General features: G+C 44.2%; 5 protein-coding genes and 1 long non-coding RNA gene across 14 annotated transcripts; 5 read left to right on the top strand and 1 right to left on the bottom strand.

The window, feature by feature from the left end:
• Positions 1 to 52,563: 52,563 nt before the first annotated feature.
• On the top strand, positions 52,564 to 178,634 carry LOC120055015 (coagulation factor XIII B chain-like). 9 transcript variants are annotated; one of them, XM_039002852.1, is made up of 20 exons: positions 52,568 to 52,878; positions 55,098 to 55,277; positions 55,556 to 55,661; positions 63,994 to 64,070; positions 66,145 to 66,327; positions 67,798 to 67,983; positions 68,151 to 68,348; positions 68,477 to 68,653; positions 68,759 to 68,938; positions 70,019 to 70,210; positions 70,369 to 70,542; positions 70,772 to 70,957; positions 109,725 to 109,868; positions 114,113 to 114,286; positions 117,666 to 117,839; positions 117,937 to 118,137; positions 176,712 to 176,885; positions 177,019 to 177,222; positions 177,477 to 177,509; positions 178,009 to 178,634. In XM_039002852.1, exons 1-19 carry the CDS (start codon positions 52,809 to 52,811, stop codon positions 177,491 to 177,493), a joined length of 2,997 nt encoding a protein of 998 aa, XP_038858780.1. In that variant the 5' UTR covers positions 52,568 to 52,808; the 3' UTR covers positions 177,494 to 177,509; positions 178,009 to 178,634. The 9 variants fall into 9 exon arrangements, with proteins under 9 accessions (XP_038858781.1, XP_038858782.1, XP_038858780.1 ...); XM_039002853.1 differs by lacking the exon at positions 70,369 to 70,542 and having other exon boundaries at positions 52,564 to 52,878; XM_039002854.1 differs by lacking the exon at positions 68,759 to 68,938 and having other exon boundaries at positions 52,565 to 52,878.
• On the top strand, positions 93,194 to 94,322 carry LOC120055018 (complement factor H-related protein 4-like). Its single transcript, XM_039002862.1, has 3 exons — positions 93,194 to 93,323; positions 93,486 to 93,671; positions 93,956 to 94,322. Exons 1-3 carry the CDS (start codon positions 93,266 to 93,268, stop codon positions 94,156 to 94,158), a joined length of 447 nt encoding a protein of 148 aa, XP_038858790.1. The 5' UTR covers positions 93,194 to 93,265; the 3' UTR covers positions 94,159 to 94,322.
• Positions 147,644 to 147,961, top strand: LOC120055019. The gene is made up of 2 exons (XR_005477654.1): positions 147,644 to 147,812; positions 147,919 to 147,961. It is a non-coding gene; the product is annotated as an uncharacterized LOC120055019 (long non-coding RNA).
• A 15,601-nt stretch (positions 178,635 to 194,235) lies between the features above and the next one.
• Positions 194,236 to 208,321, top strand: LOC120055017 (complement factor H-like). Its single transcript, XM_039002861.1, has 8 exons — positions 194,236 to 194,390; positions 195,264 to 195,446; positions 195,827 to 195,932; positions 197,873 to 197,949; positions 206,755 to 206,946; positions 207,071 to 207,259; positions 207,449 to 207,634; positions 207,931 to 208,321. Exons 1-8 carry the CDS (start codon positions 194,276 to 194,278, stop codon positions 208,131 to 208,133), a joined length of 1,251 nt encoding a protein of 416 aa, XP_038858789.1. The 5' UTR covers positions 194,236 to 194,275; the 3' UTR covers positions 208,134 to 208,321.
• Positions 208,322 to 208,432: 111 nt separating this feature from the next.
• aspm (assembly factor for spindle microtubules) lies at positions 208,433 to 230,341 on the bottom strand. The gene is made up of 30 exons (XM_039001755.1): positions 230,048 to 230,341; positions 229,647 to 229,790; positions 228,009 to 229,473; positions 226,125 to 226,220; positions 225,921 to 226,022; positions 224,497 to 224,643; positions 223,253 to 223,492; positions 223,019 to 223,086; positions 222,786 to 222,927; positions 222,329 to 222,459; positions 222,017 to 222,192; positions 221,747 to 221,892; positions 220,309 to 220,394; positions 219,961 to 220,173; positions 219,368 to 219,572; positions 219,113 to 219,255; positions 218,790 to 218,918; positions 218,452 to 218,646; positions 213,651 to 218,213; positions 213,367 to 213,516; positions 213,154 to 213,254; positions 212,817 to 212,976; positions 212,491 to 212,700; positions 212,132 to 212,281; positions 211,703 to 211,894; positions 211,274 to 211,466; positions 210,777 to 210,931; positions 210,399 to 210,575; positions 209,361 to 209,533; positions 208,433 to 209,115 (listed from the first exon to the last, which is right to left on the bottom strand). Exons 1-30 carry the CDS (start codon positions 230,339 to 230,341, stop codon positions 209,013 to 209,015), a joined length of 10,449 nt encoding a protein of 3,482 aa, XP_038857683.1. The 3' UTR covers positions 208,433 to 209,012.
• An 11,866-nt stretch (positions 230,342 to 242,207) lies between these two features.
• Positions 242,208 to 286,916, top strand: crb1 (crumbs cell polarity complex component 1). Its single transcript, XM_039001752.1, has 13 exons — positions 242,208 to 242,214; positions 242,830 to 243,075; positions 244,442 to 244,637; positions 244,971 to 245,110; positions 245,813 to 245,995; positions 248,903 to 249,877; positions 262,155 to 262,705; positions 265,743 to 265,908; positions 267,444 to 268,359; positions 270,052 to 270,099; positions 270,935 to 271,057; positions 271,621 to 271,747; positions 286,698 to 286,916. Exons 1-13 carry the CDS (start codon positions 242,208 to 242,210, stop codon positions 286,914 to 286,916), a joined length of 3,897 nt encoding a protein of 1,298 aa, XP_038857680.1.
• The last annotated feature ends 1,442 nt before the right edge of the window (positions 286,917 to 288,358 follow it).

Below are 288,358 nucleotides of genomic sequence, written 5' to 3'. Positions count from 1 at the left end.
TCTCTCTCTTTGTGTGTGTGTGTGTGTGTGTGTGTGTGTGTGTGTGTGTGTGTGTGTGTGTGTGTGTGTGTGTGTGTGTGGGTGTGTGGGTGTGTGGGTGTGTGTGTTTATGCCTGCACATGTGCGCGTGCGATGTGTGTGTGTGTGTACGTGTGTGTACGCTGTCATGAGTCTGTTTGACTCTCAGGGGGATCCTCTTCCTCCTGTCCCTCAGCCTGGCAGTAATCTGTGATTAAAGGCCTAGGAGCCGAGGCGTAGGAGGGTTCTCTCTAGATACCAGCATTCTACTTCATATCACCTGACAGCAACCCATCAACTCACACATAGCGCGCTCAGGGGGAGGTGTGTGTGTGTTTGTGTTTGTCTTCCCACCTGGGATGCCAAACATCAAAACATCCCACAACCTTCAGCAGTAAAATAAAAAGAGAGTTTCTGAGCTCCTTGAGGATTTGTTCTGTTTGGGAGAACACATGAGGTGTTTCCATAGCAGTGTCTCTCTCCCTCACCTGACATGCCAAAAATAAAAAGAGCTGTTCTATTCCATTCTAAATGAATAAAAATATAAATGTTTTCATCCCATTGTAACCAAGGGAAAGATTACAGATGTTTACAGAGCTACATTAAAAATATAACCCACACAATAATATTTTTTTAAATAATACTATGTGTAAAAATGCATACAACAAAGACAAAAGAAGGAACTTGAAGTTTAGCTCCACACAACCAGCCAGTGCCTCGTCCCTGTAGGTATCACCTCTATCTCTTTATGTTGCTCACCTAACACCTCATCAGAGAGGTGTTAGGTGTTGTTAGATTTCCCTTGTAAGTCATGGTTGAGTTAGAGGTCTCATTAAACTATTGAACCGAGAAAACCACAGCATCATAACAGGAAAAACAACAAGAAAACACTCAGTCATATCCCCAGTTAAAAACAAATGTTCCCACAACTTTAGAGATCATTCCCTTAAGAGTCTCATTAAGTCATTACCTAACTTTTTGATAGGAATGTTTCAGTGATGTGCAAGGACTGTTTCCAAGAGACCATTCCCTTCATGTCAAACAGAATTTAAACTCAGGAACATGGTTACTATTACATTTTAGGGAAGACCCAGATGCAGACCGTGTCAAAGTAACAAAAGTTTATTAATAAAACAGGGTGCAGGCAAAACGACAGGTCAAGGGCAGGCAGAGGTCGGTAATCCAGATCAGAGTCCAAAACGTACAGAACAGCAGGCAGTCTCAGGGTCAGGGCAGGCAGAGGTCAATAATCCAGTGTGATGTGACAAGGTACAGAACGGCAGGCAGGCTCAGGGTCAGGGCAGGCAGAGGTCAATAATCCAGTGTGATGTGACAAGGTACAGAACAGCAGGCAGTCTCAGGGTCAGGGCAGGCAGAGGTCAATAATCCAGTGTGATGTGACAAGGTACAGAACAGCAGGCAGTCTCAGGGTCAGGGCAGGCAGAGGTCAATAATCCAGTGTGATGTGACAAGGTACAGAACAGCAGGCAGTCTCAGGGTCAGGGCAGGCAGAGGTCAATAATCCAGTGTGATGTGACAAGGTACAGAACAGCAGGCAGTCTCAGGGTCAGGGCAGGCAGAGGTCAATAATCCAGTGTGATGTGACAAGGTACAGAACAGCAGGCAGAATGGTCAAAACTGGGAAAACTAGAAAACAGGAACTAGAAACAGACAGGCGCAAGGGGGAAACCGCTGGTACGCTTGACGAACAAAACGAACTGGCAACAAACAAACAGAGAACACAGGTATAAATACACTGGGGATAATGGGGAAGATGGGCGACACCTGAAAGGGGGTGGAGACAATCACAAGGACAGGTGAAACAGATCAGGGCGTGACAGTTATTAGTTTACCAACACGAACAATGTTCTCCTATCACTAACGCCAGAACATGCTAAATAGATTCTAAGAAGGTTTTCGCTAACGTACACTGTACATATAATATTCCCATAACAAACGGAAAACGGGACACTCAAACATCTGGGGAACATTACGGGTAACATTACAAAAATGTTCTCTCTTCCTATAATCGTTAGCTGGGTCTTCTCTACATTTGTACATGCCTTTGATGTCCATATAAATAATGTAACAGCATGCTAACTCTGGATGGAAGATAGAAGCAAAGTGTGTCTCTGCTTGATCCGACCACAGGAGAGCACCTAGGACCAGGATGGATGGTCCCACTCCTAATCACTGTTGGCTAATTAGCTTTATTCACACTTTTTAGTACTTCTTTTCATTCGCTCCGTGGGGCCCATATAAAAGGCTAAGTAGATCCTTCAGTGTTAGACTATAAGGGCACTTCTCACCTCGTTCTCACTCCCTTCTTTCTCTCTCGCTCTCCGTGCCACAGTCTGAGCAATTTAGCATCTCTACAATTTCCAAGTGTTTACAAACACCACCTGCTCTAAGTGGAGGCGATATATATCAATTCAGCTCCACACACTGCTCTGTGTGCTTAGTATGGCTCATTGGCTTCATGATGATTACAACCTCAGATCTGAGATAGCCTTTTTCCTTCCCTCTCCTTCCAGATGTCTGTATTTTGGGGGACGTTTTCATCGGAACGGCTCGTCTGTGAAGTTAGTCAGCGCCCTGCAGCGTGTATCCATCCAGAGCCGTGCGTCAGAGATGAGTTTAATCCACATCCCTAAACACTCACCAGGGTTGCGTCACAGCTCAAGAGGTCAAAGGTTATGATGACATATGATTGTACATTTAGAAAAGTAAACGAAAGTTGCACACTGTTCTCTTCCTTGGCAGTGAGATTTATTATGACCAAGGTTTTTAATGTCTTCGTCAAGGATTTTTCAATTACTGAGACATATTCAGTTCGTAACTTTGTTGGAGATTACATACTGTATAAATTTGAAAATAGCAACATCCAAAAGAGTATCAGTTTTACAATAAGAAAGATGTTCTAATAAATCATTTTCTATTTTCTCTTACTCATGTATATTTAATGTAATGTTCTCATTTCAAATTTAGAAAGAGGCTAATCATGCCATGAATATTTAATATTGACTTTAAAATCTCCACCTCCTCTTGTATTTCAGAGAACTGAAGAATGGTCCATTGTTTTCATTTTCAGATTATGGATACACTTCAATGGGGAAAAAGTGTCTCTATATTTTGGGTCACAGAATCAACAACACACAATCTGTCATTCAGATAAAACTGTAAACTCCTCTTTAAGCCCTCCTCGTAATAAATCGTCACTTATCGTCATTTAAGTACACTTAGCGTGCTGGGTATTGACTTTGAGTTTTTCCCCAAAGCCTTGTGGGGGTGGCTGTACAGCCCTAATGCACTGCTTGTCATTCATTATAAGTGTCATTAGCAGTCAGCAAGGAGACGGTGGAAAGGTAAGAGGAGGGGAACAACAACACGATCTCATTCTCATCAATCAAACACGAGGCAATCAGACACAGATTACAGCAAATTGCTCTGAGTGAGAATGCATAGAAGAGGAATCAATGTAACATATAGAGGGCCAGAACAGAGAGATGAGAGATATAGGCCACTTTATGGTACAATCATCTACATGTGTGCTGGTTACTTTATGATATCTCATGTCGATGTGACAGCTTAAAATGAGCTGTTTTTCAAATCATGGTACTATGATAACCAAACATAGCAGACATAAACAGCAATCCATAACCAAAATTGTTCACCATTTGAAACTTGAACCGAATTGCCCACCACTTGATCTCATTCCACCATTTAAAAAACACTTATGGGATGAGATTTTTGACCTCTCTCTCTCTCTCTCTCTCTCCCAATCTCTTTCCTTCTCGTTTGGCCTGTGGTTTGTTAAACCCAAGAAGTGTGAGGTAATACACAACCAGCAGATCTGTGAGGAATTGCTTCTCAGCAGTGAGAGCTGCTCTTATCTGATACACTGCTATTTGAGATGAGAGGCTTTCATAATAATAAAGTTAAGGCTTAGGTGTAGCGAGCTAGTGTTGTTCCATTGGAAACCTCTCTCTCTCTCCCTCCCTTTCTCTCCCTGTCTCTCTCACCCGCTCCCTCACTCCCTCCTCTCCATCCCTCCCCTGCCTTTGCATCTGTGCCATTTCCGCTGTTTATTAACACTTGATGAATGTGGGCACATAAAAAGGGTTTGTTAAAGTCCTTTAGTGTGTGACTCATGAATATTTTCTCAATTATCCCCTCCGCTCTCTCTCTCTGCTCCCCTCTTCTCTCTGCTCCTCTCTCTCTGACCCCCTCCTCTTCTCTCTCTGCTCCTCTCTCTCTCTCTCTCTCTCTCTCTCTCTCTCTCTCTCTCTCTCTCTCTGCTCCCCTCCTCTATCTGCTCCCATCCTCTCTCTCTCTCATCCTCCTCCTCCTCCTCCTCTCTCTCTCTCTCTCTGCTCCCCTCCTCCTCTCTTTCTCTCTCTCTCCTCCTCTCTTTCTCTCTCTCTGCTCCCCTCCTCTCTCTCTCTGCTCCCCTCCTCTCTCTCTGCTCCTCTCTCTCTCTCTGCTCCCCTCCTCTCTCTCTCTCTGACCCCCTCTTCTCTCTCTGCTCCTCTCTCTCTCTCCCTCCTCCTCTCTCTCTCTCTGCTCCTCTCTTTCACTCTCTCTGCTCCCCTCCTCCTCTTTCTGCTCCTCTCGCTCTCTCTCTCTCCTCCTCTCTCTCTCCTCCTCTCTCTCTCTCTCTCCTTCTCTCTCTCTCTCTGCTCCCCTCCTCCCTCTCTCTGCTCCCCTCCTCTCTCTGCTCCCCTCCTCTCTCTCTCTCTCTGCTCCCCTCCTCTCTCTTCTCCCCTCCTCTCTCTCTCTCTCTCTGCTCCCCTCCTCTCTCTGCTCCCATCCTCTCTCTCTCTCTCTCTCTCATCCTCCTCCTCCTCTCTCTCTCTCTCTCTGCTCCTCTCTCTCTCTGCTCCCCTCCTCTCTCTCTGCTCCTCTCTCTCTCTCTCTGCTCCCCTCTTCTCTCTGCTCCTCTCTCTCTCTCTCTCTGCTCCCCTCCTCCTCTCTCTGCTCCTCTCTCTCTCTCTCTCTCCTCCTCTCTCTCTGCTCCCATCCTCTCTCTCTCTCTCTCATCCTCCTCCTCCTCTCTCTCTCTCTGCTCCCCTCTCTCTCTTTCTCTCTCTCTCTCTCTCTCTCTGACCCCCTCTTCTCTCTCTGCTCCTCTCTCTCTCTCTCTGCTCCTCCTCTCTCTCTCTCTGCTCCCCTCCTCCTCTCTCTGCTTCTCTCTCTCTCTCTCCTCCTCTCTCTCTCTCTACTCCCCTCCTCTCTCTCTCTGCTCCTCTGTTTCTCTCTACTCCTCCCTCTGCTCCCCTCCTCTCTCTGCGCCCCTCCTCTCTTTCTCTGCTCCCCTCCTCTCTCTCTCTCTCTCTCTCTCTCTCTCTCTCTGCTCCCTGGCTGGCTGGATGTAGCTGGCTCTAATGCAAGTTATCTGTCAGACACCCTCTTCTTATTATCCCCACCTCTGTGGCGATGTGGAGATGTGAGTTTGACCGGGGTTAGAATAGGGCTATGTGTGTGAGAGAAAGTGTACGTGTGTGTGTCACCGGGGCGAACAGGGTGTCAGAGCCTTCCCCCTCAGGCTCTTGGGAACTTTTGGATGTTGACTGACATTACCATATCACCTCTTGCTCTCTCGCTTCATCTCTCTCTCTCTCTCTCTCTCTCTCTCGCTCTCTCGCTCTCTCTCTCGCTTCATGTATCTCTCTCGCTTCATGTCTCTCTCTCGCTTCATGTCTCTCTCTCGCTTCATGTCTCTCTCTCGCTTCATGTCTCTCTCTCGCTTCATGTCTCTTTCTCGCTTCATGTCTCTCTCTCTCTCACTTTTCATGTCTCTGTCTCGCTTCATGTCTCTCTCTCGCTTCATGTCTCTCTCTCGCTTCATGTCTCTCTCTCTCTCTCTCTCGCTTCATCTCTCTCTCTCTCTCTCTGTCTCTCGCTTCATATCTCTCTCTCGCTTCATGTCTTTCTCTCGTTTCATGTCTCTCTTTTTGCTTCATGTCTCTCTCTCTCGCTTCATGTCTCTCTCTCACTTCATGTCTCTCTCTCGCTTCATGTCTCTCTCTCTCTCTCGCTTCATCTCTCTCTCTCGCTTCATGTCTCTCTCTCTCTCTCGCTTCATCTCTCTCTCTCGCTTCATGTCTCTCTCTCGCTTCATGTCTCTCTCTCGCTTCATGTCTCTCTCTCTCTCTCTTCATGTCTCTCTCTCTCTCTCTCTCTCTTCATGTCTCTCTCTCTCTCTCTCTCGCTTCATGTCTCTCTCGCTTCATGTCTCTCTCTCGCTTCATGTCTCTCTCTCGCTTCATGTCTCTCTCTCGCTTCATGTCTCTTTTCTCCCTCTGACGTCTCTCTCTCTCTCTCTCTCTCACTTTGAGGCAGCCATTAGTCTTAAGAGCAGTTCTCTCATGCATGAATCATTACTCCTCACTGGGACCCATTAGGTCTGCTGTTCCTCACAGAGCAGTGAGGAAGACCTGAGGTGTTCGAAGACAGAGACAGAGTATGGTGTTACACACAAGCACACAAGGGCACACACACGCGCATACACACATGCAGCAGCATGAAGAATGTACGTTATGATGGCCTACAGACCACAATCCATCCATCCCTGACGTCTTGGTGCATCACTCAGCATCCCTGGCGTATTAGTGCATCACTCAGCATCCCTGATGTATTAGTGCATCACTCAGCATCCCTGATGTATTAGTGCATCACTCAGCATCCCTGGCGTATTAGTGCATCAGTCAGTATCCCTGATGTATTAGTGCATCACTCAGCATCCCTGATGTATTAGTGCATCACTCAGCACCCCTGACGTATTAGTGCATCACTCAGCATCCCTGACGTATTAGTGCATCACTCAGCCTCCCTGATGTATTAGTGCATCACTCAGCATCCCTGATGTATTAGTGCATCACTCAGCATCCCTGACGTATTAGTGCATCACTCAGCATCCCTGACGTCTTGGTGCATCACTCAGCATCCCTGGTGTATTAGTTCATCACTCAGCATCCCTGGTGTATTAGTGCATCACTCAGCATCCCTGACATATTAGTTCATCACTCAGCATCCCTGGCGCATTAGTGCATCACTCAGCATCCCTGATGTATTAGTGCATCACTCAGCATCCCTGATGTATTAGTGCATCACTCAGCATCCCTGATGTATTAGTGCATCACTCAGCATCCCTGATGTATTAGTGCATCACTCAGCATCCCTGATGTATTAGTTCATCACTCAGCATCCCTGATGTATTAGTTCATCACTCAGCATCCCTGGCTAAACTTAGCAGTTACACACCAATAGATACAAAAGTACAGGCTGTAAACACACAATGTTAAATGAGATCTATCATCTAGTCTTAGTGCTGTTCCAGATGGACTCTACCTGCTGTGATTCAGTTTGGTTGTTCTAGATGGACTATACCTGCTGTGATTCAGTTTGGTTGTTCTAGATGGACTATACCTGCTGTGATTCAGTTCGGTTGTTCTAGATGGACTATACCTGCTGTGATTCAGTTTGGTTGTTCTAGATGGACTATACCTGCTGTGATTCAGTTCGGTTGTTCTAGATGGACTATACCTGCTGTGATTCAGTTCGGCTGTTCCAGATGGACTATACCTGCTGTGATTCAGTTCGGTTGTTCCAGATGGACTATACCTGCTGTGATTCAGTTTGGTTGTTCCAGATGGACTATACCTGCTGTGATTCAGTTTGGTTGTTCCAGATGGACTATACCTGCTGTGATTCAGTTCGGTTGTTCTAGATGGACTATACCTGCTGTGATTCAGTTCGGTTGTTCTAGATGGACTATACCTGCTGTGATTCAGTTCGGCTGTTCCAGATGGACTATACTTGCTGTGATTCAGTTCGGTTGTTCCAGATGGACTATACCTGCTGTGATTCAGTTCGGTTGTTCCAGATGGACTATACCTGCTGTGATTCAGTTCGGTTGTTCCAGATGGACTATACCTGCTGTGATTCAGTTCGGTTGTTCCAGATGGACTATACATGCTGTGTTTCAGTTCTGAGGGAGCATAATCTTTTGAAATATTGATGTTCAGCGTATCATGTTGGAAAGTGACCTTTGCTATTCCCGTCCACCTGTTGCCTGTCTCATTAGCACAGTGTTTTGATGTTCCACTCCTGTGAATCATTTATATCTTTATTCCACTCCTATCATCTGACTCACAGATGCATCACAGGGCTTTGTAGTGCGGACTAATAGCAGATAGGCAGCAGCCTATGTTCACAGTCCAAGCAGATGAGGGTTGAGTACGTGTTGTTTACATAGATGAAAGTACACTCTTATCTGCACATATGGGATTTAGATTTTTATTAATCTTGCTGTATGTCAAATACAGCTATTCTGTGTCATTACAATATAAAGTTTTGATTAAAGTATGGCTCATTAATTAAAAAGTGAACTCATATGAAATACAGGTAGTGGGGAGAACAGACAGTTCTGACTCAGAGAGCCTTAGTGAGTGATGGTACAGATGACAAGGATATCAACGTTCACTTCTCTGATGCCCACAAGAACTTACTAGGTGTTGACAGTGAGAGTCCCTCTGGAGAAGGGCATTTACTAAATTATTGTGATGCAGTTGTACGGGCAGCAAGAGCAGGAAGCACTGCATCTCTGCTCTCAATAGTCTTTCATTAACGATCATCAAGATTTCCATGGTAATTGGTGTACCATTCTGTGCCACGTTGATTGCGTATGCAGCATGTATCAATTAGGACTGATGAAGGACAAATATGACAAGGTAGTTGTGAAATTAACATTCATATCAGAGTTGTGTTAAATGGCACAATTTAATTGTTCATCAAATGATTTGTTAATTGTAGAGGCTGTTTGACTTGTAAGGTAAATATGTCCTCTTTAATCATATTCTCACTGTAATGAATATTGTACTGAAATTATTAAAATAAAGGGCATATTACATATCCTGTTGCTTAACATACTACATATCCCAAACCTGTACGTTTCAGAGAAATGTAGGGGTCCATAAGTCTATAGGATTTAAGTGACTGGCGAGTGGTGTCCAAGCCTTGACCCATTACTATGGAAACCAAGGTGACAGTGGCAGCATCTACCAAGTACAGCTGGAGAAGAAGCAATTAAACCAATGAGAGAAGAGGAAAGGTTTTGGTTTGGTCACTATGGTGAGAGGTACTTGCTGGCATAATCGCCAATTAAATATCTCTCTGGAACACAAAGGCTTCTGAATGATATGTTAATAGACTAGCGACAATACGGAGAGAGAACACAATTTATATCCTGTTTATCGAGTATATTTATATTTGTAATTCCCTAAAAAAGGATTCTTAACAATGGTCCTATTTTAATGCAAGCACCTATAGCAGATCTACATGTCCAAGCTCATTCTGTGCCACCAAAGTCCAGTCTAGTGATTGTTGTTGAGTCTGTGGAGACTATCAATCAATCAATCACATTTTATGTGTGTAGCAACTGTATTACCTCTGTCCCTGTTCTACCTCCCTGTTCTACCTCCCTCCCTGTTCAACGTCCCTCCCTGTTCAACGTCCCTCCCTGTTCTACCTCCCTGTTCAACGTCCCTCCCTGTTCTACCTCCTTGTTCTACCTCCCTGTTCTACCTCCCTGTTCTACCTCCCTCCCTGTTCAACGTCCCTCCCTGTTCTACCTCCTTGTTCTACCTCCCTCCCTGTTCAACGTCCCTCCCTGTTCTACCTCCCTGTTCTACCTCCCTCCCTGTTCAACGTCCCTCCCTGTTCAACGTCCCTCCCTGTTCTACCTCCTTGTTCTACCTCCCTCCCTGTTCTACCTCCCTGTTCAACGTCCCTCCCTGTTCTACCTCCTTGTTCTACCTCCCTCCCTGTTCAACGTCCCTCCCTGTTCTACCTCCCTGTTCTACCTCCCTGTTCTACCTCCCTGTTCAACGTCCCTCCCTGTTCAACGTCCCTCCCTGTTCTACCTCCTTGTTCTACCTCCCTCCCTGTTCAACGTCCCTCCCTGTTCAACGTCCCTCCCTGTTCTACCTCCTTGTTCTACCTCCCTGTTCTACCTCCCTCCCTGTTCAACGTCCCTCCCTGTTCTACCTCCCTGTTCTACCTCGCTCCCTGTTCAACGTCCCTCCCTGTTCAACGTCCCTCCCTGTTCTACCTCCCTGTTCTACCTCGCTCCCTGTTCTAACTCCTTGTTCTACCTCCCTGTTCTACCTCCTTGTTCTACCTCCTTGTTCTACCTCCTTGTTCTACCTCCCTGTTCAACCTCCCTGTTCTACCTCCTTGTTCTACCTCCCTGTTCTACCTCCCTGTTCTACCTCCTTGTTCTACCTCCCTGTTCTACCTCCTTGTTCTACCTCCCTGTTCAACGTCCCTCCCTGTTCAACGTCCCTCCCTGTTCTACCTCCCTGTTCTACCTCCCTCCCTGTTCTACCTCCTTATTCTACCTCCCTCCCTGTTCAACGTCCCTCCCTGTTCTACCTCCCTGTTCTACCTCCCTGTTCTACCTCCCTCCCTGTTCAACGTCCCTCCCTGTTCAACGTCCCTCCCTGTTCAACGTCCCTCCCTGTTCTACCTCCCTGTTCAACGTCCCTCCCTGTTCTACCTCCTTGTTCTACCTCCCTCCCTGTTCAACGTCCCTCCCTGTTCTACCTCCCTGTTCTACCTCCCTGTTCTACCTCCCTCCCTGTTCAACGTCCCTCCCTGTTCAACGTCCCTCCCTGTTCTACCTCCCTGTTCTACCTCGCTCCCTGTTCAACGTCCCTCCCTGTTCAACGTCCCTCCCTGTTCAACGTCCCTCCCTGTTCAACGTCCCTCCCTGTTCAACGTCCCTCCCTGTTCTACCTCCTTGTTCTACCTCCCTGTTCAACGTCCCTACCTGTTCAACGTCCCTCCCTGTTCTACCTCCTTGTTCTACCTCCCACCCTGTTCAACGTCCCTCCCTGTTCTACCTCCTTGTTCTACCTCCCTCCCTGTTCTACCTCCCTGTTCAACGTCCCTCCCTGTTCTACCTCCCTGTTCTACCTCCCTGTTCTACCTCCCTCCCTGTTCAACGTCCCTCCCTGTTCAACGTCCCTCCCTGTTCAACGTCCCTCCCTGTTCAACGTCCCTGTTCTACCTCCTTGTTCTACCTCCCTCCCTGTTCTACCTCCCTGTTCAACGTCCCTCCCTGTTCTACCTCCTTGTTCTACCTCCTTGTTCTACCTCCCTGTTCTACCTCCCTCCTTGTTCAACGTCCCTCCCTGTTCTACCTCCCTGTTCAACGTCCCTCCCTGTTCTACCTGCCTGTTCTACCTCCCTGTTCTACCTCCCTGTTCTACCTCCCTGTTCTACCTCGCTCCCTGTTCAACGTCCCTCCCTGTTCTACCTCCCTGTTCTACCTCCCTGTTCTACCTCCCTCCCTATTCAACGTCCCTCCCTGTTCTACCTCCTTGTTCTACCTCCCTGTTCTACCTCGCTCCCTGTTCAACGTCCCTCCCTGTTCTACCTCCCTGTTCTACCTCCCTGTTCAACGTCCCTCCCTGTTCTACCTCCCTCCCTGTTCAACCTCCCTCCCTGTTCTACCTCCCTGTTCAACGTCCCTCCCTGTTCTACCTCCTTGTTCTACCTCCCTGTTCTACCTCGCTCCCTGTTCAACGTCCCTCCCTGTTCAACGTCCCTCCCTGTTCAACGTCCCTCCCTGTTCAACGTCCCTCCCTGTTCTACCTCCCTCCCTGTTCAACGTCCCTCCCTGTTCTACCTCCTTGTTCTACCTCCCTGTTCTACCTCCTTGTTCTACCTCCTTGTTCTACCTCCCTGTTCTACCTCCTTGTTCTACCTCCCTGTTCTACCTCCCTCCCTGTTCAACGTCCCTCCCTGTTCTACCTCCCTCCCTGTTCAACGTCCCTCCATGTTCAACGTCCCTCCCTGTTCTACCTCCCTGTTCAACGTCCCTCCCTGTTCAACGTCCCTCCCTGTTCTACCTCCCTCCCTGTTCAACGTCCCTCCCTGTTCTACCTCCCTCCCTGTTCAACGTCCCTCCCTGTTCTACCTCCCTCCCTGTTCAACGTCCCTCCCTGTTCTACCTCCCTCCCTGTTCAACCTCCCTCCCTGTTCTACCTCCTTGTTCTACCTCCCTGTTCTACGTCCCTGTTCTACCTCCCTCCCTGTTCAACGTCCCTCCCTGTTCTACCTCCCTCCCTGTTCTACCTCCCTCCCTGTTCTACCTCCCTCCCTGTTCAACGTCCCTCCCTGTTCTACCTCCCTCCCTGTTCTACCTCCCTCCCTGTTCAACGTCCCTCCCTGTTCAACGTCCCTCCCTGTTCTACCTCGCTCCCTGTTCAACGTCCCTCCCTGTTCTACCTCCCTGTTCTACCTCCCTCCCTATTCAACGTCCCTCCCTGTTCTACCTCCTTGTTCTACCTCCCTGTTCTACCTCGCTCCCTGTTCAACGTCCCTCCCTGTTCTACCTCCCTGTTCTACCTCCCTGTTCAACGTCCCTCCCTGTTCTACCTCCCTCCCTGTTCAACCTCCCTCCCTGTTCTACCTCCCTGTTCAACGTCCCTCCCTGTTCTACCTCCTTGTTCTACCTCCCTGTTCTACCTCGCTCCCTGTTCAACGTCCCTCCCTGTTCAACGTCCCTCCCTGTTCTACCTCCCTCCCTGTTCAACGTCCCTCCCTGTTCTACCTCCTTGTTCTACCTCCCTGTTCTACCTCCTTGTTCTACCTCCTTGTTCTACCTCCCTGTTCTACCTCCTTGTTCTACCTCCCTGTTCTACCTCCCTCCCTGTTCAACGTCCCTCCCTGTTCTACCTCCCTCCCTGTTCAACGTCCCTCCCTGTTCAACGTCCCTCCCTGTTCTACCTCCCTGTTCAACGTCCCTCCCTGTTCAACGTCCCTCCCTGTCCTACCTCCCTCCCTGTTCAACGTCCCTCCCTGTTCTACCTCCCTCCCTGTTCAACGTCCCTCCCTGTTCTACCTCCCTCCCTGTTCAACGTCCCTCCCTGTTCTACCTCCCTCCCTGTTCAACGTCCCTCCCTGTTCTACCTCCCTGTTCAACGTCCCTCCCTGTTCTACCTCCTTGTTCTACCTCCCTGTTCTACCTCCCTCCCTGTTCAACGTCCCTCCCTGTTTTACCTCCCTCCCTGTTCTACCTCCCTCCCTGTTCTACCTCCCTCCCTGTTCAACGTCCCTCCCTGTTCTACCTCCCTCCCTGTTCAACGTCCCTCCCTGTTCTACCTCCCTCCCTGTTCAACGTCCCTCCCTGTTCTACCTCCCTCCCTGTTCAACGTCCCTCCCTGTTCTACCTCCCTCCCTGTTCTACCTCCCTCCCTGTTCTACCTCCCTCCCTGTTCAACGTCCCTCCCTGTTCAACGTCCCTCCCTGTTCTACCTCCCTCCCTGTTCTACCTCCCTCCCTGTTCTACCTCCCTCCCTGTTCTACCTCGCTCCCTGTTCAACGTCCCTCCCTGTTCTACCTGCCTCTGTCAGTACTTCATCTTTGTTTACAGCTTGTTCCCTCAGACCCAGAAAACTGATGCTGGAACACAGCGGCCCATTTTCCGATGTCACGTCTCCATTAGCACCTGGATTAGTGAGCGCAATGAGCTACGTGACGTCACACGCATCCAAATCAAATCAAATTTTATTTGTCACATACACATGGTTAGCAGATGTTAATGCGAGTGTAGTGAAATGCTTGTGCTTCTAGTTCCGACCATGCAGTAATATCTAACAAGTAATCTAACAATTTCACTAAAAACTACCTGATACACACAAGTGTAAAGGAATGAATAAGAATATGTACATATAAATATATGGATGAGCGATGTCCGAACAGCATAGGCAAGATGCAGTAGATGGTGTAGAGTACAGTATATAGATGTGAGATGAGTAATGTAGGGTATGTAAATATTATATAAAGTGGCATTGTTTAAAGTGGCTAGTGATACATTTATTACATCCAATTTTTTTCCTTATTAAAGTGGCTGGAGATGAGTCAGTATGTTGGCAGCAGCCACTCAATGTTAGTGATGGCTGTTTATCAGTCTGATGGCCGTGAGATAGAAGCTGTTTTTCAGTCTCTCTGTCCCCGCTTTGATGCACCTGTACTGACCTCGCCTTCTGGATGATAGCGGGGTGAACAGGCAGTGGCTCGGGTGGATGTTGTCCTTGATGATCTTTATGGCCTTCCTGTGACATTGGGTGGTGTAGGTGTCCTGGAGGGCAGGTAGTTGATGCGTTGTGCAGACCTCACTACCATCTGGAGAGCCTTACGGTTGTGGGCGGAGCAGCTGCCGTACCAGGCGGTGATACAGCCCGACAGGATGCTCTCAATTGTGCATCTGTAAAAGTTTGTGGGTGTTTTTGGTGACAAGCCGAATTTCTTCAGCCTCCTGACGTTGAAGAGGCACAGCTGCGCCTTCTTCACAACGCTGTCTGTGTGGGTGGACCAATTCAGTTTGTCCGTGATGTGTACGCTGAGGAACTTAAAACTTTCCACCTTCTCCACTACTGTCCCGTTGATGTGGATAGGGTGCTGCTCCCTCTGCTGTTTCCTGAAGTCCACGATCATCTCCTTTGTTTTGTTGACATTGAGTGTGAGGTTATTTTCCTGACACAACACTCCGAGGGCCCTCACCTCCTCCCTGTAGGCCGTCTCGTCGTTGTTGGTAATCAAGCCTACCACTGTAGTGTCGTCTGCAAACTTGATGATTGAGTCATGAGTGAACAGGGAGTACAGAAGAGGGCTGAGAACGCACCCGTGTGGGGCCCCAGTGTTGAGGATCAGCGGGGTGGAGATGTTGTTTCCTACCCTCACCACCTGGGGGCGTCCCGACAGAAAGTCCAGGACCCAGTTGCACAGGGTGGGGTCGAGACCCAGGGTCTCGAGCTTAATGACGAGTTTGGAGGGTACTATGGTGTTAAATGCTGAGCTGTAGTCGATGAACAGCATTCTCACATAGGTATTCCTCTTGTCCAGATGAGTTAGGGCAGTGTGCAGTGTGATTGCGATTGCGTCGTCTGTGGACCTATTGGGGCGGTAAGTAAATTGGAGTGGGTCTAGGGTGTCAGGTAGGGTGGAGGTGATATGGTCCTTGACTAGTCACTCAAAGCACTTCATGATGACGGAAGTGAGTGCTATGGGGCAATAGTCATTTAGCTCAGTTACCTTAGCTTTCTTGGGAACAGGAACAATGGTGGCCCTCTTGAAGCATGTGGGAACAGCAGACTGGGATAAGGATTGATTGAAAATGTTCGTAAACACACCAGCCAGCTGGTCTGCGCATGCTCTGAGGACGCGGCTAGGGATGCCGTCTGGGCCGCCAAGTAAACAGGGATATGAAGGGTGCCGAGGTGTGATTGGCAACACAGTTGGAAGAATACAATTACAGGTGTTTTGTGAGTTCAATAGAAGTTGAGGTATTGTTTCAAAGGCAAATTGTTTATTTCCCTCATTGCTTCTAAAACAGTGTTTTCTAAATACCCTTGTGTCTGAGAGGCGTTTGTTCGACTGGACCTGTGATTGATGTTGTTCCATGTTCATGTCAATCTATCTGATAGTAATTTTCTCTGGCTGCTTCCCTCAATCACAAGACATACTGCAATTCCCCTGCCTTTAGTAAGCTGAGGATGAACCCAGTTCTGGTCAGTGCTGCATCTTCCCCAATGGCCCAACAAAGATGGCAACATACAGTATCGGGCTTGTTTTCTTCTCAGTCAGAACCTGCTGTTAATATTTATTTTCTGTTCTCTTTAGACCTCATCCCAATACCTTATCCATTATTGGAGAGGAAGTTGATTCTAAAATAAAATCTGCCTTCTTTTTTATCTCTTTCTCTCTCTCCAACAACTTCTCTTTCTCTTTTTCCATCACTCCCTCCTTTTCTTCCTCTCCCTTTACCCCCCCCCCCCCCCCCCCCCTTGCTCCTTCGCCTCTTTCCCTCTTCTCCCTCTGTTCTGGAACCTGACTGTGCATAACGGCTCTGACTTGACAGACAGCTTCTATCCCCTCCTCAAGGACCTGCAGTCAAAGCAGCATGCTCGGATCTCTCCACCAGGTCATGTCTCCTTTCCTGTGGGCTAGACAGAGACAGACCCAGAGACAGACAGAGAGAGAGAGACAGACTCGGAGCCAGACCCGGAGCCAGAGACATAGACAGAGCTAGAGACAGACCTAGAGCCAAATCTATAGACACAGACAGAGACAGGGACAGAGACAGAGAGATAGAGCAAGAGTGAGAGAGAGACAGATAGAGAGAGACTGAGACACAGACAGACAGACAGACAGACAGACAGACAGACAGACAGACAGACAGACAGACAGACAGACAGACAGACAGACAGACAGACAGACAGACAGACAGACAGACAGACAGACAGACAGACAGACAGACAGACAGAGAGGGGGCAGAAGTGAGGCTACATTCTCCTCTGTTGACCTGGTCCCTGGGACCTGGCTCAGAGCCGACAGGATTAAAGGAGAGGTGTTTAGCTCAGGGCGAAGAAGGCCATAGACAGACTTGAGAGGAGCATCACTGAACCTGGGATGAATCCTTTGGGGAGTTCACCAAAACCTCAACCCAAACCTTGGTCTGACCTTGTTTTGTATTCTGCATTCTGTCAATAGGCATTGGATATTTTCTCGTGTTTGTGGATTCAAGGTATGGATTACCATGTGTTTGCTGTATACATCAGTGTTCCAAACAGAGTAGCTTAGGACATATATATTTGATGTAGAATGTGTTATGCTATCGTTGACATATGTTTCACAACAAGGTGTCATGGCTTGGGAGACAATAAAGCTATACCATTTAGAAAGAGATCCGTTCTGGCAGGCACTTGCTTGTCCTAGATGGGTAGATCACCAACAGCAAAAGAAGAAAACAGTAAATATAATAAATATAGCACAATGACAGGTAGATAGCATCTGATCTCTAATATAGCATGGGTTTGAAATCTAATATAGCATGGGTTTAATCTCTGATATAGCATGGGTTTGATATCTAATATAGCATGGGTTTAATCTCTAATATAGCATGGGTTTGATATCTAATATAGCATGGGTTTAATCTCTAATATAGCATGGGTTTGATATCTGTATTAGCATGGGTTTGACATCTAATATAGAATGGGTGTGATCTCTAATATAGCATGGGTGTGATCTCTAATATAGCATGGGTTTAATCTCTAATATAGCATGGGTTTGATATCTAATATAGCATGGGTTTGATATCTGATATAGCATTGGTTTGATATATAATATAGCATGGGTGTGATCTCTAATATAGCATGGGTTTAATCTCTAATATAGCATGGGTTTAATCTCTAATATAGCATGGGTTTGATATCTAATATAGCATGGGTTTGAAATCTGATATAGCATGGGTTTGATATCTAATATAGCATGGGTGTGATCTCTAATATAGCATGGGTTTAATCTCTAATATAGCATGGGTTTAATCTCTAATATAGCATGGGTTTGATATCTAATATAGCATGGGTTAATATCTGATATAGCATGGGTTTGATATCTAATATAGCATGGGTTAATATCTGATATAGCATGGGTTTAATCTCTAATATAGCATGGGTTTAATCTCTGATATAGCATGGGTTTGATATCTAATATAGCATTATCTAATATTATCTAATATAGCATGGGTTTGATATCTGATATAGCATGGGTTTGATATCTAAAATAGCATGGGTTTGATATCTGATATAGCATGGGTTTGATATCTGTATTAGCATGGGTAAAATCTCTAAAATAGCATGGGTGTGATCTCTAATATAGCATGGGTTTAATCTCTAATATAGAATGGGTTTGATATCTAATATAGCATGGGTTTGATATCTAATATAGCATGGGTTTGATATCTGATATAGCATGGCTTTGATATCTGATATAGAATGGGTTTAATCTCTGATATAGCATGGGTTTGATATCTAAAATAGCATGGGTTTGATCTCTGATATAGCATGGGTTTAATCTCTGATATAGCATGGGTTTGATATCTGATATAGCAGGGGTTTGATATCTGATATAGCATGGGTTTGATATCTGATATAGCAGGGGTTTGATATCGGATATAGCATGGGTTTAATCTCTGATATAGCAGGGGTGTGATCTATGATATAGCATGGGTTTAATCTCTGATATAGCATGGGTTTGATATCTGATATAGCATGGGTTTGATATCTGATATAGCATGGGTTTGATATCTGATATAGCATGGCTTTGATATCTGATATAGAATGGGTTTAATCTCTGATATAGCATGGGTTTGATATCTAAAATAGCATGGGTTTGATCTCTGATATAGCATGGGTTTAATCTCTGATATAGCATGGGTTTGATATCTGATATAGCAGGGGTTTGATATCTGATATAGCATGGGTTTGATATCTGATATAGCAGGGGTTTGATATCGGATATAGCATGGGTTTAATCTCTGATATAGCAGGGGTGTGATCTATGATATAGCATGGGTTTAATCTCTGATATAGCATGGGTTTGATATCTGATATAGCATGGGTTTGATATCTGATATAGCATGGGTAAAATCTCTGATATAACAGGGGTGTGATCTCTGATATAGCATGGGTTTGATATCTGATATAGCATGGGTTTGATATCTGATATAGCATGGGTTTAATCTCTATTATAGCATGGGTTTAATCTCTGATATAGCATGGGTTTAATCTCTGATATAGCATGGGTTTGATATCTGATATAGCATGGGTTTGATATCTGATATAGCATGGGTGTGATCTCTAATACAGAATGGGTTTAATCTCTGATATAGCATGGGTTTGATCTCTGATATAGCATGGGTTTAATCTCTGATATAGCATAGGTTTGATCTCTAATATCAAGCTCACAGAACGGAAACGCCGAGTGCTGAAGTGCGTAGTGCGTAAAAATATATCCTCGGTTGCAACACTTACTACTGAGTTCCAAACTGCCTCTGGAAAAAATGTCAGCACAAGAACTGTTCGTCGGGAGCTTCATGGGTTTCCATGGCCGAGCAGCCACACACAAGCCTAAGATCACCTTGCGCAATGCCAAGCATTGGCTGGAGTGGTTTAAAGCTCACCGCCATTGGACTCTGGAGCAGTGGAAACGAGTTCTCTGGAGTGATGAATCATGCGTCACCATCTGGCAGTCCGACGGACAAATCTGGGTTTGGCGGATGCCAGGAGAAAGCCACCTGCCCCAATGCATAGTGCCAAGTGTAATGTTTGGTGGAGGAGGAATATTGTTCTGGGGATGTTTTTCATGGATCCGGCTAAGCCCCTTAGTTCCAGTGAAGGGAAATCTTAATGCTACCGTTTGGGAAAAACCCTTTCATATTTCAGCATGACAAGGCCCAAGTGCACAAAGTGAGGTTCATACATAAATGGTTTGTCGAGATCGTGTGGAAGAACTTGACTGGCCAGAACAATCCCATCGAACACCTTTGGAATGAATTGGAACGACGACTGCGAGCCAAGCCTAATCAACCAACATCAGTGTCCCCGCAGCAATGTTCCAACATCTAGTTAAAACCCTTCCCTAGAAGAGTTGAGGCTGTTATATCAGAAAAGGGGGGACCAACTCCGTATTAATGCCCATGATTTTGGAATGAGATGTTCGACGAGCAGGTGACCACATACTTTGAATTAGTATGAATAAGCTTCTACCCACCAACTGTCACGTGTGCTCCCTCTCCGGCCTCTAGGTCACCAGGCTGCTCGTTAGGGCACACACCTGTCACCAGCGTTACGCGCATAATGACACTCAACTGGACTCCATCACCTCTTTGATTACCTGCCCTTTATATGTCACTCCCTTTGGTTTCTTCCCCAGTCGTCATTGTTCCTGTTTCATGGCGGTGCACTGTTTGTGTTTCTTGTTTTGTTCATTTATTTATAAAATGTATTCACTCCCTGAACTTTCTTCCTGGCTCTCAGCGTACATCGTTACACCAACAAATGAATAATGGCACCGAGGAGATGGCTGCCATTTTATGATCCTGTAACCAATTGTGCTATTGCGTATGTTTTTTTCGCGTTATTTGTAACTTATTTTGTACATAATGTTTCTGCCACCGTGCCTTATGACCGAAAATAGCTTCTTGATATCAGGGCAGCGATTACTCACCCTGTACTGGAGGAATTCTTATTCTTCAATGAGTCGGACGGGAAGGGCCCTCATCCTCGTCATTCACAGGAGGAAAAGATGGAGATATCGTGTACGATGATCCAGTGGCTTTCAAGGATCCGTCGCCGAGAGGGAAATCTACCTTCACCATCGGTCCTATTAGCCAACGTACAATCAATCGATAATAAAATAGACGAACTACGAACACGTATATCCTACTAACAGGACATTAAAAATGGTAATATCTTGTTTCACCGAGTCGTGGCTGAACGACGACATGATTAACATACAGCTGGGGGGTTTTAAGCTTTTTCGGCAGGATAGAACAGGGCCTCTGGTAAAACAAGGGGCGGCGGCCTATGTAAATTTGTAAACATCAACTAGTGCACAAAATCTAAGGAAGTCTCGAGGTTTTGCCCGCCTGAGGTAGAGTATATCATGATAAGCATGACAACCACCGCAGACCGATGCTGTCACTAAGAACGCTAAGGTAACCTGCCTAAATGACTACCGACCTGTAGCACTCATGTGTGTAGCTATGAAGTGCTTTGACAGCCTGGTCATTGCTCACATCAACACCATTATCCCAGAAACCCTATACCCACTCAAATTTGCATACCGCCCAAACAGATCCACAGATGATGCAACCTCTATTGTACTCAACACTGCCCTTTCCCACCTGGTCAAAAGGAACACCTATGCGAGAATGATATTCATTGACTACAGCTCAGCGTTCAACACCATAGTTCCCTCAAAGCTCATCACTAAGCTAAGGACCCTGGGACTAAACACCTCCTTCTGCAACTTGATCCTAGACTTCCTGACGGGCCGTCCCCCAGGTGGTAAGGGTAGGGAACAACACATCCGCCACACTGATCCTCAACACGGGGGCGCCTCAGGGGTGGGTGCTCAGTCCCCTCCTGTAATCCCTGTTCACTCATAACTGCATGGCCAGGCACATAACGATGAGACAGCGTATACGGAGGAGGTCAGAGAACTGGTGGTGTGGTGCCCGGACAACAACCTCTCCCTCAATGTGATCAAGACAAAGGAGATTATTGTGGACTCCAGGAAAAGGAGGACCGACCACACCCCCATTCTCATCGACGGGGCTGTAGTGGAACACGTTGAGAACTTCAAGTTCCTTGGTGTCCACATCACCAACAAACTATCATGGTCCAAACACACTAAGACAGTCATGAAGAGGGCACGACAAAGCCTATTCCCCATCAGGAGACTGAAAGGATTTGGCATTGGTCCTCAGATCCTCAAAAGGTTCTACAGCTGCACCATCGAGAGCCTCCTGACTGGTTGCATCACTGCCTGTTATGGCAACTGCTCGGCCTCCAACTGCAAAGCATTACAGAGGGTAGTTCGTACGGCCCAGTACATCACTGGGGCCAAGCTTCCTGCCATCCAGGACTTCTATACCATGTGGTGTCAGAGGAAGGCCCTAAAAATTGTCAAAGACTCCAGCCACCCTAGTCATAGACTGTACTCTCTGCTACCGCATGGTAAGCGGTACCGGAGCGCCAAGTCTAGGTCCAAAAGGCTTCTTAACAGCTTCTACCCACAAGCCATAATACTCCTGAACAGCTAATCAAAGTGCTACACAGACCCCTCTTTTTTACGGCTGCTACTCTCGTTTTATAATCTATGCATAGTCACTTTAACTCTACCGACATGTACATATTACCTCGACTAATCGGTGCCCCCGTACATTGACTCTGTACCGTACGTCGATTGTTATTTTACTGCTGCTGTTTCTATTTTTTACTTAACACTTATTTTTTTTATTAAAACTTCTTAAAGTATTGTTGGTTAAGGTCTTGTAAGTAAGCATTTCACTGTAAGGTGACCTGTTGTATTCGACGCATGTGGCAAGTAAACTTTGATTTGATGTAGTGTAGGTTTAAGTCAAGACCGTAACTCGGCCACACAAGAATATTCACTATCTTCTTGGTAAGCAACTCCAGTGTTGATTTGGCCTAGTGTTTTAGGTTATTGTAGTTCTGAAAGGTGAATTCATATCCTAGTGTCTTGTGGAAAGCAGACTTAACCAGGTTTTCCTCTAGGATTTTGCTTGTGCTTAGCTCCATTCCGTAAATCTTTTATCCTGAAAAACTACTCAGTCCTTAACGATTACAAGCATACCCATAACATGATGCAGCCACCACCATGCTTGAAATATGAGGAGTGGTAATCAGTAATGTATTATGTTGGATTTGCCCCAAACAGAACACTTTGTATTTAGGACAAAAGTGAATTGCTTTGCCACTTTTTTGCAGTATTACTTTAGTGCCTTGTTGCAAACAGGATGCACGTTTTAGATAATTTTTTATTTGTATATGGGGCAACAGGAGACGAACAGCAGAGGGGCTAAGAATCTTAGAGATATGGAAAGGGCTGATATAACGGGGGGAATGTTTGCGGGACTCCACCCGGATGGGCAGATCCCAAGTGGACAGCCATACCCTCTGCCCAAGATGGTAGTTGGGAGCAGGGGTCCGGTGGCGGTCCGCCTGTCATCGATACCTGGAAGTGGTCTTGAGAAGAGCGGCCCGGGCTCTATTCCAGGTACGGTGACAGCGACGGATGAAAATCTGGGCAGAATGTATGCTGACCTCTTCCCCTTGCTTAGGGAAGAGCGGGGGCTGATAACGATGGAACACTCGAACAGCGAGAGACCAGTGGCCGAGCAAGGAAGGGTGTTGCGGGCTTATTCCACCCAGACGAGTTGCTGGCTCCAGATGGTGGGGTTGGCGGAGACGAGGCAACAAAGAGTCATCTCCAGGTCCTGACTTGCTAGCTCCGTCTGGCCGTTAGATTGGGGTGAAAACCAGAGGACAGGTTGGCCGATGCCCCAATGAGGGTGCAGAACACCTTACAGAACCGGGACAAGAACTGAAGACCGCGATCGGAGACCATGTCCACTGGAAGTCCATGGATCCGGAAGACGTGCTGCACCATGAGCTGGGCTGTTTCCTTGGCTGAGGGTCACTTGGGAAGGGGAATGAAATGGGCGGCTTTGGAAAACCTATCCACCACCGTGAGGATAGTGGTGTTGCCATCTGATGGTGGGGGACCCGTAACGAAGTCCTAGGATATATGGGACCAGGGGTGGTGAGGAATGGGAAGAGGTTGAAGGAGGCCAGCCGGAGCTTGCCGCAGAGTTTTGTTCTGAGCACACACGGTGCAGGCGGCGACAAACGCGGAGACGTCAGGAACAAAGGTTGGCCACCAAAAAAAAAAAGCGTTGTCGTGCAAAGGCCAGAGTTTGATGGTGACTTTAACCAGGTATGTGACCGGGTAGCACACCAGATGGCGTCCCTAGAGTGGGGGGTACTGTCACACCCTGATCTGTTTCACCTGTCTTGTGCTTGTCTCCACCCCCCCCACCACCAGGTGTCTTCCATTTATCCCCTGTGTATTTATACAGGTGTTTTCTGTTTGTCTTTTCCGTTCAAATCCTACCAGCGTGTTCCCGTGTTTCCTGTGCTCTAGTTTTTGCTTTTTCTAGTCTTCCCAGTTCTGACCTTTCTGCCTGTCCTGACCCTGAACCTGCCTGCCGTCCTGCACCTGCCTGACTCTGATTTAGATTTTGACCCCTTTGCCTGCCTTGACCTACCAATTGCCTGCCCCTTGTATTGTAATAAACTCTGACACTCATACTATCCACCTCCTGTGTCTGTATCTAGGTCTTAGCCTGAGCCGTAATAGGAACTCTATTGGAGGGATGCGACACCATTCTTCTACAAGAAATTCCATAATTTGGTGTTTTGTTGATGGTGGTGGAAAATGCTCTCTCAGGCACCGCTCCAGAATCTCCCGTAAGTGTTCAATTGAGTTGAGATCTGGTGACTGAGACGGCCATGGTATATGGTATTCGTTGTTTTCATGCTCATCAAACCATTCAGTGACCACTCAAGCCCCTGTGGATAGCCATGGTAGCCAAAATAATGGGCAAAATAATTAGAAAAATAATGGGCAACAGGGACCAACATTTTTATACATGAAACTAAGCATGATGGGATCCTAATTGCTTTATTAACGCAGGAACCACACCTGTGTGGAAGCACCTGCTTTCATCATACTGCATTAATTTGACAGTTAACTGTCATATATACATACTGTACAAAGTGCATTCGGAAAGTATTCAGACCCCTTGACTTTTTCCACATTTTGTTATGTTTCAGTCTTATTCTAAAATTCATCAAATGTTTTTTTTCCCGTTCAATCTACACACAACACCCCAAAATGATAAAGCAAAAACAGGTTTTTAGACATTTTTGCAAATGTATTAAAAATAAAACACTGAAATACCTTATTTACATAAGTATTCAAACCCTTTGCTATGAACTCTAAATTGAGCTCAGGTGCAACCAGTTTACATTGATCATCCTTTAGATGTTTCTACATCTTCATTGGAGTCCACCTGTTGTAAATTCAATTGATTGGATATGATTTGGAAAAGCACACACCTGTCCCACAGTTGACAGTGCATGTCAGAGCACAAACCAAACCATGAGGTCGAACAAATTATCCGTAGAGCTACGAGACAGGATTGTGTCGAGGCACAGATCTGGGGAAGGGTACCAAAACATTTCTGCAGCATTGAACGTCCCCAAGAACAGCGGCCTCCATCATTCTTCATTAGAAGAAGTTTGAAACGACCAAGACTCTTCATAGAGCTGGCCACCCGGCCAAACTGAGCAATCGGGGGAGAAGGGCCTTGGTCAGGGAGGTGACCAAGAACCCGATGGTCACTCTGACAGAGCTCTAGAGTTCCTCTGTGGAGAATGGTGAACTTTCCAGAAGGACAACCATCTCTACAGCACTCCACCAATCAGGCCTTTATGGCAGAATGGCCAGACGGAAGCAACTCCTTAGGAAAAGGCACATGACAGCCCGTTGGAGTTTGCCAAAAGGCACCTAACAAGATTCTCTGGTCTGATGAAATCAAGATTGAACTCTTTGGCCTGAATGCCAAGCGTCACATCTGGAAGAAATCTGGCACCATCCCTACGGTGAAGCATGGTGGTGGCAGCATCATGCTGTGGGAATGTTTTTCAGCGGCAGGGACTGAGAGACTAGTCAGGATCGAGGGAAAGATGAATAGAGCAAAGTACAGAAAGAGCCTTGATGAAAACCTGCTCCACAGCACTCAGGACCTCAGACTGGGGCGATGGTTCACCTCCCAACAGGACACAGTCAAGCACACAGTCAAGACAACGCAGGAGTGGTTTTGGGACAAGTCTCTGAATGTCCTTGAGTGGCCCAGCCAGAGCCCGGACTTGAACTGGATTGAACATCTTTGGAGAGACCTGAAAATAGCTGTGCAGCAACTAACCCCATCCAACCTGACAGAGCTTGAGAGTATCTTCAGAGAAGAATGGGAGAAACTCCTCAAATACAGGTGTGTCAAGCTTGTAGCATCATACCCAAGAAGACACAAGGCTGTAATTGCTGACAAAGGTGCTTCAACAAAGTACTGAGTAAAGGGTCTGAATTCTTATGCAAATGGTAATTGACAAGACTTTAACCTGTTTGGGATAGGGGGCAGCATTTTCACGTTCGGATGAAAAGCGTGCCCAGAGTAAACTGCCTGCCTGCTAGATTTGGATAGCAAACACTCTGAAGTTTCTAAAACTGTTTGAATGATGTCTGTGAGTATAACATAATTCATGTGGCAGGCGAAAACCTAAGAAAAATCCAACGAGGAAGTGGGATATCTGAGGTTTGTAGTTTTTCAACTCATTGCCTTTCCAAAATACAGTATAAATGGGGTCATATTGCACTTCGTAAGGCTTCCACTAGATGTCAACAGTCTTTAGAACCTTGTTTCAGGCTTCTACTGTGAAGGGGGAGCGAATAAGGGCTGTTTGACTAAGGGGTCTGGCAGAAGGCTATGAGGTAAATCACGTGCACGGCCGTGAGAGCGAGCTGCGTTCCTTTTCATTTCTAAAGAAAAAGGAATTGTCCGGGTTGAAACATTATTGAAGATTTATGATAAAAACATCCTAAAGATTGATTCTATACATCGTTTGACATGTTTCTACGAGCTGTAATATAACTTTTTAGACTTTCGTCTGAACTTTCGCCTGGACTTGCCCGCGCCTTGTGAATTTCGATTGGTGAACTAAACGCGCTAACAAAAAGGAGGTATTTGGACATAAATTATGTACTTTATCGAACAAAACAAACATTTATTGTGAAACTGGGATTCCTGGGAGTGCATTCTGATGAAGTTCATCAAAGGTAAGTGAATATTTATAAAGCTATTTCTGACTTTTACTGACTCCACAACGTGGCGGTTATTTGTATGGCTTGTTTTTGTGTCTGAGCGCTGTACTGAGATTATTGCATGGTGTGCTTTTTCCGTAAAGCTTTTTTTTAAATTTGACACAGCGGTTGCATTAAGGAGAAGTATATCTTTAATTCTGTGCATAACACTTGTATCTTTTATCAAAGTTTATGATGAGTATTTCTGTAAATTGATGTGGCTCTCTGTAAATTCACCGGATGTTTTCGAGGCACAACATTACTGAACATAACGCGCCAATGTAAACTGAGATTTTTGGATATAAATATGAACTTTATCAAACAAAACATACATGTATTGTGTAACATGAAGTCCTATGAATGCCATCTGATGAAGATCATCAAAGGTTAGTGATTAATTTTATCTCTATTTCTGCTTTTTGTGACTCCTCTCTTTGGCTGGAAAACTGCTGTATTTTTTTTGTGACTAGGCTCTGACCTAACATAATCATATGGTGTGCTTTCGCTGTAAAGCCTTTTTGAAATCGGACACGATGGGTAGATTAACAAGAAGTTAAGCTTTAATTTGGTGTATTGCGCTTGTGAATGTATGAAAGTTAAATATTTCAAAAAAATATTTTTGAATTTCGTGCTCTGCCTTTTCAGCGGATGTTGTCGAGCGGACGTTGTCGAGCGGAACCCCTAGCCTTATTAACTGATTGAATAGACCCAGAAAAAACGTACATCTGACTACTTAGAGGACAGGACAAGAGTTTTTGAAGAGAACGAGAGCTTTTCAGTGATAAGCACAATTGATATTAGCAGCACAGATGTGCAGCACAGTTTTGTTCAGCAGTGGGAAGGATGCGTCACACCCGTCAAACAAAGCTACATCACCTGGTGAGCTGCAGGTGAGCTGCAGGTGAGCAAGCAATGAGTGTGGGCAGACAGGCAGACAAGCTCCGCTCTGGCGCCTCCGATTATACACATCGCCCATGTGACTCTTGCTTTCCCGTCACTAACCAGTCACCACCAGCCTTTGAGTTAGCTACCCCTTGGTTAAGGAATACAAGCTGCTTTACAAAAATAAAAACAATAGCAGCATGGAGTTTAATAGGTAAACAACAGTCTAGCTTTGTATTTCTCTCCCTTGAGTAGGCTATAGAAAAGTAGGCTGGCTTGGAATTTGCACTTTTCCCACTGCACTTCATATCCAGATTACCTCAGAGAAAATGGCTTGGCTCGAGTACAGGGGACATGGGATTCTATTCGGATTCGAGGTTTAGTGACTCAACTACGTCACTGAGTAAAATAGTCATTAGCTCCTGTTCAAAGTCATTAGCCCCCCGTTCTATTTTTGGAATGTTGATATCAATGGCAATGACAGATCGAGTGACGGAGGTGCAACCCATACTACTTTGCGGCACCATCTGGTGATTGTGCCTCTCTCTCTCTCTCTCTCTCTCTCTCTCTCTCTCTCTCTCTCTCTCTCTCTCGTCGGTTTTGTATGTAATGTTTGTCATATTTCTGCTGTTGGGAAGAGAATAGGATGTTATGCAGAAAAATATGTTGATAGGACAAGGCTATGTACAGTATGTTTGTGCACATGGAAGTCAGTGATTTATCTTACCTATAGGTTAATGAGGCAATGCAAATGGGATGTGGCTAAAATGTGACAAAAATAAAGAGTATTTAGTTTACTAAACTGACCCACTGTTTTTGTCATTTTGACAATAACTAGACCAAATCATTATTCAAATGCCAAAAAAAATTCTAAGACTTGATTATATTTTTGTGAAAATGACTAAGAATAGACAAAAAAAATAGATAAATTAATATTGTACATCATTCGGTATATACTGATTAATACATACAGTAAAACATGAATACATTTCTAACCATACATTACGTTTTTTAAATAATAGAACAATATATTTTAATCTTTCCTTTATGCTAAATGAAGACATTTCTGTCAACATCTGCCATCCATAAGGCTCTGGTGAGTTCAGAATAGCATGGACCAGAGTGGGCATACAGCCTCCCTGTCAGAGTGGCTCTGTATAACACAGAGAGAGATGCCCCCTGAACGGCTCTCTGATTCTACAGGAGAGACAAACAGATCCACTGGTGACTTGGTGTGACTGCTGTTGGCACAGCAACGGTTCCAATGGACGGTCCATTGCGCCGGGCTCATTAACAAAACATTGTCAGAGATAAAATATGAACATACATGCACTGAGCCACGCCAGTGTGCTGCTGAGCTTGCGAGATGACTCCATTTTGTGTCGAGCACATGTGTCGAGCACAGTGAATCCCTAGAGATTGAGAACATAGAGAATGATAGAGGACTCTAGTGCTCAAAAGCCTGTTTTATCATGGCCATTGAGGACTTTCACCATTTTGAAATAGTCAACTAACTGCAAGGGACTTCCTATGGGTTAAGAAAGGGTCACATAATTCCATGCAGGTTATCATGAGGGATCAGCCAATTAATTATACTTGAACATTTCATAACTGCAGGTGCCAGTAAATCGCCAACCTTGGCTTTATACCTGTTCAAACAACACACTCCATGTGGCAGTTTGCACCCATTCAGTTTGTTAACCAACTCATAAAAGTAGCAGAAGGAGAAAATGAACTACTTCAAAATGGATTTGGCATCAATGGCGCTGCCTGTGCACTCACATATGCGATAATGGGACAGATACAACGAAGAGTCCTCTATCATTCTCTATGATTGAGATCCACCATGGGGAGGCAGGATATCGAGAGAGTGTGTGGCACAATTTTTTGTTGTGTAATTTAAAGCTTTCTCCTTCTCTGGTGAGTAATTCCTCATCATCTTACTGAAGGCATTAAAAGTGTATTGTCAGAAGAGCAGTATCGGCAGGGTATCTGGTTTTCTCCCAGTTGTGTGTAATCTGAATGAAATGCAGCAAGATAACTGTTGAATTACTCTGACAGAATTATACCTCAGGTGTTGCTCTGTCACATGCAGGGCTTCAGGTGGAAATATAATAAGAGGATTCAGAGCCCAGAGTTGGTCAACTGTTTGCTAGAATAAGAACAGTAAACAATTAATGTATTTGAGTCAATACATCACTATAATCCAGTGTGAATTGACATATAGACTGTATGCCAAAGAAAGATTATAGAGAATATATATCACTACTGTGTCCTAGATTTAGTAAAAAGTCTATCACAACCCAGTCATTTAGCATAGCACTTTAATACAGTACAGTATACAATGTAGTATCTGAGCACAGCGTAATACATTAAGGAGTGTGTTATAATACACAGGAGTGTGTTATAAAGCTTTGGGCCTGGGGTAAGTGATAAGTCTTCCTTTCAGCCCCATGTGAGTTACACGATACATGATTCATGGGCAAAGTTGTTACGCAGCGCAGGAGAATCAGACACACAAATCCTTTCATTCCCTCTCAGCAGCACAGAGCCCACTCCCAACTAATGAAGACTTATTACAGGGGTTACTGGACCACAAGAAAGCCACGTCTCTCTCTCTCTCTGTCTCATTCTCACCCAGGAATTACATTTAATTGACTATACAAGGGATTAGGTGTGGGCCAATCTTTGGCACCGACTCAGTTTGAGTATTGCTTTCAAACTCTGTACTGTACTTTGTCAATTATACAGAAATTACTCTTGTAGTTCTGTTCATAAGGAATCTGTTTCAGTTAAGGCTTGAACCTTGATGTTATTGCGTCTTTTGAATCCGTTATTTTAAATTTAGTTAACTCTGAGATCTCTCTCTCTCTCTCTCTCTCTCTGAAGTTCTCTGGCAGAGAAAGATCATTCTTTAATTTACAGCGGTGTAATAATCAATAACTCATTTTGAACTTGATATTTTATACTCCACCGTCATATTGGCTTGCCTTTAATAAAATACTCTGTCGTGTCGTGGTAAAGTCAATGGCAGTCACTACAAAAGAAATAGCAGGCAATATTCCTCTTTCGCTTTATTACTATTGTGAACCTGAAGGGGGAAATGTATGAAATGTGTCAGTCTTCCACGAATGTTCAATCAAATACAGTATGACTCGACATTACTTATTTTGTTATAAATGCAGTAGGACTCGACATTACTTATTTTGTTATAAATGCAGTATGACTCGACATTACTTATTTTGTTATAAATGCAGTATGACTCGACATTACTTCTTTTGTTATAAATACAGTATGACTCGACATTACTTCTCATGTTATAAATACAGTATGTGTCACGTTCTGACCATAGTTCTTGTGTGTTTTGCTTGTTTTACAGTTGGTCAGGACGTGAGCTGGTTGGGCATTCTATGTTGTGTGTCTAGTTTGTCTGTTTCTATGTTTGGCCTAATATGGTTCTCAATCAGAGGCAGATGTTTTGTGTTGTCTCTGATTGGGAATCATATATAGGTGGCTTGTTTTGTGTTGGGATTTTGTGGGTGGTTGTTTCCTGTCTCTGTGTTTTCTCTGCACCAGATAGGGCTGTTTCAGTTTGCCACATTTGTTATTTTGTTATTTGTAAGTGTTCACAGTTTCGTCTTGTTTATTAAAAACATGTTGAACACGAGCTACGCTGCGTCTTGGTCCGATCCCTGCTACACCTCCTCTTCAGACGAAGAGGAGGAAGGCTGCCGTTACAGAACCACCCACCAAACTCGGACCAAGCAGCGTGGCTACGGGCGGCAGCAGCAGCAGCAGCGGCAGCAGCGAGTTCAGGAATGGACATGGGAGGACGAGCTGGACGGAAAAGGACCCTGGGCAGAGCCAGAGGAATGTCGCCGCCCCAAAGCAGAGCTGGAGGCAGCAAAAGCAGAGAGGCGGCATTATGAGGCGCTAGCAAGGCAGAGCGGCTGGAAGCCCGAGAGGCTCCCCCAAAAATGTATTGGGGGGGGGGGGGGGGGGGGGGGGGGGCTAAAGGGGTGTGTAGCTGGGTCAAGTAGGAGACTTGAGCCAACTCCCCCTGCTTACCGTAAGGAGCGAGCCAAGGATGGAACCAGAGCCGGTGAGGGCGGTATTGGTGAGCGAAGTAGAGACTGTGAAGGATCTAATGGGGAAATTGGAGGAGAGAGAAATGAGGGATTTGCTGGTTTGGTGCATGAGGCACGACATCCGCCCGACGGAGCGTGTCGGGGATTTGATGTCACCTGAGTCAGCTCTCCATACTCGTCCTGAGGTGCGGGCTAGCCGTCTGGTGAAGACTGTGCCAGCCTCACGCACCAGGCCTCCTGTGCGCCTCCCTAGACCTGCACGTCCTGTGCCAGCTCAGCGCACCAGCTCTCCTGTGGCAGCCCCATGCACCAGCTCTCCGGTGCCGGCGCCACGTACCAGGCCTCCAGTTTCAGCACCCCGCACTCGCCTTGAGGTGCGTGCCCTCAGCCCAGTACCATCGGTGCCAACACCACGCACCAGGCTTCCAGTGCGTCTCCAGAACTCTGTTCCTCCTCCACGCACTCTCCCTGTGGTGCGTGTCTCCAGCCCGGTACCACCAGTTCCAGCACCACGCACCAAGCTTACTGTGCGTATCCAGAGCCCTGTACGCACTGTTCCTTCTCCCCGCACTCGCCCTGAGGTGCGTGCCCTCAGCCCGGTACCACCAGTGCCGATACCACACATCAGGTGTATAGTGCGCCTCGAGAGTCCACTGTGCCCTGTTCCTGCTCCCCGCACTAGCCTTGAGGTGTGTGTCTACAAACCGGAACCACCAGTTCCGGCAACACGCACCAGGCCTACTGTGTGCCTCAGCAGGTCTGAGCTGCCTGCCTACCCAGCGCCGTCTGAACTGCCTGCCTGCCCAGCGCCGTCTGAGCTGCCTGCCGGCCCAGCGCCGTCTGAGCTGCCTGCCTGCCCAGCGCCGTCTGAGCTGCCTGCCTGCCCAGCGCCGTCTGAGCTGCCTGCCTGCCCAGCGCCATCTGAGCCATCCATCTGCCCAGCGCCATCTGAGCCATCCGTCTGCCCAGCGCCATCTGAGCCATCCATCTGCCCAGTGCCATCTGAGCTGCCCGTCTGTCCCGAGCCGTCAGAGCCGCCCGTCTGTCCCGAGCCATTAGAGCCGTCCGTCAGTCAGGAGCCGCTAGAGCCGTCCGTCAGTCAGGAGCTGCCAGAGCCGCCAGCCAGTCAGAAGCTGCCAGAACCGCCAGCCAGTCAGGAGCTGCCAGAGCCGCCAGCCAGTCAGGAGCTGCCAGAGCCGCCAGTCAGTCAGGAGCTGCCAGAGCCGCCAGCCAGTCAGGAGCTGCCAGAGCCGCCAGCCAGTCAGGAGCTGCCAGAGCCGCCAGCCAGTCAGGAGCTGCCAGAGCCGCCAGCCAGTCAGGAGCTGCCAGAGCCGCCAGCCAGTCAGGAGCTGCCAGAACCGCCAGCCAGTCAGGAGCTGCCAGAGCCGCCAGTCAGTCAGGAGCTGCCAGAGCCGCCAGCCAGTCAGGAGCTGCCAGAGCCGCCAGCCAGTCAGGAGCTGCCAGAGCCGCCAGCCAGTCAGGAGCTGCCAGAGCCGCCAGCCAGTCAGGAGCTGCCAGAGCCGCCAGCCAGTCAGGAGCTGCCAGAGCCGCCAGCCAGTCAGGAGCTGCCAGAGCCGCCAGCCAGTCAGGAGCTGCCAGAGCCGCCCGCCAGTCATGAGCCGCCCGCCAGTCATGAGCCGCCCGCCAGTCATGAGCCGCCCGCCAGTCATGAGCCGCCCGCCAGTCATGAGCCGCCCGCCAGTCATGAGCCGCCCTCCAGTCATGAGCTGCCCTCCAGTCATGAGCTGCCCTCCAGTCATGAGCTGCCACTCAGTCCGGAGCTGCCACTCAGTCCGGAGCTGCCACTCAGTCCGGAGCTGCCACTCAGTCCGGAGCTGCCACTCAGTCCGGAGCTGCCTCTCTGTCCTGAGCTACCTCTCTGTCCTAAGCTACCTCTCGGTTCGGAGCTGTCTCCTCAGTCTGATGGGGCCCTTTGTGAGGGTTCCTAGGCCAAGGTCGGCGGCGAGGGTCGCCACTCAAAGGACGCTAAGGAGGGGGACAAAGACAATGGTGGAGGGGTGTCCTCGTCCAGCGTCGGAGCCGCCACCGCGGACAGATGCCCACCCAGACCCTCCCCTAGAGTTTTAGGGGGTGCGTTCGGAGTCCGCACCTCAGGAGGGGGGTACTGTCACGTTCTGACCATAGTTCTTGTGTGTTTTGCTTGTTTTAGAGTTGGTCAGGACGTGAGCTGGGTGGGCATTCTATGTTGTGTGTCTAGTTTGTCTGTTTCTATGTTTGGCCTAATATGGTTCTCAATCAGAGGCAGATGTTTTGTGTTGTCTCTGATTGGGAATCATATATAGGTGGCTTGTTTTGTGTTGGGATTTTGTGGGTGGTTGTTTCCTGTCTCTGTGTTTTCTTTGCACCAGCTAGGACTGTATCGGTTTGCCACTTTTTGTTATTTTGTATTTGTAAGTGTTCTCTGTTTATCGTTTAATTAAACATGTTGAGCACTGGCTACGCTGCGTGTTGGTCCGATCCCTGTTACACCCTCTCTTCTCGTGAAGAGAGGGAAGGCTGCCATTACAGTATGACTCAACATTACTTCTCATGTTATAAATACAGTGAGCTCCAAAAATATTGGGACTGTACAAATGTATTTTGGTTGTATTTCAGATTATTTTGTGCCCAATAGAAATTAATGTTAAATAATATATTGTGCCATTTTGGAGTAACTTTTATTGTAAATAAGAATAGAATATGTTTCCAAACATGTCTACATTAATATGGATGATATTTAAGACTCTAACCTTCTCAGTCATCATTATTCACTATTATTTCAGGACTATCCTTATTCATGGTAGCATCCATATTAACGTAGAAGTGTTCAGAAACATATTCTATTCTAATTTACATTAAAAGTGACTCCAAAATGACAGAATACATTATTTACCATGCATTTTTATTGGGCACAAAATAATCTTAAACACAACCAAAACAAACAGCAAATGCATCCAACAAATGTGTAGAGTCACAAGCTTGATGCGTGCTATGACCATGGAACCAAATACTTAACTTTTTACTACTTTAATACACACATAATATAATTTTCCCCAGTACTTTTGGTCCCCTGAAATGGGGAGACTATGTACAAAATGTGCTTTCATTTCTAAAATGTTCACCCGATATGGATGAAAATACCCTCAAATAAAAGTTGGCAGTCTGCATCTCACAGTACCATTTTATCAACCTCATAGTACCATTTCATCAACCTCACAGTACCATTTCATCAACTCACAGTACCATTTCATCAACTCACAGTACCATTTCATCAACCTCACAGCACCATTTAATCAACCTCATAGTACCATTTCATCAACCTCACAGCACCATTTCATCAACCTCACAGTACCATTTTATCAACCTCATAGTACCATTTCATCAACCTCACAGTACCATTTCATCAACCTCACAGTACCATTTCATCAACCTCACAGTACCATTTCATCAACCTCACAGTACCATTTCATCAGTACCATTTCATCAACCTCACAGTAACATTTCAAAGTGCTAGAGTACAGAACCAAAATAATAAAAAATGTGTCACTGTCCCAGCATTTTTGGAGCTCATTGTATATATAAAATAGATAATAAAATATATAATAGCCCAATATTGCTATTTTACCTGCCTTGATTCTAAATGTATGTTATTGTTTTTGTATATCCTCAGTAGAGCTATGAGAACTCTGAATGAAAACAGCTATACAAATGTAATGAATTATTATTAACAACAATGCAATATTCAATAACAATGTATTACTAGAACAAAATACACAAGATATAAGAGTAAGAAATATGAAATACACAATAAAGTAAGTTAGTATGTAAGTAAGAAAGTATACTACAGTTGAAGTCAGAAGTTTACATACACTTAGGTTGGAGGCATTAAAACTCGTTTTTCAACCACTGCACACATTTCTGGTTAACAAACTATAGTTTTGGCAAGTCGGTTAGGACATCTACTTTGTGCATGACACACGTAATATTTCCAACAATTGTTTACAGACAGATTATTTCACTTATAATTCACTCTATCAAAATTCCAGTGGGTCAGAAGTTTACATACACTAAGTTGACTGTGCCTTTAAACAGCTTGGAAAATTCCAGAAAATTATGTCATGGATTTAAAAGCTTCTGATTGGCTAATTGACATAATTTGAGTCAATTGGAGGTGTACCTGTGGATGTATTTCAAGGCCTACCTTCAAACTCAGTGCCTCTTTGCATGACATCATGGGAAAATCAAAAGAAATCAGCCAAGACCTCAGAAAAAAAATTGTAGACCGCCACAAGTCTAGTTCATCCTTGGGAGCAATTTCCAAACGCCTGAAGGTACCACGTTCATCTGTACAAACAATAATACGCAAGTATAAACACCATGGGACCACGCAGCCGCCATACCGCTCAGGAAGGAGACGCATTCTGTCTCCTAGAGATGAACGTACTTTGGTGCGAAAAGTGCAAATCAATCCCAGAACAACAGCAAAGGACCTTGTGAAGATACTGGAGGAAACAGGTACAAAAGTATCTATATCCACAGTAAAACGAGTCCTATATCGACATAACCTGAAAGGCCGCTCAGCAAGGAAGAAGTCACTGCTCCAAAACCGCCATAAAAAAGCCAGACTACGGTTTGCAACTGCACATGGGGACAAAGATCGTACATCTTGAAGAGAAATGTCCTCTGGTCTGATGAAACAAAAATAGAACTCTTTGGAATGTTTGGAGGGAAAAGGGGGAGGCTTCCAAGCCAAAGATCACCATCCCAATCGTGATGCACAGGGGTGGCAGCATCATGTTGTGGGGGTGCTTTGCTGCAGGAGGGACTGGTGCACTTCACAAAATAGATGGCATCATGAGGCAGGAAAATTATGTGGATATATTGAAGCAACATCTCAAGACATCAGTCAGGAAGTTAAAGCTTGGTCGCAAATGGGTCTTCCAAATGGACAATGACCCTAAGCATACTTCCAAAGTTGTGGCAGAATGGCTTAAGGACAACAAAGTCAAGGTATTGGAGTGCCCATCACAAAGCCCTGACCTCAATCCCATAGAACATTTGTGGGCAGAACTGAAAAACCATGTGCGAGCAAGGAGGCCTACCAACCTGACACAGTTACACCAGCTCTGTCAGGAGGAATGGGCCAAAATTCACCCAACTTATTGTGGGAAGCTTGTGGAAGGCTAACCAAAATGTTTGACCCAAGTTAAACAATATAAAGGCAATGCTACCAAGTACTAATTGAGTGTATGTAAACTTCTGACCCACTGGGAATGTGATGAAGGAAATACAAGCTGAAATAAATCATTATCTCTACTATTATTCTGACATTTCACATTCTTAAAATAAAGTGGTGATCCTAACTGACCTAAAACAGAGAATTTTTACTAGAATTAAATGTCAGGAATTGTGGAAAAACTGAGTTTAAATGTATTTGGCTAAGGTGTATGTAAACTTCCGACTTCAAGTGTATTTACAGGAAATAAGTTTTAAAAGTCAGTTCCAAAGCCATATTTACAATGTGCGAGTTCCTGGAGTAATGAAGGTAGATACTACAGTATATGTACAGGGGTAAGGGGACTAGGAAACAGGATATAAGATAAACAGAGTAGCAGCAGCTTGTATATGAGTGGGTGTGCAGGTGTGAAGAGCAGTGGCGGTCGGTGTCGATTATGATGCGCGAGGACGATTGTTTTTCATGAGCATGGCCTTATTTCTATTACAGCATATTGGATGACTGTCATTCATATTCCATTCACCCAGTTCAATGTAACATCGATAGTTTTAGGCTACTACATGATACTCTAATGTTCCCTATACCCATCATGAGGTTGCTACAACCTAACCTATGAATGAAAGTTTACAACGTAGGTGCACAGGTCAAGAGACAAATTTGAGATGACAGACAGTGACATTCAAAACCACCTTGCACGCTTTTGCCTGCATCTAACTGATATAGGGTGCAATCATGTTTATCCCCGTTTTCTTTCCGTTTTCTTCCGTTTAAGAAACATTTTTCAACAGAATCAGCAGAATGAATACACCCCTGATCATGTGTAAACACAGTTCACATTCATAGCAACAGCATTGTATTCCTTCTCGCATATATGCCCTCTCCTTCTCTCACTTCTTGTCCCTTCGCTTGTGGACTTCAATGCACAACACATTAGCTGTATGTGACAAGGCGAGAAAAAAACTTTCCAAGACAAACCTCTACATGTAACAGTACAACTTTAGTACGTCCCCTCGCCCCGACACGGGCGCGAACCAGGGACCCTCTGCACACATCAACAACTGACACCCACGAAGCGTCGTTACCCATCGCTCCACAAAAGCCGCGGCTCTTGCAGAGCAAGGGGAAACACTACTTCTAGGTTTCAGAGCAAGTGACGTAACTGATTGAAACGCTACTAGCGCGTACCCGCTAACTAGCTAGCCATTTCACATCCGTTACACTCACCCCCCTTTCAACCTCCTCCTTTTCCGCAGCAACCAGTGATCCGGGTCAACAGCATCAATGTAACAGTATAACTTTAAACCGTCCCCTCGCCCCGACACGGGCGCGAACCAGGGACCCTCTGCACACATCAACAACGGTCGCCCACGAAGCATCGTTACCCATCGCTCCACAAAGGCCACAGCTCTTGCAGAGCAAGGGGCAACACTACATCTAGGTTTCAGAGCAAGTGACGTAACTGATTGAAACGCTACTAGCGCGTACCCGCTAACTAGCTAGCCATTTCACATCCGTTACATACACATAGCCTACATCGTTGTCACCATATTAGTTAAAGTAACGTCATAGTCAGCATAGCTAATAGAACTAATGTGTTAGTAAACCTGCTACAATCATGCAGTAACGTTACAGTGTACAGTCAGTAACCAGTTACACCGGCGGGCCTCGTGGAAATAAATTTGTAAAACCAAAAGCTTACCTTGACTTGGAAGAGTTCCAGTGTTGTGTAGTTAACATAGCATCCCTCTTTTTGAGCAGGGTGTTCATTTCAAAATGTAGAGCTGGTTTGGTAACCACATCAACTGCTTTCATTAAAAGCCCAATGCAGTCAAAAATGTGATTTTCCTGTGTTTTATACATACAGTACCAGTCAAAAATGTGATTTTCCTGTGTTTTATACATACAGTACCAGTCAAAAATGTGATTTTCCTGTGTTTAAACATACAGTACCAGTCAAAAATGTGATTTTCCTGTGTTTAAACATACAGTACCAGTCAAAAATGTGATTTTCCTGTGTTTTATATAAGCAGTACCAGTCAAAAGTTTGGACACACCTACTCATTCCAGGGTTTTTATTTATTTGTACTATTTTCTACATTGTAGAATAATAGTGAAGATGTCAAAACTATGAAATAACACATATGGAATCAATGCTCTAGTAGTGTAAGAGCTGTTTGAAAAGACCACCTGACATTTATGCCTGTTTTGGTGGGATGGAACTTTGGCCTTTCCATGGTGACATAACCATGTGGTAAATAAATTAATAGACCAATAAGAATGGCAGTTCCAAACCTCTCTGCCAGTAACAGCTAGTTTCAGTGTTCCCCTCCCCACTCAGACCAATCCCAGACAGTCCAATCAAAATTCCTGCTTATGAAAGTGCTCTTTTCAAGGAAGTTATTTCTGTTTGTTTTTTAAATTGTATTTATTGGTTTTCAGAACATTCAATAAATCTGCAATGTGATGTTCAATAATGACATTTTACAGCAAATCAACAATAAACATAACAAAACAAAAAACATACAGCACATACAGATGTCGTATCTTAATTTGAGCTTGTTTCACACAGCAGGAAAATAATCCTGCAGCAACAGGAAATGTGAATTGTTATGTGGATTAACCTATAATTTTAATTTGACAATTGTTTCTGGGTTTATTCCTAAAATCTGGAAAGCAGCACATAGCCTCCTCCTACACAAAGGAGGAGATCCCTCTGACTTACCATCCAATTTCAAAGTTATTTTACGTTTCCAACGTTTTAGAATCACTGGACAACTCTGTTAAGAACTTTTTTTAATCAAATCAAATGTATTTATATTGCCCTTCTTACATCAGCTGATATATCAAAGTGCTGTACAGAAACCCAGCCTAAAACCCCAAACAGCAAGCAATGCAGATGTAGAAGCACGGTGGCTAGGAAAAACTACCTAGAAAGGCCAAAACCTAGGAAGAAACCTAGAGAGGAACCAGGCTATGAGAGGTGGCCAGTCCTCTTCTGGCTGTGCCGGGTGGAGATTATAACAGAACATGGCCAAGATGTTCAAATGTTCATAAATGACCAGCATGGTCAAATAATAGTAATCACAGTGAACAGGTCAGGGTTCCATAGCCGCAGGCAGAACAGTTGAAACTGGAGCAGCAGCACGGCCAGGTAGACTGGGGACAAAAAGGAGTCATCATGCCAGGTAGTCCTGAGGCATGGTCCTAGTGCTCAGGTCCTCCGAGAGAGAGGAAGAAAGAAACAGAGAAACAGAGAAGTAGAGAGAGCATACTTAAATTCACACAGGACACCGGATAAGACAGGTGAAATACTCCAGATATAACAGACTGACCCTAGCCCCCGACACATAAACTACTGCAGCATAAATACTGGAGGCTGAAACAGGAGGGATCAGGAGACACTGTGGCCCCATCCGATGATACCCCAGGGCAGGGCCAAACAGGCAGGATATAACCCCACCCACTTTGCCAAAGCACAGCCCCCACACCACTAGAGGGATATCTTCAACCACCAACTTACCATCCTGAGACAAGGCAGAGTATAGCCCACAAAGATCTCTGCCACGGCACAACCCAAGGGGGGGGCGCCAACCCAGACAGGAAGACCACGTCAGTGACTCAACCCACTCAAGTGACGCACCCCTCCTAGGGACGGCATGGAAGAGCACCAGTAAGCCAGTGACTCAGCCCCTGAATAGGGTTAGAGGCAGAGATTCCCAGTGGAGAGAGGGGAACCGGCCAGGCAGAGACAGCAAGGGCTGCTCGTTGCTCCAGTGCCTTTCCATTCCCCTCAACACTCCTGGGCCAGACTACACTCAATCATATGACCCACTGAAGAGATGAGTCTTCAATAAAGACTTAAAGGTTGAGACCGAGTCTTCGTCTCTCACATGGATAGAGAGACCATTCCAATGGAGCTCTATAGGAGAAAGCCCTGCCTCCAGCTGTTTGCTTAGAAATTCTAGGGACAATTAGGAGGCCTGCGTCTTGTGACCGTAGCGTACGTGTAGGTATGTACGGCAGGACCAAATCGGAAAGATAGGTAGGAGCAAGCCCATGTAATGCTTTGTAGTGTCACGCCCTGACTTTAGTTATATTTGCTTTCTTTATTATTTGGTTAGGTCAGGGTGTGACAAGGGTGGTTTGTTTAGTTTTTGTATTGTCTAGGGTTTCGTCTTGTCTAGGGTTTTTTGGTTATCTATTGGGGATTTTGTATTGTCTAGGGGTATGTAGGTTTATGGTGGCCTGAATGGGTTCCCAATCAGAAACAGCTGTTTATCGTTGTCTCTGATTGGGGAGCCTATTCAGGTTGCCATTTTCCATGTTGGTTTTGTCGGTAGTTGTCCATGTTTAGTTGCCTGTGAGCAACTGGAGGCTCATTGGCTTCACGTGTCGGTTTATTGTTTTGTGGGCGACATCGTTAAATAAAATACTATGTACGCTCAAAACGCTGCGCCTTGGTCCACTCCTTTAAACGGCCGTGACATGTAGGTTAGCAGTAAAACCTTGAAATCAGCCCTTGCCTTAACAGGAAGCCAGTGTAGGAAGGCTAGCACTGGAGTAATATGATCAAATGTTTTGTTTCTAGTTAGGATTCTAGCAGCCGTATTTAGCACTAACTGAAGTTTATTTAGTGCTTTAGCCGGAAAGTAGAGCATCTCATTCTGTTGTAAATGTACACCAGTCTGGTTTTCGACCTGAAAACTTGTTCTAGATTATGTTTTAAATTGTTTAGATCATAAAAACTTTTGTGCTGATTTATTTATAGACCTTTCCAAGGACTTCGACACTATTGACAGTTACATTCTCTTTTAAAGGTTGACTGAAATAGGCCTGAATCAGGCTTCTTGAGAGTTATCTGTCAATGTGTGATTTCTGATGATGTCTAGCTTCCTGGATATTACAAAATGTTTACTGCAGCGGTCAGTATTGGGACCTGTTCTCTTCACTATTTATATATATAACATTGGTCTATCTGTTGTAACTTGTAATATTCATCTGTATGCAAACAACACTGTTATGTATGCCATTGCCCCACTGTTGACCGGGCTATGTTAAAGCTGCAACTTGACTTTGTTGCCTTACAAAGAAAGCCCTGGTTGGTTTAAAATGTATAGTTAAATGTATAGTTGAATGTATAGCAAGACTAAATACAGTGTTTTACTTTTTCCACATTTTGTTACTTTACCGCCTTATTCTAAAATTAATTAAATAAATGTTTTTCTTCATCAATCTGCACACAATACCCCATATATGTATGTATATATATACATAATTACTATGTTATTAGCTCAAGCAAGCAGTTACACATTATCTACCTCTTTAGCTGTTGCATTTTGTACTTTGAATATATTTTGTATTTTTAAAACATTTTGGCTGTACTTGCATATTTTGCACAAAGTAATTAAATTAACCAAGTCATTCCCGTATAATATCTGGAGGATAATGACTAAGAAGGTGGCTACAGTAGGGACTGTGATGCAGTAGAGGATGCTGAGGGGAGGACGGCTCATAATAATGTCTGGAACGGAATGAATGGAATGGCATCAAACACCTGGAAACCATGGAAACCATGTGTTTGATGTACTCGATACCATTCCACTGATTCTGCTCCAGCCATTACCACGAGCTCGTCCTCCCCAGTTAAGGTCCCACCAACCTCCTGTGCTGTGATGCCAGCAGCTGGCATGTGATTAAGACACATGAAAGGGAGGCAGTGTGCTAATAGGTCACTAACCTCTGACCTGGGGTCAGATCCCTCTCATTATCACAGAATAGGAAATTGCGCTGGATAAAGGACAGATGGGAAAGCAGCATCGCTTTCAAATGATACTGGGCTTTTAGCACAGCAAATAAAATGGTATAACAGATAGGGCTGAGACAATACTAGTATCGCAATATTTTTTACATGTCAAAAATGAAAACACAAAGCAGACCAAACACTTTGGTCCTTTAAAAACCTGCTGTATGTAACATATTGTGTTCTATAGTTTGGAAAATAAATAAATGTGACTCTGGATGATAACATAATGATGTTTGTTTACATAATCCACATTGTGTTTTGTTTCCTTGCCACGATACTAATGTGTATTTTGATACTGGTATCATGCCGGCCCTACGGATTATACAGACACAGTTACATATGTCTAGGCAAATGGTATTTCTAAAGAAAGACAGAAAAATAAAATATCAAAATATATTTTTTTATCATTTGTGCTTTTGACAGTTTGAATGTAAAACAAATATATGGCAAATATAAATCAAAACTGGATGGTGTTCAGAGATAGATGGGAGGGGTTTAGTGGAGCTGAAGGATGGGACTAAAAACAAATGAAAGATAACTATTGTAAACTATACTGTGTCTGTAAAATATATATAGTATGTATACGCTGGAAGTAGAAGCCTAAGAGTTGTTGTCAATTAGTTTACTCCAATTACGGGAGGAATGGTAGGGTTATAGGAAAATAAAGGAAAACACAAATATATATTTACAAAAAAATATATGGGGTATTGGAAATAATGCAGACAATTACATTGATAGAAGCCATAATATATCTGCAATATTGAAGCTGATCTACCCCCTAAAAAAAATATATAAATAAAATGAAAAACAATTAAAAGTTTGAATGTATGCTGATGGAAAATAGTTGAATATTTATCTTTTCTAATATTTTCTGTTTTAAAATGTTATGTAGTTACGTGTCTCCCTGTGTAGGGTGACCAATTAATGCCTCTTGGTTCAGCTTCATTAGATCATTCTGTAACTAGTAAAAGTACAGTCAAAAAAGTCAACAGCTGACATTAATAAGATACGGCACCAACTGTTGATATAGAATGTGAATCAGTAGAAATCCAAAGCCTCCACGGTGTATTATTCTAGTTGTAGCGGTGTATGCCCGGAGTCCAACGAAAGGATCACTTCTGCCCTCTGGTGGTAAAGGAAGACTCTATGCCTGATATTCTGTCAAATGTAGAATGGAGATTGCTCAACCAGCCTGGGTCAAAGGTGGATTCAGTGCTCCAAAACATAAACTGAGTACATGTACTGTAGCAGAGGTGATTTGGAATCACGCTTTGTAATGAGTTAGCCCAGCCAGAGACTTGTAAGCCAAACTGTTGCCCATGGACCATAAGGATTTCATTTACAAAGTTACAGATTTACTCCACAACCAGCCCTTCAGGCAAGCCCTTTAACAAACACATATCAAAACAAATACAAATCAAATTGATTGATTTCCAAGCACCTTTAACAGCTGTTTTCATCTTGATTCAGATATTCAGATCTTAGTTGGATCTGTGGTAAAGGCAAAATGCTTTTCAAATGAATCTGTATGCTGTCTGTGAAAAGTTGAAGGAATTGACAATTGAATTGAATGGTCAATATGCATCACTACATTTACTACCACGTACCTTAAATCCATTTAATTTCATTTTCTTTAATTTAAGTTTATTTTCCTCTCTACAATGCACATCATTACCATATCACACTGAGTGGACAAAACATTTGGAACACATGCTCTTTCCATGACAGAGACTGATCTGAAGTGAATCCAGGTGAAAGCTATGATCCCTTATTTATGTCACTTGTTAAATGCACTTTAAATCAGTGTAGATGAAGGGAAGGATACCAGATAAAGAAGGATTTTTAAGTCTTGAGACATGGATTGTGTATGTGTGCCATTCAGAGGGTGAATGCAGCAAGAAAAAATATTTAAGTCCCTTTGAAGGGGGTATGCTAATAGGTGCCACCGGTTTGAGTGTGTCAAGAACTGCAACGCTGCTGGGTTGTTCACGCTCAACAGTTTCCCGTGTGTATCAAGAATGGTCCACCACCCAAAGGACATCCAGCCAATTTGACACAACTGTGGGAAGCATTGGAGTAAACATGGGCCAACATCCCTGTGGAACGCTTCCGACACCTTGTAAAGTCCATGCCCTGACGAGTTGATGCTGTTCTGAGGGCACAAAGTGGGGTGCAACTCAATATTAGGAAGGTGTTCCTAATGTTTTGTACACTCAGTATATAGCCAACCTATTCCTCCCTCTTGATGTTGCATAAAGGACCAGCAGATGGAGTGTCTTGCGAGGAAGACAAAACAACATGGCACACCATGTTCGTTACTCTGTAATTGAAGTCTTTGAACATTCACAACCATCTGCTATCCCAACCTGTCTAATGTAGCTGATAACCACTATATTCTAATGTAGCTGATAACCACTATATTCTAATGTAGCTGATAACCACTATATTCTAATGTAGCTGATAACCACTATATTCTAATGTAGCTGATAACCACTCTATATTCTAATGTAACTGATAACCACTCTATATTCTAATGTAGCTGATAACCACTATATTCTAATGTAGCTGATAACCACTCTATATTCTAATGTAGCTGATAACCACTCTATATTCTAATGTAGCTGATAACCACTCTATATTCTAATGTAGCTGATAACCACTATATTCTAATGTAGCTGATAACCACTCTATATTCTAATGTAGCTGATAACCACTCTATATTCTAATGTAGCTGATAACCACTCTATATTCTAATGTAGCTGATAACCACTCTATATTCTAATGTAACTGATTCCACACTATATTCTAATGTAGCTGATAACCACTATATTCTAATGTAGCTGATATCCACTCTATATTCTGATGTAACTGATATCCACTCTATATTCTGATGTAACTGATATCCACTCTATATTCTGATGTAACTGATATCCACTCTATATTCTGATGTAACTGATATCCACTCTATATTCTGATGTAACTGACATCCACTCTATATTCTGATGTAACTGACATCCACTCTATATTCTGATGTAACTGATATCCACTCTATATTCTGATGTAACTGATATCCACTTGTCACGATCGTCTTGCTGAGAGAGAGTGGACCAAGGCGCAGCGTGTGCAAAATACATTCTCTTTTATTTTAGAGAAAAGGAAAAACACGCAACGAACACTTTAACAAACTGAAACAACAAACGATCGTGAAGCTAAAGACGTAAGTGCACACACAAGCTACAAACGTACAACATAGACAATTACCCACATTAACCTAGTGCCTATGGCTGTCTTAAATATGGCTCCCAATCAGAGACAATTAATGACATCTGTCTCTGATTGAGAACCATTCAGGCAACCATAGACACAGCTAGACACCTACACTAAACACAAACCCATCTACTCTACTTAACCCCCTAAACCATACAACCACCCTAGACAATACAAAAACACATACATTCCCCATGTCACAACCTGACCTAACTAAAATAATAAAGGAAACAAAGAATACTAAGGCCAGGGCGTGACAGTACCCCCCCCCAAAGGTGCGGACTCCGGCCGCAGAACCTGAAACAGAAGGGGAGGGTCCGGGGTGGCCCCCATCATGGCGGCGGCTCGGGCGCGGGACGAGGCCCCCACTCCACCATTGTCAATACCCGCTTTGGTGGCGCCTCTGGAGCGGCGACCCTTGTAGCAAGTCCCGGACTGAAGACCATCCCAGAGGGCGCCACCGGACGGATGGGTAGCTCCGGACTGAGGGGTAGCTCCGGACTGAGGGGTAGCTCCGGACTGAGGGGTAGCTCCGGACTGAGGGGTAGCTCCGGACTGGAGGGCAGCTCATGACTGGAGGGCAGCTCATGACTGGAGGGCAGCTCATGACTGGAGGGCAGCTCATGACTGGAGGGCAGCTCCGGACTGGAGGGCAGCTCATGACTGGAGGGCAGCTCATGACTGGAGGGCAGCTCATGACTGGAGGGCAGCTCATGACTGGAGGGCAGCTCCGGACTGAGGGACGGTAGCTCATGGCTGGCTGACGGATCTGGCTGCTCATGGCTGGCTGGCGGATCTGGCTGCTCATGGCTGGCTGGCGGATCTGGCTGCTCATGGCTGGCTGGCGGATCTGGCTGCTCATGGCTGGCTGGCGGATCTGGCTGCTCATGGCTGGCTGGCGGATCTGGCTGCTCATGGCTGGCTGGCGGATCTGGCTGCTCATGGCTGGCTGGCGGATCTGGCAGATCCTGGCTGGCTGGCGGATCTGGCAGATCCTGGCTGGCTGGCGGATCTGGCAGATCCTGGCTGGTTGGCGGCTCTGGCAGATCCTGGCTGGTTGGCGGCTCTGGCAGATCCTGGCTGGTTGGCGGCTCTGGCAGATCCTGGCTGGTTGGCGGCTCTGGTAGATCCTGGCTGGTTGGCGGCTCTGGCAGATCCTGGCTGGTTGGCGGCTCTGGCAGATCCTGGCTGACTGGCGGCTCTGGCAGATCCTGGCTGACTGGCGGCTCTGGCAGATCCTGGCTGACTGGCGGCTCTGGCAGATCCTGGCTGACTGGCGGCTCTGGCAGATCCTGGCTGACTGGCGGCTCTGGCAGATCCTGGCTGACTGGCGGCTCTAGCGGCTCGGGACAGACGGGCGGCTCTGACGGCTCGGGACAGACGGGCGGCTCTGACGGCGCTGGGCAGACGGATGGCTCAGATGGCGCTGGGCAGACGGATGGCTCAGATGGCGCTGGGCAGACGGATGGCTCAGATGGCGCTGGGCAGACGGATGGCTCAGATGGCGCTGGGCAGACGGATGGCTCAGATGGCGCTGGGCAGACGGATGGCTCAGATGGCGCTGGGCAGACGGATGGCTCAGATGGCGCTGGGCAGACGGCAGACTCTGGCCGGCTGAGGCGCACTGTAGGCCTGGTGCGTGGTACCGGAACTGGAGATACCGGGCTAAGGACACGCACCTTCAGGCTAGTGCGGGGAGAAGGAACAGGGCATACTGGACCCTGGATACGCACATTAGACCTAGTGCGTGGTGCCGGCACTGGTGGTACCGGGCTGAAGACACGCATCTCAGGGCTAGTGCGGGGAGCAGCAACAGGACGCACAGGACTCTGGGAACACACAGGAGGCTTGGTGCGTGGCGTAGGCACAGGTGGTAATGGGCTGGAGACACGCACCACAGGGCTAGTGCGTGGAGGAGGAACAGGGCTCTGGAGACGCACAGCAAGCCTGGTGCGTGGTGTAGGCACTGGTGGTACTGGGCTGGGGCGGGGAGGTGGCGCCGGAAATACCGGACCGTGCAGGCGTACTGGCTCCCTTGAGCACTGAGCCTGCCCAACCTTACCTGGTTGTATGCTCCCCGTCGCCCGACCAGTGCGGGGAGGTGGAATAACCCGCACCGGGCTATGTAGGCGAACCGGGGACACCATGCGTAAGGCTGGTGCCATGTAAGCCGGCCCGAGGAGACGCACTGGTGGCCAGATGCGTTGGGCCGGCTTCATGACATCCGGCTCAATCCTCAATCTAGCCCTACCAGTGCGGGGAGGTGGAATAACCAGCACCGGGCTATGAACACGTACAGGAGACACCATGCACTCTACTGCGTAACACGGTGTCTGCCCGTACTCTCGCTCTCCACGGTAAGTACAGGGAGTATGCGCAGGTCTCCTACCTGACTTCGCCACACTCCCTTTCAGCCCCCCCCAATACATTTTTGGGTTGTACTCACGGGCTTCCAGCCTTGCTTCCGTGCTGCCTCCTCATATCGCCTCCTCTCAGCTTTAGCTGCCTCCAACTCTTCACGAGGGAGGCGATATTCTCCCGGTTGTGCCCAAGGTCCCTTTCCATCTAATATCTCCTCCCATGTCCATGAATCCTGTGTAGGTGGGACCTGTTGCGGTTTCACACGCTGCTTGGTCCTTTGGTGGGTAATTCTGTCACGATCGTCTTGCTGAGAGAGAGTGGACCAAGGCGCAGCGTGTGCAAAATACATTCTCTTTTATTTTAGAGAAAAGGAAAAACACGCAACGAACACTTTAACAAACTGAAACAACAAACGATCGTGAAGCTAAAGACGTAAGTGCACACACAAGCTACAAACGTACAACATAGACAATTACCCACATTAACCTAGTGCCTATGGCTGTCTTAAATATGGCTCCCAATCAGAGACAATTAATGACATCTGTCTCTGATTGAGAACCATTCAGGCAACCATAGACACAGCTAGACACCTACACTAAACACAAACCCATCTACTCTACTTAACCCCCTAAACCATACAACCACCCTAGACAATACAAAAACACATACATTCCCCATGTCACACCCTGACCTAACTAAAATAATAAAGGAAACAAAGAATACTAAGGCCAGGGCGTGACACCACTCTATATTCTGATGTAACTGATATCCACTCTATATTCTGATGTAACTGATAACCACTCTATATTCTGATGTAACTGATATCCACTCTATATTCTGATGTAACTGATATCCACTCTATATTCTGATGTAACTGATATCCACTCTATATTCTGATGTAACTGATAACCACTCTATATTCTGATGTAACTGATATCCACTCTATATTCTGATGTAACTGATATCCACTCTATATTCTGATGTAACTGATATCCACTCTATATTCTGATGTAACTGATAACCACTCTATATTCTGATGTAACTGATATCCACTCTATATTCTGATGTAACTGATAACCACTCTATATTCTGATGTAACTGTTAACCACTGCATTCTAACATAACTGATTTATGTTTTAATGTAACTGATAACCACTTCGATGTGAACATATTGCAATTCCTAGCTACATATTTGAGTAGTGTTTGAATTCTGTACGGCAGCTCATGATTATGTAAACACATTGCAACTGCTGACTAATAAGATGTGGTGCAGACAAGGATGGGAATAGTCCTTATTTGTAACGATGTACGCTCAGAGTCGGGAAGCAAGTTCAGGGAGTGAATAGGTTTTATAAATAAACAAACATGAAATAGGAACAGCGCACCGCCATGAAACAGATACAGAAACAATGACGCCTGGGGAAGGAACCAAAGGGAGTGACATATAAAGGGCAGGTAATCAAGGAGGTGATGGAGTCCAGGTGAGTGTCAATAAGCACTGGGGCGCTTAACGATGGTGACAGGTGTGCGTAATAATCAGCAGTCTGGTGACCTAGAGGCCAGGGAGGGAGAATAGGTGAAATGATTGAGAAACAGAGGAAGGAGGTCACATAAAGGACAACTCAGGAAGTTCAACAACTCAACATTACCCAACAGCTAAACACATGTTTTTTTGACCTCTCAATTAAACCCTCATACTACTTACTGACTGTGGTCACTTTGACCCCAGAGGCATATGTTTTATCATAGCCCAAGGGTGGTGTATTAAATTCTTCAAATGTTTCATGATTTTGTCATTTAACTTGTTGTTAACAAATATACAGTTGAAGTCGGAAGTTTACATACACCTTAGCCAAATACATTTAAACTACATTTTTTCACAATTCCTGACATTTAATTATTTAAAAAATTCCCTGTTATAGGCCAGTTAGGACCTACACTTTATTTTAAGAATGTAAAATGTCAGAAAAATAGTAGAGAGAAGGACTTATTTCAGCTTTTATTTCTTTCATAACATTCCCAGTTGGTCAGAAGTTTACATACACTCAATTAGTACTTGGTAGCATTGCATTTAAATTGTTTAACTTGGGTCAAATGTTTTGGGTAGCCTTCCACAAGCTTCCCACAATAAGTTGGGTGAATTTTGGCCCATTCCTCCTGACAGAGCTGGTGTAACTGAGTCTGGTTTGTAGGCCTCCTTGCTTGCACACACTTTTCAGATCGTCCCACAAATTTTCTATAGCATTGAGGTCAGGGCTTTGTGATGGCCACTCCAATACCTTGACTCTGTTGTCCTTAAGCCATTTTGCCACAACTTTGGAAGTATGCTTGGGGTCATTGACCATTTGGAAGACCCATTTGCGACCAAGCTTTAACTTCCTGACTGATGTCTTGAGATGTTGCTTCAATATATCCACATACTTTTCCTGCCCCATGTTGCCATCTATTTTGTGAAGTGCACCAGTCCCTTCTGCAGAAAAGCACCCCCACAACATGATGCTGCCACCCCTGTGCTTCACGGTTAGGATGGTGTTCTTTGGTTTGCAAGCCTCCCCCTTTTTCCTCCAAACAAGCAATGGTCACTATGGCCAAACAGTTCTATTTTTGTTTCATCAGACCAGAGGACATTTCTCTAAAAAGTACGATCTTTGTCCCCATGTGCAGTTGCAAACCCTCTGGCTTTTTTATGGCAGTTTTGGAGCAGTGGCTTCTTCCTTGCTGAGCGGCCTTTCAGGTTATGTCGATGTAGGACTCGTTTTACTGTGGATATAGATACTTTTGTACCTGTTTCTTCCAGCATCTTCACAAGGTCCTTAGCTGTTGTTCTGGAATTGATTTCCACTTTTCGTACCAAAGTACATTCATCTCTAGGAGACAGAACGCGTCTCCTTCCTGAGCGGTATAATGGCTGCGTGGTCCCATGGTGTTTATACTTGCGTACTATTGTTTGTACAGATGAACATGGTACCTTCAGGCGTTTGGAAATTGCTCCCAAGGATGAACCAGACTTGTGGAGGTCTACAATTTTAATTTTGAGGTCTTGGCTGATTTCTTTTGATTTTCCCATGGTGTCAAGCAAAGAGGCACTGAGTTTGAAGGTAGGCCTTGAAATACATCCACAGGTACACCTCCAATTTATGTCAATTAGACTATCAGAAGCTTCTAAAGCCATGATGTAATTTTCTGGAATTTTCCAAGCTGTTTAAAGGCACAGTCAACTTAGTGTATGTAAACTTCTGACCCACTGGAATTGGGATACAGTGAAATATAAGTGAACTAGTCTGTCTGTAAACAATTGTTGGAAAAATGACTTGTGTCATTGTAACGGCCGTTGGTGGAAGAAGGTGAAGACCAAAGCGCAGCGTGGTACGTGTTCGTCATGTTTATTCGAAACTGAACACTAACATGCAAAAACAACAAAGAGACAACCGAAACAGCTCCGTCAGGTGCAACACACACTAAACAGAAATTAACTACCCACACCACACAGGTGGGAAAATGCTACCTAAGTATGGTTCTCAATCAGAGACAACGATAGACAGCTGCCTCTGATTGGGAACCATACCAGGCCAAACACATAGAAATGGAAAAAATAGAAAAACAACATAGAATGCCCACCCCAACTCACTCCCTGACCAAACCAAAATAAAGACATAAAAAAGGAACTAAGGTCAGAACGTGACAGTCATGCAAGAAGTAGATGTCCTAACCGACTTGCCAAAACTATAGATTGTTGAAAAGAAATTTGTGGAGTGGTTGAAAATGAGTTTTAATTACTCCAACCTAAGTGTATGTAAACTTCCAACTTCAACTGTACATGACTCATGTTTTGATAAGAATTAAGTAGATGTTTTGACCCCAGTTGGTAAACCATGTATGTAAAATATGTTGGTTGTTTTAGAGTTAAATCAGGGCAGATTCCAGTCTGTCACTTATGTTGTCCTGAAATGTCCCTTACTAAAAATGCTACTATACCTTATTTGAAAATGGACTTTTATCTCATAATGCCAGTAGTGTGGTTTCAAAGGTTGGGAAGCCTCAGATTAAGCCATCTATTTGGTTACTGCAAATGATCACCAGAGGTTTACACAACGAATGAACCCTTTTCGGGAATACTTTATTTATTCAGTAAAAGACAAACAAGTTAGACCCAGTTTCCACATTCAGAGACATTCATTTAAAACATACATTAGCTGGACTTATTTTCACAATAAATGTATGTTTTTGATTAAGTTCACCATTTCAGATATTTCATCAACACAATACCCGTATTGAGTGCAATGGTTTCAGGTTCACCAGTAGAATAGAAAGGCTATGTATAATCAATGCACACTTTGGGTTTCATCTTGTTAATAGTACACAGTGTGTTTGGCAATGGAAATATCTAGATGCCAGGAAATGTGCAATGATAAACATTCCCCCCAAAACATTGTAGTGATTCCAGTCCTAACTCCCTCCCTCTGGCTTAGTTGTTTGTCTTTCACAACATACCCTCGGTGCCTCAACCAGACATAATGTGGTCACTTGCCCTTCTCCCCCATCCCCTCCTCGTCTTTCTCCAATTACAGTTATCCTCTACTGGCTCCTGCAGGCTGTGGCTCACTGCGTTACAATACAGGACACGTGTTACCTTCTCATTTTAGTGCGCTGTTGAGTTGCGTGGACGGACTGTGACTTGAGAGGGCTCTGGCAAATCATTGACCGACAGGAGATAATTTAACTACTGCAACTCTGTCTGTGACCCACAACATCCAAACACTCTCGCTGGTGACAGACAATAGGTGATGAAGTCAAAATGCAATTGATAACTCTCAGCTTTGTCTTTGCACTATGGTTGTGTACACTCAGCTTTGTGAAAGGTCAAGGTAAGATATCTCTGCCTGAGTGAAATATTACAGATAGAAGAAGTTATGTGTGGTTTGTGTAATGTTCCATGTATGCATCCCTGAAACAGCCTTTCAGGTTCACAGTTGTGATCATGTTGAAATCAGCTTGCTGCCGGTTCTTACTAACATTTGGAAAAAATAGTGTTTGACCAGATACTATTATATTGTTCTGTAAATAATTTTTATGTAAAGAATGTAACAACCATCTTTAAGCATGCTTATAGTGAAGGCATTCCACATGTACTGCCCTGACACAAATGACTAATGATTGGTTGAAATAAATTGATAATAAGATGATTGTTGGATCTGTTTGGTTAGACTTCAGTGAAGCCTTTGATATTATTGACCATAACCTGTTATTGAAAACTCTCGTGTTATGGCTTTACATCACCTGCCACATTATGGATTGAGACCTATCTACAGTATCTAATAGGACACAGAGGGTTTTCTCTAATGGAAGCTTCTCTAAAAGCTTCTCCTGCCATTCCAGACCTCTATACCAGGAGGTGTCAGAGGAAGGCCCAGAGCGGAACGCCAAGTCTAGGTCCAAGAGGCTTCTAAACAGCTTCTACCCCTAAGCCATAAGACTCCTGAACAGCTAATCAAATGGCTACCTACACTATTTGCATTGCCCCCCTCCTTCTATGCTGCTGCTACTCTCTGTTATTATCTATGCATAGTCACTTTAATAACTCTACCTACATGTACATATTACCTCAATTACCTCGACACCAGTGCCCCCGCACATTGAGTCTGTACCGGTACCCCCTGTCTATAGCCCCGCTATTGTTATTTACTGCTGCTCTTTAATTATTTCTTATTCTTATCTCATACTTTTTTAGTTGTTGGTATTTTCTTAAAACTGAATTGTTGGTTAAAGGCTTGTAAGTAAGCATTTCACTGTAAAGGTCTACACCTGTTGTATTTGGCACACGTGACAAATACAATTTTATTTTATTTTCTATTTTTACTAATGATCTACCATTAGCCTTAAACAAAGCCTGTGTGTCTATGTACGCAGATGACTGAACATTATACACTTCAGCACCCACAGCGTCACTGCAAGCCTAAACAAAGAGCTGCAGTCGGTTTTTAGAATGGGTGGCTAGTAATAAACTAGTCCTGAACACCAAAAACCTAAAAAAAAAAAAAAAAAAAAACATTGTATTTGGGACAAGTCATTCCCTAAGTACTAGATCTTAGCTGAATCTTCTAATTAATGATGTGACTGTTGAGCAAGTAGAGGAAACCGTCACTTCTTGGTGTTATCTTAGATTGTATACTGTCATCAAGGCATTTTATTAAATTGTTGTTAAAATGGGGAGAGGTCTGTCTGTGGTAAAAAATATGCTTTGCACATCTGGACTATTATCTGGTTATAAGGTCAGGTGCCCCATAGAAGGACAGAGGAAAGCTGCAGCTGGTCCAGAGCAGAGCAGCACACCCTGCCCTTCACAGAGCAGCACACCCTGCCCTTCACAGAGCAGCACACCCTGCCCTTCACAGTACACAGAGCGCTAATTTCAACAATACGCATACCAGTCTCTTTTAGCTCAAAGTAGAGGAGAAGATTCTGTATAATCAACTAACATACAGTTCTGACAGACATACTTACCCCACCAGACAAGTCACCACGGGTCTCTTCACAGTCCCCAAATCCAAAACAAATTTAAGGCAACGCATACTGTATATAGAGCCATGGTAACATGGAGCTCTTCCATCTCAAACTACTCAAACAAACAGCAAAATTAGCTTAAAAAAACAAATGAAACGTCACCTCACGTCACAACGCCTCTCCCCTATCTGACATAAATAACATGTATGTATATGTAGTACTGATATAATGCATGCAAGTGTCTGTGTCCTCATGTTTTGTCACTACAGGACTTGTTTATATTATTCTTATTTTAAATGTATGTAGTTCAGACCTTGAGCTGTTCTTGTCAATTCATGTTCTGTATTATGTCAGGTTTTGTTTTGTGTGGACCCAGAAAGAGTAGCTGCTGCGTTAGCAACAGCTGATGGAGACCCTAATAAATAAATAAAGTAAATAAATCAAATGAAAATATTTGATAGATATGACGGGTTTTAAGCATCACCCTTGACATTGCATATTTTGAAATGTTTTAATAAGCCTGAGTCTATTGTGCATTCTATTGTTATTGTGTTATTTATGCCTGTACCTCTGTGCCTCACAGGTTGTCTCCGAAAGGATGTTTTAGGGATTGCTGGAACTAAAAACGTGGACATTTCCAACCTAGAAGACACTGAAAGTGGCAAAACAGTGAGGTTGCCCTGCGCTATTGGCTACGTAGGATTCGTTAGACTCAAATGCGACAATAAAGGATGGAGTCAAGATGGTGGTCGAATATGTGAACGTAAGTCTACGCTCATCCCTTCCATTGTTTAAACTGAGCTTTAGAATTACTTATGATGTGCATTGCATTTGACAAATGACCTTTTAAAGTTAATTCTGATTACAAAGTTATAATTTACCGTATGTGAAATTCCATATTGCAGATCATGAATTGTGAATTATACTACACACACAAAAAGAAGAATAGAGGAGCATGTAGATGTTGGACCAATATGGTTTTGTTGAATGTCCTTTGGGCTAAAATCAGCCTTTGGGCTAAATCTCTGTTATTGTTTGCAGCTAAGTCATGTGGACATCCAGGAGACACACCAAATGGAGACTTCCGTCTTTCGATTTTGGACGATTTTGTCTTTGGAGCTCAAGTTCTGTACGAATGCAGAAAAGGGTAGGGAATTTCTGTTGCTGACTGTTACATGCTAAATCTTTTCTCTGTTGTTACATTTTGATCATTTCAACCCTTCGAAGGTAATCTGCTGCTCATGCTACTGCTACCGCTACTACTACCACATCTAATACTGCTGCTACTACTACTAATACTGCTGCTACTACTACTACTACTACTACTGCTACTACTACTACACTACTAGTGCTACTACTACTGCTGCTACTACTACTACTGCTACTACTACTGCTGCTACTACTACTACTACTACTACCACTACTACTGCTACTACTAAATCTACTACTGCTACTACTACTACTACTAAAGCTACAACTACTACTACTACTGCTGCTGCTACTACTACGGCAACTACTAAAACTACTACTACTGTTACTACTACTGCTACTACTGTTACTGCTACTACTACTACTACTACTACTACTACTACTACTACTACTACTACTACTGAAACTACTATGACTGTAACTGATCAAATCAAATATTGTCTTTTTAAAAAGCCCTTTTTACATCAGCAGATTTCACAAAGTGCTTATACAGAAACCCAGCCTAAAACCTCAAACAGCAAGCAATGCAGATGTAGAAACACGTTGGCTAGGAAAAACTATAGATAGAAAGAGAGAGAGAGAGAGAGAGAGAGAGAGAGAGAGAGAGAGAGAGAGAGAGAGAGAGAGAGAGAGAGAGAGAGAGAGAGAGAGAGAGAGAGAGAGAGAGAGAGAGAGAGAGAGAGAGAGAGAGAGAGAGAGAGAGAGAGAGAGAGAGAGAGTGTGAGAATTAGAGTGAGCATACTTACAGTAAGTTCACACAGGACACCAGATAAGACTACTACTACTACTATTACTACTGCTGCTACTAATATTACTACTGCTGCTATTAATACTGCTAGTTTTAATGCTACTACTGCTGCTACTACTATTACTACTGCTACTACTATTACTACTGCTGCTACTAATATTACTACTGCTGCTACTACTACTGCTACTTTTAATGCTGTGTCGTGTCTTTGGCTATGCCGGATTAAGTGATATGACATGCCATTATATAAAATTGTTTCTCCGTAATTAATATTACCTGATTGAGCTAATCATGTAAATGTAATTAACTAGAGAGTCGGGGCACCACAAAATAATATTTATAGAGCTGTTATCTTCCGAATAAACTCTTAAAGACCTAGCAATATTTTACATCAATAGCAGTCAATGTTAATCGTCACATTATTTCAGTCTCATCTGAAAGTTGTAAATTCTTGGTTATCTTCACGAACCCTGGCTAACAAGTTGAATCAGCAATACAAAATTGGGTTTAATTATTTATTTACTAAATACCTAACTAATCACACAGAATTACATCTACACAGAATGAATCATACCTTGATTACAAATTACGTCGTAAAGGAAAACGTCCCTAGCGGACGGAACAGATATGACAGCTGGTTACACAAAAGAAAAGGGTCTGGGTTTGAGTGAAAGAGCGGGAAGACTTGAGGAACCAAGGGAGAAGCCATGCTATCGTAAATACAGTATCTTATGCATTCTAAATTACGGCCCATTTGGAAAAGGAAAATGCAATACATATTTCCTCTGAGCTGCGCTTCGGTAGGTTGGTGGTAGATGGAAGGCCGTGTTGCCCAACCGAGTCCTTTGTCCTTTGAAGAATGTCTCTGCTGGTAAATTGGATACGTTGTAGTAACGTCGTTGTGTGGTAGACGGGATACTCTGTCTGTACTTTCCTAATTTACATTTGCAGCTGCTGTTGCTAACTCAACGTCTAGGAGGTATCACTTCTGTAGTGAATAAGAGTTCATACCATTCGCAATGAATAAGAGTTCATTACCATCACATTTCATCCTATCACGAATAATTTCATATTCAAACATTTAAATTGAACAACAATTCCATGTGAATCCGATAACTCTGATGTGTAGACTTTCCACTGTAGAGTTTGTCATTCTATCATTGATGAGAATGTGCCAGATGACAACCGAACTGACATAATATACATTAAGTACCACCGCATATGTTCAATTGGTCAGATTACCAGAATATAGTTCATTTCCCCCCACCTTTCGGATGTTCCCAGAATCTCTATGTTAACAAAGGGGTTTTCAAATTTCACATCAGTGGGGTAGAGAGGGGAAAAGGGGGGAAGAGGTATTTATGACTGTCATAAACCTACCCCCAGGCCAACGGCATGACAGCTGCTACTGGTACTACTAATATTGCTACTATTAATACTGCTACTACTACTATTACTACTACTACTGCTGCTACTACTACTACTAAATCTACTACTACTACTACTAAATCTACTACTGCTACTACGTCTACTACATCTACTACTACTACTACTGCTGCTGCTACTACTACTACTGCTGCTGCTACTACTACTACTGCTACTACTACTGCTGCTGCTACTACTACTGCTGCTGCTGCTGCTACTACTACTACTGTTACTACTACTGCGACTACTGTTACTGCTGCTACTACTACTACTACTACTACTACTACTGAAACTACTATGACTGTAACTGATCAAATCAAAAATTGTCTATTTATAAAGCCCTTTTTACATTAGCAGATTTCAGTGCTTATAGTGCTTATACAGAAACCCAGTTTAAAACCCCAAACAGCAAGCAATGCAGATGTAGAAACACGTTATCTAGGAAAAACTCTAGATAGAAAGTGTAGTGTCTTAGCTCTTATTACTTATTTATATAATAAGAAAGACTCTGAATACAAGAAATGGAACTGGAGCTTCACATGTACTAAAACGAGTTAGTACCAGAATAACATAGAACAACACTGCGCATGACCAAGGGTGCTCCATTCTTAAAGGGGACATCAGTAATTAACAGAACATAACATTCCTTCTCTTATACAATCAGAGTTACTTTTCCCAAACCACAACTGAAACACTTCCCAGAACTTGTTGTAGTTATTTTGCATCTTTAAATTTGAACTTGAACAGGTAGTTTGTGTAAGTTTGTTTATAAGTCCAGTCTGTCTGGTGGACGGTGCCTTCGTTCTGGGTAGCGCCTAGGATTGTCTGGAGGCTCCTGAACATCCTCAGTGTGTGCTTGTTCCATTATAGCTTCTGCTATAGCAGCACCTTCATCAACACGTTCCCTTCTTTCAGCCTGGGGTCTCTTTACTGCCCCACCGTCCTCTACAGGTCCCTGTGTGTCTCTCTCAGGTGCTCTCTGTGCCTGTTCTCTCTCGATTGTTGTGCTGTTTTCCGTGGAATGCATTTGGTTAATGTGACGCCACCACATTATTTCTGGGCTCACTTGAACCTGGTAAGTTCTGGGTCCCGTTTGTGTATGTACGGTCCCTCTTGTCCATTTCCCTCCCCTTCTGTAGTCTCACACCATCACTTCCTGTCCTGTTTGGAGATGGTGCTCCCGGCCACTGGAGAGCATCTTGGGTTGTTTGTTCAGCACTTCATTATGCCTGTTTGGCTTCATGATGTCCAGCTGTGTGCGGAGAGGCCTCCCGAACATCAGTGCGGCTGGGCTTTCATTTGTCGTGGCATGTGGGGTGTTTCGGGAGGCCAGGAACTTGGCCAGTTTAGTTTACAAAGTCCCTTCGTCTCGTTTTGCTGCACGGAGTCCTTGCTTTAGGGTTTGCACAAAGCGTTCTGCCAGCCCATTGGTGGCAGGGTGGTACAGAGCTGAGGTTGAGTGTTTGATTCCATTTACTGACATGAATCTTGCAAACTCGTCACTTACAAAAGCTTGCGCGTTGTCACTTACCAGCTGCAGCGGCAATCCGAAGCGTGCAAACGTTGTTCTGAGACACTCTTATCGTCTGAGCTGAGGTGGAGGAGTCAGTGCAAAACACCTCTGGCCATTTGGAATGGGCATCAACTATAACCAGAAACATGTGCTTTTCAAAGGGACCAGCGTAGTCCACATTAATTCTCTGCCATGGCTCTGTGGGCCATTCCCATGGGTGGACTGGGACAGGAGCAGGCATGTGAAGGGTTTCCAAACATCCGCTACAGTTCTTTGCCATATTTTCTATCTGTTGATCCAGACCTGGCCACCAGAAGTGGCTCCTTGCGAGCAGCTTCATTTTGACAATTCCAACATGACCTTCATGTAGTTGCTGCAAAACCTGATGTTGGCATTTCTGGGGTATCATGACTCTCATTCCCCACGTCAAACATCCTTGGTACGTTGTAATTTCATTTCTCCGCTGGAAATACGGAGTCAGCTCCTTTCTGCCAGTAGCTGGCCATCCTGACATGGTGTAGGTGAACACTTTTGACAAGGTCACATCTTTCCTTGTCTCCTGTTTGATAACTGTGCTTGTGACCGGTAGTGCCTCGAGCTGAGCGGTATGGAAAATGTCCACTGCATCCACACTCCTTTGTCTTTCTCTTGTACACGGCAGTCTGGATAATCCATCTGCATTTGTGTGGAGGGACGACGGCTTAAACTCAATGTCATACATATGACTGGCAAGGAACAAGGCGTATCGTTGTAACCTGGCTGCTGGCATTCCCGGAATGCCTTTCTTTGGACTGAAAATGGAAAGCAAAGACTGGTGATCCGTAACCAGTGTGAAACGCTTGCCATATAGGTATGCGTGAAATTTCTTGATGCCCCACACTAGCGCCAGTGCTTCTTTGTCGATTTGTGAGTAGTTTTTCTCTGCATCATTCAACGTTCGTGACGCAAATGCAACTGGCCTCTCTGACCCATCTTTCAGTGTGTGTGAAAGGACGGCCCCTAAGCCATAAGGGGACGCATCACAAGCCAACTTCACTGGCAGTTCAGGGTCGTAATGCATCAGGACCTGTTCAGATATGATGAGCCGTTTCGCCTCAAGAAATGCATTTTCACACTGTTCTGTTCACCGCCATGTCCTATTCTTTTCCAGGAGCTGATTTAGAGGCTGGAGTACTGCTGAAAGGTTTGGGAGGAATCTTCTGTAGTATGATCAGTCCCGTAAAAGATCTCACTTCTGTGATATTTTGTGGTCGTGGTGCCTGTACCACTGCCTCGATTTTGTCCTGTGTTTTGTGCAATCCATTGTGGTCAATTTCATGTCCACAGAAGACAATTTTGTCTTTGACGAACTCACACTTCTGTAAGTTTGCCTGTAGACCCTACTCTTTCAGTCTTTTCAGGACCTCTTCCAGGTTAGCCAGGTGCTCTTTGTCGGTGCATCCTGTTATGATCATGTATTCCAGGATACACTGGGTTCCTGGGATTCCTTGCAAAATCTGGTCAATAGTTTGTTGCCAAATGGCTGGGGCCGATGCAATGCCAAAAACGGTTATACCTGTATAGACCTTTGTGTGTGTTTATTGTCAGGTACTGTTTGGAGCTCTCTTCAACCAGTAGCTGCAGGTAAGCCTGTTTCAGATCGATTTTACTGAAGTGTTTCCCACCAGCTAGTGCAGCAAAGATGTCCTCCAGACGTGGCAGGGGGTATTGGTCCACATGCAACATTGAATTCACAGTTACCTTCAAGTCCCCACACATTCTAACAGACCCGTCTTTCTTCACAATAGGAACTATGGGTGTGGCCCATTCGCTTCTGTCCACTTTCGTCAGGATCCCTGTATGCTGCAAGCGATCGATTGCCGCTTCCACCTTTGGTCTCAGGGAGTATGGAACAGATCTGGCTTTGCAGAATTTTGGGGTTGCGTCATCTCTCAGTACAAGTTTTGCTGTGAAGCCTTATACTGTTCCCATCTGATCACTGAAAACTGTGTTTTATTTCTTCCACAAGTGTTCCAGTGTTTGGTCGGTGCCTTTCTCTTTGGACTGGAACGTGTGGAGCATTTTCAAGTCACACCAGTTCAGCTTTATTTTTGAAAGCCATTCCCTGCCAAATAATGGGGGGCCAGTTCCAGGCACCACATACAGCTGTAACTGCTGTGTTTGCCCCCCATACCGCACTCTGACCTGCAACGCCCCGATTGGGCTCAATCTCTCTCCTGAGTAGGTCTTCAGCAACACATTTGTCTTCTTCAGCTTGATAGCCTTGAAGTGCTTATTGTAGAGAGTAGTGGAAATTATAGACACTGCAGATCCTGTGTCCAGCTCCATTTTGAGGGGTTTGCCTTCGATATCTGGTGTCACCCATATTATGCTACTGCTGGGAGAAGTCACTGTGTTTAACGCCATTGTACCAATTAACCGTTCATCTGAATCACTGCCACTGTTCTCTGCTAGTGCATTCACAGACCCTTTAATTTTTTCAGTTTTCCTGTTGTGACTGAATTTTGCTCTGCATGCTCTTTGAATGTGCCCCCTTCTACTGTATTTGTGACAAATTTCGTCTTTGAAACGGCAGTCCTCTGCTCTGTGACCATCTCTGTCACACCTGTTGCATTTTTCGGCCACACGGGGGCGCTGTCGACTGCGTGAAAACTTGTGCAGGGAAGTTTGTGATAGGTCAGTATTTATTTTTCTTTGCAACTCAAATGCATCTTTAGTCGCGATTTCCAGTCACAGCAATTTCAACAGCCTTTGCAAACGTGAGATCTGATTCTGTGAGGAAACGTTTTAGAATGTGTTCATGTTTCAGTCCACAAACAAATCTATCCCTTAATGTGTCATTTAGGTTCTCTCCTACTGGCAATGTTCAGACAGTTTCTTCAACTCTGCTACATATGTACTAACACCCTCCCCCTCATTCTGATCTCTCTTGTGGAAACGAAAACGTTCCGCGATGAGGAGTGGTTTAGGTGATAGGTGATTTTGCAGTATCTCCACAATCTCTGTTAATGTTTTATTTGAGGGCTTCAGAGGGGCAGTCAGATCTCTTAGCAAACTGTACGTTTTTGGGCCAATTAAACTCAACATCGCTGGTACTCTCTTGTTATCAGCAATGTCGTTTGCAATGAAGTACTGTTCCAGTCGTTCAATGTAAGTTGCCCAGTTTTCTTGCGTGTCATCAAACACATCTATTTTCCCGATGCTAGCCATTCTCTTTACCGCCGGCTCCACGGGTCTCTGATCTGCCGCCTCGTTCTCGTCACTGCTTGCTAGCTGTTGTGCTACAGGGTCAAAATCTTCCTCTCTTCCTACGAGCTCCATCTGCATTCGTGATGCAGACTGCAGGTAATCATCCTCGTCGCCATTGTAGTGTCTTAGCTCGTATTACTTATTTATATAATAAGAAAGACTCTGAATACAAGAAATGGAACTGGAGCTTCACATGTACTAAAACAAGTTAGTACCAGAATAACATAGAACAACACTGCGCATGACCAAGGGTGCTCCATTCTTAAAGGGGACATCAGTAATTAACAGAACATGAGAGAGAGAGAGAGAGAGAGAGAGAGAGAGAGAGAGAGAGAGAGAGAGAGAGAGAGAGAGAGAGAGAGAGAGAGAGAGAGAGAGAGAGAGAGAGAGAGAGAGAGAGAGAGAGAGAGAGAGAGAGAGAGAGAGAGAGAGAGAGAGAGAGAGAGAGAGAGAGAGAGAGAGAGAGAGAGAGAGAGAGAGAGAGAGAGAGAGAGAGAGAGAGAGAGAGAGAAAATTAGAGTGAGCATACTTACAGTAAGTTCACACAGGACACCAGATAAGACAGGAGAATTTAATCAAACTGACCCTAAGCCCCTGACACATAGACTATTACAGCATTGATAATGGAGATTGAGACTGCTACCGCTGCTACTAATATTACTACTACTGCTGCTGCTACTACTGCTGCTGCTACTATTACTACTATTAATGCTGCTACTACTGCTGCTGCTACTAATATTACTACTGCTGCTACTACTATTACTACTGCTGCTACTAATATTACTACTACTGCTACTAATATTGCTACTGTTAATGCTGCTACTATTACTACTGCTGCTACTACTATTACTACTGCTGCTACTAATATTACTACTACTGCTACTAATATTGCTACTGTTAATGCTGCTACTATTACTACTGCTGCTACTAATAGTACTATTGCTACTTTTAATGCTGCTACTGCTACTACTGCTGCTACTACTATTACTACTGCTGCTACTAATAGTACTACTGCTGCTACTACTATTACTACTGCTGCTACTAATATTGCTACTATTAATGCTGCTACTAATATTACTACTGCTACTAATAGTACTACTGCTGCTACTAATATTGCTACTTTTAATGCTGCTACTGCTGCTGCTACTATTACTACTGCTGCTACTACTATTACTACTACTGCTACTACTATTACTACTACTGCTGCTACTACTATTACTACTGCTGCTACTAATATTGCTACTATTAATGCTGCTACTGCTTCTACTGTAAATAATCATTCTTAAAGTATAACAAACCATCAAATGCCTGTTCTCCAACTTGTCTCCATCTCAGTTACCAAATGGTGACCAGGACCAGACATCGGACCTGCGTGGAACAAGGCTGGGACAGCGCACTCCCTATATGTGAAGGTAAGAAGTGATATATTCTGTCAAGAACATAGACTCACCCTACATTGTATAACAGACTAGACTTTTTATCTTATCTTGTATTAAAATGACTTGTTTTGAGTTGATTAAGCTTACCCAGATGTCTTCCCGACACAAAGTATCTTAGTGCATTGGCAGATAATATTGCTTAATTTAACCAACAAAACAAAGCCAGAATATCTTGTTACAAGACAAATTATTTTCAAGCATTTTCTGGGTAAGAAAAAAATGTGCAGTGTAATGAAATCTACAAAATCGTTGATTCCACTGCCAGTGGCTGGATCCTATATGCTAGTTACAGTGGATTGCAAAAGTATTCATCCCCTTGGCATTTTTCCTATTTTTTTGCCTTACATCCTGGAATTAAAATAGATTTTTTGGGGGGGTTGTATCATTTGATTTACACAACATGGCTACCACTTTGAAGATGCAACATATGTTTTATTGTGAAACAAACAAGAAATAAAACTAAAAAACAGAACACTTAATTGTAATCAGAGGGCTGATATAAATATTATGCTGCCAGTCTCTCTTGGTTAAGAGTTGAGGAGAGACTGACTGCATCACTTCTTCTTTTTATAAGAAAGATTAATGTGTTGAAAATCCCAAATTGTTTGCATAGTCAACTTATACACAACTCTGACACACACACTTACCCCACCAGACATGCCACCAGGGGTCTTTTCACAGTCCCCAAATCCAGAACAAATTTAAGAAAACGTACAGTGTTATATAGAGCCTTTATTGCATAGAACTCAATTCCATCTCATATTGCTCAAATAAACAGAAAACCTGGTTTCAAAAAACAGATAAAGCAACACCTCACAACGCCTCTCCCCTATTTGAACTAGATAGTTTGAGTGTATGTATTGATGTGTAGGCTTTTTAAAAATGTATGTAGTTCTGTCCTTGAGCTGTTCTTGTCCAATGATGTTCTGTATTATGTTTAATGTTTTGTGTGGACCCCAGGAAGAGTAGCTGCTGCTTTTGCAACAGCTAATGGGGATCCTAATAACATACCAAATACCATCCATCATTCCTTCAATTCTGACCAGTTTCCCAGTCGCTGCCGATGAAAAACATCCCCCACAGCATGATGCTGCTGCCACCACCCTGCTTCACTGTGGTGATAGTGTTCTCGGGGTGATGAGAGGTGTTGGGTTTGCACCAGACATAGTGTTTTCCTTGATGGTCAAAAAGCTAAATTTGTGTCTCATCTGACCAGAGTACCTTCTTCCATATGTTTGGGGAGTCTCCCACATGCCTTTTGGCAAACACCACAACACCACTTATAAGCAATGGCTATTGTCTGGTCACTCTTCCATAAAGCCCAGCTCTGTGGAGTGTACTGCTTAAAATGGTCCTATAGACATATACTCCAATCTCCGCTGTGGAGCTTTGCAGCTCCTTCAGGGTTATCTTTGGTCTCTTTGTTGCCTCTCTGATTAATGCCCTCCTTGCCTGGTCTGCCTGGTCTGAGTTTAGATGGGCAGCCTTCTCTTGGCAGGTTTATTGAGGTGCCATATTCTTAACAAAAATAAAACATAATGGATTTAATGGTGCTCCGTGGGATGTTCAAAGTTTCTGATATTTTTTTATAACCCAACCCTGATCTGTACTTCTCCACAACTTTGTCCCTGACCTGTTTGGAGAGCTCCTTGGTCTTCATGGTGCCGCTTGCTTGGTGGTGCTTAGTGGTGTTGCAGACTCTGGGGCCTTTCAGAACAGGTGTATATATACAGAGATCATGTGACACTTAGATTGCACACAGGTGGACATTATTTAACTAATTGTGTGACTTCTGAAGGTAATTGGTTGTACCAGAGCTTATGTAGGGGCTTCATAACAAAGCCTGTGAATACATATGCACGCACCACTTCTCCGGGGTTTTTTTTTTGTTACATTTTTTGAAACATGTAATTCTTTTTCATTTCACTTCACCAATTTGGACTATTTTGTGTATGTCCATTATGCAACAAAATAGGGAAAACGCCAAGGGGGATGAATACTTTTGCAAGGCATTGTATCTATGTTCCATGTGGTGTGTTTTTCACAGCATTGAAATGCCCAGTGATTCAAGCCAACGACGACGTTGTGGTCATCGGAAACAGTGAGGATGCAACCTATGGAAATGTGATCCAGTTTGAGTGCCAATCAAATCGCATGGTACTCAAGGGATTGTCTGAGATGGACTGCAACGACAAAGGAGAATGGAGCAGCACTGTCCCAACATGTGAAGGTAAACTGAAGCTACTGTATGTAAAGATACACTATATATACAACAGTATGTGGACACCCCTTCAAATTAGTGGATTATTTCAGCCAAACCAGATGCTGACAGGTGTATAAAATAGATCACACCGCCATGCAATCTCCATAGACAAACATTGCCAGTAGAATGTCCTTACTGAAGAGCTCAGTGAATTTCAACATGGCACCGTCATAGATTGCCTCCAACAGGTCAGTTGGTCAAATGTCTGCCCTGCTAAAGCTGCCCCGGTCAACTGTAAGTGTTTTTATTCTGAAGTGGTCTACAGTTGCAACACTCGCTACCGAGTTCCAAACTGCCTCTGGAAGCAACGTCAACACAAGAACTGGGTTTCCATGGCTGAGCGGCCGCACACAAGCCTAAGATCACCATGTGCAATGCCAAGCGACGGCTGGAGTGGTGTAAAGCTCATCGCCATTGGATTACGAAGCAGTGGAAACGCGTTCTCTGCAGTGATTAATCCCACTTCACCATCTGGCAGTCTGATGGACAAATCTGTTTTTTTTTTGCGGATGCCAGGAGAACACTACCAGCCCCAATGCATAGTGCCAACTGTAAAGTTTGGTGGACGGGGAATAATGGTCTGGAGTTGTTTTTCATGGTTCAGGCCCCTTAGTTCTAGTGAAGGGAAATCTTAACGCTGCAGCATACAATGACATTCTAGACGATTCTGTACTTACAACTTGGTGGCAACATTTCGGGGAAGGCCCTTTCCTGTTTCAGCATGACAATGCCCCCTTGGACAAAGTGAGGTACATATAGAAATGGTTTGTCGAGATCGGCGTGGAAGAACTTGACTGGCCTGCACAAAGCCCTGACCTCAACACAAACACCTTAGGGATGAATTGGAACGCCGACTGCGAGCCAGGCCAAATCGCCCAACAACAGTGCCCGACCTCTCTAATGCTCTTGTGGCTGAATGGAATCAAGTCCCCGCAGCAATGTTCCAACATCTAGTGGAAAGCCTTCCTAGAAAAGTGGAGGATGTTATAGAAGCAAAATGGGGACCATCTCCATATTAATACCCATGATTTTTGAATGAAATGTTAGACAAGCAGGTGTTCACATACTGTAGTGTACACCACCAGGCACTATGACATCGTCACACACAACAGAGCAACTCCCCACTAGCATACAATACAAAATCACAATGATCGTTGTGTGTGACGATGTCATAGTGCCTGGTGGTGTACACTACAGTATGTGAACACCTGCTTGTGATTGGGGTAGAGTTAATAATGACCATATAGAATGATCAGTGATTATATGTATGTAGTGTTTTTTTAAATCCAGATTTGAATGACGGTCATCAACTCAAAAGTGTAATATTAAAACGATGATTGTATCATATTCCATTCAACAACTCGTACTGTCACACGTTGCTGTTTCTGATCATGATGACCAATCATCTGTTTAATTCTGTGCTTCTTCAATTCACAGTGATTAAATGTTACGCTCCAGACATAGCTAATGGTGCAGTGATCGGGCCCCCTAGGGACGATTACAATGAAGATGACACACTGAAATACAGCTGTAACACAAATTATGTTATGTCTCAGAGAAGAGCCTCTAAATGCACTAAAATGGGCAACATAGCCAACTGGAGTCCAACACCAGAGTGTGAAGGTAAGAATCTGATCATCTCAGGAATCAAGTGAATGGAACTTGACATTTTAAGTCTGCTGGGTAACTTATGTTTTTAACTTTAAGTTCATTTTTTTAAACCATTTGTTAACATATTATAGAAAGCTACTAACAAAATGTTTGTCTATGTTTTTGTCTCCAAAATGCAGAAGTGAAATGTAAATTATCATTGCCACCAACAAGAGGAACCAGTTACACACCTGCTGGCAGAAATCTGTTCTTGCCTGGTGAAAGGCTGAAGGTGACCTGTACCTCAGGATTCTGGAACTTTTTCTCACGTCAGACTGAAGATACAATAACATGCAAAGGGGACGGACAATGGTCATCTTCTACAACAGATTGTGAACGTATGTTCATACTGGAGAGTATATTGTAGTATGATATATTGAGTGTATTGGGGTATACACAGGTGAATCACTGTGTATTACTGTACAGGTTTGATTCATGCTGACACTAAACATCTCTATCATTGTAGGGATAACATGTGGTGATCCACGTGACCCTCTTGTGAGTTCTCCCCAACGCTGGCAGCGGGGTCAATTGAGAGAAACTCAGCGTTACAACTGTAGAACCGGATTTAAAACCACAAATACCCGGGGTGTTGCCACATGCACAAGTGATGGCTCCTGGACTCCAGAACCACTCTGTGAAGGTGAAGTTTTCTGAAGGAAGCCATCTTTGAATATCACTGTGGTTTGATTACCTTGTGCTCCGATGTTAGTTTGGACTGCATCAGAATTACGTTGTTTTCTTTCAGAGATAACATGTGACAAGCCAGATATCCTAAATGCTGTGATTAAAGACCCGAAAACAAGATACAAAATCAAAGATGCGCTCACTTATGAGTGTAAGATGAATTATGAACTATTGGACAGTACTACCAGACCTACTGCTACCTGTACAACAAATGGCTGGACCAAGACACTTGGCTGTAAAGGTAGGATGACATTTACATTTCAATCATCTAAAAACTCTGAGGATGTGAGTCAAGACACTGATCCAGAAGGTTTAAGGCTACTGGAAAGATCAAGCATCAGATTTAAGCCTCCTGTTTTATTCCCTATTTGATGATTTGGTGTGGAATTGGTAATGGCATGAACATTCACTCATTTTGCTTCCATTTGGTTTTCCAGATTTTGCTCTGTTCAGTGCTTTTATCAAACTAACAGCTTGGCCAAAATGTAATGATATGGTAAATGCTTTGTAGAACAGGTCCTCTAAGTGCACTGTTAACTGAACGATGTGTCACAATGCGTTCTGTAATGTTTCCTGCCATTGTTTCTCCCAGAAATAAAGGGAGCTGTCACGTTCCTGACCTGTTTTCTGTTGTTTTGTATGTGTTTAGTTGGTCAGGGCGTGAGTTTTGGGTGGGCATTCTATGTGTTGTGTTTCTATGTTGGGTTTAATGTGTTGCCTGATATGGTTCTCAATTAGAGGCAGGTGTTTGACGTTTCCTCTGATTGAGAACCATATTAAGGTAGGCTGGTTTCACTGTTTGTTTGTGGGTGATTGTCTTCCGTGTCTGTATGTATGTTCGTACCACACGGGACTGTAGCGTTTGTTTGTAATCTGTACCTGTTCTTCGTGTATTTGTAAGTTCTCATGTTTTAGGTCAGTCTACGTCGTTTATTTGTTTTGTAGTGTGTTAAAGAGTTTTCGTGTTTCGTCGTTCTGTTAATAAATATTCATTATGTATTCATCACCCGCTGCGCCTTGGTCCGCTCATTCACCACAAGACGACCGTTACAGGAGCATGCATCATATTGAGGATATAAGGAGGTATAGACAGGTGGATCAATGTGTGTTACTGTACAGGTATGATTCATGCTAACACTTAACATCTCTATCTTTGTAGGGATAACATGTGGTGATCCACGTGACCCTCTTGTGAGTTCTCCCCAACGCTGGCAGCGGGGTCAATTGGGAGGAACTCAGCGTTACAACTGTAGAACCGGATTAAAATCCATGAATGTGTCACAATGTGTTCTATAATGTTTCATGTCCTTGTTTCCCCCAGAAATAGAGGGAGCATGTATCAATCCCACTGTGATGAATGGATTCATAGTGTTGAATCATAGTGTGATGGATGATCCCAGGAATAGCAAGATACACTATTCCTGCAATGAAGGGTTCAAACCCTCTACCGGGGGTTGGTGGGGTGAAGCCACATGTACTGATGGAACATGGTCTGGAATATTAGAGTGTATTGGTAAGAAAACATCCTCTAGATAGTATCTCTTTACAAAGTAGATCAAGAACTGACTTGCCTAGTTAAATAATGGTAAAAAAATGTTTTTAAAGAACAGTAGAATGCATTTCCTTCGCTAGATTGGTCTGAAACTCAATCTCAATACTCTTTCTCTCTAGATCAATCACAATGTGGCCAATTCCCTGTCATTCCCAACACAAAGGTACCTCACAAAGAAGTCTATAACAATAAACAAACTGTTAAAATTGATTGCAAAGATGGATACACATCTGAAAAAAAGACTATAAAATGTAAGGACGGAAAATGGCAAACACCGTTACCAGCTTGTAGACGTGAGTAGTTGTTAATAGTTTTGTTCATTTGAAATAATCACTTGATTGTGATTGTATGCAGTGGCCAGTCATCCTTCAATGTATGTTTACTATATGTTGGAATAGTTTGGGGAAAAGGACCCAGAAGCCCATATGATATTATGTAATTACAGAGGTAGTTGTTCTGTGTCTGTACTGTGTGTATGTTTTCTACCCACTAATCTTACATCAGTATTTTCTTCTCTTGAAGCGCAAGGCATTATATGTGATCCTCCACCTAAAGTTGAAAATGCAATTGTTGAAATCCCGTATCAAAATAAATATAGAGATGGATTTGAAGTGAATTATGAATGTCGCAAGTCCTTTGAAATAGAGGGACTTAAAAAACTTACTTGTGAAAATGGGAATTGGACAACTCCACCACCAACATGCAAACGTAAGTATTGATAAAAGTTTGAAACTGATGCAGTAATTCAGTTTAGAGTTACTCTACTATGAACAGCACCTATTCAAACAGTTTAGAGTTACTCTACTATGAACAGCACCTATTCAAACAGTTTAGAGTTACTCTACTATGAACATCACCTATTCAAACAGTTTAGAGTTACTCTACTATGAACATCACCTATTCAAACAGTTTAGAGTTACTCTACTATGAACATCACCTATTCAAACAGTTTAGAGTTACTCTACTATGAACAGCACCTATTCAAACAGTTTAGAGTTACTCTACTTTGAACAGCACCTATTCAAACAGTTTAGAGTTACTCTACTATGAACAGCACCTATTCAAACAGTTTAGAGTTACTCTACTATGAACATCACCTATTCAAACAGTTTAGAGTTACTCTACTATGAACAGCACCTATTCAAACAGGAAAAAAATGATATTTAAATGTTCATTGAGATGAAAAGTTCCTTAACATATAACACCCTTTTTCTCCCCTCACACAATCAGGAATCCTTGTTAAGGCTTTGCTTGGTATTACAGAAGTATCAATCTCTGATTTATAGTTTCTCAATATGTCCCCAATGTGTCCACTTTGAGATAGTTGCTGTTGTTTTTTGCTATAATTCATTATAGTGTAGTATTCCTAGATATGATCATGGATGAGATTCATCGCATATTCACAGTATATATCACAAATTGCCCCAGTTACATTCTCTGAATATACTGTACATTGGCCCTTGACTATGGTTCTAACCACACAGTCATTCTCTGCCACTTTTGTCTCTGGTATTTGATTGTAATTTGATAGTGCAAACATGCTGTGCTTCACCTACAGAGTACTGTGGGAAGCCTGAGGGCGCAGGGAAAACATTTCTGATTCTTGACCAAGTGCTAGAGAGATACGAAAATGGGAACCAAATAGATTATAAATGCATTAGCCCATACACAGGACCTGGAGGAAAAGCAACTTGCAAGAATGGAGAATGGCACATGCCAGTTGAGTGTAAAGGTAAGTCTTAAGTCTATGGTACTGTATTATCATGGTACTGTACTGTATCATTGTACAGTATTGTATTATCATGGTATTGAATCATTGTCATTTATTTTCATTGTATTGTATTATCCTGCTACTGTATCATGGTACTGTATTAAAATAGCACTATCATGATTATGCTACTGTTATCATGGTACTGTATCATTGTATCTGTATTTTCATGGTACGGTATTATGATCCCTGTTTAATCTAGCAAGCTGTCCTGATCCTCCTCCTATTACTAATGGAGATTTCACCAAGGAAAAGAGAGATGTTGAAGATGTTATTACAGAGGTGTCCTATCAATGTAACTTGGATTATACACTGAGTTTCACAGGCAGCATCAGATGTCAGAATGGAAAATGGCCGAGACCTCCAAAGTGTTTACGTAAGTACATTCTTTTCAACTGGTATGAACATGGTGTAATATCTACATGTCAAGTGTATATGAGTATATAAATGTATGAATATGTACTGTACACTAAGGGAATTAAATAATTACTGGGTTTCATTTCCATCAGGGCCTTGTGAGATTTCCACTTTTGATGAAGAGTACAATCTACAGAATTTACGCAACAAAGAGAATATTGCACACGGTGAAAAAAAGACTCTCCATTGCAAAGAGGGATATTACCATGAATACATACAATTTGGATGGAATATAAAAAAAATTGAGGTGAAGTGTGATGATGGAGCGATACAGTATGGAGAACACATACCTATATGTAAGTTCATATCATGTAAAGGAACACCCATCAGTGTAAGATAGTCATTCTCTCAACATTAACAGGTTAACATCATCTAATATATGGAATGCATAAGTCTAGGATGCCCTGTGAGCCATCTACTGTAGATTAATACAATACAAATGGATAGTATTTACTCATTTTGATTTAAAACTTTATGAAAATCAATCAACCTGTTTGATAATATTCAATAAGGCCACTATGTGTAACCTTCTGACTGTATAACCAAAATAATTTGTTCTTTGCTTTTTAGGTAGCCATCGTAGGTAGATGATGAACATAATGGGTAAGTTAAATTAAGGAGATTGGCATGTCCTAAAATCACACAAACCTGTAGTAGGAGTGAAGGCAGAGCAAATGTCTGAAGTCAAATATTATACACAGTATTATACACAGTATAAACAGTATTATTAACCATATTATACACAGCATTATAAACAGTATTTTAACAGTATTATACACAGTTATCAACAGTATTATAAACAGTTATGAAAAGTACTACAAACAGTATTATGAACCATATTATAAACAGGATTATAAACAGTATTATAAAAAAGTACTATGAACAGTATTATAAACAGTATTGTAAACAGTACTATAATCACTATTATAAACAGTAATATGAACAGTGAGTGATGGCTTATCAGTGAAGCATAACAGAAACATGTTGGAGTATAACATCACATCAAGCAGGAATCATTTCTCCAATCATTGACACACAGATGGTTAAACACTGTCTAATATCCTCTATGGTAGGAGTGGTCGCAGTATTACACCACAGACTGATCTATAGTATTAGTGATCAGCAGTATTACTCCACAGACTCTGATCTATAGTATTAGTGATCAGCAGTGTTACTCCACAGACTGATCTATTGTAGTAGTGATCAGCAGTATTACTCCACAGACTCTGATCTATAGTAGTAGTGATCAGCAGTGTTACTCCACAGACTCTCCTCTATAATAGGAGTGATCAGCAGTATTACTCAACCGACTGATTATCTTGTCATGTGATTTCATTCCTACAGAGTCATGATGTTCCCTCGATGTTCCCAAGGAGAAGACCCATTTGCTTTTGTGGTGTCTTTGTCGCTTGTTTAATTTAGGTTTAGAAAAAATGTGAGCCAGCCAGTAATGGAATACATGTAGTGTCTTTTTCAACATTTGACATTGTATCATCATTGAAACAAAATAACAGTATCTTTCAAAGCATATCAGTCTCAGCTTCACTATAATAACAGTACAGCTATCTAAAGCTAGACTAAAATAGTACATTTGTTGTATTAGTACAAAGTGATGTGATTGTGTGAATATCCTATCAAGTTTATAAATTGCCTGGCTGGGCTGATGAGACAGTGGATTGCGCAGTCAGTTGGAACAGAGTAAATAGGCATTTTAACATCATAGATTTAGCCGGTGGTAGCTTGTGGAATAGGCACCGGCTGGAATGCGGTCTTAACCAATCAGCATTCAGGATTAGACCAACATATAATGTGTGAATATTCTCCTGTATCTCCCAGCTGTGATTCATTATCTGAAGGTGTAATAAGTGAACAACTGTTGTTATGATTGTCCTTATCAAGGAAGACAATAAAGTTGTGGAAAAGAGATGACACGTTGTCTCCATGAGTCTTTACAAAGCAGAATAAGATGATTTACAGATGTTAACCTAACAAATACACATTAAAGCTGACAAACTATTTCTCAGGTCAGTATCACCTGTCATTGATTGTTCTTGTAAATCAGTTGTCTCTTATCATCCACCTATAGCTACTAAATTAGATCTTCTCCAGGGTCTCAGGACAGCATAAGTAATGTCTCAGTTGGTCATGTTTTTCTTCTTGCCTCTGGCGACCTCAGCTTACTGGAAGTGATTACTGGAAACTGTCTTGGACAAACACATCCATATATAATTGATTGTACAACATGAATGTGTTTATTTCATTTAGTCTTTAGTTCATCTGGGAGTTTCATCAAGTATTTTACACGATACTGAAGCCGCCTGACAATATCTATTAAAATGTCCCTGTGCTGTTCCTTGCCATGTATTCCTGAACATTAAGGCAGGAATATTCACCAATTATATACAAGCAAACATTTAATTCATAGGCTATTTAGTTGATAGGCTAATATTGGACAAACCCTTGCATGAGGGGCTCCGGAGTGATGCAGCGGTCTAAGGCACTGCAACTCAGTGCTCGAGGCGGCACCCAGGTTCAATTCAAGGCTGTATCACAACAGGCAGTGATAGGGAGTCACATAGGGCGGCGCACAATTGGCCCAGCGTCGTCCGGGTTTGCCCGGTGTAGGCCATCATTGTAAATAAGAATTTGTTCTTAACTGACATGTGTTACTTACACCTCTTGGAGGGAACGCAACACCCTGCTACAACTCAAGTCCCCGTGGAGTGAAAGAGGTATGTGATTGTAGGTGCGGGTAAGGATGACAGAGACTATATCCGTTTACAGGGAATTTATTTCCATAACACGGTAATGTGGGTGAAAGGGGCTGGACGGAACCAAAGCAAAGAAAGTTAAAGTTGAGTCCTCTCCTACCCACTACTTACCTAACCTTTTAGAACCTCCTGGCGCGCTAACCAAAATACAGGGGGTGGTCCATCCAGGTCTTACCTAGTGTGCATAGACAGTAAATACTACAGGTTATGTATGCCCGCAGGGCTCTTGCCTAAACACTCCCAAGGTACCTTCCCCTTCCCCCCCTGGGAACAAATGAAACAGAATAATACAAACTTAGGGAACAATTTCAATAATCAACAACACTGAGTCCTATTAGCATACACATACTTTAGAAGTAGCAGCTACAAAACACTGTCAACAGAACTGTCACTGGGCAACAACCAACACAGGACTTCAAAGAAGCTTTCTCTTCCTGACACAGGAACACTGGCTTTTATCCAGCTGGAGAAGGAGTTGGTAATTGAAAACAGCTGTTTCCCCTGATGAGAGGGAGGGTTCAGAGCTCCAATCATCGATGGGGCCGACCAATCAGCTGCTTAGAATCCAGGAAGTCATTTCCTGAAATACACACATACAAACACATACAAACCCAAAACAACACAAACTGGGGAACGTAACAATTGCCTAGTAAAAAAGAAATCCGATATGGGGATGTGCTACTGAAATCAACAAGTAGCGGGAAACAACGCAATCTCAGAATGCAGAAATAGAATGTTCTATGGTATGTGAATGTTATACTCGTTTCAGGTCTTCATTCGGTAGAATTAGATGAACACTTTTCCACAATGCATTGGAAGACATTGGAAGGCCCTAGTTATCTTCAAGTTGCCAAACAACAAAACTAAGCTACTTAATTCAAATCAAAATCAAATCAAATTTTATTAGTCACATGCGCCGAATACAACAGGTGTAGGTAGACCTTACAGTGAAATGCTTACTTCCGAGCCCCTAACCGACAGTGCAGTTTTAAAAAATACTGATAAGAATAAGAGATGAAAGTGACAAGTAATTAATGAGGGGCAGTAAAAAATAACAATATTACAGGGGGGTGCCGCTACAGAGTCAATGTGCGGGGACACCGGTTAGTTGAGGTAGTATGTACATGTAGGTAGAGTTAATTAAAGTGACTATGCATAGATGACAACAGAGAGTGGCAGTGGTGTGGAGAAGGGAGGGGGGGGGGGGCAATGCGAATAGTCTGGGTAGCCATTTAACTAGATATTCAGGAGTCTTATGGCTTGGGGGTAGAAGCTGTTCAGAACCCTCTTGGACCTAGACTTGGCGCTCCGATATCGCTTGCCGCATGGTAGCAGAGAGAACAGTTTATGACTAGGGTGGCTGGAGTCTTTGCCAATTTTCAGGGCCTTCCTCTGACACCGCCTGGTATAGAGGTCCTGGATGGCAGGAAGCTTGGCCCCAGTGATGTACTGGGCCGTTTGCACTACCCTCCGTCGTGCCTTGCGGTCGGAGGCCAAGCAGTTGCCATACCAGGCAGTGATGCAACCAGTCAGGAGGCTCTCGATGGTGCAGCTGTTGAACTTTTTGTGTATCTTGAGGAATTTCAAAAGATTCAAAAAATGTAGAACCAGGAACAGATATAGCCCTTGGTTCACTCCAGACCTGACTGCCCTTGACCAGCACAAAAACATCCTGTGGCGTACAGCATTAGCATCGAATAGCCCCCACGATATGTAACTTTTCAGGGAAGTTAGGAACCAATACACACAGGCATTTAGGAAAGCAAAGGCTAGCTTTTTCAAACAGAAATTTGCATCCTGTAGCACTAACTCCAAAAAGTTCTGGGACACTCTAAAGTCCATGGAGAATAAGAGCACCTCCTACCAGCTGCCCACTGCACTGAGGCTAGGAAACACTGTCACCACCGATAAATCCACGATAATTGAGAATTTCAATAAGCATTTTCTACGGCTGGCCATGCTTTCCACCTGGCTACTCCTATCCCGGTCAAGAGCCCTGCACCCCCCACAGCAACTTGCCCAAGCCTCCCCCATTTCTCCTTCACCCAAATCCAGATAGCTGATGTTCTGAAAGAGCTGCAAAATCTGGACCCCCACAAATCAGCGGGGCGAGACAATCTGGACCCTCTCTTTCTAAAATTATCCACCGCAATTGTTGCAACCCCTATTACTAGCCTGTTCAACCTCTCTTTCGTATCATCTGAGGCCCCCAAATAGATTGGAAAGCTGCCGCGTTCATCACCCTCTTCAAAGGGGAAGACACTCTAGACCCAAACTGTTAAAGACCTGTATCTATCCTAGCCTGCCTTTCTAAGGTCTTCGAAAGCCAAGTTAACAAATAGATCTCCGAACATTTCGAATCCCACCGTACCTTCTCCGCTATGCATTCTGGTTTCAGAGCTGGTCATGGGTGCACCTCAGCCACACTCAAGGTCCTAAACGATATCATAACCGCCATCGATAAAAGACAATAATGTACAGCCGTATTCATCGACCTGGCTAAGGCTTTCGACTGTGTCAATCACCACATTCTTATCGGAAGACTCAATAGCCTTGGTTTCTCAAATGACTGCTTCGCCTGGTTCACCAACTACTTCTCAGACAGAGTTCAGTGTGTCAAATCGGAGGGCCTGTTGTCCGGACCTCTGGCAGTCTCTATGGGGGTGGCACAGGGTTCAATTCTTGGGCCTTTTCTCTGTATACATCAATGATGTCGCTCTTGCTGCTGGTGATTCTCTGATCCACGTCTACGCAGACGACACCATTTTGTATACTTTGGACACTGTGTTAACTTCTCTGGGATAGTTGGGACGCTAGCGTCCCAACTGACAAGCACCCCCAACCCCCCCCCTCACTGATTAGCATCGCGTCACAATTAAATAGTAGCATCTAAATATGTAAATATCATTAAATCACAAGTCCAAGACACCAAATGAAAGATACAGATCTTGTGAATAAAGCCACCATTTCAGATTTTTAAAATGTTTTACAGGGAAGACAAAATATGTAAATCTATTAGCTAACCACGTTAGCAAAAGACACCATTTTTCTTTGTCCACCATTTTTTCTCTCCACCAGTAGCTATCACCAATTCGGCCAAATAAAGATATTGATAGCCACTAACCAAGAAAAAACCTCATCAGATGACAGTCTGATAACATATTTATTGTATAGGATAGGTTTTGTTAGAAAAATGTGCATATTTCAGGTAGAAATCATAGTTTACAATTGCACCCACCATCACAACTCGACTAGAATAAATACAGAGAGCAACGTGTATTACCTAATTACTAATCATAAAACATTTCTTAAAAATACACAGCTCACAGCAATGGAAAGACACAGATCTTGTGAATTCAGACAATATTTCAGATGTTCTAAGTGTTTTACAGCGAAAACACAATAAATCGTTATATTAGCATACCACATGTGCAAACGTTACCCGAGCATTGATTCAAGCCAAAGAGAGCGATAACGTAATCATCGCCAAAATATATAAATTTTTTCACTAACCTTCTCAGAATTCTTCCGATGACACTCCTGTAACATCATATTACAACATACATATAGAGTTTGTTCGAAAATGTGCATATTTAGCCACAAAAAAACGTGGTTATACAATGACAATACTAGCAAAACTAGCCTGAAAATGTCGGGCGCCATTTTGGACAGTGATCTGGCGTAATGAATAACTAATCGTAAACTTTACTAAAAAATATAGGGTGGACAGCAATCGAAAGACAAATTAGTTCTTAATGCAATCGCTGAATTACATTTCTAAAATTATCCTTACTGTGCAATACAGGGTTCGCCAAGCGAAGCTATACCAAACAAAATGGCGGAATATGCGTTTAAAATTTTTCGACAGAACAACGATTTATCATCTTAAATATTTCTTACTATGAGGTGATCTTCCATCAGAATCTTGGGCAATGTATCCTTTCTTGGGTCTAATCTTCTTTTGGTCGAAAGATGTCCTCTTGTCCGTCGAAATGCCCACTAACGTTCGACCGGTACTGGAAACGTGCCCGGCGCTTCAAAGTGCATCACAAAGAAATGCCTCAAAATCGCACTAAACGGATATAAATTGCTATAAAACGGTTTAAATTAACTACCTTATGATGTTTTTAACACCTATAACGAGTAAAAACATGACCGGCGATATATAAGTGGCTAAACCAAAGCTTGGAAAGAGAGCCAGTCCAACGTCCTTCGTGCGTCAGGCGCAGCAGGAAAAGAAAGCCACTTCCGCCTTGTGCTCTTTTATACAGGCCCTGATTGCGCAATCGACTCCATTCAAATTGTCACCTCTTACTGACATCTAGAGGAAGGCGTGGGCAGTGTTTGTATCCTCATAGGATTCACAGGGACTTTAAAACTGACCTGGGACCAGTGGCCAAGATTTCTGAAATCTCACTCCATATCAGGAAAAGTGCTGTAGAATGAGTTCTGTTCCACTCAGAGACATAATTCAAACGGCTATAGAAACTAGAGAGTGTTTTCTATCCAATAATAACAATAATATGCATATTGTACGAGCAAGAATTGAGTACTAGGCAGTTTAATCTGTAGAGCAAATTATGCTAATGCGAAACAGCACCCCCTATATCCCCAAGAAGTTAACTAACCTCCAGATGAATTTCAATGCCATACAACACTCCTTTCATTACATTTAAGTCATTTAGCAGACGCTCTTATCCAGAGCGACTTACAAATTGGTGCATTCACCTTATGATATCCAGTGGAACAGCCACTTTACAATAGTGCATCTAAATCTTTTAAGGGGGGGGGGGGGGGGGGGTTAGAAGGATTACTTTATCCTATCCTAGGTATTCCTTAAAGAGGTGGGGTTTCAGGTGTCTCCGGAAGGTGGTGATTGACTCCGCTGTCCTGGCGTCGTGAGGGAGTTTGTTCCACCATTGGGGTGCCAGAGCAGCGAACAGTTTTGACTGGGCTGAGCGGGAACTGTACTTCCTCAGAGGTAGGGAGGCGAGCAGGCCAGAGGTGGATGAACGCAGTGCCCTTGTTTGGGTGTAGGGCCTGATCAGAGCCTGAAGGTACGGAGGTGCCGTTCCCCTCACAGCTCCGTAGGCAAGCACCATGGTCTTGTAGCGGATGCGAGCTTCAACTGGAAGCCAGTGGAGAGAGCGGAGGAGCGGGGTGACGTGAGAGAACTTGGGAAGGTTGAACACCAGACGGGCTGCGGCGTTCTGGATGAGTTGTAGGGGTTTAATGGCACAGGCAGGGAGCCCAGCCAACAGCGAGTTGCAGTAATCCAGACGGGAGATGACAAGTGCCTGGATTAGGACCTGCGCCGCTTCCTGTGTGAGGCAGGGTCGTACTCTGCGGATGTTGTAGAGCATGAACCTACAGGAACGGGCCACCGCCTTGATGTTAGTTGAGAACGACAGGGTGTTGTCCAGGATCACGCCAAGGTTCTTAGCGCTCTGGGAGGAGGACACAATGGAGTTGTCAACCGTGATGGCGAGATCATGGAACGGGCAGTCCTTCCCCGGGAGGAAGAGCAGCTCCGTCTTGCCGAGGTTCAGCTTGAGGTGGTGATCCGTCATCCACACTGATATGTCTGCCAGACATGCAGAGATGCGATTCGCCACCTGGTTATCAGAAGGGGGAAAGGAGAAGATTAATTGTGTGTCGTCTGCATAGCAATGATAGGAGAGACCATGTGAGGTTATGACAGAGCCAAGTGACTTGGTGTATAGCGAGAATAGGAGAGGGCCTAGAACAGAGCCCTGGGGGACACCAGTGGTGAGAGCACGTGGTGAGGAGACAGATTCTCGCCACGCCACCTGGTAGGAGCGACCTGTCAGGTAGGACGCAATCCAAGCGTGGGCCGCGCCGGAGATGCCCAACTCGGAGAGGGTGGAGAGGAGGATCTGATGGTTCACAGTATCAAAGGCAGCCGATAGGTCTAGAAGGATGAGAGCAGAGGAGAGAGAGTTAGCTTTAGCAGTGCGGAGCGCCTCCGTGACACAGAGAAGAGCAGTCTCAGTTGAATGACTTGTCTTGAAACCTGACTGATTTGGATCAAGAAGGTCATTCTGAGAGAGATAGCAGGAGAGCTGGCCAAGGACGGCACGTTCAAGAGTTTTGGAGAGAAAAGAAAGAAGGGATACTGGTCTGTAGTTGTTGACATCGGAGGGATCGAGTGTAGGTTTTTTCAGAAGGGGTGCAACTCTCGCTCTCTTGAAGACGGAAGGGACGTAGCCAGTGGTCAAGGATGAGTTGATGAGCGAGGTGAGGTAAGGGAGAAGGTCTCCGGAAATGGTCTGGAGAAGAGAAGAGGGGATAGGGTCAAGCGGGCAGGTTGTTGGGCGGCCGGCCGTCACAAGACGCGAGATTTCATCTGGGGAGAGAGGGGAGAAAGAGGTCAAAGCACAGGGTAGGGCAGTGTGAGCAGAACCAGCGGTGTCGTTTGACTTAGCAAACGAGGATCGGATGTCGTCAACCTTCTTTTCAAAATGGTTGACGAAGTCATCCGCAGAGAGGGAGGAGGGGGGGGGGGAGGGGGAGGAGGATTCAGGAGGGAGGAGAAGGTGGCAAAGAGCTTCCTAGGGTTAGAGGCAGATGCTTGGAATTTAGAGTGGTAGAAAGTGGCTTTAGCAGCAGAGACAGAAGAGGAAAATGTAGAGAGGAGGGAGTGAAAGGATGCCAGGTCCGCAGGGAGGCGAGTTCTCCTCCATTTCCGCTCGGCTGCCCGGAGCCCTGTTCTGTGAGCTCGCAATGAGTCGTCGAGCCACGGAGCAGGAGGGGAGGACCGAGCCGGCCTGGAGGATAGGGGACATAGAGAGTCAAAGGATGCAGAAAGGGAGGAGAGGAGGGTTGAGGAGGCAGAATCAGGAGATAGGTTGGAGAAGGTTTGAGCAGAGGGAAGAGATGATAGGATGGAAGAGGAGAGAGTAGCGGGGGAGAGAGAGCGAAGGTTTGGACGGCGCGATACCATCCGAGTAGGGGCAGAGTGGGAAGTGTTGGATGAGAGCGAGAGGGAAAAGGATACAAGGTAGTGGTCGGAGACTTGGAGGGGAGTTGCAATGAGATTAGTGGAAGAACAGCATCTAGTAAAGATGAGGTCAAGCGTATTGCCTGCCTTGTGAGTAGGGGGGGAAGGTGAGAGGGTGAGGTCAAAAGAGGAGAGGAGTGGAAAGAGGGAGGCAGAGAGGAATGAGTCAAAGGTAGACGTGGGGAGGTTAAAGTCACCCAGAACTGTGAGAGGTGAGCCATCCTCAGGGAAGGAACTTATCAAGGCGTCAAGCTCATTGATGAACTCTCCAAGGGAACCTGGAGGGCGATAAATGATAAGGATGTTAAGCTTGAAAGGGCTGGTAACTGTGACAGCATGGAATTCAAAGGAGGCGATAGACAGATGGGTCAGGGGAGAAAGAGAGAATGTCCACTTGGGAGAGATGAGGATCCCAGTGCCACCACCCCGCTGACCAGAAGCTCTCGGGGTGTGCGAGAACACGTGGGCAGACGAGGAGAGAGCAGTAGGAGTAGCAGTGTTATCTGTGGTAATCCATGTTTCCGTCAGTGCCAAGAAGTCGAGGGACTGGAGGGAAGCATAGGCTGAGATGAACTCTGCCTTGTTGGCCGCAGATCGGCAGTTCCAGAGGCTGCCGGAGACCTGGAACTCCACGTGGGTCGTGCGCGCTGGGACCACCAGGTTAGGGTGGCAGCGGCCACACGGTGTGAAGCGTTTGTATGGTCTGTGCAGAGAGGAGAGAACAGGGATAGACAGACACATAGTTGACAGGCTACAGAAGAGGCTACGCTAATGCAAAGGAGATTGGAATGACAAGTGGACTACACGTCTCGAATGTTCAGAAAGTTAAGCTTACGTAGCAAAAATCTTATTGACTGAAATGATTAAAATGATGCAGTACTGCTGACTGGTGAAGTAGGCTAGCTAGCAGTGGCTGCGTTGTTGACTATGTTTGAAAGTGTTGCTGGCTAGGTAGCCTCGATAACTGGCTAGGTAACCTCGATAACTGGCTAGATAATTACTCTAAACTACACAATTATCTTAGATACAAGGACAGCAAAGACAACTATGTAGCTAGCTAACACTACACTAATCAAATCGTTCCGTTGTACTGTTTCGGTAGAAGTTGGCTAGCTGGCTAGCTAGCAGTGTTGACAACGTTAGGACGGCGAAAATAGCTGGCTAGCTGACTTTGTTTGAAAGTGGAGCTGGCTAGGTAACCTCGATAACTGGCTAGATGATTACTCTAAACTACACAATTATCTTAGATACAAAGACAGCAAAGACAACTATGTAGCTAGCTAACACTACACTAATCAAATCGTTCCGTTGTAATGATTCGGTAGAAGTTGGCTAGCTGGCTAGCTAGCAGTGTTGACAACGTTAGAAGATTCGATAATTCGATAATAATCTAAACTACACAATTATCTTTGATACAAAGACGGCTATGTAGCTAGCTAAGAAAAAAGTGCTAAGATCAAACAAATCAAACCGTTGAACTGTAATGAAATGAAATTAAATGTAATACTACCTGTGGAGCGAAGCGAAATGCGACTACTCGCTCCAACCCGGAAGTCCTTCATGGCCTCCAACTGCTCTTAAATGCAAGTAAAACTAAATACATGCTCTTCAACCGATCGGTGACTGCACCTGCACGCCTGTCCAGCATCACTGCTCTGGACGGTTCTGACTTAGAATATGTGGACAATTACAAATACCTAGGTGTCTGGTTAGACTGTAAACTCTCCTTCCAGACTCACATTAAGCATCTCCAATCCAAAATTAAATCTAGAATCGGCTTCCTATTTTGCAACAAAGCCTCCTTCACTCATGCTGCCAAACATACCCTCGTAAAACTGACTATCCTACCAATCCTTGACTTCGGAGATGTCATTTATAAAATAGCCTCCAACACTCTACTCAGCAAATTGGATGCAGTCTATCACAGTGCCATCCGTTTTGTCACCAAAGCCCCATATACTACCCACCACTGTGAGCTGTACGCTCTCGTTGGCTGGCAGTCGCTTCATATTCGTCGCCAAACCCACTGGCTCCAGGTCATCTATAAGTCTTTTCTAGGTAAAGCCTCGCCTTATCTCAGTTCACTAGTAACCATAGCAGCACCCACCCGTGGCACGCGCTCCAGCAGGTATCTTTCACTGGTCTTCCCCCAAAGCCTATTCCGCCTTTGGCCACATTTCCTTCCAGTTCCACATTTCCTTCCATTTCCTTCACATTTCACATTTAACACATTGGGAAAATAATGCAACACAACCAACTTATTTATTGTTTACAGTAGATTTACAATTATCTACAACTCACACACAACATTAAGCAAAATAAAGCATTTCAGAAAGGGTAGGGAAGATTTCTGGACAGTTTGCTATTCTTGCTGGGAATGAAAGCAAATGGGTACATTTCATCACTCGTACTTCTATGACCTCACTCATGTCTTCCTAGAGCCCAAGGATTTCTGTGGACCACCTCCACGTCTCATTAACGGAGACACGATGGGCCGTACCAGAGAATGTTACAGAAACAGAGAATCAGTTCATTATGACTGCCAGTCTTACTACACCCTTAATAGCCTTTCATCCTCCAAGACGTGTCGTAACGGGATCTGGGTTGGAGAGATGACATGCCTGAATTAGTTATATCTCTGAAACAACGTTTACCTGATTCATATCCAATCACACGCTCACATCCCTATCCTATGCCCATGCTCACTCCCATTCACAGATCATGGTGGATTGTTGGGATCAATTCCCTTTCAAAGCCCCCCTGTGATCTCTGACTAGCCAGGGGAGATAATAAGGGCCTAGGGATTGGAGTGAGGGAGAAAATTGGAACGGAGCCCAACTGCAATGCCACCTGATCTTCAGGACATATTCACACACTGATTCCTGTACCATCTTCTCGTTTCTGAACCCGAGGCCCTTGTAACCTTATCCAGTTTGGGATGAACAGCTGATGAACACACAGAACATCCAATGAGCATATTGGACGGAAAATAAAAAGACACTATTTACCACATGGGGATCATATCTCTGTTAAGTGTACTGGTCATAGTAGACTTAGCCAGGTAGTGTTGGTTTTCATCAGCAGTGTATACATGGGGTCATATCACTGTTAAGTGTGCTGGTCATAGTAGACTTAGCTCAGGTAGTGTTGGTTTTCATCAGCAGTGTATACATGGGATCATATCTCTGTTAAGTGTGCTGGTCATAGTAGACTTAGCCAGGTAGTGTTGGTTTTCATCAGCAGTGTATACATGGGATCATATCTCTGTTAAGTGTGCTGGTCATAGTAGACTTAGCCAGGTAGTGTTGGTTTTCATCAGCAGTGGATACATGGGATCATATCTCTGTTAAGTGTGCTGGTCATAGTAGACTTAGCCAGGTAGTGTTGGTTTTCATCAGCAGTGTATACATGGGGTCATGACTTTGCCACTTTGCCCATATTGATCTCAGCTTACGGAAAGTGATGGCTACTGTCTTGTTGGACGATCATGTAAATGAATAACCCCTGTCAATAGTTTGCTCAAATTATTTACAGATTCCTGGTTTCATGATTGTCCAACATTAAATAAAGTGCCTCTGGTTCATATTTACTCATCTACTCTTTAGTTCATTGTTATCTAGGAATATTATCATCAGGTATGTTTTACAATATTGAAGCAGCCAGACAATATCTATCAAAAATATTCCTGTGGTGTTCTTTGCCCTGCATTTCAACTACCTCATCGTCACTGAGTGAATCTTGAACATTAAGGCAGGAATATTGACTTTCAATTCTCAAATGCAAGAAAACGTTTAATGTTTTGTTTAGTTGGTATGGTAATATGGGCTAAACCCTGGCATGCTCCCGAGGTGTAGAAATTGATTTTGACCTTCCCATTTCGCCCCTGGAAAACATGGCTTTATGGGAAACAGTGATTTTGCCTTACTGGAACAAACATTCTGAAGGCCATGTCCATAGACAGTTAACCAGACTTATGTAAGGGTTATGTAAGTACAGTATTTGTTGTTCAACATCTTTTGTGATTCAATATTGACCATACAAATGTTTTAATGGAGCCTATCAGCATTCAAACTAACTGTAGCCCTCAATGTCTTTTTAGCTCTAAACTATCCTCAGCCACAAGCCTTAACCTCACTGTTGTGGCGCCGACCGAGATGGCCGCCTCGCTTCGCGTTCCTTGGAAAATATGCAGTATTTAGTTTTTTTATGTGTTATTCCTTACATTGGTACCCCAGGTAATCTTAGGTTTCATTACATACAGTCGGGAGGAACTACTGAATATAAGAGCAACGTCAACTCACCATCGTTATAACCAGGAATATGACTTTCCCGAAACGGATCCAGTGTTTTGCCTTCCACCCAATACAATAGATCTGATCCCAGCCGGCGACCCTATGCGACGCCGTAAAAGGGGCAAACGTAGCGGTCTCCTGGTCAGGCTTCGGAGACGGGCACATCGCGCTCCACTCCCTAGCATACTACTCGCCAATGTCCAGTCTCTTGACAATAAGGTTGATGAAATCCGAGCAAGGGTAACATTCCAGAGAGACATCAGAGATTGTAACGTTCTCTGCTTCACGGAAACATGGCTCACTCAAGAGACGCTAACGGAGTCGGTGCAGCCAGCTGGTTTCTTCACGCATCGCGCCGACAGAAACATACATCTTTCTGGTAAGAAGAGGGGCGGGGGTGTATGCCTTATGATTAACGAGACGTGGTGTGATCATAACAACATACAGGAACTCAAGTCATTCTGTTCACCTGATCTAGAATTCCTCACAATCAAATGTCGACCGCATTATCTACCAAGGGAATTCTCTTCGATTATAATCACAGCCGTATATATTCCCCCCCAAGCAGACACATCGATGGCCCTGAACGAACTTTATCTGACTCTTTGTAAACTGGAAACCACACACCCTGAGGCTGCATTCATCGTAGCTGGGGATTTTAACAAGGCTAATCTGAAAACAAAACTCTCTAAATTCTATCAGCATATCGATTGTGCTACCAGGGCTGGTAAAACCTTGGATCATTGTTATACTAACTTCCGCGACGCATATAAGGCCCTCCCCCGCCCTCCTTTCGGAAAAGCTGACCACGACTCCATTTTGTTGCTTCCAGCCTACAAACAGAAACTAAAACAACAAGCTCCCTCGCTCAGGTCTGTTCAACGCTGGTCCGATCAATCTGATTCCACGCTTCAAGACTGCTTCGATCACGCGGATTGGAATATGTTCCGCATTGCGTCCAACAACAATATTGACGAATATGCTGATTCGGTGAGCGAGTTCATTAGAAAGTGCATTGGCGATGTCGTACCCACAGCAACGATTAAAACATTCCCAAACCAGAAACCGTGGATTGACGGCAGCATTCGCGTGAAACTGAAAGCGCGAACCACTGCTTTTAACCAGGGCAAGGTGACCGGAAACATGACCGAATACAAACAGTGTAGCTACTCTCTCCGCAAGGCAATCAAACAAGCTAAGTCCCAGTATAGAGACAAAGTAGAGTCGCAATTCAACAGCTCAGACACAAGAGGTATGTGGCAGGGTCTACAGTCAATCACGGATTACAAAAAGAAAACCAGCCCCGTTGCGGACCAGGATGTCTTGCTCCCAGACAGGCTAAATAACTTTTTTGCTCGCTTTGAGGACAATACAGTGCCACTGACACGGCCCGCTACCAAAACCTGCGGGCTCCCCTTCACTGCAGCCGAGGTGAGTAAAACATTTAAACGTGTTAACCCTCGCAAGGCTGCAGGCCCAGACGGCATTCCCAGCCGCGTCCTCAGAGCATGCGCAGACCAGCTGGCTGGTGTGTTTACGGACATATTCAATCAATCCTTATCCCAGTCTGCTGTTCCCACATGCTTCAAGAGGGCCACCATCGTTCCTGTTCCCAAGAAAGCTAAGGTAACTGAGCTAAACGACTACCGCCCCGTAGCACTCACTTCCGTCATCATGAAGTGCTTTGAGAGACTAGTCAAGGACCATATCACCTCCACCCTACCGGACACCCTAGACCCACTCCAATTTGCTTACCGACCCAATAGGTCCACAGACGACGCAATCGCAACCACACTGCACACTGCCCTAACCCATCTGGACAAGAGGAATACCTATGTGAGAATGCTGTTCATCGACTACAGCTCAGCATTTAACACCATAGTACCCTCCAAACTCGTCATCAAGCTCGAGACCCTGGGTCTCGACCCCGCCCTGTGCAACTGGGTCCTGGACTTCCTGACGGGCCGCCCCCCAGGTGGTGAGGGTAGGTAACAACATCTCCACCCCGCTGATCCTCAACACTGGGGCCCCACAAGGGTGCGTTCTGAGCCCTCTCCTGTACTCCCTGTTCACCCACGACTGCGTGGCCATGCACGCCTCCAACTCAATCATCAAGTTTGCGGACGACACTACAGTGGTAGGCTTGATTACCAACAACGACGAGACGGCCTACAGGGAGGAGGTGAGGGCCCTCGGAGTGTGGTGTCAGGAAAATAACCTCACACTCAACGTCAACAAAACAAAGGAGATGATTGTGGACTTCAGGAAACAGCAGAGGGAGCACCCCCCTATCCACATCGACGGGACAGTAGTGGAGAAGGTGGAAAGTTTTAAGTTCCTCGGTGTACACATCACGGACAAACTGAATTGGTCCACCCACACAGACAGCGTTGTGAAGAAGGCGCAGCAGCGCCTCTTCAACCTCAGGAGGCTGAAGAAATTTGGCTTGTCACCAAAAGCACTCACAAACTTCTACAGATGCACAATCGAGAGCATCCTGTCGGGCTGTATCACCGCCTGGTACGGCAACTGCTCCGCCCACAACCGTAAGGCTCTCCAGAGGGTAGTGAGGTCTGCACAACGCATCACCGGGGGCAAACTACCTGCCCTCCAGGACACCTACACCACCCGATGTCACAGGAAGGCCATAAAGATCATCAAGGACAACAACCACCCAAGCCACTGCCTGTTCACCCCGCTATCATCCAGAAGGCGAGGTCAGTACAGGTGCATCAAAGCAGGGACCGAGAGACTGAAAAACAGCTTCTATCTCAAGGCCATCAGACTGTTAAACAGCCACCACTAACATTTAGTGGCCGCTGCCAACATACTGACTCAACTCCAGCCACTTTAATAATGGGAATTGATGGAAATTATGTAAAAATGTACCACTAGCCACTTTAAACAATGCCACTTAATATAATGTTTACATACCCTACATTACTCATCTCATATGTATATGTATATACTGTACTCTATACCATCTACTGCATCCTGCCTATGCCGTTCTGTACCATCACTCATTCATATATCTTTATGTACATATTCTTTATCCCTTTACACTTGTGTGTATAAGGTAGTAGTTGTGGAATTGTTAGGTTAGATTACTTGTTGGTTATTACTGCATTGTCGGAACTAGAAGCACAAGCATTTCGCTACACTCGCATTAACATCTGCTAACCATGTGTATGTGACAAATAAAATTTGATTTGATTTGATTTGATTAGATGAGGCTAGCTCTAAACTATCCTCAGCCACAAGCCTTAACCTCACTGGTAGATGAGGCTAGCTCTAAACCTACAGTATGTATATTAGAATATTGTAGATATGTATGTATATTATTTAGCTAAAACAATAATTGCAACACTAGTGGAAGAACAAGTATAGTATAATATAGTTTAGTTTTACATTTTGTACCTTTTTGGGGGGTTTAACAGGAAAAAAGACACAAACCAACAGAGATTCCACAAATACACATGCATCCTCCCACCTACTTCCCTCCACAGGACCTTACATAATCCCTCCATAATCCCAAAAACAAAAAAAATGGACAGAGAACGTATACCGAGTGATCAAAAACACTAACTTTAACAGAAACATTAAGTTAAGCAAATGTACATACAGTGTCAAAGTAGTGATTTTAAGCTGTCGAGTTGTATTCCAAATGTCAACATTGTCTGATTTTGCATCATGCAGTTGAGAGATGGACAGTTCAAGTTGAGCAATGTCTATGAATGAGGAAATTGCTGACATGGCAGAGTGTGTGGGGCTTGCCATTGTAAGGCAACCATTCTCTTGGCTGCTGTTAGGCCAGCAAGACAAATCCTTCTTTGCCTGTATATTAGGTTCAGTCATCATTAAGCAGAAGCACATTGGAAAGACAATAGTATAGTATATACAGTATAGTTCAACATACTACAAATGTTTTATTTATTTCACCTTTAATTAACCAGGTAGGCCATCTCATTTACAACTGCGACCTGGCCAAGATAAAGCAAAGCAGTGCGACAAAAACAACAACACAGAGTTACACATAAACAAACATACAGTCAATAACACAATAGAAAAATGTAAATGTATGTACAGTGTGTGCAAATGTAGAAGAGTAGGGAGGTAAGGCAATAAATAGGCCATAGAGGCTAAATAATTACAATTTCGCATTAACACTGGAGTGATAGATGTGCAGATGATGATGTGCAAGTAGAGATAGTGGGGTGCAATAGAGCAAGAGGATAAATAACAATATGGGGATGAGGTAGTTGGGTGTGCTATTTACAGATCGGTAAGCTGCTCTGACAGCTGATGCTTAAAGTTAGAGAGGGAGATATAAGACTCCAGCTTCAGTGATTATTGCAATTTGTTCCATTCATTGGCAGCAGAGAACGGGAAGGAAAGGCGGCCAAAGGAAGTGTTGACTTTGGGGATGACCAGTGAAATATACCTTCTGGAGCGCGTGCTACTGGTGGGTGTAGCTATGGTGACCAGTGAGCTGAGATAAGGCGGGGCTTTACCTAGCAAAGACTTATAGATTACCTGGTGCCAGTGGGTTTGGCGATGAGTATGTAGTGAGGGCCAGCCAACGAGAGCATACAGGTCGCAGTGGTGGGTAGTATACGGGGCTTTGGTGACAAAACGGATGGCACTGTGATAAACTACATCCAGTTTGCTGAGTAACACATTGTATTCTTTACACATGTCTAAACAATATTAGGTAACACATTGGTTCCTTCATACAGTACGTGATGACAGTCCATGGTGACATCTGCTTCATGGCCCACATGCCATCAGGCAGCTCCAGTAGCTTTAATCCAGGGCTTGAGTTCAACGGTGGTGTTGCCGTATAAGATGAGCCTCTGGCAGAGGAACATCTGCATACAGTCTAGCCACACCCACCACTTCCTCCCTGCCTTTGACTGGGCCTTGCTGCTCTCTAGCTGCTTGTGGCTGGGGCCTCTTCCTGTCCTTCTTCCACTTCTTCTTCCTTGTTTCAGTGTTTCCAGAGTTCTGCTGGGAGACTGGAGGAGTCATCAGGTCATATTAACCAGGCTCAGTCACGACAGAAGTGGTGTCGGCCTCATAGACCTTAAGCACCAACAGTTTGGGCCTCTTGCAGAAGAATTGTAGTCTTGAAAAGACATGGTTGTGGTGTTACCATTTAAAAAATGTATGGAAGGGATGTAGGGCAACATGCCATTGTTGGTAAAGGTGTCAACCGATTGGGACATAAGTGTTTAGAGACACACTAGTGCATTTTTTAGGGACAATGAGAGACATTAGGAGCTTATTTTGAGAGGAAAGATCAGCCTACACTAAGTGCATGGGCTGGGGGGCTGTGAAAAGTCTCAGGAGGGCAGTTCTTATACAGTATGAATTGTTGTGTATGGCACCTTTCAAATCCTTCTCATACACAATAACACAAAACCCCTTTCTCATCTCAAAGACTTATCTGTAAACCTCACCCTGCCCATTGACTTTGACAGATCATTCTTGCCAATAGAAGCTCTTGGCATGGATTTTTGGGGCCATGTTTTTGTATTGTGTTTTGAGAATCTGCAGAGAGAAGAATGAGGTGGTTGTGTCATTACTGGGGTTTTTTGTGTTTTTTTTCAGTGTCCCTTGTTCTCTTTTGTCCCACAATCTTGTTGTGCACCATAACCGCAAGGTGTGCCCCTTCCCTCATGCTGGTGAACCCAAAATGCTGCCGCTTTAGGGCATTTTCAGCAGAGCACTGTGGAAGGACTCCAGATGACCTGAGTTTTACAAAGAGAGAAGGTAAAAAGAGAAAGGGGTGAGACTTGTTTGATGACATGGTCTGGAAGGTACTCTGTGGTCCTCAGGCTACATCCAACCACCTGTAACCGCAAGCTCGTTCCAGCTTGTTGTTTGGATCATTTTGATGTTTGTTAAATATCAAACGAGCTTGGGGTTGCAGGTGGTCATATCGAACGAGCTTGGGGTTGCAGGTGGTCATATCAAACGAGCTTGGGGTTGCAGGTGGTCATATCAAACGAGCTTGGGGTTGCAGGTGGTCATATCGAACGAGCTTGGGGTTACAAGTTGTTGGATGTAGCCTGAAGACCAAAGAGTATCTTTCAGACCATATAGTACTGACAATATGCTGTAGCAGAGCCAGGGTGAAATTTCCCTTTAAGGCGTGACCAGGCCCTCTAGTGGCCTGGGCCTGTAACTGTATGTTTTCTCTTCAGCTGTGCTGAAATACTGTAGTAGTTAGTTATCCTGGCAGACACTGAGGTCCTTCTGCTGCTTAGCAATATCTTTATCTTTCTAGGGATTTATAGCATTATATTTTTTATGTGGCGCATATATATACGTGGCAAAAGAAATTAGGTTCTATTCAACCAAAAATGAAACCTTTTATAATACAAAGCAAAGGCTATAGCAACACAAAATGTCTTGGAAAGAATAATTAGCCCATTGCTAGAGGTGATGACACAGCAGTCCAATCACTGTATGTCCATGTTTTGGAGGGCACTTCCACCACCCATAGCCTTTTTCTATTTTGCCTTGTCACAAAAACTGTGTGATATTTCCTGTGATTCTACCGCAATAGATTGAAATCAATATGTTTGAGTATTCCAGTATTTTGGATCAGTCCCCCACTCTTCAGTGCTCCCTGGGGGCTGGAACTCTGTAGACAAACATTAACTTTGGGATAGACACTGTTTATTTATGTTCTACTCCTTCCATTTTAACAGCATCTACCATTTGCTCAACATGAAATAATCTATGACTCTGCTGTGTCTGGTGGTATGGGTGAATGTGGACGCTTCATCAGCTCAGACTGGTAAGGATGTGTCTTCACTTTCTCACATGCTTATAGTGACCACAATGGTATGAAGATACAAACGTCTGTATCGGTCCGCTAATACAGGCAGCAATGGCCAGGACCATCCCTGAATACAGGACTAGTAAAGGTACTTTTATAACCTCACCCATGTCTTCCTAGAGCCCAAGGATTTCTGTGGACCACCTCCACATCTCATAAACGGAGACACAAAGGACGATACCAGAGAAAGCTACAGACACGGAGAATCAGTTCATTATAACTGCCAGAAATACTACATCCTTGAGCCCCCTTCAGCGTTCAAGACGTGTCGTGACGGGATCTGGACAGGACCGATAACCTGCCTGAGTAAGTTCTCTCTAAAATGACATTGGCCCAATTCCTACCCAATCCCTCGCTTGCTAACTCCACTTTAATGATCGGAAAGGATCAACTGATTCACTATTATTTAAAAATGCATCCTGAGTTGAAATGCAACTGTTTAACCATGCTCCTGAGGCATTGACAAGTGACATTCCTCAAGGATCTATGGGTATAGTGATATCATTTATTAAAATGAAAAACAACTAAATCTCAGTGGCCCTTGAAGGACACATTCACCCCCTGATTCATGTACAATCTTCTCATTTCAGAACCCTGCACTGTGGATGAAGAGCTGATGAACACACAGAACATCCAATTTAAATATCCTCCGGAAGATCAAAATAAACTCTATGCCACACATGGAGATCATATCACTTTTAAGTGTACTGGTCATAGTAGACTGAGCCCAGGTAGTGTTAATTTTCGCCAGCAGTGTATACATGGGGTCATGAACTTGCCTCATTGCCAATAGTGGCTTCGTCTTACGGGAAGAGATGGGCACTGGCTTGTTGGGAAAACATGTCAATGAATAACCCCTGTCAATAGTTTGCTCAAATTATTTGCATATTCATTGTCTGAATAAATGTATGTTGTTTCATGATTGTCCAACATTAAATAAAGTGCTGCTGGTTCATATTTACTCATCTACTCTTGATTCTTTTAATTGTTTCATGGAATAATATTATCACACACACACAAACACACACACAAACACACACACACACACACACACACACACACACACACACACACACACACACACACACACACACACACACACACACACACACACACACACACACACACACACACACACACACACCACACAAACACACACATCACCAAGCTTTCTAACGTTAGTGGTGTGGGAATGAATTTTTCAAAGTTCAATATAAAGACACATAAAGGATTTTTTCCCAATATCTTAGCAACCAGACAATATTTATAAAAAAACTTATGTGGTGTTCAACTGCATCATCATCACATAGTGCCTTGATGACGTGTTCCTTCCTGTTGCTGGCATCCTGATCATTTAAGCAGGAATATTGTCCTTCAATTCTCATATGCAAGAAAATGTTTAATGTCATGTTTTATGTATGGTTCGTCAAGTTGGTTGGCTAATGTGGGGCTACGGTGAGCAATGGCAGTACAGACATACTCCTAAGGTGCAGAAATGGATTTTGTCCCTCCCCTTTTGCCCCTGGAAAACATGGCTTGATGGGAAAAGGTGGCACTGGCTTGCTGGAACAAACATTAGCCATGTCAATAGACAGTGAACAAGGTTTATGTACAGTAAGGGTTATGTTAGTACAGTTTTTGTGATTGAATAATGACTAAATGTTTCAGTGGATCTTATCCACATTCTAACTACAGTATGTGATACCTGTACCACTCAATGCTTGTTTAGCTCTTAATTTAAGAACTTCAGATTACTGTAGAAATGTCTCTATCTCATGTAGCTGAACAATAGTGGAAGCCCGAGCACACAAGTTATTTATTCTGATATCAAATATAGTGGCCTTAAAAATACTACAAATTAAAATCATTCAAATTAAAATGAGTTGTTTTCTGACCTATTATTAACAGACTGAACCAACACAGTTCCTACATTCAGCATTTTCACAAGAACTGTGTTTTTACCACAGTGCAGGTTTGATTAAATTCCATGTATTGGAGTTTTCCAGTATTTTGGATCAGTCCCCCTTCACAGAAGTCCTCTTCATTGCTCCCTAGGGGCTGTAACTCTGTAGACAAACATTAACTTTGGGATAGACACTGTTTATTTATGTTCTACTCCTTCCATTTTAACAGCATCTACCATTTGATCGACATGAAATCATCTCTGACTCTGCTGTGTCTGGTGGTATGGGTGAATGTGGATGGTTCATCAGCTCAGACAGGTAAGGATGTGTTTTCCTTCACTTTCTCACATGCTTCTAGTGCCCACATTGGGTTAGTATCCACCAATTGCTCTGTAAGACACAAACTAGACGATACAAAGTGAGCAAACTTAACTGATGCGTTTGCTTTGCTACGTTTAGCTACTATTGAAGATCATCATAGGGAAACAACACATTACTCTTCTGATACGCAGGGAAAGAGATGACAATTTCTGCCATCAATTCCATATTCACTTATGTTTTTGACAGGACTTCAAGAATATAAACTCAGCAAAAAAAGAAACATCCTCTCAATGTCAACTAAATTTATTTCAGCAAACTTAACATGTGCAAATATTTGTATGAACATAACAAGATTCAACAACTGAGACATAAACTGAACAAGTTCCACAGACATGTGACTAACAGAAATTGAATAATGTGTCCCTGAACAAAGGGGGGGGGGGGGTCAAAATCAAAAGTAACAGTCAGTTTCTGGTGTGGCCACCAGCTGCATTAAGTACTGCAGTGCATCTCCTCCTCATGGATTGCACCAGATTTGCCAGTTCTTGCTGTGAGATGTTACCCTACTCTTCCACCAAGGCACTTGCAAGTTCCCGTACATATCTGGGGGGAATGGCCCTAGCCCTCACCCTCCGATCTAACAGGTCCCAGACGTGCTCAATGGGATTGAGATCCGAGCTCTTTGCTGGCCATGGCAGAACACTGACATTCCTGTCTTGCAGGAAATCACGCACAGAACGAGCAGTATTGCTGGTGGCATTGTCATGCTGGAGGGTCATGTCAGGATGAGCCTGCAGGAAGGGTACCACATCAGGGAGGATGTCTTCCCTGTTACGCACAGCGTTGAGATTGCCTGCAATGACAACAAGCTCAGTCCGATGATGCTGTGACACAGTGCCCCAGACCATGACGGACCCTCCACCTCCAAATCGATCCCGCTCCAGAGTACAGGCCTCGGTGTAACGCTCGATAAACGCGAATCCGACCATCTCCCCTGGTGAGACAAAACCGCGACTCGTCAGTGAATAGCACTTTTTGCCAGTCCTGTCTGGTCCAGCGACAGTGGGTTTGTGCCCATAGGCGACGTTGGTGCCGGTGATGTCTGGTGAGGACCTGCCTTACAACAGGCCTACAAGCCTTCTGTTCTGCCTCTCTCAGCCTATTTCAGACAGTCTGAGCACTGATGGAGGGATTGTGCGTTCCTGGTGTAACTTGGGCAGTTGTTGCTGCCATCCTGTTTCTGTCCCACAGGTGTGATGTTTGGATGTACTGATCCTGGGCAGGTGTTGTTACACGTGGTCTGCCACTGCGAAGACGATCAGCTGTCCGTCCTGTCTTCCTGTAGCGCTGTCTTAGGCGTCTCACAGTACGGACATTGCAATGTATTGCCCTGGTCACATCTGCAGTCCTCATGCCTCCTTACAGCATGCCTAAGGCATGTTCACAAAGATGAGCAGGGACATTGGGCACTATACTGACACTAAAGAGTCAGTATAAATGCCTCTTTAGTGTCCTAAGTTTTCATAACTGTGACCTTAAATTGCCTATCGTCTGTAAGCTGTTAGTGTCTTAACGACCGTTCCACAGGTGCATTGATTGTTTATGGTTCATTGAACAAGAATGGGAAACAGTGTTTCAACCCTTTACAATGAAGATCTGTAAAGCTATTTGGATTTTTGCCAATTATCTTTGAAAGACAGGGTCCTGAAAAAGGGCCGTTTCTTTTTTTGCTGAGTTTATAATCAAATTGTCATTTGATCCATATGGTCCCTCTTTAAATGATGTGCAGCTTATAAAGGCTGCATAAAGTCATGCTCTATAAAGGGTTCATAAATGTGGCATACAGTAACTCTGTAACATAACCACCAAATCAAATCAAATTGTATTAGTCACATGCACCGAATACAACAGTGAAAGGCTTACTTACGAGCCCTTAACCAACAATTCAGTTTCAAAAAAATATGGATAAGAATAAGAGATAAAACTAACAAGTAATTAAAGAGCAGTAGTAAAATAACAATAGCGAGACTATATTCAGGGGGTACCGATACAGAGTCAATGTGCGGGGGCACCGGTTAGTTGAGGTAGTATGTACATGTAGGTAGAGTTATTGAAGTGACTATGCATAGATGATAGCAACAGAGTAGCAGCGGTGTAAAGAGGGGAGGGGAGGGGGGGTCGAATAGTCTGCGAATAGTCTGGGTAGCCATTCGATTAGATGTTCAGGAGTCTTATGGCTTGGGGGTAGAAGCTGTTTAGAAGCCTCTTTGGACCTAGACTTGGCACTCTGGTACCGCTTGCCGTGCGGTAGCAGAGAGAACAGTCTATGACTAGGGTGGCTGAAGTCTTTGACAATTTTTAGGGCCTTCCTCTGACACCGCCTGGTATAGAGGTCCTGGATGGCAGGAAGCTTGGCCCCAGTGATGTACTGGGCCGTTCGCACTACCTTCTGTGGTGCCTTGCGGTCGGAGGCCGAGCAGTTGCCATACCAGGCAGTGATGCCGCCAGTCAGGGTGCTCTCGATGGTGCAGCATAACGCACCAATATGACATACACCTGTGCTTTACAAAGAGTTGCATAAGCACTGCTCAATAAAGGCTTTATAAATCATATTAAATTGAGTTTTCAAAAAGCATTCATAACCTAGTCATGCGTCTTTGTAGAGCTTTGAAATGCCAGGATAGTGGGCTCAATTCCCGGGACTACCCATATGTAAAAATGTATGCACGCATGACTGTAAGTCGCTTTGGATCAAAGTTCCTGCTAAACGGTATATAATATATTATATTTCACAAAAACATTTCTCAGATGGCCTAACCTCTTTCCCTCTTGTGTGCATAGTCAATATTAGACCTGACCTCAGCTTCCCCCAAAATGCTGTGTTGCAGGATGACACACACTCTAAAGCGCATTCACGCACAGAAAAAAAATTGGTATGGCCTTTTAAAATCATATATTTGTATTCTGTTTTCTCGTTTTTTGTTAGTTCCCCTGTTTTTTCCATTTCCCCCCTTTTCTGTGTTCATAACAATGCTTAAATCACATCAGGGGACCACGTTTTGAAAAAATCTAAGAAACATCGATTTTTTTTGTGTAGTTAGCCTTTAATTCGGTGCACATGCATTTTGGTTCGTGAAGTTTCTGTAACACAGTAAGCACAAATCAAATGCCCACTTGTGGTGCCACTGGAAAGCGAAAAACAGGTAAGTTAACCTTATTTATTATAATTTAAATTAGTTTGTTGCAGTTAAGTGTTTAGTTAGATTACATAACTAACTCAATTGTTATTACAAATAATGTCGGTGACTTTACAGGAATTCCTAGCTAGCTAACGTTAGATAGTTAGTTAACGTTAGCAACATACGCTCTAGCTAGCTAGCAGGCTCAGCTAAATAAAACTCCCCCTAGATACACCTACGTCTCATAGTCACATCATAAAATTTGTAATGAAAGAGGAATATAATAATACATATCAAGTTTCCCATCTCCCCATTTAGAGTATGTCTTGTGCAGCACAGAAATGCCCTCGTACAAAGGCATTTCCTAACAGAACTGCTAACTTGCTTTGTTTCATACTTTTAAGGCTGGAACCAACCAAGAACCATTCATCCGCCAGCTCAGGGACAAGCTACACTATTCACAGGGCTCCCGAGTGAAGGTACTGCATCTCAGTGCAAAAGAGGTCACTGCAGTCCCTGGTTCTAATCCAGGCTGCATCAAATCTAGCTATGCTTGGGAGTCCCATAGGGTGGTGCACAATCGGGTTTGGCAGGTGTAGGCCATCAATGTAAATAAGAATTTGTTCTTAATGCCTTGCCTAGTTAAATAAAGGTCAAATGAAAACATTCACAGCCCTGTGTAGTATTCAACCTAATTGCTGGACATTTTTAAACTGAATGTATTTGTATTGTTTAAAAAGGAAATATAGTTTAAACTTGTCTTTAATGTTTATTTGTTTTAGCTCTTAGTGATAATTCCCTAAGTGTTAATACATTGTGTTGACATCAATCAAGCCTTTTTTGTATGTGTTATAAATGACCAAAGGGTTATTGATGTTATAGTATGTACAGCGCCATGCGATATAGAGTCTTTATGGATGTGTTATGAATGTCCTACGGTGTCTGACTTTAAATTAAGTACTACAGGCCACAACATGAAGTGTCAATAAAAAGATTCTGCTGATTTATGAAGGTTCTCTCATGATCCACATGTTACTGTAGGGCAGTGCTATTCAACTGGCAGCACGCAAGCCAGATCCGGACAGATCGTTTATTCATTTAGACTGGCCCTTTGATCAATTCTGAATAAATGAAATCAAACTTTATTTGTCACATGCGCCGAATACAACAAGTGTAGTCCTTACCATGAAACGATTACTTACAAGCCCATAACCAACAGTGCAGTTCATGAAGAGTTAAGAAAATATTTACCAAATAAATTAAAGCAAAAAATAATTAAAAGTAACACAATAAGATAACAATAACGAGGCTATATACAGGGGGTACCGGTACCAAGTCAGTGTGCTGGGGTACAGGTTAGTTGAGGAAATTTGTACATGTAGGTAAGGGTGAAGTCACTATGCATAGATAATAAACAACGAGTAGCACTATACAAAACAAATGGGGGGGTGTCAATGTAAATAGTCCGGTGGCCATTTGATTAATTGTTCAGCAGTCTTATGGTTTGGGGGAAGAAACTGTTAAGGAGCCTTTTGGCACTCCGGCACCCGCTTGTCGTGCGGTAGCAGAGAAAACAGTCTATGACTAGGGTGACTGGAGTCTTTGATGCCAGTTCTCTGACCTCTCCCCTATAGTCTGTCTCATTGTTGTAGGTGATCAGTCCTACCACTGTTGTGTTGTCAGGAAACTTAATGATGGTGTTGGAGTCATGTTTGGCCACGAAGTCGAGGGTGAACAGGGAGTACAGGAGGGGACTAAGTACACACCCCTGAGCGGCCCCAGTGTTGAGGATCAGCGTGGCAGACGTGTTGTTGCCTACCCTTACCACCAGTTGCAAAGGGCGGTGTTTAGTACCAGGGTCCTTAGCTTAGTGATGAGCTTTGTGGGCACTATGGTGTTGAATGCTGAGCTGTATTTAATGAACAGAATTCTCAAATAGGTGTTCCTTTTGTCCAGGTTTGAAAGGGCAGTGTGGAGGGATATTGAGATTGCGTCATCTGTGGATCTGTTGGGGTGGTATGCGAATCGAAGTGGGTCTAGGATATCCGGGAGGATGCTATTGATGTGATCCATGACCAGCCTTTCAAAGCAATTCATAGCTACCAACGTGAGTGCTACGGGGCGGTAATTCAGGCAGGTTACCTTCGCACAAGGACTATGGGGGTCTGCTTGAAACATGTAGGTATTACAGTCAGGGAGAGTTTGAAAATGTCATTGAAGACACAACAGTTGGTCATTTTTTTTTAATTGTACCTTTATTTAACAAGGCAAGTCAGTTAAGAACAAATTCTTATTTTCAATGATGGCCTAGGAACAGTGGGTTAACTGCCTGTTCAGGGGCAGGACAACAGATTTGTACTTTGTCAGCTCGGGATTCAAACTTGCAACCTTTCGGTTACTAGTCCAATGCTCTAACCACTAGGCTACCCTGCCGCCCCAAAAAGCATTAATAAAAGCTCTGCAAAATAAATCCCCTCCAAAATCCGACTCAGTGCCAAAATGGCAAGTGTAGTCTTTTGTGTGGTTTCTAGCGGTTTCTAGTGGTTTCTAGCAGTTTCTAGTGGTTTCTAGTGGTTTCTAGCAGTTACAAGTGAGCGAAGGTGATAATGTATGTGATATCAACAGAGAAGTATATTTTCTGGGTAATTTAAATATTGACTGGCTATCATCAAGCTGCAAACTGAAACCAGTGCCAAACTGTAACCAGTGCCAAACTGTAACCAGTGCCTTCAACCTGGATCAGGTTGTCAGTCAACCTACCAGGGTAGTTAGAAACTGCACAGGAATTAAATCATCAACATGTCTTGATCACATCTTTACTAACGCTGCAGAATCGTGCTTTAAAGCAGTATCCAAATCCATAGGATATAGTGATCACAATATAATAGCCATATCTAGGAAAACCAACGTTCCAAAGGCTGGGCCTAAAATAGTGTATAAAAGGTCATACAACAAGTTTTGTAGTGATTCATATGTTGATAATGTAAAGAATATTTGCTGCTCTGTGGTGTGTAATGAGGAGCAACTGTCACACCCTGGCCTTAGTTATCTTTGTTTTCATTATTATTTTAGTTAGGTCAGGGTGTGACATGGGGAAGTATGTGTTTTGGTTTGTCTAGGGGTTTGTAGGTTTAATGGGGAAAAGTCTTGTCTAGGTGTTTGTATGTCGATGGCTGCCTGGATTGGTTCTCAATTAGAGACAGCTGTGGTTTATTGTCTCTAATTGGGAGCCATATTTAAGGCAGCCATGGGCATCATGTGTTTGTGGGGAATTGTCTATGTTGAACGTTTGTTGCTTGTCTGTGCACTTACGTTATTTAGCTTCACGGTCGTTTGTTGTTTTGTTAGTTTGTGTATAGTGTTCGTTTCGTGTTTTTTCTCTCTTCCAAAATAAAGAGATGTATTTTGCACATTTGCTGCGCCTTGGTCCAATATCTCTCAAGAAGACGATCGTGACAGAATTCCCCACCAACCATGGATCAAGCAGCGTGAGCGGAACCAACAACAACGGCAAAGTAACCAGGACTCGTGGACATGGGAGGAAATATTGGACGGAAAGGGACCCTGGGCTCAACCAGGAGAATATCGCCGCCCCAAAGCTGAGCTGGAGGCAGCGAAAGAAGAGAGGCGGCGATATGAGGAGGCAGCACGGAAACAAGGCTGGAAGCCCGTAAGTCAAACCCAAAAATTTCTTGGGGGGGGGCTCTCGGGTAGTTTAGTTGGGTCAGTCGGGAGACGTGAGCCAACTCCTCCTGTTTACCGTAAGGAGCCGGTGAGGGCGGATTTGGAGGAGAGTGACGCAGAGACAGTAAAGGAGTTAATGGAGAAATTGGAGGAGAGAGTTATGAGGGATGTATTGGTTTGGTGCATGAGGCACGGCATCCGTCCGAATGAACGTGTTGGTGACTTAATGTCACCGGGAACAGTTCTCCATACTCGTCCTGAGGAGCGTGCTAGCCGTCTGGTTAAGACAGTGCCTACAGCACGCACAAAGCCTCCTGTGCGTCTCCAGAGTCCTGTGCGTACTGTTACTGCTCCTCGCACTAGCCCTGTGGTGCGTGTTCCCAGCCCAGTACCACCAGTGCTGACACCACGCACTAAGCCTACTGTGCGTCTCCAGAGCCCTGTTACTCCTCCACGCACTCTCCCTGTGGTGCGTGTATCCAGCCCAGTGCCTCCAGTTCTGGCACCACGCACTAAGCCTCATGTGCGTCTCCAGAGCCCTGTACGCACTGATCCTTCTCCCCGCACTCGTCATGAGGTGCGTGCCCTCAGCCCGGTACCACCAGTTCCGGTACCACGCACCAGTCCTATAGTGCGCCTTGAGAACTCAGTGTGCCCTGTTCCTGCTCCCCGCACTAGCCTTGAGGTGCGTGTCTCCAGTCCGGTACCACCAGTTCCGGCACCACGCACTAAGCCTCCTGTGCGTCTCCAGAGCCCTGTACGCACTGTTCCTTCTCCCCGTACTCGCCCTGATGTGCGTGCCCTCAGCCCGGTACCACCAGTTCCGGTACCACGCACCAGGCCTATAGTACGCTTTGAGAGTCCAGTGTGCCCTGTTGTTGTTCCCCGCACTCGCCTTGATGTGCGTGTCTCCAGTCCGGTACCTCCAGTTCCGGCACCACGCACCAGGCCTACAGTGCGTCTCAGCCGGTCAGAGTCTGCCGTCTGCCCAGCGGCGCCTGAACTGCCCGTCTGCCCAGCGGCGCCTGAACTGCCCGTCTGCCCAACGGCGCCTGAACTGCCCGTCTGCCAAGCGGCGCCTGAACTGCCCGTCTGCCAAGCGGCGCCTGAACTGCCCGTCTGCCCAACGGCGCCTGAACTGCCCGTCTGTATTGAGCCTTCAAAGCCGCCCGTCTGCCATGAGCCTGCAAAGCCGCCCGTCTGCCATGAGCCTACAGAGCCGTCCGCCAGACAGGAGCCACTAGAGCCTTCCGCCAGACAGGAGCCGCTAGAGCCTTCCGCTAGACAGGAGCAGCCAGAGCCTTCCGCCAGACCGGATCAGCCAGAGCCTTCCGCCAGACCGGATCAGCCAGAGCCTTCCGCCAGACCGGATCAGCCAGAGCCTTCCGCCAGACCGGATCAGCCAGAGCCTTCCGCCAGACCGGATCAGCCAGATCCGTCAGCCAGCCATGAGCAGCCAGATCCGTCAGCCGGCCATGAGCAGCCAGATCCGTCAGCCAGCCATGAGCAGCCCAGCCAGGATCCGCCAGAGCCTTCCAGCCAGGATCCGCCAGAGCCTTCCAGCCAGGATCCGCCAGAGCCATCCAGCCAGGATCCGCCAGTCAGTCCGGAGCTGCCGTCCCTCAGTACGGAGCTGCCGTCCCTCATCCTGGTGCTGCCCCTTATCCTGGTGCTGCCCCTTATCCTGGTGATGCCCCTTATCCTGGTGCTGCCCCTTATCCTGGTGCTGCCCCTTATCCTGGTGCTGCCCCTTATCCTGGTGCTGCCCCTTATCCTGGTGCTGCCCCTTATCCTGGTGCTGCCCCTTAGTCCGGTGCTGCCCCTTAGTCCGGTGCTGCCCCTTAGTCCGGTGCTGCCCCTTAGTCCGGTGCTGCCCCTTAGTCCGGTGCTGCCCCTTAATCCAGTGGGGTTAAGTTGGAGGGTGGTCAATTGGAGGAGGCTACGAAAGCGGGTAGTGACTATGGTGGGGTGGGGACCACGACCAGTGCCAGAGCCGCCACCGTGGACAGACGCCCACCCAGACCCTCCCCTAGACTTTATGCTGGTGCGCCCGGAGTTCGCACCTTAAGGGGGGGGTTATGTCACACCCTGGCCTTAGTTATCTTTGTTTTCATTATTATTTTTGTTAGGTCAGGGTGTGACATGGGGAAGTATGTGTTTTGGTTTGTCTAGGGGTTTGTAGGTTTAATGGGGAAAAGTCTTGTCTAGGTGTTTGTATGTCGATGGCTGCCTGGATTGGTTCTCAATTAGAGACAGCTGTGGTTTATTGTCTCTAATTGGGAGCCATATTTAAGGCAGCCATGGGCATCATGTGTTTGTGGGGAATTGTCTATGTTGAACGTTTGTTGCTTGTCTGTGCACTTACGTTATTTAGCTTCACGGTCGTTTGTTGTTTTGTTAGTTTGTGTATAGTGTTCGTTTCGTGTTTTTTCTCTCTTCCAAAATAAAGAGATGTATTTTGCACATGCTGTGCCTTGGTCCAATATCTCTCAAGAAGACGATCGTGACAGCAACCAGACGCTGCACTTGACACATTTATGAAACTACTTATTCCAGTTACTACTAAACACGCACCCATTAAGAAAATGACTGTAAAAACTGTTAAATCCCCTTGGATTGATGAGGAATTTAAAATTTGTATGGTTGAGAGGGATGAGGCAAAAGGTATGGCAAATAAGTCTGGCTGCACAACCGACTGATTGGCAAATATACTGCAAATTAAGAAATCATGTGACTAAACTAAATAAAAAGAAACTACACTATGAAACAAAGATAAATTATATAAAGAATGATATAAAGAATGATAGTAAAACGTTTTGGGGCACCTTAAATTACATTTTGGGAAAAAAAAGCCAAATCGGCTCCTTCATTGATTGAATCAGATGGTTCATTCATCACACAGCCCACTGATATTGAAAACTACTTTAATGACTTTTTCATGCAAGATAAGCAAACGTAGGGGTGACATGCCAGCAACAAACGCTGACACTACACATTCAAGTAGATCGGACCAAATTATGAAAGGCAAGAATTGTACTTTGGAATTCCGTAAAGTCAGTGTGGAAGAGGTGAAAAAATTATTGTTTCTATCAACAATGACAAGCCACCAGGGTCTGACAATCTGGATGGAAAATTACTGAGGATAATAGCAGACGATATTGCACTCTTATTTGCCGCATCTTCAATTTAAGCCTACTAGAGAACGTGTGCCCTCAGGTCTGGAGGGAAGCTAAAGTAATCCCGCTACCCAAGAATAGTAAAGCCCCCTTTACTGGCTCAAATAGCTAACCAATCAGCCTGTTACCAACCCTTAGTAAACTTCTGGGAAAAATTGTGTTTGACCAGATACAATGCTATTTTACAGTAAACAAATTGAAAACAGATTTTCAGCATGCTTATAGGGAAGGACACTCAACAAGCACATCACTTACACAAATGACTGATGATTGGCTGAGAGAAATTTATGATACAATGATTGTGGGGGCTGTCTGTTAGACGTCAGTGCATCTTTTGACATTATCGATCATAGTCTGCAGCTGGAAAAACGTATATGTTATGGCTTTACACCCCCTGCTATTTTGTGGATAAAGAGTTACCTGTCTAATAGAACACAGAGGGTGTTCTTTAATGGAAGCCTCTCAAATATAATCGGCCCCTTGCTTTTATTTTTTTTTACTAACGACATGCCACAGACTGAGTAAAGCCAGAGTGTCTATGTATGAGGATGACTTAACACCATACGCGTCAGCTACTACAGCGACTGAAATGACTGCAACACTCAACAAAGAGCTGCACTTAGTTTCAGAGTGAGTGGCAAGGAATAAGTTAGTCCTAAATATTTCTAAAACTGAAAGCATTGCATTTGGAACAAAACATTTACTAAACCCTAAACCTCAACTAAATCTTGTAATAAGTAATGTGGAAATTGAGCAAATTGAGATGACTAAACTGCTTGGAGTAACCCTAGATTGTAAACTGTCATGGTCAAAACATATTGATGCAGTAGTAGCTAAGATGGGAAGAAGTCTGTCTATAATAAAGCGATGCTCTGCCTTCTTAACAAAACTATCAACAAGACAGGTCCTAGTTTTGTCACACCTTGACAACTGTTCAGTCGTGTGGTCAGGTGCCACAAAAAAGGACAATTGGCTCAGAACAGGGCAGCACGGCTGGCCCTTGGATGTACACAGAGAGCTAATATCAATAATATGTATGTCAATCTCTCCTGGCTGAAAGTGGAGGAGAGATTGACTTCATCACTACTTTAATTTATAAGAGGTATTGACATGTTGAATGCAGCGAGCAGTCTGTCACAGTTCAGACACCCATGCATACCCCACAAGACATGCCACAAGAGGTTCCTTCACAGTCCCCAAGTCCAGAACAGACTATGGGAGGCACACAGTTCTACATAGAGCCATGACTACATGGAACTCTATTCCACATAAAGTGACTGATGCAAGCAGTAAAATTGAAAATTAAAAAAACGGATAAAAAACACTTTATGGAACAGCGGGGACTGTGAAGCAACACAAACATTGGCACAGACACATGCATACACCCACACACACAATAATATATGCACTATACATACACATGGATTTAGTACTGTAGATATGTGGTAGTGGTGGAGTAGGGGCCTGAGGGCACACAATGTGCTGTGAATGTATTGTAATGTTTTAAAAATTGTATAAACTGCCTCAGTGTGACAAAAAACACACCTAATGACTGAGGGAACTTAATTCAAAGCACACTTCCTAAAGAACTGAAATTTAGCATTACCTGATTTGACAGCGCTTTGTGCTATTTATTGAGATGCTTAGTTTTCAGATAATAAAAAAATTGCCTTATTACTTTTAAGAAACTTTAAATAGTTGTTTAAATAAAATAATGAGTGTTGAGCCTTGTTCTTTTCAATGATAATCCCATTTTGTGGTTGAACCTCGACCTACGTTGTTTGAAGCCCTCCACTTCTTCCCCAATTACTTTTACCAACATTTAACATGAAGAAAATAGCATTATTGTTGGTAATGTGTTACTTTTTTATACAGTTCTTCCGAAGAATAATCGCATGTGGAAAATGTCCGGCCTCCCTGCAATTAACCTTCTTTACATCTGGCCCCTATAAGAATATAGTTGAATATGTCTGTTGTAGGGTGTGAGCCATATTTAGATGGTGTCACGGCCGTCGTCAGGGTGGAAACGACCGGACCAAGGTGCAGCGTGGTTAGCGTACATTTTCCTTTTATTTTGAATGTCGCCAACAAAAACAAGAAAAAAACTACAAAACGACCGTGAAGCTTACTAGGGCTATAGTGCCACTAACAAAGATAACTACCCACAACTAAGGTGGAAAAACAGGCTGCCTAAGTATGATTCCCAATCAGAGACAACGATAGACAGCTGTCCCTGATTGAGAACCATACCCGGCCAAAACATAGAAACAGAAAACATAGAAATAAAGAAACTAGAATGCCAACCCTAGTCACACCCTGGCCTAACCAAAATAGAGAATAAAAGCCTCTATGGCCAGGGCGTGACAGATGGGTTGATGGACCTGCAAAGCTTGGGTTTTGGGTGTGTGTGTATTCTTATTCGTCTTCTCTCCCATGCGGGAGACCAGGGCTTGAAACCAAATCAAATCAAATGAATGCGAGTGTAGCGAAATGCTTGTGCTTCTAGTTCCGACCGTGCAGTAATATCTAACAAGTAATCTAACAATTTCACAACAACTACCTTATACACACAAGTGTAAAGGAATGATTAAGAGTATGTACATATAAATATTTGGATGAACGACATAGGCAAGATGCAGTAGATGGTATAGAGTACAGTATATACATGTGAGATGAGTAATGTAGGGTATGTAAACATTATATAAAGTGGCATTGTTTAAGTGACTAGTGATACATTTATCACATCCAAGTATTCATTATTAAAGTTGCTAGAGTCTGTATGTTGGCAGCAGCCACTCAATGTTAGTTAACAGTCTGATGGCCTTGAGATAGAAGTTGTTTTTCAGTCTCTCGGTCCCCGCTTTGATGCACCTGTACTGACCACGCCTTCTGGATGATAGCAGGGTGAACAGGCAGTGGCTCGGGTGGATGTTGTCCTTGATCTTTATGGCCTTCCTGTGACATCGGGTGGTGTAGGTGTCCTGGAGGGCAGGTAGTGATTACAACCTGTTACAATGGTGCCAACATTTTGTGGCTGATCTTTCAGCGGGGGAGTGGGTGAAATGATCAAAGACCTGACTGGGCCCAGCACCGCACGGTATGGCTCATTACATTGTTGTGTGCGTGTTTGTGTACTGAGGAACATGCAACTTGGTTCCAGAAGAAAGACACTGTCAATTTCCTTATGTTGGGGGCTTTAATCAAGATAACTGCTTCTTGGTGTAACCTCGTACACAGGCTATTGCACATATAAGCCTGGGATATCAACCATTCAAAGTTGGCCGTAGTGGGAGTGACCATAGAACTCTATGGGAGTGACCTTACTGAATAAACTATTTGTTATCATGTCCTTTGACACCAAATATATTTCCCCTTGTCGTCACAAGTTAACACAGCCACAAAGTCAAACTCCACCCATTTCCAAAATGTCCATTCTTCAAGTTTCAGTTTAAACCTAATCCTAACCTTTACCACACTGCTAACCTTATGCCTAACCCTAACCTTGAATTAAGACCAAAAAGCAAATGTTTGTTTTCATGAATTTCTACGATATAGCCAATTATGACTTTGTGGCTTTGCTATCTAGTGGAAACCATTCCCCTAGCCTCAAGAGAGAGAAAAAACAATGATCCCTAATTTCCAGCTAGCTAATTAGCAAAGGACATAGCTAGCTAATGGCTTCACCCAGAAGAATAAAGACTACACACTTATAATTGTGGGGAAAACTATCCCAATAAACAAACACAATCTCTTTACTGCCAAGACGTCTGACCAATTCGACTGATGCACAAGACACATGGGGGAAGTTGTTGTGGAGATGATTGGTTGGTTGATTAAGCCAATGAGTAATGCGCTGGGAGAGTCTTTTATCATATTTGACATAGTGGGTTATGTCACATTGGTGATTATGTCACACAGTTATGTCCCATTTATGAACCCTTTATAAAGCATGACAAACTGTTATAGATGACTTGTAACACATTTATGTAGTGCTGATGAAAGCATTATGAAGGCTTTCTGAAGTCTTTATAAGCTGAATGTAATTTAAAGCATGAGCGTCTCGGTCACTGTATGCATGCTGTGCTTCATCTGCAGAGTACTGTGGTAAGCCTGAGGGTGCAGGGAGGAGAATGCCGCTGGTTCCTGATCGAGAGCGTTATGAAAATGGGGCCCAAGTAGAGTATGGATGTCTTGCAACTTGTAAGAACGGAGAGTGGGATAAGAGCATCAAGGGCAAAGGTCAGTTTAAAGGGGCAATCTGCAGTTGCTACACCTATTGTTGGACTTCTAAATTAATGACATGTACCAAATGTTTCTTAAAGAACATAACTTATAAATGACTCATGAGCTTAGTTCAACTGTCGCACCTCATCATAACCCAAAGATTGTTTACTAACAAAGGAGTAAAACAAAGTAAATGTAAACAAACACTATACAGCCTCAAAACATGGTTCAATGTATAATGTTGATATCATGATGGTCTGTCCTTGCATCTATAGCTATGTCTATGAATTTGAGAGTGGTAACATTTCTCCAGCCCTATCACTCAGCTTTTAACCAAAACAGGGGCGGGGAAGCTCTTTCTTATTGTTTCAACTTCTGATTGTGTCTTTAACGTCTATGGCATTACTATGGTACTGTCAACATTGAAATGTTTATTGCATTTACTACAATTCAGGACTTGACATTAACTTTTTTTTACCCACTTGTCATTTGGAAAAGTATGACAGATTTTTCACTTGTGTGAAAGCTCAAGTCCAAATTGTGTTGTATGATGCAAATAGACACTTTACAAAATGAAACTCATTAGTATCATTATTATTATCATACAGAGAATGAGACAAAAATGTAGAATACATTCTGTCTGGAGCTGGGTAATATGGACGGAGTTGTTTATGCACAGTTAGGCCTACTTTCCATTATGGCTCTAGACAGCCTAGCTATGCTAGCTATTCCTAACATGTGCAGGGAATGGATAATGGATATTTTGATGTTCCTCGTGTCAAAGTAGAATCCAGAATGATTAGATTTATTTTTTTCTCATTAGGAATCATCTTTTCTGTTCATATTGGCCTAGATTATATGTTACATAATTCACCACCTGATGAGGAAGTGTGAAATCAAAACACATTAGCTAGATTGCTAACATGAAATAAGATATTGTTGCTAGATAGATCAATTACATTGCTAACAGTGAATGTAATGTCCAACAAAAACAGTCCTTTGGTGGACCTATATAGAGTATATATTCACTACAAACAGCGCGCTCCGCTCCGTTCCACTACTGCATCATCTCAATTACATTCTCTGTTTGTAAAGTGGCAGCATTTCCTTATTATTTAATGTTGAGAATATGTGTTAAACTCACAGAAACCTGGAACTCCACTCTCTTTAAAAATAATTGTTTTAAAAACAGTTTTTCCCTCAATTACATTTTGAATGTTGCTCTCTCTCCTGGAGCAACAGCCCCCTTGACGTTTCATGTCCGTACGAAACCTGTTTGCAGACAAAATAATTGCTAAAACTGAGCAACTAACTTACTAAGTACACTACAGTGCATTCGGAAAGTATTCATACCCGTTGAATTTTTCCACATTTTGTTACGTTACAGCCTTATTCTAAAATGGATTAAATCAATCAATCTACACGCAATACCGCACAATGACAAAGCCATAAGAGGTTTAGAAATTTGTGCACATTTATTTAAAATAAAAAACATAAATACCTTACTTACATAAGTATTCTGACACTTTGCTATGAGACTCAAAAACCTTTTTCCATTGATCATCCTTGAGATGTTTCTACAACTTGATTGGAGTCCACCTGTGGTAAATTAAATTTATTGTACATGATTTGTAAAGGAACACATCTTTCTAAATAAGGTCCCACTGTTGACAGTGCATGTCAGAGCAAAAACCAAGACATGAGGTCGCAGGAATTGCCCGTAGAGCCACGAGACAGGATTGTGTTGAGGCACAGATCTGGGGAAGGGTATCAAAAAATGTCTCGAACATTGAAGCTCTCCAAGAATACAGTAGCCTCCACATTATTAAGTGGGAGAAGTTTGGAAAAACCAAGACTCTTCTTAGAGCTGGCCGCCCGGCCAAACTGAGCAATTGGGGGAGAAGGGCCTTGGTCAGGGAGGTGACCAAGTCCTCGATGGTCACTCTGACAGAGCTCCAAAGTTCATCTGTGGAGATTGGAGAACCTTCCAGAAGGACAACGATCTCTGCAGCACTCCACCAATCAGGCCTTTATGGTAGAGTGGCCAGACGGAAGCCACTCCTCAGTAAAAAGGCACATGACAGCCCACTTGGAGATTGCCAAAAGGCACCTAAAGGACTTTCAGACATTGAGAAACAAGATTCTCTGGTCTGATGAAATCCAGATTGAACTCTTTGGACTGAATACCAAGCGTCACATCTGGAGGAAACCTGGCACTATCCCTACGGTGAAGCATAGGATGGCAGCATCAAGCTGTGGGGAGGTTTTCAGCGGCAGGGACTGGGAAACTAGACAGGATCGAGGTAAAGGCTGAGAGACCTGAAAAAAGTGCAGCGACAAGAAGAATGGGAGAAACTCCCCAAATACAGGTGTGCGAAGCTTGTAGCGTCATACAAAAGAAGACTCGATGCTTTAATCGCTGCCAGAGGCGCTTCAACAAAGTACTGAGTAAAGGGTCTGAACGATTATGTAAATGTGATACTTATGGGGGGGGTTTTAAATACATTTTCAAAAATTTCTAAAAAACAGTTGTTGCTTTGTAATTATGGGGTATTGTGTGTAGATTGATGAGGGGGAAAAACAATTGAATACATTTTAGAATAAGGCTGTAACCTAACAAAATATGGGAAAAAGTCAAGGGGTCTGAATACTTTCCGAATGCACTGTACAAAAAAGTGATTGAAAAAACGCTTGTGTCTCTCAATACAATACAATCATTATATCCGATGTGCTCTGCAGAGATTTTTTTAACATTTTTTTTATTTTACATTTTTTTAACTAGGCAAGTCACTTAAGAACAAATTCTTATTTTCAATGACAGCCTAGGAACAGTGGGTTAACTGCCTTGTTCAGGGGCAGAACGACAAATTTTTACCTTGTCAGCTCAGGGATTCAATCTTGCAACCTTTCGGTTACTAGTCCAACGCTCTAACCACTAGGCTACCTGCCTCCCCCCTCTAACCACTAGGCTACCTGCCTCCCCCCTCTAACCACTAGGCTACCTGCCTCCCCCCTCTAACCACTAGGCTACCTGCCTCCCCCCTCTAACCACTAGGCTACCTGCCTCCCCTCTCTAACCACTAGGCTACGCTGCCTCCCCCCTCTAACCACTAGGCTACCTGCCTCCCCCCTCTAACCACTAGGCTACCTGCCTCCCCCCTCTAACCACTAGGCTACGCTGCCTCCCCCCTCTAACCACTAGGCTACGCTGCCTCCCCCCTCTAACCACTAGGCTACGCTGCCTCCCCCCTCTAACCACTAGGCTACGCTGCCTCCCCCCTCTAACCACTAGGCTACGCTGCCTCCCCCCTCTAACCACTAGGCTACGCTGCCTCCCCCCTCTAACCACTAGGCTACGCTGCCTCCCCCCTCTAACCACTAGGCTACGCTGCCTCCCCCCTCTAACCACTAGGCTACGCTGCCTCCCCCCTCTAACCACTAGGCTACGCTGCCTCCCCCCTCTAACCACTAGGCTACGCTGCCTCCCCCCTCTAACCACTAGGCTACGCTGCCTCCCCCCTCTAACCACTAGGCTACCTGCCTCCCCCCTCTAACCACTAGGCTACCTGCCTCCCCCCTCTAACCACTAGGCTACCTGCCTCCCCCCTCTAACCACTAGGCTACCTGCCTCCCCCCTCTAACCACTAGGCTACCCGCCTCCCCCCTCTAACCACTAGGCTACCCGCCTCCCCCCTCTAACCACTAGGCTACCCGCCTCCCCCCTCTAACCACTAGGCTACGCTGCCTCCCCCCTCTAACCACTAGGCTACGCTGCCTCCCCCCTCTAACCACTAGGCTACCTGCCTCCCCCCTCTAACCACTAGGCTACCTGCCTCCCCCCTCTAACCACTAGGCTACCTGCCTCCCCCCTCTAACCACTAGGCTACCTGCCTCCCCCCTCTAACCACTAGGCTACCTGCCTCCCCCCTCTAACCACTAGGCTACGCTGCCACCCCAAATTGTGAGAACAGTGCGCAACACATCACATCCGGAGGACACTGATTCAATTCTGATCTGAGTAATTGTTTGATGTTATTATTTTACTTGCCCATTCGAACAACTTAAGTCTATATTTTGCTTGCCCGACTATTTTGATTTTCACTTGTCCCGTACAAGATTTAATGTCGAACCTTGCAATTGGAATGATATTTCCACACAGAGTAACACGTTACACTGTTTTTAAAAGATGTGGTGGAAATGGAGGAGCCAAAAGAGTGTATGGAGGAGGGTATTCCTCCATGTCTGTGCTTCACTTGCAGATTACTGTAGTAAACCTGAGGGTGCAGACACCAGAATGCTGCTGATTCCTGACCGAGAGAGATATGAAAATGGGGACAAAATAGATTATGGATGCCTTAGCGGCCCAAACACAGGCTCAAGAGGAAAAGCAACTTGCAAGAACGGAGAGTGGAGTAAGACAATCGAGTGTCAAGGTAAGTCTGTAGGACTGTATTTTAAAGTACAGAAAGTACCAGGTATTTACATGAACATATGGTAATTCGACAATTATAACCTATTAATAATTGATTAATTTGAACCCGTACCACTGGGTACCGTTACCTTGGTACAAGGTAGTTACCAAAAAAAATTAAAAATCTTCCCATTTTTAAATTTAACCAGGCAAGTCAGTTAAGAACAAATTCTTATTTAAAATGACGGCCTAGGAACAGTGGGTTAACTGCCTTGTTCAGGGGCAGGATGACAGATTGTTTACTTGTCAGTTCTGTGATTTGATCCAGCAACCTTTCGGTTACTGTCCCAATGCGCTAACCACTAGGCTATCTGCCGCCCCGATTATGTTTCAGTCCCATAAAATAAAGTACCGGTAAGTCAAGGGGGGGGCAAAGTACGGCCCCCGGGCCCTTTAATTAAATGTAAAAAAAAAATGTTTTATACCTTTGACTCCCCAATTTCATGGTATCCAATTGGTAGTTATAGTCTTGTCCCATCGCTGCAACTCCCGTACGGACTCGGGAGAGACAAAGGTCGAGAGCCGCGCGTCCTCTGAAACACAACCCAGTCAAGCCGCACTGCTTCTTGACACAATGTCCACTTTACCCGGAAGCCAGCCGCACCAATGTGTCGGAAGAAACAGCGTACACATCTGGCCACACTGGGTCAGCGTGCATGCGCCTGGCCCACCACAGGAGTCGCTAGAGCGAGATGGTACAAGATCATCTCTGCATGCCAAACCCTCTCCTATCCCGGACGATGCTGGGCCAATTGTGCGCTGCCTGATGGGTCTCCCAGTCACTGCCAGTTGTGACACCTGGCCACACTGTGTCAGCGTGCATGGCCCAGGGACTGAAAAATAATCGGGGTGGCAGATAGCCAAGTGGTTAGCGTGTTGGGCCAGTCACCAAAAGGTTGCTGGATCGAATACCAGAGCTGACAAGTAAACAATCTGTCATCCTGCCCCTGTAGTGATGCCTCAAGCACTGTGATGCAGTGCCTTAGACTGCTGCACCACTCCGGAGGCCCCCGCAAATTGATTTTAACAAACAATTGGTCCCCCCAAAAATGTGTCTTTCCGTTGAATTTCAAAATCCCGATGTGGCCCTTATGCCAAAAAGTTTGCCCACGCCTGCGGTAAGTCTTATGTCAGTGGTACTGTATTACCATAGCACTGTACCTTTTGCAATGCCTTATCACATTTTTCACACAGTAGCCCCCATTGAACTGTTTTGACCTAAAAGATGTGGTGGAAAAGGAGGAGCCTGGATGGGAGTGTATGGAGCAGTGTATTACAGACTCTTTGATAGAGTGGTGAGGAGGAGAAGCTCCACGAGCCCATAGTATCCAGATGTAATTTAGCCAATTACTGTAGTCATTGTGATCTGTACAGTTGCTATTTTCTCAGATTTTCTCATGTCAATTAATTCGTGAATTTCCTGGATTACTCATTCTATAAATAAAGTATGATTTAAATCAACAAATACGGTAGTCAGTTGAAAAAAAGTTAAATTGGCTGTGTTGGCAAAATCACAACATATCCCATTGAGCCAATCGGGGAAAGGCTGCCCGTTATCACAGTTTCAAGACCAGTAAGAAACATCCAGCTAACCCTACGCCAATGACGCCAGTGGATCTCAAAACTGAACTTGGATCTGTGTTAAGTAGCCATGATATGCTTCACCATCGTATTCTTATGACAGATATCTTGAATCAGTCATGACTATTCAATAAAACAATACATAATTTTAAAGTTTCTTTCCAGTGAATTTCTTAGTTACATGAGTTGTAAAACTAGCAAAGGAGTTGAGGCTACAGTATTTATGAAGTTTGGCAATGAGGATGAAAACTAGCATATTTCAACTAGCCAGCTAGTATAGCCAGGGAAAACCTGGGAAAACGAGCTCAGACCTGGTGCGCATTGCGGACATGCACGCTCTGCTAATTCAGGAGACAGATCAACGTTTTTATGCGCTGATATCAGGAGTTGGGAGCAAAACGTTTGATTAAACAATTCAGTGACTGAAACTGTTTAATAGTAAAACATACTTTAAAACGATGTTTGGCTGAATCCTGAATATAGAAAATAAATGGCGAATTTGCCTACGGACACGGTAGACTCCTCCTTCTCATTTACCTTCTGCTTGTCCAGAATAGTTGATTGACTTCCAGAAACACACACCCTCATTACAGATTTAAAGGGCGAATGCACTGATTTGGCCTCATTTTTCATCAATGCTCATTATGAATTTTAGCACCTATGACTGAAGTCAAACGAGAGTTGTCTTGGAGTTGTGGTTTGATGTGGGTGTGTCTTTGCCATTCAATCACAACAAACAAGGACAGCAGCTAGCCAGCTTGAGTTGAAACACTGTTGAAAGCAAGCTGGCAACATGTATCATACAGGTCAACAGGTTTGCTAGATTATGAGCTAGCTAGCTAACGGTAGCTAGCAGGGATCAACCCTGTCTTCAGGTGCAATGTTAGCTATGCAAATCTTCCTCTCACATCACACGTTAGGGAGAGGCTATGTATTTAACTAGTTCTATCACAGTATCATATCCCAGTATCATAGTGGCGTAGCCTATCAGCTAATGACATGTAGCTACCTAGCTAATGTAGCTACATCTAGCTAGCTAGCAAGCTATAAACACAATTTAGCTAGCTACTTTACTTAACAACAACACTCTTGACGGTTGACAGCACAAGTAGAAACTAGTCATGTTTAACGTTAATCCATATCCTGGCCATCTGCACAAGATTACTGAACAACTTTATGGAAGCCCATCATTAGAGTAGCTATTTCCCAAGCAAGGGCAAATACTAACCACACATCTTGTCTGGCGAAGCAGTTCAAGTGCTGTGGGTGAGTTCCCAGTTGTTTTGATCGCACTGAAGTCGGAAAGTCTGAGATATACGAGGTCCAAGTTCCCATTTGTTTTGAACACGCCATTAATTGTAATGCAAACCAAGCCCTCAAGAGAATCCTGATGCAGTCACGTACCAAACACGTTTTGGACGAGACTGACTTCATTACCAAAATGATAGTATAAACACTTTGTAGTCAATTTTGACACTAGAATTAATGTTTCTTACTTATATTGATGATATATAGGCCTTTTAAAAGAGAAGCTGGTTCTAAAGGGCAGTTGACCTTTGAAAAAGCTTTTTGCTGAGAGGGATAAATATCAACTTTGCCTAACTTTTATTTAAAGGGGATCTGCACGTATTCTGGAATAGAAGGCCAAGACCATGTTAACCACAGTGTTTCCTTGGTTTTCTCAAATTCCTAATTTAGAACATAAAATGTTGCAGATCAATTGAAATGCATGATTGATATATATTTCCTGTTTGATCTAGTGACCTGTCCCCCAGCCCCTCCTATTAATAATGGAGATCACACTGTCAAAGAGAGAGATGGTGAAGGCGTTATTACAGAGGTTTCCTACCAATGTAACTTGGATTATACACTGAGTTTCACAGGCAGCATCAGATGTCTGAATGGAGAATGGCAGACCCCACCAAAGTGCCTACGTAAGAACATGACTTTCATCCAGTATTAACATATCATGTATATGAAACGCATGGCTCAAGTATTGCTGCTTTAATGTTACCATTTCATTTCCATCAGGTCCTTGTGAGATTCACACTTTTAAACCAGAGTACCATCTGCAAGATTTACCCCAAATAATGTACATGGAACACGGTGAAAAAAAGACTCTTCGGTGCAAACATGGATATTACCATAAACATGCACCTGAAAGCAATACAGCAGAAATTGAAGTGGAGTGTAATGATGGAGAGATAAACTATCCATTTCCAAAATGCATTGGTAAGAAAACATGTCCTCTTCATAGTAACTTTAAATACTGTCTAACAAGCTGATCAACATCACAAGAATGCATTGTCATCTGCATTTTCAAGATTGGTCTGAGGATACATACAGTTGATTGTGGCAAAGACCATGGGCAAAGGCTCACACAGCCTGGTAAACAGAGCTCATGGTCAATGGCCAAGGGGGTTGATGCTTGTCTGTTCAGGAACATGAAAAGGGGCACAGTATCTGAACGGATGATGGGGACTGAGAGGCACTCCTTGCCCCCTTGGTCAGGGAATGGCCTGTACCCCTGTACCCCTGCCAAACAGCAGGAGACAGGACCGCACATAAACCAAAGCTCACCTGTGTTGTGGGGATTTTATTTATTTAAAATATAACTTGCCATTTCAAAGGGGCCTTCTGCAATTTCTACATCTATATTTGGACTTTTAATTAATGATGTATACCCATTGATTCTTCAAAAATATTACTTGTAAATGCTTCATGAACTTAGCTCAGCTGTTGTACCCCATCATAACCCATGTTTTTTTTTGTTATACATAAACTCAGCAAAAAAAGAAATGTCCTCTCACTGTCAACTGTGTTAATTTTCAGCAAACATAACGTGTCAATATTTGTATGAACATAACAAGATTCAACAACTGAGACATAAACTGAACAAGTTCCACAGACATGTGACTAACAGAAATGGAATAATGTGTCCCTGAACAAAAGGGGGGTTCAAAACCAAAAGTCAGTATCTGGTGTGGCCACCAGCTGCAGTAAGGACTGCAGTGCATCTCCTCCTCATGGACTGCACCAGATTTGCCAGTTCTTTCTGTGAGATGTTACCCCACTCTTCCACCAAGGCACCTGCAAGTTCCCGGACATTTCTGGGGGGATTGGCCCTAGACCTCACCCTCCGATCCAACAGGTCCCAGACGTGCTCAATGAGATTGAGATCCGGACTCTTCCTGTCTTGCAGGAAATCACGCTCAGAATGAGCAGTATGGCTGGTGGCATTGTCATGCTGGAGGGTCATGTCAGGATGAGCCTGCAGGAAGGGTACTACATGAGGGAGGAGGATGTCTTCCCTGTAACGCACAGCGTTGAGATTGCCTGCAATGACAACAAGCTCAGTCCGATGATGCTGTGACACACCGCCCCAGACCATGACGGACCCTCAACCTCCAAATCAATCCCGCTCCAGAGTACAGGCCTCGGTGTAATGCTCATTCCTTTGACGAGAAACGCAAATCCGACCACCACCCCTGGTGAAACTGAACCGCAACAAAACAGCGAAGACGCTGCGAAGACGCTGCCACTGCGAAGACGATCAGCTGTCCGTCCTGTCTTCCTGTAGCGCTGTCTTAGGCGTCTCACAGTACGGACATTGCAATTTATTGCCCTGGCCACATGTGCAGTCCTCATGCCTCCTTGCAGCCAGCCTAAGGCACATTGCTACCAACAAGAGGAACCAGTTACACACCTGCTGACAGAAATCTGTTCTTGCCTGATGAAAGGGTAACGGTGACCTGTACCTCAGGATTCTGGAACTCTTTCTCGCGTCAGACTGAAAATACAATAACATGCAAAGAGGACGGACAATGGTCATCTTCTACAACAGATTGTGAACGTATGTTCATACTCAAATCAAATCACATTTTATTTGTCACATGCTTGGTAAACAACAGGTGTAGGCTAACAGTGAAATGCTTACTTCCGGGTCCTTTTTCAACAATGTAGATTTAAAGATAAAAAGTCAAATGAAAATAGAAAGTGACAAATGGAGTACAAAGTTAATAACAAATAACGATAAAACGAGTAAAAAATTGCATGGCTCTATACAGGGAGCAACTGTACCAAGTTGATGTGCAGGGATGCAAGATAATTGAGGTAGTTATGTACACATAGGAAGGGGTAAAGTGACTAGGCAACAGGAGAGATATTACACAGTAGCAGCAGTATACTGTTGGTAGCGGTAAAGTGACTAGGCAACAGGATAGATAATACACAGAAGCAGCAGTATACTGTAGGTAGGGGTAAAGTGACTAGGCAACAGGATAGATAATACACAGAAGCAGCAGTGTATGTGGTGAGTGTGAAAGTGTGTGTTAACGCTTGCCGTGCGGTAGCAGAGAGAACAGTCTATGGCTTGGGTGGCTGGAGACTTTGACACATTTTTGGACCTTCCTCTGTGATGTACAGGGCCATAATCACCACCCTCTGTAGCGCCTTGCTGTTGGGTGCCATGCAGTTTCCGCACCAAGCGGTGATGCAGTCAGTCAAGATGCTCTGAATGGTGCAGCTGTTAAACTTTTTGAGGATCTGAGAGCCCATGCCAAATATTTTCCTGTAGTTCACAATAAGCTTGTTTGTCTTGCTCACATTGAGGTGGAGGTCGTTGTCCTGGGACCACACTGCCAGGTCTCTGACCTCCTCCCTATAGGCTGTCTCATCATCGTCGGTGATCAGGCCTACCATCATGTGTCGTCACCAAACTTAATGATGGTGTTGGAGTTATGCGTGGCCACACAGTCTTGGGTGAATAGGGAGTACATGAGGGGACTAAGCACGCACCCCTGAGGGGTCCCCGTGTTGAGGGTCAGTGTGGCGGATGTGTTATTGCTTACCCTTACAACCTGGGGGCGGCTCCTCTCCGGAAGTCCAGGATCCAGTTGCAAAGGGAGGTGTTCAGTCCCAGGGACCTTAAGCGTAGTGATGAACTTGGAGGGCACTATGTTGTTGAACGCTGAGCTGTAGTCAATGAACAGCATTCTCACATAAGTGTTCCTTTTGTCCAGGTGGGAAAGGGCAGTCATCTGTTGCTCTGTTGGGGTGGTATTTGAATTAGAGTATGTCCAGGGTTTCTGAGATGATGGTGTTCATGTGAGCCATGATCAGCCTTTCAAAGCATTTCATGGCTACAGATGTGAGCGCTACGAGGCGGTAGTCATTTAGGCAGATTACCTTGGCGTTCTTGGGCACAGTGGTCTGCTTGAAACCATAAGTATGTGGACAACTGCTTGTCAAACATCACATTCCAAAACCGTTAAATGTCATGCCCTGATCTGTTTCACCTGTCCTCGTGCGTGTCTCCTCCCCCTCCAGGTGTCACTCATTATCCCCGGTGTATTTATACCTGTTTTCTGTTTCTCTGTGCCAGTTCGTCTTGTTTGCCAAGTCAACCAGCGTTTATCTCCTCGCTCCTATTTTTCCCCAGTCTCTGTTTTTCCTCGTCCACCTGGTTTTGACCCTTGCCTGTCCTGACACCAAACCCGCCTGCCTGACCATTCTTCCTGCCCTGACCTCAACCCTGCCTAACGCCTTGTACTGTTTGGAGTCGGACCTGGTTACTGAATCCCTGCCTGTCTTGACCTCAAGACTGTCTAACGCCCTGTAGTGTTTGGATTCTGACCTGGTTTATGAACTCTCACCTGTACCCGATCTGCCTTTTGCCTATCCCTTGGGTTAAAATAAATATCGGAGCTCAACCATCTGCCTCCTGTGTCTGCATATGGGTCTCGACTTGTGCCCTTATATTAATATGGTGTTGGTCCCCCCTTTGCTGCTATAACAGCCTCCACTCTACTGGGAAGGTTTTCCACTAGTTGGAAAATTGCTGCAGGGTCTTGCTTCCATTCAGCCACAAGAGCATCAGTGAGGTCTGATGTTGGGTGATTAGGCCTGGTTCGCATTCGGCATTCCAATTCATCCCAAAGGTGTTCAATGGGGTTGAGGTCAGGGCTCTGTGCAGGCCAGTCAAGTTCTTCCATACCGATCTTGATAAGCCCTTTCTTTACGGACCTCACTTTGCGCACTGTGTTTTTCAAATCCAATTTTATTGTTCATATACATATGGTTAGTAGATGTTATTGCAAGTGCAGCGAAATGCTTGTGCTTCTAGTTCCGACAGTGCAACAATATCTAAGAAGTAATCTAACAATTCCACAACAACTACCTAGTACACACAAATCTAAGTAAAGGGATGGAATAAGAATATGTACATATAAATATATGGATGAATAATGACCGAGCGGCGTATGTGTCACGATCGTCTTCTGGTGAATGAGTGGACCAAGTCGCAGCGTGAAGTGAATACATCTTCCTTTTTATTATACGAAGATGAACACGAACGAAACACTTTTACAAAACTAACAAAACAATAAACGACCGTGAAGCTACAAACGAAAGTGCACACACAAGCTACTAATGTTTAGACATAGACAATTACCCACAACCTGCCTAATGCCTATGGCTGCCTAAAATATGGCTCCCAATCAGAGACAATGATAGACAGCTGTCTCTGATTGAGAACCATTCAGGCAACCATAGACATACCTAGACACCTACACTAAACACAACCCCATAAACTCTACCAAAACCCCCTAGACACTACAACCACCCAAGACGAGACAAATACACACAACATCCCCCATGTCACACCCTGACCTAACTAAAATAATACAGAAAACAAAGATAACTAAGGCCAGGGCGTGACAGTACCCCCCCCCCCTCCCCCAAAGGTGCGGACTCCGGCCGCAAAACCTGACACAGAAGGGGAGGGTCCGGGTGGGCCTTCCTATGGCGGCGGCTCGGGTGCGGGACGTGGCCCCCACTCCACCATAGTCAATACCCGCTTTGGTGGCGCCTCTGAAACGGCGACCCTTGCAGCGAGTCCCGGACTGAAGACCATCCCAGAGGGCAGCTCCGGACTGATGGGCAGCTCCGGACTGAGGGGCAGCTCCGGACTGAGGGGCAGCTCTGGCAGATCCTGGCTGACTGACGGCTCTGGCAGATCCTGGCTGACTGACGGCTCTGGCAGATCCTGGCTGACTGACGGCTCTGGCAGATCCTGGCTGACTGACGGCTCTGGCAGATCCTGGCTGACTGGCGGCTCTGGCAGATCCTGGCTGACTGGCGGCTCTGGCAGATCCTGGCTGACTGGCGGCTCTGGCAGATCCTGGCTGACTGGCGGCTCTGGCAGATCCTGGCTGACTGGCGGCTCTGGCAGATCCTGGCTGGCGGACGGCTCTGGCGGCTCCTGACTGGCGGACGGTTCTGGCTGCTCCTGAATGGCGGACGGCTCTGGCTGCTCCTGACTGGCGGACGGCTCTGGCTGCTCCTGACTGGCGGACGGCTCTGGCTGCTCCTGACTGGCGGACGGCTCTGGCTGCTCCTGACTGGCGGACGGCTCTGGCTGCTCCTGACTGGCGGACGGCTCTGGCTGCTCCTGACTAGCGGACGACTCTAGCGGCTCCTGACTGACGGATGACTCTAGCGGCTCCTGACTGACGGGCGGCTTTGAAGGCTCAGGACAGACGGGCGGCTCAGACGGTGCTAGGCAGACGGACAGCTCAGACGGCGTTGGGCAGACGGGCAGTGCAGGCGACGTTGGGCAGACGGACAGCGCAGACTGCGCTGGGCAGACGGCAGACTCTGGCCGGCTGAGGCGCACAGTAGGCCTGGTGCGTGGTGCCGGAACTGGTGGTACCGGGCTAAGGACACGCACCTCAAGGCTAGTGCGGGGAGCAGCAACAGGACGCACAGGACTCTGGAGACGCACAGGAGGCTTGGTGCATGGTGCCGGAACTGGTGGTACCGGGCTGGAGACAAGCACCATAGGGCGAGTGCGTGGAGGAGGAACAGGGCTCTGGAGACACACTGGAAGCCTGGTGCGTGGTGTAGGCACTGGTGGTACTGGGCTGGGGCGGGGAGGCGGCGCCGGATATACCGGACCGTGCAGGCGTACTGGCTCCCTTGAGCACTGACCCTGCCCAACCTTACCTGGTTGAATGCTCCCCGTATCCCGACCAGTGCGGGGAGGTGGAATAACCCGCACTGGGCTGTGTTGGCGAACCGGGGACACCATGCGTAAGGCTGGTGCCATGTATGCCGGCCCGAGGAGACGCACTGGAGACCAGACGCGTTGAGCCGGCTTCATGGCACCTGGCTCAATGCCCAATCTAGCCCGGCCGATACGAGGAGTTGGTATGTACCGCACCGGGCTATGCACCCATACAGGAGACACCGTGCGCTCTACCGCATAACACGGTGTCTGCCCGTACTCTCGCACTCCACGGTAAGCACAGGGAGTTGGCGCAGGTCTCCTACCTGACTTCGCCACACTCCGTTGTAGCCTCCCCCCAATACATTTTTGGGTTTGACTCGCGGGCTTCCAGCCTCGCTTCCGTGCTGCCTCCTCATATCGCCTCCTCTCGGCTTTAGCTGCCTCCAGCTCTTCACGAGGGAGGCGATATTCTCCCGGTTGTGCCCAAGGTCCCTTACCATCCAGTATCTCCTCCCAAGTCCATGAATCCTGTGTATGTTGCTCCTGCTGCTGCTTGACACGCTGCTTGGTCCTGGTATGGTGGGTAATTCTGTCCCGATCGTCTTTAGGTGAAATGAGTGGACCAAGGCGCAGCGTGAAGTGAATACATCTTCCTTTTTATTATACGAAGATGAACACGAACGAAACACTTTTACAAAACTAACAAAACAATAAACGACCGTGAAGCTACAAACGAAAGTGCACACACAAGCTACTAACGTTTAGACATAGACAATTACCCACAACCTGCCTAATGCCTATGGCTGCCTAAAATATGGCTCCCAATCAGAGACAATGACAGACAGCTGTCTCTGATTGAGAACCATTCAGGCAACCATAGACATACCTAGACACCTACACTAAACACAACCCCATAAACTCTACCAAAACCCCCTAGACACTACAACCACCCAAGACGTGACAAATACACACAAACATCCCCCATGTCACACCCTGACCTAACTAAAATAATACAGAAAACAAAGATAACTAAGGCCAGGGCGTGACACTGGGCAAGATGCAATAGATGTATAAAATACAGTATTTACATATGGGATGAGTAATGCAAGATATGTAAACATCATTATTAAAGTGGCATTAATAAAAAGTGACTAGTGATCCATTTGTTAGAGTGGCAAATGATTTCAAGTCTGAATGTAGGCAGCAGCCTCTCTGTGTTAGTGATGGCTGTATAACAGTCTGATGACCTTGAGATAGAAGCTGTTTTTCAAACTCCTCTTGTCCAGATGGAATAGGGCAGTGTGCAGTGTGATGGCGATTGCATCTTCTGTGGACCTATTGGGGCGGTAAGGTGACAGGTAAGGTGGAGGTGATATGATCCTTGACTAGTCTCTCAAAGCACTTCATGATGACAGAAGTAAGTGCTACGGGGTGATAGTCATTTAGTTCAGTTACCTTTGCCTTCTTGGGTACAGGATCAATAGTGGCCATCTTGAAGCATCTGAGAACGCAGCTAGGGATGTCGTCTGGGCCGGCAGCCTTGCGAGGGATAACACATTTAAATGTCTTACTCACGTCGGCCATGGAGAAGGAGAACACACAGTCCTTGGGAGTAGGCTGCGTCGGTGGCACTGTATTATCCTCAAGGCGGAAAAAGAAAGTGTTTAGTTTGTCTGGAAGCAAGACGTCGGTGCCCGTGAAGTGGCTGGTTTTCTTTTTGTAGTCCGTGATTGTCTGTAGACCCAGCCACATACGTCTCGTGTCTGAGCCATTGAATTGTGACTCCACTTTGTCTTTATACTGACATTTCGCTGTCATATTGAAACAGGAAAGGGCCTTCCCCAAACTGTTGCCACAAAGTTGGAAGCACAGAATCGTCTAGAATGTAATTGTATGCTGTAGCATTAAGATTTCCCTTCACTTGAATAAAGGGGCCTAGCCCAAACCATGAAAAACAGCCCCAGACCATTATTGTTCCTCCACCAAACTTTAAAGTTGCCACTATGCATTGGGGCAGGTAGTGTTATCATGGCATCCACCAAACCTAGATTCGTCCGTCAGACTACCAGATGGTAAAACGTAATTCATGACTCCAGAGAACACATTTCCAATGCTCTAGAGACCAATGGTGGTGAGCTTTACATCACTCCAGCCGACGCTTGGCATTGTACATGGTGATCTTAGGCTGCTCGGCCAAGGAAACCCATTTCATGAAGCTCCCGACAAACAGTTCTTGTACTGACATTGCTTCCAGAGGCAGTTTGGAACTGATTGTTGATAACATGCAAAGAGCATGGAAAGTGGTCATCTTCTACAACAGATGGTGAAGGTATGTTCATACTGGAGTATATTGTAGTGTTATATATTGAGAGTGTATTGGTGTACAATATACATAGTTGAATCACTGTGTATTACTGTACAGGTCAAGAGAAAAAAGGAAAGGGGGATACCTAGTCGGTTGCGGTATGATTCATGCTAACATTAAACATCTGTATCATTGTAGGGATAACATATGGTGATCCACGTGACTCTCTTGTGAGTTTTCCCTACCACTGGCAGAGGGGTCAATTGAGAGAAACTCAGCGTTACAACTGTAAAACCGGATTTAAAACCACAAATCAGAGTCAAGACACTGATCCAGAAGGTTTAAGGCTACTGGAAAGATCAAGCATCAGATTTTAGCCTATTGTTTTATTCCCTATTTGATGATTTGGTGTGGAATTGGTAATGGCATGAACATTCACTCATTTTGCTCCGATTTGCTTTTCCAGATTTTGCTCTGTTCAGTGCTTTTACCAAACTGACAGCTTGGCCAAAATGTAATGATTTGGTAAATGCTTTGTAGAACAGGTCCTCTAAGTGCACTGTTAACTGAACGATGTGTCACAAAATGCGTTCTGTAATGTTTCATGCCATTGTTTCTCCCAGAAATAAAGGGAGCATGCATCATATTGAGGATATAAGGAGGAATAGACAGGTGTGTCACTGTGTATTACTGTACAGCAGGGGTGGAAAGAGTACTGTAAAATCCTACTCAAGTAGAAGTACAATTACTTTAATGAAATTGTAATCAAGTAGAAGTAAAAGTACTGGTGTAAAATACTACTCAAGTAAAAGTAAAAAGTAGCACATTTTAAAAGTACTAAGAGTAAAAGTGGGAACCAAATAGATTATACATGCATTAGCCCATACAAAGGCCCTGGAGGAAAAGCAACTTGCAAGAATGGAGAATGGCACATGCCAGTTGAGTGTAAATGTAAGTCTTACGTCTATGGTACTGTATTATCATGGTATGGTATTATCATACTGTATTATCATGGTATTCTACTGTATTATCATGGTACTGTAACATTGTAATGTATTTTCATGGTATTGTACTATCCTGGTACTGTATCTGTATTTTCATGGTACGGTATTATGATCCCTGTTTAATCTAGCAAGCTGTCCTGATCCCCCTCCTATTACTAATGGAGATTACACCAAGGAAAAGAGAGATGTTGAAGATGTTATTACAGAGGTGTCCTACAAATGCAGCAGATGGTATACTCTGAGTTTCACTGGCAGCATCTCATGTCTGAATGGAGAATGGCAGACCCCTCCAACGTGCAGAAGTAAGTTCATTTTTTTCAACTGGTCTGAACATGGTGTTATATCTACATGTCAAGTGTATATGACTATATAAATGTATGAATATGTACTGTACACTAAGGGAATAAAATAATGAATTACTGGGTTTCATTTCCATCAGGGCCTTGTGAGATTTCCATTTTTGATGCAGAGTACAATCTACAGAATTTACCCAAGAAAGAGAGTATTGCGCACGGTGAAAAAAAGACTCTTCATTGCAAAAAGGGATATTACCATGAATACAAACGTTTTCTACGGAATATAAAAAAATTTGAGGTGAAGTGTGATGATGGAGCGATACAGTATGGAGAACACATACCTATATGTAAGTTCATATCATGTAAAGGAACACCCATCAGTGTAAGATAGCCATTCTCTCAACATTAACAGGTTAACATCATCTAATATATGGAATGCATAAGTCCAGGATGCCCTGTGAGCCATCTACTGTAGATTAATACAATAGAAATGGATAGTATTTTCTCATTTTGATTGATTTTAATTTTAAAAAATTCAATCAACCTGTTTGATAATATTCAATGAGGCCACTATGTGTAACCTTCTGACTGTATAACCAAAATAATTTGTTCTTTGCTTTTTAGGTAGCCATCGTAGGTAGATGATGAACATAATGGGTAAGTTAAATTAACAAGGAGAATGGCATGTCCTAAAAATCACAAACCTGTAGTAGGAGTGAAGGCAGAGCAAATGTCTGAAGTCAAATATTATACACCGTATTATGAACAGTATTTTAACAGTATTATACACAGTTATCAACAGTATTATAAACAATTATGAAAAGTATAGAAACAGTATTATGAACCATAATATAAACTGAATTATAAAAAGCATTGTAAACAGTACTATAAACAGTATTATAAAAAGTATTATAAACAGTAATATGAACAGTGAGTGATGGCTTATCAGTGAAGCATAACAGAAACATGTTGGTGTATAACATCACATCAAGCAGTAATCATTTCTCTAATCATTGGCACACAGATAAAAGGTCACATGGTTAAACACTGTCTAATATCCTCTATAGTAGGAGTGGTCAGCAGTATTACGCCACAGACTCTGATCTATAGTATTAGTGATCGGCAGTATTACTCCACAGACTCTGATCTATAGTAGTAGTGATCAGCAGTGTTACTCCACAGACTGATTATCTTGTCATGTGATTTCATTCCTACAGAGTCATGATGTTCCCTCCATCAAATTCAAGAATCCTTACAAAGCCACCTTTATATGCAAGGAGACGACTCATTTGCTTTTGTGGTGTCTTTGTCGCTTGTTTAATTTAGGTTTAGAAGAAATGTGAGCCATCCAGTAATGGAATACATGTAGTGTCTTTTTCAACATTTGACATTTTATCATCATTGTAAAAAAATAACATTATCTTTCAAATCATATCAGTCTCAGCTTCACTATAATGACAGTACAGCTAGACTAAAATAGTACATTTGTTGTATTAGTACAAAGTGATGTGATTGTGTGAATATCCTATCAAGTTTATAAATTGCCTGGCTGGGCTGATGCGACAGTGGATTGTGCAGTCAGTTGGAACAGAGTAAATAGGCATTTTAACATCATAGATTTAGCCGGTGGTAGCTTGTGGAATAGACACCGGCTGGAATGCGGTCTTAACCAATCAGCATTCAGGATTAGACCAACACGCTCTATAATGTGTGAATATTCTCCTGTATCTCCCAGCTGTGTGATTCATTATCTGAAGGTGTAATAAGTGAACAACTGTTGTTATGATTGTCCTTATCAAGGAAGACAAAGTTGTGGAAAAGAGATGACACGTTGTCTCCATGAGTCTTTACAAAGCAGAATAAGATGATTTACAGATGTTAACCTAACAAATACACATTAAAGCTGACAAACTATTTCTCAGGTCAGTATCACCTGTCATTGTTCTTGTAAATCAGTTGTCTCTTATCATCCACCTATAGCTACTAGAGTAGATCTTCTCCAGCGTCTCAGGACAGCATAAGTAATGTCTCAGTTGGTCATGTTTTTCTTCTTGCCTCTGGCGACCTCAGCTTACTGGAAGTGATTACTGGAAACTGTCTTGAACAAACACATCCATATTTATTTGATTGTACAACATGAATGTGTTTTATTTCATTTAGTCTTTAGTTCATCTGGGAGTTTCATCAAGTATTTTACACGAAACTGAAGCCGCCTGACAATATCTATTAAAATGTCCCTGTGATGTTCCTTGCCATGTATTCCTGAACATTAAGGCAGGAATATTCACCAATTATATGCAAGCAAACATTTAATTCATAGGCTATTTAGTTGATAGGCTAATATTGGACAAACCCTTGCATGAGGGGCTCCGGAGTGGTGCAGCGGTCTAAGGCACTGCATCTCAGCGCTTGAGGCAGCACCCAGGTTCAATTCAAGGCTGTATCACAACAGGCAGTGGTAGGGAGTCACATAGGGCGGCGCACAATTGGCCCAGCGTCGTCCGGGTTTGCCCGGTGTAGGCCATCATTGTAAATAAGAATTTGTTCTTAACTGACATGTGTTACTTACACATCTTGGAGGGAACGCAACACCCTGCTACAACTCAAGTCCCCGTGGAGTGAAAGAGGTATGTGATTGTAGGTGCGGGTAAGGATGAAGGAGACTATATCCGTTTACAGGGAATTTATTTCCATAACACGGTAATGTGGGTAAAAGGGTCTGGATGGAGTTTGAGTCCTCTCCTACCCACTACTTACCTAACCTTTTAGAACCTCCTGGCGCGCTAACCAAAATACAGGGGGTGGTCCATCCAGGTCTTACCTAGTGTGCATAGACAGTAAATACTACAGGTTATGTATGCCCGCAGGGCTCTTGCCTAAACACTCCCAAGGTACCTTCCCCTTCCCCCCCTGGGAACAAATTAAACAGAATAATACAAACTTAGGGAACAATTTCAATAATCAACAACACTGAGTCCTATTAGCATACACATACTTTAGAAGTAGCAGCTACAAAACACTGTCAACAGAACTGTCACTGGGCAACAACCAACACAGGACTTCAAAGAAGCGTTCGCTTCCTGACACAGGAACACTGGCTTTTATCCAGCTGGAGAAGGAGTTGGTAATTGAAAACAGCTGTTTCCCCTGATGAGAGGGAGGGTTCAGAGCTCCAATCATCGATGGGGCCGACCAATCAGCTGCTTAGAATCCAGGAAGTAATTTCCTGAAATACACACATACAAACACATACAAACCCAAAACAACACAGAAACTGGGGAACGTAACAATTGCCAAGTAAAAAATAAAATCCGATATGGGGATGTGCTACTGAAATCAACAAGTAGCGGGAAACAACGCAATCTCAGAATGCAGAAATAGAATGTTCTATGGTATGTGAATGTTATACTCGTTTCAGGTCTTCGTTCAGTAGAATTAGATGAACACTTTTCCACAAAGGATTGGAAGACATTGGAAGGCTCTAGTTCTCTTCAAGTAGCCAAACAACAAAACTAAGCTGCTTAATTCAAATCAAAATCAAATCAAATTGTATTGTATTAGTCACATGTGCCGAATACAACAGGTGTAGGTAGACCTTACAGTGAAATGCTTACTTCCGAGCCCCTAACCGACAGTGCAGTTTAAAAAAATACTGATAAGAATAAGAGATAAAAGTAACAAGAAATTAATTAAAGAGGGGCAGTAAAAAATAACAATATTACAGGGGGGTGCCGCTACAGAGTCAATGTGCGGGGACACCGGTTAGTTGAGGTAGTATGTACATGTAGGTAGAGTTAATTAAAGTGACTATGCATAGATGACAACAGAGAGTGGCAGTGGTGTGGAGAGGGGAGGGGGGGGGGGGGGCAATGCGAATAGTCTGGGTAGCCATTTAACTAGATATTCAGGAGTCCTATGGCTTGGGGGTAGAAGCTGTTCAGAAGCCTCTTGGACCTAGACTTCGCGCTCCGATATCGCATGCCGCATGGTAGCAGAGAGAACTGTCTTTGACTAGGGTGGCTGGAGTCTTTGCCAATTTTCAGGGCCTTCCTCTGACACCGCCTGGTATAGAGGTCCTGGATGGCAGCAAGCTTGGCTCCAGTGATGTACTGGGCCATTTGCACTACACTCAGTCGTGCCTTGCGGTCGGAGGCCAAGCAGTTGCCATACCAGGCAGTGATGCAACCAGTCAGGGGGCTCTCGATGGTGCAGCTGTAGAACTTTTTGAGTATCTTGAGGAATTTGAAAAGATTCAAAACATTTAGAACCAGGAACAGATATAGCACTTGGTTCACTCCAGACCTGAGTGAACCAAGCACAAAAACATCGACCAGCACAAAAACATCCTGTGGCGTACAGCATTAGCATCGAATAGCCCCCGCGATATGTAACTTTTCAGGGAACTTAGGAACCAATATACACAGGCAGTTAGGAAAGCAAAGGCTAGCTTTTTCAAACAGAAATTTGCATCCTGTAGCACTAACTCCAAAAAGTTCTGGGACACTGTAAAGTCCATGGAGAATAAGAGCACCTCCTCCCAGCTGCCCACTGCACTGAGGCTAGGAAACACTGTCACCATCGATAAATCCACGATAATTGAGAATTTCAATAAGCATTTTTCTACGGCTGGCCATGCTTTCAACCTGGCTACCCCTATCCCGGTCAAGAGCCCTGGACCCCCCACAGCAACTTGCCCAAGCCTCCCCCATTTCTCCTTCACCCAAATCCAGATAGCTGATGTTCTGAAAGAGCTGCAAAATCTGGACCCCTACAAATCAGTGGGGCTAGACAATCTGGACCCTCTCTTTCTAAAATTATCCGCCGCAATTGTTGTACCCCCTATTACTGGCCTGTTCAGCCTCTCTTTCGTATCGTCTGAGATCCCCAAAGACTGGAAAGCTGCCGCAGTCATCCCCCTCTTCAAAGGGGGAGACACTCTAGACCCAAACTGTTAAAGACCTGTATCTATCCTAGCCTGCCTTTCTAAGGTCTTCGAAAGCCAAGTTAACAAATAGATCTCCAAACATTTCGAATCCCACCGTACCTTCTCCGCTATGCAATCTGGTTTCCGAGCTGGTCATTGGTGCACCTCAGCCACGCTCAAGGTCCTAAATGATATCATAACCGCCGTCGATAAAAGACAATACTGTGCAGCCGTATTCATCGACCTGGCCAAGGCTTTCGACTCTGTCAATCACCACATTCTTATCGGAAGACTCAATAGCCTTGGTTTCTCAAATGACTGCCTCGCCTGGTTCACCAACTACTTCTCAGACAGAGTTCAGTGTGTCAAATTGGAGGGCTTGTTGTCCGGACCTCTGGCAGTCTCAATGGGGGTGCCACAGGGGTTCAATTCTCGGGCCTTTTCTCTGTATACATCAATGATGTCGCTCTTGCTGCTGGTGAATCTCTGATCCACATCTACACAGACGACACCATTTTGTATACTTCTGCCCCTTCTTTGGACACTGTGTTAACTAACCTCCAGATGAGCTTCAATACCATACAACACTCCTTTCATGGCCTCCAACTGCTCTTAAATGCAAGTAAAACTAAATACATGCTCTTCAACCGATCGCTGCCTGCACCTGCACGTCTGTCCAGCATCACTGCTCTGGACGGTTCTGACTTAGAATATGTGGACAATTACAAATACCTAGGTGTCTGGTTAGACTGTAAACTCTCCTTCCAGACTCACATTAAGCATCTCCAATCCAAAATTAAATCTAGAATCGGCTTCCTATTTTGCAACAAAGCCTCCTTCACTCATGCTGCCAATCATACCCTCGTAAAACTGACTATCCTACCAATCCTTGACTTCGGAGATGTCATTTATAAAATAGCCTCCAACACTCTACTCAGCAAATTGGATGCAGTCTATCACAGTGCCATCCGTTTTGTCACCGAAGCCCCATATACTACCCACCACTGTGACCTGTACTCTCTCGTTGGCTGGACCTCGCTTCATATTCGTCGCCAAACCCACTGGCTCCAGGTCATCTATAAGTCTTTTCTAGGTAAAGCCCCGCCTTATCTCAGTTCACTAGTAACCATAGCAGCACCCACCCGTGGCACGCGCTCTAGCAGGTATCTTTCACTGGTCCTCCCCCAAAGCCTATTCCTCATTTGGCCACATTTCCTTCCAGTTCTCTGCTGCCAATGACTGGAACGAATTGCAAAAATCACTGAAGCTGGAGACTCATATCTCCCTCACTAACTTTAAGCATCAGCTTTCAGAGCAGCTCACAGATCACTGCACCTGTACATAGCCCATCTGTAAATAGCCTATCCAACTACCTCATCCCCATATTGTTATTCATTTTTTTATTTGTTTCTCCTTTGCCCTCCAGTATCTCTACTTGCACATTGCGGCTGGCTTCCGGGTTGGATGCGCGCTGTGTTAAGAAGCAGTGCGGCTAGGTTGGGTTGTGTTTCGGAGGACGCATGGCTTTCGACCTTCGTCTCTCCCGAGCCCGTACGGGAGTTGTAGCGATGAGACAAGATAGTAACTACTAACAATTGGATACCACGAAATTGGGGAGAAAAAGGGGGTAAAATTCAAAAATATATATTTTAATAATAATAATGTGAATGTGTTAGGAGTTCTCCAAAACAACAGCACCATGACGTATGGACACAGGCTACAGTTTGAGTGCAGCAACGCTAGACACGTTCTGAATGGGGAATCAGAGGTCGTCTGATCAACCAATGGACAGTGGGGTCACTCCTTTCCACTTTGTGACGGTAAATTGTATTTGTATTGATTTAGCACATTGGGAAAATAATGCAACACAACCAAGTTATTTATTGTTTAAAGTAGATTTACAATTATCTACAACTCATACACAATATTAAGCAAAATAAAGCATTTCAGAAAGGGTAGGGAAGATTTCTGGAAAGTTTGCTATTCTTGCTGGGAATGAAAGCAGCTGGGTACATTTTATCACTAGTACTTTTATGACCTCACTCATGTCTTCCTAGAGCCCAAGGATTTCTGTGAACCACCTCCACATCTCATAAACGGAGACACGAAGGGCCGTACCAGAGAATGTTACAGAAACAGAGAATCAGTTCATTATGACTGCCAGTCTTACTACACCCTTAATAGCCTTTCATCCTCCAAGACGTGTCGTAACGGGATCTGGGTTGGAGAGATGACATGCCTGAATTAGTTATATCTCTGAAACAACGTTTACCTGATTCATATCCAATCACTCGCTCACATCCCTATCCTATGCCCATGCTCACTCCCATTCACAGATCATGGTGGATTGTTAGGATCAATTCCCTTTCAAAGCCCCCCTGTGATCTCTGACTAGCCAGTGGAGATAATAAGGGCCTAGGGATTGGAGTGAGGGAGAAAATTGGAACGGAGCCCAACTGCAATGCCACCTGATCTTCAGGACATATTCACACACTGATTCCTGTACCATCTTCTCGTTTCAGAACTCGGGGCCCTTGTAACCTTATCCAGTTTGGGATGAACAGCTGATGAACACACAGAACATCCAATGAGCATATTGGACGGAAAATAAAAAGACACTATTTACCACATGGGGATCATATCTCTGTTAAGTGTGCTGGTCATAGTAGACTTAGCCCAGGTAGTGTTGGTTTTCATCAGCAGTGTATACATGGGATCATATCACTGTTAAGTGTACTGGTCATAGTAGACTTAGCCAGGTAGTGTTGGTTTTCATCAGCAGTGTATACATGGGATCATATCTCTGTTAAGTGTGCTGGTCATAGTAGACTTAGCCAGGTAGTGTTGGTTTTCATCAGCAGTGTATACATGGGATCAAATCACTGTTAAGTGTGCTGGTCATAGTAGACTTAGCCCAGGTAGTGTTGGTTTTCATCAGCAGTGTATACATGGGGTCATGACTTTGCCTCTTTGCCCATATTGATCTCAGCTTACGGAAAGTGATGGCTACTGGTTGGACGAACATGTAAATGAATAATCCCTGTCAATAGTTTGCTCAAATTATTTACAGAGTCATGGTTTCATGATTGTCCATCATTAAATAAAGTGCCTCTGGTTCATATTTACTCATCTACTCTTTAGTTCATTGTTATCTGGGAATATTATCATCAGGTATGTTTTACAATATTGAAGCAGCCAGACAATATCTATCAAAAATATTCCTGTGGTGTTCTTTGCCCTGCATTTCAACTACCTCATCGTCACTGAGTGAATCTTGAACATTAAGGCAGGAATATTGACTTTCAATTCTCAAATGCAAGAAAACGTTTTAATGTTTTGTTTAGTTGGTAAGGTAATATGGGCTAAACCCTGGCATGCTCCCGAGGTGTAGAAATTGATTTTGACCTTCCCATTTCGCCCCTGGAAAACATGGCTTTATGGGAAACAGTGATTTTGCCTTACTGGAACAAACATTCTGAAGGCCATGTCCATAGACAGTTAACCAGACTTATGTAAGGGTTGTGTAAGTACAGTATTTGTTGTTCAACATCTTTTGTGATTCAATAATGACCATACAAATGTTTTAATGGAGCCTATCAGCATTCAAACTAACTGTAGCCCTCACAAGCCTTAACCTCACTGGTAGATGAGGCTAGCTCTAAACTATCCTCAGCCACAAGTCTTAACCTCACTGGTAGATGAGGCTAGCTCTAAACTATCCTCAGCCACAAGCCTTAACCTCACTGGTAGATGAGGCTAGCTCTAAACTATCCTCAGCCACAAGCCTTAACCTCACTGGTAGATGAGGCTAGCTCTAAACTATCCACAGCCACAAGCCTTAACCTCACTGGTAGATGAGGCTAGCTCAAAACTATCCTCAGCCACAAGCCTTAACCTCACTGGTAGATGAGGCTAGCTCTAAACTATCCTCAGCCACAAGCCTTAACCTCACTGGTAGATGAGGCTAGCTCTAAACTATCCTCAGCCACAAGCCTTAACCTCACTGGTAGATGAGGCTAGCTCTAAACTATCCTCAGCCACAAGCCTTAACCTCACTGGTAGATGAGGCTAGCTCTAAACTATCCACAGCCACAAGCCTTAACCTCACTGGTAGATGAGGCTAGCTCTAAACTATCCTCAGCCACAAGCCTTAACCTCACTGGTAGATGAGGCTAGCTCTAAACTATCCACAGCCACAAGCCTTAACCTCACTGGTAGATGAGGCTAGCTCTAAACTATCCTCAGCCACAAGCCTTAACCTCACTGGTAGATGAGGCTAGCTCTAAACTATCCTCAGCCAGAAGCCTTAACCTCACTGGTAGATGAGGCTAGCTCTAAACTATCCTCAGCCACAAGCCTTAACCTCACTGGTAGATGAGGCTAGCTCTAAACTATCCTCAGCCACAAGCCTTAACCTCACTGGTAGATGAGGCTAGCTCTAAACTATCCTCAGCCACAAGCCTTAACCTCACTGGTAGATGAGGCTAGCTCTAAACTATCCTCAGCCACAAGCCTTAACCTCACTGGTAGATGAGGCTAGCTCTAAACTATCCTCAGCCACAAGCCTTAACCTCACTGGTAGATGAGGCTAGCTCTTAACCTACAGTATGTATATTAGAATATTGTAGATATGTATGTATATTATTTAGCTAAAACAATAATTGCAACACTAGTGGAAGAACAAGTATAGTATAATATAGTTTAGTTTTACATTTTGTACCTTTTGGGGGGGTTTAACAGGAAAAAAAGACACAAACCAACAGAGATTCCACTAATACACATGCATCCTCCCACCTACTTCCCTCCACAGGACCTTACTTGAGTACATACAGTGTCAAAGTAGTGATTTTAAGCTGTCGAGTTGTATTCCAAATGTCAATATTGTCTGATTTTGCATCATGCAGTTGAGAGATGGACAGTTCAAGTTGAGCAATGTCTATGAATGAGGAAATTGCTGACATGGCAGAGTGTGTGGGGCTTGCCATTGTAAGGCAACCATTCTCTTGGCTGCTGTTAGGCCAGCAAGACAAATCCTTCTTTGCCTGTATATTAGGTTCAGTCATCATTAAGCAGAAGCACATTGGAAAGACAATAGTATAGTATATACAGTATAGTTCAACATACTACAAATGTTTTATTTATTTCACCTTTATTTAACCAGGTAGGCCAGTTGAGAACAAGTTCTCATTTACAACTGCGACCTGGCCAAGATAAAGCAAAGCAGTGCAAAAAAAACAACAACACAGAGTTACACATAAACAAACATACAGTCAATAACACAATAGAAAAATGTAAATGTATGTACAGTGTGTGCAAATGTAGAAGAGTAGGGAGGTAAGGCAATAAATAGGCCATAGAGGCTAAATAATTACAATTTCGCATTAACACTGGAGTGATAGATGTGCAGATGATGATGTGCAAGTAGAGATACTGGGGTGAAATAGAGCAAGAGGATAAATAACAATATGGGGATGAGGTAGTTGGGTGTGCTATTTACAGATTTGCTGTGTATAGGTACAGTGATCGGTAAGCTGCTCTGACAGCTGATGCTTAAAGTTAGAGAGGGAGATATACGACTCCAGCTTCAGTGATTATTGCAATTGGTTCCAGTCATTGGCAGCAGAGAACGGGAAGGAAAGGTGGCCAAAGGAAGTGTTGACTTTGGGGATGACCAGTGAAATATACCTGCTGGAGCGCGTGCTACTGGTGGGTGTAGCTATGGTGACCAGTGAGCTGAGATAAGGCGGGGCTTTACCTAGCAAAGACTTATAGATTACCTGGTGCCAGTGGGTTTGGCGATGAGTATGTAGTGAGGGCCAGCCAACGAGAGCATACAGGTCGCAGTGGTGGGTAGTATACGGGGCTTTGGTGACAAAACGGATGGCACTGTGATAAACTACATCCAGTTTGCTGAGTAACACATTGTATTCTTTACACATGTCTAAACAATATTAGGTAACACATTGGTTCCTTCATACAGTACGTGATGACAGTCCATGGTGACATCTGCTTCATGGCCATCAGGCAGCTCCAGTAGCTTTAATCCAGGGCTTGAGTTCAATGGGGGTGTTGCCGTATAAGATGAGTCTCTGGCAGAGGAACATCTGCATACAGTCTAGCCACACCCACCACTTCCTCCCTGCCTTTGACTGGGCCTTGCTGCTCTCTAGCTGCTTGTGGCTGGGGCCTCTTCCTGTCCTTCTTCCACTTCTTCTTCCTTGTTTCAGTGTTTCCAGAGTTCTGCTGGGAGACTGGAGGAGTCATCAGGTCATATTAACCAGGCTCAGTCACGACAGAAGTGGTGTCGGCCTCATAGACCTTAAGCACCAACTGTTGGGGCCTCTTGCAGAAGAATTGTACTCTTGAAAAGACATGGTTATGGTGTTACCATTGTAAAAATGTATGGAAGTGATGTAGGGCAACATGCCATTGTTGGTAAAGGTGTCAACCGATTGGGACATAAGTGTTTAGAGACACACTAGTGCATTTTTTAGGGACAATGAGGGACATATTTTTTAGAGGAATAGGAGCTTATTTTGAGAATCGTTCTCATACACAATAACACAAAACCCTTTTCTCATCTCAAAGACTTATCTGTAAACCTCACCCTGCCCATTGACTTTGACAGATCATTCTTGCCAATAGAAGCTCTTGGCATGGATTTTTGGGGCCATGTTTTTGTATTGTGTTTTGAGAATCTGCAGAGAGAAGAATGAGGTGGTTGTGTCATTACTGTTTTTTTGTGTTTTTTCAGTGTCCCTTGTTCTCTTTTGTCCCACAATCTTGTTGTGCACCATAACCGCAAGGTGTGCCCCTTCCCTCATGCTGGTGAACCCAAAATGCTGCCGCTTTAGGGCATTTTTCAGCAGAGCACTGAGGAAGGACTCCAGATGACCTGAGTTTTACAAAGAGAAAAGGTAAAAAGAGAAAGGGGTGAGACTTGTTTGATGACATGGTCTGGAAGGTACTCTGTGGTCCTCAGGATACATCCAACCACATCCAACCACCTGTAACCCCAAGCTCGTTCCAGCTTGTTGTTTGGATCATTTTGATGTTTGTTAAATATCAAACGAGCTTGGGGTTACAGGTGATCATATAGAACGAGCTTGGGGTTACAGGTGGTCATATAGAATGAGCTTGGGGTTACAGGTGGTCATATAGAATGAGCTTGGGGTTGCAGGTGGTCGTATAGAACGAGCTTGGGGTTGCAGGTGGTCATATCAAACGAGCTTGGGGTTGCAGGTGGTCATATCAAACGAGCTTGGGGTTGCAGGTGGTCATATCAAACGAGCTTGGGGTTGCAGGTGGTCATATCAAACGAGCTTGGGGTTGCAGGTGGTCATATCGAACGAGCTTGGGGTTACAGGTGGTCATATCAAACGAGCTTGGGGTTGCAGGTGGTCATATAGAACGAGCTTGGGGTTGCAGGTGGTCATATCAAACGAGCTTGGGGTTGCAGGTGGTCATATAGAATGAGCTTGGGGTTACAGGTGGTCATATAGAATGAGCTTGGGGTTGCAGGTGGTCATATCGAACGAGCTTGGGGTTGCAGGTGGTCATATAGAATGAGCTTGGGGTTACAGGTGGTCATATAGAATGAGCTTGGGGTTACAGGTTGTTGGATGTAGCCTGAAGACCAAAGAGTATCTTTCAGATCATATAGTACTGACAATATGTGTGGCAGATCCAGGGTGAAATTTCCCTTTAAGGCGTGACCAGGCCCTCTAGTGGCCTGGGCCTGTAACTGTATGTTGTTTTCTCTTCAGCTGTGCTGAAATACTTTAGTAGTTAGTTATCCTGGCAGACACTGAGGTCCTTCTGCTGCTTAGCAATATCTTTATCTTTCTAGGGATTTATAGCATTATATTTTTCATGTGGCGCATATATATACGTGTCAAAAGAAATTAGGTTCTATTCAACCAAAAATGAAACCTTTTATAATTTAAAGCAAAGGCTATAGCAACACAAAATGTCTTGGAAAGAATAATTAGCCCATTGCTAGAGGTGATGACACAGCAGTCCAATCACTGTATGTCCATGTTTTGGAGGGCACTTCCACCACCCATAGCCTTTTTCTATTTTGCCTTGTCACAAAAACTGTGTGATATTTCCTGTGATTCTACTTCAATAGATTGAAATCAATATGTTTGAGTATTCCAGTATTTTGGATCAGTCCCCCACTCTTCAGTGCTCCCTGGGGGCTGGAACTCTGTAGACAAACATTAACTTTGGGATAGACACTGTTTATTTATGTTCTCCTCTTTCCATTTTAACAGCATCTACCATTTGATCGACATGAAATCATCTCTGACTCTGCTGTGTCTGGTGGTATGGGTGAATGTGGATGGTTCATCAGCTCAGACAGGTAAGGATGTGTTTTCCTTCACTTTCTCACATGCTTCTAGTGCCCACATTGGGTTAGTATTCACCAGTTGCTCTGTAAGACTCTGACTAGACTATACAAAGTGAGCAAAAGTAACTGATGTGTTTGTTTGCTACTTTTATCAAATGCTGCACAACAAAATCAAATCCAATTTTATTTGTCATATGCGGCAAATACAACAGGCTTAGACCTTACCGTGAAATGCTTACTTACGAGCCCTTTTAACCAACAATGCAGAGTTATGTGCTAAATAAACTAAAGGAAAATGGTGTACATAAAATAACAATAAAGAGGCTATAAACAAGGGGTACCAGTACCAAGTCAATGTGTAGGGGTACGGGGTAGTGTAGGTAATGAAGGTAATATTTACATGTACAGTAGGTAGGGGTAAAGTGACTATGATAATAAACAGAGTAGCAACAGCGTACGTGAACAGTGTGAATTAATGTGTGTGTGTGTGTGTGTGTGTGTGTGTGTGTGTGTGTGTGTGTGTGTGTGTGTGTGTGTGTGTGTGTGTGTGTGTGTGTGTGTGTGTGTGTGTGTGTGTGTGTGTGTGTGTGTGTGTGTGTGTGTGTGTGTGTGTATGATGAAAATATGCATATGTGTGTGTCCGTGTGTGTGTGTGTGTGTGTGTTGGTGTGTCAATGTAGTATGTGTAAGTGTGTGGTTATATTCCAGTGAGTTTACATCGAGCCTGTGCAAGAGAGTCAGTGCAAAGAAATAAGTTTAAAAAATAATCAAATAAGTGGGTCAATGCAAATAGTCTTTGGTAGCCATTTCATTAACTGTTCAGCAGTCTTATGGCTTGGGGGTAGAAGCTGTTAAAGGAGCCTTTTGGTCCTAGACTTGTCGCTCCAGTACCGCTTGCCGTGCGGTAGCAGAGAGAACAGTCTATGACTTGGGTGGCAGGAATCATTGACAATTTTTAGGGCCGTATAGAGGTCCTGGATGTCAGGGAGCTAAGCCCCAGTGATGTACTTGGCCATACGTACTACTCTCTGTAGCACCTTGCGGTCGGATGCCTAGTAGTTGCCATACCAAGTTGTGATGAAACCAGTCAGGATGCTCTCGATGGAGCAGCTGTTTAACGTTTTTGAGGATCCAGAGCCCTACTCACAACTTTTCTTGTGTGTTTGGACCATAATAGGTCCTTTGTGGTGTGGACGCCAAGGAACTTGAAGCTCTCGACCTCCACTCCAGTCCCATGGATGTGAATGGGACGTGCTCGGCACTCCTTTTCCTGTAGTTCACAATACGCTTGTTTGTCTTGCTCACATTGAGGTAGAGGTTGTAGTCCTGGCACAACACTGCCAGGTCTCTGACCTCCTCCCTATAGGCTCATGATCGGTGATCAGGCCTACCACCATGTGTCATCGGCATACTTAACGATGGTGTTGGAGTTATGCGTGGCCACACAGTCTTTGGTGAATAGGGAGTACATGAGGGGACAAAGCACACACCCCTGAGGGGCCCCCGTGTTGAGGGTCAGTGTGGCGAATGTGTTATGCCTACCCTTACAACCTGGGGGCGGCCCCTCTCCGGAAGTCCAGGATCCAGTTGCAGGAAGGAGGTGTTCAGTGAAGAGTGAAGAGCTTGGAGCTTGGAGCTTAGAGGGCACTATGGTGTTGAACGCTGAGCTGTAGTCAATGAACAGCATTCTCACATAGGTGTTCCTTTTGTCCAGGTGGGAAATGGCAGTCATCTGTTGATCTGTTTGGGTGGTATTTGAATTGGAGTGGGTCCAGGGTTTCTGAGATGATGGTGTTCATGTGAGCCATGATCACCCTTTCAAAGTATTTTATGGCTACAGATGTGAGTGCGGTAGTCATTTAGGCAGGTTACCTTGGCGTTCTTGGGCACAGAGACTATGGTGGTCTTCTTGAAACCAGAAGAATATGGACAACAGCTCGTCAAACATCTCATTAGAAAATCGTTAAATGTCACACCCTGATCTGTTTCACCTGTCCTTGTGCTTGTCTCCACCCTCTCAAGGTGTCACTCATTATCCCCGGTGTATTTATACCTGTGTTTTCTGTTTCTCTGTGCCAGTTCGTCTTGTTTGCCAAGTCAACCAGCGTTTATCTCCTCGCTCCTATTTTTCCCCAGTCTCTGTTTTTCCTCGTCCACCTGGTTTTGACCCTTGCCTGTCCTGACACCAAACCCGCCTGCCTGACCATTCTTCCTGCCCTGACCTCAAGCCTGCCTAACGCCTTGTACTGTTTGGAGTTGGACCTGAATACTGAACCCCTGCCTGTCCTGACCTCAAGACTGTCTAACGCCCTGTAGTGTTTGGATTCTGACCTGGTTTATGAACTCTCACCTATACCCAACCTGCCTTTTACCTACCCCTTGGGTTATAATAAATATCAGAGCTCAACCATCTGCCTGTGTCTGCATATGGGTCTCGCCTTGTGCCCTTATATTAATATGGTGTTGGTCCCCCCTTTGCTGCTATAACAGCCTCCACTCTACTGGGAAGGTTTTCCACTAGTTGGAAAATTGCTGCAGGGTCTTGCTTCCATTCAGCCACAAGAGCATTAGTGAGGTCTGATGTTGGGCGATTAGGCCTGGTTCGCATTCGGCATTCCAGTCAAGTTCTTCCATACCGATCTCGGTAAACCCATTCTTTATGGACCTAGCATTGTGCATTGTATTTGTCAAATCAAATCAATTTTTTTTGGTCACATACACATGGTTAGCAGATGTTATTGAAAGTGTAGCGAAATGCTTGTGTTTCTAGTTCTGACAGCGCAACAATATCTAAGAAGTAATCTAACAATTACACAACAACTACCTAATACACACACATCTAAGTAAAGAGATGGAATAAGAATATGTACATATAAATATATGGATGAGCGATGACCGAGCGGCGTAGGCAAGATGCAGTAGATGGTATAAAAGAAGTATATGCATATGAGATGAGTAATCCAAGATGTGTAACATCATTATTAAAGCGGCATTAATAAAGTGACTAGTGATCCATTTGTTAGGGTGGGAAATTATTTCAAGTCTGTATCTAGACAGTAGCCTCTCTGTGTTAGTGATGGCTGTATAACAGTCTGATGGCCTGAGATAGAAGCTGTTTTTCAGACTCTCAGCCCGAGCTTTGATGCACACCTTCTGGATGGTAGCGGGGTGAACAGGCAGTGACTCGGGTGGTTGTTATCCTTGATGATCTTTTTGGCCTTCCTGTGACATTGGGTGCTGTAGGTGTATTGGTGTGCAGGTAGCTTGTCCCCGGTGATGTGTTGTGTTGTGCAGACCCCACCACCCTCTGGAGAGCCCTGCTGTTGAGGGCGGTGCAGTTGCAGTACCAGGTTGTGATACAGCCCAACAGAATGCTCTCAATTGTGCATCTGTAACAGTTTGTGAGGGTTTTAGGTGACAAGCCAAATTTCTTCAGCCTCCTGAGGAGGCTGGCGCTGTTGGGCCTTCTTCACCACACTGTGTGGGTGGACCATTTCAGTTTGTCTGTGATGTGTATGCCGAGGAACTTAAAACTTTCCATCTTGTCCACTACTGTCCCATCGATGTGGATAGGGGGGGAGCTCCCTCTGCTGTTTCCTGAAGTCCACGATCATCTCCTTTGTTTTGTTGACGTTGAGTGAAAGGTTGTTTTCCTGACACCACACTCCCAGTGCCCTCACCTCCTCCCTATAGGCTGTCGCGTCGTTGTTGGTGATCAAGCCTACTACTGTTATGTTGTCTGCAAACATGATGATCAAGTTGGAGGCGTGCATGGTCACACAGTCATGGGTGAACAGGGAGTATAGGAGGGGGCTGAGCACGCACCCTTATGGGGCTCCAGTGGATCAGCGAAGTGTAGATGTTGTTTCCTACCTTCACCACCTGGGGACAAACCATCAGGAAGTCCAGGACCCAATCGCACAGGGCGGGTTGAGACCCAGGGCCTCAAGCCTAATGATGAGCTAGGAGGGTACTATGGTGTTGAATGCTGAGCTGTAGTCAATGAACAGCATTCTTACATAGGTATTCCTCTTGTCCAGATGGGATAGGGCAGTGTGCAGTGTGATGGCGATTGCATCTTCTGTGGACCTATTGGGGCGGTAAGGTGACAGGTAAGGTGGAGGTGATATGATCCTTGACTAGTCTCTCAAAGCACTTCATGATGACAGAAGTAGGTGCTACTTGACTATAGTGACTATAGTGACTATAGTCATTTAGTTCAGTTACCTTTGCCTTCTTGGGTACAGGATCAATAGTGGCCATCTTGAAGCATGTTGGGACAGAAAACTGGGATAGGGAGAGATTGAATATGTCCGTAAACACATCAGCCAGCTGGTCTGTGCATGCTCTGAGGACGCGGCTAGGGATACCGTCTGGGCCGGCAGCCTTGCGAGGGATAACTCATTTAAATGTCTTACCCACGTCGGCCATGGAGAAGGAGAACACATAGTCCTTGGGAGTAGGCCGCGTCGGTGGCACTGTATTATCCTCAAAGCGGACAAAGAAGGTGTTTAGTTTGTCTGGAAGCAAGACGTCGGTGTCCGTGAAGTGGCTGGTTTTCTTGTTGTAGTCCGTGATTGTCTGTAGACCCTGCCACATACGTCTCGTGTCTGAGCCATTGAATTGCTGTCATGCTGAAACAGGAAAGGGCCTTCCCCAAACTGTTGCCACAAAGTTGGAAGCACAGAATCGTCTATAATGCAATTGTATGCTGTAGCATTTAGATTTCCCTTCACTGGAACAAAAGGGGCCTAGCCCTAACCATGAAAAACAGCCCCAGACCATTATTCTTCCTCCACCAAACTTTAAAGTTGCCACTATGCATTGGGGAAGGTAGTGTTATCATGGCATCCGCCAAACCTAGATTCGTCCGTCAGACTACCAGATGGTGAAACGTGACTCCAGAGAACGCATTTCCACTGCTCCAGAGTCCAATGGCGGTGAGCTTTACACCACTCCAGCCGACGCTTGGCATTGTACATGGTGATCTTAGGCTTGTGTGCGACTGCTCGGCCAAGGAAACCCATTTTACGAAACCCTGGACGAACAGTTCTTGTGCTGACGTTGCTTCCAGAGGCAGTTTGGAACTAAGTACTGAGTGTTGCAACGTAGCGCTTCAGCACTCAGCGGTCCCGCCCTATGATGGTGCCACGTTAAAAGTCACTGAGCTTTTCAGTAAGGCCATTCTACTGCCAATTTTTGTCTATGGAGATTGCATTGCTATGTGGTCAATTTTATACACCTATCAGCAACAGGTGTTGCTGAAATAGCCGAATCCACTCATTTGAAGCGGTGTCCACATACTTTTGTATATATAGTGTATTACAAACTGGGTCAGGGAGAGCATGAAAATGTCAGTGAAGACACTTGCCAGCTGGTCAGCTCTTAATATGAGTATGCGTCCTGGTAATCCGTCTGAATGTTAACGTGTTTAAAGGTCTTAGTCACATCGGCTACGGAGGGAGTGCAATCACACACTCGTCCAGAACAGCTGGTGCTCTCATGCATTGTTCAGTGTTGCTTGCCTCAAAATGAACACAGAATGCATTTAACTCGTCTGATAGGCTTAAGTCACTGGGCAGCTCACGGCTGGGTTTCTCTTTGTAATCCGTGATAGTTTGCAAGCCCTGCTATATATAACGAGGGTCAGAGCCGGTGTAGTGGGATTCAATCTTAATCCTGTATTGACGCTTTGCCTGTTTGATTGTTGGGCCAAGGTGGAGGCCTTTGGCAAAGGCTCACATAGTCTGGTAAACAGAACACATTGTCAATTGCTTGTTGGTTCAGGGACATCAAAAGGCTCACACTATCTGATGGGATGATGGGTACTGAGAGGTGTAGGGCAACCCAGCCCCCGAAGTCTCTTATCAACACTCTATGCAATAGGCTTTATTGTCTTCTCAGGAATTCAGCATTCTCTGTGTTGATATCTCAAGCCTCTATCTGTCTCACCTCTGAGAAGCAGTAATACTATTGGTCAACAACTCAAATAATTCAGATGTTATGAAGGGTCTTAGATTCATTGTCCCTTTTTTTTGCTCCTGACCTGTGCTTGTGAGATACACCCTCGCTCTTTCTTTCTCTCTCCCTCTCCCATGATCTATTGGTCATGGCACAAGCCATGGTCTCTCTGATCATGCCTAGAATAATGCCTTGTAATGTCAATATTGCCTTCTAACTTAAGATGTATGTTAATCCATTCATTTCACAACGTAATTAAATACTTGCCTTTTGATTTAGATAATTCTCCGACCATTCTTTTTTATTAAAAACAAAACAATATGTTTTAAGTGAGAATAGGCATTGGTGTGAAGTCGAAAAAGAAAGGAAATTCACATGAGCACAACAATGCTTATTCCACCCATGCTCTCCCAAGTTTTTCCAGCACACAACTTTTGACATTTTAAGTCTTCTGGGTAACTCATGTTTTTAAGTTACATTTTTTTTAACCATTTGTTAACATATTATAGAAAGCTACTAACAAAATGTTTTTTTAAATGTTGTCTCCAAAATGCAGAAGTGAAATGTAAATTATCATTGCCACCAACAAGAGGAACCAGTTACACACCTGCTGGCAGAAATCTGTTCTTGCCTGGTGAAAGGCTGAAGGTGACCTGTACCTCAGGATTCTGGAACTTTTTCTCACGTCAGACTGATGATACAATAACATGCAAAGAGGACGGACAATGGTCATCTTCTACAGATTGTGAACGTATGTTCATACTGGAGAGTATATTGTAGTATGATATATTGAGTGTATTGGGGTATACACAGGTGAATCACTGTGTATTACTGTACAGGTTTGATTCATGCTGACACTAAACATCTCTATCATTGTAGGGATAACATGTGGTGATCCACGTGACCCTCTTGTGAGTTCTCCCTACCGCTGGCAGCGGGGTCAATTGAGAGAAACTCAGCGTTACAACTGTAAAACCGGATTTAAAACCACAAATACCCGGGGTGTTGCCACATGCACAAGTGATGGCTCCTGGACTCCAGACCCACTCTGTGAAGGTGCAGTTTTCTGAAGGAAGCCATCTTTGAATATCACTGTGGTTTGATTACCTTGTGCTCCGATGTTAGTTTGGACTGCATCAGAATTACGTTGTTTGTCTTTCAGAGATAACATGTGACAAGCCAGATATCCTAAATGCTGTGATTAACCTCTAACACCTCCCAAACCCGGATCCGGGATCCCCCCCATCAAAAAAGCTGACTAGCATAGCCTAGCCTAAAGCCACAGGGATATCATATAATAAAATGTTCATGAAATCACAAGTCCAAGACACCAAATGAAAGATACACATCTTGTGAATCCAGCCATCATTTCTGATTTTTTAAATGTTTTACAGGGAAGACACAATATGTAAATCTATTAGCTAACCACGTTAGCAAAAGACACCACTTTTTTACTCCACCATTTTTTTACTCCATCAGTAGCTATCACAAATTCGACCAAATAAAGATATAAATAGCCACTAACCAAGAAACAACTTCATCAGATGACAGTCTGATAACATATTTATTGTATAGCATATGTTTTGTTAGAAAAATGTGCATATTTCAGGTATAAATCATAGTTTACCATTGCAGCCACCATCACAACTCTCACCAAAGCGACTAGAATAACTACAGAGAGCAACGTGAATTAGCTAATTACTCATCATAAAACATTTCTTAAAAATACACAGCGTACAGCAATTGAAAGACACAGATCTTGTGAATCCAGCCAATATTTCAGATTTTCTAAGTGTTTTACAGCGAAAACACAATATAGCGTTATATTAGCTTACCACAATAGCAAACATCACAACAGCATTGATTCAAGGCAAAAATAGCGATAACGTATAAACCACCAAAATATATTAATTTTTTCACTAACCTTCTCAGAATTCTTCAGATGACAGTCCTATAACATCATATTACACAATGCATATAGAGTTTGTTCGAAAATGTGCATATTTAGCGGCACAAATCGTGGTTATACAATGAGAAAAGTAGCAAAGCTGCCCAGAAAATGTCAGGAGAAATCTTTGAAGAGGCACCTATTCTAATCAGTAACTATTCCAAAACTTGACTAAAAAATACAGGTTGGACAGCAATTGAAAGACAAATTAGTTCTTAATGCATTCGCCGGGTTACATTTTTAAAATTAACGTTACTTCAAGCATACAGCGTGCGCTAAGGCGAGACGCACCGAAATTCATGGTGGAATTATTATTTGACATTTGTCAACATAAATACGAATTAACAGCATAAAGACTGCTTACTATTAGCTGAGCTTCCATCAGAATCTTGGGCAAGGTGTCCTTTCTCCAGAACAATCGTCTTTGGGTTGAAAGATGTCCTCTTCTCCTGTCGAAATAGCAGCTAACGATAGCCACCCACTGGAGACGTGTCCAACTCGTGAAAGCGCATGACAAAGAAATCCCAGAAAATCGCAATAAACTGCTATAAACTGCTATAAGTCGGTTTAAATTAACTACCTTATGATGTCTTTAACACCTATAACGAATAAAAACATGACCGGAGATATAGAACTACTAAAACGAAAGCGTTTGCAGGACGACATTGTGATGTCTTCTTGCGCCAGGCGCACCGTTGAAAAGGACGGTACTTCCGTTCCACGGTCTTATATAGGGTCCCAGATTGCGCAATCCACTCCATTCAAATTCTCCCCGCTTACTGACATCTAGAGGAAGACGTATGCAGTGCATGTAGCCCGATGGCTTACATGGGGACTTATAAACTGACCTCAGAACAGGGACCTCGATTTCTGAAATCTCACTCCCTGACAGGAAATGTGCTGCAGAATGAGTTCTGTTTCACTCAGAGAAATAATTCAAACGGTTTTAGAAACTAGAGAGTGTTTTCTATCCAATAGTAATAATAATATGCATATTGTACGAGCAAGAATTGAGTACGAGGCAGTTTCATTTGGGAACTAATTTTTACAAAGTCGAAATGGCGCCCCCATAGGCTCAAGAAGTTTTAAAGACCCAAAAACAAGATACAAATTCAATGATCAGCTCACTTATGAGTGTAAGATGAATTATGAACTATTGGACAGTACTACCTGTACAAAAAATGGCTGGACCAAGACACTTGGCTGTAAAGGTAGGATGACATTTACATTTCAATCATCTAAAACTCTGAGGATGTGAGGCAAGACACTGATCCAGAAGGTTTAAGGCTACTGGAAAGATCAAGCATCAGATTTAAGCCTCCTGTTTTATTCCCTATTTGATGATTTGGTGTGGAATTGGTAATGGCATGAACATTCACTCATTTTGCTTCCATTTGCTTTTCCAGATTTTGCTCTGTTCAGTGCTTTTACCAAACTGACAGCTTGGCCAAAATGTAATGATTTGGTAAATGCTTTGTAGAACAGGTCCTCTAAGTGCGCTGTTAACTGAACGATGTGTCACAATGCGTTCTGTAATGTTTCCTGCCATTGTTTCTCCCACAAATAAAGGGAGCATGCATCATATTGAGGGTATAAGGAGGAATAGGAAGGTGAATCACTGTGTATTAATGTACTGGTATGATTCATGCTAACACTAAACATCTCTATCATTGTAGTGATAACATGTGGTGATCCACGTCTCCCTCTTGTGAGTTTTCCCTACCGCTGGCAGCGGGGTCAATTGGGAGGAACTCAGCGTTACAACTGTAGAACCGGATTAAAATCCATGAATGTGTCACATTGTGTTCTTTAACGTTTCATGTCCTTGTTTCCCCCAGAAATAGAGGGAGCATGTATCAACCCCACTGTGATGAGTGGATTCATAGTTCAGTCAAATGAGAGGAATGTTGATCCCAGGAAAAGGAAGATATACTATTCCTGCAATGTAGGGTTCAAACCCTCTACCGGGGGCTGGTGGGGTGAAGCCACATGTACTGAGGGAACATGGTCTGGAATATCAGAGTGTATTGGTAAGAAAACAGATGTTCTAGATTTTACCTCTTTACAAAGTAGATCAAGAACAGTAGAATGCATTTCCCTCTGACTCTGCTAGATTGGTCTAAAACTCAATCTCAATGCTCTGTCTCTCTAGATTTTATCACTTGATTTTAATTGTCTGCAGTGGCCAGTCATCCTTCAATGTATGTTTACTATATGTTGGAATAGTTTGGGGAAAAGGACCCAGAAGCCCATATGATATTATGTAATTACATATGTAGTTGTTCTGTTTATGTACTGTGTGTATGTTTTCTACTCACTAATCTTACATCAATATTTTCTTCTCTTGAAGCGCAAGGCATTATACGTGATCCTCCACCTAAAGTTGAAAATGCAATTGTTGAAATCCCATATCAAAATAAATATATAGATGGATTTGAGGTGAATTATGAATGTCGCAAGTCCTTTGAAATAGAGGGACTTAAAAAGATTACTTGTGAAAATGGGAACTGGACAACTCCACCACCAACATGCAAACGTAAGTATTGATAAAAGTTTAAAACTGATGCAGTAATTCAGTTTAGAGTTACTCTACTATGAACAGCACCTATTCAAACAGGAAAAAAATGATATTTAAATGTTCATTGAGATGAAAAGTTCCTTAACATATAACACCATTATTCTCCTCTCACACAATCAGGAATCCTTGTTAAGGCTTTGCTTGGTATTACAGAAGTATCAAGCTCTGATTTATAGTTTCTCAATATGTCCCCAATGTGTCCACTTTGAGATAGTTGCTGTTGGTTTTTGCTATAATTCATTATAGTGTAGTTTTCCTAGATATGATCATGGATGAGTTTCAATGCATATTTACAGTATATATCACAATTTGCCCCAGTTAAATTCTCTGAATATACTGTACATTGGCCATTGACTATGGTTCTAATAGCATCATTCACTGGCACTTTTGTGTCTCTGGTACTTGATTGTAATTTGATAGTTCAAACACGTTGTGTTTCACCTGCAGAGTACTGTGATAAGCCTAAGGGCACAGGGAAAACATTTCTGATTCTTGACCAAGTGCTAGAGAGATACGAAAATGGGAACCAAATAGATTATACATGCATTAGCCCATACACAGGACCTGGAGGAAAGGCAACTTGCAAGAATGGAGAATGGCACATGCCAATTGATTGTAAAGGTAAGTCTTACGTCTATGGTACAGTATTATCTTGGTACTGTATTATCATTGTACAGTACTGTATTATCATGGTATTGTATTATCATGGTACTGTATAATCTTGACAATGTATTATCATGGTTCTGTATTATAATGCTATTCTATTATCATGGTACTGTACTGTATCATTGTATTATCATGGTATTGAATCATTGTAATTTATTTTCATGGTATTGTACTATCCTGGTACTGTATCATGGTACTGTATTACCATGGTACTGTATCATTGTAATGTATTTTTATGGTACTGTATTATCATGGTACTGAATGATTGTAATATATTTTCATGGTACGGTATTATGATCCCTGTTTAATCTAGCAAGCTGTCCTGATCCCCCTCCTATTACTAATGGAGATTACACCAAGGAAAAGAGCGATGTTGAAGATGTTGTTACAGAGGTGTCCTATCAATGCAGTAGAAGGTATACACTGAGTTTCACAGGCAGCATCAGATGTCAGAATGGAAAATGGCCGAGACCTCCAAAGTGTTTACGTAAGTACATTCTTTTCAACTGGTATGAACATGATGTAATATCTACATGTCAAGTGTATATGAGTATATAAATGTATGAATATGTACTGTACACTAAGGGAATAAAATAATGAATTACTGGGTTTCATTTCCATCAGGGCCTTGTGAGATTTCCATTTTTGATGCAGAGTACAATCTACAGAATTTACCCAAGAAAGATTATATTGCGCATGGTGAAAAAAAGACTCTCCAATGCAAAGAGGGATATTACCATAAATACACACGTTTTGTATGGAAAATAGAAGAAATTGAGGTGAAGTGTGATGATGGAGAGATACAGTATGGAGAACACATACCTATATGTAAGTTCATATCATGTAAAGGAACAGTGTAAGATAGCCATTCTCTCAACATTAACAGGTTAACATCATCTAATATATGGAATGCATAAGTCCAGGATGCCCTGTGAGCCATCTACTGTAGATTAATACAATAGAAATGGATAGTATTTTCTCATTTTAAAATCAGTCAACCTGTTTGATAATATTCAATGAGGCCACTATGTGTAACCTTCTGACTGTATAACCAAAATCATTTGTTCTTTGCTTTTTAGGTAGCCATCGTTATTCATAGGTAGATGATGAACATAATGGGTAAGTTAAATTAACAAGGAGAATGGCATGTCCTAAAAATCACAAACCTGTAGTAGGAGTGAAGGCAGAGCAAATGTCTGAAGTCAAATATTATACACTGTATTATGAACAGTATTTTAACAGTATTATACACAGTTATCAACAGTATTATAAACAATTATGAAAAGTATAGAAACAGTATTATGAACCATAATATAAACTGAATTATAAAAAGCATTGTAAACAGTACTATAAACAGTATTATAAAAAGTATTATAAACAGTAATATGAACAGTGAGTGATGGCTTATCAGTGAAGCATAACAGAAACATGTTGGAGTATCACATCAAGCAGGAATCATTTCTCCAATCATTGACACACAGATTAAAGGTCACATGGTTAAACACTGTCTAATATCCTCTATAGTAGGAGTGGTCAGCAGTATTACTCCACAGACTGATCTATTGTAGTAGTGATCAGCAGTATTACTCCAGACTGATCTATAGTTGGAGTGATCCACAGTATTACTCCACAGACTCTCCTCTATAATAGGAGTGATCAGCAGTATTACTCAACCGACTGATTATCTTGTCATGGGATTTCATTCCTACAGAGTCATGATGTTCCCTCCATCAAATTCAAGAATCCTTACAAAGCCACCTTTATATGCAAGGAGAAGACCCATTTGCTTTTGTGGTGTCTTTGTCGCTTGTTTAATTTAGGTTTAGAAAAAATGTGAGCCAGCCAGTAATGGAATACATGTAGTGTCTTTTTCAACATTTGACATTGTATCATCATTGTAAAAAAAATAACATTATCTTTCAAAGCATATCAGTCTCAGCTTCACTATAATAACAGTACAGCTATCTAAAGCTAGACTAAAATGGTACATTTGTTGTATTAGTACAAAGTGATGTGATTGTGTGAATATCCTTCTATCAAGTTTATAAATTGCCTGGCTGGGCTGATGAGACAGTGGATTGCGCAGTCAGTTGGAACAGAGTAAATAGGCATTTTAACATCATAGATTTAGCCGGTGGTAGCTTGTGGAATAGACACCGGCTGGAATGCGGTCTTAACCAATCAGCATTCAGGATTAGACCAACACGCTCTATAATGTGTGAATATTCTCCTGCATCTCCCAGCTGTGTGATTCATTATCTGAAGGTGTAATAAGTGAACAACTGTTGTTATGATTGTCCTTATCAAGGAAGACAATAAAGTTGTGGAAAAGAGATGACACGTTGTCTCCATGAGTCTTTACAAAGCAGAATAAGATGATTTACAGATGTTAACCTAACAAATAAACATTAAAGCTGACAAACTATTTCTCAGGTCAGTATCACTTGTCATTGATTGTTCTTCTAAATCAGTTGTCTCTTATCATCCACCTATAGCTACTAGAATAGCTACTAGAGTAGATCTTCTCCAGCGTCTCAGGACAGCATAAGTAATGTCTGTTGGTCCTGTTTTTTTGTTTTACTTCTTGCCTCTGGCGACCTCAGCTTACTGGAAGTAATTACTGGAAACTGTCTTGAACAAACACATCCATATATAATTGATTGTACAACATGAATGTGTTTTATTTCATTTAGTCTTTAGTTCATCTGGGAGTTTCATCAAGTATTTTACACGATACTGAAGCCGCCAGACAATATCTATTAAAATGTCCATGTGGTGTTCCTTGCCATGTATTCCTGAACATTAAGGCAGGAATATTCACCAATTATATGCAAGCAAACATTTAATATAATGTTATGAATGTTTTGTTTAGTTGATAGGCTAATATTGGACAAACCCTTGCATGAGTGGCTCCGGAGTGGTGCAGCGGTCTAAGGCACTGCATCTCAGCGCATGAGGCGGCACCCAGGTTCGATTCAAGGCTGTATCACAACAGGCAGTGACAGGGAGTCACATAGGGCGGCGCACAATTGGCCCAGCGTCTCCGGGTTTGCCCGGTGTAGGCCATCATTGTAAATAAGAATTTGTTCTTAACTGACATGTGTTACTTACACCTCTTGGAGGGAACGCAACACCCTGCTACAACTCAAGTCCCCGTGGAGTGAAAGAGGTATGTGATTGTAGGTGCGGGTAAGGATGAAGGAGACTATATCCGTTTACAGGGAATTTATTTCCATAACACGGTAATGTGGGTAAAAGGGTCTGGACAGAACCAAAGCAAAGAAAGTCAAAGTTAAGTCCTCTCCTACCCACTACTTACCTAACCTTTTAGAACCTCCTGGCGCGCTAACCAAAATACAGGGGGTGGTCCATTCAGGTCTCACCTAGTGTGCATAGACAGTAAATACTATAGGTTATGTATGACCGCAGGGCTCTTGCCTAAACACTCCCAAGGTACCTTCCCCCCTGGGAACAAATGAAACAGAATAATACAAACTTAGTGAACAATTTCAATAATCAACAACACTGAGTCCTATTAGCATACACATACTTTAGAAGTAGCAGCTACAAACCACTGTCAACAGAACTGTCACTGGGCAACAACCAACACAGGACATCAAAGAAGTTTCTCTTCCTGACAAAGGAACACTGGCTTTTATCCAGCTGGAGAAGGAGTTGGTAATTGAAAACAGCTGTTTCCCCTGATGAGAGGGAGGGTTCAGAGCTCCAATCATCGATGGGGCCGACCAATCAGCTGCTTAGAATCCAGGAAGCCATTTCCTGAAATACACACATACAAACACATACAAACCCCAAACAACACAGAAACTGGGGAACGTAACAATTGCCTAGTAAAAAAAATCAGATGGGGATGTGCTACGGAAATCAACAAGCAGCGGGAAACAACGCAATCTCAGGATGCAAAAATAGAATGTTCTATGGTATGTGAATGTTATACTCGTTTCAGGTCTTCGTTCAGTAGAATTAGATGAACACTTTTCCACAATGCATTGGAAGACATTGGAAGGCCCTATTTCTCTTCAAGTAGCCAAACAACAAAACTAAGCTGCTTAATTCAAATCAAAATCAAATCAAATTGTATTAGTCACATGTGCCGAATACAACAGGTGTAGGTAGACCTTACAGTGAAATGCTTACTTCCGAGCCCCTAACCGACAGTGCAGCTTTAAAAAATACTGATAAGAATAAGAGATGAAAGTGACAAGTAATTAAAGTAACAATAACAATATAAAATAACAATATTACAGGGGGGTGCCTGTACAGAGTCAATGTGCGGGGACACCGGTTAGTTGAGGTAGTATGTACATGTAGGTAGAGTTAATTAAAGTGACTATGCATAGATGACAACAGAGAGTGGCAGTGGTGTGGAGAGGGGGGGGGGGGGGGGGTCAATGTGAATAGTCTCGGTAGCCATTGAACTAGATATTCAGGAGTCTTATGGCTTGGGGGTAGAAGCTGTTCAGAAGCCTCTTGGACCTAGACTTGGCGCTCCGATATTGCTTGCCGCATGGTATCAGAGAGAACTGTCTATGACTAGGGTGGCTGGAGTCTTTGCCAATTTTCAGGGCCTTCCTCTGACACCGCCTGGTATAGAGGTCCTGGATGGCAGCAAGCTTGGCTCCAGTGATGTACTGGGCCATTTGCACTACACTCCATCGTGCCTTGCGGTCGGAGGCCAAGCAGTTGCCATACCAGGCAGTGATGCAACCAGTCAGGAGGCTCTCGATGGTGCAGCTGTAGAACTTTTTGAGGATCTTGAGGAATTTCAAAAGATTCAAAAAATTTAGAACCAGGAACAGATATAGCCCTTGGTTCACTCCAGACCTGACTGCCCTTGACCAGCACAAAAACATCCTGTGGCGTACAGCATTAACATCGAATAGCCCCCGCGATATGTAACTTTTCAGGGAAGTTAGGAACCAATATACACAGGCATTTAGGAAAGCAAAGGCTAGCTTTTTCAAACAGAAATTTGCATCCTGTAGCACTAACTCCAAAAAATTCTGGGACACTGTAAAGTCCATGGAGAATAAGAGCACCTCCTCCCAGCTGCCCACTGCACTGAGGCTAGGAAACACTGTCACCATCGATAAATCCACGATAATTGAGAATTTCAATAAGCATTTTTCTACGGCTGGCCATGCTTTCAACCTGGCTACCCCTATCCCGGTCAAGAGCCCTGGACCCCCCACAGCAACTTGCCCAAACTTCCCCCATTTCTCCTTCACCCAAATCCAGATAGCTGATGTTCTGAAAGAGCTGCAAAATCTGGACCCCTACAAATCAGCGGGGCTAGACAATCTGGACCCTCTCTTTCTAAAATTATCCGCCGCAATTGTTGTACCCCTAATACTGGCCTGTTCAGCCTCTCTTTCGTATCGTCTGAGATCCCCAAAGACTGGAAAGCTGCCGCAGTCATCCCCCTCTTCAAAGGGGGAGACACTCTAGACCCAAACTGTTAAAGACCTGTATCTATCCTAGCCTGCCTTTCTAAGGTCTTCGAAAGCCAAGTTAACAAATAGATCTCCAAACATTTCGAATCCCACCGTACCTTCTCCGCTATGCAATCTGGTTTCCGAGCTGGTCATGGGTGCACCTCAGCCACGCTCAAGTTCCTAAATGATATCATAACCGCCGTCGATAAAAGACAATACTGTGCAGCCGTATTCATCGACCTGGCCAAGGCTTTCGACTCTGTCAATCACCACATTCTTATCGAAAGTCTCAATAGCCTTGGTTTCTAAATTGACTGCCTCGCCTGGTTCACCAACTACTTCTCTGACAGAGTTCAGTGTGTCAAATTGGAGGTCCTGTTGTCCGGACCTCTGGCAGTCTCAATGGGGGTGCCACAGGGGTTCAATTCTCGGGCCTTTTCTCTGTATACATCAATGATGTCGCTCTTGCTGCTGGTGAATCTCTGATCCACATCTACGCAGACGACACCATTTTGTATACTTCTGCCCCTTCTTTGGACACTGTGTTAAATGAGCTTCAATGCCATACAACACTCCTTTCATGGCCTCCAACTGCTCTTAAATGCAAGTAAAACTAAATACATGCTCTTCAACCGATCGCTGCCTGCACCTGCACGTCTGTCCAGCATCACTGCTCTGGACGGTTCTGACTTAGAATATGTGGACAATTACAAATACCTAGGTGTCTGGTTAGACTGTAAACTCTCCTTCCAGACTCACATTAAGCATCTCCAATCCAAAATTAAATCTAGAATCGGCTTCCTATTTTGCAACAAAGCCTCCTTCACTCATGCTGCCAAACATACCCTCGTAAAACTGACTATCGTACCAATCCTTGACTTCGGAGATGTCATTTATAAAATAGCCTCCAACACTCTACTCAGCAAATTGGATGCAGTCTATCACAGTGCCATCCGTTTTGTCACCAAAGCCCCATATACTACCCACCGCTGTGACCTGTACGCTCTCGTTGGCTGGCCCTTGCTTCATATCCGTCGCCAAACCCACTGGCTCCAGGTCATCTATAAGTCTTTTCTAGGTAAAGCCCCGCCTTATCTCAGTTCACTAGTAACCATAGCAGCACCCACCCGTGGCACGCGCTCTAGCAGGTATCTTTCACTGGTCCTCCCCCAAAGCCTATTCCTCCTTTGGCCACATTTCCTTCCAGTTCTCTGCTGCCAATGACTGGAACGAATTGCAAAAATCACTGAAGCTGGAGACTCATATCTCCCTCACTAACTTTAAGCATCAGCTTTCAGAGCAGCTCACAGATCACTGCACCTGTACATAGCCCATCTGTAAATAGCCTATCCAACTACCTCATCCCCATATTGTTATTCATTTTTTTTTATTTGTTTCTCCTTTGTACTCCAGTATTTCTACTTGCACATTGCGGCTGGCTTGCTGGTTGGATGCGCGCTGTGTTAAGAAGCAGTGCGGCTAGGTTGGGTTGTGTTTCGGAGGACGCATGGCTTTTGACCTTCGTCTCTCCCGAGCCCGTACGTGAGTTGTAGCGATGAGACAAGATAGTAACTACTAACAATTGGATACCACGAAATTGGGGAGAAAAAGGGGGTAAAATTTAACAAATATATAATAATAATAATGTGAATGTGTTAGGAGTTCTCCAAAACAACAGCACCATGACGTATGGACACAGGCTACAGTTTGAGTGCAGCAACGCTAGACACGTTCTGAATGGGGAATCAGAGGTCGTCTGATCAACCAATGGACAGTGGGGTCACTCCTTTCCACTTTGTGATGGTAAATTGTATTTGTATTGATTTAACACATTGGGAAAATAATACAACACAACCAAGTTATTTATTGTTTAAAGTAGATTTACAATTATCTACAACTCACATACAACATTAAGCAAAATAAAGCATTTCAGAAAGGGTAGGGAAGATTTCTGGACAGTTTGCTATTCTTGCTGGTTAATGAAAGCATCTGGGTACATCTCATCACTAGTACTTCTATGACCTCACTCATGTCTTCCTAGAGCCCAAGGATTTCTGTGGACCACCTCCACATCTCATTAACGGAGACACGATGGGCTGTACCAGAGAATGTTACAGAAACAGAGAATCAGTTCATTATGACTGCCAGTCTTACTACACCTTTAATAGCCTTTTATCCTACAAGACGTGTCGTAACGGGATCTGGGTTGGAGAGATGACCTGCCTGAATTAGTTATATCTCTGAAACAACGTTTACCTGATTCATATCCAATCACTCGCTCACATCCCTATCCTATTCCCATGCTCACTCCCATTCACAGATCATGGTGGATTGTTGGGATCAATTCCCTTTCAAAGCCCCCCTGTGATCTCTGACTAGCCAGGGGAGGTAATAAGGGCCTAGGGATTGGAGTGAGGGAGAAAATTGGAACGGGGCCCAACTGCAATTCCACCTGATCTTCAGAACATTTTCACACACTGATTCTTGTACCATCTTCTCGTTTCAGAACTCGGGGCCCTCGTAACCTTATCCAGTTTGGGATGAACAGCTGATGAACACACAGAACATCCAAGGAGCATATTGGACGGAAAATAAAAAGACACTCTATTTACCACATGGGGATCATATCTCTGTTAAGTGTGCTGGTCATAGTAGACTTAGCCAGGTAGTGTTGGTTTTCATCAGCAGTGTATACATGGGATCATATCTCTGTTAAGTGTGCTGGTCATAGTAGACTTAGCCCAGGTAGTGTTGGTTTTCATCAGCAGTGTATACATGGGGTCATATCACTGTTAAGTGTGCTGGTCATAGTAGACTTAGCCAGGTAGTGTTGGTTTTCATCAGCAGTGTATACATGGGGTCATGACTTTGACTCTTTGCCCATATTGACCTCAGCTTACGGAAAGTGATGGCTACTGTCTCGTTGGACGAACATGTAAATGAATAACCCCTGTCAATAGTTTGCTCAAATTATTTACAGATTCCTGGTTTCATGATTGTCCAACATTAAATAAAGTGCCTCTGGTTCATATCTACTCATCTACTCTTTAGTTCATTGTTATCTAGGAATATTATCATCAGGTATGTTTTACAATATTGAAGCAGCCAGACAATATCTATCAAAAATATTCCTGTGGTGTTCTTTGCCCTGCATTTCAACTACCTCATCGTCATTGAGTGAATCTTGAACATTAAGGCAGGAATATTGACTTTAAATTCTCAAATGCAAAAAAACGTTTAATGTTTTGTTTAGTTGGTAAGGTAATATGGGCTAAACCCTGGCATGCTCCCGAGGTGTAGAAATTGATTTTGGCCTTCCCATTTCGCCCCTGGAAAACATGGCTTTATGGGAAACAGTGATTTTGCCTTCCTGGAACAAACATTCTGAAGGCCATGTCCATAGACAGTTAACCAGACTTATGTAAGGGTTGTGTAAGTACAGTATTTGTTGTTCAACATCTCTTGTGATTCAATAATGACCATACAAATGTTTTAATGGAGCCTATCAGCATTCAAACTAACTGTAGCCCTCAATGTCTTTTTAGCTCTAAACTATCCTCAGCCACAAGCCTTAACCTCACTGGTAGATGAGTCTAGCTCTAAACTATCCACAGCCACAAGCCTTAACCTCACTGGTAGATGAGGCTAGCTCTAAACTATCCTCAGTCACAAGCCTTAACCTCACTGGTAGATGAGGCTAGCTCTAAACTATCCTCAGCCACAAGCCTTAACCTCACTGGTAGATGAGGCTAGCTCTAAACTATCCTCAGCCACAAGCCTTAACCTCACTGGTAGATGAGGCTAGCTCTAAACTATCCTCAGCTACAAGCCTTAACCTCACTGGTAGATGAGGCTAGCTCTAAACTATCCTCAGTCACAAGCCTTAACCTCACTGGTAGATGAGGCTAGCTCTAAACTATCCTCAGCCACAAACCTTAACCTCACTGGTAGATGAGGCTAGCTCTAAACTATCCTCAGCCACAAGCCTTAACCTCACTGGTAGATGAGGCTAGCTCTAAACTATCCTCAGCCACAAACCTTAACCTCACTGGTAGATGAGGCTAGCTCTAAACTATCCTCAGCCACAAGCCTTAACCTCACTGGTAGATGAGGCTAGCTCTAAACTATCCTCAGCCACAAACCTTAACCTCACTGGTAGATGAGGCTAGCTCTAAACTATCCTCAGCCACAAGCCTTAACCTCACTGGTAGATGAGGCTAGCTCTAAACCTACAGTATGTATATTAGAATATTGTAGATATGTATGTATATTATTTAGCTAAAACAATAATTGCAACACTAGTGGAAGAACAAGTATAGTATAATATAGTTTAGTTTTACATTTTGTACCTTTTTGGGGGGTTTGACAGGACAAAAAGACACAAACCAACAGAGATTCCACTAATACACATGCATCCTCCCTCCTACTTCCCTCCACAGGACCTTACATAATCCCTCCATAATCCACCCCCCCCAAAAAAAAAATGGACAGAGAACGTATACCGAGTGATCAAAAACACTAACTTTAACAGAAACATTAAGTTAAGCAAATGTACATACAGTGTCAAAGTAGTGATTTTAAGCTGTCGAGTTGTATTCCAAATGTCAATATTGTCTGATTTTTCATCATGCAGTTGACAGATCGACAGTTCAAGTTGAGCAATGTCTATGAATGAGGAATTGCTGACATGGCAGAGTGTGTGGGGCTTGCCATTGTAAGGCAACCATTCTCTTGGCTGCTGTTAGGCCAGCAAGACAAATCCTTCTTTGCCTGTATATTAGGTTCAGTCATCATTAAGCAGAAGCACATTGGAAAGACAATAGTATAGTATATACAGTATAGTTCAACATACTACAAATGTTTTATTTATTTCACCTTTAATTAACCAGGTAGGCCATCTCATTTACAACTGCGACCTGGCCAAGATAAAGCAAAGCAGTGCGACAAAAACAACAACACAGAGTTACACATAAACAAACATACAGTCAATAACACAATAGAAAAATGTAAATGTATGTACAGTGTGTGCAAATGTAGAAGAGTAGGGAGGTAAGGCAATAAATAGGCCATAGAGGCTAAATAATTACAATTTCGCATTAACACTGGAGTGATAGATGTGCAAATGATGATGTGCAGGTAGAGATAGTGGGGTGCAATAGAGCAAGAGGATAAATAACAATATGGGGATGAGGTAGTTGGGTGTGCTATTTACAGATTTGCTGTGTATAGGTACAGTGATCGGTAAGCTGCTCTGACAGCTGATGCTTAAAGTTAGAGAGGGAGATATACGACTCCAGCTTCAGTGATTATTGCAATTGGTTCCAGTCATTGGCAGCAGAGAACGGGAAGGAAAGGCGGCCAAAGGAAGTGTTGACTTTGGGGATGACCAGTGAAATATACCTGCTGGAGCGCGTGCTACTGGTGGGTGTAGCTATGGTGAACAGTGAGCTGAGATAAGGCGGGGCTTTACCTAGCAAAGACTTATAGATTACCTGGTGCCAGTGGGTTTGGCAATGAGTACGTAGTGAGGGCCAGCCATCGAGAGCATACAGGTCGCAGTGGTGGGTAGTATACGGGGCTTTGGTGACAAAACGGATGGCACTGTGATAGACTACATCCAGTTTGCTGAGTAGCACATTGTATTCTTTACACATGTCTAAACAATATTAGGTAACACATTGGTTCCTTCATACAGTACGTGATGACAGTCCATGGTGACATCTGCTTCATGGCCATCAGGCAGCTCCAGTAGCTTTAATCCAGGGCTTGAGTTCAATGGGGGTGTTGCCGTATAAGATGAGTCTCTGGCAGAGGAACATCTGCATACAGTCTAGCCACACCCACCACTTCCTCCCTGCCTTGGACTGGGCCTTGCTGCTCTCTAGCTGCTTGTGGCTGGGGCCTCTTCATGTCCTTCTTCCACTTCTTCTTCCTTGTTTCAGTGTTTCCAGAGTTCTGCTGGGACACTGGAGGAGTCATCAGGTCATATTAACCAGGCTCAGTCACGACAGAAGTGGTGTCGGGCTCATAGACCTTAAGCACCAACTGTTTGGGCCTCTTGCAGAAGAATTGTACTCTTGAAAAGACATGGTTGTGGTGTTACCATTTAAAAAATGTATGGAAGGGATGTAGGGCAACATGCCATTGTTGGTAAAGGTGTCAACCGATTGGGACATAAGTGTTTAGAGACACACTAGTGCATTTTTTAGGGACAATGAGAGACATTAGGAGCTTATTTTGAGAGGAAAGATCAGTCAACTAAGTGCATGGGCTGGGGGGCTGTGAAAAGTCTCAGGAGGGCAGTTCTTATACAGTATGAAATGTTGTGTATGGCACCTTTCAAATCGTTCTCATACACAATAACACAAAACCCCTTTGTCATCTCAAAGACGTATATGTAAACCTCACCCTGCCCATTGACTTTGACAGATCATTCTTGCCAATAGAAGCTCTTGGCATGTTTTTGTATTGTGTTTTGAGAATCTGCAGAGAGAAGAATGAGGTGGTTGTGTCATTACTGGGGTTTTTGTGTTTTTTTTCAGTGTCCCTCGCTCTCTTTTGTCCCACAATCTTGTTGTGCACCATAACCGCAAGGTGTGCCCCTTCCCTCATGCTGGTGAACCCAAAATGCTGCCGCTTTAGGGCATTTTCAGCAGAGCACTGTGGAAGGACTCCAGATGACCTGAGTTTTACAAAGAGAACAGGTAAAAAGAGAAAGGGGTGAGACTTGTTTGATGACATGGTCTGGAAGGTACTCTGTGGTCCTCAGGATACATCCAACCACATCCAACCACCTGTAACCCCAAGCTCGTTCCAGCTTGTTGTTTGGATCATTTTGATGTTTGTTAAATATCAAACGAGCTTGGGGTTACAGGTGGTCATATCGAACGAGCTTGGGGTTGCAGGTGGTCATATCGAACGAGCTTGGGGTTGCAGGTGGTCATATCGAACGAGCTTGGGGTTGCAGGTGGTCATATCGAACGAGCTTGGGGTTACAGGTGGTCATATAGAACGAGCTTGGGGTTGCAGGTGGTCATATAGAACGAGCTTGGGGTTGCAGGTGGTCATATCGAACGAGCTTGGGGTTGCAGGTGGTCATATCGAATGAGCTTGGGGTTACAGGTGGTCATATAGAACGAGCTTGGGGTTGCAGGTGGTCATATCAAACGAGCTTGGGGTTACAGGTGGTCATATCGAACGAGCTTGGGGTTACAGGTGGTCATATCGAATGAGCTTGGGGTTGCAGGTGGTCATATCAAACGAGCTTGGGGTTGCAGGTGGTCATATTGAACGAGCTTGGGGTTACAGGTGGTCATATAGAATGAGCTTGGGGTTGCAGGTGGTCATATAGAACGAGCTTGGGGTTGCAGGTGGTCATATCGAACGAGCTTGGGGTTACAGGTGGTCATATCAAACGAGCTTGGGGTTACAGGTGGTCATATCAAACGAGCTTGGGGTTGCAGGTGGTCATATAGAACGAGCTTGGGGTTGCAGGTGGTCATATAGAACGAGCTTGGGGTTGCAGGTGGTCATATCAAACGAGCTTGGGGTTGCAGGTGGTCATATTGAACGAGCTTGGGGTTACAGGTGGTCATATCGAACAAGCTTGGGGTTACAGGTGGTCATATCAAACGAGCTTGGGGTTGCAGGTGGTCATATCGAACAAGCTTGGAGTTACAGGTTGTCATATAGAACGATCTTGGGGTTGCAGGTGGTCATATCGAACGAGCTTGGGGTTACAGGTGGTCATATAGAACGAGCTTGGGGTTCCATGTGGTCATATCGAATGAGCTTGGGGTTGCAGGTGGTCATATAGAACGAGCTTGGGGTTGCAGGTGGTCATATAGAATGAGCTTGGGGTTGCAGGTGGTCATATAGAACGAGCTTGGGGTTGCAGGTGGTCATATAGAATGAGCTTGGGGTTGCAGGTGGTCATATAGAACGAGCTTGGGGTTACAGGTGGTCATATCGAACGAGCTTGGGGTTGCAGGTTGTTGGATGTAGCCTGAAGACCACAGAGTATCTTTCAGACCATATAGTACCTACAATATGCTGTAGCAGAGCCAGGGTGAAATTTCCCTTTAAGGCGTGACCAGGCCCTCTAGTGGCCTGGGCCTGTAACTGTATGTTGTTTTCTCTTCAGCTGTGCTGAAATACTGTAGTAGTTAGTTATCCTGGCAGACACTGAGGTCCTTCTGCTGCTTAGCAATATCTTTATCTTTCTAAGGCAAAAGAAATTAGGTTCTATTCAACCAAAAATTAGGTTCTATTCAACCAAAAATTAAACCTTTTATAATACAAAGCAAAGAATATAGCAACACAAAATGTCTTGGAAAGAATAATTAGCCCATTGCTAGAGGTGATGACACAGCAGTCCAATCACTGTATGTCCATGTTTTGGAGGGCACTCCCACCAGCCAGAGCCGTTTTACATTGAGCATTTTCACAAAAACTGTGTGATATTTCCTGTGATTCTACTGCAATAGATTGAAATCAATATGTTTGAGTATTCCAGTATTTTGGATCAGTCCCCCACTCTTCAGTGCTCCCTGGGGGCTGGAACTCTGTAGACAAACATTAACTTTGGGATAGACACTGTTTATTTATGTTCTACTCCTTCCATTTTAACAGCATCTACCATTTGATCGACATGAAATCATCTCTGACTCTGCTGTGTCTGGTGGTATGGGTGAATGTGGATGCTTCATCAGCTCAGACTGGTAAGGATGTGTTTTCCTTCACTTTCTCACATGCTTCTAGTGCCCACATTGGGTTAGTATTCACCAGTTGCTCTGTAAGACTCTGACTAGACTATACAAAGTGAGCAAACGTAACTGATGTGTTTGTTTTGCTACTTTTATCAAATGCTGCACAACAAAATCAAATCCAATTTTATTTGTCACATGCGGTAAATACAACAGGGTTCGACCTTACCGTGAAATGCTTACTTACGAGCCCTTTTAACCAACAATGCAGAGTTATGTGCTAAATAAACTAAAGGAAAAATAGGTACATAAAATAACAATAAAGAGGCTATAAACAAGGGGTACCAGTACCGAGTCAATGTGTAGGGGTACGGGGCAGTGTAGGTAATGAAGGTCATATTTACATGTACAGTAGGTAGGGGTAAAGTGACTATGATAATAAACAGAGTAGCAGCAGTGTAAGTGAACAGTGTGAAGGAATGTGTGTGTGTGTGTGTGTGTGTGTGTGTGTGTGTGTGTGTGTGTGTGTGTGTGTGTGTGTGTGTGTGTGTGTGTGTGTGTGTGTGTGTGTGTGTGTGTGTGTGTGTGTGTGTGTGTGTGTGTGTGTGTGTGTGTGTGATGAAAATATGCATATGTGTGTGTCCGTGTGTGTGTGTGTGTGTGTGTTGGTGTGTCAATGTAGTATGTGTAAGTGTGTGGTTATATTCCAGTGAGTTTACATCGAGACTGTGCAAGAGAGTCAGTGCAAAAAAATAAGTTAAAAAAAATAATAAAATAAGTGGGTCAATGCAAATAGTCTTTGGTAGCCATTTCATTAACTGTTCAGCAGTCTTATGTCTTGGGGGTAGAAGCTGTTCAAGGAGCCTTTTGGTCCTAGACTTGGTGCTCCAGTACTGCTTGCCGTGCGGTAGCAGAGACAACAGTCTATGACTTGGGTGGCAGGAATCATTGACAATTTTTAGGGCCGTATAGAGGTCCTGGATGTCAGGGAGCTAAGCCCCAGTGATGTACTTGGCCATACGTACTACTCTCTGTAGCACCTTGCGGTCGGATGCCTAGTAGTTGCCATACCAAGTTGTGATGAAACCAGTCAGGATGCTCTCGATGGAGCAGCTGTTTAACGTTTTTGAGGATCTGAGGTCCCATGCCAAATCTTTTCAGACTCCAGAGCCCTACTCACAACTTTTTTTGTGTGTTTGGACCATGATATGTCCTTTGTGGTGTGGACGCCAAGGAACTTGAAGCTCTCGACCTCCACTCCAGTCCCATGGATGTGAATGGGACGTGCTCGGCACTCCTTTTCCTGTAGTTCACAATAAGCTTGTTTGTCTTGCTCACATTGAGGTAGAGGTTGTTGTCCTGGCACAACACTGCCAGGTTTCTGACCTCCTCCCTATAGGCTGTCTCATCATGATTGGTGATCTAGCCTACCACCATGTGTCGTCGGCATACTTATTAATGATGGTGTTGGAGTTATGCGTGGCCACACAGTCTTGGGTGAATAGGGAGTACATAAAGGGACAAGGCACGCACCCCTGAGGAGACCCCGTGTTGTGGGTTAGTGTGGCGGATGTATTATTGCCTACCCTTACAACTTGGGGGCAGCCCCTCTCCGGAAGTCCAGGATCCAGTTGCAGAAGGAGGTGTTCAGTCCCAGGGTCCTTAGCTTAGTGATGAGCTTAGAGGGCACTATGGTGTTGAACGCTGAGCTGTAGTCAATGAACAGCATTCTCACATAGGTGTTCCTTTTGTCCAGGTGGGAAATGGCAGTCATCTGTTGATCTGTTTGGGTGGTATTTGAATTGGAGTGGGTCCAGGGTTTCTGAGATGATGGTGTTCATGTGAGCCATGATCACCCTTTCAAAGTATTTTATGGCTACAGATGTGAGTGCGGTAGTCATTTAGGCAGGTTACCTTGGCGTTCTTGGGCACAGAGACTATGGTGGTCTTCTTGAAACCAGAAGAATATGGACAACAGCTCGTCAAACATCTCATTAGAAAATCGTTAAATGTCACACCCTGATCTGTTTCACCTGTCCTTGTGCTTGTCTCCACCCTCTCAAGGTGTCACTCATTATCCCCGGTGTATTTATTCCCGTGTTTTCTGTTTCTCTGTGCCAGTTCGTCTTGTTTGCCAAGTCAACCAGCGTTTATCTCCTAGCTCCTATTTTTCCCCAGTCTCTGTTTTTCCTCGTCCACCTGGTTTTGACCCTTGCCTGTCCTGACACCAAACCCGCCTGCCTGACCATTCTTCCTGCCCTGACCTCAACCCTGCCTAACGCCTTGTACTGTTTGGAGTCGGACCTGGTTACTGAATCCCTGCCTGTCTTGACCTCAAGACTGTCTAACGCCCTGTAGTGTTTGGATTCTGACCTGGTTTATGAACTCTCACCTGTACCCGATCTGCCTTTTACCTACCCCTTGGGTTATAATAAATATCAGAGCTCAACCATCTGCCTGTGTCTGCATATGGGTCTCGCCTTGTTCCCTTATATTAATATGGTGTTGGTTCCCCCTTTGCTGCTAAAACAGCCTCCACTCTTCTGGGAAGGTTGTCCACTATATGTTGTAAAATTGCTGCAGGGTCTTGCTTCCATTCAGCCACAAGAGCATTAGTGAGGTCTGATGTTGGGGTATTAGGCCTGGTTCGCATTCGGCATTCCAATTCATCCCAAAGGTGTTCGATGGGGTTGAGGTCAGTGCTATTTGCATTCCAGTCAAGTTCTTCCATACCGATCTCGGTAAACCCATTCTTTATGGACCTAGCATTGTGCATTGTATTTGTCAAATCAAATCAATTTTTTTTGGTCACATACACATGGTTAGCAGATGTTATTGAAAGTGTAGCGAAATGCTTGTGTTTCTAGTTCTGACAGCGCAACAATATCTAAGAAGTAATCGAACAATTACACAACAACTACCTAATACACACACATCTAAGTAAAGGGATGGAATAAGAATATGTACATATAAATATATGGATGAGCAATGACCGAGCGGCATAGGCAAGATGCAATAGATGGTATAAAAACAGAATATACATATGGGATGAGTAGTGCAAGATATGTAACATCATTATTAATGCGGCATTAATAAAGTGACTAGTGATCCATTTGTTAGAGTGGCAAATGATTTCAAGTCTGAATGTAGGCAGCAGCCTCTCTGTGTTAGTGATGGCTGTATAACAGTCTGATGGCCTTGAGATAGAAGCTGTTTTTCAGACTCTCAGCCCGAGCTTTGATGCACACCTTCTGGATGGTAGCGGGGTGAACAGGCAGTGACTCGGGTGGTTGTTATCCTTGATGATCTTTTTGGCCTTCCTGTGACATTGGGTGCTGTAGGTGTCTTGGAGGGCAGGTAGTTTACCCCAGGTGATGTGTTGTGTTGTGCAGACCGCACCACCCTCTGGAGAGCCCTGCGGTTGCGGGCGATGCAGTTGCAGTACCAGGTTGTGATACAGCCCAACAGAATGCTCTCAATTGTGCATCTGTAACAGTTTGTGAGGGTTTTAGGTGACAAGCCAAATTTCTTCAGCCTCCTGAGGAGGCTGGCGCTGTTGGGCCTTCTTCACCACACTCTCTGTGTGGGTGGACCATTTCAGTTTGTCTGTGATGTGTACGCCGAGGAACTTAAAACTTTCCATCTTGTCCACTACTGTCCCGTCGATGTGGATAGGGGGGGAGCTCCCTCTGCTGTTTCCTGAAGTCCACGATCATCTCCTTTGTTTTGTTGATGTTGAGTGAAAGGTTGTTTTCCTGACACCACACTCCCAGTGCCCTTACCTCCTCCCTATAGGCTGTCTCGTCGTTGTTGGTGATCAAGCCTACTACTGTTATGTTGTCTGCAAACATGATGATCAAGTTGGAGGCGTGCATGGTCACACAGTCATGGGTGAACAGGGAGTATAGGAGGGGGCTGAGCACGCACCCTTATGGGGCTCCAGTGGATCAGCGAAGTGTAGATGTTGTTTCCTACCTTCACCACCTGGTGGCGGCCCAACAGGAATTCCAGGACCTAGTTGCACAGGGCGGGTTGAGACCCAGGGCCTCAAGCCTAATGATGAGCTTGGAGGGTACTGTGGTGTTGAATGCTGAGCTGTAGTCAAAGAGCAGCATTCTTACATAGGTATTCCTCTTGTCCAGATGGGATAGGGCAGTGTGCAGTGTGATGGTGATTGCATCATCTGTGGACTTATTAGGGCGGTAAGGTGACAGGTAAGGTGGAGGTGATATGATCCTTGACTAGTCTCTCAAAGCACTTCATGATGACAGAAGTAGGTGCTACGGGGGGGATAGTCATTTAGTTAAGTTACCTTTGCCTTCTTGGGTACAGGATCAATAGTGGCCATCTTGAAGCATGTTGGGACAGAAAACTGGGATAGGGAGAGATTGAATATGTCCGTAAACACATCAGCCAGCTGGTCTGTGCATTCTCTGAGGACACGGCTAGGGATGTCGTCTGGGCCGGCAGCCTTGCGAGGGATAACTCATTTAAATGTCTTACTCACGTCGGCCATGGAGAAGGAGAACACATAGTCCTTGGGAGTAGGCCGCGTCGGTGGCACTGTATTATCCTCAAAGCGGACAAAGAAGGTGTTTAGTTTGTCTGGAAGCAAGACGTCGGTGTCCGTGAAGTGGCTGGTTTTCTTGTTGTAGTCCGTGATTGTCTGTAGACCCAGCCACATACGTCTCGTGTCTGAGCCATTGAATTGCTGTCATGCTGAAACAGGAAAGGGCCTTCCCCAAACTGTTGCCACAAAGTTGGAAGCACAGAATCGCCTATAATGCAATTGTATGCTGTAGCATTTAGATTTCCCTTCACTGGAACAAAAGGGGCCTAGCCCTAACCATGAAAAACAGCCCCAGACCATTATTCTTCCTCCACCAAACTTTAAAGTTGCCACTATGCATTGGGGAAGGTAGTGTTATCATGGCATCCGCCAAACCTAGATTCGTCTGTCAGACTACCAGATGGTGAAACGTGATTCATGACTCCAGAGAACTTTACACCACTCCAGCCGACGCTTGGCATTGTACATGGAGATCTTAGGCTTCTGTGCGACTGCTCGGCCAAGGAAACCCATTTTACGAAACCCTGGACGAACAGTTCTTGTGCTGACGTTGCTTCCAGAGGCAGTTTGGAACTCAGTACTGAGTGTTGCAACGTAGCGCTTCAGCACTCAGCAGTCCCGCTCTGTGAGCTTGTGTGGCCTACAGCTTTGTGGCTGCCCTGTTGTTGCTGCTAGACATTTCCACTTCTCAATAAGAGCACTTACAATTGACCGGGGCAACTCTGGAGGGCAGAAATTTGACAAACTGACTAGTTGGAAAGGTGGTATCCTATGATGGTGCCACGTTAAAAGTCACTGAGCTTTTCAGTAAGGCCATTCTACTGCCAATTTTTGTCTATGGAGATTGCATGGCTATGTGGTCAATTTTATACACCTATCAGCAACAGGTGTTGCTGAAATAGCCGAATCCACTAATTTGAAGCGGTGTCCACATACTTTTGTATATATAGTGTATTACAAACTGGGTCAGGGAAAGCATGAAAATGTCAGTGAAGACACTTGCCAGCTGGTCAGCTCTTACTATGAGTATGCGTCCTGGTAATCTGTCTGAATGTTAACGTGTTTAAAGGTCTTAGTCACATCGGCTACGGAGGGAGCGCAATCACACACTCGTCCAGAACAGCTGGTGCTCTCATGCATTGTTCAGTGTTGCTTGCCTCAAAATGAACACAGAATGCATTTAACTCGTCTGATAGGCTTAAGTCACTGGGCAGCTCACGGCTGGGTTTCTCTTTGTAATCCGTGATAGTTTGCAAGCCCTGCTATATATAACGAGGGTCAGAGCTGGTGTAGTGGGATGCAATCTTAATCCTGTATTGACGCTTTGCCTGTTTGATTGTTGGGCCAAGGTGGAGGCCTTTGGCAAAGGCTCACATAGTCTGGTAAACAGAACACCTTGTCAATTGCTTGTTGGTTCAGGGACATCAAAAGGCTCACACTATCTGATGGGATGATGGGTACTGAGAGGTGTAGGGCAACCCAGCCCCCGAAGTCTCTTATCAACACTCTATGCAATAGGCTTTATTGTCTTCTCAGGAATTCAGCATTCTCTGTGTTGATATCTCAAGCCTCTATCTGTCTCACCTCTGAGAAGCAGTAATACTATTGGTCAACAACTCAAATAATTCAGATGTTATGAAGGGTCTTAGATTCATTGTCCCTTTTTTTTGCTCCTGACCTGTGCTTGTGAGATACACCCTCGCTCTTTCTTTCTCTCTCCCTCTCCCATGATCTATTGGTCATGGCACAAGCCATGGTCTCTCTGATCATGCCTAGAATAATGCCTTGTAATGTCAATATTGCCTTCTAACTTAAGATGTATGCCTTGTGTGTTAATCCATTCATTTCACAACGTTATTAAATACTTGCCTTTTGATGTAGATAATTCTCCGACCATTCTTTTTTATTAAAAACAAAACAATATGTTTTAAGTGAGAATAGGTATTGGTCTGAAGTCGAAAAAGAAAGGAAATTCACATGAGCACAACAATGCTTATTCCACCCATGCTCTCCCAAGTTTTCCCAGCACACAACTTTTGACATTTTAAGTCTGCTGCGTAACTCATGTTTGTAAGTTACATTTTTTTTACCATTTGTTAACATATTATAGAAAGCTACTAACAAAATGTTTTTTTAAATGTTGTCTCCAAAATGTAGAAGTGAAATGCACAACAGAGCAACTTCCCACTAGCATACAATACAAAATCACAATGATCGTTGTGTGTGACGATGTCATAGTGCCTGGTGGTGTACACTACAGTATGTGAACACCTGCTTGTGATTGGGGTAGAGTTAATAATGACCATATAGAATGATCAGTGATTATATGTATGTAGTGTTTTTTTAAATCCAGATTTGAATGACGGTCATCAACTCAAAAGTGTAATATTAAAACGATGATTGTATCATATTCCATTCAACAACTCGTACTGTCACACGTTGCTGTTTCTGATCATGATGACCAATCATCTGTTTAATTCTGTGCTTCTTCAATTCACAGTGATTAAATGTTACGCTCCAGACATAGCTAATGGTGCAGTGATCGGGCCCCCTAGGGACGATTACAATGAAGATGACACACTGAAATACAGCTGTAACACAAATTATGTTATGTCTCAGAGAAGAGCCTCTAAATGCACTAAAATGGGCAACATAGCAAACTGGAGTCCAACACCAGAGTGTGAAGGTAAGAATCTGATCATCTCAGGAATCAAGTGAATGCAACTTGACATTTTAAGTCTGCTGGGTAACTCATGTTTTTAACTTTAAGTTCATTTTTTTAAACCATTTGTTAACATATTATAGAAAGCTACTAACAAAATGTTTGTCTATGTTTTTGTCTCCAAAATGCAGAAGTGAAATGTAAATTATCATTGCCACCAACAAGAGGAACCAGTTACACACCTGCTGGCAGAAATCTGTTCTTGCCTGGTGAAAGCCTGAAGGTGACCTGTACCTCAGGATTCTGGAACTTTTTCTCACTTCAGACTGAAGATACAATAACATGCAAAGGGGACGGACAATGGTCATCTTCTACAGATTGTGAACGTATGTTCATACTGGAGAGTATATTGTAGTATGATATATTGAGTGTATTGGGGTATACACAGGTGAATCACTGTGAATTACTGTACAGGTTTGATTTATGCTAACATTAAACATCTCTATCATTGTAGGGATAACATGTGGTGATCCACGTGACCCTCTTGTGAGTTCTCCCTACCGCTGGCAGCGGGGTCAATTGAGAGAAACTCAGCGTTACAACTGTAGAACCGGATTTAAAACCACAAATGCCCGGGGTGTTGCCACATGCACAAGTGATGGCTCCTGGACTCCAAACCCACTCTGTGAAGGTGAAGTTTTCTGAAGGAAGCCATCTTTGAATATCACTGTGGTTTGATTACCTTGTGCTCCGATGTTAGTTTGGACTGCATCAGAATTACGTTGTTTGTCTTTCAGAGATAACATGTGACAAGCCAGATATCCTAAATGCTGTGATTAAAGACCCAAAAACAAGATACAAATTCAGTGATCAGCTCACTTATGAGTGTAAGATGAATTATGAACTATTGGACAGTACTACCAGACCTACTGCTACCTGTACAAAAAATGGCTGGACCAAGACACGTGGCTGTAAAGGTAGGATGACATTTACATTTCAATCATCTAAAACTCTGAGGATGTGAGTCAATACACTGATCCAGAAGGTTTAAGGCTACTGGAAAGATCAAGCATCAGATTTTAGCCTGTTTTATTCCCTATTTGATGATTTGGTGTGGAATTGGTAATGGCATGAACGTTCACTCATTTTGCTTCCATTTGTTTTTCCAGATTTTGCTCTGTTCAGTGCTTTTATCAAACTAACAGCTTGGCCAAAATGTAATGATATGGTAAATGCTTTGTAGAACAGGTCCTCTAAGTGCACTGTTAACTGAACGATGTGTCACAATGCGTTCTGTAATGTTTCCTGCCATTGTTTCTCCCAGAAATAAAGGGAGCATGCATCATATTGAGGATATAAGGAGGTATAGACCAGTGAATCACTGTGTTACTGTACTGGTATGATTCATGCTAACACTAAACATCTATCATTGTAGGGATAACATGTGGTGATCCACGTCTCCCTCTTGTGAGTTCTCCCTACCGCTGGCAGAGGGGTCAATTGGGAGGAACTCAGCGTTACAACTGTAGAACCGGATTAAAATCCATGAATGTGTCACAATGTGTTCTTTAATGTTTCATGTCCTTGTTTCCCCCAGAAATAGAGGGAGCATGTATCAGCCCCACTGTGATGAATGGATTCATAGTTCAGTCAAATGAGAGGAATGTTGATCCCAGGAATAGCAAGATACATTATTCCTGCAATGTAGGGTTCAAACCCTCTACCGGGGGCTGGTGGGGTGAAGCCACATGTACTGAGGGAACATGGTCTGGAATATCAGAGTGTATTGGTAAGAAAACAGATGTTCTAGATTTTACCTCTTTACAAAGTAGATCAAGAACAGTAGAATGCATTTCCCTCTGACTCTGCTAGATTGGTCTAAAACTCAATCTCAATGCTCTGTCTCTCTAGATTTTATCACTTGATTTTAATTGTCTGCAGTGGCCAGTCATCCTTCAATGTATGTTTACTATATGTTGGAATAGTTTGGGGAAAAGGACCCAGAAGCCCATATGATATTTTGTAATTACATAGGTAGTTGTTCTGTTTATGTGTATGTTATCTACACATTAATCTTTCATCAATATTTTCTTCTCTTGAAGAGCAAGGCGTTCCATGTGATCCTCCACCTAAAGTTGAAAATGCAATTGTTAAAATCCCGCATAAAAATAAATATATAGATGGATTTGAAGTGAATTATGAATGTCGCAAGTCCTTTGAAATAGAGGGACTTAAAAAACTTACTTGTGAAAATGGGAACTGGACAACTCCACCACCAACATGCAAACGTAAGTACTGATAAAAGTTTAAAACTGATGCAGTAATTCAGTTTAGAGTTACTCTACTATGAACATCACCTATTCAAACAGGAAAATATTTAAATGTTCATTGAGATAAAAACATTCCGTATCACAACACCATTTTTCTCCACCATACAATCAGGGATCCTTATTCAGGCTTTGCTTGGTATTACAGAAGTATCAAGCTCTGATTTATAGTTTCTCAATATGTCCCCAATGTGTCCACTTTGAGATAGTTGCTGTTGTTTTTTGCTATAATTCATTATAGTGTAGTTTTCCTAGATATGATCATGGATGAGTTTCAATGCATATTTACAGTATATATCACAATTTGCCCCAGTTAAATTCTCTGAATATACTGTACATTGGCCCTTGACTATGGTTCTAACCACACAGTCATTCTCTGCCACTTTTGTGTCTGGTATTTGATTGTAATTTGATAGTTGAAACATGCTGTGCTTCACCTACAGAGTACTGTGGGAAGCCTGAGGGCGCAGGGGAAACATTTCTGATTCTTGACCAAGTGCTAGAGAGATACGAAAATGGGAACCAAATAGATTATAAATGCATTAGCCCATACACAGGACCTGGAGGAAATACAACTTGCAAGAATGGAGAATGGCACATGCCAATTGAGTGTAAAGGTAAGTCTATGGTACTGTATTATCATGGTACTGTACTGTATCATTGTACAGTACTGTATTATCATGGTATTGTATTATCATGGTACTGTATAATCTTGACAATGTATTATCATGGTACTGTATTATAATGGTATTCAATTATCATGGTACTGTACTGTATTACCATGGTACTGTATCATTGTAATGTATTTTTATGGTACTGTATTATCATGGTACTGAATGATTGTAATATATTTTCATGGTATTGTACTATCCTGCTACTGTATCATGGTACTGTATTAACATGGCATTATCATGATTATGCTACTGTATTTTCATGGTATTGTATTATCATGGTACTGTATTACCATGGTATTGTATTATCATGGTACTGTAACATTGTAATGTATTTTCATGGTACGGTATTATGATCCCTGTTTAATCTAGCAAGCTGTCCTGATCCTCCTCCCATTAGTAATGGAGATTTCACCATGGAAAAGAGAGATGTTGAAGGTATTATTACAGAGGTGGCCTATCAATGCAGCAGACAGTATACACTGAGTTTCACAGGCAGCATCAAATGTCAGAATGGAAAATGGCCGAGCCCTCCAAAGTGTTTACGTAAGTACATTATTTTCAACTGGTATGAACATGGTGTAATATCTACATGTCAAGTGTATATGAATATATAAATGTATGAATATGTACTGTACACTGAGTGAATGAAATAATTACTGGGTTTCATTTCCATCAGGGCCTTGTGAGATTTCCATTTTTGATGCAGAGTACAATCTACAGAATTTACCCAAGAAAGAGAGTATTGCGCACGGTGAAAAAAAGACTCTTCATTGCAAAAAGGGATATTACCATGAATACAAACGTTTTGTACGGAAAATAGAAGAAATTGAGGTGAAGTGTGATGATGGAGAGATACAGTATGGAGAACACATACCTATATGTAAGTTCATATCATGTAAAGGAACAGTGTAAGATAGCCATTCTCTCAACATTAACAGGTTAACATCATCTAATATATGGAATGCATAAGTCCAGGATGCTATCCAGGAAGCTATCTACTGTAGATTAATACAATAAAAATGGATAGCATTTTCTCATTTTGAAATCAGTCAACCTGTTTGATAATATTCAATGAGGCCACTATGTGTAACCTTCTGACTGTATAACCAAAATAATTTGTTCTTTGCTTTTTAGGTAGCCATCGTAGGTAGATGATGAACATAATGGGTAAGTTAAATTAACAAGGAGAATGGCATGTCCTAAAATCACACAAACCTGTAGTAGGAGTGAAGGCAGAGCAAATAAGTAAAGTATTATAAACAGTATTGTAAAAAGTATTATAAACAGTAATATGAACAGTGAGTGATGGCTTATCAGTGAAGCATAACAGAAACATGTTGGTGTATAACATCACATCAAGCAGTAATCATTTCTCTAATCATTGGCACACAGATAAAAGGTCACATGGTTAAACACTGTCTAATATCCTCTATAGTAGTAGTGATCAGCAGGATTGCTCCACAGACTCTGATCTATTTAGGAGTGATCAGCAGTACTCCTCCAGACTCTGATCTATAGTATTAGTGATCGGCAGTATTACTCCACAGACTCTGATCTATAGTAGTAGTGATCAGCAGTGTTACTCCACAGACTGATCTATAGTTGGAGTGATCAGCAGGATTACTCCACAGACTGATTATCTTGTCATGTGATTTCATTCCTACAGAGTCATGATGTTCCCTCCATCAAATTCAAGAATCCTTACAAAGCCGCCTTTATATGCAAGGAGAAGACCCATTTGCTTTTGTGGTGTCTTAGTCGCTTGTTTAATTTAGGTTTAGAAAAAATGTGAGCCAGCCAGTAATGGAATACATGTAGTGTCTTTTTCAACATTTGACATTTTATCATCATTGAAACAAAATAACAGTATCTTTCAAAGCATATCAGTCTCAGCTTCACTATAATAACAGTACAGCTATCTAAAGCTAGACTAAAATGGTACATTTGTTGTATTAGTACAAAGTGATGTGATTGTGTGAATATCCTTCTATCAAGTTTATAAATTGCCTGGCTGGGCTGATGAGACAGTGGATTGCGCAGTCAGTTGGAACAGAGTAAATAGGCATTTTAACATCATAGATTTAGCCGGTGGTAGCTTGTGGAATAGGCACCGGCTGGAATGCGGTTTTAACCAATCAGAATTCAGGAATAGACCAACACGCTCTATAATGTGTGAATATTCTCCTGTATCTCCCAGCTGTGTGATTCATTATCTGAAGGTGTAATAAGTGAACAACTGTTGTTATGATTGTCCTTATCAAGGAGGACAATAAAGTTATGGAAAAGAGATGACACGTTGTCTCCATGAGTCTTTACAAAGCAGAATAAGATGATTTACAGATGTTAACCTAACAAATACACATTAAAGCTGACAATCTATTTCTCAGGTCAGTATCACCTGTCATTGATTGTTCTTCTAAATCAGTTGTCTCTTAGCATCCACCTATAGCTACTAGAGTAGATCTTCTCCAGGGTCTCAGGACAGTATAAGTAATGTCTCAGTTGGTCCTGTTTTTCTTCTTGCCTCTGGCGATCTCAGCTTACTGGAAGTGATTACTGGAAACTGTCTTGGACAAACACATCCATATATATTTGATTGTACAACATGAATGTGTTTATTTCATTTAGTCTTTAGTTCATCTGGGAGTTTCATCAAGTATTTTACACGATACTGAAGCTGCCAGGTAATATATATTAAAATGTCCCTGTGGTGTTCCTTGCCATGTATTCCTGAACATTAAGGCAGGAATATTCACCAATTATATGCAAGCAAACATTTAATATAATGTTATGAATGTTTTGTTTAGTTGATAGGCTAATATTGGACAAACCCTTGCATGAGGGGCTCCGGAGTGGTGCAGCGGTCTAAGGCACTGCATCTCAGCGCTTGAGGCAGCACCCAGGTTCAATTCAAGGCTGTATCACAACAGGCAGTGGTAGGGAGTCACATAGGGCGGCGCACAATTGGCCCAGCGTCTTCCGGGTTTGCCCAGTGTAGGCCATCATTGTAAATAAGAATTTGTTCTTAACTGACATGTGTTACTTACACCTCTTGGAGGGAACGCAACACCCTGCTACAACTCAAGTCCCCGTGGAGTGAAAGAGGTATGTGACTGTAGGTGCGGGTAAGGATGACAGAGACTATATCCTTTTACAGGGAATTTATTTCCATAACACGGTAATGTGGGTAAAAGGGGCTGGACAGAACCAAAGCAAAGAAAGTCAAAGTTAAGTCCTCTCCTACCCACTACTTACCTAACCTTTTAGAACCTCCCTGCGCGCTAACCAAAACACAGGGGGTGGTCCATTCAGGTCTCACCTAGTGTGCATAGACAGTAAATACTATAGGTTATGTATGACCGCAGGGCTCTTGCCTAAACACTCCCAAGGTACCTTCCCCTTCCCCCACTGGGAACAAATGAAACAGAATAATACAAACTTAGGGAACAATTTCAATAATCAACAACACTGAGTCCTATTAGCATACACATACTTTAGAAGTAGCAGCTACAAACCACTGTCAACAGAACTGTCACTGGGCAACAACCAACACAGGACATCAAAGAAGTTTCTCTTCCTGACAAAGGAACACTGGCTTTTATCCAGCTGGAGAAGGAGTTGGTAATTGTAAACAGCTGTTTCCCCTGATGAGAGGGAGGGTTCAGAGCTCCAATCATCGATGGGGCCGACCAATCAGCTGCTTAGAATCCAGGAAGCCATTTCCTGAAATACACACATAAAAACACATACAAACCCAAAACAACACAGAAACTGGGGAACATAACACTTGCCTAGTAAAAAAAAAAAAAAAACAGATATGGGGATGTGCTACTGAAATCAACAAGTAGTGGGAAACAACGCAATCTCAGGATGCAGAAATAGAATGTTCTATGGTATGTGAATGTTATACTCGTTTCAGGTCTTCGTTCAGTAGAATTAGATGAACACTTTTCCACAATGCATTGGAAGACATTGGAAGGCCCTATTTCTCTTCAAGTAGCCAAACAACAAAACTAAGCTGCTTAATTCAAAATCAAATCAAATTTTATTAGTCACATGCGCCGAATACAACAGGTGTAGGTAGACCTTACAGTGAAATGCTTACTTCCGAGCCCCTAACCGACAGTGCAGTTTAAAAAAATACTGATAAGAATAAGAGATAAAAGTAACAAGTAATTAAAGTAACAATAACAATATAAAATAACAATAATACAGGGGGGTGCCGCTACAGAGTCAATGTGCGGGGACACCGGTTAGTTGAGGTAGTATGTACATGTAGGTAGAGTTAATTAAAGTGACTATGCATAGATGACAACAGAGAGTGGCAGTGGTGTGGAGAGGGGAGGGGGGCAATGTGAATAGTCTCGGTAGCCATTGAACTAGATATTCAGGAGTCTTATGGCTTGGGGGTAGAAGCTGTTCAGAAGCCTCTTGGACCTAGACTTGGCGCTCCGATATTGCTTGCCGCATGGTATCAGAGAGAACTGTCTATGACTAGGGTGGCTGGAGTCTTTGCCAATTTTCAGGGCCTTCCTCTGACACCGCCTGGTATAGAGGTCCTGGATGGCAGCAAGCTTGGCTCCAGTGATGTACTGGGCCGTTTGCACTACCCTCCGTCGTGCCTTGCAGTTGCCATACCAGGCAGTGATGCAACCAGTCAGGAGGCTCTCGATGGTGCAGCTGTAGAACTTTTTGAGGATCTTGAGGAATTTCAAAAGATTCAAAAAATGTAGAACCAGGAACAGATATAGCCCTTGGTTCACTCCAGACCTGACTGCCCTTGACCAGCACAAAAACATCCTGTGGCGTACAGCATTAGCATCGAATAGCCCCCGCGATATGTAACTTTTCAGGGAACTTAGGAACCAATATACACAGGCATTTAGGAAAGCAAAGGCTAGCTTTTTCAAACAGAAATGTGCATCCTGTAGCACTAACTCCAAAAAGTTCTGGGACACTCTAAAGTCAATGGAGAATAAGAGCACCTCCTCCCAGCTGCCCACTGCACTGAGGCTAGGAAACACTGTCACCATCGATAAATCCACGATAATTGAGAATTTCAATAAGCATTTTTCTACGGCTGGCCATGCTTTCAACCTGGCTACCCCTATCCCGGTCAAGAGCCCTGCACCCCCCACAGCAACTTGCCCAAGCCTCCCCCATTTCTCCTTCACCCAAATCCAGATAGCTGATGTTCTGAAAGAGCTGCAAAATCTGGACCCCGACAATTCAGCGGGGCTAGACAATCTGGACCCTCTCTTTCTAAAATTATCCGCCGCAATTGTTGTAACCCCTATTACTGGCCTGTTCAGCCTCTCTTTCGTATCGTCTGAGATCCCCAAAGAATGGAAAGCTGCCGCAGTCATCCCCCTCTTCAAAGGGAGACACTCTAGACCCAAACTGTTAAAGACCTGTATCTATCCTAGCCTGTCTTTTCTAAGGTCTTCGAAAGCCAAGTTAACAAATAGATCTCCAAACATTTCGAATCCCACCGTACCTTCTCCGCTATGCAATCTGGTTTCCGAGCTGGTCATGGGTGCACCTCAGCCACGCTCAAGGTCCTAAACGATATCATAACCGCCATCGATAAAAGACAATACTGTGCAGCCGTATTCATCGACCAGGCTAAGGCTTTCGACTCTGTCAATCACCACATTCTTATCGGAAGACTCAATAGCCTTGGTTTCTCAAATGACTGCCTCGCCTGGTTCACCAACTACTTCTCAGACAGAGTTCAGTGTGTCAAATTGGAGGGCTTGTTGTCCGGACCTCTGGCAGTCTCTATGGGTATGGCACAGGGTTCAATTCTCGGGCCGACTCTTTTCTCTGTATACATCAATGATGTCGCTCTTGCTGCTGGTGATTCTCTGATCCACATCTACGCAGACGACACCATTTTGTTTACTTCTGGCCCTTCTTTGGACACTGTGTTAACCTTTCTAGCCCCAGCGTTCCGCTAGCGGAACTCCTCCCACATTCCACTGAAAAGCCAGAGCGCGAAATTCAAAAAATATTTTTTAGAAATATTTAACTTTCACACATTAACAAGTCCAATACAGCAAATGAAAGATACACATCTTGTGAATCCAGCCAACATGTCCGATTTTTTTAATGTTTTACAGCGAAAACACCACGTATATTTATGTTAGCTCACCACCAAATACAAAAAAGGACAGACATTTTTCACAGCACAGGTAGCATGCACAAAACCAACCTAACTAACCTAGAACCAACCAAACTAACCAAGAAACAACTTCATCAGATGACAGTCCTATAACATGTTACACAATAAATGTTACATTTACATTACATTTAAGTCATTTAGCAGACGCTCTTATCCAGAGCGATTTACAAATTGGTGCATTCACCTTATGATATCCAGTGGAACAACCACTTTACAATAGTGCATCTAACTCTTTTAAGGGGGGGGGGGGGGGGTTATAAGGATTACTGTTGTTGAACTGTCGTTACTGTCGTTGTACTGTATTTCGAACAAAACATAAATCTATGTTTTGTTCGAAAAATGTGCATATTTGAGGTATAAATCAGTTTTACAATGCAGCTAACATCACAGCTACCGTCAAAAATAGCACCGAAGCAGCCAGAGTAATTATAGAGACCAACGTGAATTACCTAAATACTCATCATAAAACATTTCTGAAAAATCGATGGTGTACAGCAAATTAAAGACAAACATCTTGTGAATCCAGCCAATATTTCCGATTTTTTAAGTGTTTTACAGCGAAAACACAATATAGCATTATATTAGCTTACTACAATAGCCTACCACACTACCGCATTCATTCATCAAGGCACGTTAGCGATAGCAATAGGCACGTTAGCGTTAGCGAATAAACCAGCTAAAGATATTCAATTTCACTAACCTTCATAAACCTTCCTCAGATGACAGTCCTATAACATCAGGTTATACATACACTTATGTTTTGTTCGAAAATGTGCATATTTAGAGCTGAAATCCGTGGTTATACAATATGCTAACGTAGCATCTTTTTCCCAGAATGTGCAGATATTTCTATTAGACTCTCACCTATTCTGACCAAATAGCTATTCATAAACATTACAAAAAAATACATGTTGTATAGGAAACGATAGATTCATTAGTTCTTAATGCAATCGCAGTGTTAGAATTCTAAAAATATCTTCATTACGACATAAGACTTAGTTATGGTAAGGGAATGCCCAAAACCTGAGCGCAATACTAATAGTACAAAGGTCGACAGATATATGAAATTGCATCCCAAAATGGGTCTTACTTGTTGTGATCTCCATCAGAATGTTGTACAAGGGGTCCTTTGTCCAGAACCATCTTTGTTTGGTATTAGAACTTCGTTTTTCCCTCTTGAATTAGCAAGCACACTGGCCAAGTGGCGCGAAGCTATCCTTCCTGAACATATGCAGACAAAGCAACACGCCTAACGTCCCGAAAAAATTTCAATAATCTAATAAAACTATATTGAAAAAACATACTTTACGATGATATTGTGACATGTATCAAATAAAATCAACGCCGGAGATATTATTCGTTGCTCGTTGCTCCAAGAGGATTCATTCCATCTCAGACCGAGATAATCAAATCATTTCTTCTCTCACTTCCTCTTGACATCTAGGGGAAGGTGTATGACGTGCACGTATAGTCATACGTATCATGCCCATTTATAGGCAGGTCCTTGAACAGAACATCGATTTCAGACTTTCCACTTCCTGGTCAGAAAGTGTGCTGCCAAATGAGTTCTGTTTTACCCACAGACAAAATTCAAACGGTTTTAGTAACTAGAGAGTGTTTTCTATCCAATAGTAATAATAATATGCATATTGTACGAGCAAGAATTGAGTACGAGGGCGTTTAAATTGGGTACGATTTTCCCCCAAAGTGAAAACAGCGCCCTCTGTCCTCATCACTAACCTCCAGACGAGCTTCAATGCCATACAACACTCCTTTCATGGCCTCCAACTGCTCTTAAATGCAAGTAAAACTAAATACATGCTCTTCAACCGATCGCTGCCTGCACCTGCACGCCTGTCCAGCATCACTGCTCTGGACGGTTCTGACTTAGAATATGTGGACAATTACAAATACCTAGGTGTCTGGTTAGACTGTAAACTCTCCTTCCAGACTCCCATTAAGCATCTCCAATCCAAAATGAAATCTAGAATCGGCTTCCTATTTTGCAACAAAGCCTCCTTCACTCATGCTGCCAAACATACCCTCGTAAAACTGACTTTCCTACCAATCCTTGACTTCGGAGATGTCATTTATAAAATAGCCTCCAACACTCTACTCAGCAAATTGGATGCAGTCTATCACAGTGCCATCCGTTTTGTCACCAAAGCCCCATATACTACCCACCGCTGTGACCTGTACGCTCTCGTTGGCTGGCCCTCGCTTCATATTCGTCGCCAAACCCACTGGCTCCAGGTCATCTATAAGTCTTTTCTAGGTAAAGCACCGCCTTATCTCAGTTCACTAGTAACCATAGCAGCACCCACCCGTGGCACGCGCTCCAGCAGGTATCTTTCACTGGTCCTCCCCCAAAGCATATTCCTCCTTTGAACACATTTCCTTCCAGTTCTCTGCTGCCAATGACTGGAACAAATTGCAAAAATCACTGAAGCTGGAGACTCATATCTCCCTCACTAACTTTAATAATCAGCTTTCAGAGCAGCTCACAGATCACTGCACCTGTACATAGCCCATCTGTAAATAGCCTATCCAACATCCTCATCCCCATATTGTTATTCATTTTTTTATTTGTTTCTCCTTTGCCCTCCAGTATCTCTACTTGCACATTGCGGCTGGCTTCCGGGTTGGATGCACGCTGTGTTAAGAAGCAGTGTGGCTAGTTTGGGTTGTGTTTCGGAGGACGCATGGCATTTCGACCTTCGTCTCTCCCGAGCCCGTACGGGAGTTGTAGCGATGAGACAAGATAGTAACTACTAACAATTGGATACCACGAAATTGGGGGGAAAAAAGGGCTAAAATTTAAAAGAATATATATAATAATAATAATGTGAATGTGTTAGGAGTTCTCCAAAACAACAGCACCATGAAGTATGGACACAGGCTACAGTTTGAGTGCAGCAACGCTAGACACGTTCTGAATGGGGAATCAGAGGTCGTCTGATCAACCAATGGACAGTGGGGTCACTCCTTTCCACTTTGTGATGGTAAATTGTATTTGTATTGATTTAACACATTGGGAAAATAATACAACACAACCAAGTTATTTATTGTTTAAAGTAGATTTACAATTATCTACAACTCACATACAACATTAAGCAAAATAAAGCATTTCAGAAAGGGTAGGGAAGATTTCTGGACAGTTTGCTATTCTTGCTGGGAATGAAAGCAGCTGGGTGGTTGATACATTTTCTGTTAGGGCAAATTAAGTCTGACATTTCAAAGTGGAAATCATTAACTTAAGAAGCCTTTTTAAAACATAAATACAGTACAAGTTTGCATATCCTGCTGTACAGGTAAATTGTTAGCAACAAAAAAGCGACAAAATGAATATCCTACATCTTTACATAAGAACATTATCTTCATCCAGTAGACCATATCAGGTGTATGAAAAGTATTTCTGGTTTCATGTTGCTATTTCTGGTTTATGTTTATGTTTTACAACAGCAGCTTGTGAGATGCACAGATTCAAATCCACATTACAATCTAGAGGATCTAATGGAGAAAGATTGAGTTGAGCTGAGCTGAGCATGGTACAAAAAGAGACTCTTCACGTAAAGATGGATATTACCATAAATATAGACAATGGATTATAAGGGAAGTTGAGGTGGAATGTGTCTTCCATTATTAATGGTTTAAATTGGATCCTTTGTGGATTGATGTTTTTTTTTGCAAATTTCAACAAGCTATGTTTATGCAATGTGATTACATTGATAAAGTCAGTCAGAGTAAAACACAGACTTTGATTATTAGATATTTTTCACTAGAGGAATTTGAACGTTTTCTGTTCCTGTAGTCCTGGAAAACTACTTTAAGTTCTGTTGTGGCAGTGAAATGTAATAAATCAAATTACATGTTATTGGTCACATACACATGTTTAGCAGATGTTATTGGTCACATACACATGTTTAGCAGATGTTATTGGTCACATACACATGTTTAGCAGATGTTATTGGTCACATACACATGTTTAGCAGATGTTATTGGTCACATACACATGTTTAGCAGATGTTATTGGTCACATACACATGTTTAGCAGATGTTATTGGTCACATACACATGTTTAGCAGATGTTATTGGTCACATACACATGTTTAGCAGATGTTATTGGTCACATACACATGTTTAGCAGATGTTATTGGTCACATACACATGTTTAGCAGATGTTATTGGTCACATACACATGTTTAGCAGATGTTATTGGTCACATACACATGTTTAGCAGATGTTATTGGTCACATACACATGTTTAGCAGATGTTATTGGTCACATACACATGTTTAGCAGATGTTATTGGTCACATACACATGTTTAGCAGATGTTATTGGTCACATACACATGTTTAGCAGATGTTATTGGTCACATACACATGGTTAGCAGATGTTATTGGTCACATACACATGTTTAGCAGATGTTATTGGTCACATACACATGTTTAGCAGATGTTATTGGTCACATACACATGGTTAGCAGATGTTATTGGTCACATACACATGTTTAGCAGATGTTATTGGTCACATACACATGTTTAGCAGATGTTATTGGTCACATACACATGTTTAGCAGATGTTATTGGTCACATACACATGTTTAGCAGATGTTATTGGTCACATACACATGGTTAGCAGATGTTATTGGTCACATACACATGGTTAGCAGATGTTATTGGTCACATACACATGGTTAGTAGATGTTATTGGTCACATACACATGGTTAGCAGATGTTATTGGTCACATACACATGGTTAGCAGATGTTATTGGTCACATACACATGGTTAGCAGATGTTATTGGTCACATACACATGGTTAGCAGATGTTATTGGTCACATACACATGGTTAGCAGATGTTATTGGTCACATACACATGGTTAGCAGATGTTATTGGTCACATACACATGGTTAGTAGATGTTATTGGTCACATACACATGGTTAGCAGATGTTATTGGTCACATACACATGGTTAGCAGATGTTATTGGTCACATACACATGGTTAGCAGATGTTATTGGTCACATACACATGGTTAGCAGATGTTATTGGTCACATACACATGGTTAGTAGATGTTATTGGTCACATACACATGGTTAGTAGATGTTATTGGTCACATACACATGGTTAGTAGATGTTATTGGTCACATACACATGGTTAGTAGATGTTATTGGTCACATACACATGGTTAGTAGATGTTATTGGTCACATACACATGGTTAGTAGATGTTATTGGTCACATACACATGGTTAGCAGATGTTATTGGTCACATACACATGTTTAGCAGATGTTATTGGTCACATACACATGTTTAGCAGATGTTATTGGTCACATACACATGTTTAGCAGATGTTATTGGTCACATACACATGTTTAGCAGATGTTATTGGTCACATACACATGTTTAGCAGATGTTATTGGTCACATACACATGTTTAGCAGATGTTATTGGTCACATACACATGTTTAGCAGATGTTATTGGTCACATACACGTGTTTAGCAGATGTTATTGGTCACATACACGTGTTTAGCAGATGTTATTGGTCACATACACATGTTTAGCAGATGTTATTGGTCACATACACATGTTTAGCAGATGTTATTGGTCACATACACATGTTTAGCAGATGTTATTGGTCACATACACATGTTTAGCAGATGTTATTGGTCACATACACATGTTTAGCAGATGTTATTGGTCACATACACATGTTTAGCAGATGTTATTGGTCACATACACGTGTTTAGCAGATGTTATTGGTCACATACACATGTTTAGCAGATGTTATTGGTCACATACACATGTTTAGCAGATGTTATTGGTCACATACACATGTTTAGCAGATGTTATTGGTCACATACACATGTTTAGCAGATGTTATTGGTCACATACACATGGTTAGCAGATGTTATTGGTCACATACACATGGTTAGCAGATGTTATTGGTCACATACACATGGTTAGCAGATGTTATTGGTCACATACACATGTTTAGCAGATGTTATTGGTCACATACACATGGTTAGCAGATGTTATTGGTCACATACACATGTTTAGCAGATGTTATTGGTCACATACACATGGTTAGCAGATGTTATTGGTCACATACACATGTTTAGCAGATGTTATTGGTCACATACACATGTTTAGCAGATGTTATTGGTCACATACACATGGTTAACAGATGTTATTGGTCACGTACACATATTTAGCAGATGTTATTGGTCACATACACATATTTAGCAGATGTTATTGGTCACATACACATATTTAGCAGATGTTATTGGTCACATACACATATTTAGCAGATGTTATTGGTCACGTACACATATTTAGCAGATGTTATTGGTCACGTACACATATTTAGCAGATGTTATTGGTCACATACACATATTTAGCAGATGTTATTGGTCACATACACATGGTTAACAGATGTTATTGGTCACATACACATGGTTAACAGATGTTATTGGTCACATACACATGGTTAACAGATGTTATTGGTCACATACACATGTTTAACAGATGTTATTGGTCACATACACATGTTTAGCAGATGTTATTGCGGGTGAAGAGAAATGCTTGTGTTTCTAGCAGTAATAAGTCACCACTTTCATGACCTTCCTTCTTAGAGCCCTTAACCAGTTTACAGTGCATTCGGAAAGTATTCAGACCCCTTGACTTTTTCCACATTTTATTATGTTACAGCCTTATTCTAAAATTGATTACATTGTTTTTCCCCCTCACCAATCTACACATAATTCCCCATAATGACAAAGCAAAAACAGGTTTTTAGAAAAACGGAAATATCACATTTACATTCAGACCCTTTACTCAGGACTTTGTTGAAGCACCTTTGGCAGCAATTACAGCCTGGAGGCGTCTTGGTTAGGAGGCTACAAGCCTGGCCCAGCTGTATTTGGGGAGATTCTCCCATTCTTCTCTGCAGATCCTCTCAAGCTCTCTGTCAGGTTAGATGGGGAGCCTTGCTGCACAGCTATTTTCAGGTCTCTCCAGAGATGTTTGATCGGGTTCAAGTCCAGGTTCTTGCTGGGACATTCAGAGACTTATGCTTAGGGTCGTTCTCCTGTTGGAAGGTGAACCTTCGCCCCAGTCTGAGGTCCTGACCACTCTGGAGCAGGTTTTCATCAAGAATCTCTCTTTGCTTTATTCATCTTTCCTTCGATCCTGACCAGTCACCCAGTCCCTGCCGCTGAAAACATCCCCACAGCATGATGCTGCCACCACCATGCTTCACCATAGGATTGATGCCAGGTTATCTCGAGACGTGACGCTTGGCAATCAGTCCAAATAGTTCAATATTGGTTTCTCATGGTCTGAAAGTCCTTTAGGGAACTTTTGGCAAAGTCTAAGCGGGCTGTCATGTGCTTTTTATTGAGGAGTGGCTTCCGTCTGGCCACTCTACCATAAAGGCCTGTTTGGTGGAGTGCTGCAGAGATGGTGTTCCTTCTAGAAGGTTCTCCAATTTCTACAGAGGAACTCTAGATCTCTGTCAGTGATCATCGGGTTCTTGGTCACCTCCCTGACCGGCAGTTTGGCCGCGCTGCCAGCTCTAGGAAGAGTCTTGGTGGTTCGAAACTTCTTAAATTTAAGAATGATGGAGGCCACTGTGTTCTTGGGAATCTTCAAAGCTGCAGAAATGTGTGGATAACCTTCCCCAGATCTATGCCTCGACAACAATCCTGTCTCTGAGTTCTACAACCAATTCCTTCGATCTCATGGCTTGGTTTTTGCCCTGACGTGCACTGCCTTTTGAGACGCAGAGTTGCTGAATGTTTGACGGTGGAACAGCCATTTCCCCACCTGTGAAGGTAAACATTTCACTTTAGCCAAAACTAAGCAAATCACTTTATCGCCAACAATATGTACCTTCAGAAGTTACATTAGGTGTGTAAATGTTCTATTCAGCAATATGGTGATTTTAGACGTGATTTGTGAAGCTGCAGAGAGGATTAATAATGTGAATGTGATAGGAATTCCCCAAAACAACAAAACCATGAAGTAAAGACACAGGCTACAGTTTGAGTGCAGCAACCCTAGACACGTTCTGAAGGGGTGTCGTAAAGCTTCAGCTTATGGGAAGAGATGGGCACTGGCTTGTTGGACAAACACGTCAATCGATATAACCCCCGTCAATAGTTTACTCAAACTATTTGTTCTGGGGCTTTGCATAAACTAAGGAACATTGACTTCACAGGAGTTGTTTTTCATGTCAGTCCGAGCTTCAATAAAGTACCTCTGGTTTTGAATTCTCAATTATTTTGTCTGTTATTAGGGGAACAGTGTTATACTAGTCATGATCAGAAACAACAACGGTGGGCAGGGAAAAAGTGTCTCATGGCAGGAAGCGGTCACAGCACAAGGCTCTCATGGCAGGAAGCGATCACAGCGCAAGGCTCTCATGGCAGGAAGCGGTCACAGCACAAGGCTCTCATGGAAGGAAGCGGTCACAGCACAAGGCTCTCATGGCAGGAAGCGGTCACAGCACAAGGCTCTCATGGCAGGAAGCGGTCACAGCACAAGGCTCTCATGGCAGGAAGCGATCACAGCGCAAGGCTCTCATGGCAGGAAGCGGTCACAGCACAAGGCTCTTTCAGGTGAAATCAGATGTTTTATTTACAGCAGTAAATATTTACAGAATGGATTCAAGAATCGCTCCGGTATATTTTCTGTTTGGCATGTGCAAATTAGATCTAAATCACATCTTTCTATTACCAGATGCTTCACACACCTATCTAGACAGTTAAAACGCCACGTTACTCACCCATTATCAGGAGACTTCTAGTGTCTTTCTCCCAGAGTTTTTTGGATCATTAACATGGGATAATAGTAATAGGTCTACATGTTTTTTAATTCACCCTTATTCAATCCATTAACCTACAGGTTAAATGCTTCCACCGTGTGGCCACCAACTATCAGTGTATACACCTTGCATCATGTCTTCTTGTCACGGCCGTCAACAGAAGTGGACCAAGGTGCAGCGTGGTGAGTGTACATGTTCTTTTATTTAGAAAAGATGCCGAACAAAACAATACACACTACAAAACAAACCGTGAAGCTAAAGGCTATGTGCCATAAACAAAGTCAACTTCCCACAAAGACAGGTGGGAAAAAGGGCTACCTATGTATGGTTCTCAATCAGAGACAACGATAGACAGCTGTCCCTGATTGAGAACCCTACCCGGCCAAAACATAGAAATACAAATAATAGAACATAGAATACCCACCCCAACTCACACCCTGACCAAACCAAAATAGAGACATAAAAAGGATCTCTAAGGTCAGGGCGTGACACTTCTTGTTGAATCAAAGGATATTATCAAAGACAACTCATTTTTCTAGATAGAATCAAAACATTAACCACAGTTCATGAAGTTATAGACTGTACAACACCCTGCAATGTGATCCTTCTCCGTAGTGGTGAGTTGTGTCCCCGAGGCTACAGATGGACGGGTGGTTGTGAGCGGTCTGCCAGATGATGATGGTGTTATACAGTACGGTCATGAGCTCAGGTTCAGCTGCCCCAACCCAGAACACCAACTGAAGGGAAACCCACAGGTAGTGTACTCCAAGGGGAGGAGGTGGAACAGCCGTTTCCCCATCTGTGAAGGAAAACATTTAAGGTCAGCCAAAACAAAGCAAATCACTTTACGGACAACAACACATTACTTCAGGTGTGCAAATGTTCTACAGCTGCACCATTGAGAGCATCCTGACTGGATGCATCACCGCCTGGTATGGCAACTGCTCGGCAACTGACCGTAAGGCGCTACATAGGGTAGTGCATACGGCCCAGTACATCAATGGGGCCAAGCTTCCTGCCATCCAGGACATACATACTAGGCAGTGTCAGAGGAAGGCCCAAAAAATTGTCAAAGACTCCAGTCACCCAAGTCATATACTGTCCTCTCAAGCCGGCAAGCAGTACTGGATAGCCAAGTCTAGGTCCAAAAGGCTCCTTAACAGCTTCTACCCCTAAGCCATAAGACTGCTGTACAATTAATAAAATGGCCACCCGGACTATTTGCATTGACAGCCCCCATCCCCCTACCCCTTTGTCTTTACACTGCTGCTACTTGCTGTTATTATCTATGCAGTAACTTTACCCCTGCCTACATGTACTAATGACGTCGACTAACCTTTACCACCGCACATTGACTTGCTACTGTAGCCAATTGTAATGCCACCTGATCTTCAGGACATGTTCACACACTGATTCCTGTACCATCTTCTCGTTTCAGAACCCTGCACTGTGGACGATCAGCTGATGAACACACAGAAAATCCAATTCATGCTTCCTCAGAAAGATCAAACTAAACACTCTGTCACACATGTGGACCTTATCACTTTTAAGTGTACTGGTCATAGTAGACTTAGCCCAGGAAGTGTTGATTTTCGTCAGCAGTGTATACATGGGGTCATGAACTTACCTCATTGCCAATAGTGGCTTCAGCTCACGGGAAGAGATGGCCACTAGCTTGTTGGACAAACATGTCAACGAATAACCCCTGTCAATAGTTTTCTTAAATATTTTCAGCTTCATGATTGTCCAACATTAAATAAAGTGCCTCTGATTCTAATTTAATCAATTTAATTTAATAAAATCTAATCTACTCTAATCGAATCTAGTCTACTCTAATACAATGTACTCTAATCTAAATGAATCTACTCTAATCTAATCTACTCTAATCTAAACAAATCTACTCTAATCTAATATTTATTATTATAATTGTTCCCTGGAATATTATCCCACACACCATCAAGCCTTCTCATCCCACTGGACACAGACGTCAAATCAACATCTATTCCACGTGGGTTCAATTTCATTTCCATGACATGGAGACAACGTTGATTCAACCACTGTGTGCCCAGTGGGAAGTTAGTGGTGCTGGGAATGACATGATCAAAGGTCACTGTAAAGATACATAACGTATATTTTTTTACAATATCAAAGCAGCCAGACAATATCTAGTAAAATGTCCTTGTGGTCCTTGCCAAGTATTTCAACTGCATCATCGTTACTGAGTGTCATAGATGTGTTCTTTGCATTCTACACATTGAGGCAGGAATATTGACCTTCAATTCTCATATGCAAGAAAAAGTTAAATGTAACATTGTGTGTTTTGTTTAGTTGGTAGGTTAATGTGGGGTAAACCCTGGCATGCTCTCAAGGTGTAGAAGTCAATAAAACATTAACTTTAAATCGATTTTGGCCCTCCCCTTTTGCCCCTGGATAATACGGCTTGACGGGAAAAGGTTGTCTTGCTGGAACAAACATTGCTATGTCAATAGACAGTAAACAGACAGGTTTATGTGAGGTTTATGTCAGTACAGATTTGTTCAGCATATTTGGTGATTCATCAATGACCTTACAAATGGAGCTTATCATCATTACAATCAACATTCAAAGTATTTGCTACCTGTCTAAATATCTTTCTATCTCTAAACCTATGCTCTTCAGATTAGATATGTCTCTATATGGCTGACCAAATTATTTGCACTTTTACATTTGTTTTGATTTGCTCAATTAATTAATAGACTGAACCAATGCAGTTCCTACATTGAGCATTTTCCTCAGTGTTTCCCCTCCCCGCAATGTAGGTTTGATTGAATTCTAGTATTTTGGGTCAGTCACCCTGGACAGAGGTCCTCTTCAGTGCTCCCTGGGGGCTGTAACTCTGTAGACAAACATTAACTTTGGGATAGACACTGTTTATTTATGTTCTACTCCTTCCATTTTAACTGCATCTACCATTTGCTCAACATGAAATCATCTCTGACTCTGCTGTGTCTGGTGGTATGGGTGAATGTGGATGCTTCATCAGCTCAGACTGGTAAGGATGTGTTTTCCTTCACTTTCTCACATGCTTCTAAAGCCCACATTGTGTTAGTATTCACCAGTTGCTCTGTAAGACTCTGACTAGACAAAGTGAGTAAACGTAATTGATGTACTCACATTTCTTATTATAGCTAATAATTTAGCTCATTGTCAATATATAAGTAAGTGAAATGACAATTAACCAGCAGAAAATCTTGCAGACATAAGCGTGATTTCTCATTCAGGGGGAAATTTCTTGTCCGTGGGGGGAGGTGGGGGGCTGTGTCAGTCTGCTAATACAGATGGCAATGGCCAGGATCAGGAGGATTAATGGCTCAATGCACTACTTTTGTGTATAAAAAATATACTGCATGTTTTTTAATTTTTCAAGGGGTGCTGCAGCACCCTCATCACCCCTAGTTCCCACTGTTAATTTTGCAGAATGTGCCTTTAAAAGGTTTTAATGCTAGTCTCCAACTCATGTGTAACCCTAATTCATCTCTAACTTATTCCACTGCAGATGAATCTCCTCATTTCTAATAATATCATCATGATTTAATGTTGTATTGATACAGATCCGATAATGTCACAGAACTGAAAGATATTTGTGCTAAACTACTGTAATCGAGCTGTGTGATAATCAGTGCTTGGGACTTAAAGGTTCTATCTGCTAAAAGAAGATTCTGAGGTAATTGGCTTTAAAGGTTTGAATGGTGTCAGCGAATTTGATCTTGTATTCTTTTGAACTTAACAGCATGAATTCGGGTATTTTGAGTACTACATAGGTAGAGAACATTGAACAGAACAAGGCCGTGTCAATAACAACATAGAACTTTGTAGTCCCAAGCTCTCTATTTGTCTAAAGGTTTTTCCTCTGCTCCTCTGTCAGTGTGCAGGGGACCTCTACCAAATGTGCCCAATGCCAGGGTCACTGAGGAAAGCGTCAAAGAAGAGTACAAAGAGGACAACATTGTCCTCTTTTCCTGCAACGTTGGCTTTGTGCCAGCAGGCAGAATAAGTTATCAGTGTAAGAAGAATAAGTGGGTGGTGGTCCGTCAGGGGAAATGCAATCGTGAGTATTTATTTAAATGTTATAGATTCAAAATTGCTGTTATACATTTGACATTTTAGTCATTTAGCAGACGTTCTTATCCAGAGCGACTTATTGTTCCTGCATTTATCTTAAAGGGATAGTTTGGGATTTTGTCAATGAGGGGAAGTAGATAATGGGCCTCACTGCCAAAATCCCTATCCCTTTAAGATAGCTAAGTGAGACAACCACATTATCACTGCTAGTATGTACATTTTTCCTCAATAAAATAGCTATAGTACCAGTTATGATTAGCATAACTCCATAATAGCTTAGTTAAACACTCTAAAAGATCTGTTGACACATCATTTTCTAAAATACTGTATCATGATCTTGTTTTCCTGCTGTTTCCTGACATCTAGCTAAACCATGTGAGCTCCCTGATGAAACTGCCAATGGCCACTACAGCATCCAAGCTGGGGATGACTTTGTCTTTGGGGCCACTATCAAATACACTTGCAATGATGGGCAAGTTTTTTTTTTTTAAGATTGCGTTTCACTATTATTTATGATAAATGTTTTTGTTAATAGCCCCCACACCAATAGCCCTCTGTCCTCCCAATCCAGCCTGCCTAGTATGGGCTGAATCCAGCCTGTCTAGTATGGGGCTGAATCCAGCCTGTCTAGTATGGGGCTGAATCCAGCCTGTCTAGTATGGGGCTGAATCCAGCCTGTCTTTTATGGGCTGAATCCAGCCTGTCTAGTATGGGGCTGAATCCAGCCTGTCTAGTATGAGGCTGAATCCAGCCTGTCTAGTATGGGGCTGAATCCAGACTGTCTAGTATGGGGCTAGATCAAGCCTGCCTGGTATGGAGCTGAATCCAGCATGTCTAGTATGGGGCTGAATCCAGCCTGCCTAGTATGGGGTGAATCCAGCCTGTCTAGTATGGGGCTGAATCCAGCCTGTCTAGTATGGGGCTGAATCCAGCCTGTCTAGTATGGGGTTGAATCCAGCCTGTCTAGTATGGGGCTGAATCCAGCCTGTCTAGTATGGGGCTGAATCCAGCCTGTCTAGTATGGGGTTGAATGCAGCCCGTCTAGTATGGACTGAATCCAGCCTGTCTAGTATGGGGCTGAATCCAGCCTGTCTAGTTTGTGGCTGAATCCAGTCTGTCTAGGATGGGGCTGAATCCAGCCCGTATGGTATTAGGATGAATCTATCCTGTCTCGTATGAGCTGAATCCAGCTTGTCTAGTATGGGGCTGAATCCAGCCTGTCTAGTATGGGGCTGAATCCAGCCTGTCTAGTATGGGGCTGAATCCAGCCTTTCTAGTATGGGGTTGAATCCAGTCTGTCTAGTATGGGCTGAATCCAACCTGTCTAGTATTGGGCTGAATCCAGCCTGTCTAGTATTGGCTGAATCCAGCCCGTCTGGTATGGGGCTGAATCTATCCTGTTTAGTATGAGCTGAATCCAGCATGTCTAGTATGGGCTGAATCCAGCCTGTCTTAATTGGGATGAATCCAGCCTGTCTAGTATGGGGCTGAATCCAGCCCATCTTGTATGGGTTTGAATCCAGCCTGTCTATTATGGTGTTGAATCCAGCCCTAGTATGGGGCTGAATCCAGCCTGTCTAGTATGGGGCTGAATCCAGCCTGTCTAGTATGGGGCTGAATCCAGCATGTCTAGTATGGGGCTGAATCCAGCCTGTCTAGTATGTGATTGAATCCAGCCTGTCTAGTATGGGGCTGAATCTATCCTTTCTAGTATGGGATGAATCCAGCCTGTCTTAAATGGGCTTAATCCAGTCTGTCTAGTATTGGGCTGAATCCAGCCTGTCTAGTATGGGCTGAATCCAGCCTGTCTTAATTGGGATGAATCCAGCCTGTCTAGCATGGGGCTGAATCCAGCCTGTCTTTTATGGGTTGAATCCAGCCTGTCTAGTATGGGGCTGAATCCAGCCTGTCTAGTATGGGGCTGAATACATCCCGTCTAGTATGGGTTGAATCCAGCCCGTCTTGATGGGGTTGAATCCAGCCCATCTAGTATGGGGTTGAATCCAGCCCTAGTGTGGGTCTGAATCCAGCCTGTCTAGCATGGGGCTGAATCCAGCCTGTCTAGTATGGGGCTGAATCCAGCCTGTCTAGTATGGGGCTGAATCCAGCCTGTCTGCTATGGTGCTGAATCCAGCCTGTCTAGTATGGGGTTGAATCCAGCCTGTCTAGTATGGGGTTGAATCCAGCCTGTCTAGTATGGGGCTGAATCCAGCCTGTCTAGTATGGGGCTGAATCCAGCCTGTCTAGTATGGTGCTGAATCCAGCCTGTCTAGTATGGGGTTGAATCCAGCCTGTCTAGTATGGGGTTGAATCCAGCCTGTCTAGTATGAGGTTGAATCCAGCCTGTCTCGTATGGGCTGATGAGGTCACAGACTTCATAATACCACCTAATCACTTTATTAATGTCTGTAGTTATCAGATGGTGAGCAAAATGGACATCAGAACCTGTATGGTGGCAGGATGGAGCAACCACCTGCCCATATGTGAAGGTAACCATGTATTCATTGAATATTAAAAACTGGGTAGTTTGGCTCCTGGATGCTGATTGGCTTAAAGCTGTGGTATATTATACCGGTTACCATGGGTATGACCCCTCAAAAAACATTTTACTGTTCTAACGTTGTAACCAGTTTATTTTAGCAAAAAGGCACATCGGGGGTTTTTGGTATATGGCCAATATACCACGGCTAATAGCTGTATCCAGGCACGCCGTGTTTTTTATTTATTTATTTTTTATTTATTTTTATTTAAGGGGTAGATCAGCTTAATATTGCGGAAAGAATATTGGTTCCATCAATATAATTGTCTGCATCATTTCCAATCCCCCATATATTTTTGGGGTAAATATATCCATATACACATGTATACATACACATACCTATATAGACATACATACTTTTTAAAAGAATATACCTTTATTATTATTCCCCGCAAACCCTACCACCGATCCCCCAATTGGAGTAAACTAATAAACAGTTCGGCTTTTACCTTCAATTCATACATCTTATACACATTTTACAGACACAGTCTATTTTACAATAGTTATATTTTGTTTGTTTTTAGTCCTTCCTCTATTTCTGATGTCCATCCAGTTTGATTTCTATTTGTAACTGTGCTATTTCACAAAAGTTCTGAACCTATACACATTTTACAGACCCCGTATGTTTTATCTTGTTATTAGTCCCACCCTTCAGCTACATTCAACCTCTCCCATCTATCTCTCAACATCATCCATTTTGGATTTCTATTTGCCATATATTTTTCAACTGTGCTGTGATGCTTCACAAACGAATTGAACCTTTCTATTCTCATAGCTTCTACAGATTGTAAATAAAAAAATTACATTTTTGCTAAAATAATTATTATATTATTGATTGATTGACTATGGCTTTTCAGATCACCCAGTATTGCTATCTGCAGCGTTAGTTCTAGGAAAATGTTGCAATTCTTCAGCCATTCCTGGACCTGTGACTAAAAACGAGCTACATATGGAAAATACCAAAATAAATGATCTAATGACTCTGCCTCCTCACAGCAGCATCTGCAGAGCTGGGAAGATTGTATCCCCCATATATATAACATTCTATTAGTTGCAAGAGTTTTGTATAGTAATTTAAATTGAAAAATTCGAAGTTTTGCATCCGGCGTTGTTTTGTGTAATAATTCATTCATAAACCATGTGCCATGGAATGGGTACATCGAAAATCTCTTCCCAACTATTTTGCAATTTATATGGCACAGCTGTCAGTTTTTTGGTCCTTAAATGAAATTGGTATATGTTTTTATTTATCACACTTTTCTTTAACCATTTATGTTCTTTAATACAGGGCCGACATACAAGTTCCTTACTTTTTCCCCTTCTACTTGCCTCTTCCATTTTTGTGGTAATGCTGCAATTAATTGGTTGTAATTTTGGGTAGGGCAGACATTTCCATATGTCTGTGTTAGCTGCATGTGTGACATAACTCCACCAGTCCTATTTATGATATCATTCACAAAAATACTTTTTTTTTTTTTTTATTTCTTCGAAAAATACATTTAAAAGAAATCTATTAGTATATTTGAATTTAACCACAATATTTGTTGTATTATTTCTTCTGGTGGATTAAACTGAAATTGCAACCAACTTTCTAAGGCTTGTTTAAAAAATAAAGATATTTTGGAGATTATTTCCTTTTCAAACAACCGAAAGTGGACCGGTGTAATCTGAATAAAGGGAAAAAGGCCCTTCTTGAACATAGGATGAGACATTCGTACCAATTTACTAGAGAACCAGTTTGGATTTAAGTATAACTTTTGTATGACTGATGCCTTTAGTGAGAGGTCTAATGCTTTAATATTTAATCATTCTGCCCTCCGAATTCATATTCGTTATATAAATAGGCTCTTTTAATTTTATCTGGCTTGACGTTCCAAATAAAATTGAATATTTTATGTTCATATAATTTAAAAATCAGGTCACTGGGTGTAGGCAAAACCATAAGCAAATAGGTAAACTGTGATATGACTAAATGTAATGCCCGGGGTGTAGTGGATGAAAGGAGTCAAACGCAGGAGACAGAGAGTTCAGAGTAGCGTTCCAAATTTAATTCCCCACACGGGTGAAAACACGACGCTACTCTAAAACGAATGCTTCACCACAAACAAAGTGAGAAACACGAAAATCACAAACCAACGTACACGTACCCTGACACACAAGAATGTACAGACTGTACACACAACAATCCCGCACACGGCCTGCTGGGTAATAAAGCCCCACATATCACCCTAACCACAAACAGGTGTCACTACTCAACAAAAAAGGAGGGGGAGGAAAAGTCAGTAGCAGCTAGTAGGCCGGTGACGACGACCGCCGAGCGCCACCCGAACAGGAAGGGGAGCCACCTTCGGTGGGAGTCGTTACAGTACCCCCCTCCTGACGCGCGGCTCCCGCAGCGCGCCGACACCGGCCTCGAGGACGACCCGGAGGGCGAGGCGCAGGGCGATCCGGATGGAGGCGATGGAAATCCCTCAACATCGATGGATCCAGAATGTCCCCCACCGGTACCCAGCACCTCTCCTCCGGACCGTACCCCTCCCAGTTCACGAGGTACTGCAGGCCCCTCACCCGGTGTCTTGAGTCCAGAACGGCTCGTATCCTATACGCCGGGGACCCCTCGATGTCGAGAGGGGGAGGAGGGACCTCCGGTACCTCACCGTCCTGCAGGGGACCAGCTACCAAAGGCCTGAGGAGAGACACATGAAACGAGGGGTTAATACGATAATAGGAAGGGAGTTGTAATCGATAACACACCTCGTTTATTCTCCTCAGGACTTTGAAGGGCCCTACACACTGCGGACCCAGCTTCCGGCAGGGCAAGCGGAGGGGCAGGTTTCGGGTCGAGAGCCAGACCCTGTCCCCCGGTACAAACACGGGGGCCTCACTGCGGTGGCGGTCAGCACTCCTCTTCTGCCGTCCACTAGCTTGTTGAAGTGATTCCTGGACGGCCCTCCATGTCTCCTTGGAGCGCTGCACCCATTCCTCCACCGCAGGAGCCTCGGTCTGGCTCGGATGCTATGGTGCTAGGACCGGCTGGTACCCCAATACACACTGAAAGGGGGACATGTTAGTAGAGGAGTGGCGTTCTGGGCCATTTCGGCCCAAGGGATGTATCTCGCCCACTCCCCTGGCCGGTCCTGGCAATACGACCGCAGAAACCTACCCACCTCCTGGTTCACTCTCTCCACCTGCCCATTACTCTCAGGGTGATAACCGGAGGTAAGGCTGACCGAGACCCCCAAACGCTCCATAAACGCCCTCCATACTCTGGACGTGAACTGGGGGCCCCAATCAGAAACGAAGACGTGGGTGAATAATGCCTCCGCAGTCTGCAGGGCTGTAGGGATACCGGGCAATGGGAGGAGACGGCAGGACTTAGAAAACCGATCCACAATCACCAGCACCGTAGTATTCCCTTGAGACGGGGGAAGGTCGGTCAGGAAATCTACGGATAGATGTGACCAAGGCCGTTGTGGAATGGGGAGGGGTTGTAACTTCCCTCTAGGAAGGTGCCTAGGAGCCTTACTCTGAGCGCATTTTTTTTTACTCTGAGCGCATTTTTTTTTATGTCTCCACCGAACAGGAGGAGACATAAAACCCAACGTCCTTAGCCAAAGTAGGCCACCAATACCTCCCCCGAAGGCTCCCCACTGTCCTCCTCACCCCAGGGTGACCCGAGGAGGGTAGGACGTGAGCCCACCGAATCAATTTGTCCCGAACACCAAGCGGCACGTACCTCCGCCCCGCCGGACACTGAGGAGGAACGGGTTCCGCCCTTAATGCCCGCTCGATGTCCGAGTCCACTTCCCACACCACTGGTGCTATAAGCCTTGAGGCGGGAAGGATGTGGGTAGGTTCGGTGGGCCGATCCTCCGTGTCGAAACAACGGGACAGTGCATCCGCCTTTATGTTTTGGGAGCCCGGTCTGTACGATAGAGTAAACTGGAATCGGGTGAAGAACATGGCCCACCTTGCCTGATGTGGGTTCAGTCTCCTAGCTGCCCGAATATACTTCACATTCTGGTGGTCGGTCCAGATGAGAAAAGGGTGCTTAGCCCCCTCAAGCCAGTGTCTCCACACCTTCAGAGCACTGACCACCGCTAACAACTCCCGGTCCCCCACATCATAGTTACGCTCCGCTGGGCTGAGCTTCTTAGAGAAAAAAGCCCAGAGGTGGAGTTTTGGTGGCGTACCCGAGCGCTGTGATAGCACGGCACCTACCCCAGCCTCGGACGAGTCCACCTCCACTATGAATGCTAGAGAGGGATCCGGATGCGCCTACACGGGCGCATCCGTGAACAGCGCCTTCAACCTGTTGAAAGCTCCGTCCGCTTCTGCTGACCACTGCAAACGCACCAGACCCCCCTTCAGCAGTGAGGTAATGGGAGCTGCTACCTGGCCAAAACCCCGGATAAACCTCCGGTAGTAGTTGGCAAAACCCAAAAACCGCTGCACCTCTTTTACCGTGGTCGGAGTCGGCCAATTACGCACGGCCTTAATGCGTTCACCCTCCATCACCACCCCCGAGGTGGAAATGCGATAACCCAGAAAGGAGACGGCTCGTTTGGAGAACACACACTTCTCAGCCTTGACATATCGGTCATGCTCCAGCAGTCTACCAAGCACTTTGCGTACTAGAGACACATGCGCGGCGTGAGTGGCTGAGTAGATCAGAATGTCATCGATATAAACAGCCACTCCCTGCCCGTGCAGGTCCCTGAGAATATCGTCTACAAAGGATTGGAAAACGGCGGGAGCATTCTTTAACCCATATGGCATGACGCAGTATTCATAATGGCCCGATGTGGTACTAAATGCGGTTTTCCACTCGTCTCCCTTCCAAATACGTACCAGACTGTACGCGCTCCTGAGATCCAGTTTTGTGAAGAACTGCGCTCCGTGAAATGATTCCATTGCCGTAGCAATGAGAGGTAGTGGGTAACTAAACCCCACTGTGACGGCATTTAGACCTCTATAATCAATACACGGACGCAAACCTCCCTCCTTTTTCTTCACAAAAAAGAAACTCGAGGAGACGGGTGAGATGGAGGACCGACTGTACCCCTGTCCCAGAGACTCAGTGACATATGTCTCCATAGCCACCGTTTCCTCTTGGGACAAAGTCATATCTCTTTGGAAGCGCAGCGTTTACCTGGAGATCTATCGCACAATCCCTACCCGGTCGATAAGGTGGTAATTTAGTCGCTTTCTTTTTACTAAAAGCGATTGCCAAATCGGCATACTCGGGGGGAATGCGAACCGTGGACACCTGGTCTGGACTCTCCACCGACGTGGCACCGATGGAAACTCCCAGACTCCTTCCAGAACACTCCTCTGACCACCCCTGGAGAACCCCCTGTTTCCACGAAATAGTAGGATTGTGACTAGCCAGCCAGGGAATCTCCAGTACCACTGGAAACGCAGGCGAATCGATAATGTAAAAACTTATACGTTCCTTATGATTTCCCTGCGTCACCATGTCCAGTGGAACCGTGGCCTCCCGGACCAAACCTGACCCAAATGGCCGGCTATCTAGGGAGTGCACAGGAAAAGGAGAATCTATCGGCACAAGCGGAACACCTAGCTTGATGGCGAGTCCGCGATCCATAAAGTTCCCAGCTGCACCTGAATCGACTAGTGTCTTATGCTGGGAAGAGGGAAAAAACGTAAGAAAAAAATTTAAGACAAACATATGACTAACAGGGGGTTCTGGGTGAGTCTGGTGCTTACTCACCTGAGGTGACCGAGAAATGTTCCGCCTGCCATCTCGACCCCAGATGGACCCCCCCAGCACCGATCGGCCGTGTGTCCTCTCCGACCATAGCTGGTGCAGGGGGAGCCTCCTCCTCCGGTACCCCTCGGCACGGCCCCTCCCAACTCCATGGGAATGGGTGCAGGAACACACAGGACCCTCTCCGAACGGCCGCGGGAAGCCAGCAGATTGTCCAGCAGGATGGACATATCAATAAGCTCATCCAGGGAGAGAGCTTCGTCCCGGCACGCTAGCTCCCTGACATCCTCCCGGAGACTACATCTGTATGATCTATAAGGGCCCTGTCGTTCCACCCAGACCCCGCGGCCAAGGTCCGGAACTCCAACGCGTAATCCTGGGCGCTCCTCTTCTCCTGCCTGAGATGAACCAGTCGCTCTCCCGGGGGGGGGGGGGGGGGGGGGGGGTAGTGCTCCTTCGCTGAATCTGGGCCATTCCAGACAGCGTTAGCCCACTCCAGAGCACGACCCGTTAGGCAGGAGATGAGGACACTCACCCTCTCCGCTCCCGAGGGAGTGGGTCTCACGGTTGCCAGGTACAGTTCTAGTTGTAACAAGAACCCCTGACATCCCGCTGCCGCTCCATCATAATCCCTCGGGAGCGCAAGACAGAGAGCGCTGGAGCCGGAGGATGGTGAGAGAGGAGAGGAGGAATCCTGAGCTGGAGAGACTGCAGGTGGAGAGAGGAGACCACTCCTCTCCCATCGGTCCATTCTCTCCATCATTTGATCCATGGCGGAACCGATGCGATGGAGTACGGTAGTGTGATGTAGAACCCGTTCCTCCATAGATGGGAGTGGGTTTGCCGCTGCTCCTGCTGACTCCATTCCTGATTGGTGCGGGATTCTGTAATGCCCGGGGTGTAGTGGATGAAAGGAGTCAAACGCAGGAGACAGAGAGTTCAGAGTAGCGTTCCAAATTTAATTCCCCACACGGGTGAAAACACGACGCTACTCTAAAACGAATGCTTCACCACAAACAAAGTGAAAAACACGAAAATCACAAACCAACATACACGTACCCTGACACACAAGAATGTACAGACTGTACACACAACAATCCCGCACACGGCCTGCTGGGTAATAAAGCCCCACATATCACCCTAACCACAAACAGGTGTCACTACTCAACAAAAAAGGAGGGGGAGGAAAAGTCAGTAGCAGCTAGTAGGCCGGTGACGACGACCGCCGAGCGCCACCCGAACAGGAAGGGGAGCCACCTTCGGTGGGAGTCGTTACACTAAAGAGTTAATCAGGGTGATTTTTCCACAAATAGACAGGTATTTTCCTTTCCATGGTAGCAAGATCTTATCTATTTTTGCTAAATTTCTATAAAAATGTATTGGAGTGAGATAATTTCTTTCTTTTGGCATTTGTATACCGAGTATGTCCACATCTCCGTCAGACCATTTTATTGGTAAACTACATGGTAATGTAACATTTGAATTTTTTTAGTGATCCAATACGTATCATAATTTGGTTTTAATCCAGAGAGAATAGCAAAAGTATCCAGATCCTCTAAGAGGCCATGGAGAGACTCTAATTGGGGTTTTAAAAGAAAACATGAATCATCAGCATACAATGACACCTTAGTTTTTAAGCCACGGATTTCTAATCCCTTGATATTATCGTTGGATCTAATTTTAACAGCTAACATTTCGATGGCAATAATAAATAGATATGCCGATAGTGGACAACCTTGTTTTTCTACTGTAGATATTTTAAAACTTTCTGAGATGTAGCCATTATTTACTATTTTACACCTAGGGTTACTATACATAACTTTAACCCATTTTATAAGAGATTCCCCAAAATTGAAATATTCTAGGCATTTATATATAAACTCCAGTTTTACTTTATCAAAAGCCTTTTCAAAATCAGCGATGAAAACCAGGCCTGGTGTCCCCGATATTTCATAGTATTTAAATTGTTTCCTGTACTTGTCTTATATCATCTCCAATGTATCATCCATGTAAAAAACCTGTCTGATTAGGATGAATAATCTCTGACAATACTTTTTTAATTCTATGCGCCAAGCATTTTGCTAGGATTGGATCTTTATATATACCACTTGGGTCCTGTTTCAGTAATAATGATATCAGATCTTCTTGTTGCGTGTCCAATAATCTACCATTTATATAGGAGTGGTTAAAACATGCTAATAATTGTCCTTTGAGTATATCAAAAAAAGTTTTGTATACTTCCACTGGTATGCCATCCAGCCCTGGAGTTTTCCCAGCCTTAAAGGCCCCAATTGCATCAAGCAGTTCCTTCTCTGTAATTTGGCCTTCAGAGTCTTTCTGTACAGATGCTAATTTTACATTATTATTAGGAAAAAAATCCATACAATTAGTTTCAGTTAGTGGGGATGGAGGAGCCTGAAACGAAAACATATTCTTAAAGTACTTTACTTCCTCTTTCAATATATAATTTGGTGAATCATGCGTGACTCCATCATTTGTAACAAGTTAATACTTTTTTTTTGGTAGCATTACTATATTGAAGATTGAAAAAGAATTTGGTGCATTTTCCCCCATATGCCATCCAGTTCGCTTTATTTTTATAATATATTACACTGGATCTTTCTTGAATAAGTTCCTCCATTTATTTTTGTTTTACCTCTAACTTATTCTGTGCCTCTATTGTACCGTTTTTATTGCTATCTAACTGTACTGTTAATCCTTCAATTTCCTTTGTTAATATGGACTCTTTTGATCTAAATTGCTTTTGTTTTATAGATGAGTACTGAATTGCATGGCCTCTAAAGGCACACTTAAATGGCACGCCGTGTTACATTGTGTCTAAGAACAGCGCTTAGCCGTGGTATATTGCCCATATATATTGGCCATTTTTCTCAGGACTTATTGCTTAATTATAGTATATACAGCTTAACACCTTACTTAATACAATGCACATTACACTGTAACTCAGAGGGTTCATGAAGTTATAGACTATACAACACCCTGCAATGTGATCCTTCTCCGTAGTGGTGAGTTGTGTCCACGAGGCTACAGATGGACGGGTGGTTGTGAGCGGTCTGCCAGATGATGATGGTGTTATACAGTACGGTCATGAGCTCAGGTTCAGCTGCCCCAACCCAGCACACCAACTGAAGGGAAACCCACAGGTAGTGTGTGCCACGGGGGGGATGTGGAACAACCGTTTCCCCACCTGTGAAGGTAAACATTTCACTTTAGCCGAAACTAAGCAAATCACTTTATCAACAATATGTACCTTCAGACGTTACATCAGGTGTGCAAACGTTATATTCAGCAATTTTTCTACTTTTCCCCTCCATAATAGATGTGACTTGTGAAGCTGCAGAGAAGATTAAGAATGGGAACGTGATAGGAATTCCCGAAAACAACACCATGAAGTATGGACACAGACTACAGTTTGAGTGCAGCAACTCTAAACACGTTCTGAAGGGGGAATCAGAGGTCACCTGCACAAGCAATGGACAGTGGAGTCACTCCTTTCCAATTTGTGAAGGTAAATTGTATTTTTATTGATTTGACAAATGGAACAATCAAGTTGTTTAAAGTAGATTTAGAATGTAGCAAAATAAAGCATTTTGGAAGGGTAGGAAAGTTTTCTAGACTACTATTCTTGCTGGGGAAGAAAAGCAGCTTGGTACATTTCATCACTACTATTTCTCTGACGTCACTCATGTCTTCCTAGAGCCCAAGGATTTCTGTGGACCACCTCCACATCTCATAAACGGAGACACAAAGGACGATACCAGAGAAAGCTACAGACACGGAGAATCAGTTCATTATAACTGCCAGAAATACTACATCCTTGAGCCCCCTTCAGCGTTCAAGACGTGTCGTGACGGGATCTGGACAGGACCGATAACCTGCCTGAGTAAGTTCTCTAAAATTACATTGGCCCAATTTTAACCAATCGCTTACTCACTCCCCTTTATTGATCAGAAAGGATGAATTCCAGGAATGGAATTCAAGATCAACTGATTAATTACTATTTAAAAATGCATCTAGTTAAAAGGTAACTGTTTAACCATGCTCCTGAGGCATTGACAAGTGACATTCCTCAAGGATCTATGGGTATAGTGATATCATTTATTAAAATGAAAAACAACTAAATCTCAGTGGCCCTTGACACATTCACACACTGATTCATGTACAATCTTCTCGTTTCAGAACCCTGCACTGTGGATGAAGAGCTGATGAACACACAGAACATCCAATTTAAATATCCTCCGGAAGATCAAAATAAACTCTATGCCACACATGGAGATCATATCACTTTTAAGTGTACTGGTCATAGTAGACTGAGCCCAGGTATCGTTGGTTTTCGTCAGCAGTGTATAAACGGGGTCATGAACTTGCCTCATTGCCAATAGTGGCTTCAGCTACGGGAAGAGATGGGCAAAGGCTTGTTGGACAAACATGCCAATGAATAACCTGTCAATAGTCTGCTCAAACTATTTGTTCTGGGGCTTTGCATAAACTAAGGAACATTGACTTCACAGGAGTTGTTTTTCATGTCAGTCCGAGCTTCAATAAAGTACCTCTGGTTTTGAATTCTCAATTATTTTGTCTGTTATTAGGGGAACAGTGTTATACTAGTCATGATCAGAAACAACAACGGTGGGCAGGGAAAAAGTGTCTCATGGCAGGAAGCGGTCACAGCACAAGGCTCTTTCAGGTGAAATCAGATGTTTTATTTACAGCAGTAAACAGTCAAAGTAAATATGTACAGAATGGATTCAAGAATCGCTCCGGTATATTTTCTGTTTGGCATGTGCAAATTAGATCTAAATCACATCTTTCTATTACCAGATGCTTCACACACCTATCTAGACAGTTAAAACGCCACGTTACTCACCCATTATCAGGAGACTTCTAGTGTCTTTCTCCCAGAGTTTTTTGGATCATTAACATGGGATAATAGTAATAGGTCTACATGTTTTTTAATTCACCCTTATTCAATCCATTAACCTACAGGTTAAATGCTTCCACCGTGTGGCCACCAACCATCAGTGTATACACCTTGCATCATGTCTTCTTGTTGAATCAAATGATATTATCAAAGACAACTCATGGAGCTTTTTCTAGATAGAATCAAAACATTAACAAGCTAAAAAAAAAAAGGACATCAGTGTGGAGTACATTTTTTAAAAATAAAATAAAAAATACAATTATCATATGCGTATCATTTAATAAACTATACAAAAAAATGTCTATGGAAAAAGCTAAAGAAAATATTTCATGAAGTATATTTAAAGCACAATGGAGAAGACGTCGGCCACCATCTGTACAGCTCGGAGAGGGTCAACGATGTCTTGCAGTTTGTCCCTTCTGAGAACCCAGTCAGGGGAGAATCTGAGAAGAAAATAACTAATTAAAACAGGTTTACTGAAGAAATAGTATGAGTACATCATATTCATACTTGGTTCAAGTAGCATCAGCATTATTGCCAGAGATTGTTTCGGGCTACTTTTCTAAGTGCTAAGCAGTTACCTAGATACTTGATGCGCTTGATTTAGCTTGACAGACATGCAGGGTGGGCAGTTTGCACTTTTGGGACAATCCCATTTGTTCCATGGTACTGGGACCAGTGTACTCACTTAGGCACGGGCTTGGATTTGCGGGGGGTTGCCGGGACGATGAAGCTTCCATTTATGGATGCGCCCATCTTCTGCTTGACCACTGTCCTCTCGGCATCCATCTTGTGTTTGCGTGCAGTGAGGCGGTAGATGCTGTGGAGCCGGTCAACTGCCTTGGAAAGCTTCCTCACTTCCTGAAGACCACAGAAACCAACCAGAGTCAGACATGTTGAGTTGTGAACAACAAACCAGTCAGACAGAAGCAGCGGAAAAATAACCCATTTGTCATACTTGAGTAAAAGTAAAAATATACCTTAATAGAAAATTACTCAAGTGAAAGTCACCCAATAAAATACTACTTGAGTAAAAACTATAAAAGCAAATGTAATTGAAAAAAGATACTTGAGTATCAAAAGTAAAAGTATAAACAATTTCAAATTATTTCTATTAGGCAATCCAAACGGCACAACATTGTTTTATTTACGGATAGTCAAGGGCACACTCCAACATCATTTACAAATGGAGCATGTGTGTTTAAGTGAGTCCACCAGATCAGAGGCAGTAGGGATGACCAGGGATGTTCTCTTGATAAGTGTGTGAATTAGACCATTTTCCTGTCCTGTTAAGCATTCAAAATGTAACGAGTACTTTTGGGTGTCAGGGAAAATGTATGGAGTAAAAAGTACATTATTTTCTTTAGGAATGTAGAAGTAAAAGTACCGTAGTCAAAAATATAAAATAGTAAAGTACAGATAAGTACTACTTCAGTAGTTTTTGGGGTTAAGTATTTTTACACCACTGGCAGCAGCAAGTAGTAAAGCAAGTAGCAGCAACAGCAGCAATAATAATAACAATAATAAAAGTAGTAATAATAAAAGCACTAGTAGTAACAATAATAGAAGCAGCAGAGAGCAATAGCAGCAGTAGAGATAGCAGCAGCAGTAATAGAAGCAGCAGATCGCAATAGAAGCAGCAGAGATAGCAGCAGTAATAGAAGCAGCAGAGATAGCAATAGCAGCAGTAATATAAGCAGCAGAGATAGCAGTAGTAGTGCCATACCAGAGCCCTGGACTGGTCCTGCAGCAGGATGATCAGGAGGAAGCAGGCCTTGGTGAAGATGCTGCCTCCTTTGTCGGCCACCTTGTCTCCGGCCTTCTCCCTGTATATCTGGAGCAAGTCCAGCAGTGTGTCCACAGAGTTCTCCACCGCATAAACCGCCTCGATTGTCTTGTCATACTGTTGAAGAGTGAAAGAAACATGCCGCGTTAGTCTATTGAGCCAGGAGGGCTGCAGCGAAAGGCCGAGAATATTCACAATTAAACAAACATTTTGTTTCACAAAGTAAAAAAATGATAGTTTTATCTGGGCAGAATTGACATCTAGTCAAAAGTATCCATATAGGCCTGTGCACAACAAGGGGTGTTAGGGAGGACCCACCTTGGAGAGGTTGAGGAGCACCTGGATGGCGTAGGTAATGACCTCCATAGAGGGGACGCTCCGGTTGCAGCTGCGGATCAGCGTGAAGATGACCAGCGTGGCTCCGCTCGTCACCAGACGCTCACAGCACTCTGGGGACAGCCTAGTGGCGGTCTCTGCAGAAACAAACATCCACTTCCTGTTAGCCAACCAGTCTCCCTAACATGGTTCATCATGTCAATACTCCCCCACACACACTTCCTGTTAGCCAACCAGTCTCCCTAACATGGTTCATCATGTCAATACCACACACAGACACACTTCCTGTTAGCCAACCAGTCTCCCTAACATGGTTAATGTCAATACCCCAATAGTACCATCCAGTGTACTACTCTACCAACAGCCGTTAAGCTCTGACATAGCTCAACCCTGCAGAAATCAGTAAAGATATGTTACACATTTCATGGTTATTTCAGGACTATTATTGCGTCAGTATAGTGGGATGAGCGCGGTCTCACCCAGATTCTTCAGAGCCTCCAGGATATAGGAGAAGTGCTTGTATTTGAGGAGGTATTCGATGGCCCAGGACGTCTTGTTACACAGCCGGTCCTCCTCTCGTACCTCCTCAGACACCTTCCGCAGACGATGCCTCATGGACACCACTTTACGATTGTCATGGAGCTTTCTGGACTGGTGGCCTCGCCACAACGCCTAAACAGAGAGAGGGGTAAGACCCAGGGGTGGTGTGTGTGAGAGAGTGAGTGAGAGAGGGAGAGGGGTAAGACCCAGGGGTGGTGGGGGAGAGAGGAGTAGAGGGAGAGAAGCAGGGAGAGAATGAAAAAAAGACTTAATTTTTTTCTAATGACAACAAAGCAAGGATGCTGTACTGACTAGAACTTAATTCCCTCTTGAATGTATTGAACAGAGACTCTGGCTCAGTACAGTACCTGTGCTTTGATGATGCCCTGCTGAACCCTCTGCTCCCGCCTACGGAGGAGGAAGGTCCTGGCAGCGTGCTGGATGGTGGAGGCAGCATGATGGCGGCGAGCTAACCAACTCCTGGCTGCCCTCTGGGCCACAACCACCCTCCTCCTGTCCTCCACGTATCGCCGCCTCTGGAGCCGTGCTCTCAGCCACCTCTGGCAGGAACAAAATGGCAGAGAGACATGTTTACTGTCCGTCGATAATGATCGGTGGTAGAACTGTCCGTCGATAATGATCGGTAGTAGAACTGTCCGTCGATAATGATCGGTAGTAGAACTGTCCATCGATAATGATCAGTAGTAGAACTGTTACGATGTCTTTACTCTCAACTCGTATTGGTGACAACATACAGTTTGGGGGGTTCCAGTAGTTAAAAAGGGATGACGTTGTACCTGTATAAATATGACAGAGGTGATCTGTCTCTTGGCAGACTGCAGAGCCCAGTGTGACCTCAGAGCTCTCTGGATCCTCAAAGCACAGAGGTGGTGGTACACAGCCGCGCAGAAACGCACCCTCCTCTCCGCAGAGGCCACTTCTCTCAACTACAAGACAGAGGACAAAACAATGGTGTTTCGATCTCGTCTTTTCTGAGACCACTATAGAAGAGAAGTGACAGTTGGCTTTCTTGTAATAATCTCAGCATTTACCACTGATTCTGGGTCAGTTGATTTCACCCATCCTAAAAGTAACACTAACGATTTACCGTAGGCTTAACTGATCCTAGATCAGGTTACACAGTACGTTCTATTACCTGTCTCCTGGCAATCCAGCCTCTGCAGTGAGCCTGGACAGTGATGGTAGCCTGTTTTAAACGTGTGTATTTGACCCTCTCTGCTTTAGCCTGCTGCATAGCTCGCACTCTCCTCTGTAGGACCAGGGCAGCCTCTCTTTGTCTCTGGTACGCCCGTTTCTGGACCCATCCCCGGAAGGACGATTGGACCAGCACCGCAGCCCTCTGCTCCTGTAGGGGGAGGGGACATAGAGGTTCAGTCTGGATGACTCAATCATCAGAGTTGACCATCAAAAGAAAGAGGAACCTGGCTGGATCCAGGGGTGTTTGAGATGAAATAGTCTTACCTTACGCAGGTGATTCCTGGTCGCATGGCCTCTCCATGACGCTTCGATTGTAACAGCGGCAGCTTTCATGACCAGGAAGTTGTGACGCTCTTCCCTGGCTTTCAAGGTCTCCCTCCATCTGCACTGAATGACCCTTACACTACGCTGGATCACTCGGAACCTGGAGGAAAACAAAACCAAGCACTTCATTTGACTGAGGCCCACTTTTTCATAGTAAAGTAAGGCACATCCAAAACAAGTCGACAGGACCCGAGTCATCAAAGCAATCTATGAAACTTAAGAGGACAAACCATTTCTGATGCTCAAGCAACTAAAAAAAGATAAGTTGTATTATTACCTGTTGCATAGATGCCTGGTCTGCATACATCGGTGGACTGTGGCGACAGCCGCCTGCCGTTTCTTGGCAATCTGTCTGGCAAGGTCACCACGGAACACTGCCTACAATCCAAACAAGCAACAAGATAACATTCGACCATGATCAATAAAATAACATTGATTAACCTCAGTACGGAATATTATTAGCAGTAGTAGTAGTCGATTGATTACTAACTTGAATAAGAACAGCAGACTTCTTAATTTCCAGGTACTTTGCCCTCTCTCTTTGGCAGAGGAGATGGGCCCTGAAACGTTCCTGTATTATAGCAGCAGATGCCCTTTGATGCTGAAACCGTCTCCTCTCCACCATTCCACGGTAAAATGCCTGAATGGAAAAAGGAACAGTAATTTTTGTCAACTACATTTACGGTCCAATTTTGGCATATAGTTGAGTTATTTTTAACAAATCCAAAGAATGTTTACATCAGACTATAGAGGAACTACTACTTTGGTACAGACCTGAATTGTGACTGCACTTCTCTTGAGATTCTGGTACCTCTTGAGTTGGATGTGTCCACGCACTCTGGCCTGCAGTGTTTTGACACTGGTCAGGGTCTTTAGGTACAGGCATCGCTGCTCTCTCTGGACCTGCCAGCCTCTGTAGTGCTTTTGGAGAGTTGCGGCCGCTGTCCGACGCTTCAGGAATCTCCTCCTCGCCACCCAAGCCCGGCAGTGAGACTGCAGCTTTACCGTGCTGGATCGCAGGGTCAGATACCTTCTCCGTTGGATGGACATGCGTATCACGGACTGGATTTTGACAGCCGCACGTTTGCGTCTGGCCAGCCTTCTTGCCAGCGTTCCACGGACGGCTGACTGAAGCTTCACAGCAGCTTCTCTGATGGCGAAGTAATCGTCCCTTTGTCGTCTGCGGACATTACATGATCTGTACCATCTTTGGATCGTGACAGCAGAGGCTTGTGTTTTGTTGTACCGTGTCCTGGCCTGATGTCTTCTGAAGGCAGACTGGATCAACAGAGCAGCAGCTTTTTCCTTCAAGAAGCGTTGTCGTCTGATGCTCATTCTCAGAACTGACTGAATCTTCCTGGCTGCGATCATCTGTTTTGCCAGCTCCTTTGCCTGTTTTCTCCTATACAAGGCCTGAAGGTTTATCACAGCATTTCTCATCTGATGGTAGTTCTCCAACTGAGAGTTCCTCAGTCTCTGAGCTCTGAATCTTTGCTGAAGAACACTGGCTGCCCAATGCTGCCTCCTATAAGCAGACTGCTCCTTGTGCATCCTGAAGTTGGCCTGAATCACAGTAGCAGCTCTGCACATCTTAGCAACGTCTTGTCGAACGCGATACCCTCTGAAAGCTGCCTGAAGGACTATGGCAGACTCTCTGCACTTTTTTAACTTGTCTCGGTCTTGTTTCATTTGAATGTGAGATCTGAAGTATCGCTGGATGATGACAGCAGACAGTCTCATGGCCTGGAACTTGACCTGCTCCTTGTGCATCCTGAAGTTGGCCTGAATCACAGACGCAGCTCTGTGCATCTTAGCAGCATGTTGTCGAATGTGATATGCTCTGAAAGCTGCCTGAAGGACTATGGCAGACTCTCTGAGCTTTATGAATTTGTCTCGGTCTTGTTTCATTTGAATGTGAGATCTGAAGTATCTCTGGATGATGATGGCAGCAAACTTCATGGCCTGGAACTTGACTTCCTCTCTGTGCTTTCTGAAGCCAGCCTGGATCGTGGTGGCAGCTTGATGTTGAAGACTGATCTCCTTTCTGGCTCTCTGGCCTCTGTATGCTGCTTGGAGCAGGATGACAGCACTGCGCATTCGTTGGTAGTGCTGCATCTGCTGTTTCGCTGCAAGAGCAGCACGATATTTTTGTTGAATGGCAAGGACAGAGGATCTCAAGGAGAGGTACTGTCGGCGTACGCAGTGCGCCCTGTAACTTCTCTGGAGAACACTGGCGGTCTTGTGCATCTCTCTCATGCGCTGTCTGGATAGCATCCCCCGGAAGGCAGCCTGTAACACGACAACAGCACTCCTCCTTACGCGCAGTGCTTTCCTGTCTTCAATCATCTTCTTGTTGGCTCTGTAACGGGCCTGCACTGTGTTCACAGCCCAATGAAGCCTCTTATAGTGCGCCCTCTGCAGGTGTTTCCGGACATGAGATTGAATGAGTATGGCCGCTCTGCGCTCAGTCTGCAACTGCTTCCGGGCCATCATTTCTCTGAAAGCTGCCTGAAGGACTATAGCAGACTCTCTGAGCTTTATGAATCTGTCTCTGTCTCGTTTCATTTGAATGTGAGATCTGTAGTACCTCTGAATGATGACAGCAGACAGTCTCATGGCATGGAACTTGACCTGCTCCTTGTGCATTCTGAAGTTGGCCTGAATCACAGACGCAGCTCTGTGCATCTTAGCAGCATGTTGTCGAATGTGATATGCTCTGAAAGCTGCCTGAAGGACTATCGCAGACTCTCTGAGCTTTATGAATCTGTCTCTGTCTCGTTTCATTTGAATGTGAGATCTGTAGTACCTCTGAATGATGACAGCAGACAGTCTCATGGCATGGAACTTGACCTGCTCCTTGTGCATTCTGAAGTTGGCCTGAATCACAGAAGCAGCTTTCTTCATCTTAGCAACGTCTTGTCGAACGCAACGCCCTCTGAAAGCTGCCTGAAGGACTATTGCTGAATCCTTCAGTGTCAAGAACTGGTCTCGGTCTTGTTTCCTTTGAATGTGAGACCTGAAGTATCTCTGGATGATGATGGCAGCAAACTTCATGGCCTGGAACTTGACTTCCTCTCTGTGCTTTCTGAAGCCAGCCTGGATCGTGGTGGCAGCTTGATGTTGAAGACTGATCTCCTTTCTGGCTCTCTGGCCTCTGTATGCTGCTTGGAGCAGGATGACAGCACTGCGCATTCGTTGGTAGTGCTGCATCTGCTGTTTCGCTGCAAGAGCAGCACGATATTTTTGTTGAATGGCAAGGACAGAGGATCTCAAGGAGAGGTACTGTCGGCGTACGCAGTGAGCCCTGTAACTTCTCTGGAGAACACTGGCGGCCTTGTTCATCTCTCCAGTGCTCCGTCTTGATCGCATGCCCCGGAAGGCAGCCTGTAACACGACAACAGCACTCCTCCTTACGCGCAGTGCTTTCCTGTCTTCAATCATCTTCTTGTTGGCTCTGTAACGGGCCTGCACTGTGTTCACAGCCCAATGAAGCCTCTCATAGTGCGCCCTCTGCAGGTGTTTGCGGACGTGAGATTGAATGAGTATGGCCGCTCTGCATTCAGTCTGCAACTGCTTCCGGACCTTCATCCCTTTGAAAGCTGCTTGCAGAGCAGTGGCTGCCCTCAGCTTCAACAGATAGTCCCTCTGGTCTTTTCTTACCATGGCCACATCCCTGCATCTCTGTTGACATAGTAGAACAGCAGTTTTGACCGCAAGGAAGCGTTTCCTGTCCCTGAAAGTAAGGAACCTCCTCTGAATGACCATGGCTGAGTGGTGCATCCTCGCAACCTCCATTCTTGCTCTGTGACCGCGATACACTGCCTGAATCACAACCGCAGCGGACTTCACTGAGGTGTACCGCTGCATCTGTAGATCTCGGAGCCGATTGGCCCTGTAATGCTGCTGTACGATGATGGCCGCCACCTTTGTGGCAAGATAGGCCTGACGCACTTTGTGCATCCTTAACTGAGCTTGGATGACCGTAGCACCTTGGTGTTTCGTCCTTAACTCTCTGGATCTCCGGTAAGCAGCCTGTAGCTTTACTGTGGCCAATTTCAGCTGGCTGTACTGCGCTTGCTGTCTTCTGCCTGCTACAAGAGCCCGGTACCGACACTGGAGGACTATAGCGGCACGTTGCAGTAACACATATCGTCTTCTACAGAGAAAAACTCTCACTACTGACTGAAGGACAGCGGCGGCCTGGTGTTTTTGCCTCAGCTCTTGCCTAACTCTCATGCCACGGAACCTGGCTTGTACAGTAACAGCAGCTTTCTTGAGCCGGAGATAGTCAGTTCTAATTGTTTCCCCTGCCCTATAAGCTCGGTAATGGCTTTGGATGGCCAAAGCAGCCTTCTTTCTTGACCTGAACTGTGACTGCAACACATGTCTACGGTAGGAAGACTGAATGAGTGTGGCGCATTTATGTCGTTTTTCAATCCTCTTCCTCACTGCCCTACCTCTCCAGATAGCTTGTATTCTCAATGCAGAATATTGGAGGGCCATATACGCTTTCCTTGATTTCTCCCCTACTAGCTTGGCTCTAAATCGCTGTTGGACAACAATCGCTGATTTTTTCAAGGACAAGAATTTTCTTCTGGCCACAAACTTCATGAAAGCTGTCTGGATGACTGTGGCTGCCTGATTCTGTTGTTGCATTAGTCTCCGAGCCGTATGTCCACGATAAGCGGACTGTATGGTAACAGCAGCACATCTCATTTTCAGGAACTGTTGCCTCCCTGTATCTCTTTGTACAGAGGCCCTGAACCAACGCTGAATCACGACTGAGGATTGTCTCATCGTCGCCATCTGTTTTCTGACCGTGCTCGCCCTAAAAGCACTTTGGATGACAGTGGCAGAGTGATGCTGCAGTTTCAATGTCTCAAAGTTGCGTCTCTGCGCATGACCTCTACACCAAGTCTGAATGAGGATGGCGCTCCGCTGGGTGTTCATGTACTGTTTTAGGCACCTGCGCATTCTGTAGAAAGACTGAATCTTCAGGGCAGCTGCGGTCCTTCGGGCCATTTTGTCACTGTGCCATTTCTTAAATGCAGTTTGTATCACTGTGGCAGCATGGTTTTCCCTCTGCAGTCTCAGAGTCTTCCGTCTCCGATAGTTTCTCTGGATTTTGACAGCTGCTGATCTCAGTGAGCAGTAACGTTCACGCTCTTCCCTTGCCAGAGTCGAGGCCCTAACATGCTTCTGAATTACTGTTGCAGCCCACTGTGTCCTTCTGTAGGTAGTGACTGCCATCTTCATCCGCCAGAGAGCTTGAACTTTAACAATGTGCAATCTCAAGCGCTGGTAGTTTTTCAAGGTAACATACTTCTTCCATTGTGCCTGTATGACAAGTGAAATGTGCTTAGATAACTCAAAACCGGTTATCAGTTAGCAATACTGTTCAAGATCTTTCCACAGTGATACAAACTGGCAGAGATTACTTTACATACTATACCTCATGCATGTAGTATAGCTATAACTAAATGGTGAGCAGGTTACCAAGTATGAGCATGATCGGTGGGTGGGTAGGTAGGGACAACAGCCCATATATGAAATTCTATAATAATAAGAAACATACTTGGATGGTGATAGCAGCAGCAACCTGGAGCGCCCAGAGTAGAGCCTTGCTCCTCAGTGTCAGGGCGTTCCGTGCCGAGTAGCCCCTCCATGCAGCCTGGATGCGGATGGCTGCAGCGGTCTGACAGACAGCTCTACGTCTCTGGAGAAACTGCCTGACCAGCACCTGGATCTTCTCCGCTGCTACAGTCCTTTCCTATACCAGATGAGGGGATAGGTGAGATGTGAGAAGTTTTTCCATGTACAAGAAATTTCATCTGCACCAAACAGAAAATCACAGAAAAACGGTGTTAGGTCTAGTGTTCATGACTTTGAGAGGTAATATAGACTAGACGTAACCTGGTAAAGTTTCAGATCCTTCTTCAGCCGGTACTTTCTCCAAGCTCCCTGGATGATCCTGGCAGCACGGGTCTCATTCCGCAGGTCCAGGAGACGGGCACACAGGAAGGACAGGTAACATGTCACCACCTGAAACAGAGAAACACAGATCAAATGGATCTGGAAACACTTAAGAGATTCAGCATTCTTGTAAAAAAAAAAAAAAGGCACTGACAATTACAAGAATGTATTGAAGTGAATCAAAGTTGAAACAGTTCCCTAGTTTTCCCTGAGAAAAGAAATGCACACAGTCCAGCCTTGGAAGGTCATAAAGCCCCTCCCACCTTCTCATTTGGGATAGTGTTTGACATGTCAGCAGGGTTCATCATGGCAGGAACCCCTCCCAGGTCAGACACTGCAGTGTTGACCAGCCTGAAGTTATTCTTCTCATTCTCCAGAAGCTCTTTGAACTCCATCGATGGCGACACTAGGCCTATTAACAACGACAGAATAAAAATAATTTAACCTGTCCATTTTCTTATTATGCAATGAAAACTTTTTAACTGCCTCACTAAATGGATGCATTTGGGAAGAAATACCATTTTGTGTGGTTGGCCAGTTGTCAAAGGAGATGTCTGAGTCGCTAGAGGAGCTGTTGAGTTCAACTCGTCCTCTCTGGGAGCACTCCACAGTTTGTGTGGTGTTGTGGCTGACGCTGTCTGCCGGTAGGTGGCTGGGGTGGTAGTGGTGGATCAGGTAGCAGAGGATACGACCATCTGAGAACGACACCGTGAAGTTCTCTGCCTGGAAAGAGACAAGAGATGAATTCAAAAACGATGACCATAAAATGCATGCATGTGAAGTATTAAGTTGTTTAAAAAGTTATATTTTATAAAATCACATCCACTCTAGATAACAGAAAGAACCATTACCTGATTATTTTTATTTAACTAGACAAGTCAGTTAAGAACAAATTCATATTTTCAATGACGGCCTACCGGGGAACAGTGGGTTAACTACCTTGTTCAGGGGCAGAACGACAGATTTTTGGTTACTGGCCCAACACTCTAACCACTAGGCTACCTGCCCAACACTCTAACCACTAGGCTACCTGCCGCCCCAACATTGAGTACGCCTGCATTTTCTTAAAAAGAGATGAGGCATTTTTGAAACAGGTCAGCAAAAAACTCACCTTCAAGTGGTAGAACTGGCAGACAGCATTGACCCATTCCATGAGTAGAGTGATCTTAGAGCTACTGTGCTCGAACGGGGGTCTAGGCTTGGGAGTCTTCTGCAGCACACCTTTGTCGGCCCTCAGTGAGGCCAGCCGCTGTTTGGTCGTCCAGGTGTGTTTGAGGAAACTGATCTCTTCTCTCAGCTGGTCCTCGTCCAGCAGCACCTCCACCTGGACAGGGGGGGGGAGTTAATTCATGAAAGCAGAGATGAATGTGGGAGAAAGTGTGTTATTGTAATGGGAGTGGATGAAGCCGAGGGGACGCTTATCCAAAGTCATTGTCAGGTTATAAAATATGAAACGTACCTGGAAGGTAAAAATGATCTTCCACAGCAGGCTCAGTGTCTTCTCCCTGTGTCCGTCCACAATATCTCTGGAGTCAATGACAGCATCTGGAAGACATAATGGCAATTAGTTAAAGAGCGACTATACTTTGTGATTTTTAAAATTTATTTTTACCCCTTTTTTGTGATATCCAAATTGGTAGTTAGTCTTGTCCCATCGCTGCAACTCCCGTACTGACTCTGGAGAGGCGAAGGTTGAGAGCCATGCGTCCTTCGAAAAATGACCCAGCCAAGCCGCACTACTTCTTGACACACTGCTCGCTTAACCCGGAAGCCAGCCGCACCAATGTGTCGAAGGAAAGACTGTACAGCTGTCGACCATGTCAGCGTGTATGCGCCCGGCCCGCCACAGGAGTTGCTAGACCACAATGGGACAAGGACATCTCGGGCCGGCCAAACTGTCCCTTAACCCGGACGACTCTGGGCCAATTGTGGGGCGCCTCATGGGACTCCTGGTCACGGGCAGCTGACACAACCCGGGATCGAACCTGGATCTGTAGTGATGCCTCAAGCACTGCAATGCCTTAGACCGCTGCAGCACTAGGGCGGCCCTGCACTTCCTGATTTGGCCTAGTTTTAGATTTGGTTCATTAAGAAGCGCTAGCGGCCACAACGGAATTAAAACAAGTTTGTTCAGCGTGTGGTTTGATACGGGTGTCTTGTGTGTGTCCGCAGGTGGGAAATGTTAAACCAAATTATTTAGCCAATTAGCTTCACCTGGCTGATGTGCAACCGCTGCAAAGTTGGTTCAACTTTGGACAGCACATCTCTGGGGATAGTTAGGGACCGTCAATAAATTACACAATGTAAATGAAACAATATTTTCACGTTGCACATCTTTTAGCCTTCAAAATTTGTACATGATTTTCTAAAATGTATAATTGGTTTAAAGTTAAGTCATTGAAATTGAGCTAATGTCCCATGTACATTATGTCATTTAGTGAGGGTCCGTAACTAGCCCCATAGGGGTATCTAATGTTAAAACAAATTGACCATTAGGATCTGGTCACATGCAGCTGTGCTCTGAATTGATGATTACTTGGGTGCTTTCGGGCTGTGGGCAGAATTAAAATTAACCCAAGAAAAACTGTTACGGTACACTTTGTCCCGTGACATTCCATTTTTTTCCTATCTTGTAAATCTGTTTTAGACGAGACTGACTTCAACCAAAATAATCCTATTCACTCTTTGTAGTACATTTTGACACTAGAACAAATGTTTGAATCATATTGATGCCACAGGCCATTTTCAAAACAATAAGTTTCTTTTTAGAGGCAGTCACCCTTTAATCTTCACTGGGACACCTTACTGTAACTAGCAGAGTTTATCATTCATTCATTATTTTTGTCAAATTCTATTTAACAATAAAGAATTGGAAAGAAGAAAAGAAGCTAATTTACCATGCTCATCCTTGAGGTCAACCCCTCTGTCTCGGAGCACCTGCAGGGCTATGTCAACGTTGTGGACCTTCTGCAGACGACTGATTGCAGGCATCCTCAGCTTACGGGACAGACTCCAGTCCTGGATGAACAGCTCCATCACACGCCTGACAGAAAAACATACGCTAATACAGTCACCAAACCTTAACCTGGAGAGCCAACACTTTGTGCAGGCTTTCTTTCCAGCCCAACAATGACACCAAAAAGGACGGGTGTGATAATATGTCTTACACTAGACGGATTCCACACTTAAGGTCAACTGACAGATTCTTGACAGCGAAGTTGAACTCGTCCAGAGGCGTCTGGACGTGGGAGACCGGTAGGCCCATGTAACCCAGGTGACGGGGGAGGATCCCCTCTCCACTCAGGAAGTCCCTGGAGAACGACAGCAGCAAGTCCTTGGTAGTCTGGAGAATATAAAACAATCAAGAGATCAATGGGAGGTACTATGGGGGGGGGGGGCTGCAAAGGACTGAATCAAACTGTTAATGTCTGTCAGACAGATGACTTAATTTGTGGCCATGGGAGTTGGTGTCACCTTACCTTGAATTCTGCATCCATACAGAACAGACAGGGGTCATGTTCGATCATCCTGGACTCTTTGGCTTTATCCAGGAAGCACACCAGGAGGAGAAGCTTCTTCAGAGTGAAACGAGACAGCGCCCCCTCGTGGCCTGCACAACAGAGACCAATAACAATCAATGACCAACTAATATAATACACTTCATAGAATGTAGGAAGAGGAGGAAGGGAAGCGCTACTAAGGTACACTATAGTACATTTTGGTGGACAGAAAGTGCTCTTTGGTAAAAGGGTTAAATTGGTCATCAACAAGAAAGGAGGACCAAGGCACTCTTTATATCCTCCTTTCTTTTTGATGACACTTCATAGAATCTTCCATTCAACAGAAAATATATATATATATATATATTTTTTTTAATTGCTGAAAATAGCAACAAAAAAGCTGAGCGTAATGGAAGACAGTAGAGCAATGAGTTACCATCTTTGTAGAGGTTGGGTACTTTGGCATGTCTGAACTCTGCAGCGATGTCAGGGTTCCACAGCAGACGTTTCAGAATGAACATGGCTAAGCCCATGACGTCACTGTTGCTCTCCAGTGAGATCATCTCCCCGTAGATAGTCTGAAAACAGGTTGCATTTCATGAGACTTCAACATGGACAATAGACATTTAGGAAAATAAATAAATAAAACCATTATGACTGACTGACTACCTCAAGTCCAATCCGTAACCAAAGAGGATTGTACGATAGAAGCCAGTTGAGCACCTTTTGCCGTTCCCCTAAAAAATAAAAAAAATAAAACTTTGCATAGGCTTTTGGACATGAACCTTTGAATATGCGTACTACTACTTAGAAATGTCATAACTTTTAATTGAACTCGAGTTAACGCACATACATATGAATCAGACTATGTTACACATGTCTAACGCCAGCCTGCATACGTACCGATGTCCTTCCAAAGATGCCGATCCTTGCGTACCAGTAACCTTCTAGCCTCAACCTCCAGCTCCAGCCTCTGGATGGCTTTGACCATGGGCTCGGAGGTGAAAAGCTGGCAGGCAGAGCGCCGCAGCCGGTTGAGCCGCCGCCTGGCAGTGTAAGTACTAAACGACATCTCCTCTTTGGTGGGAGCCTTGTTGACGGCAAACTTGTCATTACCGCCCATCGCCAGGGATACAGCATTCACTACACATCAAGAGAGATGGCGAGATATGAAGCAATGGAATTCTATATACAGTTGAAGTCAGAAGTGTACATACACTTAGGTTGGAGTCATTAAAGCTTTTTTTTTTTTTTTTTAACCACTCCACAAATGTCTTGTTAACAAACAGTTTTGGCAGGTCGGTTAGGACATCTACTTTGTGCATGACATTTGTTGACATAGATTATTTCACGTACAATTCACTGTATCACAATTCCAGTGGGTCAGAAGTTTACATACACTAAGTTGACTGTGCCTTTAAACAGCTTGGAAAATTCCAGAAAATTATGTCATGGCTTTAGAAGCTTCTGATAGTCTAATTTACATCATTTGAGTCAATTGGAGGTGTACCTGTGGATGTATTTCAAGGCCTACCTTCAAATATACTAAATTGTTATCTTATCCACAAATTTGAACCACTATATGAAAATTCAACATCATGCCATCAGTTGACTATCATGCCACAAATGCCCATAGGTAGCAGGGTTCCAAGAAGGAAGTCGCCACAGCCCGTGTGGCTGACTGGTCCGCAGGAAGCCTTCACGGCCCGTGTGGCTGACTGGTCCGCAGGAAGCCGCCACGGCCCGTGTGGCTGACTGGTCCGCAGGAAGCCGCCACGGCCCGTGTGGCCTACAGGAAGCCGCCACGGCCCGTGTGGCTGACTGGTCTACAGGAAGCCGCCACGGCCCGTGTGGCTGACTGGTCTACAGGAAGCCTTCACGGCCCGTGTGGCTGACTGGTCTACAGGAAGCCGTCACGGCCCGTGTGGCTGACTGGTCTACAGGAAGCCGTCACGGCCCGTGTGGCTGACTGGTCTACAGGAAGCCGTCATGGCGCTTGTGGTCTATAGCAGGTCCAGTCAGTGAATAAGACCAGTGGTCCCTCTACGAGAGCTCGAGCACACCAAGACAACACGTCAGGGTGAGAGTCTCGGGAATAAACAGTACTCCTTTACATCACCGTCTTGATCTAGCCAGGTGAACATTACCTTTGGTGACCTCCGTGTTGACCTTGAAGTCATCAGGGGTGAGGACGTAGTTGATCCACCAGGTAAACCCAGTCTCCTGTTTCTCTATCCAGCGCTCATCATAGAACATGTTCTTTGCAGCGAACGGCATCGGGTGTCTTGGTATGGCTGCAAGTGACAAGTATGTTCCGTAAGTGACAGCACACAACAGTAGATTAGAGAGTGAGCCAGAGATTGATTGAGAGAGATATATATATACATACACCACATGGCCAAAAGTATGTGGACACCTGATCGTCGAACATCTTATTCCAAAATCATGGGTATTAATATGGAGTTGGTCCCACCTTTGCTGCTAGAACAGCCTCCGCTTTTCTAGAAGAACATTGCCAGAGGGGACTTCACTTCCATTCAGCCACAAGAGCATCAGTGAGGTTGTGCACGGATGTTGGGCGATTAGGACTGGCTCACAGTTGGCGTTCCAATTCATCCCAAAGGTGTTTGATGGGGTTGAGGTCAGGGCTCTGTGCAGGCCAGTCAAGTTCTTCCACACCGATCTTGACAAACCATTTCTGTACAGACCTCGCTTTGTGCACGGGGGCATTGTCATGCTAAAAACAGTAAAGGGTCTTTCCCAAACTGTTGCCACAAAGTTGGAAGCACAGAATCGTCTAGAATGTCATTGTAAGCTGTAGCGTTAAGATTTCCCTTCACTGGAACTAAAGGGGCCTGAACCATGAAAAACAATCCCAGACTATTATTCCTCCTCCACCAAACGTTACAGTTGGCACTATGCATTGGGGCAGGTAGCGTTCTTCTGGCATCCGCCAAACCCAGATTCATCCGTCGAACTGCCAGATGGTGAAGCGTGATTCATCACTCCAGAGAACGCGGTGCCACTGCTCCAGAGTCCAACAGTGGCTAGCCCTATACCACTCCAACCGATGCTTGGCATTGCGCATGGTGAATTTAGACTTGTGCGACTGCTCAGCCATGGAAACCCATTTCATGAAGCTCTCAACCAACAGTTCTTGTGCTGACGTTGCTTCCCGAGGCAGTTGGTAGTGAGTGTTGCAACCGAGGTCAGACGATTTTTACTTGCTACCTGCTTCGGTGTTCCCGTTCTGTGAGCTTGGGTGGCCTACCACTTCACGGCTGGGCCGGTGTTGCTCCTAGACATTTCCACTTCACAATAACTTACACTTACCATGGCAGCTCTAGCAAGGCAGAACCTTGACAAACTAACTTGGATAGGTGGCATCCTATGACGGTGCCATGTTGAAAGTCACTAAGCTCCTAAGTAAGGCCATTCTATGGTTGTTTGGTTGATTCTATACACCTTTCAGCAACGGGTGTGGCTGAAATAGTCAAATCCACTCATTTGAAGGGATACTTTTGGCCATGTAGTTAGTGTATGCATGCATGTATCAAAAGGGCTAGGTTACCTGTTTGACCAGGCTTGGTGAATGTGAGCTTGGACTGGGCCACAGCTACAATCTTTGCAGTTTTTACAGATGAGCCACCAAATGATTTCAAAGACTGTGCACCTATGATCAGAGCAGAAAACAAAGACATGCAAAACTCTTCCACATAGAAAATGGCCTACTAATTTGTCTTGTTTTCCACATTGTAAGGACAAGTTGTTGTACCTCGCTGGCCAGGTTTTGGAGCTGGCTGCTTGGCTTGGGCAGGGGACACAGACTTTGGAGCCCTCATGGATGAGGCAGAACTAGTACACACAGAAGCTGAAAAACAAGAATACACACAGATCACATCATTTAAAATATTCAAAGCAATAGGCATGTCGTGACTGTGTGAAACCCCGTGCACTGTCTTGGAGGTCGGCATAGGCAGTGACTAAAGGTTGACTCAGACAGGAGCGCAGTGCAAACAAAGATGCTTTAATTAAAAAAAGGAAAATAGAATTCTGGCTCTTCCAGAGCTCTTCCAGAGCCAGACTTTAAACTTAGAAAACTAAAGCATAAAGTCAACAAGACTAGCCAAAAGCTTAAACGCGGCAAATCATAAAATCAGTCCTAGCCATACCTGACAGGACGTGCGCTCTAGACCAGGTTACCTAACCCTAGGGGTACGCGCAATTCCGTCGCAGGTACGCAAAATAAAAATGTGATTTACATTTTTCAAAATGGTAACAACTATATTTTCCAATGGGGCTACACATTTGGGTGCGTTTCTCTCGCCCGTGTAGCCTCGTTTCACTGTTAAAAATACATTTTAATAATCTAGTGTTCAGCAAAATAACAACATCAAAGAGGCAGCCAAGACAAATAATTAACATCCAATCACATTAAGTTGGGTACAATTACGCAGGTACTTTCCCAAAACAGAAGAGAAACTGGATTTGTTATCCCGTTCCTGCCCTGCCTCCAGTCCACTTAGCGATATCTGAACAAGAGAGCCTCATCGAAATTGCAACAAGCAGTTCTGTGAAAATGTAATTTATATCAGAAGCCATTGCCAAATTTCTGGATTGGGCTGCGCTCAGGGTTTCTTGCCTTGGCAAATCGCACTGTTAAGACACTGATGCTCTTTGCAATCACGTACATATGTGAGAGTGGATTCTAGGCCCTAACTTGTATGAAAACTAAATACAGGCACAGACTGTGTGGGAAATGATTTAAGACTGAGACTCTCTCCAATAGAACATTGCAGAGTTAGGTGCATCCTTTCAAGCACACCCTTCTCATTAACCTGTGGTGAGTTACTCACCATTTTCAATGAGCAAATAAGGTTTTATATGCAAGATGGTTAAACGAAGAGCAAAATTATTGATTATTATGAGTGACCTGGTTCTATAAGAGCTCTTTGTCACTTCCCACAAACCGGGTTGTGACAAACTCACTCATTCTTATGTTTAATAAACGTATCATATAGTGTGTGTGTGTGTGTGTGGCAGGCTTACAATGATGGCAAAAAACACGCTGGTGCTATAGCGGATACGGCTGGAGGTTGAATGTTTGAAGGGGTACGGGACTGCTCTAGAGAATGCTCCCCCCATAGTGAGAGCTGCACACCTTTAAGTCTTCAGGCAGTCAATTAGGAGGGCTGCCACACCCTCATTAAGAGAACCGTGGTCAACTGCAGCTTGTTCCCCCAGTTGGCATTCCTCATGCTTTCTAGACTTGGCCCTACTACTCCACAGCAGTCCATCATTTACATTTTACATTTAAGTCATTTAGCAGACGCTCTTATCCAGAGCGACTTACAAATTGGTGCATTCACCTTATGATATCCAGTGGAACAACCACTTTACAATAGTGCATCTAACTCTTTTAAGGGGGGGGGGGGGTTACTTTATCCTATCCTAGGTTTACTTTAGAAGGATTACTTTATCCCATCCTAGGTATTCCTTGGCAGCATCAGAATGCTGCCACCCTCGTTAACAGTGCTCAACTGGAGCTCGCCCCCCTAGCCTTGCTGCACCACACAAGTCAATGTGCACAATGGTTAAAAACAATTCAATTTACAAAGAGTACTGAGGACATTTCAAAAATTAACATTTACCAACTCACCTGATGTTTTTGTCTGCTGCCTGTGAGAGGAGGCACTGAACCCCTTCTGCTGAGCTGGTCTGTTGGGTCCCTTCACCACTGTTGACACCCTACTCTTTTTCACATGGAACATTTTCTCCGCAGCATCCTCCACTTTCTCCCCTCCATCCCTCAGAAACTCATCGCTCTTCCTCTTTTTGCTCCGCACCACCCTCATGTCAAACTGGCTCTGGTTGTAAACAGGAAACACACCTGCCCGGTCAGGTAGAGGTTCCACTATTGGTGCTGTGTTGAGCTGAGTGGCTCCCAGAATGGAATCATCCAGGCCAAGGTGCTGGGGGCCACCGGTGGGGGGGTTCATAGGCAGAGGAGAGCTGAGGGAGAGGTTGACTGGAGCAGGGTTATCATCCAAACAAACTGGGCTATAGGAAATTGACTCCAGCCTGGCCTCCCGTGGGGAGATAGTTAATGGAGAATCATGGTTTGCATCAGAGTCTATGACAGGGAGACCAGGGGTAACTGTAGTACCAGGGCTTGACTCTGAATGGCCACTGTCCCCAGACAGCTCCAGTGTTTTCTCCAGGAGACGGCGCCTGGAGGTTTTGATTCTCCTCACCCCAGGACTGCGTACCTGGACAGGGGCTGGTTTGCTTTTGATGACTGTGGTGGAGGTGAAAGTGACCTTTTTGGATTGAGGAACAACCTCTCCAACCTCTACTCTACCCTCCTTGTCAGTAACACGTTTTGGTTTGATGAAGAAGGTTAGTCTAGGCTGTGCAGGATCTGACTTGATGGGGCTTTCAGACAGGGCTTTGAGGTCAATCACAGATTTGACAGGGCCACAATTCTTCTCTCCATTTGCTGACTCCAAGGAGTGGGAGAAATCAAAGCTAGAGCACGCATTTGGAGGGCTTGCACCAACCACATGAGTTAGATCTGACTCAATCAAGGCCAGTGCATCTCTCACAGACAACACTGGTGTTCCGGCCAACACTGTATGGCTTATGTTCGCAACAGTGTCATCAATCACAGGGGCTGGGCTCTGTATAGACTGAATATGGGGCATCAGCTTTTGAAGCCTCTCTGGAGTGCCTACAGGGGACACAGTCGTGTTCAGTAGTCTGGTGAGGTCTCGGCACTCCGGTGTGCCTACTGGGAAACTGTTGCTGGCTGCTGCATCAGAGGAATCGATTAGCTTTGCAGCGGGGACTAGAAAGACGACAGGCGAGTTCTTTTGGACATTGTCAAAACTAAACTGACCCAACACATCCTGCTTAAACTTCTGCCCTTCGACAGGTGTGCAGGCTTTTTTGTTGAGTGAGGCAAGCGGGCTGCGAACCTTCTCCCGTCTGTACTGTGGTGTCCGGGACACATGGAAGGTCTTGTTGGCTGCCATCTTCAGGGAAGACACTGAGTTTTTCTTCCCCCTTGGAGGGTCTGATAGATCAAATGGCTTCTTGCTTTTGATTGAGTCCCACAGACTCTTCTGTAACAAAGGAATAAATCACATGAAGTGGTTTGTAGTTATGTATAGAGCATTTGTGATGCTTTGAAATTGTTCAAATGAAATTTGATTTATTAGGCTACATGTTGATTAGTGTGAATTAGTTAGTATGTAGCAACATCTTTCTCATATATATATATATATAAATAAGTTACCTTTCTCCTTTTAGGTGCGTCTGCTCTACCGAGCAAAATAGCTTGGTGTTTGACCACCCCATTGGCAATGAAAGTGATCAGCTCTCGAATACCACCTTCCTCTATCGGTGTCCATGTTATTGTCAAATTGACACGTTCCTCAGGCTGGGAAAAAAATGACAGGGGAAATAACGTTAGCTAGCTACGGGTAAAATGTATGGCTAGCTAGCTAGTAGAACTTCAAACAAATATGACAACTGTTGGCTGGCTAACTAGCTTACGTTACATCTGACAACTAACAAAACGTTAACTTGGTTTATGTCATGCCAACTAGATCCACTCGTTGCCATCTAACGTTAAGTTAGCTAACTAGTTATAGTATTATATTTGAGCACATGCTAGCTAGCTATAATTTCCCTTACCTGAATTGTAAATCGGGTTTGATCCACGGAAAAGCCTTTCGTCGATGCAATCTTATCAATTGCCACCTCTATGTTTGCATCTTCAACGGGATTCTCAATGCAAAGAACTGATGATTTGGACGATCCCAACTTTACATTTCCAAATGTTACAAACGGAGCCCTTGAAAACTGAATTAAACTCAAAACTGGGTGCGAGCTATTGTTTTCTTTATTGCCATAAGAAACAGCAGATGAATCTTCTTTCTTGATGGGACTAAAATCCAGGAAACCTCCCCTCGCTGATAACTGTGCCATTTCCAAACTTCTCTGTAGAAATCAACGCAAGTTAGTCACCGAACCATCTCAAGAAATATCTAGCTAATTAACGTAGTTATTCTCCTTACTATTCTCTACAGCGAGCTAACGTTAACTGACTGAAAACACGTTTCCCTGTTAATAGTTACGTTCCGTTTGAATATCGCTTTACTTTGTTAGCCAATCATATCGTAGGTTGGCCGCTTCATGTTCCAATCGCTGCGGGGTAAACAATGAATGGCCAATCAGAGATCCTCAAAATGTTTAAACTGCCATAAGCCGCGCCTACTCCGAGATGCACACTACAGTCATCAGATGCAACTCAGGAAGGGGGCGAGGTTGATATTATATTTTGTAGCAGGTCTTAGCTAGAAGTTGTAACCTACAGTGGCTGTGGCATTCACTGTTCAGACAGTTTATTCTTATCACTTAAGACAACATTGAGGTGTGGCTATGTCTTCCACATAGCCTACTAAATTAGTAAATAAATGTTGATACGTGATGCAATGCTTGTTGGCGAAAATAATTTGAACCTATATAGTGAGTGCTACGTTTGGCATTCTGTTGTCCAATTCAAAAGTTAACCAGTGGAACAAATGTTGCACAAAATCATGTAAATGAAATTGCATTGACTGGTACTTGATTTGTGTTTGATTGAGTATTGTGTGTTGTATGCAACATCTGTACTTTTTTCGAATTATGTCTACAGTGTTCAGGCTCTGTTGGCGATAAGAGAAGCTAGGCTATTCAGTACAATGCTGGAGCCTAAAAGAGCAGCAGCGGAAGACAGCATCCTAGGCTACATCTTCCCCCATGATTAGGCTATTCAGTGTGGTGCTGGAGCCTGAAAGAGCAGCAGCGGAAGACATCATCCTAGGCTACATCTTCCCCCATGATTAGGCTATTCAGTGTGGTGCTGGAGCCTGAAAGAGCAGCAGCGGAAGACATCATCCTAGGCTACATCTTCCCCCATGATTAGGCTATTCAGTGTGGTGCTGGAGCCTGAAAGAGCAGCAGCGGAAGACATCATCCTAGGCTACATCTTCCCCCATGATTAGGCTATTCAGTGTGGTGCTGGAGCCTGAAAGAGCCATTCTCATTATGTATGAAATATACACCGTTTCCTCCTTCCCACCCACTTACATTTATATTACAGTATTTCAACACTGACAGACCATGTCACTTAGGCTACTGGTGCTATATTGAACAAACACCGGCAATCCGCTTCCCCGGCGGCCTTTTTATAGCGTTCACGTTTGATTGAGGATCATCTGAAGAGCTGACGGTAGAGAGAGCCCATTGGTGCGTCAGGGGACAAGGGCGCATCAAGTGATTGGTGAGCCTAGCTCAGGAAAAGTGGCACTTGAGTTCACAACAAGCACAGGCAGCAGCACATCAGAGAGAGATCGAGGAGCAGCCTACCGACATGCTTCACACAGAGCGAGCAGGATGATTTTCTATCACGAATATGGATTTATTGCGATCTACTAGGTTTCATTCACTTGCTTGCGCCTTGGTCATCTATGGTGCACTAACCATAGGGATAGATGGTGAGTAAGGGTACTTTTATTATGTATTTTTTGGTTATACCAGTTGATAACTGTTCAATTCCCATTTCTCAGTTTTTTAGAAGACATAGGCTAAAGTATAAAGTTTCATCTGCTGTTTGGGTTTATTGATTTTGCAGGTGTCCTCATTGTGTTGTCACCCTAGTCTGTGTACCCGTCTGTTTAGCTATCATTCCACTCCTTGCCACTACTTGCCGTGCTAAACAGGTTAAGTTATGTAAAATGTTTTGTATAGCGCACCATTACTGCTGCTGCGTTTCTTCTGAAAATAATGCTGATCAGATCATCCTCATGCTCTAATTCAAATATATTAAGGTTTCGTCTGAAAGTGTAAATGAATCCATCACAGTAGTAGCCAACAATATCTAATTGAACCAGTGTGATCCGTTTCTGTTTTATTTTTAATGAGTGTTAATAATAGTCCTATAACCCGCTTATATAGGCATGAAAAAGTATCCATTTACATGTAGGATATCTATGTTTTTTAATTGTCCTATCAGAAATGTTGCCCTCAGCTGTAAGTGTGTAGGAGATCTTACAACTATTTGCTATTGGCATACCCGCCTTTTCTCTGATCAGGGGCATTCTCTACTCTCTAACCCCTGAGCTGCATGTGTCACAACAACTGTTGTTAAGTAGCTGATCCGTAGACTGTTGTTTCTGATTAGATATAGTGATTCTAACTGACATGCCTTGAATTTCAATTGGAAATGTGAGGGGTGACATCACTGCTATCTCCCAGTGTTCATGGCACATTCTGTAAGGAGCTCTGAAGCTAAAAGAGCACACAAAGACAGACCCAACAATGAGGTGCAGCGTAAGACCCCACAGGGGGCGGGCATATTCTATGTCTCCAATACTCCTAAGAGTGTGTGTGTGTGTGTGTTTGAGTCTGTGTGTGGGTCTGTGTGTGCATGTGAGCGCTTGTGTGTGTGTGTGTGCGCTCGTGCATGCTTGTTCTGTTATCACCACTGAAACAAGCAAACACACCAGCCTGTGTGCGCATCAGTCAGTCTGTGAAAGAGAGGCCAGTCAGATCTCCCCTCCACATGTGCTGCAAAAATGAAAGGGCCTTTCTACAAGAGATAGCACTGAACAAAGAGCTATAACGCCATTAGCATATGAAAGAGGCCTTACATTCTGTGGGAGGGGATGTTTGGTTGGCTGGCGCTACGTTTTGAACGCACCATTAGTCAACAGGCTTGTGGTTGAATATTAAGGTACTGATATGCCTCACAGGAAGACCTCTTGGTCTTATAAAGGGACTGTGGTTTCTTAAATGAATGCCATACAACAGTTATTCTGTCTTCAAAAAAGTATTTCCTGATTAATTGATTGATTAAAAGGCAACAACCGTCAACAACCTGTTGGTGTTGGCAAGGCCAGGATGTGTGGCTGCTGTTGGCAGCCTTGACGGTGTGTGTCCCCCAATGGGAGCAGACGTCAGTTCAACGTCTAGTTTTTAGTTTACATTTGGTTGAGTTGTCAACTAACATGAATTCAACGTAAAATCATAAACAAATTTCACAATGTCATTGGATTTAGGTTAAACGTTGGGTGAAAAAAAACATTGAATTTCACATTAATTTTTTGTTGTTGGAATGACGTGGTTTCAACCAGTTTTTGTCCAGTGGGGTGTGTGTGTGTGTGCGTGCACTGGTAATGCACACTGGGTGATCCAGTGTCTGATCTGCCTTGGATCTACGTACTTCCAGCTGATAGTCCGTGATAGTGGACATATGGCTGGACACCCGATATTCCCCCCAGCCCACCTGGACACCAACCCCCAACCGGGGTCATGCTGAGATGAGGTCTAGACACTCATAAGCTGCTCTAGTGAAAATCTGGAGGCTCTCTGTGAAATTGATTGACCTTCACAAATGATACTAAGGAGAGAGAGGATGAGTAAGTTGTGCCATTGTCCACCGTGGAAAGTGTGATTGCACCACCACTGTGATTGGTCTGATTTGACCATTTTGACAGTCACTGATTGGTCTGATTTGACCATTTTGACAGTCATTGATTGGTCTGATTTGACCATTTTGACAGTCACTGATTGGTCTGATTTGACCATTTTGACAGTCACTCACCTTTCCCGTCAGAAATTTGACTAATCTGTTCACCTACTTTACCAATACATATCTGTAGTTAGAATGGACTGGAAAGCTAAGATTTTTGGCGCAATACATTCCTGTGTAACTTGATGTGATATACCATTATGGTTGCTTCACCTGCTTAACATGGAACTCTGTAAATCCCAAACCTTCAAACGATCGTCATGCAGTGCACACCCACAACATGGCAGGCCATTCATCGTTTATTGTCATATCCAGCTTTGAGAAAGGCCCGCTGGAATGAACCAAAATGAAAACAGGTGTGCACTTCACACCCCTCTGTGTGTTAAATGCTGTGGGTCCCTTCTTACACGCATTCCATCCATTACACGGCCTGCCACTGTTGATGATCTGGTTCTGCTGGGTGGTTATGGCAACTTTGGGTTGCCATGTTTGGGGAAATCCTTGTCTTTGATATCATCCATCGTTGGTGCGTATCCTAGAGCTAGTTTTCTTATTCATCACGTGCTGTTGGCGGTAAGTGCACCCGATTCAGCTGCCCTGCGCTCCATCTTGGGTGTCAGGTAGCCTAGTGGTTAGAGTGTTGGACTTGTAACCGAAAGGTTGCAAGATCAAATTCCCGAGCTGACAAGGTAAAAATCTGTAGTTCTGCCCCTGAACAAGGCAGTTAACCCACTGTTCCTAGGCCGTCATTGAAAATAAGAATTTGTTCTTAACTGACTTGCCTAGTTAAATAAAGGTGAAATAAAACACATTTTTTTTAACCATTTCACATGTCTAAAGGTAGAACCTCTGCCTTCCCGGCAGGTCCGGGGGGAGCAAATCAAGTGCACCATATGCCTACCGCTGGCCAATCGGATGGCTCACATTACCGTGTCTGTAGTAACGTAGTAGGCAGAAACGACATCTACAGCTAAATTGATACTGTGAGATTTCAAAAATGTGAAAACCATGACTAGAGAGACTGTCAATGAATACAGCAAAGATCTGCTTTTTTTATGAGTCAGTTTGTGTTTTTACTCAGCACTATCCACTTTCTATTCAACACTTTTTTATAATCCATAAACTGTGTGTTCTCCCTACTTCCACTTACGCTACAACCAGCACTGCAGCTGAAATGAGTAGGAAAGGGTATCGATAGGCTTGCGTTCTTACAATTAGCCGCATGGATCTTTTTTTAATATCAAGGAATATTTCACTTTCTCCGGTCATAGGAGTAACAACATGAATTTGTGCATGAGGCAGAAATAATGTGGTGCGAATTGAGTTTCGCCATCAGCTGGAAGATGGTGTCCCTTTTGGGTCAGTGTCAGCGGAGGCAAGGGAGAGCTGAGGGACGTTGAGAGGTGAACCTTCAGTCTGCTGCCCTCCGCTGAGACTGACCATCAGATGCAGGCATTCTCCATCAGCCCAGTAAAATAAAATTCAAAAATGATTTACATTTATACTCACTCAGCTGTGCGTCACAAATAATACAACAGCTAATACCAGTGTGATCATATAGCCTACCTCAAATGTTGAAATATTTTTTTTTAAATGGTCTGAGAAGAACGACAAAGCATTGGCAGGGCAATTCAAGCAAAGCCAATATGCGGTGAGAATGTTTTGTGTGTGTAGCCTACTGAACAAACTTCATTAGTACAGTACTGTTTTTAATAGGTTCATGTTGCATAGGTTTATGTGTTATTCTTTTTTGAATGGTAGATCTAAGCTTGCATTTTAACTGAGAAAGTGATCTCGACTCAAAAAAGGTTGGTGACCACTGATCTAAGGGATGAGGAGACGGAAGTGATTCATCTTTATTTTGTTACAGTATATCTATCTGTCAGGTGTAATGTTTAGGAATGTTCTGTCTCCTTTGGTAACATGTAGGAGCTGGTGTTTATTTGGTAACATGTAGGATCTGGTGATTATTTGGTAACATGTAAGATCTGGTGTTTATTTGGTAACATGTAGGATCTGGTGAGTGTTTGTTTGGTAACATGTAGGATCTGGTGATTATTTGGTAACATGTAAGATCTGGTGTTTATTTGGTAACATGTAGGATCTGGTGATTATTTGGTAACATGTAAGATCTGGTGATTATTTGGTAACATGTAAGATCTGGTGTTTATTTGGTAACATGTAGGATCTGGTGATTATTTGGTAACATGTAGGAGCTGGTGTTTATTTGGTAACATGTAGGATCTGGTGATTATTTGGTAACATGTAAGATCTGGTGTTTATTTGGTAACATGTAGGATCTGGTGAGTGTTTGTTTGGTAACATGTAGGATCTGGTGAGTGTTTGTTTGCTTACTTGAGTTTAGCAGTTTGTCCAATAACAGCAATGTAGCCCCTTTCTGCTTTGGGATGTGTTGTTTATACTGTATGTACAGTCGTGGCCAAAAGTTTTGAGAATGACACAAATATTAATTACCACAAAGTTTGCTGCTTCAGTGTCTTTAGATATTTTTATCAGATGTTACTATGGAATACTGAAGTATAATTACAAACATTTAATAAGTGTCAAAGGCTTTTTATTGACAATTACATGAAGATGATGCAAAGAGTCAATATTTGCAGTGTTGACCCTTCTTTTTCAAGACCTCTGCAATCCACCCTGGCATGCTGTCAATTAACTTCTGGGCCACATCTTGACTGATGGCAGCCCATTCTTGCATAATCAATGCTTGGAGTTTGTCAGATTTGTGGGTTTTTGTTTGTCCACCCACCTCTTGAGGATTGACCACAAGTTCTCAATGGGATTAAGGTCTGGGGAGTTTCCTGGCTATGGACCCAAAATATCCATGTTTTGTTCCCCGAGCCACTTAGTTATCACTTTTGCCTTATGACAAGGTGCTCCATCATGCTGGAAAAGGCATTGTTCGTCACCAAACTGTTCCTGGATGGTTGGGAGAAGTTGCTCTCGGAGGATGTGTTGGTACCATTCTTTATTCATGGCTGTGTTCTTAGGCAAAATTGTGAGTGAGCCCACTCCCTTGGCTGAGAAGCAACCCCACACATGAATGGTCTCAGGATGCTTTACTGTTGGCATGACACAGGACTGATGGTAGCGCTGACCTTGTCAAGCTTTTTTCCGGATGCCCCAAACAATCAGAAAGGGGATTCATCAGAGAAAATGACTTTACCCCAGTCCTCAGCAGTCCAATCCCTGTACCTTTTGCAGAATATCAGTCTGTCCCTGATGTTTTTCCTGGAGAGAAGTGGCTTCTTTGCTGCCCTTGACACCAGGCCACCCTCCAAAAGTCTTCGCCTCACTGTGCGTGCATATGCACTCACACCTGCCTGCTGCCATTCCTGAGCAAGCTCTGTACTGGTGGTGCCCCGATCCCACAGCTGAATCAACTTTAGGAGACGGTCCTGGCGCTTGCTGGACTTTCTTGGGCGCCCTGAAGCCTTCTTCACAACAATTGAACCGCTCTCCTTGAAGTTCTTGATGATCCGATAAATGGTTGATTTAGGTGCAATCTTACTGGCAGCAATATCCTTGCCTGTGAAGCCCTTTTTGTGCAAAGCAATGATGACGGCACGTGTTTCCTTGCAGGTAACCAAGGTTGACAGAGGAAGAACAATGATTCCAAGCACCACCCTCCTTTTGAAGCTTTCAGTCTGTTATTCGAACTCAATCAACATGACAGAGTGATCTCTAGCCTTGTCCTCGTCAACACTCACACCTGTGTTAACGAGAGAATCACTGACATGATGTCAGCTGGTCTTTTTGTGGCAGGGCTGAAATGCAGTGGAAATGTTTTTTGGGGATTCAGTTCATTTGCATGGCAGAGGGACTTTGCAATTAATTGCAATTCATCTGATCACTCTTCATAACATTCTGGAGTATATGCAAATTGCCATCATACAAACTGAGACAGCAGACTTTGTGAAAATGAATATTTGTGTCATTCTCAAAACGTTTGGCCACGACTGTAGGAGTTAAATAAAGAACAAGCTCATAATGGATATATTAAATAATTTACCCCAGAATGACCTCTACCTGATCCCATCTTTATCACCTAGATGCCCGACACACACACGCACGTATGCAGAAAAGCAAAAGGGGGATACCTAGTCAGTACAACAGAATGCATTCACCTGAAATGTGAAGGACCCACGCATGCACACACACCCTCTCTGTGTACCTCTGGAATCCCTATAACTCCAGAGCTCACTGCCCAGGGGAACTCCTCTCCAGCTCATCCACAACACAGAGGTCGTCCCACCTATTAATACTGAACCTCTCGCTCTCTCTCGTGCGCATCTACAGCAGTTTCCATTCACCCATGGCTTTGTGTGTCGACCTGGCTGTTACTTGTTAAACTTCTATTCTTGTGATAATTGAAGTAGTGTGTGATACTGTAGAAGTTATGTACCATGTGTGACTTGTCTGGATCTCAACATATGTGGGAACTCCTTCAAGACTGTTGGAAAAGCATTCCAGGTCAAGCTGGTTGAGAGAATGCCAAGAGTGTGCAAAGCTGTCATCAAGGTAATAGGTGGCTACTTTGAAGAAGCTCAAATATAAAATGTATTTTCATTTGTTTAACACATTTTTGGTTACTACATGATTCCATATGTGTTATTTCATAGTTTTGATGTCTTCACTATTATTCTACAATGTAGAAAATTATAACAAATAAAGAAAAAGGAATAAATGATTGTACCGTCCACATCTTACATTCAGTGTGCCTGTACAGTAGGAAGGTCATATCTTCCATCCCCAGTATGTGTACTAACCTACCTCTCTCAGATGAGTGTTTACTGGTTGAAATGGGTATTATAGAATATATGTAACAGATGTATAATGTACTCTCCATGCGTTGTGTTTTCTCATAATAAATCACTTCGGCCAGTGGTCCCAGTTGAGCATCAATTATTTCTGCTGTTGTTAAATGGGAAACAGCACGTTAGTTGTGCAGGGCTTAACAGTGTTGATGGCTGTCGATGGCAAAATCTGTAGCATGAAAACAACTGTGTTAGCAGTGGGCTTATGTGACCAGCATGCTAGCTAACACAATTATTTACAGCAATCATATGCCAAAGCACATCCCAGAAAGCCCCTCAATCCCTAACAGGTACCATATAACCACACATGTATAAAATCAGTAACGTACAGCAAATTTGTACACATTGTAAAATAGAAAATAGTATTCAAAACGTGACCTACCCCTCGCATCACATTTTCATACTGGGAAGACCTGACGTTCGCGATCTCCCCCTATCTGCAAGCGGGGCCAATCACAACACCCCTTATTGTCATCAGAGTTGAACTAACCAATAAGAATGCTTGAACATCAAATACACATTTCTTTAGAGGCAAGTGGAAACATAACCAACCCTGTTACATATACTCTACGTCCTCCTGGAGAGCTACTGGGTGTGAAGGCTTTTGCTCCATCCCTACTGTAACACACCTGAGGTACCGTAAAAATTATCTCTCCAGGAGAAGGATTGGCCATCCTTGATCTGATCTACAGTGTAAATGATACCAGTTCATCTGAATGGACGTTCTATATTCCAGTAAGCTGGGCATTAGGAGGAGCCATTCGGTTAATTCTTCTCTCTCCTGGTAGACGTGTTGGACAAACACGTGAGTGGATTAATCCACTAATTAGTATGGGAGGCAACATGTTTACAGCCAAACGAATGAACAGAACAGAAACATAGCTGTGATTGGCAGGCGTTGTGTCATTAATCTCTGCTGTGCTGTGCGATTAAGTAAATGCACAGCAGCACCGAGGCCGTACTAGGAAGGAATGCATTGATAAATCACTGACTTCTGTCTGCCTGCGGTCGCCATGGCGATAGAGAGACTGCAGAAACAGAACCGTGGAATTGGTTGCCATGGAGGCCAGCTGTGATGCTTTGTGAGGCTATTAAGTTCCAAAACGTCCTTGTACCGGAGACGAGAATGGGGAGTGAGGAGGCCTGTTTTCATAGGAGGAGAGAGAGCCTTTTGTGTCATACGCTATAGGACACAATTGCTGTGTGAGACAATGCAAAACTTGACTCATTGTAACACACTGCTGAGAGAATAAAATACATTAGTAGACATATGAATCCCTTTTAGTTCATCCTCACGAGTACATTTTTTGGTGGTACTGACATTTGTACGACAATGTAAAAGAGACAGAGAATGTATGAAAAACACCTTGAGAATAATATACAGTATATCAGAATAAGTCTGCTGTGACATATTTCAATATCCCCCTGAAGATCAATTGCTATTAGTTGAATCAGACATTTTAGTGCACGTCCGGAACTAAAGCCTGCACACCTTTGGCCCTCCCGGTCTGGAATGTTCCACCCATGTGCTATAACAGAAACACACATAATGACAGAATATGGAGAATGAACAGAGCGCATCTTCAAGACCAGAAATCTATTAAATACTTAAATGAAAAAATAAAGGCCTTTACCATTACAAATACAGGCATAGAGGACAGAGAAAAGCCAACCCCCGACATAATTTGGGATGCTTTTAAGGGGTACATTAGGGGAATGATAATATCATGCTAAAGTTAAATCTGAGTTCAAAATTTTAATTCAAGAAAAATATAAATAAATCCCTATCTTTGAAAAAGCCCTAAACACTTTACAAGGTAAAGAAGAAAATACAATTTCAGAACTTAAGCAGGAATATGATATTTTACTCTTGAAGAGAGCCAACAACTACAGGTTAAGGGATAAACAGCGATGTACATTACCTTGGAAATAATGGACGATTCAGCAGAGTTCATTTTTCCAAGGTAATGTACAGAATGGAAATCTCGTTTATGCCACAATTGCCAAAGAAAACAATACTAAAGCACACATTTACCGTTAGAAATAACATTATTTTGTTGAAATTTTCATTTATAAAAGATAATTCATACTTAGTCAACTTTTGGTTTCGAGAGACGCGACCCAGTCGTTCGTTCGATTGGTTTGATATTTATGGACGCGACCCAGTCGTTGGTACTTTATGTTCCGTTGCTATGCTCGTTCATTCTTTATGTCCCTTGTTTGCTAGCTAGCCATCTAGCTACGGCTAACACAGTCACGACCTCCGCAGCCAGAATAACAGCAAAGTAGCTGCATTTGCGTTTGTTTAGCTATTTTCTATTGACATTCATTTGGATACATCCATAACAATGAGCTGATGATGCCCGATTTTGCCTGGCATAGCTAGAAAAGTTAGCCTTCTCGTAAGGATACTCGACCACTCGAACTTGGTATAAATGGAGTCGTTTAATAAACTTAACAAAACTCCAAAATCAAAAATAAATAAAAGTGGGTACAAGAATCCGTCACGCACCAATACATTATACACGAACAAACAAATAATCTCCGACAAGGACATGAGGGGAAACAGAGGGTTAAATACACAACATGTAATTGATGGGATTGGAACCAGGTGTGAAGGAAGACAAGACAAAACCAATGGAAAATGAAAAATGGACCAGTGATGGCTAGAAGATCGGTGACGCCGACCGCCGAACACCGCCTGAACAAGGAGAGGTAGGTGGAAGTCGTGACCATAAGTCTTCCCATAAATCTTACCGGTAGAATAAACTTCTTCAGAATGGAATGGCTCCCAAAGTTTTTTTTTTCTTTCTCGGTAGTACTAACTACTCCACCAAAGACACTCTTTAAAAAAGTATACTCGGCCATAACAGACCTCATATGGGCAAATAAAACTCAAAGAGTAAATAGAACAGTTTTACATCTCCCTAAATCTGAGGATAGTTTTAAACTTCCAGATTTGAAATTGCATCCATTTGCCACACAAGGTTTCTACTTGCGACATATAGTTAAATGCACTAGAGAGGAAGAATGGGAACATATTGAAGATGTGCATGCTCATCCCCAGAATATTTTGATGTATCTGTTTTCAAAGGATAAAGCTAAGAGGATTAACAACTCTATAGTTTAGAACACTATAACAATATGGACGAAAATGACACAAATTCTACAAGAACCAATATCACACTAAAAACACCCCAATGGAACAATCGTTGGATAGCTTTTCAGAATTCACTGATGAATTGGCCCACATGGCGCATAGAAACCGTAAATGATGTGGTAGTAGGAAATACAAATATTTAAATGTTAGAATTAAAAAGCGGGTTGGACTGACCAATGTAGACATTTTCAAATATATGCAACTTAAACGTTTTATTTCACGAAATCTTGACCTGTAAGCAATGCTGAGGGAATCCTATTTGACTCAGAAAAAGATACGCATATGATAGGTAAGATATACAAAACCTTGCAGAGAGCATATCTAACTGACAATGTCTTTGGAAAAAATATAAACTATTCGAATCAAGACTTAAAAATAACTGATATAGATGGAGGGAGTGTTGGAACATAACATGAAATTACAGATAACAAAATGTACGCTTCATCCAGTATAAACTAATGAATAGAATGTATTCTACAAGAGACACAATTATACAGCACAACAGCAGAGTCATTTCTTAAGTGTAAAACGAGTTATGGGTGGATGAATCAAATATATTATTATTTAAATATTGGAAAGGTGTGGGCTACAGAGAAAAATAGAACTGTGCAATTTGTGGCCATATGGCATAGAATGCTACAAGCACTGGAATGTTCCAGAGGATGAAGGATGAGGGGCGGTGTGCTTGTCAGACATATGTGATGTGATGTCGTGTATGGTTGCTGTGGGAACATGTGGGTCTGAGCAGGTGTGATGTCATTGATGTTTGTTGAAATGTGTGTGCGTCTGTTTATTGTCTCATGTTTATGTATTGTTGTTATTGTTTGAGAGGGAAAAAAACATCATAAAAAAAAAGAAACCCATCAGTCAGACAATCAATCAAAACATGACTTCCTGTCCCCAGGTGCATCCCCTTTGAAAGCGAGGTCGGCGGCCCCGTTAACGGACCAGTGTTTCCCCAACCCCTGCTACAACCGGGCCATCTGCCGTAGCCGTGGTGACGGTTACTCTTGTTTCTGCGTGCCGGGGTTCCAGGGTGAGCGCTGCCAGATCGAGGTGAACGAGTGTGTGTCGCAGCCCTGCAGGAACCGAGCCACCTGCGTAGACAGGGTGGGCAGGTACGCCTGCCTCTGCAGCCCGGGGTTCACAGGTAAGAGGAGAGTTGAGACGGCTCCTCCAGGGCTCTGTTCAGTATTGCACCAATAGGGAAACGGATGTACTACCTGAACTTAGGTTGCAAAGGGTTCTGCTCCATTGTTAGGTGAAAAGTATGGAGAACACCTCCCAATGGGTCACATAAAGGGGTGCCCAATCTTACATGGGTGCAGGCTTTTGCTCCAGCCAAGCAGTAACACACTGCGTAATCAACTAGGCTTTAATTATATCTTTGATTAGTTGAATCAGGTGTGTTCCCAGTCAAGGGATGAAGATTACTCACCACTGGCACCAATGAGTGTACAATGTTGTCATCTAGTGTCAGTTTGAGCTCATTACACTAGTCCTCAATCTAACCCTTCCCTCTTCTATGCTATCTAACTTTTACTGTATGTTTAAAAGATGAAAAACAAACACATAAAATCAGAATATCTATATATTTTCCATACTCTATGACAGTTATAGATTGAGAGAAATGCTAATTAAAGATAATCTGTGGGTAATCCTAGTTCTTTAGAGTATTTTAGGTACGATAAGGTTAAATACAAGGCTACTTTCAGATGGACGAATCTTGTTAAATCTACTCTGTTTACTATTTTACCACCTGTCCAAGCCCGAACTCTCCATCACTCTGTGTTCTGGTTTACAGTGTGATTGATTAGTGGAGTCTGCTGAGTGGAGGCCGGCTAATAATAATGGCTGGAACGGAGCGAGTGGAATGGCATCAAACACATAGAAACCGTGTGTTTGATACCATTCCACCGCTTCTGCTCCAGCCATTACCACGAGTCCGTCCTCCCCAATTAAAGTGACACTAACCTCCTGTGTCTGGGCTTCAGAATAACATGTTAGAATATGATCACTGGTGCTTCGATCAGGAAACGGACTCAGAAATAACCATTAACAAAACAACAACACAAGGGCTCCCGAGTGGTGCAGCGGTCTAAGGCACTGCAGTGCAAGAGGCGTCACTACAGTCCCTGATTCGAATCCAGGCTGTATAACATCTGGCCGTGATTGGGAGTCCCATAGAGCGGTACACAATTGGCCCAGCGTTGTCCGGGTTTGACCAGGGTAGGCCGTCATTGTAAATAAGAATTTGTTCTTAACTGACTTGCCTTGTTAAATAAAGGTTAAATAAAAATTGTATTATAAAAGAAACAGCCTCTAATATCAGTACATGATGATCAGTCAGCCAGTCAACATGAAATCATTTCATCCTCAGTATGATCCCCACAGGTGCATGTTGACATTCCTCTTCATGTTTCTCTAACAGACCTGTCCAGATGGTTTGGCCAATGTGTTTTATAAGACCACAGTCCATGTTACAGACACTCTGACGGCCATGTTTGATGTTCCAGGTGCCACCTGTGAGGTCCAGATTAACGAGTGTCAATCACAGCCCTGCCTCAACGGCGGGAGTTGTCATGACTACGTCAACGGCTTCTCATGCACCTGCATGCCCGGTTTCCAGGGTGACCGCTGTGAAATCGACGTTGACGAGTGCCAACACCAGCCATGCCAAAACGGGGCCCTGTGTATTGATAGGTTGAATGGGTCAGTAGTTTGTGAGTGAGAGAGAGATTTATATTCATTTGTGTGGAGTAAAACAAGACACGCCTGCGTAATGAGCAAGGCAGTTCACCCACTGTTCCCCCGGCGTCGAAGACGTGGCTGTCGATTAAGGCAGCCCCCCCCCCCACTCCTCTCTGATTCAGAGGGGTTGGGTTAAATGAGGAAGACACATTTCAGTTGAATGCATTCAATTGTACAACTGACTAGGTATCCCCCTTTCCCTTTAATGCTTGCTTGCAAAGCTTCACTTTTTATTGGAAAAGTCATTGGCACTGAAACTGCAAGATCCGTAACTGAAAATCCTTATCATTTCAGGTACAGCTGCGACTGCTCTCAGACCACCTTCACTGGGCGACACTGTGAAACTGCTGCTCCTCCATGCACGTCCCAGCCCTGCTTCAACAGCGCCATCTGTGTGGAGGACAAGGGGAACTACACCTGTGACTGCTGGCCAGGTACAGTGCAGTCACACAGTCACAGGACAGAATGTACTGTAGGTACTTCCTTAGCAGTCAAGTATGAAGTCTGTTCTTGAAATGGCACCTGCAGCCCCAAGGAGGTATTTTGTGTTTATTATGGATCCCCATTAGTTCCTGCCAAGGCAGCAGCTACTCTTCCTGGGGTTTATTATGGATCCCCATTAGTTCCTGCCAAGGCAGCAGCTACTCTTCCTGGGGTCCAGCAACATTAAGGCAGTTATATACAATAAAAAAATATTACATGACATTACATTTCATAACACTTTTCACAACTTTTCCCTCAGGCCACTACTCCACTACCACATATTTACAATACAACATCCATGTATACGTGTGTGTAGAGTGTGTGTCTTATCATGTGTATGTGTGTCTGTGTCTGTGTGTGTGTCTCTTCACAGTCTCCACTCTTCCATAAGGTGTATTTTTATCTGTTTTTTAAAATCTGATTCTACTGCTTGCATCAGTTACTGGCTTCCAGCCACAGCAGCTTGTGTTAATGGCCTGCCTGCGGCTAAAGTTAAAACAGTGTGTGTCTGGGTTTCAGGCCTAAAATACACCTTTCCCCCAAATGTGAGGAATGTTCTTTGTTATCCTGAGAAATATAGAGAGGTGTGTGTGTGTGTGTGTGTGTGTGTGTGTGTGTGTGTGTGTCTTACATTCTGTCTGTGTCCTGCCCAGGGTTCAAGGGTCGTCAGTGTGAGGTGGATGTGAGTGAGTGCAGCAGCAACCCCTGTCTGTACAGGGGACGCTGTATAGAGCTGTCCTGGCAGAGCCTGTATGGTTCAGAGTCTCTGCTTCCAGACCACTACGACCCACAGCAAGCTGCAGGCTTCATATGCAGCTGCCCACCAGGAACCACAGGTAACGTCCCATTGAAACACATTATGTACTAGGAACCACAGGTAATGTCCCATTGAAACACATTATGAACTAGGAACCACAGGTAATGTCCCATTGAAACACATTATGAACTAGGAACCACAGGTAATGTCCCATTGAAACACATTATGAACTAGGAACCACAGGTAATGTCCCATTGAAACACATTATGAACCAGGAACCACAGGTAATGTCCCATTGAAACACATTATGAACTAGGAACCACAGGTAATGTCCCATTGAAACACATTATGAACTAGGAACCACAGGTAATGTCCCATTGAAACACATTATGAACCAGGAACCACAGGTAATGTCCCATTGAAACACATTATGAACCAGGAACCACAGGTAATGTCCCATTGAAACACATTATGAACCAGGAACCACAGGTAATGTCCCATTGAAACACATTATGAACTAGGAACCACAGGTAATGTCCCATTGAAACACATTATGAACCAGGAACCACAGGTAATGTCCCATTGAAACACATTATGAACTAGGAACCACAGGTAATGTCCCATTGAAACACATTATGAACTAGGAACCACAGGTAATGTCCCATTGAAACACATTATGAACTAGGAACCACAGGTATTGTCCCATTGAAACACATTATGAACTAGGAACCACAGGTAATGTCCCATTGAAACACATTATGAACCAGGAACCACAGGTAATGTCCCATTGAAACACATTATGAACCAGGAACCACAGGTAATGTCCCATTGAAACACATTATGAACCAGCAACCACAGGTAATGTCCCATTGAAACACATTATGAACTAGGAACCACAGGTAATGTCCATTGAAACACATTATGAATGATTTCTGATCACTGTCATTACCCATCAAAGGTTCAAATTTCTGCTCGATGAAGCTAGGCACTCCCATAACAAATGAGTGCATGCTCATTTGCTAAATGCTAAAATATGACAACCCTAAGTATGGATACTGGTCCAGCCTATTGTTTAGGTCACCCCCAACAACCAATGATCAACTCTGTTTCATAACTATATGACAGGCACCAATGGTTGTAGCTTGGGCCTACACAGTTTTCACCCATTAGGAAAGGGGGATACCTAGTCAGTTGTACAACTGAATGCATTCAACTGAAATGTGTCTTCCACATTTAACCCCTCTGAATCAGAGAGGTGCGGGAGGCTGCCATAATCAACATCCACGTTTTCAGTGCCAGGGGAACAGTGGGTTAACTGCCTTGCTCAGGGGCAGAACGGGGATTCAATCCAGCAACCTTTTGGTTACTGGCTAAACGCTCTAACCACTAGGCTACCATTAGCACTCTATTCTATTCATCCTGCTGCATAAGCAGGCCTGTGATCTGCCTGTTAGGCCCAGCAGGTAAGACTAGTGGCTGTGTCTATAATTGACTCCTCCAGCAGTCACCAGTGTTCACTCTGTAAGAAGGCTGTAATTGCATTAGTGTTAATCCTGAGGATCTGGCTTCCCTGGACTACTTCCTGCAGAAGGTCTCGGCACTGTGTTCAGTTGTGTATGGCTGGAGACCAGAGGACAGGGACTGTCGGCTACTATGATGACCTATGGTCACAACGGGATTGAACACTCAGTGGTAGTTGACATCTAGACGAGTGTATAGTTATTGGTGGGAAACTCAAACCGGCACCATGCTGCAAGTGGAAGTATGGATTTGGAGCATTCTATTGCTAAGTGCAGGTATGGTTACAGGTTATAAATAGTTCTTTATGCCTTACGTTTGTTTTTTGTCAATAACAATATACCGAATGCTGGTAATGACCTTGTTATACTTATCAATCTCATAGAAGTAAACTGTATGAAGTGATTATTGTTGATCGTCAACATTATTGTTGATCGTCAACAGCAAGATTCACGCTTTTGCTGTTTGTTTTTGCAAAGATTGAGAAAATGTCTTAGTGTAGTAGCTTTTGTTACTATGTGGTTTTCTACTGTATATATGATTGGATGGGTCTATTGGGTCTGTGGACCAGAGGTTGCCCAAAGACTTATCATTATGCAACAGGCACACGATAGTCCAGTTAGGTTTGAGTATTAACTTGACATGGTGTAGAGGTTGGCGAGCTTTAGCTCACAGAGAGCATCATGGGAAGGGTGGCACTGCAGGGAGCTTCCTTTACTCTACAGCTTCAAATCACTCATCATATACAGTACAATGGAAGACGTGTTTACGGTGAAGGTTTACATGTGTCTTCGGTAAGAAGTTATAGTGTTTACGGTGAAGGTTTACATGTGTCTTCGGTAAGAAGTTATAGTGTTTATGGTGAAGGTTTACATGTGTCTTCGGTAAGAAGTTATAGTGTTTACGGTGAAGGTTTACATGTGTCTTCGGTAAGAAGTTATAGTGTTTACGGTGAAGGTTTACATGTGTCTTCGGTAAGAAGTTATAGTGTTTACGGTGAAGGTTTACATGTGTCTTCGGTAAGAAGTTATAGTGTTTACGGTGAAGGTTTACATGTGTCTTCGGTAAGAAGTTATAGTGTTTACGGTGAAGGTTTACATGTGTCTTCGGTAAGAAGTTATAGTGTTTACGGTGAAGGTTTACATGTGTCTTCGGTAAGAAGTTATAGTGTTTACGGTGAAGGTTTACATGTGTCTTCGGTAAGAAGTTATAGTGTGGTCATGTGCCTCAATAAGTTATATACTGTACATTATTCATGATTCAAAATAGTGCTTCAAAAGGTGAGGAGAAGAAGAATATTTTCTGTACTAGAAGAGCAGGAAATGTGAAGAGTGAATATTTCACGCCTGGTACCAGCTCTTAGAGAAAAAGTAATAACATACTTTAATTTCCATTCCTCCAAAGACTAATTTCTACCGATCGTAGTATTATCGACCCACATCATCACTCAGTCTCCCTTCTCTTCCAGGTACTCTTTGTGAGGAGGTAGTGGACGCGTGCGACCCCAGCCCTTGTGAGAACGGGGGTCAGTGTGAGAGCCTTGTGGGGAGATATGTGTGCCACTGCTCTCCGCAGAACCACGATGAGTTCCTGTACGGGGGACAGAACTGCAGCGAGGCTATGGTGGGCTGTGAGGGCCACGAGTGTCAGAACCAGGGCTCGTGTTCTCCCTTCCTGAGCGACGGTCATCATGGCTACTCCTGCCTCTGCCCCCCGGGCCTCACCGGGCCTCTCTGCCAGACCCCCACAGCCTTCTCCTTCGAGCAGAAAGGCTATTTGTTGTTGCAGAGCCCACTGGTGGCCGCGGAGGCCTCATGCAACATCACCCTGAGCTTCCGGACAGTGCTGCCCAGGGCCGTGCTATTCCAGCGGGACAGTGGAGGGCTGGTCCTGGGTTTGGAGCTACTGGGGGGCCAGCTGACACTCAGCCTGAGGAGGGAGGCCTTGGCTGGGGGTGGGGAAGGGGGAGAGGCCCTGCAGCTTAGGCAGACCCTGGAGCTCCCCCTTAACGTGACTGATGGGGAGTGGCACTCTGTGAAAGCCGTGCTGGAGGACGGCCTGCTCAGCCTCAGGCTCCTGGATGGTGGGGTCTGTCAGGAGCAGGACTGTGAGAGCGAAGCCCGGGTCGATGGCACCCTGGCTGGGGCGGACTTTCCAGAGTCTCCCCTCCAGAACACTTTCATCGGCGGGGTGGTGGAGGCAGGCGCCGCCCTGGTCCCAGTCCCGGCCTTCATTGGCTGTCTGCGGGACGTGTTTGTGGACTCCCAGCTGGTGGTTCCGGAGGAGTGGCTGAGCGACTCGGCAGTGAACGTGACTGCAGGCTGCAGCCACAGGGACCGATGCCAGGACAGCCCCTGTGAGAACAGAGGACAGTGCATTAACCTGTGGCAGAGCTACCAGTGCCGGTGTCCCCGGCCATACGAAAGTCACGACTGTGCTGAGGGTAAGAATGGAGGAGTGAGTGGAGGAGGATAGGTGTAGTGAGGAAAAGGTATGGGAGCCCCCGAGATCTTCTCTCATTTCAAGGGCTAGTTTTGCCCATTACATACATACAGTTGAAGTCGGAAGTTTACATACACTTAGGTTGGAGTCATTAAAACTAGTTTTTCAACCCCTCCACAAATGTATTGTTAACAAACTATAGTTTTGGCAAGTTGGTTAGGACATCTACTTTGTGCATGACACAAGTAATTTTTCCAACAATTGTTTACAGACAGATTATTTCAGTTATAATTCACTGTATCACAATTCCAGTGGGTCAGAAGTTTACATACACTAAGTTGACTGTGCCTTTAAACAGCTTGGGGAATCCAGAAAATTATGTCATGGCATTAGAAGCTTCTGATAGGCTAATTGACATAATTTGAGTCAATTGGAGGTGTACCTGTGAATGTATTTCAAGGCCTACCTTCAAACTCAGTGCCTCTTTGCTTGAGATCATGGGAAATCCAAAGAAATCAGCCAAACAATTGTAGACCTCCACAAGTCTGGTTCATCCTTGGGAGCAATTTCCAAACGCCTTAAGGTACCATGTTCATCTGTACAAACAATAGTACGCAAGTATAAACACCATGGGACCACGTAGCCGTCATACCGCTCAGGAAGGAGACGTGTTCTGTCTCCTAGAAATGAACGTACTTTGATGCAAAAAGTGAAAATCAGTCCCAGAACAACAGTAAAGGACCTTGTGAAGATGCTGGAGGAAACAGGTACAAAAGTATCTATGTCCACAGTAAAACGAGTCCTATATCGACATAACCTGAAAAGCCGCTCAACAAGGAAGAAGACACTGCTCCAAAACCGCCATAAAAAAGCCAGACTACGGTTTGCAACTGCACATGGGGACAAAGATCGTACTTTTTGGAGAAATGTCCTCTGGTCTGATGAAACAAAAATAGAACTGTTCGGCCATAATGACCATCATTATGTTTGAAGGAAAAATGGGGAGGCTTGCAAGCCAAAGAACACCATTCCAACCGTGAAGAACAGGGGTTGGCAGCATCATGTTGTGGGGGTGCTTTGCTGCAGGAGGGACTGGTGCACTTCACAAAATAGATGGCATCATGTGGAAGGAAAATTATGTGGATATATTGAAGCAACATCTCAAGACATCAGTCAGGAAGTTAAAGCTTGGTTGTAAATAGGTCTTCCAAAGGGACAATGACCCCAAGCATACTTCCAAAGTTGTGGCAAAATGGCTTAAGGACAACAAAGTCAATGTATTGGAGTGGCCGTCACAAAGCTCTGACCTCAATCCCATAGAAAATGTGTTGGCAGAACTGAAAAAGCGTGTGCGAGCAAGGAGGTCTACAAACCTGACTCAGTTACACCAGATCTCTCAGGAGGAATGGCCCAAAATTCACCCAATTTATTGTGGAAAGCTTGTGGAAGGCTACCCGAAATGTTTGACCTATTCTAAACAATTTAAAGCAATGCTACCAAATACTCATTGAGTGTATGTAAACTTCTGACCCACTGGGAATGTAATGAAAGAAATAAAAGCTGAAATAAATCATTCTCTCTCTACTATTATTCTGACATTTCACATTCTTAAAATAAAGTGGTGATCCTAACTGACCTAAGATAGGGAATTTTTACTAGGATTAAATGTCAGGAATTGTGAAAAACTGAGTTGAAATGTATTTGGCTAAGGTGTATGTAAACTTCCGACTTCAACTGTATCTACACATGGGAAGAAGTGGAGGGCACTCAACCAACGTGAGTCGAGGTGAAAACAAAAAATGTATTATATAATTTAAGCAACTATTAAAAACTTGACATTTTAGCCTTCATCAATGGCCTTCACCAATGGCCTTCACCAGTGGCCATCATCAATGGCCTTTATCAATGGCCTTCACCAGTGGCCATCATCAATGGCCTTCATCAATGGCCTTCACCAGTGGCCATCACCAATGGCCTTCACTAACGGTCTTCACCAGTGGCCATCATCAATGGCCTTCACCAGTGGCCATCATCAATGGCCATCATCAATGGCCTTCATCAGTACAATACACAGCTTCATACCCATGCTCAAATGTATTGAACAGAACACCGTTAATAGGCCTACATAACAGAGAGAGTGTAGAATAGAGCAGAGCAGTCAGAAGTCACATTCAGAGATCAGCTCCCTGAAAGGATAAATGGATTAAAGGAGGGAGGAAATCTGTGTTGGAAACGATGACGTAATGCATTGCCATGTAAGGACTTACAATACTTACACAATACAAAAAACACACAGATTGATTTGCAATCCTAGACTCACACAAATGTCAGTGCGGAGTTTACAGTACACCCAGGCAAGTCATTTCAGCCCTTTGTTTTTCTGAGAGGGATATTATTAGCCAGTTGTCATCAAAGCAGATTAGTAATAATCTGACCGCATTTAAGGAAAGACACACAGAAACACAAACGCTACACACACACATCTAGATGTAGATTTGAACTATAGCTCACCTGGCTGCACCGAATGGCCTTGGGAATAAGCTACATAAGCTGTCGCTTAGGGCCCCCCCCCCCCCCCACCAAAAAGGGGCCCCTCACAAAAGAAAAAGACTTGGGGTCTCAATTTACTTTTGAGAGTTAGGATAGTAGGTGCAATGTGGTTGTGCATCAGCAGTTGTTCTGTTATGTCAGTCACTCCATTAGCCCTTGTCAGCTAAAAATAGCCCTTGTCTTTAAATTACTAGGCAAGTTAGTCTAGCCAGCTATCTAAAACTTGTAGTAATCATGGCCGAATTACTGACCGGGCACATACCTAGGGCAGTCACTCCCCCTGAAGGCCCCCTGACCTTCTGGGGGCCCCCATTAATTGTATTTGTCACTCTCACCCAGATATCGTATCAACATGGTATAAATCATGACAAAATGTTTAGAATGGCAGAATATATGTGGAATTGTGGGAAATGTACTTTGAAGCTGCAAAATGTTCTCCCTGCCCCATGGCAAATATGTGGAATTGAATGAAATTAGGTTCGAAACTGCATCATTTTGTCTTCACCTAATAGCAAAATGTGTAGAATTGCAGTAAAGTAGCTTTAAAACGGCATAATGTTCTCTCCACCCGATGGTAAATGTGTAGAATTGCAGTAAAGTAGCTTTAAAACGGCATAATGTTCTCTCCACCCGATGGTAAATGTGTAGAATTGCAGTAAAGTAGCTTTAAAACGGCATAATGTTCTCTCCACCCGATGGTAAATGTGTAGAATTGCAGTAAAGTAGCTTTAAAACGGCATAATGTTCTCTCCACCCGATGGTAAATGTGTAGAATTGCAGTAAAGTAGCTTTAAAACGGAATAATGTTCTCTCCACCCGATGGTAAATGTGTAGAATTGCAGTAAAGTAGCTTTAAAACGGCATAATGTTCTCTCCACCCGATGGTAAATGTGTAGAATTGCAGTAAAGTAGCTTTAAAACGGCATAATGTTCTCTCCACCCGATGGTAAATGTGTAGAATTGCAGTAAAGTAGCTTTAAAACGGCATAATGTTCTCTCCACCCGATGGTAAATGTGTAGAATTGCGGACAGATGTCTTTAAAATTGCTATATTTTCTCTACTCATTGCAAAATGTGTAGAATTTTTTTTACGCTGTCAAGAGGGGGGACCACTCAAAGGTTTTGGGCCTGAGGGTGGCTGGGGGGCCCAAACCAAATCTCACTGTGTATGGATAATTCAAGCCCTTTCTTCTCAAATGCCTATAGATCACCAACATGCCAATCTCTGTGTGTGTTTTTTCTCACACATGCATGTTTGCATCCATGCGTGAGTGCTTGCATGCAAGAGTGTGTGTGTGTGTGTGTGTGTGCATATGCGTACGTGTGTCTGTGCATGTGATTGTATTTGGCTGCGTTTACACATGCAGCCCAATTCTGATCTTTTTTTCACTAATTGGTTTTAATAATTGGGCAAAAGATCAGAATTGGTCTGCCTGTGTAAACACAGCCTGTGATTTGGGAAAAGGAAGACAGTGCAGGATGTAGTGTATGATATGGGAAAAGGCAGACATTACAGGATGTAGTGTATGATATGGGAAAAGGCAGACAGTGCAGGATGTAGTGTATGATATGGGAAAAGGCAGACATTACAGGATGTAGTGTATGATATGGGAAAAGGCAGACAGTGCAGGATGTAGTGTATGATATGGGAAAAGGCAGACATTACAGGATGTAGTGTATGATATGGGAAAAGGCAGACAGTGCAGGATGTAGTGTATGATATGGGAAAAGGCAGACATTACAGGATGTAGTGTATGATATGGGAAAAGGCAGACAGTGCAGGATGTAGTGTATGATATGGGAAAAGGCAGACATTACAGGATGTAGTGTATGATATGGGAAAAGGCAGACATTACAGGATGTAGTGTATGATATGGGAAAAGGCAGACAGTGCAGGATGTAGCTGCTATCTGAGATTGAGACATTACAACACAATCATTATAACTCTGTTATAATAACACAATTATTATAACCCTGTTATAATAACACAAACCATTATAACCCTGTTATAATAACACAATTATTATAACCCTGTTATAATAACACAAACCATTATAACCCTGTTTAATAACACAATTATTATAACCCTGTTTAATAACACAATTATTATAATCCTGTTTAATAACACAATTATTATAACCCTGTTTAATAACACAATTATTATAATCCTGTTTAATAACACAATTATTATAACCCTGTTATAATAACACAAATCATTATAACCCTGTTTAATAACACAATCATTATAACCCTGTTTAATAACACAATCATTATAACCCTGTTTAATAACACAATCATTATAACCCTGTTTAATAACACAATTATTATAACCCTGTTTAATAACACAATCATTATAACCCTGTTTAATAACACAATTATTATAATCCTGTTTAATAACACAATTATTATAACCCTGTTATAATAACACAAATCATTATAACCCTGTTTAATAACACAATCATTATAACCCTGTTTAATAACACAATCAACACAAGAGGGCTCCCGAGTGGCGCAGGGGTCTCAGTTCTAGAGGCGTCACTAAAGACCCTGGTTCGATTCCAGGCTGTATCACAACCGGCTCCGGGTTTGGCCGGGGTAGGCCATCATTGTAAATAAGATTTTGTTCTTAACTGACTTGCCTAGTTAAATAAAGGTTCAATAAATAATTAATAAAAAAATCATCAGAACCCTGTTATAATAACACAATCATCATAATCTAAACCCTGTCTCTCTCCCTGTAGAGTACATGATGACCCTAACCCTGTCTCTCTCCCTGTACAGTACATGATGACCCTAACCTGTCTCTCTCTCTGTACAGTACATGATGACCCTAACCTGTCTCTCTCTCTGTACAGTACATGATGACCCTAACCTGTCTCTCTCTCTGTATAGTACATGATGGCCCTAACCCTGTCTCTCTCTCTGTACAGTACATGATGACCCTAACCTGTCTCTCTCTCTGTACAGTACATGATGGCCCTAACCCTGTCTCTCTCCCTGTAGAGTACATGATGACCCTAACCCTGTCTCTCTCCCTGTAGAGTACATGATGACCCTAACCCTGTCTCTCTCTCTGTACAGTACATGATGACCCTAACCTGTCTCTCTCTCTGTACAGTACATGATGGCCCTAACCCTGTCTCTCTCCCTGTAGAGTACATGATGACCCTAACCCTGTCTCTCTCTCTGTACAGTACATGATGACCCTAACCTGTCTCTCTCCCTGTAGAGTACATGATGGCCCTAACCCTGTCTCTCTCCCTGTACAGTACATGATGACCCTAACCCTGTCTCTCTCCCTGTAGAGTACATGATGGCCCTAACCCTGTCTCTCTCCCTGTAGAGTACATGATGGCCCTAACCCTGTCTCTCTCCCTGTACAGTACATGATGACCCTAACCTGTCTCTCTCCCTGTAGAGTACATGATGACCCTAACCCTGTCTCTCTCCCTGTACAGTACATGATGACCCTAACCCTGTCTCTCTCCCTGTAGAGTACATGATGGCCCTAACCCTGTCTCTCTCTCTGTACAGTACATGATGACCCTAACCCTGTCTCTCTCCCTGTAGAGTACATGATGACCCTAACCTGTCTCTCTCCCTGTAGAGTACATGATGACCCTAACCCTGTCTCTCTCCCTGTAGAGTACATGATGACCCTAACCCTGTCTCTCTCCCTGTAGAGTACATGATGACCCTAACCTGTCTCTCTCCCTGTAGAGTACATGATGACCCTAACCTGTCTCTCTCCCTGTACAGTACATGATGACCCTAACCCTGTCTCTCTCCCTGTACAGTACATGATGGCCCTAACCTGTCTCTCTCCCTGTACAGTACATGATGACCCTAACCTGTCTCTCTCTCTGTACAGTACATGATGACCCTAACCCTGTCTCTCTCCCTGTACAGTACATGATGGCCCTACCCTGTCTCTCTCTCTGTAGAGTACATGATGACCCTAACCCTGTCTCTCTCCCTGTAGAGTACATGATGACCCTAACCTGTCTCTCTCTCTGTACAGTACATGATGACCCTAACCCTGTCTCTCTCCCTGTAGAGTACATGATGACCCTAACCCTGTCTCTCTCCCTGTAGAGTACATGATGGCCCTAACCTGTCTCTCTCTCTGTACAGTACATGATGACCCTAACCCGGTCTCTCTCCCTGTACAGTACATGATGGCCCTAACCTGTCTCTCTCTCTGTACAGTACATGATGACCCTAACCCTGTCTCTCTCCCTGTACAGTACATGATGGCCCTAACCTGTCTCTCTCTCTGTACAGTACATGATGACCCTAACCTGTCTCTCTCTCTGTACAGTACATGATGGCCCTGACCTGTCTCTCTCTCTCTGTACAGTACATGATGACCCTAACCTGTCTCTCTCTCTGTACAGTACATGATGGCCCTAACCCTGTCTCTCTCTCTCTGTACAGTACATGATGGCCCTAACCTATCTCTCTCTCTGTACAGTACATGATGGCCCTACCCCTGTCTCTCTCTCTGTACAGTACATGGTGCCCCTAACCTGTCTCTCTCTCTGTACAGTACATGATGGCCCTAACCTGTCTCTCTCTCTGTACAGTACATGATGGCCCTAACCTGTCTCTCTCTCTGTACAGTACATGATGGCCCTAACCTGTCTCTCTCTCTGTACAGTACATGATGACCCTAACCTGTCTCTCTCTCTGTACAGTACATGATGACCCTAACCTGTCTCTCTCTCTGTACAGTACATGATGGCCCTAACCCTGTCTCTCTCTCTGTACAGTACATGATGACCCTAACCTGTCTCTCTCTCTGTACAGTACATGATGGCCCTAACCCTGTCTCTCTCTCTGTACAGTACATGATGACCCTAACCCTGTCTCTCTCTCTGTACAGTACATGATGGCCCTAACCTGTCTCTCTCTCTGTACAGTACATGATGACCCTAACCTGTCTCTCTCTCTGTACAGTACATGATGGCCCTAACCTGTCTCTCTCCCTGTACAGTACATGATGACCCTAACCTGTCTCTCTCTCTGTACAGTACATGATGGCCCTAACCCTGTCTCTCTCTCTGTACAGTACATGATGACCCTAACCTGTCTCTCTCTCTGTACAGTACATGATGACCCTAACCCTGTCTCTCTCTCTGTATAGTACATGATGGCCCTAACCCTGTCTCTCTCTCTGTACAGTACATGATGACCCTAACCTGTCTCTCTCTCTGTACAGTACATGATGACCCTAACCTGTCTCTGTACAGTACATGATGGCCCTAACCTGTCTCTCTCCCTGTACAGTACATGATGACCCTAACCTGTCTATCTCTCTGTACAGTACATGATGGCCCTAACCCTGTCTCTCTCCCTGTACAGTACATGATGACCCTAACCTGTCTCTCTCTCTGTATAGTACATGATGGCCCTAACCCTGTCTCTCTCTCTGTACAGTACATGATGACCCTAACCTGTCTCTCTCCCTGTAGAGTACATGATGGCCCTAACCCTGTCTCTCTCCCTGTACAGTACATGATGACCCTAACCTGTCTCTCTCTCTGTACAGTACATGATGACCCTAACCTGTCTCTCTCTCTGTACAGTACATGATGGCCCTAACCTGTCTCTCTCCCTGTACAGTACATGATGGCCCTAACCTGTCTCTCTCTCTGTACAGTACATGATGACCCTAACCTGTCTCTCTCTCTGTACAGTACATGATGGCCCTAACCTGTCTCTCTCTCTGTACAGTACATGATGGCCCTAACCTGTCTCTCTCTCTGTACAGTACATGATGACCCTAACCCTGTCTCTCTCTCTGTACAGTACATGATGGCCCTAACCTGTCTCTCTCTGTACAGTACATGATGGCCCTAACCCTGTCTCTCTCTCTGTACAGTACATGATGACCCTAACCTGTCTCTCTCTCTGTACAGTACATGATGGCCCTAACCTGTCTCTCTCTCTGTACAGTACATGATGACCCTAACCTGTCTCTCTCTCTGTACAGTACATGATGGCCCTAACCTGTCTCTCTCTCTGTACAGTACATGATGACCCTAACCTGTCTCTCTCTCTCTGTACAGTACATGATGACCCTAACCCTGTCTCTCTCTCTGTACAGTACATGATGACCCTAACCCTGTCTCTCTGCCTGTAGAGTACATGATGACCCTAACCTGTCTCTCTCTCTGTACAGTACATGATGGCCCTAACCCTGTCTCTCTCTCTGTACAGTACATGATGGCCCTAACCTGTCTCTCTCTCTGTACAGTACATGATGGTCCTAACCCTGTCTCTCTCTCTGTACAGTACATGATGGCCCTAACCCTGTCTCTCTCTCTGTACAGTACATGATGGCCCTAACCCTGTCTCTCTCTCTGTACAGTACATGATGACCCTAACCCTGTCTCTCTCTCTGTACAGTACATGATGGCCCTAACCCTGTCTCTCTCTCTGTACAGTACATGATGACCCTAACCCTGTCTCTCTCTCTGTACAGTACATGATGGCCCTAACCTGTCTCTCTCTCTGTACAGTACATGATGACCCTAACCTGTCTCTCTCTCTGTACAGTACATGATGACCCTAACCTGTCTCTCTCTCTGTACAGTACATGATGACCCTAACCTGTCTCTCTCTCTGTACAGTACATGATGGCCCTAACCTGTCTCTCTCTCTGTACAGTACATGATGACCCTAACCTGTCTCTCTCTCTGTACAGTACATGATGGCCCTAACCTGTCTCTCTCTCTGTACAGTACATGATGACCCTAACCTGTCTCTCTCTCTGTACAGTACATGATGGCCCTAACCTGTCTCTCTCTCTGTACAGTACATGATGGCCCTAACCTGTCTCTCTCTCTGTACAGTACATGATGGCCCTAACCTGTCTCTCTCTCTGTACAGTACATGATGGCCCTAACCTGTCTCTCTCTCTGTACAGTACATGATGGCCCTAACCTGTCTCTCTCTCTCTCTGTACAGTACATGATGGCCCTAACCTGTCTCTCTCTCTGTATAGTACATGATGGCCCTACCCTGTCTCTCTCTCTGTACAGTACATGATGGCCCTAACCTGTCTCTCTCACTGTATAGTACATGATGGCCCTAACCCTGTCTCTCTCTCTCTCTGTACAGTACATGATGGCCCTAACCTGTCTCTCTCTCTGTACAGTACATGATGACCCTAACCTGTCTCTCTCTCTGTACAGTACATGATTACCCTAACCCTGTCTCTCTCCCTGTAGAGCACATGATGACCCTAACCCTCCCTCTCTCTCTGTACAGTACATGATGACCCTAACCTGTCTCTCTCTCTGTACAGTACATGATGACCCTAACCTGTCTCTCTCTCTGTACAGTACATGATGACCCTAACCCTGTCTCTTTCTCTGTACAGTACATGATGACCCTACCCTGTCTCTCTCTCTGTACAGTACATGATGGCCCTAACCTGTCTCTCTCCCTGTAGAGTACATGATGACCCTAACCCTGTCTCTCTCTCTGTACAGTACATGATGACCCTAACCCTGTCTCTCTCTCTGTACAGTACATGATGACCCTAACCCTGTCTCTCTCTCTGTACAGTACATGATGACCCTAACCCTGTCTCTCTCTCTGTACAGTACATGATGGCCCTAACCCTGTCTCTCTCTCTGTACAGTACATGATGACCCTAACCCTGTCTCTCTCTCTGTACAGTACATGATGGCCCTAACCCTGTCTCTCTCTCTGTACAGTACATGATGACCCTAACCTGTCTCTCTCTCTGTACAGTACATGATGGCCCTAACCCTGTCTCTCTCTCTGTACAGTACATGGTGGCCCTAACCTGTCTCTCTCTCTGTACAGTACATGATGGCCCTAACCCTGTCTCTCTCTCTGTACAGTACATGATGGCCCTAACCCTGTCTCTCTCTCTGTACAGTACATGATGGCCCTAACCCTGTCTCTCTCTCTGTACAGTACATGATGACCCTAACCCTGTCTCTCTCTCTGTACAGTACATGATGGCCCTAACCCTGTCTCTCTCTCTGTACAGTACATGATGACCCTAACCCTGTCTCTCTCTCTGTACAGTACATGATGGCCCTAACCCTATCTCTCTCTCTGTACAGTACATGATGGCCCTAACCCTGTCTCTCTCTCTGTACAGTACATGATGGCCCTAACCTGTCTCTCTCTCTGTACAGTACATGATGGCCCTAACCCTGTCTCTCTCTCTGTACAGTACATGATGGCCCTAACCCTGTCTCTCTCTCTGTACAGTACATGATGGCCCTAACCCTGTCTCTCTCCCTGTACAGTACATGATGACCCTAACCCTGTCTCTCTCTCTGTACAGTACATGATGACCCTAACCCTGTCTCTCTCTCTGTACAGTACATGATGACCCTAACCCTGTCTCTCTCTCTGTACAGTACATGATGGCCCTAACCCTATCTCTCTCTCTGTACAGTACATGAATGCCCTAACCCTATCTCTCTCTCTGTACAGTACATGATGGCCCTAACCTGTCTCTCTCTCTGTACAGTACATGATGGCCCTAACCTGTCTCTCTCTCTGTACAGTACATGATGACCCTAACCCTGTCTCTCTCCCTGTAGAGTACATGATGACCCTAACCCTGTCTTTCTCTCTGTACAGTACATGATGGCCCTAACCCTGTCTCTCTCTCTGTACAGTACATGATGGCCCTAACCTGTCTCTCTCTCTGTACAGTACATGATGGCCCTAACCCTGTCTCTCTCTCTGTACAGTACATGATGGCCCTAACCTGTCTCTCTCTCTGTACAGTACATGATGGCCCTAACCCTGTCTCTCTCTCTGTACAGTACATGATGGCCCTAACCCTGTCTCTCTCTCTGTACAGTACATGATGGCCCTAACCTGTCTCTCTCTCTGTACAGTACATGATGGCCCTAACCTGTCTCTCTCTCTGTACAGTACATGATGGCCCTAACCTGTCTCTCTCTCTGTACAGTACATGACGGCCCTAACCTGTCTCTCTCTCTGTACAGTACATGATGGCCCTAACCTGTCTCTCTCTCTGTACAGTACATGATGGCCCTAACCTGTCTCTCTCTCTGTACAGTACATGATGGCCCTAACCTGTCTCTCTCTCTGTACAGTACATGATGGCCCTAACCCTGTCTCTCTCTCTGTATAGTACATGATGGCCCTAACCTGTCTCTCTCTCTGTACAGTACATGATGGCCCTAACCTATCTCTCTCTCTGTAGAGTACATGATGGCCCTAACCCTGTCTCTCACACTGTATAGTACGTGATGGCCCTAACCTGTCTCTCTCTCTGTACAGTACATGATGGCCCTAACCCTGTCTCTCTCTCTGTACAGTACATGATGGCCCTAACCTGTCTCTCTCTCTGTACAGTACACAATGGCCCTAACCTGTCTCTCTCTCTGTAGAGTACATGATGGCCCTAACCTGTCTCTCTCACCGGAACAGTACATGATGACCCTAACCTGTCTCTCTCTCTGTACAGTACATGATGGCCCTAACCTGTCTCTCTCTCTCTGTAGAGTACATGATGGCCCTAACCTGTCTCTCTCTCTGTACAGTACATGATGGCCCTAACCTGTCTCTCTCTCTCTCTCTCTGTACAGCACATGATGGCCCTAACCTGTCTCTCTCTCTGTACAGTACATGATGGCCCTAACCTGTCTCTCTCTCTCTCTGTACAGTACATGATGGCCCTAACCCTGTCTCTCTCTCTGTAGAGTACGTGACGGCCCGCTTCGGCAACGAGGACTCTCAGAGCTATGCCGTCTTCACCATCACAGACAACCCAGGAAGTGACATCACTGTCTCCCTCTTCCTGCGCACACGTCGCCAGGCTGGCCTCTTATTGGTGCTCGTCAACAGCACCAGCCAATACCTGCGCCTGTGGCTGGATAAGGGACGGGTCAGAGTTCAGCTCCATAACTTTGAAACCTTGACCAGTGAGAGTGCGGTCAACGACGGAGACATCCACTTTGTGAGCATGGTGGTTGACCATGAGCATATGGTCCTGTATGTAGCCAACCAGAAGCAGGGCTCGGTGGAGGTCAGGACGGTGGACAGTCAAATGGGAGATGTCGTGTATGTTGGGGGTCTGGCGGAGCAGAAGGCGTCAGCAGCGTTCGGGGGCTACTTTAAAGGCTGTATACAGGACCTGAGGATCAACGGAGAGAGACTGCAATTCTTCAGGCTGGACACCCCGGTGACGTCATATCCTGTCGAGCTCATGGCTAACGTCATAGCGGGCTGCACTGGGGATGATTCCTGTAGTGTGAGTGGACTGATCAGTCCTTAATCCTCTCTACACTTGCCCCTCCCTGTCCTACTCTGTCCCTTGTCTTTTACCTGTCCTACTCTGTTCCCTGTCCTACTCTGTCCCCCCTGCCTTTTACCTGTCCTACTCTTCCCCCTGTCTTTTACCTGTCCTACTCTGTCCCCTGTCTTTTACCTGTCCTACTCTGCCCCCTGTCTTTTACCTGTCCTACTCTGTCCCTTGTCTTTTACCTGTCCTACTCTATCCCCTGTATTTTATCTGTCCTACTCTGACCCCTGTCCTACTCTGTCCCCTGTCTATCACCTGTCCTACCCTATCCCCTGTCCTACTCTATCCCCTGTCTTTTACCTGTCCTACTCTGTCCCTTGTCTTTTACCTGTCCTACTCTGTTCCCTGTCTCCCACCTGTCCTACTCTGTTCCCTGTCCTACTCTGTCCCCCCTGCCTTTTACCTGTCCTACTCTGGTCCCTGTCTTTTACCTGTCCTACTCTGGCCCCTGTGTCTTACCTGTCCTACTCTGTCCCCTGTGTCTTACCTGTCCTACTCTGTCCCCTGTCCTACTCTGTCCCCTGTCTTTTACCTGTCCTACTCTGCCCCCTGTCTTTTACCTGTCCCACTCTTCCCCCTATCCTACTCTGTTCCCTATCTATAACCTGTCCTACTCTGTACCCTGTCCTATTCTGTCCCCTGTCTATCACCTGTCCTACTCTGTACCCTGTCCTACTCTATCCCCTGTATTTTATCTGTCCTACTCTATCCCCTGTCTTTTACCTGTCCTACTCTGTCCCCTGTCCTACTCTGTCCCCTGTATTTTGCCTGTCCTACTCTGTCCCCTGTGTTTCATCTGTCCTACTCTGTCCCCTGTCATTCAACTGTCCTACTCTGAACCCTGTCCTTCATTTGTCCTACTCTGTCCCCTGTGTTTAATCTGTCCTACTCTGTCCCCTGTGTTTAATCTGTCCTACTCTGAACCCTGTCCTTCATTTGTCCTACTCTGTCCCCTGTGTTTAATCTGTCCTACTCTGTCCCCTGTGTTTAATCTGTCCTACTCTGAACCCTGTCCTTCATTTGTCCTACTCTGTCCCCTGTGTTTAATCTGTCCTACTCTGTCCCCTGTGTTTAATCTGTCCTACTCTGTCTCCTGTCTTACATCTGTCCTACTCTGTCCCCTGTGTTTAATCTGTCCTACTCTGTCCCCTGTGTTTAATCTGTCCTACTCTGTCCCCTGTGTTTAATCTGTCCTACTCTGTCCCCTGTGTTTAATCTGTCCTACTCTGTCTCCTGTCTTACATCTGTCCAACTCTGTCCCCTGTGTTTAATCTGTCCTACTCTGTCCCCTGTGTTTAATCTGTCCTACTCTGTCTCCTGTCTTACATCTGTCCAACTCTGTCCCCTGTGTTTAATCTGTCCTACTCTGTCCCCTGTGTTTAATCTGTCCTACTCTGTCCCCTGTGTTTAATCTGTCCTACTCTGTCCCCTGTCCTACTCTGTCCCCTGTATTTTGCCTGTCCTACTCTGTCCCCTGTGTTTCATCTGTCCTACTCTGTCCCCTGTCATTCAACTGTCCTACTCTGAACCCTGTCCTTCATTTGTCCTACTCTGTCCCCTGTGTTTAATCTGTCCTACTCTGTCCCCTGTGTTTAATCTGTCCTACTCTGTCTCCTGTCTTACATCTGTCCAACTCTGTCCCCTGTGTTTAATCTGTCCTACTCTGTCCCCTGTGTTTAATCTGTCCTACTCTGTCCCCATGTGTTTAATCTGTCCTACTCTGTCCCCATGTGTTTAATCTGTCCTACTCTGTCCCCTGTGTTTAATCTGTCCTACTCTGTCCCCTGTGTTTAATCTGTCCTACTCTGTCCCCTGTGTTTAATCTGTCCTACTCTGTCCCCTGTGTTTAATCTGTCCTACTCTGTCTCCTGTCTTACATCTGTCCTACTCTGTCCCCTGTCTTTTCCATCTGTCGTTCCCTGTCCTTTTCTTATGCCATACCCAGTCCTGCCCTGTCTTTCCCTGCTCTGCACAATGTCCTGTGCCACCCTTGCCTATCCCAACCATGCTCTACCAGTCTGGCCCCAGTCTGGCCCCTGCCCATCCCTTCTCAGCCTTCATTATCTCACTCGTCCTCATTGCCTTAGAAAAGGATGAACGTCACCTATCCCACACAATCAAATGAAATGGTGTTTAAGGGTTAAGGGTAAGGGTGTTAAACAGAAGTGCTGTGATGTACTTAATAATGTCAAGTTGAGAGGGTGATTAAAGAAACAAAGAGGACTGGTAGAGAATAAGGACCTAGAAGAATACTGACAACTGTTTAGATTTGGGTTGGAGTTAGCATTAGACTCAGAGTTAGCGTTAGACTCAGAGTTAGGGTTAGACTCAGAGTTAGGGTTAGAGTCAGAGTTAGGGTTAGAGTCAGAGTTAGTGTCAGTGTCAGGACTAGATTATTTGACTCTCCCTCTCTATCACTCTCTATCTCCATCCCAAATCCCTACGTATCTCTACACTGAGTACACCAAACATTAGGAACACCTTCCTCAGATTGTGTTGCACCTCCAGTTCTTGGTTCTTGACACTAACCAGTGTACCTGGCACCTACTACCATACCCCGTTCAATGGCACTCACATTATTTTGTCTTGCCCATTCACTCTCTGAATGGCACACATACACAAACCATTTCTCAATTGTCTCAAGGATTAAAAATCATTCTTTACACTGATTGAAGTGGATTTAACAAGTGACATCAATAAGGGATCATAGCTTTCACCTGGATTCACCTGGCCAGTCTATGTCATGGGAAAATTCAGTGTATGATTCGTGTATAATGGCACACCAGAGATGCTTTCTCTATGCATGCCTTGTCGATGCTAAGTGTTCAGTAAACTACTAGCTGTATTAGTACAGCTGACACTGTGCTCTCTTATCCAGTCAGTCAGACATGAGCATTTATGAATAATACAAGATAACCTGTCCCTCTATGCTTTAGTTCTAATAAAACAATAATAATGTGTTTATGTTGTTCTTCTTCCTCTCCAGAGGAACCCGTGTCAGAACGGAGGGATGTGCTACTCCATGTGGGACGACTTCACTTGCACCTGCCCCCCCAACACTGCAGGGCGGCGCTGTGAGGAGGTCAAGTGGTGTGAGCTGTCTCCCTGCCCCGCACGGGCAGAGTGTCACATCCTCAGCCAGGGATACGAGTGTAAGTCATTCTGCTCTAAATCTGTCGCCCGTCAGTCCATCCGTCCGTCCGTCTGTCTGCGAGGTGGGAATGGGATTGGGCCAGATTAGCCTGTGGTTGGATTAGTGATGATTTACATGGCTGTCCATCTGCCCTGTCACCCCTGTGATTAGCTGTCCTGGAATAATGACAGAACCAACACCGTCATTCACAAGCACACTATACAGTGTTGTTGTGTATACCCAGCACACTATACAGTGGTGTTGTGTATACCCGGCACACTATACAGTGGTGTTGTGTATACCCAGCACACTATACAGTGTTGTTGTGTATACCCAGCACACTATACAGTGTTGTTGTGTATACCCAGCACACTATACAGTGGTGTTGTGTATACCCAGCACACTATACAGTGTTGTTGTGTATACCCAGCACACTATACAGTGTTGTTGTGTATACCCAGCACACTATACAGTGGTGTTGTGTATACCCAGCACACTATACAGTGGTGTTGTGTATACCCAGCACACTATACAGTGGTGTTGTGTATACCCAGCACACTATACAGTGGTGTTGTGTATACCCAGCACACTATACAGTGGTGTTGTGTATACCCAGCACACTATACAGTGGTGTTGTGTATACCCAGCACACTATACAGTGTTGTTGTGTATACCCAGCACACTATACAGTGGTGTTGTGTATACCCAGCACACTATACAGTGGTGTTGTGTATACCCAGCACACTATACAGTGGTGTTGTGTATACCCAGCACACTATACAGTGGTGTTGTTGTGTATACCCGGCACACTATACAGTGGTGTTGTTGTGTATACCCGGCACACTATACAGTGGTGTTGTGTATACCCAGCACACTATACAGTGGTGTTGTTGTGTATACCCAGCACACTATACAGTGGTGTTGTGTATACCCGGCACACTATACAGTGTTGTTGTGTATACCCAGCACACTATACAGTGGTGTTGTGTATACCCAGCACACTATACAGTGTTGTTGTGTATACCCAGCACACTATACAGTGGTGTTGTGTATACCCAGCACACTATACAGTGGTGTTGTGTATACCCAGCACACTATACAGTGGTGTTGTGTATACCCGGCACACTATACAGTGTTGTTGTGTATACCCAGCACACTATACAGTGTTGTTGTGTATACCCAGCACACTATACAGTGGTGTTGTGTATACCCAGCACACTATACAGTGTTGTTGTGTATACCCAGCACACTATACAGTGTTGTTGTGTATACCCAGCACACTATACAGTGGTGTTGTGTATACCCAGCACACTATACAGTGGTGTTGTGTATACCCGGCACACTATACAGTGTTGTTGTGTATACCCAGCACACTATACAGTGGTGTTGTGTATACCCAGCACACGTACCTTCATCTTATCCATCCTGTTGTGGCTGATTTTCTGTTTACTTGCTTCCCTACTACTTGTATTCCGTATTCCATGACATGGTTGAGGATTAAAACCTTTTTTTAAATGACCGCATATTTACATAGTTATCCCTTCTCCTTCACAGGCTTTTCCAACGCCACTTTCCTTGATGACAGCAGTGTGCTGTCTTACCGCGGTAACGGCCGTATCCAACGCAGCCTGGCCAGCATCTCCCTCAGCATGCGCACCCGTAAACGCCACGCCGCCATCTTGCACGCTGAGAGTGGGCCGGAGTTTGTGACGGTGTCTGTGCAGGATGGCCTTCTCTTCCTTGAGCTCCAGAGCGGGGTGTGGGAGGGCTCCTCCACAGTGTCCCTCAGCAGCCGGAGGAGGGTCAGCGACGGGGAGTGGCACAGCGTCCACCTCTTCATGGTCAGCCCCTGGGCAGAGGCATCCCGCTGGACCATGGTGCTGGATGAGGAGGCGGAGGAGGCAGGGACCTCCAGCAGCGAAGGAGGCAACCTGGACTTCCTCAGGGAGGAGGTGGACATCCTGCTGGGGGGGCTGGGGCCCGAGGCTGGCTGGAGCCTAGTGGGGTGCCTGGGCACCGTGGAGGTGGGGGGCATCGCCCTGCCTTACTATAGCCCTTCAGAGGTCAACCTTCCCCGGACTCAGGAGGAGCAGTTCCTGCGGACATCCCCCAGCCCGCCCAGGGGCGGGTGCAGTGGAGGCCCGGTGTGCCAGCCCAGCCCGTGTGTGAACAGAGGCAGCTGCCAGGACCTCTGGAACCTGTTCAACTGTAGCTGTGACGAGGGCTGGGCCGGACGCCGTTGTGAGCTCAACACAGACACCTGCGCCTCCAACCCCTGTATCCATGGCAACTGTAGCGTTCAGGGGCTGGCATACAAGTGTTCCTGTGAGTTTGGCTACACTGGTATGAACTGTGAGGAGGAGGTGGATGTGTGTGAGAACCATCTATGTGCTCATGGAGGGACGTGTCTACATGGAGTGAACAAGTATGCCTGTCTGTGTGCTGAGAACTACACCGGACCTTACTGCAAGTGAGTCACATGGGTGGGGTCAGGAATGGAATGAAATGTCATATTTATTTTTATACAAAGGGATAAACGCACCAGAAAACCGTCACCTCATTCTGAAACATTGTCACCAAATTGCTATTGCTTTTATGTAATTTTTGTCTGTCAAGTTTTTTTAAGTCCCTTTGAGTTTAAACACAATTTTGAAAAATATTACGTTTGAAGTCTACAAATAGACTACAAATAGACTTTAATAACTGGCAGTTGAAACAATAACATCATGAAACAATATTTCATGTTTTGAAAACGGATTCTGCAACTTGTACATTTCAATGAGGTAAAAGTTTAATCAATGCATCTCCATGCAACTTTACCAACGTGATATATAGGACAGGACACCAGCAGGACTCCCTTTTAGTGATATACAGGACAGGACACCAGCAGGACTCCCTTTTAGTGATATACAGGACAGGACACCAGCGGGACTCCCTTTTAGTGATATACAAGACACCAGCGGGACTCCCTTTTAGTGATCTACAGGACAGGACACCAGCGGGACCCCCTTTTAGTGATATACAGGACAGGACACCAGCGGGACTCCCTTTTAGTGATACAAGACACCAGCGGGACTCCCTTTTAGTGATATACAGGACAGTACACCAGCGGGACTCCCTTTTAGTGATACAAGACACCAGCGGGACTCCCTTTTAGTGATATACAGGACAGTACACCAGCGGGACTCCCTTTTAGTGATACAAGACACCAGCGGGACTCCCTTTTAGTGATATACAAGACAGGACACCAGCGGGACTCCCTTTTAGTGATCTACAGGACAGTACACCAGCGGGACTTCCTTTTAGTGATATACAGGACAGGACACCAGCGGGACTCCCTTTTAGTGATATACAGGACAGTACACCAGCGGGACTCCCTTTTAGTGATATACAGGACAGGACACCAGCGGGACTCCCTTTTAGTGATATACAGGACAGGACACCAGCGGGACTCCCTTTTAGTGATACAAGACACCAGCAGGACTCCCTTTTAGTGATATACAGGACAGGACACCAGCGGGACTCCCTTTTAGTGATATACAGGACAGGACACCAGCGGGACTCCCTTTTAGTGATATACAGGACAGGACACCAGCAGGACTCCCTTTTAGAGATATACAGGACAGTACACCAGCAGGACTCCCTTTTAGTTTTACAACACACTAAGGCAAAATGAGATCTTCTAAATGTTGAGATGTGTATAAGGCACTGAAACCATGCATGAACTGCGTGTTTTACTTGTTGCATGTCTGTTGTACTAAACGTCATATGGCTCTAGTGTGTCGCTGTAGTGTACTGCGTAATCAGTTCCCTGGTGGTTCAGTGCTACTGCCTCTCCTCTTTTGTTAGTTTCGGAGCATCATCGAGGGAATTCCTCCATTCATTTATCTTGTAAACACACACTCTCTCTCACACGCACTTTCAACACTCTCTCTTTCTATCTCACATCGCTCCTTCACAAGGACGTTTTTGAAACAGCCTCCCTCACTAAGCTATAATTAAAGAGTTTACATCCTAAATCAAACTTTTTGTTCTGTGTATCTCTCTCTCTCTGTATCTCTGTATCTCTCTCCCTCTGTATCTGTCTCTCCTCTATCTCTGTCTCTGTCTCTCCTCTATCTCTGTCTCTATCTCTGTCTCTCCTCTATCTCTCTCCCTCCAGTGATCGTGTTGAGGAAATTCCATGGTACATAGTAGTCAACAGGAATGGGTAAGTTGTTTTTATTATTTGCTAGTCCTCTCACTCCTCCCTACCTATTTCAAGAAATACCATATCAACCAGCCTACATATGGGATGTTGTAAGTCCCATAGAGCAGGACTAAGTCCGTGATGTGTTAAATTCCCACAGTTCTGGTTTAATGTCCTGTAGTTTAGGAGCAGTAGGGGGTCTATCGCCCCCTGAACCCCGTAGTCTCCCAGTGGGGAGACAGACAGTACCTCCCACTCCCCCTAGTTCTCAAATAAACCCCCTTACACAAGTACCCAATAACCCCGGCCCCACATTGTCACTCCTGGGTACCGCCCTCCTCCCAACCGCGCACACACACACACACACACACACTCTAGAGAAGTGTGCCTGTCTGATGGTTTGTCCTGTCTGATGGTTTGTCCTATCTGATGGGTTGTCCTGTCTGATGGGTTGTCCTATCTGATGGGTTGTCCTGTCTGATGGGTTGTCCTGTCTGATGGGTTGTCCTGTCTGATGGGTTGTCCTGTCTGATGGGTTGTCCTGTCTGATGGGTTGTCCTGTCTGATGGGTTGTCCTGTCTGATGGGTTGTCCTGTCTGATGGGTTGTCCTGTCTGATGGGTTGTCCTGTCTGATGGGTTGTCCTGTCTGATGGGTTGTCCTATCTGATGGGTTGTCCTGTCTGATGGGCTGTCCTGTCTGATGGGTTGTCCTGTCTGATGGGTTGTCCTGTCTGATGGGTTGTCCTATCTGATGGGTTGTCCTGTCTGATGGGCTGTCCTGTCTGATGGGCTGTCCTGTCTGATGAGTTGTCCTGTCTGATGGGTTGTCCTGTATGTGTTTGTGTTTCTGCTCAGTCGGCCCAAGCTGCCAGTGTCTGTCTGTGGAGATGAAACCAGAAACTACACCTGCTTCAACGCAGGGAACTGCACCGAGAGAGAGCTGTCCTGTGACTGTCTACCCGGCTTCACAGGGCACCGGTAAGAGACAGAGGGAGAAAGAGGGAAGGGGTAGGGAACTGTACGAGAGAGAGCTATCCTGTGACTGTCTACCCGGCTTCACAGGGCACCGGTAAGAGACAGAGGGAGAAAGAGGGAAGGGGTAGGGAACTGTACGAGAGAGAGCTATCCTGTGACTGTCTACCCGGCTTCACAGGGCAGTGGTAAGAGACAGAGGGAGAAAGAGGGAAGGGGTAGGGAACTGCACGAGAGAGAGCTGTCCTGTGACTGTCTACCCGGCTTCACAGGGCACCGGTAAGAGACAGAGGGAGGAAGGGGTAGGGAACTGTACGAGAGAGAGCTGTCCTGTGACTGTCTACCCGGCTTCACAGGGCACCGGTAAGAGACAGAGGGAGAAAGAGAAAAGAGAAGGAAACAGAGGGAGAAAGGGGGAAGGTGTAGATGGGAGGGGAGAGATAAAGTAAGAAAATATACCCAGAATATAGGTGAACTTTGTAAAACATACACAAAGAACACATGATGTTGTGTGTTGTCTGTTTTTCTGACCCTCTCTCGGCCTCTGTCTCCGTGTCTGTACTGTGCAGCTGTGAGCAGGAGGTGGATGAGTGCAAGTCCAACCCCTGTCTGAACGGGGGCTACTGCCGAAACCTCATCAACAAGTACCACTGTGTGTGTGACATGAGTTTCGCCGGGGACAATTGCCAGATCGACGTAAGCGACATTTACTTTTACGTGGCCGTTCTGCTCTGGCAGAACCTCTTCCAGCTACTCTCCTACCTTATCCTGAGACTCGATGACGACCCTGAGATCGACTGGGGAGGGCAGGACGACTGAGAGAGTGTGTGTGTGTGTGTGTGTGTGTGTGTGTGTGTGTGTGTGTGTGTGTGTGTGTGTGTGTGTGTGTGTGTGTGTGTGTGTGTGTGTGTGTGTGTGTGTGTGTGTGTGTGTGTGTGTGTGTGTGTGTGTGTGTGTGTGTGTGTGTGTGTGTGTGTGTGTGTGTAGCTTGTAGTGGAAGCTTGAGACTTATGGTGGTGGGTGTTTCATTGTTAAATGCCTGTCCAATGAAATCAGATATCTGTGTCTGTTTTACAGTACCACCAGGGTTCCCAGAGAGGGTTCTCTTAACCTGGTGTTAAGGGGTTAAATCTGTCCGTGACAGCTGGCCACTGTGTATTTGATTTAGCCTTAGACAGGAGTCTTTAAGAAACAGTAGGGGTTGTTCCTAAACTAAGCCAATGAGAAATTGGAGCCGTGGACCAGACTGAAGGTCTCTGACTGTTCAGAGATACAGTATGTACACTAACGTTCAAAAGTTTGTGGTCACTTATAAATGTCCTTGTTTTTGAAAGAAAAGCACATTTTTTGTCCATTAGAATAACATCAAATTGATCAGAAATACAGTGTAGACATTGTTAATGTTGTAAATGACTATTGTAGCTGGAAACGGCAGACTTTTTATGGAATATCAACATTGGCGTACATAGGTCAATTATCAGCAACCATCACTCCTGTGTTCCAATGGCACGTTGTGTTAGCTAATCCAAGTTTATCATTTTAAAAGGCTAATTGAACATTAGAAAACCCTTTTGCAATTATGTTAGCACAGCTGAAAACTGTTGTGCTGATTAAAGAAGCAATCAAACTGGCCTTCTTTAGACTAGTTGAGTATCTGGAGCATCACCATTTGTGGGTTCGATTACAGGCTCAACATCGCCAAAAACAAAGACCTTTCTTCTGGAACTCGTCAGTCTATTCTTGTTCTGAGAAATGAAGGCTATTTCATGCGAGAAATTGCCAAGAAACTGAAGATCTCGTACAACGCTGTGTACTACTCCCTTCACAGAACAGCGCAAACTGGCTCTAACCAGAATATAAAGAGGAGTGGGAGGCCCCGGTGCACAACTGAGCAAGAGAACAAGTACATTAGAGTGTCTAGTTTGAGAAACAGACACCTCACAAGTCCTCAACTGGCAGCTTCATTAAATAGTACCCACAAAACACCAGTCTCAACGTCAACAGTGAAGAGGCGACTCCGGGATTCCTCTGTCCAGTGTCTATGTTCCCCCCCCCCAGACCATCACATTGCCTCCACCATGCTTGACAGATGGCGTCAAACACTCCTCCAGCATCTTATCATATTTTCAGCGTCTCACGAATGTTCTTCTTTGTGATCCGAACACATCAAACTTAGATTCGTCCATAACACTCTGTCTGGAATCTTCTTCTGTCCAGTGTCTGTGTTCTTTTGCCCATCTGAATCTTTTATTTTTATTAGCCAGTCTGAGATATGGCTTTTTCTTTGCAACTCTGCCTAGAAGGCCAGCATCCCGGAGTCTTATGGCTTGGGGGTAAAAACTGTTGAGAAGCCTTTTGGTCCTAGACTTGGCGCTCCGGTACCGGTTGCCATGCGGTAGTAGAGAGAACAGTCTATGACTGGGGTGGCTGGGGTCTTTGACAATTTGTAGGGCCTTCCTCTGACACCGCCTGGTGTAGAGGTCTTGGATGGCAGGCAGCTTAGCCCCAGTGATGTACTGGGCCATACGCACTACCCTCTGTAGTGCCTTGCGGTCGGAGGCCGAGCAGTTGCCGTAACAGGCAGTGATGCAACCAGTCAGGATGCTCTCGATGTTGCAGCTGTAGAGCCTTTTGAGGATCTGAGGACCCATGCCAAATCTTTTTAGTTTCCTGAGGGGGAATAGGCTTTGTCGTGCCCTCTTCATGACTGTCTTGGTGTGTTTGGATCATTCTAGTTTGTTGGTGATGTGGACACCAAGGAACTTGAAACTCTCAACCTGCTCCACTACAGCCCCATCGATGAGAATGGGGGCATGCTCGGTCCTCCTTTTCCTGTAGTCCACAGTCATCTCCTTAGTCTTGGTTACGTTGAGGGGTAGGTTGTTATTCTGGCACCACCCGGCCAGGTCTCTGACCTCCTCCCTATAGGCTGTCTTGTCGTTGTTGGTGATCAGGCCTACCACTGTTGTGTCGTCTGCAAACTTAATGATGGTGTTGGAGTCGTGCCTGGCCACGCAGTTGTGGGTGAACAGGGAGTACAGGAGGGGACTGAGCACGCACCCCTGAGGGGCTCCAGTGTTGAGGATCAGTGTGGCAGATGTGTTGCTATCTACCCTCACCACCTGGAGGGGCGGCCCATCAGGAAGTCCAGGATCCAGTTGCAGAGGGAGGTGTTTAGTCCCAGGATCCTTAGCTTAGTGATGAGCTTTGAGGGTACTATGGTGTTGAACGCTGAGCTGTAGTCAATGAATAGCATTCTCACATAGGTTTTCCTTTTGTCCAGGTGGGAAAGGGCAGTGTGGAGTGCAATAGAGATTGCATCATCTGTGGATCTGTTTGGGCGGTATGCAAATTGGAGTGGGTATAGGGTTTCTGGGATAATGGTGTTGATGTGAGCCATTACCAGTCTTTCAAAGCACTTCATGGCTATGGATGTGAGTGCCATGGGTCTGTAGTAATTTAGGCAGGTTGCCTTAGTGTTCTTGGGCACAGGGACTATGGTGGTCTGCTTGAAACATGTTGGTATTACAGACTCAATCAGGGACATGTTGAAAATGTCAGTGAAGACACCTGCCAGTTGGTCAGCACATGCCCGGAGCACACGTCCTGGTAATCCATCCGGCCTTGTGAATGTTGACCTACAGAGAGCATGATCACACAGTCGTCCGGAACAGCTGATGCTCTCATGCATGCCTCAGTGTTGCTTGCCTCGAAGCGAGCGAAGTGATTTAGCTCATCTATTATGCTCGTGCCACTGGGCAGCTCGCGGCTGTGCTTCCCTTTGTAGTCTGTAATAGTTTGCAAGCCCTGCCACATAAGACGAGCATCGGAGCCGGTGTAGTACGATTCAATCTTAGCCCTGTATTGACGCTTTGCCTGTTTGATGGTTCGCCGGAGGGCATAGCGGGATTTCTTATAAGCTTCCGGGTTAGAGTCCCGCTCCTTGAAAGCGGCAGCTCTACCCTTTAGCTCAGTACGAATGTTGCCTGTAATCCATGGCTTCTGGTTGGGGTATGTACGTACAGTCACTGTGGGGACGACGTCATCGATGCACTTATTGATGAAGCCAATGACAGATATGGTGTACTCCTCAATGCCATCGGAAGAATCCCGGAACATGTTCCAGTCTGTGATAGAAAAACAGTCCTGTAGTTTAGCATCTGCTTCATCTGACCACTTTTTTATAGCCCGAGTCACTGGTGCTTCCTGCTTTAATTTTTGCTTGTAAGCAGGAATCAGGAGGATAGAATTGTGGTCAGATTTACCAAATGGAGGGCGAGGGAGAGCTTTGTACGCATCTCTGTGTGTGGAGTACAGGTGATCTAGAATTTTTTTCCCTCTGGTTGCACATTTAACATGTTGATAGATATTAGGTAGAACTGATTTAAATTTCCCTGCATTAAAGTCTCTGGCCACTAGGCGTGCGGTTTCCTGTTTGCTTATTTCCTTATACAGCTGACTGAGTGCGGTCTTAGTACCAGCATCCGTCTGTGGTGGTAAATAAACAGCCACGAAAAATATAGATGAACACTCTCTTGGCAAATAGTGTGGTCTACAGTTTATCATAATATACTCTACTTCAGGCGAGCAAAATCTAGAGACTTCCTTAGATTTCGTGCACCAGCTGTTGTTTACAAATATGCACAGACCGCCCCCCCCCCCCTCGTCTTACTGTGCTGTTCTATCTTGCCGGTGCAGCGTTTATCCCACCAGCTGAATATCCATGTCATCATTCAGCCACGATTCCGTGAAACATATGATGTTACAGTTTTTGATGTCCCGTTAGTAGGATATTCGTGATCGTACCTCGTCTAATTTATTGTCCAATGATTGCACGTTGGCGAGTAATATTGACAGTAACGGCAGCTTTCCCACTCGCCTTCGGCGGATCCTTACGAGGCACCCCGCTCTGTGTCCTCTGTACCTGCGTCTCTTCCTCTTGCCAATAACTGGGATGTTGGCCTTGTCGGGTGTTCGGAATATGTCCTGTGTGTCCTGCTTGTTGAAGAAAAAATCTTCGTCTAATCCGAGGTGAGTGATCGCTGTCCTGATATCCAGAAGCTATTTTTTGCTGTAAGATACGGTGGCAGAAACATGATGTACAAAATAAGTGACAAATACTTGGAAAAACACATAATAGCACAATTGGTTGGGCGCCCGTAAAACTGCCTCCATTTCAAACTGCTGTCATTTCTTCTGGCGCCATTTTCGAACTATGTAGATATTCCATTAAAAAATGTGCCGTTTCCAGCTACAATAGTCATTTAGAACATTAACAATGTCTACACTGTATTTCTGATCAATTTGATGTTATTTTAATGGACAAAAACATTTGCTTTTCTTTCGAAAACAAGGACATTTATAAGTGACACCAAACTTTTGAACGGTATTGTACGTGTGAAAGTACAACTTAGTTATTGGTTTAATTCTGTTATATATTGTTGAGGTGAGCTACATTTAAATGGATTCATCTTATTTTTCTGAAAAGAGCACAGAGCTGTTTTTGTGCCTTAAAAACAACACGTTTTCTATAGGCAGCATGTTTTTTAATAAAGTTGTGTGATTTCTGAATATGCTCTTTGTTGGATATGGCAATATGAATATCCTTTGGGCGATGGCGCTAAACGAACACAGCTCAGGTAGCATTATATTTAAGCAATAAGGCCCGAGAAGGTGTGGTATATGGCCAATATACCACGGATAAGAGCTGTTCTTTTATGCACGACACAACGCAGAGTGCCTGGATACAGCCCTTAACTGTGGTATATTCACCATATACCACAAACCCCAGAGGTGCCTTATTGCTGTTATAAACTGGTTACCTACGTAATTAGAACTGTAAAAATGTTTTTTTGTCATACCCATGGTAAACAGTCTGATATTCCACGGCTTTCAGCCTATCAGCATTCAGGGCTCGAACCACCCAGTTGATAATGTCCATTAGACTAGACAGAAACTGTGATAAAGGGTATTTTCCAAATGGAACAAATGGAAAATAAGACACTGGTTTTGCAATTGCACAGGCTAGTCAGTGTATAAGCACAATTTCCCGAAATAAATGTTATTTCTTATTGAAAAACTTTTGCACTTTTGGAAAAATATAGTGTTTTCTGAGATTAATCTCACTTACAATATCTGGTCAGCCTCGTGTTCATTTATACTTTGTATTCCTTGAGGATGATGGTACTGTCCTGATACTGTATGAGGTGTAGCTAGAGAGATGGCCCTTGAAGGCAATGAATCACACCTAACGTTTATTCATTTTAAACTCTGTCACACATTTCCTGTTGTTGTCTAGACCTAAAAATATGTTTGTCTCTTTGTCTGTCTGTTTGTCTCTATGTCCAGCTCTCTGTCTGTCTGTCTCTATGTGCATGTCTCTGTCTGTCTGTCTCTATATCCATCTCTCTGTCTGTCTGTCTGTCTGTCTGTCTGTCTGTCTGTCTGTCTGTCTGTCTGTCTGTCTGTCTGTCTGTCTGTCTGTCTGTCTGTCTGTCTGTCTGTCTGTCTGTCTGTCTGTCTGTCTGTCTGTCTGTCCATCTCTCTGTCTGTCTGTCATCCATCACATCTGTCTGTCTCCGCCTGTCTCTCTGTCCGTCTCGCTGTCTGTATGTCTCTATGGCTGTCTGTCTGTCTGTCTGTCTGTCAGTCTCTATGTCCATCTCTCTGTCTGTTCTTTCATGTCTTCTTTAAACAAGTATGTCTCTATGTCCATCTCTCTGTCTGTCCGTCTTTATGTCCATCTCTCTGTCTGTTCTTTCATGTCTTCTTTAAACAAGTATGTCTCTATGTCCATCTCTCTGTCTGTCCGTCTTTATGTCCATCTCTCTGTCTGTTTCAAATAAACATTTCCTGTCTTTTCACCCTCAATCTGTTGTTTGTCCTCCTTTCACTTCCTGTCTTCATTTATCCAACATCAAGCAGTTATGTCACTGGTCAGTACTGGGCGGGTTTACCAGTCATCTAGTGAGCTGTATGGCACTGCTGCGTGACATCCAAACATAGTTACCTAATCTCTCTTAACAGGATACACAGAAAGAAGTGACCTCTTGATAACCTCACACATACTGCACACACAAACCTTTCCTATCCGTGTGTGTATGAATGTGCACGTCAATATGCCTGCAAGTGTGTGTGTATTTGTGTGTGTGTGTCCATGTCTGTGTGTCCGTGCCCGTGTGCGTGTGTGTGTGTGTGTGCGCAAAGAGGCTGAGACCAAAGGAAGAAGAAATGAAAGAGGGGAATAGAGATAAAGTAGAGAGAAATAGTGAGTCTTCTCCTCAGTGGCTTTACTGATGTGTCTCTCTTCAGAGAGAATGAGAGAGAGAGAACAGAGAGAGAGAGAGAGAGGGTGTTGTAAAGGGTGAAGGTCTGATGAAGAACAGAGAGAGAGAGAGAGAGGGTGTTGTAAAGGTCTGATGAAGATGGGAGAAAGAAGAGAGAGACTAGTGTGTTACCGTGTTTCTTCCCCTTTTATCATATTTTGTCCTGTCACCCTATCCTCTCTGATTAACATCCATTGTTGAATTCTGATTGGGAACTTTTAAAAGTGTAAAGTGTTTGAATTTGACTGTGTTACTAACTGTTCTGTGAAGCGGATCTTTCCGAATCCTATTGCACGAGATCCGGGATCCCACATTTTGTAGTTAACCCACGGATCCCCGGTCGGATCCCGCTCGGTGGCCCATGGGCCTTGGATCTGTGTAGAAAAAAAATAGAAATACCGACCGGATCCAAAATTATATTTGAAGAGTTTAGTTCCTAAACAACAGATGCAAATTTTACACATTTAGATTGTATTCTCTTAAATGACTGTCATGGGTCCCCTTTCATCAAACCAAATGTGTCAATATCATGTTGTGACAAAATGCTATATTCTCTTTATGAAAATAAGCCACTGCACATCAAGCGGTAAAATAGGCTACTTGTTGTGGAAGAGGAGGAGGACGCAGCGGAAAACAGTGATAGGCCCTAGTCTATAAAGTCTACAGAATATTAGGATGCAGACAAACGTGAACGGCAGGTAGCCTAGTGGTTAGAGTGTTGAGATAGTAACTGAAAGGTTGCTGGATGAAATCCCAGAGCTGACAAGGTAAAAATCTATCATTCTGCCCCTGAGCAAGGCAGTTAACCCACTGTTCCCTGGGTGCCGAAGACGTGGATGTCGATTAAGGCAGCCCCCCGCTCCTCTCTGATTCAGAGGGGTTGGGTTAAATGAGGAAGACCCGTTTCAGTTGAAGGCATTCAGTTGTACAACTGACCTTTCCCTGCTATGCACTGCTCTGAGTCTGGCACGTGATGATCATCACATAAAAAAGAGTTTCTGAAACATTGAATCGCTCTTTGCTGAATGAAAGAAAGAATGAATGATCTTAATTTATCCACATCATACAGAGGGGAAAAACACCTTAGCTATTTAATTTAATTGTTTTATTTATTCAATTTACTTGTTTATTTAGGCTATCTAATTTATTTGTTTAGACTTCGCCTATTTAGTAGGCTGTTTTGTTATTTTATTTTGCTATTTTCTTTGTCTAAAATCACCACATTTTTATTTTATTTTGGTCAACAGAAACAAAATGAACAGATCTCTGAAAACCTGAAAACATATTCTACATCCATTTATAGTGTTGTCATAGCAGGAATACTAACCTAGACCTACAAATGCCAATTGTTAGAAATGACACGGGAATGCAGATGGGAGACTCCATTCTTCCATAGGCTATTCTAAATGGATTTTGAATTTGAAGCTTGCTGGTCAAATAGGCTTAGCCTAACGTCAGTCTAAATCAATGTTGATCAAAACAGTTAAGTAGGCTAGATTGTAATGTTGCTTAGTAAAACAATAAGCCTACAGAATATTATGTTACAGACAAAAGTGAACTACTATTTGCTGCTCAGTCTGGCAAGTGATTATCATCACATAAAAAGATCCTTCTTCTAAAATATTTGGTCAACAGAAATAAGGAAAACATTTCTGAAAACTCCATAAAGTTCTCCATCTATCTATAGAGATGTCATTATGAAAATACTAAACTGTAGACCACAAATCATTTATTTTAGATACAACCAAAAATGCACATTAAAGTTCACTGCCAGACAAGTCAAAACAATTTAGCTGGCTTCCACGAGCAATAAAGTATAATTTTTTTGCTTTCGGATCCATTTGGGTCGTATACAGACCAGACCCAATTTTGATCCGATTTTCTCTCAGCTCGGACAAGTTTTGGGTCGGATCTGGTCCATCTGGTATCCGAATCGGAACGGATATATATATTTTTCAATTGCCGGATCCTGTCGAGGTCGGGTAGGAATTTAACGGATCCAATTCGGGTTCGTATTGAAATTCTGGGGTCTGAGGAGTCCTCTATTTCAAAGCCTCCTCACCCACCCAGAGAGACAATGAGGCTCCATTTCTTTTTCCATAAGATCCTAAGATACCAACTCAAAGACCGCTAGTGGTGACACACACACACACACACACACACACACACACACACACACACACACACACACACACACACACACACACACACACACACACACACACACACACACACACACACACACACACAAACCAAATTCAAGTACAACAACTTCAACATTCTCCTCAGATCTGGCACCTTCCACAATATTTGGAACCAAGGTCTAATCACCCAAATAATTACCGTGGAATCTGTGTCAACAGTCATTTCGGGAAAATCCTCTGCAATATCATCGACAGCAGACTCCAACATTTCCTCAGTGAAAACAATGTCAAATAGGCTTCTTACCAAAATACCATACGACAGACCACATTTTTTATTTTTTATACATTTGCTAAAATATCTAACAACCTGTTTTCTTTTTGTCATCGTGGGTATTGTGATGTCATCATGGGTATTGTGATGTCATCGTGGGTATTGTGATGTCATTATGGGGTATTGTGTGTAGATTGCTGAGTTTTTTTTATTTTATGTAATCAATTTTAGAATAAGGCTGTAATATAACAAAATGTGGGAAAAGTCAAGGGGTCTGAATACTTTCCTAAGGCACTGTACACACCCTGCACACTCTAATTGACAAACGATAATAAGTGTGTGGTCAATAAATACACAGATTTCTTCCCTGGGGGTCGGGGGTGAGACAGGGATTCAGCTTGAGCATTTATATACAGCATTTATATACATTAATTGGCAAGTGCACTAGAACAGTCTACAAAACCCGACCTCACCCTACAATCCTCTAAATTAAAATGTCTACTTTTTGCTGATGATCTGGTTCTTCTGTCACCAACCAAGTAGGGCCTACAGCAGCACCTAGATCTGTCCCCAACCAAGGAGGGCCTACAGCAGCACCTAGATCTGTCCCCAACCAAGGAGGGCCTACAGCAGCACCTAGATCTATCCCCAACCAAGGAGGGCCTACAGCAGCACCTAGATCTGTCCCCAACCAAGGAGGGCCTACAGCAGCACCTAGATCTGTCCCCAACCAAGGAGGGCCTACAGCAGCACCTAGATCTGTCCCCAACCAAGTAGGGCCTACAGCAGCACCTAGATCTGTCCCCAACCAAGGAGGGCCTACAGCAGCACCTAGATCTGTCCCCAACCAAGGAGGGCCTACAGCAGCACCTAGATCTGTCCCCAACCAAGGAGGGCCTACAGCAGCACCTAGATCTGTCCCCAACAAAGGAGGGCCTACAGCAGCACCTAGATCTGTCCCCAACCAAGGAGGGCCTACAGCAGCACCTAGATCTGTCCCCAACCAAGGAGGGCCTACAGCAGCACCTAGATCTGTCCCCAACCAAGGAGGGCCTACAGCAGCACCTAGATCTTCTGCACAGATTCTGTCAGACTTGGGCCCTGTGACAGATAATCTCAGTAATTCAAAACAAACATAAATTCTATCTAGACACCGTTGGCCTAGTGCATCAAAGAATTATGCCTACCTCGGCCTAAACATCAGCACCACAGGTAACTTCCTCAAGGCTGAGACAAGACAAGAAGGGCCTTCTATGCCATCAAAAGGAACATAAAATTCGACATACCAATTAGGATCTGGCAAAAAATACTTGAATCAGTTATAGAACCCATTGTTCTCTATGGTTGTGAGGTCTGGGGTCCCTCACCAACCAAGAATTCACAAAATGGGACAAAAACCCAACGGAGACTCTGCATGCAGAATTCACCAAAAATATAATCAGAGTGCAATGCAAACCCCTAAATAATCCATGCAGAGCAGAATTAGGACTAAACCCACGGGTTATCAACATCCAGAAAAGAGAAGTGGTTCTGGGGCTCTGGTCACAAATACAAACAGACCCCACAGAGCCCCAGGACAGCAACACAATTGGACCCAACCAAATCATGAGAAAACTACTTGACACATTGGAAAGAATCAACCACAAAACAAAGCAAATTGTAATGCTACCTGGCCCTTAACAGAGAGTACACAGAGACAGAATACCTGACCACTGTGAGTGACCCAAACTTAAGGAAAGCTTTGAATAAGGAAAGACTCAGTGAGCATAGCCTTGCTATTGAGAGAGGCCGTCGCAGGCAGACCTGGCTCTCAAGAGAAGACAGGCTATGTGCACAGTGCCCACAAAATGAGGTGGAAACTGAGCTGCACTTCCTGTCTTCCTGCCAAATATATGACCATCTTAGAGACACATATTTCCCTAAGATTACACAAACCTGCAAAGAATTTGAACACAAATTACATTTTGACAAAGCTCCGTAACTGTTAAGCGAAATATCGAAGTGTGCAATACCAGCAGCAAAATGTGTGACTTGCTGCCAAAAGAAAAGGTAAATCAGTGGGTGAGAAATACCAATGTAATATAACCTATATTTATTTGTCATTCGTACATTTGACTATTTGCACATTGTCACAACGCATAGCTTATGTAACATTTTAAATGTCATACTACATTTTTTTAACCACAAATAATATAACATTTTAAACATTGTTATTCTTTTGAAACTTTTTGTGTAATGTTTACTGTTAATATCGGGGGTTTTCTTTGTTTTGTTTAATTCGATTTGTTTGTTTTTGTTGTTTTGTTTATTGATTATTTTACGTGCTTTGGCAATGTAAACATGTTTCCCATGTCAATAAAGCCCCATTGAATTGGAGAGAGAGAGATGCTTGACCAGCTAAAAGCAGTCTGTGTTTCCGTCTGAAGTGCAACTCCGCATAGACCTGGTGGTGTTCCAGCAGGTTGGGACTGTTTCATAGACCTGGTGGTGTTCCAGTAGGTTGGGACTGTTTCATAGATCTGGTGGTGTTCCAGCAGGTTGGGACTGTTTCATAGATCTGGTGGTGTTCCAGCAGGTTGGGACTGTTTCATAGACCTGGTGGTGTTCCAGTAGGTTGGGACTGTTTCATAGACCTGGTGGTGTTCCAGCAGGTTGGGACTGTTTCATAGATCTGGTGGTGTTCCAGCAGGTTGGGACTGTTTCATAGATCTGGTGGTGTTCCAGCAGGTTGGGACTGTTTCATAGATCTGGTGGTGTTCCAGCAGGTTGGGACTGTTTCATAGACCTGGTGGTGTTCCAGCAGGTTGGGACTGTTTCATAGATCTGGTGGTGTTCCAGCAGGTTGGGACTGTTTCATAGATCTGGTGGTGTTCCAGCAGGTTGGGACTGTTTCATAGATCTGGTGGTGTTCCAGCAGGTTGGGACTGTTTCATAGACCTGGTGGTGTTCCAGCAGGTTGGGACTGTTTCATAGACCTGGTGGTGTTCCAGTAGGTTGGGACTGTTTCATAGACCTGGTGGTGTTCCAGCAGGTTGGGACTGTTTCATAGATCTGGTGGTGTTCCAGCAGGTTGGGACTGTTTCAGAGAAATGTACATTGGGCAGCTTATCTCGCAGATACTATCGTTCATCGAGATACACACACACACACACACACACACACGCCTTGCTCTGCTGTAGAAACTGAGTGTAGACTGGTTAGAGAGTCCTCTGGTTAGAGAGTCCTCTGTCTGGCTGTGACTGATGAAGAGCCGTGGTGGCTGTGGAGTTCTCTGGGTACTCTGACAGTCAACCTTTCTCTTCTGACAGACAAACAACCAATAACCGTTTAAACAAGGCATTCGTTTAGCTGTATTTCAGGGTTTCCTGGTGTTATGACTCTTTTAGGGAGTGTTTTTCTGTGACATCACAAGGTCATGTTGCTCACTCTTTTTCCTGTGTGAAGTGACAGTTGACTTGGTTTAACGGGTCAAATCTCCCAGCAGCACCTCAGCTTGGCTCCAATATGACACATGTAGGTGCATTCTGACAGCAGTGGCTTAATAAGATGGAACACACAGTTCTTCACTTAGTCAAAATCATCAGATATACAACATCCAATGTGCTGTGAATCACTGTGTCAAAAACAGTGATGATTTTACTTCCTTAAATCGGTCATTGTGTGTTTGAGCAGCCCTGGCAACAGTTGTCTGTGATGTGTGTTTGAGCAGCCCTGGCAACAGTTGTCTGTGATGTGTGTTTGAGCAGCCCTGGCAACAGTTGTCTGTGATGTGTGTTTGAGCAGCCCTGGCAACAGTTGTCTGTGATGTGTGTTTGAGCAGCCATGGCAACAGTTGTCTGTGATGTGTGTTTGAGCAGCCATGGCAACAGTTGTCTGTGATGTGTGTTTGAGCAGCCCTGGCAACAGTTGTCTGTGATGTGTGTTTGGATCGTGTTGGCACGGTGTACGTGTTTCTCGTGTCTGAGCTGAGTTGACGCGACCCTGCGTGTGTGTGATTCTCCTCAGACGGAGCGTGTGTGTGATTCTCCTCAGACGGAGCGTGTGTGTGATTCTCCTCAGACGGAGCGTGTGTGTGATTCTCCTCAGACGGAGCGTGTGTCGTGGAGAATCAGCTCAGAAATATAACACTCTTACAAGAACTTGTGAATTCAATAAAGACTTTAATACAAAGTAGCAAAGCCGAGCCCCTCCATGGAAAGAGACTAAATTCTCATATTACAGAGTCCTGCCTTTATAGGATTCTGTCTTTGCATAACGTATAGAGTCCCCTCCCTCTATATGAAAATAGCTTCCCTTGGCTTTTCTCTATGATTATCTTTTCATCTCAGAGCTTGCTTGTTCACGCCCACTAACGCTCATATCTGCTTTTGGTTAGGTTATAACGATGACAGAACCCTTTTCACGTCCTAAAATAATCTATGCATTGCATGCTTATGTTTTACGTGTTAGTCATCAGTTATCTTGCTTCCATCTTTCTTCCTGTATCCTGCTGACCATAGTACGTCCAGCTGTCATAAATGTACGTATGGTCTTGGTTAATGTACTCTTTCAAAAATAGAGTATAGCCTGGGTGTCATATGGCCTGGGTGTCATCTTCTCTTAATGTGCATGTCCTTGCTACTTCAGCCTAGCAACTAAACCTATCTATATTTAATGCTGAGTTCTCCTTAATGGTTTTCTTCAACACGTGCTCCAAGTGGCTCGCACAGGGCAGCGGTGTGTTGGCATGACGATAATCCTGTTACCAGTGCTGCTGGTGTTAGCCGTGAGCGGCGGCAGATAGAGGGGGGGGGTTCACACCTCAGAGACTCCTGTCTCCTGTGCAGCCTGGTCCTGTCCAGCCTCGTCCAATCCCTGATCCTCGTCTGATCCCAACTCTACTGCCTTCTGGCTAGGGGACAGATCTACCATGACGCTCGCACAGCGCTTGGAACCGGAGCACCTTGTGTAACATATCCAGAAGAGAGACTGTGTATGTGCGTGTGTGTGAAATGGAGAGATTAAAGACAGAGTTTCTGTTTTTCTTCCCTCTGGTCTGACCAGTTTGTTAATGATGCTGTGTACTTTAGCACCTATTTATTGATGTTTATGTGTTTCCTGCTTCCCAGTTTGTAGTGTACTTGTACTAACCCCCGTCTCCCCTCCTCTTCCTCCTACCTTTACCCCTGTCCTCCTCCTCTTCCTCCCACCTCTACCCCCGTCTCCCCCTCCCACCTCCTCCCACCTCTACCCCTGTCCTCCTCCTCCTCTTCCTCCCACCTCTACCCCTGTCCTCCACCTCTTCCTCCCACCTCTACCCATGTCCTCCTCTTCCTCCCACCATGTCCTCCTCCTCCTCTTCCTCCCACCTCTACCCCTGTCCTCCTCCTCCTCTTCCTCCCACCTCTACCCCTGTCCTCCTCCTCCTCTTCCTCCCACCTCTACCCATGTCCTCCTCTTCCTCTTCCTCCCACCTCTACCCCTGTCGTCCTCCTCCTCTTCCTCCCACCTCTACCCCTGTCCTCCTCCTCCTCTTCCTCCCACCTCTACCCCTGTCCTCCACCTCCTCTTCCTCCCACCTCTACCCATGTCCTCCTCTTCCTCCCACCATGTCCTCCTCCTCTTCTTCCTCCCACCTCTACCCCTGTCCTCCTCCTCCTCTTCCTCCCACCTCTACCCCTGTCCTCCTCCTCTTGCTCCCACCTCTACCCCTGTCTAACCCCTCCTCTTCCTGCTACCGCCACCCCTGTCCTCCTCCTCTTCCTGCTACCTCCACCCCTGTCCTCCTCCTCTTCCTCCCACCTCCCCCCCTGTCCTCCCCCCCTCCTCTACCTCCCACCTCCACCGCTGTCCTCCCCCTCCTCCTCTTCCTCCCACCTCTACCCCTTCTGCCCTCCTCCTCTTCCTCACCCCTTCTCCCCCTCCAGTTGACCTCTGAAGGGCTGACCGCTGACCTGTTGCTGTCGGTCAGTCTGGTGTCAGTGGTGCTGCTACTGGCCCTGGTCAGTATCTCTGTGGGCCTGGTGGTGGCTCTGAACCGTAGGGCCACCCACGGTACCTACAGCCCCAGCCGACAGGAGAAGGAGGGATCCCGCGTAGAGATGTGGAACATAGCCCAGCCGCCGCCCGTGGAGAGACTCATATAAAGCATGGCCCAGTTCCAAACCCACCACTCAGCACTGTCCCAACACTGTTCCATGGAGACATATTGAGACACACTCACTGGCCTGGGCCCAGTTCCAAACCCACCACTCACCCAACACTGTTCCATGGAGACATATTGAGGCACACTATACTGACCTGGGCCCAGTTCCAAACCCACCACTCACCACTGACCCAACACTGTTCCATGGAGAGATATTGAGACACACTATACTGGCCTGGGCCCAGTTCCAAACCCACCACTCACCACTGACCCAACACTGTTCCATGGAGAGATATTGAGACACACTATACTGACCTGGGCCCAGTTCCAAACCCACCACTCACCACTGACCCAACACTGTTCCATGGAGAGATATTGAGACACACTATACTGACCTGGGCCCAGTTCTAAAACCACCACGCAGCACTCATCACTGTCCCAACACAGGCTGAATCTCAAACCGAACACTTGGCCCTTGATCGAGTGATCCAGCCACATTGACTGTCCTGGGCCCAGTTCCAAACCCACTACTCAACATGATGGAGAGACTCATAGAGGAGACTTTATCCCAATATCATCGCTGGGGTAATATAATACTATATGCCATTTAGCAGACACTTTTATCCACGTTTTACGTATGTGTGGTCCCGGGAACCGAACCCACTATCCTGGTGTTGCAAGCACCATGCTCTACCAGCTGAGAGGTCCTTCCTGACCTGATCTTAAAGCCTGGTCTCATAGACTAGATGTAACGGTAAATCCAGAATACTGAAATTAGTATGTTGTGTTATGTTTTGTATGGTTACATAAGACATAAGGCAAAAACGAAAGTACGGTGGTTGGTCTGGGTGGATGTATAACGGCAATGTCTAGCAACCTAAATGTTGCGTGTTTGAATCATGACGGGCAGATTTAGAATTTTAGCCACGACTTACTACTTTTTAGCTACTTTGCAACTACTTAGCATGTTAGCTAACCCTTACCCTAACCCATTAACCTAACTCCTAACCTTAATCCCTATTACAACTAACCTCGCTAAGGTTAGCATTGGCCGCTTAGCTAACGTTAGCCACAACTAATTGGAATTCGTAACATATCATACGTTTTCAAAATCGTAACATATTGTACGAAATGTATGATGGACATCCATAAATCAATACATACCATACGAAACGTAACATAAGCGTACTAATTGGAGTATTCGGGATTTACATTTACTATGTTACGTTTATCCCTGAACACTCCACTTGGGATTTCTACTGTTTCTTTGGAACTGCTTGCAACCCGTCATTTTGGCTCAGCCGCAAATACAAATACTGCTTCTTTCATTTGGTCTTCAAAAAACCTTGAATGTTGTAGTGAAATGGGAGCTCCAGAGGACCGCTCTGCACTAGATGAGGATATGAATAGATAGACAAGGCTTCCAGTCTAGCCACTAGATAT

The sequence above is a fragment of the Salvelinus namaycush genome, chromosome 10 (assembly GCF_016432855.1).
Source record: "Salvelinus namaycush isolate Seneca chromosome 10, SaNama_1.0, whole genome shotgun sequence".
NCBI lineage: Eukaryota > Metazoa > Chordata > Actinopteri > Salmoniformes > Salmonidae > Salvelinus > Salvelinus namaycush.
The sequence above is the reverse complement of the archived record's forward strand: the minus strand, read 5'-3'. Positions and strand labels throughout refer to the sequence as shown.

Bases quoted from the DNA above. Each gene is read 5' to 3' on its own strand.
- LOC120055015 (XM_039002852.1), top strand. From the start codon at position 52,809: ATGCAATTGATAACTCTCAGCTTTGTCTTTGCACTATGGTTGTGTACA. The intron at 55,278-55,555 runs GTAAGTCTACGC...TATTGTTTGCAG, and splicing joins TGGTGGTCGAATATGTGAAC to CTAAGTCATGTGGACATCCA. The intron at 117,840-117,936 runs GTAAGAACATGA...CATTTCCATCAG, and splicing joins GACCCCACCAAAGTGCCTAC to GTCCTTGTGAGATTCACACT.
- LOC120055018 (XM_039002862.1), top strand. From the start codon at position 93,266: ATGACTCTGCTGTGTCTGGTGGTATGGGTGAATGTGGACGCTTCATCA. The intron at 93,324-93,485 runs GTAAGGATGTGT...ATGTCTTCCTAG, and splicing joins CGCTTCATCAGCTCAGACTG to AGCCCAAGGATTTCTGTGGA. The intron at 93,672-93,955 runs GTAAGTTCTCTC...TTCTCATTTCAG, and splicing joins AGGACCGATAACCTGCCTGA to AACCCTGCACTGTGGATGAA.
- LOC120055017 (XM_039002861.1), top strand. From the start codon at position 194,276: ATGTTCTACTCCTTCCATTTTAACTGCATCTACCATTTGCTCAACATG. The intron at 194,391-195,263 runs GTAAGGATGTGT...CTCCTCTGTCAG, and splicing joins TGCTTCATCAGCTCAGACTG to TGTGCAGGGGACCTCTACCA. The intron at 206,947-207,070 runs GTAAACATTTCA...CCTCCATAATAG, and splicing joins CCGTTTCCCCACCTGTGAAG to ATGTGACTTGTGAAGCTGCA.
- aspm (XM_039001755.1), bottom strand. From the start codon at position 230,341: ATGGCACAGTTATCAGCGAGGGGAGGTTTCCTGGATTTTAGTCCCATC. The intron at 226,221-228,008 runs GTGAGTTGGTAA...CTTGTTTTTCAG, and splicing joins GCAGCAGACAAAAACATCAG to CTTCTGTGTGTACTAGTTCT. The intron at 223,493-224,496 runs GTAATGTTCACC...CTTGATGTGTAG, and splicing joins CAACACGGAGGTCACCAAAG to TGAATGCTGTATCCCTGGCG.
- crb1 (XM_039001752.1), top strand. The intron at 245,996-248,902 runs GTAACGTCCCAT...CTTCTCTTCCAG, and splicing joins CTGCCCACCAGGAACCACAG to GTACTCTTTGTGAGGAGGTA. The intron at 268,360-270,051 runs GTGAGTCACATG...CTCTCCCTCCAG, and splicing joins TACACCGGACCTTACTGCAA to TGATCGTGTTGAGGAAATTC.